The sequence below is a fragment of the Cervus elaphus genome, chromosome 22 (assembly GCF_910594005.1).
Source record: "Cervus elaphus chromosome 22, mCerEla1.1, whole genome shotgun sequence".
Lineage (NCBI taxonomy): Eukaryota > Metazoa > Chordata > Mammalia > Artiodactyla > Cervidae > Cervus > Cervus elaphus.
Genome location: NC_057836.1, coordinates 78066450 through 78335402, shown reverse-complemented (window position 1 = coordinate 78335402; position 268953 = coordinate 78066450).

The window sequence follows — 268953 nt, the reverse complement described above, 5'->3', positions numbered from 1 at the left end:
TCTCTGCTGGTGCAGGGGACAGGAACAGACCTGTGCATGTGGTTCTGCCTTGGCCGGGACTGTGGACCCCCTGCCTGGCCCCCAGGCTCAGGGGCAAGGGCCGGGAGAGAGCACCACCCCGAAGCGCTTTTCTCCCGGGCTTGGGAGCATTGTGCGCAGCTGGCGGGAACAGCCGGCGAGAGTGCTTGCAAAGCGGCCTTTGGAGGCAGCCGGGGAGGTCTTCCAGCGGGAGAGGGCCGGTTGTGCTCAGAGGCCCCACAGGCCAGGGGTAGGTCCCAGCAAGTCCCCTTCCCCTGGCCAGCCTTACCCAGACCTTCCTGACCTCCGGGGGTAGTGCCCCACCAAGGGGCAGGCTGCGGGGACTGGGTCCAGACATGCCCGGGCGCCTCCCCAGGCTCATCCCCGCTGGTGCCTTTCCCCTGGGCCTAGGCCTCGGTTGAGGCCTCCTTGGAGAGGAGGTTGCTGGCAGGGGCTCTCTCCACACTGCAAGGTGCTGGAGCTCAGAGGGCTTCGTCAGAGGGAAGGGACCAGCAAGGGGCTGGATGCCCAAGACCTCTTTGGCCCAGCAGCCTCAGGGCAGCAGGGAGAGCAAGAGGCCCAGTGTGCCCCTAGGTCGGCTCTGCCCCTTCCCACACAGGCGGCCAGCCCAGCAGCTGCCTGACAGTCTCTGGCTCCCCCGAGCTCTCTGCTGGTGCAGGGGGCAGGAACAGACGTGTGCATGTGGTTCTGCCTTGGCCACGGACTGTGGACCCCCTGCCTGGCCCCCAGGCTCAGGGGCAAGGGCCGGGAGAGAGCACCACCCCGAAGCGCTTTTCTCCCGGGCTTGGGAGCATTGTGCGCAGCTGGCGGGACCAGCCGGCGAGAGTGCTTGCAAAGCGGCCTTTGGAGGCAGCCGGGGAGGTCTTCCAGCGGGAGAGGGCCGGTTGTGCTCAGAGGCCCCACAGGCCAGGGGCAGGACCCAGCAAGTCCCCTTCCCCTGGCCAGCCTTGCCCAGACCTTCCTGGCCTCCGGGGCTACTGCCCCACCAAGGGGCAGGCTGCGGGGACTGGGTCCAGACATGCCCGGGCGCCTCCCCAGGCTCATCCCCGCTGGTGCCTTTCCCCTGGGCCTAGGCCTCGGTTGAGGCCTCCTTGGAGAGGAGGTTGCTGGCAGGGCCTGTCTCCACACTGCAAGGTGCTGGAGCTCAGAGGGACTCGTCAGAGGGAAGGGACCAGCAAGGGGCTGGATGCCCAAGACCTCTTTGGCCCAGCAGCCTCAGGGCAGCAGGGAGAGCAAGAGGCCCAGTGTGCCCCTAGGTCGGCTCTGCCCCTTCCCAAACAGGCGGCCAGCCCAGCAGCTGCCTGACAGTCTCTGGCTCCCCCGAGCTCTCTGCTGGTGCAGGGGACAGGAACAGACCTGTGCATGTGGTTCTGCCTTGGCCAGGGACTGTGGACCCCCTGCCTGGCCCCCAGGCTCAGGGGCAAGGGCCGGGAGAGAGCACCACCCCGAAGCGCTTTTCTCCCGGGCTTGGGAGCATTGTGCGCAGCTGGCGGGAACAGCCGGCGAGAGTGCTTGCAAAGCGGCCTTTGGAGGCAGCCGGGGAGGTCTTCCAGCGGGAGAGGGCCGGTTGTGCTCAGAGGCCCCACAGGCCAGGGGTAGGTCCCAGCAAGTCCCCTTCCCCTGGCCAGCCTTACCCAGACCTTCCTGGCCTCCGGGGGTAGTGTCCCACCAAGGGGCAGGCTGCGGGGACTGGGTCCAGACATGCCCGGGCGCCTCCCCAGGCTCATCCCCGCTGGTGCCTTTCCCCTGGGCCTAGGCCTCGGTTGAGGCCTCCTTGGAGAGGAGGTTGCTGGCAGGGGCTCTCTCCACACTGCAAGGTGCTGGAGCTCAGAGGGCTTCGTCAGAGGGAAGGGACCAGCAAGGGGCTGGATGCCCAAGACCTCTTTGGCCCAGCAGCCTCAGGGCAGCAGGGAGAGCAAGAGGCCCAGTGTGCCCCTAGGTCGGCTCTGCCCCTTCCCACACAGGCGGCCAGCCCAGCAGCTGCCTGACAGTCTCTGGCTCCCCCGAGCTCTCTGCTGGTGCAGGGGGCAGGAACAGACCTGTGCATGTGGTTCTGCCTTGGCCACGGACTGTGGACCCCCTGCCTGGCCCCCAGGCTCAGGGGCAAGGGCCGGGAGAGAGCACCACCCCGAAGCGCTTTTCTCCCGGGCTTGGGAGCATTGTGCGCAGCTGGCGGGAACAGCCGGCGAGAGTGCTTGCAAAGCGGCCTTTGGAGGCAGCCGGGGAGGTCTTCCAGCGGGAGAGGGCCGGTTGTGCTCAGAGGCCCCACAGGCCAGGGGCAGGACCCAGCAAGTCCCCTTCCCCTGGCCAGCCTTACCCAGACCTTCCTGGCCTCCGGGGCTACTGCCCCACCAAGGGGCAGGCTGCGGGGACTGGGTCCAGACATGCCCGGGCGCCTCCCCAGGCTCATCCCCGCTGGTGCCTTTCCCCTGGGCCTAGGCCTCGGTTGAGGCCTCCTTGGAGAGGAGGTTGCTGGCAGGGGCTCTCTCCACACTGCAAGGTGCTGGAGCTCAGAGGGCTTCGTCAGAGGGAAGGGACCAGCAAGGGGCTGGATGCCCAAGACCTCTTTGGCCCAGCAGCCTCAGGGCAGCAGGGAGAGCAAGAGGCCCAGTGTGCCCCTAGGTCGGCTCTGCCCCTTCCCACACAGGCGGCCAGCCCAGCAGCTGCCTGACAGACTCTGGCTCCCCCGAGCTCTCTGCCAGTGCAGGGGGCAGGAACAGACGTGTGCATGTGGTTCTGCCTTGGCCTGGGACTGTGGACCCCCTGCCTGGCCCCCAGGCTCAGGGGCAAGGGCCGGGAGAGAGCACCACCCCGAAGCGCTTTTCTCCCGGGCTTGGGAGCATTGTGCGCAGCTGGCGGGAACAGCCGGCGAGAGTGCTTGCAAAGCGGCCTTTGGAGGCAGCCGGGGAGGACTTCCAGCGTGAGAGGGCCGGTTGTGCTCAGAGGCCCCACAGGCCAGGGGCAGGACCCAGCAGGGCCCCTGACCCTGGCCAGCCTTGCCCAGAACTTCCTGGCCTCCGGGGGTACTGCCCCACCAAGGGGCAGGCTGCGGGGACTGGGCCCAGACATGCCTGGGCGCCTCCCCAGGCTCATCCCCGCTGGTGCCTTTCCCCTGGGCCTAGGCCTCGGTTGAGGCCTCCTTGGAGAGGAGGTTGCTGGCAGGGCCTGTCTCCACACTGCAAGGTGCTGGAGCTCAGAGGGACTCGTCAGAGGGAAGGGACCAGCAAGGGGCTGGATGCCCAAGACCTCTTTGGCCCAGCAGCCTCAGGGCAGCAGGGAGAGCAAGAGGCCCAGTGTGCCCCTAGGTCGGCTCTGCCCCTTCCCACACAGGCGGCCAGCCCAGCAGCTGCCTGACAGTCTCTGGCTCCCCCGAGCTCTCTGCTGGTGCAGGGGACAGGAACAGACCTGTGCATGTGGTTCTGCCTTGGCCAGGGACTGTGGACCCCCTGCCTGGCCCCCAGGCTCAGGGGCAAGGGCCGGGAGAGAGCACCACCCCGAAGCGCTTTTCTCCCGGGCTTGGGAGCATTGTGCGCAGCTGGCGGGAACAGCCGGCGAGAGTGCTTGCAAAGCGGCCTTTGGAGGCAGCCGGGGAGGTCTTCCAGCGGGAGAGGGCCGGTTGTGCTCAGAGGCCCCACAGGCCAGGGGTAGGTCCCAGCAAGTCCCCTTCCCCTGGCCAGCCTTACCCAGACCTTCCTGACCTCCGGGGGTAGTGCCCCACCAAGGGGCAGGCTGCGGGGACTGGGTCCAGACATGCCCGGGCGCCTCCCCAGGCTCATCCCCGCTGGTGACTTTCCCCTGGGCCTAGGCCTCGGTTGAGGCCTCCTTGGAGAGGAGGTTGCTGGCAGGGGCTCTCTCCACACTGCAAGGTGCTGGAGCTCAGAGGGCTTCGTCAGAGGGAAGGGACCAGCAAGGGGCTGGATGCCCAAGACCTCTTTGGCCCAGCAGCCTCAGGGCAGCAGGGAGAGCAAGAGGCCCAGTGTGCCCCTAGGTCGGCTCTGCCCCTTCCCACACAGGCGGCCAGCCCAGCAGCTGCCTGACAGTCTCTGGCTCCCCCGAGCTCTCTGCTGGTGCAGGGGGCAGGAACAGACGTGTGCATGTGGTTCTGCCTTGGCCACGGACTGTGGACCCCCTGCCTGGCCCCCAGGCTCAGGGGCAAGGGCCGGGAGAGAGCACCACCCCGAAGCGCTTTTCTCCCGGGCTTGGGAGCATTGTGCGCAGCTGGCGGGACCAGCCGGCGAGAGTGCTTGCAAAGCGGCCTTTGGAGGCAGCCGGGGAGGTCTTCCAGCGGGAGAGGGCCGGTTGTGCTCAGAGGCCCCACAGGCCAGGGGCAGGACCCAGCAAGTCCCCTTCCCCTGGCCAGCCTTGCCCAGACCTTCCTGGCCTCCGGGGCTACTGCCCCACCAAGGGGCAGGCTGCGGGGACTGGGTCCAGACATGCCCGGGCGCCTCCCCAGGCTCATCCCCGCTGGTGCCTTTCCCCTGGGCCTAGGCCTCGGTTGAGGCCTCCTTGGAGAGGAGGTTGCTGGCAGGGGCTCTCTCCACACTGCAAGGTGCTGGAGCTCAGAGGGCTTCGTCAGAGGGAAGGGACCAGCAAGGGGCTGGATGCCCAAGACCTCTTTGGCCCAGCAGCCTCAGGGCAGCAGGGAGAGCAAGAGGCCCAGTGTGCCCCTAGGTCGGCTCTGCCCCTTCCCACACAGGCGGCCAGCCCAGCAGCTGCCTGACAGACTCTGGCTCCCCCGAGCTCTCTGCCAGTGCAGGGGGCAGGAACAGACGTGTGCATGTGGTTCTGCCTTGGCCTGGGACTGTGGACCCCCTGCCTGGCCCCCAGGCTCAGGGGCAAGGGCCGGGAGAGAGCACCACCCCGAAGCGCTTTTCTCCCGGGCTTGGGAGCATTGTGCGCAGCTGGCGGGAACAGCCGGCGAGAGTGCTTGCAAAGCGGCCTTGGAGGCAGCCGGGGAGGACTTCCAGCGTGAGAGGGCCGGTTGTGCTCAGAGGCCCCACAGGCCAGGGGCAGGACCCAGCAGGGCCCCTGACCCTGGCCAGCCTTGCCCAGACCTTCCTGGCCTCCGGGGGTACTGCCCCACCAAGGGGCAGGCTGCGGGGACTGGGCCCAGACATGCCTGGGCGCCTCCCCAGGCTCATCCCCGCTGGTGCCTTTCCCCTGGGCCTAGGCCTCGGTTGAGGCCTCCTTGGAGAGGAGGTTGCTGGCAGGGCCTGTCTCCACACTGCAAGGTGCTGGAGCTCAGAGGGACTCGTCAGAGGGAAGGGACCAGCAAGGGGCTGGATGCCCAAGACCTCTTTGGCCCAGCAGCCTCAGGGCAGCAGGGAGAGCAAGAGGCCCAGTGTGCCCCTAGGTCGGCTCTGCCCCTTCCCAAACAGGCGGCCAGCCCAGCAGCTGCCTGACAGTCTCTGGCTCCCCCGAGCTCTCTGCTGGTGCAGGGGACAGGAACAGACCTGTGCATGTGGTTCTGCCTTGGCCAGGGACTGTGGACCCCCTGCCTGGCCCCCCAGGCTCAGGGGCAAGGGCCGGGAGAGAGCACCACCCCGAAGCGCTTTTCTCCCGGGCTTGGGAGCATTGTGCGCAGCTGGCGGGAACAGCCGGCGAGAGTGCTTGCAAAGCGGCCTTTGGAGGCAGCCGGGGAGGTCTTCCAGCGGGAGAGGGCCGGTTGTGCTCAGAGGCCCCACAGGCCAGGGGTAGGTCCCAGCAAGTCCCCTTCCCCTGGCCAGCCTTACCCAGACCTTCCTGGCCTCCGGGGGTAGTGCCCCACCAAGGGGCAGGCTGCGGGGACTGGGTCCAGACATGCCCGGGCGCCTCCCCAGGCTCATCCCCGCTGGTGACTTTCCCCTGGGCCTAGGCCTCGGTTGAGGCCTCCTTGGAGAGGAGGTTGCTGGCAGGGGCTCTCTCCACACTGCAAGGTGCTGGAGCTCAGAGGGCTTCGTCAGAGGGAAGGGACCAGCAAGGGGCTGGATGCCCAAGACCTCTTTGGCCCAGCAGCCTCAGGGCAGCAGGGAGAGCAAGAGGCCCAGTGTGCCCCTAGGTCGGCTCTGCCCCTTCCCACACAGGCGGCCAGCCCAGCAGCTGCCTGACAGTCTCTGGCTCCCCCGAGCTCTCTGCTGGTGCAGGGGGCAGGAACAGACCTGTGCATGTGGTTCTGCCTTGGCCACGGACTGTGGACCCCCTGCCTGGCCCCCAGGCTCAGGGGCAAGGGCCGGGAGAGAGCACCACCCCGAAGCGCTTTTCTCCCGGGCTTGGGAGCATTGTGCGCAGCTGGCGGGAACAGCCGGCGAGAGTGCTTGCAAAGCGGCCTTTGGAGGCAGCCGGGGAGGTCTTCCAGCGGGAGAGGGTCGGTTGTGCTCAGAGGCCCCACAGGCCAGGGGCAGGACCCAGCAGGGCCACTTCCCCTGGCCAGCCTTGCCCAGACCTTCCTGGTCTCCGGGGGTACAGCCCCACCAAGGGGCAGGCTGCGAGTACTGGGTCCAGACATGCCCGGGCGCCTCCCCAGGCTCATCCCCGCTGGTGCCTTTCCCCTGGGCCTAGGCCTCGGTAGAGGCCTCCTTGGAGAGGAGGTTGCTGGCAGGGGCTCTCTCCACACTGCAAGGTGCTGGAGCTCAGAGGGCTTCGTCAGAGGGAAGGGACCAGCAAGGGGCTGGATGCCCAAGACCTCTTTGGCCCAGCAGCCTCAGGGCAGCAGGGAGAGCAAGAGGCCCAGTGTGCCCCTAGGTCGGCTCTGCCCCTTCCCACACAGGCGGCCAGCCCAGCAGCTGCCTGACAGTCTCTGTCTCCCCCGAGCTCTCTGCCGGTGCAGGGGGCAGGAACAGACGTGTGCATGTGGTTCTGCCTTGGCCTGGGACTGTGGACCCCCTGCCTGGCCCCCAGGATCAGGGGCAAGGGCCGGGAAAGAGCACCACCCCGAAGCGCTTTTCTCCCGGGCTTGGGAGCATTGGGCGCAGCAGGCGGGAACAGCCGGCGAGAGTGCTTGCAAAGCGGCCTTGGAGGCAGCCGGGGAGGACTTCCAGCGTGAGAGGGCCGGTTGTGCTCAGAGGCCCCACAGGCCAGGGGCAGGACCCAGCAGGGCCCCTGACCCTGGCCAGCCTTGCCCTGACCTTCCTGGCCTCCGGGGGTACTGCCCCACCAAGGGGCAGGCTACGGGGCCTGGGTCCAGACATTCCCCTGCGCCTTCCCAGGCTCATCCCCGCTGGTGCCTTTCCCCTGGGCCTAGGCCTCGGTTGAGGCCTCCTTGGAGAGGAGGTTGCTGGCAGGGGCTCTCTCCACACTGCAAGGTGCTGGAGCTCAGAGGGCCTCGTCAGAGGGAAAGGACCAGCAAGGGGCTGGATGCCCAAGACCTCTTTGGCCCAGCAGCCTCAGGGCAGCAGGGAGAGCAAGAGGCCCACTGTGCCTCTAGGTCGGCTCTGCCCCTTCCCACACGGGCAGCCAGCCCAGCACCTGCCTGCAAGACTCTGGCTCCCCCGAGCTCTCTGCCGGTGTAGGGGGCAGGAACAGACGTGTGCATGTGGTTCTGCCTTGGCCTGGGAGTGTGGACACCCTGCCTGGCCCTCAGGCTCAGGGGGAAGGGCCGGGAGAGAGCACCACCCCGAAGCGCTTTTCTCCCGGACTTGGGAGCATTTTGGGCGGCTGGCGGGAACAGCCGGCGAGAGTGCTTGCAAAGCGGCCTTTGGAGGCAGCCGGGGAGGTCTTCCAGCGGGAGATAGCCGGTTGTGCTCAGAGGCCCCACAGGCCAGGGGCAGGACCCAGCAGGGCCACTTCCCCTGGCCAGCCTTGCCCAGACCTTCCTGGTCTCCGGGGGTACAGCCCCACCAAGGGGCAGGCTGCGGGGACTGGGTCCAGACATGCCTGGGCGCCTCCCCAGGCTCATCCCCGCTGGTGCCTTTCCCCTGGGCCTAGGCCTCGGTTGAGGCCTCCTTGGAGAGGAGGTTGCTGGCAGGGGCTCTCTCCACACTGCAAGGTGCTGGAGCTCAGAGGGCTTCGTCAGAGGGAAGGGACCAGCAAGGGGCTGGATGCCCAAGACCTCTTTGGCCCAGCAGCCTCAGGGCAGCAGGGAGAGCAAGAGGCCCAGTGTGCCCCTAGGTCGGCTCTGCCCCTTCCCACACAGGCGGCCAGCCCAGCAGCTGCCTGACAGACTCTGGCTCCCCCGAGCTCTCTGCCAGTGCAGGGGGCAGGAACAGACGTGTGCATGTGGTTCTGCCTTGGCCTGGGACTGTGGACCCCCTGCCTGGCCCCCAGGCTCAGGGGCAAGGGCCGGGAGAGAGCACCACCCCGAAGCGCTTTTCTCCCGGGCTTGGGAGCATTGTGCGCAGCTGGCGGGAACAGCCGGCGAGAGTGCTTTCAATGCGGCCTTGGAGGCAGCCGGGGAGGACTTCCAGCGTGAGAGGGCCGGTTGTGCTCAGAGGCCCCACAGGCCAGGGGCAGGACCCAGCAGGGCCCCTGACCCTGGCCAGCCTTGCCCAGACCTTCCTGGCCTCCGGGGGTACTGCCCCACCAAGGGGCAGGCTGCGGGGACTGGGCCCAGACATGCCTGGGCGCCTCCCCAGGCTCATCCCCGCTGGTGCCTTTCCCCTGGGCCTAGGCCTCGGTTGAGGCCTCCTTGGAGAGGAGGTTGCTGGCAGGGCCTGTCTCCACACTGCAAGGTGCTGGAGCTCAGAGGGACTCGTCAGAGGGAAGGGACCAGCAAGGGGCTGGATGCCCAAGACCTCTTTGGCCCAGCAGCCTCAGGGCAGCAGGGAGAGCAAGAGGCCCAGTGTGCCCCTAGGTCGGCTCTGCCCCTTCCCAAACAGGCGGCCAGCCCAGCAGCTGCCTGAGAGTCTCTGGCTCCCCCGAGCTCTCTGCTGGTGCAGGGGACAGGAACAGACCTGTGCATGTGGTTCTGCCTTGGCCAGGGACTGTGGACCCCCTGCCTGGCCCCCAGGCTCAGGGGCAAGGGCCGGGAGAGAGCACCACCCTGAAGCGCTTTTCTCCCGGGCTTGGGAGCATTGTGCGCAGCTGGCGGGAACAGCCGGCGAGAGTGCTTGCAAAGCGGCCTTTGGAGGCAGCCGGGGAGGTCTTCCAGCGGGAGAGGGCCGGTTGTGCTCAGAGGCCCCACAGGCCAGGGGCAGGTCCCAGCAAGTCCCCTTCCCCTGGCCAGCCTTACCCAGACCTTCCTGGCCTCCGGGGCTACTGCCCCACCAAGGGGCAGGCTGCGGGGACTGGGTCCAGACATGCCCGGGCGCCTCCCCAGGCTCATCCCCGCTGGTGCCTTTCCCCTTGGCCTAGGCCTCGGTTGAGGCCTCCTTGGAGAGGAGGTTGCTGGCAGGGGCTCTCTCCACACTGCAAGGTGCTGGAGCTCAGAGGGCTTCGTCAGAGGGAAGGGACCAGCAAGGGGCTGGATGCCCAAGACCTCTTTGGCCCAGCAGCCTCAGGGCAGCAGGGAGAGCAAGAGGCCCAGTGTGCCCCTAGGTCGGCTCTGCCCCTTCCCACACAGGCGGCCAGCCCAGCAGCTGCCTGACAGTCTCTGGCTCCCCCGAGCTCTCTGCTGGTGCAGGGGGCAGGAACAGACCTGTGCATGTGGTTCTGCCTTGGCCACGGACTGTGGACCCCCTGCCTCGCCCCCAGGCTCAGGGGCAAGGGCCGGGAGAGAGCACCACCCCGAAGCGCTTTTCTCCCGGGCTTGGCAGCATTGTGCGCAGCTGGCGGGAACAGCCGGCGAGAGTGCTTGCAAAGCGGCCTTTGGAGGCAGCCGGGGAGGTCTTCCAGCGGGAGAGGGTCGGTTGTGCTCAGAGGCCCCACAGGCCAGGGGCAGGACCCAGCAGGGCCACTTCCCCTGGCCAGCCTTGCCCAGACCTTCCTGGTCTCCGGGGGTACAGCCCCACCAAGGGGCAGGCTGCGAGGACTGGGTCCAGACATGCCCGGGCGCCTCCCCAGGCTCATCCCCGCTGGTGCCTTTCCCCTGGGCCTAGGCCTCGGTTGAGGCCTCCTTGGAGAGGAGGTTGCTGGCAGGGGCTCTCTCCACACTGCAAGGTGCTGGAGCTCAGAGGGCTTCGTCAGAGGGAAGGGACCAGCAAGGGGCTGGATGCCCAAGACCTCTTTGGCCCAGCAGCCTCAGGGCAGCAGGGAGAGCAAGAGGCCCAGTGTGCCCCTAGGTCGGCTCTGCCCCTTCCCACACAGGCGGCCAGCCCAGCAGCTGCCTGACAGTCTCTGTCTCCCCCGAGCTCTCTGCCGGTGCAGGGGGCAGGAACAGACGTGTGCATGTGGTTCTGCTTTGGCCTGGGACTGTGGACCCCCTGCCTGGCCCCCAGGCTCAGGGGCAAGGGCCGGGAAAGAGCACCACCCCGAAGCGCTTTTCTCCCGGGCTTGGGAGCATTGTGCGCAGCAGGCGGGAACAGCCGGCGAGAGTGCTTGCAAAGCGGCCTTGGAGGCAGCCGGGGAGGACTTCCAGCGTGAGAGGGCCGGTTGTGCTCAGAGGCCCCACAGGCCAGGGGCAGGACCCAGCAGGGCCCCTGACCCTGGCCAGCCTTGCCCTGACCTTCCTGGCCTCCGGAGGTACTGCCCGACCAAGGGGCAGGCTGCGGGGACTGGTCCCAGACATGCCTGGGCGCCTCCCCAGGCTCATCCCCGCTGGTGCCTTTCCCCTGGGCCTAGGCCTCGGTTGAGGCCTCCTTGGAGAGGAGGTTGCTGGCAGGGCCTGTCTCCACACTGCAAGGTGCTGGAGCTCAGAGGGACTCGTCAGAGGGAAGGGACCAGCAAGGGGCTGGATGCCCAAGACCTCTTTGGCCCAGCAGCCTCAGGGCAGCAGGGAGAGCAAGAGGCCCACTGTGCCTCTAGGTCGGCTCTGCCCCTTCCCACACGGGCAGCCAGCCCAGCAGCTGCCTGACAGACTCTGGCTCCCCCGAGCTCTCTGCCGGTGTAGGGGGCAGGAACAGACATGTGCATGTGGTTCTGCCTTGGCCTGGGAGTGTGTACCCCCTGCCTCGCCCTCAGGCTCAGGCGGAAGGGCCGGGAGAGAGCACCACCCCGAAGCGCTTTTCTCCCGGACTTGGGAGCATTTTGCGCGGCTGGCGGGAACAGCCGGCGAGAGTGCTTGCAAAGCGGCCTTTGGAGGCAGCCGGGGAGGTCTTCCAGCGGGAGAGGGCCGGTTGTGCTCAGAGGCCCCACAGGCCAGGATCAGGACCCAGCAGGGCCCCTTCCCCTGGCCAGCCTTGCCCTGACCTTCCTGGTCTCCGGGGGTACTGCCCCACCAAGGGGCAGGCTGCGGGGACTGGGTCCAGACATTCCCCTGCGCCTTCCCAGGCTCATCCCCGCTGGTGCCTTTCCCCTGGGCCTAGGCCTCGGTTGAGGCCTCCTTGGAGAGGAGGTTGCTGGCAGGGGCTCTCTCCACACTGCAAGGTGCTGGAGCTCAGAGGGCTTCGTCAGAGGGAAGGGTCCAGCAAGGGGCTGGATGCCCAAGACCCCTTTGGCCCAGCAGCCTCAGGGCAGCAGGGAGAGCAAGAGGCCCACTGTGCCTCTAGGTCGGCTCTGCCCATTCCCACACGGGCAGCCAGCCCAGCAGCTGCCTGACAGACTCTGGCTCCCCCGAGCTCTCTGCCGGTGTAGGGGGCAGGAACAGACGTGTGCATGTGGTTCTGCCTTGGCCTGGGAGTGTGGACCCCCTGCCTGGCCCTCAGGCTCAGGGGGAAGGGCCGGGAGAGAGCACCACCCCGAAGCGCTTTTCTCCCGGACTTGGGAGCATTTTGCGCGGCTGGCGGGAACAGCCGGCGAGAGTGCTTGCAAAGCGGTCTTTGGAGGCAGCCGGGGAGGTCTTCCAGCGGGAGATAGCCGGTTGTGCTCAGAGGCCCCACAGGCCAGGGGCAGGACCCAGCAGGGCCCCTGTCCCTGGCCAGCCTTGCCCAGACGTTCCTGGCCTCCGGGGGTACTGCCCCACCAAGGGGCAGGCTGCGGGGACTGGGCCCAGACATGCCTGGGCGCCTCCCCAGGCTCATCCCCGCTGGTGCCTTTCCCCTGGGCCTAGGCCTCAGTTGAGGCCTCCTTGGAGAGGAGGTTGCTGGCAGGGCCTGTCTCCACACTGCAAGGTGCTGGAGCTCAGAGGGACTCGTCAGAGGGAAGGGACCAGCAAGGGGCTGGATGCCCAAGACCTCTTTGGCCCAGCAGCCTCAGGGCAGCAGGGAGAGCAAGAGGCCCAGTGTGCCCCTAGGTCGGCTCTGCCCCTTCCCAAACAGGCGGCCAGCCCAGCAGCTGCCTGAGAGTCTCTGGCTCCCCCGAGCTCTCTGCTGGTGCAGGGGACAGGAACAGACCTGTGCATGTGGTTCTGCCTTGGCCAGGGACTGTGGACCCCCTGCCTGGCCCCCAGGCTCAGGGGCAAGGGCCGGGAGAGAGCACCACCCCGAAGCGCTTTTCTCCCGGGCTTGGGAGCATTGTGCGCAGCTGGCGGGAACAGCCGGCGAGAGTGCTTGCAAAGCGCCTTTGGAGGCAGCCGGGGAGGTCTTCCAGCGGGAGAGGGCCGGTTGTGCTCAGAGGCCCCACAGGCCAGGGGCAGGACCCAGCAAGTCCCCTTCCCCTGGCCAGCCTTGCCCAGACCTTCCTGGCCTCCGGGGCCACTGCCCCACCAAGGGGCAGGCTGCGGGGACTGGGTCCAGACATGCCCGGGCGCCTCCCCAGGCTCATCCCCGCTGGTGCCTTTCCCCTGGGCCTAGGCCTTGGTTGAGGCCTCCTTGGAGAGGAGGTTGCTGGCAGGGGCTCTCTCCACACTGCAAGGTGCTGGAGCTCAGAGGGCTTCGTCAGAGGGAAGGGACCAGCAAGGGGCTGGATGCCCAAGACCTCTTTGGCCCAGCAGCCTCAGGGCAGCAGGGAGAGCAAGAGGCCCACTGTGCCTCTAGGTCGGCTCTGCCATTTCCCACACGGGCAGCCAGCCCAGCAGCTGCCTGACAGACTCTGGCTCCCCCGAGCTCACTGCCGGTGTAGGGGGCAGGAACAGACGTGTGCATGTGGTTCTGCTTTTGCCTGGGAGTGTGGACCCCTGCCTGGCCCTCAGGCTCAGGGGCAAGGGCCGGGAGAGAGCACCACCCCGAAGCGCTTTTCTCCCGGACTTGGGAGCATTTTGCGCGGCTGGCGGGAACAGCCGGCGAGAGTGCTTGCAAAGCGGCCTTTGGAGACAGCCGGGGAGGTCTTCCAGCGGGAGAGGGTCGGTTGTGCTCAGAGGCCCCACAGGCCAGGGACAGCACCCAGCAGGGCCCCTTCCCCTGGCCATCCTTGCCCAGACCTTCCTGGCCTCCGGGGGTACTGCCCCACCAAGGGGCAGGCTACGGGGACTGGGTCCAGACATTCCCCTGCGCCTTCCCAGGCTCATCCCCGCTGGTGCCTTTCCCCTGGGCCTAGGCCTCGGTTGAGGCCTCCTTGGAGAGGAGGTTGCTGGCAGGGGCTCTCTCCACACTGCAAGGTGCTGGAGCTCAGAGGGCCTCGTCAGAGGGAAAGGACCAGCAAGGGGCTGGATGCCCAAGACCTCTTTGGCCCAGCAGCCTCAGGGCAGCAGGGAGAGCAAGAGGCCCACTGTGCCTCTAGGTCGGCTCTGCCCCTTCCCACACGGGCAGCCAGCCCAGCACCTGCCTGCAAGACTCTGGCTCCCCCGAGCTCTCTGCCGGTGTAGGGGGCAGGAAAAGACGTGTGCATGTGGTTCTGCCTTGGCCTGGGAGTGTGGACACCCTGCCTGGCCCTCAGGCTCAGGGGGAAGGGCCGGGAGAGAGCACCACCCCGAAGCGCTTTTCTCCCGGACTTGGGAGCATTTTGCGCGGCTGGCGGGAACAGCCGGCGAGAGTGCTTGCAAAGCGGCCTTTGGAGGCAGCCAGGGAGGTCTTCCAGCGGGAGATAGCCGGTTGTGCTCAGAGGCCCCACAGGCCAGGGGCAGGACCCAGCAGGGCCCCTGTCCCTGGCCAGCCTTGCCCAGACGTTCCTGGCCTCCGGGGGTACTGCCCCACCAAGGGGCAGGCTGGGGGGACTGGGCCCAGACATGCCTGGGCGCCTCCCCAGGCTCATCCCCGCTGGTGCCTTTCCCTTGGGCCTAGGCCTCGGTTGAGGCCTCCTTGGAGAGGAGGTTGCTGGCAGGGGCTCTCTCCACACTGCAAGGTGCTGGAGCTCAGAGGGCTTCGTCAGAGGGAAGGGACCAGCAAGGGGCTGGATGCCCAAGACCTCTTTGGCCCAGCAGCCTCAGGGCAGCAGGGAGAGCAAGAGGCCCAGTGTGCCCCTAGGTCGGCTCTGCCCCTTCCCACACAGGCGGCCAGCCCAGCAGCTGCCTGACAGACTCTGGCTCCCCCGAGCTCTCTGCCAGTGCAGGGGGCAGGAACAGACGTGTGCATGTGGTTCTGCCTTGGCCTGGGACTGTGGACCCCCTGCCTGGCCCCCAGGCTCAGGGGCAAGGGCCGGGAGAGAGCACCACCCCGAAGCGCTTTTCTCCCGGGCTTGGGAGCATTGTGCGCAGCTGGCGGGAACAGCCGGCGAGAGTGCTTGCAAAGCGGCCTTGGAGGCAGCCGGGGAGGACTTCCAGCGTGAGAGGGCCGGTTGTGCTCAGAGGCCCCACAGGCCAGGGGCAGGACCCAGCAGGGCCCCTGACCCTGGCCAGCCTTGCCCAGACCTTCCTGGCCTCCGGGGGTACTGCCCCACCAAGGGGCAGGCTGCGGGGACTGGGCCCAGACATGCCTGGGCGCCTCCCCAGGCTCATCCCCGCTGGTGCCTTTCCCCTGGGCCTAGGCCTCGGTTGAGGCCTCCTTGGAGAGGAGGTTGCTGGCAGGGCCTGTCTCCACACTGCAAGGTGCTGGAGCTCAGAGGGACTCGTCAGAGGGAAGGGACCAGCAAGGGGCTGGATGCCCAAGACCTCTTTGGCCCAGCAGCCTCAGGGCAGCAGGGAGAGCAAGAGGCCCAGTGTGCCCCTAGGTCGGCTCTGCCCCTTCCCAAACAGGCGGCCAGCCCAGCAGCTGCCTGAGAGTCTCTGGCTCCCCCGAGCTCTCTGCTGGTGCAGGGGACAGGAACAGACGTGTGCATGTGGTTCTGCCTTGGCCAGGGACTGTGGACCCCCTGCCTGGCCCCCAGGCTCAGGGGCAAGGGCCGGGAGAGAGCACCACCCCGAAGCGCTTTTCTCCCGGGCTTGGGAGCATTGTGCGCAGCTGGCGGGAACAGCCGGCGAGAGTGCTTGCAAAGCGGCCTTTGGAGGCAGCCGGGGAGGTCTTCCAGCGGGAGAGGGCCGGTTGTGCTCAGAGGCCCCACAGGCCAGGGGCAGGACCCAGCAAGTCCCCTTCCCCTGGCCAGCCTTACCCAGACCTTCCTGGCCTCCGGGGGTAGTGCCCCACCAAGGGGCAGGCTGCGGGGACTGGGTCCAGACATGCCCGGGCGCCTCCCCAGGCTCATCCCCGCTGGTGCCTTTCCCCTGGGCCTAGGCCTCGGTTGAGGCCTCCTTGGAGAGGAGGTTGCTGGCAGGGGCTCTCTCCACACTGCAAGGTGCTGGAGCTCAGAGGGCTTCGTCAGAGGGAAGGGACCAGCAAGGGGCTGGATGCCCAAGACCTCTTTGGCCCAGCAGCCTCAGGGCAGCAGGGAGAGCAAGAGGCCCAGTGTGCCCCTAGGTCGGCTCTGCCCCTTCCCACACAGGCGGCCAGCCCAGCAGCTGCCTGACAGTCTCTGGCTCCCCCGAGCTCTCTGCTGGTGCAGGGGGCAGGAACAGACCTGTGCATGTGGTTCTGCCTTGGCCACGGACTGTGGACCCCCTGCCTGGCCCCCAGGCTCAGGGGCAAGGGCCGGGAGAGAGCACCACCCCGAAGCGCTTTTCTCCCGGGCTTGGGAGCATTGTGCGCAGCTGGCGGGAACAGCCGGCGAGAGTGCTTGCAAAGCGGCCTTTGGAGGCAGCCGGGGAGGTCTTCCAGCGGGAGAGGGCCGGTTGTGCTCAGAGGCCCCACAGGCCAGGGGCAGGACCCAGCAGGGCCACTTCCCCTGGCCAGCCTTGCCCAGACCTTCCTGGTCTCCGGGGGTACAGCCCCACCAAGGGGCAGGCTGCGGGGACTGGGTCCAGACATGCCCGGGCGCCTCCCCAGGCTCATCCCCGCTGGTGCCTTTCCCCTGGGCCTAGGCCTCGGTTGAGGCCTCCTTGGAGAGGAGGTTGCTGGCAGGGGCTCTCTCCACACTGCAAGGTGCTGGAGCTCAGAGGGCTTCGTCAGAGAGAAGGGACCAGCAAGGGGCTGGATGCCCAAGACCTCTTTGGCCCAGCAGCCTCAGGGCAGCAGGGAGAGCAAGAGGCCCAGTGTGCCCCTAGGTCGGCTCTGCCCCTTCCCACACAGGCGGCCAGCCCAGCAGCTGCCTGACAGACTCTGGCTCCCCCGAGCTCTCTGCTGGTGCAGGGGACAGGAACAGACCTGTGCATGTGGTTCTACCTTGGCCAGGGACTGTGGACCCCCTGCCTGGCCCCCAGGCTCAGGGGCAAGGGCCGGGAGAGAGCACCACCCCGAAGCGCTTTTCTCCCGGGCTTGGGAGCATTGTGCGCAGCTGGCGGGAACAGCCGGCGAGAGTGCTTGCAAAGCGGCCTTTGGAGGCAGCCGGGGAGGTCTTCCAGCGGGAGAGGGCCGGTTGTGCTCAGAGGCCCCACAGGCCAGGGGCAGGACCCAGCAAGACCCCTTCCCCTGGCCAGCCTTACCCAGACCTTCCTGGCCTCCGGGGCTACTGCCCCACCAAGGGGCAGGCTGCGGGGACTGGGTCCAGACATGCCCGGGCGCCTCCCCAGGCTCATCCCCGCTGGTGCCTTTCCCCTGGGCCTAGGCCTCGGTTGAGGCCTCCTTGGAGAGGAGGTTGCTGGCAGGGGCTCTCTCCACACTGCAAGGTGCTGGAGCTCAGAGGGCTTCGTCAGAGGGAAGGGACCAGCAAGGGGCTGGATGCCCAAGACCTCTTTGGCCCAGCAGCCTCAGGGCAGCAGGGAGAGCAAGAGGCCCAGTGTGCCCCTAGGTCGGCTCTGCCCCTTCCCACACAGGCGGCCAGCCCAGCAGCTGCCTGACAGTCTCTGGCTCCCCCGAGCTCTCTGCTGGTGCAGGGGGCAGGAACAGACCTGTGCATGTGGTTCTGCCTTGGCCTCGGACTGTGGACCCCCTGCCTGGCCCCCAGGCTCAGGGGCAAGGGCCGGGAGAGAGCACCACCCCGAAGCGCTTTTCTCCCGGGCTTGGGAGCATTGTGCGCAGCTGGCGGGAACAGCCGGCGAGAGTGCTTGCAAAGCGGCCTTTGGAGGCAGCCGGGGAGGTCTTCCAGCGGGAGAGGGCCGGTTGTGCTCAGAGGCCCCACAGGCCAGGGGCAGGACCCAGCAAGTCCCCTTCCCCTGGCCAGCCTTGCCCAGACCTCCCTGGCCTCCGGGGGTACTGCCCCACCAAGGGGCAGGCTGCGAGGACTGGGTCCAGACATGCCCAGGCGCCTCCCCAGGCTCATCCCCGCTGGTGCCTTTCCCCTGGGCCTAGGCCTCGGTTGAGGCCTCCTTGGAGAGGAGGTTGCTGGCAGGGGCTCTCTCCACACTGCAAGGTGCTGGAGCTCAGAGGGCTTCGTCAGAGGGAAGGGACCAGCAAGGGGCTGGATGCCCAAGACCTCTTTGGCCCAGCAGCCTCAGGGCAGCAGGGAGAGCAAGAGGCCCAGTGTGCCCCTAGGTCGGCTCTGCCCCTTCCCACACAGGCGGCCAGCCCAGCAGCTGCCTGACAGTCTCTGTCTCCCCCAAGCTCTCTGCCGGTGCAGGGGGCAGGAACAGACGTGTGCATGTGGTTCTGCCTTGGCCTGGGACTGTGGACCCCCTGCCTGGCCCCCAGGCTCAGGGGCAAGGGCCGGGAAAGAGCACCACCCCGAAGCGCTTTTCTCCCGGGCTTGGGAGCATTGTGCGCAGCTGGCGGGAACAGCGGGCGAGAGTGCTTGCAAAGCGGCCTTGGAGGCAGCCGGGGAGGACTTCCAGCGTGAGAGGGCCGGTTGTGCTCAGAGGCCCCACAGGCCAGGGGCAGGACCCAGCAAGTCCCCTTCCCCTGGCCAGCCTTGCCCAGACCTTCCTGGCCTCCGGGGGTACTGCCCCACCAAGGGGCAGGCTGCGGGGACTGGGTCCAGACATGCCCGGGCGCCTCCCCAGGCTCATCCCCCTGGTACCTTTCCCCTGGGCCTAGGCCTCGGTTGAGGCCTCCTTGGAGAGGAGGTTGCTGGCAGGGGCTCTCTCCACACTGCAAGGTGCTGGAGCTCAGAGGGCTTCGTCAGAGGGAAGGGACCAGCAAGGGGCTGGATGCCCAAGACCTCTTTGGCCCAGCAGCCTCAGGGCAGCAGGGAGAGCAAGAGGCCCAGTGTGCCCCTAGGTCGGCTCTGCCCCTTCCCACACAGGCGGCCAGCCCAGCAGCTGCCTGACAGTCTCTGGCTCCCCCGAGCTCTCTGCTGGTGCAGGGGGCAGGAACAGACCTGTGCATGTGGTTCTGCCTTGGCCACGGACTGTGGACCCCCTGCCTGGCCCCCAGGCTCAGGGGCAAGGGCCGGGAGAGAGCACCACCCCGAAGCGCTTTTCTCCCGGGCTTGGGAGCATTGTGCGCAGCTGGCGGGAACAGCCGGCGAGAGTGCTTGCAAAGTGGCCTTTGGATGCAGCCAGGGAGGTCTTCCAGCGGGAGAGGGCCGGTTGTGCTCAGAGGCCCCACAGGCCAGGGGCAGGACCCAGCAGGGCCACTTCCCCTGGCCAGCCTTGCCCAGACCTTCCTGGTCTCTGGCGGTACAGCCCCACCAAGGGGCAGGCTGCGGGGACTGGGTCCAGACATGCCCGGGCGCCTCCCCAGGCTCATCCCCGCTGGTGCCTTTCCCCTGGGCCTAGGCCTCGGTTGAGGCCTCCTTGGAGAGGAGGTTGCTGGCAGGGGCTCTCTCCACACTGCAAGGTGCTGGAGCTCAGAGGGCTTCGTCAGAGGGAAGGGACCAGCAAGGGGCTGGATGCCCAAGACCTCTTTGGCCCAGCAGCCTCAGGGCAGCAGGGAGAGCAAGAGGCCCAGTGTGCCCCTAGGTCGGCTCTGCCCCTTCCCACAGAGGCGGCCAGCCCAGCAGCTGCCTGACAGACTCTGGCTCCCCCGAGCTCTCTGCCAGTGCAGGGGGCAGGAACAGACGTGTGCATGTGGTTCTGCTTGGCCTGGGACTGTGGACCCCCTGCCTGGCCCCCAGGCTCAGGGGCAAGGGCCGGGAGAGAGCACCACCCCGAAGCGCTTTTCTCCCGGGCTTGGGAGCATTGTGCGCAGCTGGCGGGAACAGCCGGCGAGAGTGCTTGCAAAGCGGCCTTGGAGGCAGCCGGGGAGGACTTCCAGCGTGAGAGGGCCGGTTGTGCTCAGAGGCCCCACAGGCCAGGGGCAGGACCCAGCAGGACCCCTGACCCTGGCCAGCCTTGCCCAGACCTTCCTGGCCTCCGGGGGTACTGCCCCACCAAGGGGCAGGCTGCGGGGACTGGGCCCAGACATGCCTGGGCGCCTCCCCAGGCTCATCCCCGCTGGTGCCTTTCCCCTGGGCCTAGGCCTCGGTTGAGGCCTCCTTGGAGAGGAGGTTGCTGGCAGGGCCTGTCTCCACACTGCAAGGTGCTGGAGCTCAGAGGGACTCGTCAGAGGGAAGGGACCAGCAAGGGGCTGGATGCCCAAGACCTCTTTGGCCCAGCAGCCTCAGGGCAGCAGGGAGAGCAAGAGGCCCAGTGTGCCCCTAGGTCGGCTCTGCCCCTTCCCAAACAGGCGGCCAGCCCAGCAGCTGCCTGACAGTCTCTGGCTCCCCCGAGCTCTCTGCTGGTGCAGGGGACAGGAACAGACCTGTGCATGTGGTTCTGCCTTGGCCAGGGACTGTGGACCCCCTGCCTGGCCCCCAGGCTCAGGGGCAAGGGCCGGGAGAGAGCACCACCCCGAAGCGCTTTTCTCCCGGGCTTGGGAGCATTGTGCGCAGCTGGCGGGAACAGCCGGCGAGAGTGCTTGCAAAGCGGCCTTTGGAGGCAGCCGGGGAGGTCTTCCAGCGGGAGAGGGCCGGTTGTGCTCAGAGGCCCCACAGGCCAGAGGCAGGACCCAGCAGGGCCACTTCCCCTGGCCAGCCTTGCCCAGACCTTCCTGGTCTCCGGGGGTACAGCCAGACCAAGGGGCAGGCTGCGGGGACTGGGTCCAGACATGCCCGGGCGCCTCCCCAGGCTCATCCCCGCTGGTGCCTTTCCCCTGGGCCTAGGCCTCGGTTGAGGCCTCCTTGGAGAGGAGGTTGCTGGCAGGGGCTCTCTCCACACTGCAAGGTGCTGGAGCTCAGAGGGCTTCGTCAGAGGGAAGGGACCAGCAAGGGGCTGGATGCCCAAGACCTCTTTGGCCCAGCAGCCTCAGGGCAGCAGGGAGAGCAAGAGGCCCAGTGTGCCCCTAGGTCGGCTCTGCCCCTTCCCACACAGGCGGCCAGCCCAGCAGCTGCCTGACAGTCTCTGTCTCCCCCGAGCTCTCTGCCGGTGCAGGGGGCAGGAACAGACGTGTGCATGTGGTTCTGCCTTGGCCTGGGACTGTGGACCCCCTGCCTGGCCCCCAGGCTCAGGGGCAAGGGCCGGGAAAGAGCACCACCCCGAAGCGCTTTTCTCCCGGGCTTGGGAGCATTGTGCGCAGCTGGCGGGAACAGCCGGCGAGAGTGCTTGCAAAGCGGCCTTGGAGGCAGCCGGGGAGGACTTCCAGCGTGAGAGGGCCGGTTGTGCTCAGAGGCCCCACAGGCCAGGGGCAGGACCCAGCAGGGCCCCTGACCCTGGCCAGCCTTGCCCTGACCTTCCTGGCCTCCGGGGGTACTGCCCCACCAAGGGGCAGGCTGCGGGGACTGGGCCCAGACATGCCTGGGCGCCTCCCCAGGCTCATCCCCGCTGGTGCCTTTCCCCTGGGCCTAGGCCTCGGTTGAGGCCTCCTTGGAGAGGAGGTTGCTGGCAGGGCCTGTCTCCACACTGCAAGGTGCTGGAGCTCAGAGGGACTCGTCAGAGGGAAGGGACCAGCAAGGGGCTGGATGCCCAAGACCTCTTTGGCCCAGCAGCCTCAGGGCAGCAGGGAGAGCAAGAGGCCCACTGTGCCTCTAGGTCGGCTCTGCCCCTTCCCACACGGGCAGCCAGCCCAGCAGCTGCCTGACAGACTCTGGCTCCCCCGAGCTCTCTGCCGGTGTAGGGGGCAGGAACAGACGTGTGCATGTGGTTCTGCCTTGGCCTGGGAGTGTGGACCCCCTGCCTGGCCCTCAGGCTCAGGGGGAAGGGCCGGGAGAGAGCACCACCCCGAAGCGCTTTTCTCCCGGACTTGGGAGCATTTTGCGCGGCTGGCGGGAACAGCCGGCGAGAGTGCTTGCAAAGCGGCCTTTGGAGGCAGCCGGGGAGGTCTTCCAGCGGGAGATAGCCGGTTGTGCTCAGAGGCCCCACAGGCCAGGGGCAGGACCCAGCAGGGCCCCTGTCCCTGGCCAGCCTTGCCCAGACGTTCCTGGCCTCCGGGGGTACTGCCCCACCAAGGGGCAGGCTGCGGGGACTGGGCCCAGACATGCCTGGGCGCCTCCCCAGGCTCATCCCTGCTGGTGCCTTTCCCCTGGGCCTAGGCCTCGGTTGAGGCCTCCTTGGAGAGGAGGTTGCTGGCAGGGCCTGTCTCCACACTGCAAGGTGCTGGAGCTCAGAGGGACTCGTCAGAGGGAAGGGACCAGCAAGGGGCTGGATGCCCAAGACCTCTTTGGCCCAGCAGCCTCAGGGCAGCAGGGAGAGCAAGAGGCCCAGTGTGCCCCTAGGTCGGCTCTGCCCCTTCCCAAACAGGCGGCCAGCCCAGCAGCTGCCTGAGAGTCTCTGGCTCCCCCGAGCTCTCTGCTGGTGCAGGGGACAGGAACAGACCTGTGCATGTGGTTCTGCCTTGGCCAGGGACTGTGGACCCCCTGCCTGGCCCCCAGGCTCAGGGGCAAGGGCCGGGAGAGAGCACCACCCCGAAGCGCTTTTCTCCCGGGCTTGGGAGCATTGTGCGCAGCTGGCGGGAACAGCCAGCGAGAGTGCTTGCAAAGCGGCCTTTGGAGGCAGCCGGGGAGGTCTTCCAGCGGGAGAGGGCCGGTTGTGCTCAGAGGCCCCACAGGCCAGGGGCAGGACCCAGCAAGTCCCCTTCCCCTGGCCAGCCTTGCCCAGACCTTCCTGGCCTCCGGGGCTACTGCCCCACCAAGGGGCAGGCTGCGGGGACTGGGTCCAGACATGCCTGGGCGCCTCCCCAGGCTCATCCCCGCTGGTGCCTTTCCCCTGGGCCTAGGCCTCGGTTGAGGCCTCCTTGGAGAGGAGGTTGCTGGCAGGGGCTCTCTCCACACTGCAAGGTGCTGGAGCTCAGAGGGCTTCGTCAGAGGGAAGGGACCAGCAAGGGGCTGGATGCCCAAGACCTCTTTGGCCCAGCAGCCTCAGGGCAGCAGGGAGAGCAAGAGGCCCACTGTGCCTCTAGGTCGGCTCTGCCCCTTCCCACACAGGCGGCCAGCCCAGCAGCTGCCTGACAGACTCTGGCTCCCCCGAGCTCTCTGGCGGTGTAGGGGGCAGGAACAGACGTGTGCATGTGGTTCTGACTTGGCCTGGGAGTGTGGACCCCTGCCTGGCCCTCAGGCTCAGGGGCAAGGGCCGGGAGAGAGCACCACCCCGAAGCGCTTTTCTCCCGGACTTGGGAGCATTCTGCGCGGCTGGCGGGAACAGCCGGCGAGAGTGCTTGTAAAGCGGCCTTTGGAGACAGCCGGGGAGGTCTTCCAGCGGGAGAGGGTCGGTTGTGCTCAGAGGCCCCACAGGCCAGGGACAGCACCCAGCAGGTCCCCTTCCCCTGGCCAGCCTTGCCCAGACCTTCCTGGCCTCCGGGGGTACTGCCCCACCAAGGGGCAGGCTGCGGGGACTGGGTCCAGACATTCCCCTGCGCCTTCCCAGGCTCATCCCCGCTGGTGCCTTTCCCCTGGGCCTAGGCCTCGGTTGAGGCCTCCTTGGAGAGGAGGTTGCTGGCAGGGGCTCTCTCCACACTGCAAGGTGCTGGAGCTCAGAGGGCTTCGTCAGAGGGAAGGGACCAGCAAGGGGCTGGATGCCCAAGACCTCTTTGGCCCAGCAGCCTCAGGGCAGCAGGGAGAGCAAGAGGCCCACTGTGCCTCTAGGTCGGCTCTGCCCCTTCCCACACGGGCAGCCAGCCCAGCAGCTGCCTGACAGACTCTGGCTCCCCCGGGCTCTCTGCCAGTGTAGGGGACAGGAACAGACCTGTGCATGTGGTTCTGCCTTGGCCAGGGACTGTGGACCCCCTGCCTGGCCCCCAGGCTCAGGGGCAAGGGCCGGGAGAGAGCACCACCCCGAAGCGCTTTTCTCCCGGGCTGGGAGCATTGTGCGCAGCTGGCGGGAACAGCCGGCGAGAGTGCTTGCAAAGCGGCCTTTGGAGGCAGCCGGGGAGGTCTTCCAGCGGGAGAGGGCCTGTTGTGCTCAGAGGCCCCACAGGCCAGGGGCAGGACACAGCAGGGCCCCTGACCCTGGCCAGCCTTGCCCAGACCTTCCTGGCCTCCGGGGGTACAGCCCCACCAAGGGGCAGGCTGCGGGGACTGGGCCCAGACATGTCTGGGCGCCTCCCCAGGCTCATCCCCGCTGGTGCCTTTCCCCTGGGCCTAGGCCTCGGTTGAGGCCTCCTTGGAGAGGAGGTTGCTGGCAGGGGCTCTCTCCACACTGCAAGGTGCTGGAGCTCAGAGGGACTCATCAGAGGGAAGGGACCAGCAAGGGGCTGGATGCCCAAGACCTCTTTGGCCCAGCAGCCTCAGGGCAGCAGGGAGAGCAAGAGGCCCAGTGTGCCCCTAGGTCGGCTCTGCCCCTTCCCACACAGGCGGCCAGCCCAGCAGCTGCCTGACAGTCTCTGGCTCCCCCGAGATCTCTGCTGGTGCAGGGGGCAGGAACAGACCTGTGCATGTGGTTCTGCCTTGGCCACGGACTGTGGACCCCCTGCCTGGCCCCCAGGCTCAGGGGCAAGGGCCGGGAGAGAGCAGCACCCCGAAGCGCTTTTCTCCCGGGCTTGGGAGCATTGTGCGCAGCTGGCGGGAACAGCCGGCGAGAGTGCTTGCAAAGCGGCCTTTGGAGGCAGCCGGGGAGGTCTTCCAGCGGGAGAGGGCCCGTTGTGCTCAGAGGCCCCACAGGCCAGGGGCAGGACCCAGCAGGGCCCCTTCCCCTGGCCAGCCTTGCCCAGACCTTCCTGGTCTCCGGGGGTACTGCCCCACCAAGGGGCAGGCTGCGGGGACTGGGTCCAGACATTCCCCTGCGCCTTCCCAGGCTCATCCCCGCTGGTGCCTTTCCCCTGGGCCTAGGCCTCGGTTGAGGCCTCCTTGGAGAGGAGGTTGCTGGCAGGGCCTGTCTCCACACTGCAAGGTGCTGGAGCTCAGAGGGCTTCGTCAGAGGGAAGGGACCAGCAAGGGGCTGGATGCCCAAGACCTCTTTGGCCCAGCAGCCTCAGGGCAGCAGGGAGAGCAAGAGGCCCACTGTGCCTCTAGGTCGGCTCTGCCCCTTCCCACACGGGCAGCCAGCCCAGCAGCTGCCTGACAGACTCTGGCTCCCCCGAGCTCTCTGCAAGTGTAGGGGGCAGGAACAGACGTGTGCATGTGGTTCTGCCTTGGCCTGGGAGTGTGGACCCCCTGCCTGGCCCTCAGGCACAGGGGGAAGGGCCGGGAGAGAGCACCACCCCGAAGCGCTTTTCTCCCGGACTTGGGAGCATTTTGCGCGGCTGGCGGGAACAGCCGGCGAGAGTGCTTGCAAAGCGGCCTTTGGAGGCAGCCGGGGAGGTCTTCCAGCGGGAGATAGCCGGTTGTGCTCAGAGGCCCCACAGGCCAGGGGCAGGATCCATCAGGGCCCCTGTCCATGGCCAGACTTGCACAGACGTTCCTGGCCTCCGGGGGTACTGCCCCACCAAGGGGCAGGCTGCGGGGACTGGGCCCAGACATGCCTGGGCGCCTCCCCAGGCTCATCCCCGCTGGTGCCTTTCCCCTGGGCCTAGGCCTCGGTTGAGGCCTCCTTGGAGAGGAGGTTGCTGGCAGGGCGTGTCTCCACACTGCAAGGTGCTGGAGCTCAGAGGGACTCGTCAGAGGGAAGGGACCAGCAAGGGGCTAGATGCCCAAGACCTTTTTGGCCCAGCAGCCTCAGGGCAGCAGGGAGAGCAAGAGGCCCAGTGTGCCCCTAGGTCGGCTCTGCCCCTTCCCAAACAGGCGGCCAGCCCAGCAGCTGCCTGAGAGTCTCTGGCTCCCCCGAGCTCTCTGCAGGTGCAGGGGGCAGGAACAGACGTGTGCATGTGGTTCTGCCTTGGCCTGGGACTGTGGACCCCCTGCCTGGCCCCCAGGCTCAGGGGCAAGGGCCGGGAGAGAGCACCACCCCGAAGCGCTTTTCTCCCGGACTTGGGAGCATTTTGCGCGGCTGGCGGGAACAGCCGGCGAGAGTGCTTGCAAAGCGGCCTTTGGAGGCAGCCGGGGAGGTCTTCCAGCGGGAGAGGGTCGGTTGTGCTCAGAGGCCCCACAGGCCAGGGACAGCACCCAGCAGGTCCCCTTCCCCTGGCCAGCCTTGCCCAGACCTTCCTGGCCTCCGGGGGTACTGCCCCACCAAGGGGCAGGCTGCGGGGACTGGGTCCAGACATTCCCCTGCGCCTTCCCAGGCTCATCCCCGCTGGTGCCTTTCCCCTGGGCCTAGGCCTCGGTTGAGGCCTCCTTGGAGAGGAGGTTGCTGGCAGGGGCTCTCTCCACACTGCAAGGTGCTGGAGCTCAGAGGGCTTCGTCAGAGGGAAGGGACCAGCAAGGGGCTGGATGCCCAAGACCTCTTTGGCCCAGCAGCCTCAGGGCAGCAGGGAGAGCAAGAGGCCCACTGTGCCTCTAGGTCGGCTCTGCCCCTTCCCACACGGGCAGCCAGCCCAGCAGCTGCCTGACAGACTCTGGCTCCCCCGAGCTCTCTGCCGGTGTAGGGGGCAGGAACAGACGTGTGCATGTGGTTCTGCCTTGGCCTGGGAGTGTGGACCCCCTGCCTGGCCCTCAGGCTCAGGGGGAAGGGCCGGGAGAGAGCACCAACCCGAAGCGCTTTTCTCCCGGACTTGGGAGCATTTTGCGCGGCTGGTGGGAACAGCCGGCGAGAGTGCTTGCAAAGCGGCCTTTGGAGGCAGCCGGGGAGGTCTTCCAGCGGGAGAGGGCCGGTTGTGCTCAGAGGCCCCACAGGCCAGGGGCAGGACCCAGCAGGGCCCCTGCCCCTGGCCAGCCTTGCCCAGACCTTCCTGGCCTCCGGGGGTACAGCCCCACCAAGGGGCAGGCTGCGGGGACTGCGCCCAGACATGTCTGGGTGCCTCCCCAGGCTCATCCCCGCTGGTGCCTTTCCCCTGGGCCTAGGCCTCGGTTGAGGCCTCCTTGGAGAGGAGGTTGCGGGCAGGTGCTGTCTCCACACTGCAAGGTGCTGGAGCGCAGAGGGACTCGTGAGAGGGAAGGGACCAGCAAGGGGCTGGATGCCCAAGACCTCTTTGGCCCAGCAGCCTCAGGGCAGCAGGGAGAGCAAGAGCCCCAGTGTGCCCCTAGGTCGGCTCTGCCCCTTCCCACACAGGCGGCCAGCCCAGCAGCTGCCTGACAGTCTCTGGCTCCCCCGAGCTCTCTGCTGGTGCAGGGGGCAGGAACAGACCTGTGCATGTGGTTCTGCCTTGGCCACGGACTGTGGACCCCCTGCCTCGCCCCCAGGCTCAGGGGCAAGGGCCGGGAGAGAGCACCACCCCGAAGCGCTTTTCTCCCGGGCTTGGGAGCATTGTGCGCAGCTGGCGGGAACAGCCGGCGAGAGTGCTTGCAAAGCGGCCTTTGGAGGCAGCCGGGGAGGTCTTCCAGCGGGAGAGGGCCGGTTGTGCTCAGAGGCCCCACAGGCCAGGGGCAGGACCCAGCAGGGCCCCTTCCCCTGGCCAGCCTTGCCCAGACCTTCCTGGTCTCCGGAGGTACTGCCCCACCAAGGGGCAGGCTGCGGGGACTGGGTCCAGACATTCCCCTGCGCCTTCCCAGGCTCATCCCCGCTGGTGCCTTTCCCCTGGGCCTAGGCCTCGGTTGAGGCCTCCTTGGAGAGGAGGTTGCTGGCAGGGGCTCTCTCCACACTGCAAGGTGCTGGAGCTCAGAGGGCTTCGTCAGAGGGAAGGGACCAGCAAGGGGCTGGATGCCCAAGACCTATTTGGCCCAGCAGCCTCAGGGCAGCAGGGAGAGCAAGAGGCCCACTGTGCCTCTAGGTCGGCTCTGCCCCTTCCCACACGGGCAGCCAGCCCAGCAGCTGCCTGACAGACTCTGGCTCCCCCGAGCTCTCTGCCGGTGTAGGGGGCAGGAACAGACGTGTGCATGTGGTTCTGCCTTGGCCTGGGAGTGTGGACCCCCTGCCTGGCCCTCAGGCTCAGGGGGAAGGGCCGGGAGAGAGCACCAACCCGAAGCGCTTTTCTCCCGGACTTGGGAGCATTTTGCGCGGCTGGTGGGAACAGCCGGCGAGAGTGCTTGCAAAGCGGCCTTTGGAGGCAGCCGGGGAGGTCTTCCAGCGGGAGAGGGCCGGTTGTGCTCAGAGGCCCCACAGGCCAGGGGCAGGACCCAGCAGGGCCCCTGCCCCTGGCCAGCCTTGCCCAGACCTTCCTGGCCTCCGGGGGTACAGCCCCACCAAGGGGCAGGCTGCGGGGACTGCGCCCAGACATGTCTGGGTGCCTCCCCAGGCTCATCCCCGCTGGTGCCTTTCCCCTGGGCGTAGGCCTCGGTTGAGGCCTCCTTGGAGAGGAGGTTGCTGGCAGGTGCTGTCTCCACACTGCAAGGTGCTGGAGCTCAGAGGGACTCGTGAGAGGGAAGGGACCAGCAAGGGGCTGGATGCCCAAGACCTCTTTGGCCCAGCAGCCTCAGGGCAGCAGGGAGAGCAAGAGCCCCAGTGTGCCCCTAGGTCGGCTCTGCCCCTTCCCACACAGGCGGCCAGCCCAGCAGCTGCCTGACAGTCTCTGGCTCCCCCGAGCTCTCTGCTGGTGCAGGGGGCAGGAACAGACCTGTGCATGTGGTTCTGCCTTGGCCACGGACTGTGGACCCCCTGCCTCGCCCCCAGGCTCAGGGGCAAGGGCCGGGAGAGAGCACCACCCCGAAGCGCTTTTCTCCCGGGCTTGGGAGCATTGTGCGCAGCTGGCGGGAACAGCCGGCGAGAGTGCTTGCAAAGCGGCCTTTGGAGGCAGCCGGGGAGGTCTTCCAGCGGGAGAGGGCCGGTTGTGCTCAGAGGCCCCACAGGCCAGGGGCAGGACCCAGCAGGGCCCCTTCCCCTGGCCAGCCTTGCCCAGACCTTCCTGGTCTCCGGAGGTACTGCCCCACCAAGGGGCAGGCTGCGGGGACTGGGTCCAGACATTCCCCTGCGCCTTCCCAGGCTCATCCCCGCTGGTGCCTTTCCCCTGGGCCTAGGCCTCGGTTGAGGCCTCCTTGGAGAGGAGGTTGCTGGCAGGGGCTCTCTCCACACTGCAAGGTGCTGGAGCTCAGAGGGCTTCGTCAGAGGGAAGGGACCAGCAAGGGGCTGGATGCCCAAGACCTCTTTGGCCCAGCAGCCTCAGGGTAGCAGGGAGAGCAAGAGGCCCACTGTGCCTCTAGGTCGGCTCTCCCCCTTCCCACACGGGCAGCCAGCCCAGCAGCTGCCTGACAGACTCTGGCTCCCCCGAGCTCTCTGCCGGTGTAGGGGGCAGGAACAGACGTGTGCATGTGGTTCTGCCTTGGCCTGGGAGTGTGGACCCCCTGCCTGGCCCTCAGGCTCAGGGGGAAGGGCCGGGAGAGAGCACCACCCCGAAGCGCTTTTCTCCCGGACTTGGGAGCATTTTGCGCGGCTGGCGGGAACAGCCGGCGAGAGTGCTTGCAAAGCGGCCTTTGGAGGCAGCCGGGGAGGTCTTCCAGCGGGAGAGGGCCGGTTGTGCTCAGAGGCCCCACAGGCCAGGGGCAGGACCCAGCAGGGCCCCTGCCCCTGGCCAGCCTTGCCCAGACCTTCCTGGCCTCCGGGGGTACAGCCCCACCAAGGGGCAGGCTGCGGGGACTGCGCCCAGACATGTCTGGGTGCCTCCCCAGGCTCATCCCCGCTGGTGTCTTTCCCCTGGGCCTAGGCCTCGGTTGAGGCCTCCTTGGAGAGGAGGTTGCTGGCAGGTGCTGTCTCCACACTGCAAGGTGCTGGAGCTCAGAGGGACTCGTCAGAGGGAAGGGACCAGCAAGGGGCTGGATGCCCAAGACCTCTTTGGCCCAGCAGCCTCAGGGCAGCAGGGAGAGCAAGAGGCCCAGTGTGCCCCTAGGTCGGCTCTGCCCCTTCCCACACAGGCGGCCAGCCCAGCAGCTGCCTGACAGTCTCTGGCTCCCCCGAGCTCTCTGCTGGTGCAGGGGGCAGGAACAGACCTGTGCATGTGGTTCTGCCTTGGCCACGGACTGTGGACCCCCTGCCTCGCCCCCAGGCTCAGGGGCAAGGGCCGGGAGAGAGCACCACCCCGAAGCGCTTTTCTCCCGGGCTTGGGAGCATTGTGCGCAGGTGGCGGGAACAGCCGGCGAGAGTGCTTGCAAAGCGGCCTTTGGAGGCAGCCGGGGAGGTCTTCCAGCGGGAGAGGGCCGGTTGTGCTCAGAGGCCCCACAGGCCAGGGGCAGGACCCAGCAGGGCCCCTTCCCCTGGCCAGCCTTGCCCAGACCTTCCTGGTCTCCGGAGGTACTGCCCCACCAAGGGGCAGGCTGCGGGGACTGGGTCCAGACATTCCCCTGCGCCTTCCCAGGCTCATCCCCGCTGGTGCCTTTCCCCTGGGCCTAGGCCTCAGTTGAGGCCTCCTTGGAGAGGAGGTTGCTGGCATGGGCTCTCTCCACACTGCAAGGTGCTGGAGCTCAGAGGGCTTCGTCAGAGGGAAGGGACCAGCAAGGGGCTGGATGCCCAAGACCTCTTTGGCCCAGCAGCCTCAGGGCAGCAGGGAGAGCAAGAGGCCCACTGTGCCTCTAGGTCGGCTCTGCCCCTTCCCACACGGGCAGCCAGCCCAGCAGCTGCCTTACAGACTCTGGCTCCCCCGAGCTCTCTGCCGGTGTAGGGGGCAGGAACAGACGTGTGCATGTGGTTCTGCCTTGGCCTGGGAGTGTGGACCCCCTGCCTGGCCCTCAGGCTCAGGGGGAAGGGCCGGGAGAGAGCACCACCCCGAAGCGCTTTTCTCCCGGACTTGGGAGCATTTTGCGCGGCTGGCGGGAACAGCCGGCGAGAGTGCTTGCAAAGCGGCCTTTGGAGGCAGCCGGGGAGGTCTTCCAGCGGGAGAGGGCCGGTTGTGCTCAGAGGCCCCACAGGCCAGGGGCAGGACCCAGCAGGGCCCCTGTCCCTGGCCAGCCTTGCCCAGACGTTCCTGGCCTCCGGGGGTACTGCCCCACCAAGGGGCAGGCTGCGGGGACTGGGCCCAGACATGCCTGGGCGCCTCCCCAGGCTCATCCCCGCTGGTGCCTTTCCCCTGGGCCTAGGCCTCAGTTGAGGCCTCCTTGGAGAGGAGGTTGCTGGCAGGGCCTGTCTCCACACTGCAAGGTGCTGGAGCTCAGAGGGACTCGTCAGAGGGAAGGGACCAGCAAGGGGCTGGATGCCCAAGACCTCTTTGGCCCAGCAGCCTCAGGGCAGCAGGGAGAGCAAGAGGCCCAGTGAGCCCCTAGGTCGGCTCTGCCCCTTCCCAAACAGGCGGCCAGCCCAGCAGCTGCCTGAGAGTCTCTGGCTCCCCCGAGCTCTCTGCTGGTGCAGGGGACAGGAACAGGCCTGTGCATGTGGTTCTGCCTTGGCCAGGGACTGTGGACCCCCTGCCTGGCCCCCAGGCTCAGGGGCAAGGGCCGGGAGAGAGCACCACCCCGAAGCACTTTTCTCCCGGGCTTGGGAGCATTGTGCGCAGCTGGCGGGAACAGCCGGCGAGAGTGCTTGCAAAGCGGCCTTTGGAGGCAGCCGGGGAGGTCTTCCAGCGGGAGAGGGCCGGTTGTGCTCAGAGGCCCCACAGGCCAGGGGCAGGACCCAGCAAGTCCCCTTCCCCTGGCCAGCCTTGCCCAGATCTTCCTGGCCTCCGGGGCTACTGCCCCACCAAGGGGCAGGCTGCGGGGACTGGGTCCAGACATGCCCGGGCGCCTCCCCAGGCTCATCCCCGCTGGTGCCTTTCCCCTGGGCCTAGGCCTCGGTTGAGGCCTCCTTGGAGAGGAGGTTGCTGGCAGGTGCTGTCTCCACACTGCAAGGTGCTGGAGCTCACAGGGACTCGTCAGAGGGAAGGGACCAGCAAGGGGCTGGATGCCCAAGACCTCTTTGGCCCAGCAGCCTCAGGGCAGCAGGGAGAGCAAGAGGCCCAGTGTGCCCCTAGGTCGGCTCTGCCCCTTTCCACACAGGCGGCCAGCCCAGCAGCTGCCTGACAGTCTCTGGCTCCCCCGAGCTCTCTGCTGGTGCAGGGGGCAGGAACAGACCTGTGCATGTGGTTCTGCCTTGGCCTCGGACTGTGGACCCCCTGCCTGGCCCCCAGGCTCAGGGGCAAGGGCCGGGAGAGAGCACCACCCCGAAGCACTTTTCTCCCGGGCTTGGGAGCATTGTGCGCAGCTGGCGGGAACAGCCCGCGAAAGTGCTTGCAAAGCGGCCTTTGGAGGCAGCCGGGGAGGTCTTCCAGCGGGAGAGGGCCGGTTGTGCTCAGAGGCCCCACAGGCCAGGGGCAGAACCCAGCAGGGCCCCTTCCCCTGGCTAGCCTTGCCCAGACCTTCCTGGTCTCCGGGGGTACTGCCCCACCAAGGGGCAGGCTGCGGGGACTGGGTCCAGACATTCCCCTGCGCCTTCCCAGGCTCATCCCCGCTGGTGCCTTTCCCCTGGGCCTAGGCCTCGGTTGAGGCCTCCTTGGAGAGGAGGTTGCTGGCAGGGGCTCTCTCCACACTGCAAGGTGCTGGAGCTCAGAGGGCTTCGTCAGAGGGAAGGGACCAGCAAGGGGCTGGATGCCCAAGACCTCTTTGGCCCAGCAGCTTCAGGGCAGCAGGGAGAGCAAGAGGCCCACTGTGCCTCTAGGTCGGCTCTGCCCCTTCCCACACGGGCAGCCAGCCCAGCAGCTGCCTGACAGACTCTGGCTCCCCCGAGCTCTCTGCCGGTGTAGGGGGCAGGAACAGACGTGAGCATGTGGTTCTGCCTTGGCCTGGGAGTGTGGACCCCTGCCTGGCCCTCAGGCTCAGGGGGAAGGGCCGGGAGAGAGCACCACCCCGAAGCGCTTTTCTCCCGGACTTGGGAGCATTTTGCGCGGCTGGCGGGAACAGCCGGCGAGAGTGCTTGCAAAGCGGCCTTTGGAGGCAGCCGGGGAGGTCTTCCAGCGGGAGATAGGCGGTTGTGCTCAGAGGCCACACAGGCCAGGGGCAGGACCCAGCAGGGCCCCTGTCCCTGGCCAGCCTTGCCCAGACCTTCCTGTCCTCCGGGGGTACTGCCCCACCAAGGGGCAGGCTGCGGGGACTGGGCCCAGACATGCCTGGGCGCCTCCCCAGGCTCATCCCCGCTGGTGCCTTTCCCCTGGGCCTAGGCCTCGGTTGAGGCCTCCTTGGAGAGGAGGTTGCTGGCAGGTGCTGTCTCCACACTGCAAGGTGCTGGAGCTCAGAGGGACTCGTCAGAGGGAAGGGACCAGCAAGGGGCTGGATGCCCAAGACCTCTTTGGCCCAGCAGCCTCAGGGCAGCAGGGAGAGCAAGAGGCCCAGTGTGCCCCTAGGTCGGCTCTGCCCCTTGCCACACAGGCGGCCAGCCCAGCAGCTGCCTGACAGTCTCTGGCTCCCCCGAGCTCTCTGCTGGTGCAGGGGGCAGGAACAGACCTGTGCATGTGGTTCTGCCTTGGCCACGGACTGTGGACCCCCTGCCTCGCCCCCAGGCTCAGGGGCAAGGGCCGGGAGAGAGCACCACCCCGAAGCGCTTTTCTCCCGGGCTTGGGAGCATTGTGCGCAGCTGGCGGGAACAGCCGGCGAGAGTGCTTGCAAAGCGGCCTTTGGAGGCAGCCGGGGAGGTCTTCCAGCGGGAGAGGGCCGGTTGTGCTCAGAGGCCCCACAGGCCAGGGGCAGGACCCAGCAGGGCCCCTTCCCCTGGCCAGCCTTGCCCAGACCTTCCTGGTCTCCGGAGGTACTGCCCCACCAAGGGGCAGGCTGCGGGGACTGGGTCCAGACATTCCCCTGCGCCTTCCCAGGCTCATCCCCGCTGGTGCCTTTCCCCTGGGCCTAGGCCTCGGTTGAGGCCTCCTTGGAGAGGAGGTTGCTGGCAGGGGCTCTCTCCACACTTCAAGGTGCTGGAGCTCAGAGGGCTTTGTCAGAGGGAAGGGACCAGCAAGGGGCTGGATGCCCAAGACCTCTTTGGCCCAGCAGCCTCAGGGCAGCAGGGAGAGCAAGAGGCCCACTGTGCCTCTAGGTCGGCTCTGCCCCTTCCCACACGGGCAGCCAGCCCAGCAGCTGCCTGACAGACTCTGGCTCCCCCGAGCTCTCTGCCGGTGTAGGGGGCAGGAACAGACGTGTGCATGTGGTTCTGCCTTGGCCTGGGAGTGTGGACCCCCTGCCTGGCCCTCAGGCTCAGGGGGAAGGGCCGGGAGAGAGCACCACCCCGAAGCGCTTTTCTCCCGGACTTGGGAGCATTTTGCGCGGCTGGCGGGAACAGCCGGCGAGAGTGCTTGCAAAGCGGCCTTTGGAGGCAGCCGGGGAGGTCTTCCAGCGGGAGAGGGCCGGTTGTGCTCAGAGGCCCCACAGGCCAGGCGCAGGACCCAGCAGGGCCCCTGTCCCTGGCCAGCCTTGCCGAGACGTTCCTGGCCTCCGGGGGTACTGCCCCACCAAGGGGCAGGCTGCGGGGACTGGGACCAGAAATGCCTGGGCGCCTCCCCAGGCTCATCCCCGCTGGTGCCTTTCCCCTGGGCCTAGGCCTCGGTTGAGGCCTCCTTGGAGAGGAGGTTGCTGGCAGGGCCTGTCTCCACACTGCAAGGTGCTGGAGCTCAGAGGGACTCGTCAGAGGGAAGGGACCAGCAAGGGGCTGGATGCCCAAGACCTCTTTGGCCCAGCAGCCTCAGGGCAGCAGGGAGAGCAAGAGGCCCAGTGTGCCTCTAGGTCGGCTCTGCCCCTTCCCACACGGGCGGCCAGTCCAGCAGCTGCCTGACAGACTCTGGCTCCCCCGAGCTCTCTGCCGGTGTAGGGGGAAGGAACAGACGTGTGCATGTGGTTCTGCCTTGGCCTGGGAGTGTGGACCACTGCCTGGCCCTCAGGCTCAGGGGCAAGGGCCGGGAGAGAGCACCACCCCGAAGCGCTTTTCTCCCGGACTTGGGAGCATTTTGCGCGGCTGGCGGGAACAGCCGGCGAGAGTGCTTGCAAAGCGGCCTTTGGAGGCAGCCGGGGAGGTCTTCCAGCGGGAGAGGGTCGGTTGTGCTCAGAGGCCCCACAGGCCAGGAACAGCACCCAGCAGGGCCCCTTCCCCTGGCCAGCCTTGCCCAGACCTTCCTGGCCTCCGGGGGTACTGCCCCACCAAGGGGCAGGCTACGGGGACTGGGTCCAGACATTCCCCTGCGCCTTCCCAGGCTCATCCCCGCTGGTGCCTTTCCCCTGGGCCTAGGCCTCGGTTGAGGCCTCCTTGGAGAGGAGGTTGCTGGCAGGGGCTCTCTCCACACTGCAAGGTGCTGGAGCTCAGAGGGCTTCGTCAGAGGGAAGGGACCAGCAAGGGGCTGGATGCCCAAGACCTCTTTGGCCCAGGAGCCTCAGGGCAGCAGGGAGAGCAAGAGGCCCACTGTGCCTCTAGGTCGGCTCTGCCCCTTCCCACACGGGCAGCCAGCCCAGCAGCTGCCTGACAGACTCTGGCTCCCCCGAGCTCTCTGCCGGTGTAGGGGGCAGGAACAGACGTGTGCATGTGGTTCTGCCTTGGCCTGGGAGTGTGGACCCCCTGCCTGGCCCTCAGGCTCAGGGGGAAGGGCCGGGAGAGAGCACCACCCCGAAGCGCTTTTCTCCCGGACTTGGGAGCATTTTGCGCGGCTGGCGGGAACAGCCGGCGAGAGTGCTTGCAAAGCGGCCTTTGGAGGCAGCCGGGGAGGTCTTCCAGCGGGAGATAGCCGGTTATGCTCAGAGGCCCCACAGGCCAGGGGCAGGACCCAGCAGGGCCCCTGTCCCTGGCCAGCCTTGCCCAGACGTTCCTGGCCTCCGGGGGTACTGCCCCACCAAGGGGCAGGCTGCGGGGACTGGGCCCAGACATGCCTGGGCGCCTCCCCAGGCTCATCCCCGCTGGTGCCTTTCCCCTGGGCCTAGGCCTCGGTTGAGGCCTCCTTGGAGAGGAGGTTGCTGGCAGGGCCTGTCTCCACACTGCAAGGTGCTGGAGCTTAGAGGGACTCGTCAGAGGGAAGGGACCAGCAAGGGGCTGGATGCCCAAGACCTCTTTGGCCCAGCAGCCTCAGGGCAGCAGGGAGAGCAAGAGGCCCAGTGTGCCCCTAGGTCGGCTCTGCCCCTTCCCACACAGGCGGCCAGCCCAGCAGCTGCCTGAGAGTCTCTGGCTCCCCCGAGCTCTCTGCTGGTGCAAGGGACAGGAACAGACCTGTGCATGTGGTTCTGCCTTGGCCAGGGACTGTGGACCCCCTGCCTGGCCCCCAGGCTCAGGGGCAAGGGCCGGGAGAGAGCACCACCCCGAAGCGCTTTTCTCCCGGGCTTGGGAGCATTGTGCGCAGCTGGCGGGAACAGCCGGCGAGAGTGCTTGCAAAGCGGCCTTTGGAGGCAGCCGGGGAGGTCTTCCAGCGGGAGAGGGCCGGTTGTGCTCAGAGGCCCCACAGGCCAGGGGCAGGACCCAGCAAGTCCCCTTCCCCTGGCCAGCCTTGCCCAGACCTTCCTGGCCTCCGGGGCTACTGCCCCACCAAGGGGCAGGCTGCGGGGACTGGGTCCAGACATGCCCGGGCGCCTCCCCAGGCTCATCCCCGCTGGTGCCTTTCCCCTGGGCCTAGGCCTCGGTTGAGGCCTCCTTGGAGAGGAGGTTGCTGGCAGGGGCTCTCTCCACACTGCAAGGTGCTGGAGCTCAGAGGGCTTCGTCAGAGGGAAGGGACCAGCAAGGGGCTGGATGCCCAAGACCTCTTTGGCCCAGCAGCCTCAGGGCAGCAGGGAGAGCAAGAGGCCCAGTGTGCCCCTAGGTCGGCTCTGCCCCTTCCCACACAGGCGGCCAGCCCAGCAGCTGCCTGACAGTCTCTGGCTCCCCCGAGCTCTCTGCCGGTGCAGGGGGCAGGAACAGACGTGTGCATGTGGTTCTGCCTTGGCCTGGGACTGTGGACCCCCTGCCTGGCCCCCAGGCTCAGGGGCAAGGGCCGGGAGAGAGCACCACCCCGAAGCGCTTTTCTCCCGGGCTTGGGAGCATTGTGCGCAGCTGGCGGGAACAGCCGGCGAGAGTGCTTGCAAAGCGGCCTTGGAGGCAGCCGGGGAGGACTTCCAGCGTGAGAGGGCCGGTTGTGCTCAGAGGCCCCACAGGCCAGGGGCAGGACACAGCAGGGCCCCTCACCCTGGCCAGCCTTGCCCAAACCTTCCTGGCCTCCGGGGGTACTGCCCCACCAAGGGGCAGGCTGCGGGGACTGGGCCCAGACATGCCTGGGCGCCTCCCCAGGCTCATCCCCGCTGGTGCCTTTCCCCTGGGCCTAGGCCTCGGTTGAGGCCTCCTTGGAGAGGAGGTTGCTGGCAGGGCCTGTCTCCACACTGCAAGGTGCTGGAGCTCAGAGGGACTCGTCAGAGGGAAGGGACCAGCAAGGGGCTGGATGCCCAAGACCTCTTTGGCCCAGCAGCCTCAGGGCAGCAGGGAGAGCAAGAGGCCCAGTGTGCCCCTAGGTCGGCTCTGCCCCTTCCCACACAGGCGGCCAGCCCAGCAGCTGCCTGACAGTCTCTGGCTCCCCCGAGCTCTCTGCCGGTGCAGGGGGCAGGAACAGACGTGTGCATGTGGTTCTGCCTTGGCCTGGGACTGTGGACCCCCTGCCTGGCCCCCAGGCTCAGGGGCAAGGGCCGGGAGAGAGCACCACCCCGAAGCGCTTTTCTCCCGGGCTTGGGAGCATTGTGCGCAGCTGGCGGGAACAGCCGGCGAGAGTGCTTGCAAAGCGGCCTTGGAGGCAGCCGGGGAGGACTTCCAGCGTGAGAGGGCCGGTTGTGCTCAGAGGCCCCACAGGCCAGGGGCAGGACCCAGCAGGGCCCCTGACCCTGGCCAGCCTTGCCCAAACCTTCCTGGCCTCCGGGGGTACTGCCCCACCAAGGGGCAGGCTGCGGGGACTGGGCCCAGACATGCCTGGGCGCCTCCCCAGGCTCATCCCCGCTGGTGCCTTTCCCCTGGGCCTAGGCCTCGGTTGAGGCCTCCTTGGAGAGGAGGTTGCTGGCAGGGCCTGTCTCCACACTGCAAGGTGCTGGAGCTCAGAGGGACTCGTCAGAGGGAAGGCACCAGCAAGGGGCTGGATGCCCAAGACCTCTTTGGCCCAGCAGCCTCAGGGCAGCAGGGAGAGCAAGAGGCCCAGTGTGCCCCTAGGTCGGCTCTGCCCATTCCCAAACAGGCCGCCAGCCCAGCAGCTGCCTGAGAGTCTCTGGCTCCCCCGAGCTCTCTGCTGGTGCAGGGGACAGGAACAGACCTGTGCATGTGGTTCTGCCTTGGCCACGGACTGTGGACCCCCTGCCTGGCACCCAGGCTCAGGGGCAAGGGCCGGGAGAGAGCACCACCCCGAAGCGCTTTTCTCCCGGGCTTGGGAGCATTGTGCGCAGCGGGGGGGAACAGCCGGCGAGAGTGCTTGCAAAGCGGCCTTTGGAGGCAGCCGGGGAGGTCTTCCAGCGGGAGAGGGCCGGTTGTGCTCAGAGGCCCCACAGGCCAGGGGCAGGACCCAGCAAGTCCCCTTCCCCTGGCCAGCCTTGCCCAGACCTTCCTGGCCTCCGGGGCTACTGCCCCACCAAGGGGCAGGCTGCGCGGACTGCGTCCAGACATGCCCGGGCGCCTCCCCAGGCTCATCCCCGCTGGTGCCTTTCCCCTGGGCCTAGGCCTCGGTTGAGGCCTCCTTGGAGAGGAGGTTGCTGGCAGGGGCTCTCTCCACACTGCAAGGTGCTGGAGCTCAGAGGGCTTCGTCAGAGGGAAGGGACCAGCAAGGGGCTGGATGCCCAAGACCTCTTTGGCCCAGCAGCCTCAGGGCAGCAGGGAGAGCAAGAGGCCCACTGTGCCTCTAGGTCGGCTCTGCCCCTTCCCACACGGGCGGCCAGCCCAGCAGCTGCCTGACAGACTCTGGCTCCCCCGAGCTCTCTGCCGGTGTAGGGGGCAGGAACAGACGTGTGCATGTGGTTCTGCCTTGGCCTGGGAGTGTGGACCCCTGCCTGGCCCTCAGGCTCAGGGGCAAGGGCCGGGAGAGAGCACCACCCCGAAGCGCTTTTCTCCCGGACTTGGGAGCATTTTGCGCGGCTGGCGGGAACAGCCGGCGAGAGTGCTTGCAAAGCGGCCTTTGGAGGCAGCCGGGGAGGTCTTCCAGCGGGAGAGGGTCGGTTGTGCTCAGAGGCCCCACAGGCCAGGGACAGCACCCAGCAGGTCCCCTTCCCCTGGCCAGCCTTGCCCAGACCTTCCTGGCCTCCGGGGGTACAGCCCCACCAAGGGGCAGGCTGCGGGGACTGGGCCCAGACATGTCTGGGCGCCTCCCCAGGCTCATCCCCGCTGGTGCCTTTCCCCTGGGCCTAGGCCTCGGTTGAGGCCTCCTTGGAGAGGAGGTTGCTGGCAGGTGCTGTCTCCACACTGCAAGGTGCTGGAGCTCAGAGGGACTCGTCAGAGGGAAGGGACCAGCAAGGGGCTGGATGCCCAAGACCTCTTTGGCCCAGCAGCCTCAGGGCAGCAGGGAGAGCAAGAGGCCCAGTGTGCCCCTAGGTCGGCTCTGCCCCTTCCCACACAGTCGGCCAGCCAAGCAGCTGCCTGAGAGTCTCTGGCTCCCCCGAGCTCTCTGCTGGTGCAGGGGGCAGGAACAGACCTGTGCATGTGGTTCTGCCTAGGCCAGGGACTGTGGACCCCCTGCCTGGCCCCCAGGCTCAGGGGCAAGGGCCGGGAGAGAGCACCACCCCGAAGCGCTTTTCTCCCGGGCTTGGGAGCATTGTGCGCAGCTGGCGGGAACAGCCGGCGAGAGTGCTTGCAAAGTGGCCTTTGGAGGCAGCCGGGGAGGTCTTCCAGCGGGAGAGGGCCGGTTGTGCTCAGAGGCCCCACAGGCCAGGGGCAGGACCCAGCAGGGCCCCTTCCCCTGGCCAGCCTTGCCCAGACCTTCCTGGTCTCCGGGGGTACTGTCCCACCAAGGGGCAGGCTGCGGGGACTGGGCCCAGACATGTCTGGGCGCCTCCCCAGGCTCATCCCCGCTGGTGCCTTTCCCCTGGGCCTAGGCCTCGGTTGAGGCCTCCTTGGAGAGGAGGTTGCTGGCAGGTGCTGTCTCCACACTGCAAGGTGCTGGAGCTCACAGGGACTCGTCAGAGGGAAGGGACCAGCAAGGGGCTGGATGCCCAAGACCTCTTTAGCCCAGCAGCCTCAGGGCAGCAGGGAGAGCAAGAGGCCCAGTGTGCCCCTAGGTCGGCTCTGCCCCTTCCCACACAGGCGGCCAGCCCAGCAGCTGCCTGACAGTCTCTGGCTCCCCCGAGCTCTCTGATGGTGCAGGGGCCAGGAACAGACCTGTGCATGTGGTTCTGCCTTGGCCAGGGACTGTGGACCCCCTGCCTGGCCCCCAGGCTCAGGGGCAAGGGCCGGGAGAGAGCACCACCCCGAAGCGCTTTTCTCCCGGGCTTGGGAGCATTGTGCGCAGCTGGCGGGAACAGCCGGCGAGAGTGCTTGCAAAGCGGCCTTTGGAGGCAGCCGGGGAGGTCTTCCAGCGGGAGAGGGCCGGTTGTGCTCAGAGGCCCCACAGGCCAGGGGCAGGACCCAGCAGGGCCCCTTCCCCTGGCCAGCCTTGCCCATACCTTCCTGGTCTCCGGGGGTACTGCCCCACCAAGGGGCAGGCTGCGGGGACTGGGTCCAGACATTCCCCTGCGCCTTCCCAGGCTCATCCCCGCTGGTGCCTTTCCCCTGGGCCTAGGCCTCGGTTGAGGCCTCCTTGGAGAGGAGGTTGCTGGCAGGGCCTGTCTCCACACTGCAAGGTGCTGGAGCTCAGAGGGACTCGTCAGTGGGAAGGGACCAGCAAGGGGCTGGATGCCCAAGACCTCTTTGGCCCAGCAGCCTCAGGGCAGCAGGGAGAGCAAGAGGCCCAGTGTGCCCCTAGGTCGGCTCTGCCCCTTCCCAAACAGGCGGCCAGCCCAGCAGCTGCCTGAGAGTCTCTGGCTCCCCCGAGCTCTCTGCTGGTGCAGGGGACAGGAACAGACCTGTGCATGTGGTTCTGCCTTGGCCAGGGACTGTGGACCCCCTGCCTGGCCCCCAGGCTCAGGGGCAAGGGCCGGGAGAGAGCACCACCCCGAAGCGCTTTTCTCCCGTGCTTGGGAGCATTGTGCGCCGCTGGCGGGAACAGCCGGCGAGAGTGCTTGCAAAGCGGCCTTTGGAGGCAGCCGGGGAGGTCTTCCAGCGGGAGAGGGCCGGTTGTGCTCAGAGGCCCCACAGGCCAGGGGCAGGACACAGCAAGTCCCCTTCCCCTGGCCAGCCTTGCCCAGACCTTCCTGGCCTCCGGGGCTACTGCCCCACCAAGGGGCAGGCTGCGGGGACTGGGCCCAGACATGCCCGGGCGCCTCCCCAGGCTCATCCCTGCTGGTGCCTTTCCCCTGGGCCTAGGCCTCGGTTGAGGCCTCCTTGGGGAGGAGGTTGCTGGCAGGGGCTGTCTCCACACTGCAAGGTGCTGGAGCTCAGAGGGACTCGTCAGAGGGAAGGGACCAGCAAGGGGCTGGATGCCCAAGACCTCTTTGGCCCAGCAGCCTCAGGGCAGCAGGGAGAGCAAGAGGCCCAGTGTGCCCCTAGGTCGGCTCTGCCCCTTCCCACACAGTCGGCCAGCCAAGCAGCTGCCTGAGAGTCTCTGGCTCCCCCGAGCTCTCTGCCGGTGCAGGGGGCAGGAACAGACCTGTGCATGTGGTTCTGCCTAGGCCAGGGACTGTGGACCCCCTGCCTGGCCCCCAGGCTCAGGGGCAAGGGCCGGGAGAGAGCACCACCCCGAAGCGCTTTTCTCCCGGGCTTGGGATCATTGTGCGCAGCTGGCGGGAACAGCCGGCGAGAGTGCTTGCAAAGTGGCCTTTGGAGGCAGCCGGGGAGGTCTTCCAGCGGGAGAGGGCCGGTTGTGCTCAGAGGCCCCACAGGCCAGGGGCAGGACCCAGCAGGGCCCCTTCCCCTGGCCAGCCTTGCCCAGACCTTCCTGGTCTCCGGGGGTACTGCCCCACCAAGGGGCAGGCTGCGGGGACTGGGCCCAGACATGTCTGGGCGCCTCCCCAGGCTCATCCCCGCTGGTGCCTTTCCCCTGGGCCTAGGCCTCGGTTGAGGCCTCCTTGGAGAGGAGGTTGCTGGCAGGTGCTGTCTCCACACTGCAAGGTGCTGGAGCTCACAGGGACTCGTCAGAAGGAAGGGACCAGCAAGGGGCTGGATGCCCAAGACCTCTTTAGCCCAGCAGCCTCAGGGCAGCAGGGAGAGCAAGAGGCCCAGTGTGCCCCTAGGTCGGCTCTGCCCCTTCCCACACAGGCGGCCAGCCCAGCAGCTGCCTGACAGTCTCTGGCTCCCCCGAGCTCTCTGCTGGTGCAGGGGGCAGGAACAGACCTGTGCATGTGGTTCTGCCTTGGCCAGGGACTGTGGACCCCCTGCCTGGCCCCCATGCTCAGGGGCAAGGGCCGGGAGAGAGCACCACCCCGAAGCGCTTTTCTCCCGGGCTTGGGAGCATTGTGCGCAGCTGGCGGGAACAGCCGGCGAGAGTGCTTGCAAAGCGGCCTTTGGAGGCAGCCGGGGAGGTCTTCCAGCGGGAGAGGGCCGGTTGTGCTCAGAGGCCCCACAGGCCAGGGGCAGGGCCCAGCAGGGCCCCTTCCCCTGGCCAGCCTTGCCCAGACCTTCCTGGTCTCCGGGGGTACTGCCCCACCAAGGGGCAGGCTGCGGGGACTGGGTCCAGACATTCCCCTGCGCCTTCCCAGGCTCATCCCCGCTGGTGCCTTTCCCCTGGGCCTAGGCCTCGGTTGAGGCCTCCTTGGAGAGGAGGTTGCTGGCAGGGCCTGTCTCCACACTGCAAGGTGCTGGAGCTCAGAGGGACTCGTCAGAGGGAAGGGACCAGCAAGGGGCTGGATGCCCAAGACCTCTTTGGCCCAGCAGCCTCAGGGCAGCAGGGAGAGCAAGAGGCCCAGTGTGCCCCTAGGTCGGCTCTGCCCCTTCCCAAACAGGCGGCCAGCCCAGCAGCTGCCTGAGAGTCTCTGGCTCCCCCGAGCTCTCTGCTGGTGCAGGGGACAGGAACAGACCTGTGCATGTGGTTCTGCCTTGGCCAGGGACTGTGGACCCCCTGCCTGGCCCCCAGGCTCAGGGGCAAGGGCCGGGAGAGAGCACCACCCCGAAGCGCTTTTCTCCCGTGCTTGGGAGCATTGTGCGGCGCTGGCGGGAACAGCCGGCGAGAGTGCTTGCAAAGCGGCCTTTGGAGGCAGCCGGGGAGGTCTTCCAGCGGGAGAGGGCCGGTTGTGCTCAGAGGCCCCACAGGCCAGGGGCAGGACCCAGCAAGTCCCCTTCCCCTGGCCAGCCTTGCCCAGACCTTCCTGGCCTCCGGGGCTACTGCCCCACCAAGGGGCAGGCTGCGGGGACTGGGCCCAGACATGCCCGGGCGCCTCCCCAGGCTCATCCCTGCTGGTGCCTTTCCCCTGGGCCTAGGCCTCGGTTGAGGCCTCCTTGGGGAGGAGGTTGCTGGCAGGGGCTCTCTCCACACTGCAAGGTGCTGGAGCTCAGAGGTCTTCGTCAGAGGAAATGGACCAGCAAGGGGCTGGATGCCCAAGACCTCTTTGGCCCAGCAGCCTCAGGGCAGCAGGGAGAGCAAGAGGCCCAGTGTGCCCCTAGGTCGGCTCTGCCCCTTCCCACACAGGCGGCCAGCCCAGCAGCTGCCTGACAGTCTCTGGCTCCCCCGAGCTCTCTGCCTGTGCAGGGGGCAGGAACAGACCTGTGCATGTGGTTCTGCCTTGGCCAGGGACTGTGGACCCCCTGCCTGGCCCCCAGGCTCAGGGGCAAGGGCCGGGAGAGAGCACCACCCCGAAGCGCTTTTCTCCCGGGCTTGGGAGCATTGTGCGCAGCTGGCGGGAACAGCCGGCGAGAGTGCTTGCAAAGCGGCCTTTGGAGGCAGCCGGGGAGGTCTTCCAGCGGGAGAGGGCCGGTTGTGCTCAGAGGCCCCACAGGCCAGGGGCAGGACCCAGCAAGTCCCCTTCCCCTGGCCAGCCTTGCCCAGACCTTCCTGGCCTCCGGGGCTACTACCCCACCAAGGGGCAGGCTGCGGGGACTGGGTCCAGACATGCCCGGGCGCCTCCCCAGGCTCATCCCCGCTGGTGCCTTTCCCCTGGGCCTAGGCCTCGGTTGAGGCCTCCTTGGAGAGGAGGTTGCTGGCAGGGGCTCTCTCCACACTGCAAGGTGCTGGAGCTCAGAGGGACTCGTCAGAGGGAAGGGACCAGCAAGGGGCTGGATGCCCAAGACCTCTTTGGCCCAGCAGCCTCAGGGCAGCAGGGAGAGCAAGAGGCCCACTGTGCCTCTAGGTCGGCTCTGCCCCTTCCCACACGGGCGGCCAGCCCAGCAGCTGCCTGACAGACTCTGGCTCCCCCGAGCTCTCTGCCGGTGTAGGGGGCAGGAACATACGTGTGCATGTGGTTCTGCCTTGGCCTGGGAGTGTGGACCCCTGCCTGGCCCTCAGGCTCAGGGGCAAGGGCCGGGAGAGAGCACCACCCCGAAGCGCTTTTCTCCCGGACTTGGGAGCATTTTGCGCGGCTGGCGGGAACAGCCGGCGAGAGTGCTTGCAAAGCGGCCTTTGGAGGCAGCCGGGGAGGTCTTCCAGCGGGAGAGGGTCGGTTGTGCTCAGAGGCCCCACAGGCCAGGAACAGCACCCAGCAGGGCCCCTTCCCCTGGCCAGCCTTGCCCAGACCTTCCTGGCCTCCGGGGGTACTGCCCCACCAAGGGGCAGGCTACGGGGACTGGGTCCAGACATGCCCCTGCGCCTTCCCAGGCTCATCCCCGCTGGTGCCTTTCCCCTGGGCCTAGGCCTCGGTTGAGGCCTCCTTGGAGAGGAGGTTGCTGGCAGGGGCTCTCTCCACACTGCAAGGTGCTGGAGCTCAGAGGGCTTCGTCAGAGGGAAGGGACCAGCAAGGGGCTGGATGCCCAAGACCTCTTTGGCCCAGCAGCCTCAGGGCAGCAGGGAGAGCAAGAGGCCCACTGTGCCTCTAGGTCGGCTCTGCCCCTTCCCACACGGGCAGCCAGCCCAGCAGCTGCCTGACAGACTCTGGCTCCCCCGAGCTCTCTGCCGGTGTAGGGGGCAGGAACAGACGTGTGCATGTGGTTCTGCCTTGGCCTGGGAGTGTGGACCCCTGCCTGGCCCTCAGGCTCAGGGGCAAGGGCCGGGAGAGAGCACCACCCCGAAGCGCTTTTCTCCCGGACTTGGGAGCATTTTGCGCGGCTGGCGGGAACAGCCGGCGAGAGTGCTTGCAAAGCGGCCTTTGGAGGCAGCCGGGGAGGTCTTCCAGCGGGAGAGGGTCGGTTGTGCTCAGAGGCCCCACAGGCCAGGGACAGCACCCAGCAGGTCCCCTTCCCCTGGCCAGCCTTGCCCAGACCTTCCTGGCCTCCGGGGGTACAGCCCCACCAAGGGGCAGGCTGCGGGGACTGGGCCCAGACATGTCTGGGCGCCTCCCCAGGCTCATCCCCGCTGGTGCCTTTCCCCTGGGCCTAGGCCTCGGTTGAGGCCTCCTTGGAGAGGAGGTTGCTGGCAGGTGCTGTCTCCACACTGCAAGGTGCTGGAGCTCAGAGGGACTCGTCAGAGGGAAGGGACCAGCAAGGGGCTGGATGCCCAAGACCTCTTTGGCCCAGCAGCCTCAGGGCAGCAGGGAGAGCAAGAGGCCCAGTGTGCCCCTAGGTCGGCTCTGCCCCTTCCCACACAGTCGGCCAGCCAAGCAGCTGCCTGAGAGTCTCTGGCTCCCCCGAGCTCTCTGCTGGTGCAGGGGGCAGGAACAGACCTGTGCATGTGGTTCTGCCTAGGCCAGGGACTGTGGACACCCTGCCTGGCCCCCAGGCTCAGGGGCAAGGGCCGGGAGAGAGCACCACCCCGAAGCGCTTTTCTCCCGGGCTTGGGAGCATTGTGCGCAGCTGGCGGGAACAGCCGGCGAGAGTGCTTGCAAAGTGGCCTTTGGAGGCAGCCGGGGAGGTCTTCCAGCGGGAGAGGGCCGGTTGTGCTCAGAGGCCCCACAGGCCAGGGGCAGGACCCAGCAGGGCCCCTTCCCCTGGCCAGCCTTGCCCAGACCTTCCTGTTCTCCGGGGGTACTGTCCCACCAAGGGGCAGGCTGCGGGGACTGGGCCCAGACATGTCTGGGCGCCTCCCCAGGCTCATCCCCGCTGGTGCCTTTCCCCTGGGCCTAGGCCTCGGTTGAGGCCTCCTTGGAGAGGAGGTTGCTGGCAGGTGCTGTCTCCACACTGCAAGGTGCTGGAGCTCACAGGGACTCGTCAGAGGGAAGGGACCAGCAAGGGGCTGGATGCCCAAGACCTCTTTAGCCCAGCAGCCTCAGGGCATCAGGGAGAGCAAGAGGCCCAGTGTGCCCCTAGGTCGGCTCTGCCCCTTCCCACACAGGCGGCCAGCCCAGCAGCTGCCTGACAGTCTCTGGCTCCCCCGAGCTCTCTGATGGTGCAGGGGCCAGGAACAGACCTGTGCATGTGGTTCTGCCTTGGCCAGGGACTGTGGACCCCCTGCCTGGCCCCCAGGCTCAGGGGCAAGGGCCGGGAGAGAGCACCACCCCGAAGCGCTTTTCTCCCGGGCTTGGGAGCATTGTGCGCAGCTGGCGGGAACAGCCGGCGAGAGTGCTTGCAAAGCGGCCTTTGGAGGCAGCCGGGGAGGTCTTCCAGCGGGAGAGGGCCGGTTGTGCTCAGAGGCCCCACAGGCCAGGGGCAGGACCCAGCAGGGCCCCTTCCCCTGGCCAGCCTTGCCCATACCTTCCTGGTCTCCGGGGGTACTGCCCCACCAAGGGGCAGGCTGCGGGGACTGGGTCCAGACATTCCCCTGCGCCTTCCCAGGCTCATCCCCGCTGGTGCCTTTCCCCTGGGCCTAGGCCTCGGTTGAGGCCTCCTTGGAGAGGAGGTTGCTGGCAGGGCCTGTCTCCACACTGCAAGGTGCTGGAGCTCAGAGGGACTCGTCAGAGGGAAGGGACCAGCAAGGGGCTGGATGCCCAAGACCTCTTTGGCCCAGCAGCCTCAGGGCAGCAGGGAGAGCAAGAGGCCCAGTGTGCCCCTAGGTCGGCTCTGCCCCTTCCCAAACAGGCGGCCAGCCCAGCAGCTGCCTGAGAGTCTCTGGCTCCCCCGAGCTCTCTGCTGGTGCAGGGGACAGGAACAGACCTGTGCATGTGGTTCTGCCTTGGCCAGGGACTGTGGACCCCCTGCCTGGCCCCCAGGCTCAGGGGCAAGGGCAGGGAGAGAGCACCACCCCGAAGCGCTTTTCTCCCGGGCTTGGGAGCATTGTGCGCCGCTGGCGGGAACAGCCGGCGAGAGTGCTTGCAAAGCGGCCTTTGGAGGCAGCCGGGGAGGTCTTCCAGCGGGAGAGGGCCGGTTGTGCTCAGAGGCCCCACAGGCCAGGGGCAGGACACAGCAAGTCCCCTTCCCCTGGCCAGCCTTGCCCAGACCTTCCTGGCCTCCGGGGCTACTGCCCCACCAAGGGGCAGGCTGCGGGGACTGGGCCCAGACATGCCCGGGCGCCTCCCCAGGCTCATCCCTGCTGGTGCCTTTCCCCTGGGCCTAGGCCTCGGTTGAGGCCTCCTTGGGGAGGAGGTTGCTGGCAGGGGCTGTCTCCACACTGCAAGGTGCTGGAGCTCAGAGGGACTCGTCAGAGGGAAGGGACCAGCAAGGGGCTGGATGCCCAAGACCTCTTTGGCCCAGCAGCCTCAGGGCAGCAGGGAGAGCAAGAGGCCCAGTGTGCCCCTAGGTCGGCTCTGCCCCTTCCCACACAGTCGGCCAGCCAAGCAGCTGCCTGAGAGTCTCTGGCTCCCCCGAGCTCTCTGCCGGTGCAGGGGGCAGGAACAGACCTGTGCATGTGGTTCTGCCTAGGCCAGGGACTGTGGACCCCCTGCCTGGCCCCCAGGCTCAGGGGCAAGGGCCGGGAGAGAGCACCACCCCGAAGCGCTTTTCTCCCGGGCTTGGGAGCATTGTGCGCAGCTGGCGGGAACAGCCGGCGAGAGTGCTTGCAAAGTGGCCTTTGGAGGCAGCCGGGGAGGTCTTCCAGCGGGAGAGGGCCGGTTGTGCTCAGAGGCCCCACAGGCCAGGGGCAGGACCCAGCAGGGCCCCTGACCCTGGCCAGCCTTGCCCAGACCTTCCTGGTCTCCGGGGCTACTACCCCACCAAGGGGCAGGCTGCGGGGACTGGGTCCAGACATGCCCGGGCGCCTCCCCAGGCTCATCCCCGCTGGTGCCTTTCCCCTGGGCCTAGGCCTCGGTTGAGGCCTCCTTGGAGAGGAGGTTGCTGGCAGGGGCTCTCTCCACACTGCAAGGTGCTGGAGCTCAGAGGGACTCGTCAGAGGGAAGGGACCAGCAAGGGGCTGGATGCCCAAGACCTCTTTGGCCCAGCAGCCTCAGGGCAGCAGGGAGAGCAAGAGGCCCACTGTGCCTCTAGGTCGGCTCTGCCCCTTCCCACACGGGCGGCCAGCCCAGCAGCTGCCTGACAGACTCTGGCTCCCCCGAGCTCTCTGCCGGTGTAGGGGGCAGGAACATACGTGTGCATGTGGTTCTGCCTTGGCCTGGGAGTGTGGACCCCTGCCTGGCCCTCAGGCTCAGGGGCAAGGGCCGGGAGAGAGCACCACCCCGAAGCGCTTTTCTCCCGGGCTTGGGAGCATTTTGCGCGGCTGGCGGGAACAGCCGGCGAGAGTGCTTGCAAAGCGGCCTTTGGAGGCAGCCGGGGAGGTCTTCCAGCGGGAGAGGGTCGGTTGTGCTCAGAGGCCCCACAGGCCAGGAACAGCACCCAGCAGGGCCCCTTCCCCTGGCCAGCCTTGCCCAGACCTTCCTGGCCTCCGGGGGTACTGCCCCACCAAGGGGCAGGCTACGGGGACTGGGTCCAGACATTCCCCTGCGCCTTCCCAGGCTCATCCCCGCTGGTGCCTTTCCCCTGGGCCTAGGCCTCGGTTGAGGCCTCCTTGGAGAGGAGGTTGCTGGCAGGGCCTGTCTCCACACTGCAAGGTGCTGGAGCTCAGAGGGACTCGTCAGAGGGAAGGGACCAGCAAGGGGCTGGATGCCCAAGACCTCTTTGGCCCAGCAGCCTCAGGGCAGCAGGGAGAGCAAGAGGCCCAGTGTGCCCCTAGGTCGGCTCTGCCCCTTCCAAAACAGGCGGCCAGCCCAGCAGCTGCCTGAGAGTCTCTGGCTCCCCCGAGCTCTCTGCTGGTGCAAGGGACAGGAACAGACCTGTGCATGTGGTTCTGCCTTGGCCAGGGACTGTGGACCCCCTGCCTGGCCCCCAGGCTCAGGGGCAAGGGCCGGGAGAGAGCACCACCCCGAAGCGCTTTTCTCCCGGGCTTGGGAGCATTGTGCGCAGCTGGCGGGAACAGCCGGCGAGAGTGCTTGCAAAGCGGCCTTTGGAGGCAGCCGGGGAGGTCTTCCAGCGGGAGAGGGTCGGTTGTGCTCAGAGGCCCCACAGGCCAGGGGCAGGACTCAGCAGGGCCCCTGCCCCTGGCCACCCTTGCCCAGACCTTCCTGGCCTCCGGGGGTACAGCCCCACCAAGGAGCAGGCTGCGGGGACTGGGCCCAGACATGTCTGGGCACCTCCCCAGGCTCATCCCCGCTGGTGCCTTTCCCCTGGGCCTAGGCCTCGGTTGAGGCCTCCTTGGAGAGGAGGTTGCTGGCAGGTGCTGTCTCCACACTGCAAGGTGCTGGAGCTCAGAGGGACTCGTCAGAGGGAAGGGACCAGCAAGGGGCTGGATGCCCAAGACCTCTTTGGCCCAGCAGCCTCAGGGCAGCAGGGAGAGCAAGAGGCCCAGTGTGCCCCTAGGTCGGCTCTGCCCCTTCCCACACAGGCGGCCAGCCCAGCAGCTGCCTGACAGTCTCTGGCTCCCCCGAGCTCTCTGCTGGTGCAGGGGGCAGGAACAGACCTGTGCATGTTGTTCTGCCTTGGCCACGGACTGTGGACCCCCTGCCTGGCCCCCAGGCTCAGGGGCAAGGGCCGGGAGAGAGCACCACCCCGAAGCGCTTTTCTCCCGGGCTTGGGAGCATTGTGCGCAGCTGGGGGGTACAGCCGGCGAGAGTGCTTGCAAAGCGGCCTTTGGAGGCAGCCGGGGAGGTCTTCCAGCGGGAGAGGGCCGGTTGTGCTCAGAGGCCCCACAGGCCAGGGGCAGGACCCAGCAAGTCACCTTCCCCTGGCCAGCCTTGCCCAGACCTTCCTGGCCTCCGGGGCTACTGCCCCACCAAGGGGCAGGCTGCGGGGACTGGGTCCAGACATGCCCGGGCGCCTCCCCAGGCTCATCCCCGCTGGTGCCTTTCCCCTGGGCCTAGGCCTCGGTTGAGGCCTCCTTGGAGAGGAGGTTGCTGGCAGGGGCTCTCTCCACACTGCAAGGTGCTGGAGCTCAGAGGGCTTCGTCTGAGGGAAGGGACCAGCAAGGGGCTGGATGCCCAAGACCTCTTTGGCCCAGCAGCCTCAGGGCAGCAGGGAGAGCAAGAGGCCCACTGTGCCTCTAGGTCGGCTCTGCCCCTTCCCACACGGGCGGCCAGCCCAGCAGCTGCCTGACAGACTCTGGCTCCCCCGAGCTCTCTGCCGGTGTAGGGGGCAGGAACAGACGTGTGCATGTGGTTCTGCCTTGGCCTGGGAGTGTGGACCCCTGCCTGGCCCTCAGGCTCAGGGGCAAGGGCCGGGAGAGAGCACCACCCCGAAGCGCTTTTCTCCCGGACTTGGGAGCGTTTTGCGCGGCTGGCGGGAACAGCCGGCGAGAGTGCTTGCAAAGCGGCCTTTGGAGGCAGCCAGGGAGGTCTTCCAGCGGGAGAGGGCCGGTTGTGCTCAGAGGCCCCACAGGCCAGGCCAGGACCCAGCAGGGCCCCTTCCCCTGGCCAGCCTTGCCCAGACCTTCCTGGTCTCCGGGGGTACTGCCGCATCAAGGGGCAGGCTGCGGGGACTGGGTCCAGACATTCCCCTGCGCCTCCCCAGGCTCATCCCCGCTGGTGCCTTTCCCCTGGGCCTAGGCCTCGGTTGAGGCCTCCTTGGAGAGGAGGTTGCTGGCAGGGGCTCTCTCCACACTGCAAGGTGCTGGCGCTCAGAGGGCTTCGTCAGAGGGAAGGGACCAGCAAGGGGCTGGATGCCCAAGACCTCTTTGGCCCAGCAGCCTCAGGGCAGCAGGGAGAGCAAGAGGCCCACTGTGCCTCTAGGTCGGCTCTGCCCCTTCCCACACGGGCAGCCAGCCCAGCAGCTGCCTGACAGACTCTGGCTCCCCCGAGCTCTCTGCCGGTGTAGGGGGCAGGAACATACGTGTGCATGTGGTTCTGCCTTGGCCTGGGAGTGTGGACCCCCTGCCTGGCCCTCAGGCTCAGGGGGAAGGGCCGGGAGAGAGCACCACCCCGAAGCGCTTTTCTCCCGGACTTGGGAGCATTTTGCGTGGCTGGCGGGAATAGCCGGCGAGAGTGCTCGCAAAGCGGCCTTTGGAGGCAGCCGGGGAGGTCTTCCAGCGGGAGATAGCCGGTTGTGCTCAGAGGCCCCACAGGCCAGGGGCAGGACCCAGCAGGGCCCCTGTCCCTGGCCAGCCTTGCCCAGACGTTCCTGGCCTCCGGGGGTACTGCCCCACCAAGGGGCAGGCTGCGGGGACTGGGCCCAGACATGCCTGGGCGCCTCCCCAGGCTCATCCCCGCTGGTGCCTTTCCCCTGGGCCTAGGCCTCGGTTGAGGCCTCCTTGGAGAGGAGGTTGCTGGCAGGTGCTGTCTCCACACTGCAAGGTGCTGGAGCTCAGAGGGACTCGTCAGAGGAAAGGGACCAGCAAGGGGCTGGATGCCCAAGACCTCTTTGGCCCAGCAGCCTCAGGGCAGCAGGGAGAGCAAGAGGCCCAGTGTGCCCCTAGGTCGGCTCTGCCCCTTCCCAAACAGGCGGCCAGCCCAGCAGCTGCCTGAGAGTCTCTGGCTCCCCCGAGCTCTCTGCTGGTGCAGGGGACAGGAACAGACCTGTGCATGTGGTTCTGCCTTGGCCAGGGACTGTGGACCCCCTGCCTGGCCCCCAGGCTCAGGGGCAAGGGCCGGGAGAGAGCACCACCCCGAAGCGCTTTTCTCCCGGGCTTGGGAGCATTGTGCGCAGCTGGCGGGAACAGCCAGCGAGAGTGCTTGCAAAGCGGCCTTTGGAGGCAGCCGGGGAGGTCTTCCAGCGGGAGAGGGCCGGTTGTGCTCAGAGGCCCCACAGGCCAGGGGCAGGACCCAGCAAGTCCCCTTCCCCTGGCCAGCCTTGCCCAGACCTTCCTGGCCTCCGGGGCTACTGCCCCACCAAGGGGCAGGCTGCAGGGACTGGGTCCAGACATGCCCGGGCGCCTCCCCAGGCTCATCCCCGCTGGTGCCTTTCCCCTGGGCCTAGGCCTCGGTTGAGGCCTCCTTGGAGAGGAGGTTGCTGGCAGGGGCTCTCTCCACACTGCAAGGTGCTGGAGCTCAGAGGGCTTCGTCAGAGGGAAGGGACCAGCAAGGGGCTGGATGCCCAAGACCTCTTTGGCCCAGCAGCCTCAGGGCAGCAGGGAGAGCAAGAGGCCCACTGTGCCTCTAGGTCGGCTCTGCCCCTTCCCACACGGGCGGCCAGCCCAGCAGCTGCCTGACAGACTCTGGCTCCCCCGAGCTCTCTGCTGGTGCAGGGGGCAGGAACAGACGTGTGCATGTGGTTCTGCCTTGGCCACGGACTGTGGACCCCCTGCCTGGCCCCAAGGCTCAGAGGCAAGGGCCGGGAGAGAGCACCACCCCGAAGCGCTTTTCTCCCGGACTTGGGAGCATTTTGCGCGGCTGGCGGGAACAGCCGGCGAGAGTGCTTGCAAAGCGGCCTTTGGAGGCAGCCGGGGAGGTCTTCCAGCGGGAGATAGCCGGTTGTGCTCAGAGGCCCCACAGGCCAGGGGCAGGACCCAGCAGGGCCCCTGTCCCTGGCCAGCCTTGCCCAGACGTTCCTGGCCTCCGGGGGTACTGCCCCACCAAGGGGCAGGCTGCGGGGACTGGGCCCAGACATGCCTGGGCGCCTCCCCAGGCTCATCCCCGCTGGTGCCTTTCCCCTGGGCCTAGGCCTTGGTTGAGGCCTCCTTGGAGAGGAGGTTGCTGGCAGGGCCTGTCTCCACACTGCAAGGTGCTGGAGCTCAGAGGGACTCGTCAGAGGGAAGGGACCAGCAAGGGGCTGGATGCCCAAGACCTCTTTGGCCCAGCAGCCTCAGGGCAGCAGGGAGAGCAAGAGGCCCAGTGTGCCCCTAGGTCGGCTCTGCCCCTTCCCAAACAGGCGGCCAGCCCATCAGCTGCCTGAGAGTCTCTGGCTCCCCCGAGCTCTCTGCTGGTGCAGGGGACAGGAACAGACCTGTGCATGTGGTTCTGCCTTGGCCACGGACTGTGGACCCCCTGCGTGGCCCCCAGGCTCAGGGGTAAGGGCCGGGAGAGAGCACCACCCCAAAGCGCTTTTCTCCCGGGCTTGGGAGCATTGTGCGCAGCTGGGGGGAACAGCCGGCGAGAGTGCTTGCAAAGCGGCCTTTGGAGGCAGCCGGGGAGGTCTTCCAGCGGGAGAGGGCCGGTTGTGCTCAGAGGCCCCACAGGCCAGGGGCAGGACCCAGCAAGTCACCTTCCCCTGGCCAGCCTTGCCCAGACCTTCCTGGCCTCCGGGGCTACTGCCCCACCAAGGGGCAGGCTGCGGGGACTGGGTCCAGACATGCCCGGGCGCCTCCCCAGGCTCATCCCCGCTGGTGCCTTTCCCCTGGGCCTAGGCCTCGGTTGAGGCCTCCTTGGAGAGGAGGTTGCTGGCAGGGGCTCTCTCCACACTGCAAGGTGCTGGAGCTCAGAGGGCTTCGTCTGAGGGAAGGGACCAGCAAGGGGCTGGATGCCCAAGACCTCTTTGGCCCAGCAGCCTCAGGGCAGCAGGGAGAGCAAGAGGCCCACTGTGCCTCTAGGTCGGCTCTGCCCCTTCCCACACGGGCGGCCAGCCCAGCAGCTGCCTGACAGACTCTGGCTCCCCCGAGCTCTCTGCCGGTGTAGGGGGCAGGAACAGACGTGTGCATGTGGTTCTGCCTTGGCCTGGGAGTGTGGACCCCTGCCTGGCCCTCAGGCTCAGGGGCAAGGGCCGGGAGAGAGCACCACCCCGAAGCGCTTTTCTCCCGGACTTGGGAGCGTTTTGCGCGGCTGGCGGGAACAGCCGGCGAGAGTGCTTGCAAAGCGGCCTTTGGAGGCAGCCAGGGAGGTCTTCCAGCGGGAGAGGGCCGGTTGTGCTCAGAGGCCCCACAGGCCAGGCCAGGACCCAGCAGGGCCCCTTCCCCTGGCCAGCCTTGCCCAGACCTTCCTGGTCTCCGGGGGTACTGCCGCATCAAGGGGCAGGCTGCGGGGACTGGGTCCAGACATTCCCCTGCGCCTTCCCAGGCTCATCCCCGCTGGTGCCTTTCCCCTGGGCCTAGGCCTCGGTTGAGGCCTCCTTGGAGAGGAGGTTGCTGGCAGGGGCTCTCTCCACACTGCAAGGTGCTGGCGCTCAGAGGGCTTCGTCAGAGGGAAGGGACCAGCAAGGGGCTGGATGCCCAAGACCTCTTTGGCCCAGCAGCCTCAGGGCAGCAGGGAGAGCAAGAGGCCCACTGTGCCTCTAGGTCGGCTCTGCCCCTTCCCACACGGGCAGCCAGCCCAGCAGCTGCCTGACAGACTCTGGCTCCCCCGAGCTCTCTGCCGGTGTAGGGGGCAGGAACATACGTGTGCATGTGGTTCTGCCTTGGCCTGGGAGTGTGGACCCCCTGCCTGGCCCTCAGGCTCAGGGGGAAGGGCCGGGAGAGAGCACCACCCCGAAGCGCTTTTCTCCCGGACTTGGGAGCATTTTGCGCGGCTGGCGGGAACAGCCGGCAGGAGTGCTTGCAAAGCGGCCTTTGGAAGCAGCCGGGGAGGTCTTCCAGCGGGAGAGGGCCGGTTGTGCTCAGAGGCCCCACAGGCCAGGGGCAGGACCCAGCAGTGCCCCTGTCCCTGGACAGCCTTGCCCAGACGTTTCTGGCTTCCGGGGGTACTGCCCCACCAAGGGGCAGGCTGCGGGGACTGGGCCCAGACTTGCCTGGGCGCCTCCCCAGGCTCATCCCCGCTGGTGCCTTTCCCCTGGGCCTAGGCCTCGGTTGAGGCCTCCTTGGAGAGGAGGTTGCTGGCAGGGCCTGTCTCCACACTGCAAGGTGCTGGAGCTCAGAGGGACTCGTCAGAGGGAAGGGACCAGCAAGGGGCTGGATGCCCAAGACCTCTTTGGCCCAGCAGCCTCAGGGCAGCAGGGAGAGCAAGAGGCCCAGTGTGCCCCTAGGTCGGCTCTGCCCCTTCCCAAACAGGCGGCCAGCCCAGCAGCTGCCTGAGAGTCTCTGGCTCCCCCGAGCTCTCTGCTGGTGCAGGGGACAGGAACAGACCTGTGCATGTGGTTCTGCCTTGGCCAGGGACTGTGGACCCCCTGCCTGGCCCCCAGGCTCAGGGGCAAGGGCCGGGAGAGAGCACCACCCCGAAGCGCTTTTCTCCCGGGCTTGGGAGCATTGTGCGCAGCTGGCGGGAACAGCCGGCGAGAGTGCTTGCAAAGCGGCCTTTGGAGGCAGCCGGGGAGGTCTTCCAGCGGGAGAGGGCCGGTTGTGCTCAGAGGCCCCACAGGCCAGGGGCAGGACCCAGCAAGTCCCCTTCCCCTGGCCAGCCTTGCCCAGACCTTCCTGGCCTCCGGGGCTACTGCCCCACCAAGGGGCAGGCTGCGGGGACTGGGTCCAGACATGCCCGGGCGCCTCCCCAGGCTCATCCCCGCTGGTGCCTTTCCCCTGGGCCTAGGCCTCGGTTGAGGCCTCCTTGGAGAGGAGGTTGCTGGCAGGGGCTCTCTCCACACTGCAAGGTGGTGGAGCTCAGAGGGACTCGTCAGAGGGAAGGGACCAGCAAGGGGCTGGATTCCCAAGACCTCTTTGGCCCAGCAGCCTCAGGGCAGGAGGGAGAGCAAGAGGCCCAGTGTGCCCCTAGGTCGGCTCTGCCCCTTCCCACACAGGCGGCCAGCCCAGCAGCTGCCTGACAGTCTCTGGCTCCCCCGAGCTCTCTGCTGGTGCAGGGGGCAGGAACAGACCTGTGCATGTGGTTCTGCCTTGGCCAGGGACTGTGGACCCCCTGCCTGGCCCCCAGGCTCAGGGGCAAGGGCCGGGAGAGAGCACCACCCCGAAGCGCGTTTCTCCCGGGCTTGGGAGTATTGTGCAAAGCTGGCGGGAACAGCCGGCGAGAGTGCTTGCAAAGCGGCCTTTGGAGGCAGCCGGGGAGGTCTTCCAGCGGGAGATAGCCGGTTGTGCTCAGAGGCCCCACAGGCCAGGGGCAGGACCCAGCAGGGCCCCTGTCCCTGGCCAGCCTTACCCAGACATTCCTGGCCTCCGGGGGTACTGCCCCACCAAGGGGCAGGCTGCGGGGACTGGGCCCAGACATGCCTGGGCGCCTCCCCAGGCTCATCCCCGCTGGTGCCTTTCCCCTGGGCCTAGGCCTCGGTTGAGGCCTCCTTGGAGAGGAGGTTGCTGGCAGGGGCTGTCTCCACACTGCAAGGTGCTGGAGCTCAGAGGGACTCGTCAGAGGGAAGGGACCAGCAAGGGGCTGGATGCCCAAGACCTCTTTGGCCCAGCAGCCTCAGGGCAGCAGGGAGAGCAAGAGGCCCAGTGTGCCCCTAGGTCGGCTCTGCCCCTTCCCAAACAGGCGGCCAGCCCAGCAGCTGCCTGAGAGTCTCTGGCTCCCCCGAGCTCTCTGCTGGTGCAGGGGACAGGAACAGACCTGTGCATGTGGTTCTGCCTTGGCCAGGGACTGTGGACCCCCTGCCTGGCCCCCAGGCTCAGGGGCAAGGGCCGGGAGAGAGCACCACCCCGAAGCGCTTTTCTCCCGTGCTTGGGAGCATTGTGCGCCGCTGGCGGGAACAGCCGGCGAGAGTGCTTGCAAAGCGGCCTTTGGAGGCAGCCGGGGAGGTCTTCCAGCGGGAGAGGGCCGGTTGTGCTCAGAGGCCCCACAGGCCAGGGGCAGGACCCAGCAAGTCCCCTTCCCCTGGCCAGCCTTGCCCAGACCTTCCTGGCCTCCGGGGCTACTGCCCCACCAAGGGGCAGGCTGCGGGGACTGGGCCCAGACATGCCCGGGCGCCTCCCCAGGCTCATCCCTGCTGGTGCCTTTCCCCTGGGCCTAGGCCTCGGTTGAGGCCTCCTTGGGGAGGAGGTTGCTGGCAGGGGCTCTCTCCACACTGCAAGGTGCTGGAGCTCAGAGGTCTTCGTCAGAGGAAATGGACCAGCAAGGGGCTGGATGCCCAAGACCTCTTTGGCCCAGCAGCCTCAGGGCAGCAGGGAGAGCAAGAGGCCCAGTGTGCCCCTAGGTCGGCTCTGCCCCTTCCCAAACAGGCGGCCAGCCCAGCAGCTGCCTGACAGTCTCTGGCTCCCCCGAGCTCTCTGCCTGTGCAGGGGGCAGGAACAGACCTGTGCATGTGGTTCTGCCTTGGCCAGGGACTGTGGACCCCCTGCCTGGCCCCCAGGCTCAGGGGCAAGGGCCGGGAGAGAGCACCACCCCGAAGCGCTTTTCTCCCGGGCTTGAGAGCATTGTGCGCAGCTGGCGGGAACAGCCGGCGAGAGTGCTTGCAAAGCGGCCTTTGGAGGCAGCCGGGGAGGTCTTCCAGCGGGAGAGGGCCGGTTGTGCTCAGAGGCCCCACAGGCCAGGGGCAGGACCCAGCAAGTCCCCTTCCCCTGGCCAGCCTTGCCCAGACCTTCCTGGCCTCCGGGGCTACTGCCCCACCAAGGGGCAGGCTGCGGGGACTGGGTCCAGACATTCCCGGGCGCCTCCCCAGGCTCATCCCCGCTGGTGCCTTTCCCCTGGGCCTAGGCCTCGGTTGAGGCCTCCTTGGAGAGGAGGTTGCTGGCAGGGGCTCTCTCCACACTGCAAGGTGCTGGAGCTCAGAGGGACTCGTCAGAGGGAAGGGACCAGCAAGGGGCTGGATGCCCAAGACCTCTTTGGCCCAGCAGCCTCAGGGCAGCAGGGAGAGCAAGAGGCCCACTGTGCCTCTAGGTCGGCTCTGCCCCTTCCCACACGGGCGGCCAGCCCAGCAGCTGCCTGACAGACTCTGGCTCCCCCGAGCTCTCTGCCGGTGTAGGGGGCAGGAACATACGTGTGCATGTGGTTCTGCCTTGGCCTGGGAGTGTGGACCCCTGCCTGGCCCTCAGGCTCAGGGGCAAGGGCCGGGAGAGAGCACCACCCCGAAGCGCTTTTCTCCCGGACTTGGGAGCATTTTACGCGGCTGGCGGGAACAGCCGGCGAGAGTGCTTGCAAAGCGGCCTTTGGAGGCAGCCGGGGAGGTCTTCCAGCGGGAGAGGGTCGGTTGTGCTCAGAGGCCCCACAGGCCAGGAACAGCACCCAGCAGGGCCCCTTCCCCTGGCCAGCCTTGCCCAGACCTTCCTGGCCTCCGGGGGTACTGCCCCACCAAGGGGCAGGCTACGGGGACTGGGTCCAGACATTCCCCTGCGCCTTCCCAGGCTCATCCCCGCTGGTGCCTTTCCCCTGGGCCTAGGCCTCGGTTGAGGCCTCCTTGGAGAGGAGGTTGCTGGCAGGGGCTCTCTCCACACTGCAAGGTGCTGGAGCTCAGAGGGCTTCGTCAGAGGGAAGGGACCAGCAAGGGGCTGGATGCCCAAGACCTCTTTGGCCCAGCAGCCTCAGGGCAGCAGGGAGAGCAAGAGGCCCACTGTGCCTCTAGGTCGGCTCTGCCCCTTCCCACACGGGCGGCCAGCCCAGCAGCTGCCTGACAGACTCTGGCTCCCCCGAGCTCTCTGCCGGTGTAGGGGGCAGGAACAGACGTGTGCATGTGGTTCTGCCTTGGCCTGGGAGTGTGGACCCCTGCCTGGCCCTCAGGCTCAGGGGCAAGGGCCGGGAGAGAGCACCACCCCGAAGCGCTTTTCTCCCGGACTTGGGAGCATTTTGCGCGGCTGGCGGGAACAGCCGGCGAGAGTGCTTGCAAAGCGGCCTTTGGAGGCAGCCGGGGAGGTCTTCCAGCGGGAGAGGGCCGGTTGTGCTCAGAGGCCCCACAGGCCAGGGGCAGGACCCAGCAGGGCCCCTTCCCCTGGCCAGCCTTGCCCAGACCTTCCTGGCCTCCGGGGCTACTGCCCCACCAAGGGGCAGGCTGCGGGGACTGGGTCCAGACATGCCCGGGCGCCTCCCCAGGCTCATCCCCGCTGGTGCCTTTCCCCTGGGCCTAGGCCTCGGTTGAGGCCTCCTTGGAGAGGAGGTTGCTGGCAGGGGCTCTCTCCACACTGCAAGGTGCTGGAGCTCAGAGGGCTTCGTCAGAGGGAAGGGACCAGCAAGGGGCTGGATGCCCAAGACCTCTTTGGCCCAGCAGCCTCAGGGCAGCAGGGAGAGCAAGAGGCCCACTGTGCCTCTAGGTCGGCTCTGCCCCTTCCCACACGGGCGGCCAGCCCAGCAGCTGCCTGACAGACTCTGGCTCCCCCGAGCTCTCTGCTGGTGCAGGGGGCAGGAACAGACGTGTGCATGTGGTTCTGCCTTGGCCTGGGACTGTGGACCCCCTGCCTGGCCCCCAGGTTCAGGGGCAAGGGCCGGGAGAGAGCACCACCCCGAAGCGCTTTTCTCCCGGACTTGGGAGCATTTTGCGCGGCTGGCGGGAACAGCCGGCGAGAGTGCTTGCAAAGCGGCCTTTGGAGGCAGCCGGGGAGGTCTTCCAGCGGGAGAAAGCCGGTTGTGCTCAGAGGCCCCACAGGCCAGGGGCAGGACCCAGCAGGGCCCCTGTCCCTGGCCAGCCTTGCCCAGACGTTCCTGGCCTCCGGGGGTACTGCCCCACCAAGGGGCAGGCTGCGGGGACTGGGCCCAGACATGCCTGGGCGCCTCCCCAGGCTCATCCCCGCTGGTGCCTTTCCCCTGGGCCTAGGCCTTGGTTGAGGCCTCCTTGGAGAGGAGGTTGCTGGCAGGGCCTGTCTCCACACTGCAAGGTGCTGGAGCTCAGAGGGACTCGTCAGAGGGAAGGGACCAGCAAGGGGCTGGATGCCCAAGACCTCTTTGGCCCAGCAGCCTCAGGGCAGCAGAGAGAGCAAGAGGCCCAGTGTGCCCCTAGGTCGGCTCTGCCCCTTCCCAAACAGGCGGCCAGCCCAGCAGCTGCCTGAGAGTCTCTGGCTCCCCCGAGCTCTCTGCTGGTGCAGGGGACAGGAACAGACCTGTGCATGTGGTTCTGCCTTGGCCAGGGACTGTGGACCCCCTGCGTGGCCCCCAGGCTCAGGGGTAAGGGCTGGGAGAGAGCACCACGCCAAAGCGCTTTTCTCCCGGGCTTGGGAGCATTGTGCGCAGCTGGCGGGAACAGCCGGCGAGAGTGCTTGCAAAGCGGCCTTTGGAGGCAGCCGGGGAGGTCTTCCAGCGGGAGAGGGCCGGTTGTGCTCAGAGGCCCCACAGGCCAGGGGCAGGACCCAGCAAGTCCCCTTCCCTTGGCCAGCCTTGCCCAGACCTTCCTGGCCTCCGGGGCTACTGCCCCACCAAGGGGCAGGCTGCAGGGACTGGGTCCAGACATGCCCGGGCGCCTCCCCAGGCTCATCCCCGCTGGTGCCTTTCCCCTGGGCCTAGGCCTCGGTTGAGGCCTCCTTGGAGAGGAGGTTGCTGGCAGGGGCTCTCTCCACACTGCAAGGTGCTGGAGCTCAGAGGGCTTCGTCAGAGGGAAGGGACCAGCAAGGGGCTGGATGCCCAAGACCTCTTTGGCCCAGCAGCCTCAGGGCAGCAGGGAGAGCAAGAGGCCCACTGTGCCTCTAGGTCGGCTCTGCCCCTTCCCACACGGGCAGCCAGCCCAGCAGCTGCCTGACAGACTCTGGCTCCCCCGAGCTCTCTGCCGGTGTAGGGGGCAGGAACAGACGTGTGCATGTGGTTCTGCCTTGGCCTGGGAGTGTGGACCCCTGCCTGGCCCCCAGGCTCAGGGGCAAGGGCCGGGAGAGAGCACCACCCCGAAGCGCTTTTCTCCCGTTCTTGGGAGCATTTTGCGCGGCTGGCGAAAACAGCCGGCGAGAGTGCTTGCAAAGCGGCCTTTGGAAGCAGCCGGGGAGGTCTTCCAGTGGGAGAGGTTCGGTTGTGCTCAGAGGCCCCACAGGCCAGGGACAGCACCCAGCACGTCCCCTTCCCCTGGCCAGCCTTGCCCAGACCTTCCTGGCCTCCGGGGCTACTGCCCCACCAAGGGGCAGGCTGCGGGGACTGGGTCCAGACATGCCCGGGCGCCTCCCCAGGCTCATCCCCGCTGGTGCCTTTCCCCTGGGCCTAGGCCTCGGTTGAGGCCTCGTTGGAGAGGAGGTTGCTGGCAGGGCCTGTCTCCACACTGCAAGGTGCTGGAGCTCAGAGGGACTCGTCAGAGGGAAGGGACCAGCAAGGGGCTGGATGCCCAAGACCTCTTTGGCCCAGCAGCCTCAGGGCAGCAGGGAGAGCAAGAGGCCCAGTGTGCCCCTAGGTCGGCTCTGCCCCTTCCCAAACAGGCGGCCAGCCCAGCAGCTGCCTGAGAGTCTCTGGCTCCCCCGAGCTCTCTGCTGGTGCAGGGGACATGAACAGACCTGTGCATGTGGTTCTGCCTTGGCCAGGGACTGTGGACCCCCTGCCTGGCCCCCAGGCTCAGGGGCAAGGGCCGGGAGAGAGCACCACCCCGAAGCGCTTTTCTCCCGGGCTTGGGAGCATTGTGCGCAGCTGGCGGGAACAGCCGGCGAGAGTGCTTGCAAAGCGGCCTTTGGAGGCAGCCGGGGAGGTCTTCCAGCGGGAGAGGGTCGGTTGTGCTCAGAGGCCCCACAGGCCAGGGACAGCAACCAGCAGGTCCCCTTCCCCTGGCCAGCCTTGCCCAGACCTTCCTGGCCTCCGGGGGTACTGCCCCACCAAGGGGCAGGCTGCGGGGACTGGGTCCAGACATTCCCCTGCGCCTTCCCAGGCTCATCCCCGCTGGTGCCTTTCCCCTGGGCCTAGGCCTCGGTTGAGGCCTCCTTGGAGAGGAGGTTGCTGGCAGGGGCTCTCTCCACACTGCAAGGTGCTGGAGCTCAGAGGGCTTCGTCAGAGGGAAGGGACCAGCAAGGGGCTGGATGCCCAAGACCTCTTTGGCCCAGCAGCCTCAGGGCAGCAGGGAGAGCAAGAGGCCCACTGTGCCTCTAGGTCGGCTCTGCCCCTTCCCACACGGGCAGCCAGCCCAGCAGCTGCCTGACAGACTCTGGCTCCCCCGAGCTCTCTGCCGGTGTAGGGGGCAGGAACAGACGTGTGCATGTGGTTCTGCCTTGGCCTGGGAGTGTGGACCCCCTGCCTGGCCCTCAGGCTCAGGGGGAAGGGCCGGGAGAGAGCACCACCCCGAAGCGCTTTTCTCCCGGACTTGGGAGCATTTTGCGCGGCTGGCGGGAACAGCCGGCGAGAGTGCTTGCAAAGCGGCCTTTGGAGGCAGCCGGGGAGGTCTTCCAGCGGGAGAGGGCCGGTTGTGCTCAGAGGCCCCACAGGCCAGGGGCAGGACCCAGCAAGTCCCCTTCCCCTGGCCAGCCTTGCCCAGACCTTCCTGGCCTCCGGGGCTACTGCCCCACCAAGGGGCAGGCTGCGGGGACTGGGTCCAGACATGCCCGGGCGCCTCCCCAGGCTCATCCCCGCTGGTGCCTTTCCCCTGGGCCTAGGCCTCGGTTGAGGCCTCCTTGGAGAGGAGGTTGCTGGCAGGGGCTCTCTCCACACTGCAAGGTGCTGGAGCTCAGAGGTCTTCGTCAGAGGGAAGGGACCAGCAAGGGGCTGGATGCCCAAGACCTCTTTGGCCCAGCAGCCTCAGGGCAGCAGGGAGAGCAAGAGGCCCAGTGTGCCCCTAGGTCGGCTCTGCCCCTTCCCACACAGGCGGCCAGCCCAGCAGCTGCCTGACAGTCTCTGGCTCCCCCGAGCTCTCTGCCGGTGCAGGGGGTAGGAACAGACGTGTGCATGTGGTTCTGCCTTGGCCAGGGACTGTGGACCCCCTGCCTGGCCCCCAGGCTCAGGGGCAAGGGCCGGGAGAGAGCACCACCCCGAAGCGCTTTTCTCCCGGGCTTGGGAGCATTGTGCGCAGCTGGCGGGAACAGCCGGCGAGAGTGCTTGCAAAGCGGCCTTTGGAGGCAGCCGGGGAGGTCTTCCAGCGTGAGAGGGCCGGTTGTGCTCAGAGGCCCCACAGGCCAGGGGCAGGACCCAGCACGGCCCCTGACCCTGGCCAGCCTTGCCCAGACCTTCCTGGCCTCCGGGGGTACTGCCCCACCAAGGGGCAGGCTGCGGGGACTGGGCCCAGACATGCCTGGGCGCCTCCCCAGGCTCATCCCCGCTGGTGCCTTTCCCCTGGGCCTAGGCCTCGGTTGAGGCCTCCTTGGAGAGGAGGTTGCTGGCAGGGCCTGTCTCCACACTGCAAGGTGCTGGAGCTCAGAGGGACTCGTCAGAGGGAAGGGACCAGCAAGGGGCTGGATTCCCAAGACCTCTTTGGCCCAGCAGCCTCAGGGCAGCAGGGAGAGCAAGAGGCCCAGTGTGCCCCTAGGTCGGCTCTGCCCCTTCCCAAACAGGCGGCCAGCCCAGCAGCTGCCTGAGAGTCTCTGGCTCCCCCGAGCTCTCTGCTGGTGCAGGGGACAGGAACAGACCTGTGCATGTGGTTCTGCCTTGGCCAGGGACTGTGGACCCCCTGCCTGGCCCCCAGGCTCAGGGGCAAGGGCCGGGAGAGAGCACCACCCCGAAGCGCTTTTCTCCCGGGCTTGGGAGCATTGTGCGCAGCTGGCGGGAACAGCCGGCGAGAGTGCTTGCAAAGCGGCCTTTGGAGGCAGCCGGGGAGGTCTTCCAGCGGGACAGGGTCGGTTGTGCTCAGAGGCCCCATAGGCCAGGGACAGCACGCAGCAGGTCCCCTTCCCCTGGCCAGCCTTGCCCAGACCTTCCTGGCCTCCGGGGGTATTGCCCCACCAAGGGGCAGGCTGCGGGACTGGGTACAGACATTCCCCTGCGCCTTCCCAGGCTCATCCCCGCTGGTGCCTTTCCCCTGGGCCTAGGCCTCGGTTGAGGCCTCCTTGGAGAGGAGGTTGCTGGCAGGGCCTGTCTCCACACTGCAAGGTGCTGGAGCTCAGAGGGACTCGTCAGAGGGAAGGGACCAGCAAGGGGCTGGATGCCCAAGACCTCTTTGGCCCAGCAGCCTCAGGGCAGCAGGGAGAGCAAGAGGCCCAGTGTGCCCCTAGGTCGGCTCTGCCCCTTCCCAAACAGGCGGCCAGCCCAGCAGCTGCCTGAGAGTCTCTGGCTCCCCCGAGCTCTCTGCTGGTGCAGGGGACAGGAACAGACCTGTGCATGTGGTTCTGCCTTGGCCAGGGACTGTGGACCCCCTGCCTGGCCCCCAGGCTCAGGGGCAAGGGCCGGGAGAGAGCACCACCCCGAAGCGCTTTTCTCCCGGGCTTGGGAGCATTGTGCGCAGCTGGCGGGAACAGGCGGCGAGAGTGCTTGCAAAGCGGCCTTTGGAGGCAGCCGGGGAGGTCTTCCAGCGGGAGAGGGTCGGTTGTGCTCAGAGGCCCCACAGGCCAGGGACAGCACCCAGCAGGTCCCCTTCCCCTGGCCAGCCTTGCCCAGACCTTCCTGGCCTCCGGGGGTACTGCCCCACCAACGGACAGGCTCCGGAGACTGGGTCCAGACATTCCCCTGCGCCTTCCCAGGCTCATCCCCGCTGGTGCCTTTCCCCTGGGCCTAGGCCTCGGTTGAGGCCTCCTTGGAGAGGAGGTTGCTGGCAGGGGCTCTCTCCACACTGCAAGGTGCTGGAGCTCAGAGGGACTCGTCAGAGGGAAGGGACCAGCAAGGGGCTGGATGCCCAAGACCTCTTTGGCCCAGCAGCCTCAGGGCAGCAGGGAGAGCAAGAGGCCCAGTGTGCCCCTAGGTCGGCTCTGCCCCTTCCCAAACAGGCGGCCAGCCCAGCAGCTGCCTGACAGTCTCTGGCTCCCCCGAGCTTTCTGCTGGTGCAGGGGGCAGGAACAGACCTGTGCATGTGGTTCTGCCTTGGCCAGGGACTGTGGACCCCCTGCCTGGCCCCCAGGCTCAGGGGCAAGGGCCGGGAGAGAGCACCACCCCGAAGCGCTTTTCTCCCGGGCTTGGGAGCATTGTGCGCAGCTGGCGGGAACAGCCGGCGAGAGTGCTGGCAAAGCGGCCTTTGGAGGCAGCCGGGGAGGTCTTCCAGCGGGAGAGGGCCGATTGTGCTCAGAGGCCCCACAGGCCAGGGGCAAGACCCAGCAGGGCCCCTTCCCGTGGCCAGCCTTGCCCAGACCTTCCTGGTCTCCGGGGGCACTGCCCCACCAAGGGGCAGGCTGCGGGGACTGGGTCCAGACATTCCCCTGCGCCTTCCCAGGCTCATCCTCACTGGTGCCTTTCCCCTGGGCCTAGGCCTCGGTTGAGGCCTCCTTGGAGAGGAGGTTGCTGGCAGGGGCTCTCTCCACACTGCAAGGTGCTGGAGCTCAGAGGGCTTCGTCAGAGGGAAGGGACCAGCAAGGGGCTGGATGCCCAAGACCTCTTTGGCCCAGCAGCCTCAGGGCAGCAGGGAGAGCAAGAGGCCCACTGTGCCTCTAGGTTGGCTCTGCCCCTTCCCACACGGGCAGCCAGCCCAGCAGCTGCCTGACAGACTCTGGCTCCCCCGAGCTCTCTGCCAGTGTAGGGGGCAGGAACAGACGTGTGCATGTGGTTCTGCCTTGGCCTGGGAGTGTGGACCCCCTGGCTGGCCCTCAGGCTCAGGGGGAAGGGCCGGGAGAGAGCACCACCCCGAAGCGCTTTTCTCCCGGACTTGGGAGCATTTTGCGCGGCTGGCGGGAACAGCCGGCGAGAGTGCTTGCAAAGCGGACTTTGGAGGCAGCCGGGGAGGTCTTCCAGCGGGAGATAGCCGGTTGTGCTCAGAGACCCCACAGGCCAGGGGCAGGACCCAGCAGGGCCCCTGCCCCTGGCCAGCCTTGCCCAGACGTTCCTGGCCTCCGGGGGTACTGCCCCACCAAGGGGCAGGCTGCGGGGACTGGGCCCAGACATGCCTGGGCGCCTCCCCAGGCTCATCCCCGCTGGTGCCTTTCCCTGGGCCTAGGCCTCGGTTGAGGCCTCCTTGGAGAGGAGGTTGCTGGCAGGGCCTGTCTCCACACTGCAAGGTGCTGGAGCTCAGAGGGACTCGTCAGAGGGAAGGGACCAGCAAGGGGCTGGATGCCCAATACCTCTTTGGCCCAGCAGCCTCACGGCAGCCGGGAGAGCAAGAGGCCCAGTGTGCCCCTAGGTCGGCTCTGCCCCTTCCCAAACAGGCGGCCAGCCCAGCAGCTGCCTGAGAGTCTCTGGCTCCCCCGAGCTCTCTGCTGGTGCAGGGGACAGGAACAGACCTGTGCATGTGGTTCTGCCTTGGCCAGGGACTGTGGACCCCCTGCCTGGCCCCCAGGCTCAGGGGCAAGGGCCGGGAGAGAGCACCACCCCGAAGCGCTTTTCTCCCGGGCTTGGGAGCATTGTGCGCAGCTGGCGGGAACAGCCGGCGAGAGTGCTTGCAAAGCGGCCTTTGGAGGCAGCCGGGGAGGTCTTCCAGCGGGAGAGGGCCGGTTGTGCTCAGAGGCCCCACAGGCCAGGGGCAGGACCCAGCAAGTCCCCTTCCCCTGGCCAGCCTTGCCCAGACCTCCCTGGCCTCCGGGGCTACTGCCCCACCAAGGGGCAGGCTGCGGGGACTGGGTCCAGACATGCCCGGGCGCCTCCCCAGGCTCATCCCCGCTGGTGCCTTTCCCCTGGGCCTAGGCCTCGGTTGAGGCCTCCTTGGAGAGGAGGTTGCTGGCAGGGGCTCTCTCCACACTGCAAGATGCTGGAGCTCAGACGGCTTCGTCAGAGGGAAGGGACCAGCAAGGGGCTGGATGCCCAAGACCTCTTTGGCCCAGCAGCCTCAGGGCAGCAGGGAGAGCAAGAGGCCCACTGTGCCTCTAGGTCGGCTCTGCCCCTTCCCACACGGGCGGCCAGCCCAGCAGCTGCCTGACAGACTCTGGCTCCCCCGAGCTCTCTGCCGGTGTAGGGGGCAGGAACAGACGTGTGCATGTGGTTCTGCCTTGGCCTGGGAGTGTGGACCCCTGCCTGGCCCTCAGGCTCAGGGGCAAGGGCCGGGAGAGAGCACCACCCCGAAGCGCTTTTCTCCCGGGCTTGGGAGCATTGTGCGCAGCTGGCGGGAACAGCCGGCGAGAGTGCTTGCAAAGCGGCCTTTGGAGGCAGCCGGGGAGGTCTTCCAGCGGGAGAGGGTCGGTTGTGCTCAGAGGCCCCACAGGCCAGGGACAGCACCCAGCAGGTCCCCTTCCCCTGGCCAGCCTTGCCCAGACCTTCCTGGCCTCCGGGGGTACTGGCCCACCAAGGGGCAGGCTACGGGGACTGGGTCCAGACATTCCCCTGCGCCTTCCCAGGCTCATCCCCGCTGGTGCCTTTCCCCTGGGCCTAGGCCTCGGTTGAGGCCTCCTTGGAGAGGAGGTTGCTGGCAGGGGCTCTCTCCACACTGCAAGGTGCTGGAGCTCAGAGGGCTTCGTCAGAGGGAAGGGACCAGCAAGGGGCTGGATGCCCAAGACCTCTTTGGCCCAGCAGCCTCAGGGCAGCAGGGAGAGCAAGAGGCCCACTGTGCCTCTAGGTTGGCTCTGCCCCTTCCCACACGGGCAGCCAGCCCAGCAGCTGCCTGACAGACTCTGGCTCCCCCGAGCTCTCTGCCGGTGTAGGGGGCAGGAACAGACGTGTGCATGTGGTTCTGCCTTGGCCTGGGAGTGTGGACCCCCTGCCTGGCCCTCAGGCTCATGGGGAAGGGCCGGGAGAGAGCACCACCCGGAAGCGCTTTTCTCCCGGACTTGGGAGCATTTTGCGCGGCTGGCGGGAACAGCCGGCGAGAGTGCTTGCAAAGCGGTCTTTGGAGGCAGCCGGGGAGGTCTTCCAGCGGGAGATAGCCGGTTGTGCTCAGAGGCCCCACAGGCCAGGGGCAGGACCGAGCAGGGCCCCTGTCCCTGCCCAGCCTTGCCCAGACGTTCCTGGCCTCCGGGGGTTCTGCCCCACCAAGGGGCAGGCTGCGGGGACTGGGCCCAGACAGGCCTGGGCGCCTCCCCAGGCTCATCCCCGCTGGTGCCTTTCCCCTGGGCCTAGGCCTCGGTTGAGGCCTCCTTGGAGAGGAGGTTGCTGGCAGGGCCTGTCTCCACACTGCAAGGTGCTGGAGCTCAGAGGGACTCGTCAGAGGGAAGGGACCAGCAAGGGGCTGGATGCCCAAGACCTCTTTGGCCCAGCAGCCTCAGGGCAGCAGGGAGAGCAAGAGGCCCAGTGTGCCCCTAGGTCGGCTCTGCCCCTTCCCAAACGGGCGGCCAGCCCAGCAGCTGCCTGAGAGTCTCTGGCTCCCCCGAGCTCTCTGCTGGTGCAGGGGACAGGAACAGACCTGTGCATGTGGTTCTGCCTTGGCCAGGGACTGTGGACCCCCTGCCTGGCCCCCAGGCTCAGGGGCAAGGGCCGGGAGAGAGCACCACCCCGAAGCGCTTTTCTCCCGGGCTTGGGAGCATTGTGCGCAGCTGGCGGTAACAGCCGGCGAGAGTGCTTGCAAAGCGGCCTTTGGAGGCAGCCGGGGAGGTCTTCCAGCGGGAGAGGGCCGGTTGTGCTCAGAGGCCCCACAGGCCAGGGGCAGGACCCAGCAAGTCCCCTTCCCCTGGCCAGCCTTGCCCAGACCTTCCTGGCCTCCGGGGCTACTGCCCCACCAAGGGGCAGGCTGCGGGGACTGGGTCCAGACATGCCCAGGCGCGTCCCCAGGCTCATCCCCGCTGGTGCCTTTCCCCTGGGCCTAGGGCTCGGTTGAGGCCTCCTTGGAGAGGAGGTTGCTGGCAGGGGCTCTCTCCACACTGCAACGTGCTGGAGCTCAGAGGGCTTCGTCAGAGGGAAGGGACCAGCAAGGGGCTGGATGCCCAAGACGTCTTTGCCCCAGCAGCCTCAGGGCAGCAGGGAGAGCAAGAGGCCCACTGTGCCTCTAGGTCGGCTCTGCCCCTTCCACACAGGCGGCCAGCCCAGCAGCTGCCTGACAGTCTCTGGCTCCCCCGAGCTCTCTGCTGGTGCAGGGGGCAGGAACAGACCTGTGCATGTGGTTCTGCCTTGGCCACGGACTGTGGACCCCCTGCCTGGCCCCCAGGCTCAGGGGCAAGGGCCGGGAGAGAGCACCACCCCGAAGCGCTTTTCTCCCGGACTTGGGAGCATTTTGCGCGGCTGGCGGGAACAGCCGGCGAGAGTGCTTGCAAAGCAGACTTTGGAGGCAGCCGGGGAGGTCTTCCAGCGGGAGATAGCCGGTTGTGCTCAGAGACCCCACAGGCCAGGGGCAGGACCCAGCAGGGCCCCTGTCCCTGGCCAGCCTTGCCCAGACGTTCCTGGCCTCCGGGGGTACTGCCCCACCAAGGGGCAGGCTGCGGGGACTGGGCCCAGACATGCCTGGGCGCCTCCCCAGGCTCATCCCCGCTGGTGCCTTTCCCTGGGCCTAGGCCTCGGTTGAGGCCTCCTTGGAGAGGAGGTTGCTGGCAGGGCCTGTCTCCACACTGCAAGGTGCTGGAGCTCAGAGGGACTCGTCAGAGGGAAGGGACCAGCAAGGGGCTGGATGCCCAAGACCTCTTTGGCCCAGCAGCCTCACGGCAGCCGGGAGAGCAAGAGGCCCAGTGTGCCCCTAGGTCGGCTCTGCCCCTTCCCAAACAGGCGGCCAGCCCAGCAGCTGCCTGAGAGTCTCTGGCTCCCCCGAGCTCTCTGCTGGTGCAGGGGACAGGAACAGACCTGTGCATGTGGTTCTGCCTTGGCCAGGGACTGTGGACCCCCTGCCTGGCCCCCAGGCTCAGGGGCAAGGGCCGGGAGAGAGCACCACCCCGAAGCGCTTTTCTCCCGGGCTTGGGAGCATTGTGCGCAGCTGGCGGGAACAGCCGGCGAGAGTGCTTGCAAAGCGGCCTTTGGAGGCAGCCGGGGAGGTCTTCCAGCGGGAGAGGGCCGGTTGTGCTCAGAGGCCCCACAGGCCAGGGGCAGGACCCAGCAAGTCCCCTTCCCCTGGCCAGCCTTGCCCAGACCTCCCTGGCCTCCGGGGCTACTGCCACAATAAGGGGCAGGCTGCGGGGACTGGGTCCAGACATGCCCGGGCGCCTCCCCAGGCTCATCCCCGCTGGTGCCTTTCCCCTGGGCCTAGGCCTCGGTTGAGGCCTCCTTGGAGAGGAGGTTGCTGGCAGGGGCTCTCTCCACACTGCAAGGTGCTGGAGCTCAGAGGTCTTCGTCAGAGGGAAGGGACCAGCAAGGGGCTGGATGCCCAAGACCTCTTTGGCCCAGCAGCCTCAGGGCAGCAGGGAGAGCAAGAGGCCCAGTGTGCCCCTAGGTCGGCTCTGCCCCTTCCCACACAGGCGGCCAGCCCAGCAGCTGCCTGACAGTCTCTGGCTCCCCCGAGCTCTCTGCCGGTGCAGGGGGCAGGAACAGACGTGTGCATGTGGTTTTGCCTTGGCCTGGGACTGTGGACCCCCTGCCTGGCCCCCAGGCTCAGGGGCAAGGGCCGGGAGAGAGCACCACCCCGAAGCGCTTTTCTCCCGGGCTTGGGAGCATTGTGCGCAGCTGGCGGGAACAGCCGGCGAGAGTGCTTGCAAAGCGGCCTTGGAGGCAGCCGGGGAGGACTTCCAGCGTGAGAGGGCCGGTTGTGCTCAGAGGCCCCACAGGCCAGGGGCAGGACCCAGCAGGGCCCCTGACCCTGGCCAGCCTTGCCCAGACCTTCCTGGCCTCCGGGGCTACTGCCCCACCAAGGGGCAGGCTGCGGGGACTGGGCCCAGACATGCCTGGGCGCCTCCCCAGGCTCATCCCCGCTGGTGCCTTTCCCCTGGGCCTAGGCCTCGGTTGAGGCCTCCTTGGAGAGGAGGTTGCTGGCAGGGCCTGTCTCCACACTGCAAGGTGCTGGAGCTCAGAGGGTCTCGTCAGAGGGAAGGGACCAGCAAGGGGCTGGATGCCCAAGACCTCTTTGGCCCAGCAGCCTCAGGGCAGCAGGGAGAGCAAGAGGCCCAGTGTGCCCCTAGGTCGGCTCTGCCCCTTCCCAAACAGGCGGCCAGCCCAGCAGCTGCCTGAGAGTCTCTGGCTCCCCCGAGCTCTCTGCTGGTGCAGGGGACAGGAACAGACCTGTGCATGTGGTTCTGCCTTGGCCAGGGACTGTGGACCCCCTGCCTGGCCCCCAGGCTCAGGGGCAAGGGCCGGGAGAGAGCACCACCCCGAAGCGCTTTTCTCCCGGGCTTGGGAGCATTGTGCGCAGCTGGCGGGAACAGCCGGCGAGAGTGCTTGCAAAGCGGCCTTTGGAGGCAGCCGGGGAGGTCTTCCAGCGGGAGAGGGCCGGTTGTGCTCAGAGGCCCCACAGGCCAGGGGCAGGACCCAGCAAGTCCCCTTCCCCTGGCCAGCCTTGCCCAGACCTTCCTGGCCTCCGGGGCTACTGCCCCACCAAGGGGCAGGCTGCGGGCACTGGGTCCAGACATGCCCGGGCGCCTCCCCAGGCTCATCCCCGCTGGTGTCTTTCCCCTGGGCCTAGGCCTCGCTTGAGGCCTCCTTGGAGAGGAGGTTCCTGGCAGGGGCTCTCTCCACACTGCAAGGTGCTGGAGCTCAGAGGGCTTCGTCAGAGGGAAGGGACCAGCAAGGGGCTGGATGCCCAAGACCTCTTTGGCCCAGCAGCCTCAGGGCAGCAGGGAGAGCAAGAGGCCCAGTGTGCCCCTAGGTCGGCTCTGCCCCTTCCCACACAGGCGGCCAGCCCAGCAGCTGCCTGACAGTCTCTGGCTCCCCCGAGCTCTCTGCCGGTGCAGGGGGCAGGAACAGACGTGTGCATGTGGTTTTGCCTTGGCCTGGGACTGTGGACCCCCTGCCTGGCCCCCAGGCTCAGGGGCAAGGGCCGGGAGAGAGCACCACCCCGAAGCGCTTTTCTCCCGGGCTTGGGAGCATTGTGCGCAGCTGGCGGGAACAGCCGGCGAAAGTGCTTGCAAAGCGGCCTTGGAGGCAGCCGGGGAGGACTTCCAGCGTGAGAGGGCCGGTTGTGCTCAGAGGCCCAACAGGCCAGGGGCAGGACCCAGCAGGGCCCCTGACCCTGGCCAGCCTTGCCCAGACCTTCCTGGCCTCCGGGGGTACTGCCCCACCAAGGGGCAGGCTGCGGGGACTGGGCCCAGACATGCCTGTGCGCCTCCCCAGGCTCATCCCCGCTGGTGCCTTTCCCCTGGGCCTAGGCCTCGGTTGAGGCCTCCTTGGAGAGGAGGTTGCTGGCAGGGGCTCTCTCCACACTGCAAGGTGCTGGAGCTCAGAGGGCTTCGTCAGAGGGAAGGGACCAGCAAGGGGCTGGATGCCCAAGACCTCTTTGGCCCAGCAGCCTCAGGGCAGCAGGGAGAGCAAGAGGCCCAGTGTGCCCCTAGGTCGGCTCTGCCCCTTCCCAAACCGGCGGCCAGCCCAGCAGCTGCCTGAGAGTCTCTGGCTCCCCCGAGCTCTCTGCTGGTGCAGGGGACAGGAACAGACCTGTGCATGTGGTTCTGCCTTGGCCAGGGACTGTGGACCCCCTGCCTGGCCCCCAGGCTCAGGGGCAAGGGCCGGGAGAGAGCACCACCCCGAAGCGCTTTTCTCCCGGGCTTGGGAGCATTGTGCGCAGCTGGCGGGAACAGCCGGCGAGAGTGCTTGCAAAGCGGGCTTTGGAGGCAGCCGGGGAGGTCTTCCAGCGGGAGAGGGCCGGTTGTGCTCAGAGGCCGCACAGGCCAGGGGCAGGACCCAGCAAGTCCCCTTCCCCTGGCCAGCCTTGCCCAGACCTTCCTGGCCTCCGGGGCTACTGCCCCACCAAGGGGCAGGCTGCGGGGACTGGGTCCAGACATGCCCGGGCGCCTCCCCAGGCTCATCCCCGCTGGTGCCTTTCCCCTGGGCCTAGGCCTCGCTTGAGGCCTCCTTGGAGAGGAGGTTCCTGGCATGGGCTCTCTCCACACTGCAAGGTGCTGGAGCTCAGAGGGCTTCGTCAGAGGGAAGGGACCAGCAAGGGGCTGGATGCCCAAGACCTCTTTGGCCCAGCAGCCTCAGGGCAGCAGGGAGAGCAAGAGGCCCAGTGTGGCCCTAGGTCGGCTCTGCCCCTTCCCACACAGGCGGCCAGCCCAGCAGCTGCCTGACAGACTCTGGCTCCCCCGAGCTCTCTGCCGGTGCAGGGGGCAGGAACAGACGTGTGCATGTGGTTCTGCCTTGGCCTGGGACTGTGGACCCCCTGCCTGGCCCCCAGGCTCAGGGGCAAGGGCCGGGAGAGAGCACCACCCCGAAGCGCTTTTCTCCCGGGCTTGGGAGCATTGTGCGCAGCTGGCGGGAACAGACGGCGAGAGTGCTTGCAAAGCGGCCTTGGAGGCAGCCGGGGAGGACTTCCAGCGTGAGAGGGCCGGTTGTGCTCAGAGGCCCCACAGGCCAGGGGCAGGACCCAGCAGGGCCCCTGACCCTGGCCAGCCTTGCCCAGACCTTCCTGGCCTCCGGGGGTACTGCCTCACCAAGGGGCAGGCTGTGGGGACTGGGCCCAGACATGCCTGGGCGCCTCCCCAGGCTCATCCCCGCTGGTGCCTTTCCCCTGGGCCTAGGGCTCGGTTGAGGCCTCCTTGGAGAGGAGGTTGCTGGCAGGGCCTGTCTCCACACTGCAAGGTGCTGGAGCTCAGAGGGACTCGTCAGAGGGAAGGGACCAGCAAGGGGCTGGATGCCCAAGACCTCTTTGGCCCAGCAGCCTCAGGGCAGCAGGGAGAGCAAGAGGCCCAGTGTGCCCCTAGGTCGGCTCTGCCCATTCCCAAACAGGCCGCCAGCCCAGCAGCTGCCTGAGAGTCTCTGGCTCCCCCGAGCTCTCTGCTGGTGCAGGGGACAGGAACAGACCTGTGCATGTGGTTCTGCCTTGGCCACGGACTGTGGACCCCCTGCCTGGCCCCCAGGCTCAGGGGCAAGGGCCGGGAGAGAGCACCACCCCAAAGCGCTTTTCTCCCGGGCTTGGGAGCATTGTGCGCAGCTGGGGGGAACAGACGGCGAGAGTGCTTGCAAAGCGGCCTTTGGAGGCAGCCGGGGAGGTCTTCCAGCGGGAGAGGGCCGGTTGTGCTCAGAGGCCCCACAGGCCATGGGCAGGACCCAGCAAGTCCCCTTCCCCTGGCCAGCCTTGCCCAGACCTTCCTGGCCTCCGGGGCTACTGCCCCACCAAGGGGCAGACTGCGGGGACTGGGTCCAGACATGCCCGGGCGCCTCCCCAGGCTCATCCCCGCTGGTGCCTTTCCCCTGGGCCTAGGCCTCGGTTGAGGCCTCCTTGGAGAGGAGGTTGCTGGCAGGGGCTCTCTCCACACTGCAAGGTGCTGGCGCTCAGAGGGCTTCGTCAGAGGGAAGGGACCAGCAAGGGGCTGGATGCCCAAGACCTCTTTGGCCCAGCAGCCTCAGGGCAGCAGGGAGAGCAAGAGGCCCACTGTGCCTCTAGGTCGGCTCTGCCCCTTCCCACACGGGCGGCCAGCCCAGCAGCTGCCTGACAGACTCTGGCTCCCCCGAGCTCTCTGCCGGTGTAGGGGGCAGGAACAGACGTGTGCATGTGGTTCTGCCTTGGCCTGGGAGTGTGGACCCCTGCCTGGCCCTCAGGCTCAGGGGCAAGGGCCGGGAGAGAGCACCACCCCGAAGCGCTTTTCTCCCGGACTTGGGAGCATTTTGCGCGGCTGGCGGGAACAGCCGGCGAGAGTGCTTGCAAAGCGGCCTTTGGAGGCAGCCGGGGAGGACTTCCAGCGGGAGAGGGTCGGTTGTGCTCAGAGGCCCCACAGGCCAGGGACAGCACCCAGCAGGTCCCCTTCCCCTGGCCAGCCTTGCCCAGACCTTCCTGGCCTCCGGGGGTACAGCCCCACCAAGGGGAAGGCTGCGGGGACTGGGCCCAGACATGTCTGGACGCCTCCCCAGGCTCATCCCCGCTGGTGCCTTTCCCCTGGGCCTAGGCCTCGGTTGAGGCCTCCTTGGAGAGGAGGTTGCTGGCAGGGGCTCTCTCCACACTGCAAGGTGCTGGAGCTCAGAGGGACTCGTCAGAGGGAAGGGACCAGCAAGGGGCTGGATGCCCAAGACCTCTTTGGCCCAGCAGCCTCAGGGCAGCAGGGAGAGCAAGAGGCCCAGTGTGCCCCTAGGTCGGCTCTGCCCCTTCCCACACAGTCGGCCAGCCAAGCAGCTGCCTGAGAGTCTCTGGCTCCCCCGAGCTCTCTGCTGGTGCAGGGGGCAGGAACAGACCTGTGCATGTGGTTCTGCCTAGGCCAGGGACTGTGGACCCCCTGCCTGGCCCCCAGGCTCAGGGGCAAGGGCCGGGAGAGAGCACCACCCCGAAGCGCTTTTCTCCCGGGCTTGGGAGCATTGTGCGCGGCTGGCGGGAACAGCCGGCGAGAGTGCTTGCAAAGTGGCCTTTGGAGGCAGCCGGGGAGGTCTTCCAGCGGGAGAGGGCCGGTTGTGCTCAGAGGCCCCACAGGCCAGGGGCAGGACCCAGCAGGGCCCCTTCCCCTGGCCAGCCTTGCCCAGACCTTCCTGGTCTCCGGGGGTACTGCCCCACCAAGGGGCAGGCTGCGGGGACTGGGCCCAGACATGTCTGGGCGCCTCCCCAGGCTCATCCCCGCTGGTGCCTTTCCCCTGGGCCTAGGCCTCGGTTGAGGCCTCCTTGGAGAGGAGGTTGCTGGCAGGTGCTGTCTCCACACTGCAAGGTGCTGGAGGTCACAGGGACTCGTCAGAGGGAAGGGACCAGCAAGGGGCTGGATGCCCAAGACCTCTTTAGCCCAGCAGCCTCAGGGCAGCAGGGAGAGCAAGAGGCCCAGTGTGCCCCTAGGTCGGCTCTGCCCCTTCCCACACAGGCGGCCAGCCCAGCAGCTGCCTGACAGTCTCTGGCTCCCCCGAGCTCTCTGCTGGTGCAGGGGGCAGGAACAGACCTGTGCATGTGGTTCTGCCTTGGCCAGGGACTGTGGACCCCCTGCCTGGCCCCCAGGCTCAGGGGCAAGGGCCGGGAGAGAGCACCACCCCGAAGCGCTTTTCTCCCGGGCTTGGGAGCATTGTGCGCAGCTGGCGGGAACAGCCGGCGAGAGTGCTTGCAAAGCGGCCTTTGGAGGCAGCCGGGGAGGTCTTTCAGCGGGAGAGGGCCGGTTGTGCTCAGAGGCCCCACAGGCCAGGGGCAGGTCCCAGCAGGGCCCCTTCCCCTGGCCAGCCTTGCCCAGACCTTCCTGGTCTCCGGGGGTACTGCCCCACCAAGGGGCAGGCTGCGGGGACTGGGTCCAGACATTCCCCTGCGCCTTCCCAGGCTCATCCCCGCTGGTGCCTTTCCCCTGGGCCTAGGCCTCGGTTGAGGCCTCCTTGGAGAGGAGGTTGCTGGCAGGGCCTGTCTCCACACTGCAAGGTGCTGGAGCTCAGAGGGACTCGTCAGAGGGAAGGGACCAGCAAGGGGCTGGATGCCCAAGACCTCTTTGGCCCAGCAGCCTCAGGGCAGCAGGGAGAGCAAGAGGCCCAGTGTGCCCCTAGGTCGGCTCTGCCCCTTCCCAAACAGGCGGCCAGCCCAGCAGCTGCCTGAGAGTCTCTAGCTCCCCCGAGCTCTCTGCTGGTGCAGGGGACAGGAACAGACCTGTGCATGTGGTTCTGCCTTGGCCAGGGACTGTGGACCCCCTGCCTGGCCCCCAGGCTTAGGGGAAAGGGCCGGGAGAGAGCACCACCCCGAAGCGCTTTTCTCCCGTGCTTGGGAGCATTGTGCGCCGCTGGCGGGAACAGCCGGCGAGAGTGCTTGCAAAGCGGCCTTTGGAGGCAGCCGGGGAGGTCTTCCAGCGGGAGAGGGCCGGTTGTGCTCAGAGGCCCCACAGGCCAGGGGCAGGACCCAGCAAGTCCCCTTCCCCTGGCCAGCCTTGCCCAGACCTTCCTGGCCTCCGGGGCTACTGCCCCACCAAGGGGCAGGCTGCGGGGACTGGGCCCAGACATGCCCGGGCGCCTCCCCAGGCTCATCCCTGCTGGTGCCTTTCCCCTGGGCCTAGGCCTCGGTTGAGGCCTCCTTGGAGAGGAGGTTGCTGGCAGGGCCTGTCTCCACACTGCAAGGTGCTGGAGCTCAGAGGGACTCGTCAGAGGGAAGGGACCAGCAAGGGGCTGGATGCCCAAGACCTCTTTGGCCCAGCAGCCTCAGGGCAGCAGGGAGAGCAAGAGGCCCAGTGTGCCCCTAGGTCGGCTCTGCCCCTTCCAAAACAGGCGGCCAGCCCAGCAGCTGCCTGAGAGTCTCTGGCTCCCCCGAGCTCTCTGCTGGTGCAAGGGACAGGAACAGACCTGTGCATGTGGTTCTGCCTTGGCCGGGGACTGTGGACCCCCTGCCTGGCCCCCAGGCTCAGGGGCAAGGGCCGGGAGAGAGCACCACCCCGAAGCGCTTTTCTCCCGGGCTTGGGAGCATTGTGCGCAGCTGGCGGGAACAGCCGGCGAGAGTGCTTGCAAAGCGGCCTTTGGAGGCAGCCGGGAGGTCTTCCAGCGGGAGAGGGTCGGTTGTGCTCAGAGGCCCCACAGGCCAGGGGCAGGACCCAGCAGGGCCACTGCCCCTGGCCACCCTTGCCCAGACCTTCCTGGCCTCCAGGGGTACAGGCCCACCAAGCAGCAGGCTGCGGGGACTGGGCCCAGACATGTCTGGGCGCCTCCCCAGGCTCATCCCCGCTGGTGCCTTTCCCCTGGGCCTAGGCCTCGGTTGAGGCCTCCTTGGAGAGGAGGTTGCTGGCAGGTGCTGTCTCCACACTGCAAGGTGCTGGAGCTCAGAGGGACTCGTCAGAGGGAAGGGACCAGCAAGGGGCTGGATGCCCAAGACCTCTTTGGCCCAGCAGCCTCAGGGCAGCAGGGAGAGCAAGAGGCCCAGTGTGCCCCTAGGTCGGCTCTGCCCCTTCCCACACAGACGGCCAGCCAAGCAGCTGCCTGAGAGTCTCTGGCTCCCCCGAGCTCTCTGCTGGTGCAGGGGGCAGGAACAGACCTGTGCATGTGGTTCTGCCTAGGCCACGGACTGTGGACCCCCTGCCTGGCCCCCAGGCTCAGGGCAAGGGCCGGGAGAGAGCACCACCCCGAAGCGCTTTTCTCCCGGGCTTGGGAGCATTGTGCGCAGCTGGCGGGAACAGCCGGCGAGAGTGCTTGCAAAGTGGCCTTTGGAGGCAGCCGGGGAGGTCTTCCAGCGGGAGAGGGCCGGTTGTGCTCAGAGGCCCCACAGGCCAGGGGCAGGACCCAGCAGGGCCCCTTCCCCTGGCCAGCCTTGCCCAGACCTTCCTGGTCTCCGGGGGTACTGTCCCACCAAGGGGCAGGCTGCGGGGACTGGGCCCAGACATGTCTGGGCGTCTCCCCAGGCTCATCCCCGCTGGTGCCTTTCCCCTGGGCCTAGGCCTCGGTTGAGGCCTCCTTGGAGAGGAGGTTGCTGGCAGGTGCTGTCTCCACACTGCAAGGTGCTGGAGCTCAGAGGGCTTCGTCAGAGGGAAGGGACCAGCAAGGGGCTGGATGCCCAAGACCTCTTTAGCCCAGCAGCCTCAGGGCAGCAGGGAGAGCAAGAGGCCCAGTGTGCCCCTAGGTCGGCTCTGCCCCTTCCCACACAGGCGGCCAGCCCAGCAGCTGCCTGACAGTCTCTGGCTCCCCCGAGCTCTCTGCTGGTGCAGGGGGCAGGAACAGACCTGTGCATGTGGTTCTGCCTTGGCCAGGGACTGTGGACCCCCTGCCTGGCCCCCAGGCTCAGGGGCAAGGGCCGGGAGAGAGCACCACCCCGAAGCGCTTTTCTCCCGGGCTTGGGAGCATTGTGCGCAGCTGGCGGGAACAGCCGGCGAGAGTGCTTGCAAAGCGGCCTTTGGAGGCAGCCGGGGAGGTCTTCCAGCGGGAGAGGGCCGGTTGTGCTCAGAGGCCCCACAGGCCAGGGGCAGGACCCAGCAGGGCCCCTTCCCCTGGCCAGCCTTGCCCAGACCTTCCTGGTCTCCGGGGGTACTGCCCCACCAAGGGGCAGGCTGCGGGGACTGGGTCCAGACATTCCCCTGCGCCTTCCCAGGCTCATCCCCGCTGGTGCCTTTCCCCTGGGCCTAGGCCTCGGTTGAGGCCTCCTTGGAGAGGAGGTTGCTGGCAGGGCCTGTCTCCACACTGCAAGGTGCTGGAGCTCAGAGGGACTCGTCAGAGGGAAGGGACCAGCAAGGGGCTGGATGCCCAAGACCTCTTTGGCCCAGCAGCCTCAGGGCAGCAGGGAGAGCAAGAGGCCCAGTGTGCCCCTAGGTCGTCTCTGCCCCTTCCCAAACAGGCGGCCAGCCCAGCAGCTGCCTGAGAGTCTCTGGCTCCCCCGAGCTCTCTGCTGGTGCAGGGGACAGGAACAGACCTGTGCATGTGGTTCTGCCTTGGCCAGGGACTGTGGACCCCCTGCCTGGCCCCCAGGCTCAGGGGCAAGGGCCGGGAGAGAGCACCACCCCGAAGCGCTTTTCTCCCGGGCTTGGGAGCATTGTGCGCCGCTGGCGGGAACAGCCGGCGAGAGTGTTTGCAAAGCGGCCTTTGGAGGCAGCCGGGGAGGTCTTCCAGCGGGAGAGGGCCGGTTGTGCTCAGAGGCCCCACAGGCCAGGGGCAGGACCCAGCAAGTCCCCTTCCCCTGGCCAGCCTTGCCCAGACCTTCCTGGCCTCCGGGGCTACTGCCCCACCAAGGGGCAGGCTGCGGGGACTGGGCCCAGACATTCCCGGGCGCCTCCCCAGGCTCATCCCTGCTGGTGCCTTTCCCCTGGGCCTAGGCCTCGGTTGAGGCCTCCTTGGGGAGGAGGTTGCTGGCAGGGGCTCTCTCCACACTGCAAGGTGCTGGAGCTCAGAGGTCTTCGTCAGAGGAAATGGACCAGCAAGGGGCTGGATGCCCAAGACCTCTTTGGCCCAGCAGCCTCAGGGCAGCAGGGAGAGCAAGAGGCCCAGTGTGCCCCTAGGTCGGCTCTGCCCCTTCCCACACAGGCGGCCAGCCCAGCAGCTGCCTGACAGTCTCTGGCTCCCCCGAGCTCTCTGCCTGTGCAGGGGGCAGGAACAGACCTGTGCATGTGGTTCTGCCTTGGCCAGGGACTGTGGACCCCCTGCCTGGCCCCCAGGCTCAGGGGCAAGGGCCGGGAGAGAGCACCACCCCGAAGCGCTTTTCTCCCGGGCTTGGGAGCATTGTGCGCAGCTGGCGGGAACAGCCGGCGAGAGTGCTTGCAAAGCGGCCTTTGGAGGCAGCCGGGGAGGTCTTCCAGCGGGAGAGGGCCGGTTGTGCTCAGAGGCCCCACAGGCCAGGGGCAGGACCCAGCAAGTCCCCTTCCCCTGGCCAGCCTTGCCCAGACCTTCCTGGCCTCCGGGGCTACTGCCCCACCAAGGGGCAGGCTGCGGGGACTGGGTCCAGACATGCCCGGGCGCCTCCCCAGGCTCATCCCCGCTGGTGCCTTTCCCCTGGGCCTAGGCCTCGGTTGAGGCCTCCTTGGAGAGGAGGTTGCTGGCAGGGGCTCTCTCCACACTGCAAGGTGCTGGAGCTCAGAGGGCTTCGTCAGAGGGAAGGGACCAGCAAGGGGCTGGATGCCCAAGACCTCTTTGGCCCAGCAGCCTCAGGGCAGCAGGGAGAGCAAGAGGCCCACTGTGCCTCTAGGTCGGCTCTGCCCCTTCCCACACGGGCGGCCAGCCCAGCACCTGCCTGACAGACTCTGGCTCCCCCGAGCTCTCTGCCGGTGTAGGGGGCAGGAACATACGTGTGCATGTGGTTCTGCCTTGGCCTGGGAGTGTGGACCCCTGCCTGGCCCTCAGGCTCAGGGGCAAGGGCCGGGAGAGAGCACCACCCCGAAGCGCTTTTCTCCCGGACTTGGGAGCATTTTGCGCAGCTGGCGGGAACAGCCGGCGAGAGTGCTTGCAAAGCGGCCTTTGGAGGCAGCCGGGGAGGTCTTCCAGCGGGAGAGGGTCGGTTGTGCTCAGAGGCCCCACAGGCCAGGAACAGCACCCAGCAGGGCCCCTTCCCCTGGCCAGCCTTGCCCAGACCTTCCTGGCCTCCGGGGGTACTGCCCCACCAAGGGGCAGGCTACGGGGACTGGGTCCATACATTCCTCTGCGCCTTCCCAGGCTCATCCCCGCTGGTGCCTTTCCCCTGGGCCTAGGCCTCGGTTGAGGCCTCCTTGGAGAGGAGGTTGCTGGCAGGGGCTCTCTCCACACTGCAAGGTGCTGGAGCTCAGAGGGCTTCGTCAGAGGGAAGGGACCAGGAAGGGGCTGGATGCCCAAGACCTCTTTGGCCCAGCAGCCTCAGGGCAGCAGGGAGAGCAAGAGGCCCACTGTGCCTCTAGGTCGGCTCTGCCCCTTCCCACACGGGCAGCCAGCCCAGCAGCTGCCTGACAGACTCTGGCTCCCCCGAGCTCTCTGCCGGTGTAGGGGGCAGGAACAGACGTGTGCATGTGGTTCTGCCTTGGCCTGGGAGTGTGGACCCCCTGCCTGGCCCTCAGGCTCAGGGGGAAGGGCCGGGAGAGAGCACCACCCCGAAGCGCTTTTCTCCCGGACTTGGGAGCATTTTGCGCGGCTGGCGGGAACAGCCGGCGAGAGTGCTTGCAAAGCGGCCTTTGGAGGCAGCCGGGGAGGTCTTCCAGCGGGAGATAGCCGGTTGTGCTCAGAGGCCCCACAGGCCAGGGGCAGGACCCAGCAGGGCCCCTGTCCCTGGCCAGCCTTGCCCAGACGTTCCTGGCCTCCGGGGGTACTGCCCCACCAAGGGGCAGGCTGCGGGGACTGGGCCCAGACATGCCTGGGCGCCTCCCCAGGCTCATCCCCGCTGGTGCCTTTCCCCTGGGCCTAGGCCTCGGTTGAGGCCTCCTTGGAGAGGAGGTTGCTGGCAGGGCCTGTCTCCACACTGCAAGGTGCTGGAGCTCAGAGGGACTCGTCAGAGGGAAGGGACCAGCAAGGGGCTGGATGCCCAAGACCTCTTTGGCCCAGCAGCCTCAGGGCAGCAGGGAGAGCAAGAGGCCCAGTGTGCCCCTAGGTCGGCTCTGCCCCTTCCAAAACAGGCGGCCTGCCCAGCAGCTGCCTGAGAGTCTCTGGCTCCCCCGAGCTCTCTGCTGGAGCAAGGGACAGGAACAGACCTGTGCATGTGGTTCTGCCTTGGCCAGGGACTGTGGACCCCCTGCCTGGCCCCCAGGCTCAGGGGCAAGGGCCGGGAGAGAGCACCACCCCGAAGCGCTTTTCTCCCGGGCTTGGGAGCATTGTGCGCAGCTGGCGGGAACAGCCGGCGAGAGTGCTTGCAAAGCGGCCTTTGGAGGCAGCCGGGGAGGTCTTCCAGCGGGAGAGGGTCGGTTGTGCTCAGAGGCCCCACAGGCCAGGGGCAGGACCCAGCAGGGCCCCTGCCCCTGGCCACCCTTGCCCAGACCTTCCTGGCCTCCGGGGGTACAGCCCCACCAAGGAGCAGGCTGCGGGGACTGGGCCCAGACATGTCTGGGCGCCTCCCCAGGCTCATCCCCGCTGGTGCCTTTCCCCTGGGCCTAGGCCTCGGTTGAGGCCTCCTTGGAGAGGAGGTTGCTGGCAGGTGCTGTCTCCACACTGCAAGGTGCTGGAGCTCAGAGGGACTCGTCAGAGGGAAGGGACCAGCAAGGGGCTGGATGCCCAAGACCTCTTTGGCCCAGCAGCCTCAGGGCAGCAGGGAGAGCAAGAGGCCCATTGTGCCCCTAGGTCGGCTCTGCCCCTTCCCACACAGGCGGCCAGCCCAGCAGCTGCCTGAGAGTCTCTGGCTCCCCCGAGCTCTCTGCTGGTGCAGGGGGCAGGAACAGACCTGTGCATGTGGTTCTGCCTTGGCCACGGACTGTGGACCCCCTGCCTGGCCCCCAGGCTCAGGGGCAAGGGCCGGGAGAGAGCACCACCCCGAAGCGCTTTTCTCCCGGGCTTGGGAGCATTGTGCGCAGCTGGGGGGAACAGCCGGCGAGAGTGCTTGCAAAGCGGCCTTTGGAGGCAGCCGGGGAGGTCTTCCAGCGGGAGAGGGCCGGTTGTGCTCAGAGGCCACACAGGCCAGGGGCAGGACCCAGCAAGTCCCCTTCCCCTGGCCAGCCTTGCCCAGACCTTCCTGGCCTCCGGGGCTACTGCCCCACCAAGGGGCAGGCTGCGGGGACTGGGTCCAGACATGCCCGGGCGCCTCCCCAGGCTCATCCCCGCTGGTGCCTTTCCCCTGGGCCTAGGCCTCGGTTGAGGCCTCCTTGGAGAGGAGGTTGCTGGCAGGGGCTCTCTCCACACTGCAAGGTGCTGGAGCTCAGAGGGCTTCGTCTGAGGGAAGGGACCAGCAAGGGGCTGGATGCCCAAGACCTCTTTGGCCCAGCAGCCTCAGGGCAGCAGGGAGAGCAAGAGGCCCACTGTGCCTCTAGGTCGGCTCTGCCCCTTCCCACACGGGCGGCCAGCCCAACAGCTGCCTGACAGACTCTGGCTCCCCCGAGCTCTCTGCCGGTGTAGGGGGCAGGAACAGACGTGTGCATGTGGTTCTGCCTTGGCCTGGGAGTGTGGACCCCTGCCTGGCCCTCAGGCTCAGGGGCAAGGGCCGGGAGAGAGCACCACCCCGAAGCGCTTTTCTCCCGGACTTGGGAGCATTTTGCGCGGCTGGCGGGAACAGCCGGCGAGAGTGCTTGCAAAGCGGCCTTTGGAGGCAGCCGGGGAGGTCTTCCAGCGGGAGAGGGCCGGTTGTGCTCAGAGGCCCCACAGGCCAGGGGCAGGACCCAGCAGGGCCCCTTCCCCTGGCCAGCCTTGCCCAGACCTTCCTGGTCTCCGGGGGTACTGCCCCATCAAGGGGCAGGCTGCGGGGACTGGGTCCAGACATTCCCCTGCGCCTTCCCAGGCTCATCCCCGCTGGTGCCTTTCCCCTGGGCCTAGGCCTCGGTTGAGGCCTCCTTGGAGAGGAGGTTGCTGGCAGGGGCTCTCTCCACACTGCAAGGTGCTGGAGCTCAGAGGGCTTCGTCAGAGGGAAGGGACCAGCAAGGGGCTGGATGCCCAAGACCTCTTTGGCCCAGCAGCCTCAGGGCAGCAGGGAGAGCAAGAGGCCCACTGTGCCTCTAGGTCGGCTCTGCCCCTTCCCACACGGGCAGCCAGCCCAGCAGCTGCCTGACAGACTCTGGCTCCCCCGAGCTCTCTGCCGGTGTAGGGGGCAGGAACATGCGTGTGCATGTGGTTCTGCCTTGGCCTGGGACTGTGGACCCCCTGCCTGGCCCTCAGGCTCAGGGGGAAGGGCCGGGAGAGAGCACCACCCCGAAGCGCTTTTCTCCCCGACTTGGGAGCATTTTGCGCGGCTGGCGGGAATAGCCCGCGAGAGTGCTCGCAAAGCGGCCTTTGGAGGCAGCCGGGGAGGTCTTCCAGCGGGAGATGGCCGGTTGTGCTCAGAGGCCCCACAGGCCAGGGGCAGGACCCAGCAGGGCCCCTGTCCCTGGCCAGCCTTGCCCAGACCTTCCTGGCCTCCGGGGGTACTGCCCCACCAAGGGGCAGGCTGCGGGGACTGGGCCCAGACATGCCTGGGCGCCTCCCCAGGCTCATCCCCGCTGGTGCCTTTCCCCTGGGCCTAGGCCTCGGTTGAGGCCTCCTTGGAGAGGAGGTTGCTGGCAGGGCCTGTCTCCACACTGCAAGGTGCTGGAGCTCAGAGGGACTCGTCAGAGGGAAGGGACCAGCAAGGGGCTGGATGCCCAAGACCTCTTTGGCCCAGCAGCCTCAGGGCAGCAGGGAGAGCAAGAGGCCCAGTGTGCCCCTAGGTCGGCTCTGCCCCTTCCCAAACAGGCGGCCAGCCCAGCAGCTGCCTGAGAGTCTCTGGCTCCCCCGAGCTCTCTGCTGGTGCAGGGGACAGGAACAGACCTGTGCATGTGGTTCTGCCTTGGCCAGGGACTGTGGACCCCCTGCCTGGCCCCCAGGCTCAGGGGCAAGGGCCGGGAGAGAGCACCACCCCGAAGCGCTTTTCTCCCGGGCTTGGGAGCATTGTGCGCAGCTGGCGGGAACAGCCGGCGAGAGTGCTTGCAAAGCGGCCTTTGGAGGCAGCCGGGGAGGTCTTCCAGCGGGAGAGGGCCGGTTGTGCTCAGAGGCCCCACAGGCCAGGGGCAGGACCCAGCAAGTCCCCTTCCCCTGGCCAGCCTTGCCCAGACCTTTCTGGCCTCCGGGGCTACTGCCCCACAAAGGGGCAGGCTGCGGGGACTGGGTCCAGACATGCCCGGGCGCCTCCCCAGGCTCATCCCCGCTGGTGCCTTTCCCCTGGGCCTAGGCCTCGGTTGAGGCCTCCTTGGAGAGGAGGTTGCTGGCAGGGGCTCTCTCCACACTGCAAGGTGCTGGAGCTCAGAGGTCTTCGTCAGAGGGAAGGGACCAGCAAGGGGCTGGATGCCCAAGACCTCTTTGGCCCAGCAGCCTCAGGGCAGCAGGGAGAGCAAGAGGCCCAGTGTGCCCCTAGGTCGGCTCTGCCCCTTCCCACACAGGCGGCCAGCCCAGCAGCTGCCTGACAGTCTCTGGCTCCCCCGAGCTCTCTGCCAGTGCAGGGGGCAGGAACAGACCTGTGCATGTGGTTCTGCCTTGGCCAGGGACTGTGGACCCCATGCCTGGCCCCCAGGCTCAGGGGCAAGGGCCGGGAGAGAGCACCACCCTGAAGCGCTTTTCTCCCGGGCTTGGGAGCATTGTGCGCAGCTGGCGGGAACAGCCGGCGAGAGTGCTTGCAAAGCGGCCTTTGGAGGCAGCCGGGGAGGTCTTCCAGCGGGAGAGGGCCGGTTGTGCTCAGAGGCCCCACAGGCCAGGGGCAGGACCCAGCAAGTCCCCTTCCCCTGGCCAGCCTTGCCCAGACCTTCCTGGCCTCCGGGGCTACTGCCCCACCAAGGGGCAGGCTGCGGGGACTGGGTCCAGACATGCCCGGGCGCCTCCCCAGGCTCATCCCCGCTGGTGCCTTTCCCCTGGGCCTAGGGCTCGGTTGAGGCCTCCTTGGAGAGGAGGTTGCTGGCAGGGGCTCTCTCCACACTGCAAGGTGCTGGAGCTCAGAGGGCTTCGTCAGAGGGAAGGGACCAGCAAGGGGCTGGATGCCCAAGACCTCTTTGGCCCAGCAGCCTCAGGGCAGCAGGGAGAGCAAGAGGCCCACTGTGCCTCTAGGTCGGCTCTGCCCCTTCCCACACGGGCGGCCAGCCCAGCAGCTGCCTGACAGACTCTGGCTCCCCCGAGCTCTCTGCCGGTGTAGGGGGCAGGAACAGACGTGTGCATGTGGTTCTGCCTTGGCCTGGGAGTGTGGACCCCTGCCTGGCCCTCAGGCTCAGGGGCAAGGGCCGGGAGAGAGCACCACCCCGAAGCGCTTTTCTCCCGGACTTGGGAGCATTTTGCGCGGCTGGCGGGAACAGCCGGCGAGAGTGCTTGCAAAGCGGCCTTTGGAGGCAGCCGGGGAGGTCTTCCAGCGGGAGAGGGTCGGTTGTGCTCAGAGGCCCCACAGGCCAGGGACAGCACCCAGCAGGTCCCCTTCCCCTGGCCAGCCTTGCCCAGACCTTCCTGGCCTCCGGGGGTACTGGCCCACCAAGGGGCAGGCTACGGGGACTGGGTCCAGACATTCCCCTGCGCCTTCCCAGGCTCATCCCCGCTGGTGCCTTTCCCCTGGGCCTAGGCCTCGGTTGAGGCCTCCTTGGAGAGGAGGTTGCTGGCAGGGGCTCTCTCCACACTGCAAGGTGCTGGAGCTCAGAGGGCTTCGTCAGAGGGAAGGGACCAGCAAGGGGCTGGATGCCCAAGACCTCTTTGGCCCAGCAGCCTCAGGGCAGCAGGGAGAGCAAGAGGCCCACTGTGCCTCTAGGTCGGCTCTGCCCCTTCCCACACGGGCAGCCAGCCCAGCAGCTGCCTGACAGACTCTGGCTCCCCCGAGCTCTCTGCCGGTGTAGGGGGCAGGAACAGACGTGTGCATGTGGTTCTGCCTTGGCCTGGGAGTGTGGACCCCCTGCCTGGCCCTCAGGCTCATGGGGAAGGGCCGGGAGAGAGCACCACCCGGAAGCGCTTTTCTCCCGGACTTGGGAGCATTTTGCGCGGCTGGCGGGAACAGCCGGCGAGAGTGCTTGCAAAGCGGTCTTTGGAGGCAGCCGGGGAGGTCTTCCAGCGGGAGATAGCCGGTTGTGCTCAGAGGCCCCACAGGCCAGGGGCAGGACCCAGCAGGGCCCCTGTCCCTGGCCAGCCTTGCCCAGACGTTCCTGGCCTCCGGGGGTTCTGCCCCACCAAGGGGCAGGCTGCGGGGACTGGGCCCAGACAGGCCTGGGCGCCTCCCAAGGCTCATCCCCGCTGGTGCCTTTCCCCTGGGCCTAGGCCTCGGTTGAGGCCTCCTTGGAGAGGAGGTTGCTGGCAGGGCCTGTCTCCACACTGCAAGGTGCTGGACCTCAGAGGGACACGTCAGAGGGAAGGGACCAGCAAGGGGCTGGATGCCCAAGACCTCTTTGGCCCAGCAGCCTCAGGGCAGCAGGGAGAGCAAGAGGCCCAGTGTGCCCCTAGGTCGGCTCTGCCCCTTCCCAAACAGGCGGCCAGCCCAGCAGCTGCCTGAGAGTCTCTGGCTCCCCCAAACTCTCTGCTGGTGCAGGGGACAGGAACAGACCTGTGCATGTGGTTCTGCCTTGGCCAGGGACTGTGGACCCCCTGCCTGGCCCCCAGGCTCAGGGGCAAGGGCCGGGAGAGAGCACCACCCCGAAGCGCTTTTCTCCCGGTCTTGGGAGCATTGTGCGCAGTTGGCGGGAACAGCCGGCGAGAGTGCTTGCAAAGCGGCCTTTGGAGGCAGCCGGGGAGGTCTTCCAGCGGGAGAGGGCCGGTTGTGCTCAGAGGCCCCACAGGCCAGGGGCAGGACCCAGCAAGTCCCCTTCCCCTGGCCAGCCTTGCCCAGACCTTCCTGGCCTCCGGGGCTACTGCCCCACCAAGGGGCAGGCTGCGGGGACTGGGCCCAGACATGCCCGGGCGCGTCCCCAGGCTCATCCCCGCTGGTGCCTTTCCCCTGGGCCTAGGGCTCGGTTGAGGCCTCCTTGGAGAGGAGGTTGCTGGCAGGGGCTCTCTCCACACTGCAAGGTGCTGGAGCTCAGAGGGCTTCGTCAGAGGGAAGGGACCAGCAAGGGGCTGGATGCCCAAGACCTCTTTGGCCCAGCAGCCTCAGGGCAGCAGCGAGAGCAAGAGGCCCACTGTGCCTCTAGGTCGGCTCTGCCCCTTCCCACACAGGCGGCCAGCCCAGCAGCTGCCTGACAGTCTCTGGCTCCCCCGAGCTCTCTGCTGGTGCAAGGGGCAGGAACAGACCTGTGCATGTGGTTCTGCCTTGGCCACGGACTGTGGACCCCCTGCCTGGCCCCCAGGCTCAGGGGCAAGGGCCGGGAGAGAGCACCACCCCGAAGCGCTTTTCTCCCGGACTTGGGAACATTTTGCGCGGCTGGCGGGAACAGCCGGCGAGAGTGCTTGCAAAGCGGACTTTGGAGGCAGCCGGGGAGGTCTTCCAGCGGGAGATAGCCGGTTGTGCTCAGAGACCCCACAGGCCAGGGGCAGGACCCAGCAGGGCCCCTGTCCCTGGCCAGCCTTGCCCAGACGTTCCTGGCCTCCGGGGGTACTGCCCCACCAAGGGGCAGGCTGCGGAGACTGGGCCCAGACATGCCTGGGCGCCTCCCCAGGCTCATCCCCGCTGGTGCCTTTCCCTGGGCCTAGGCCTCGGTTGAGGCCTCCTTGGAGAGGAGGTTGCTGGCAGGGCCTGTCTCCACACTGCAAGGTGCTGGAGCTCAGAGGGACTCGTCAGAGGGAAGGGACCAGCAAGGGGCTGGATGCCCAAGACCTCTTTGGCCCAGCAGCCTCACGGCAGCCGGGAGAGCAAGAGGCCCAGTGTACCCCTAGGTCTGCTCTGCCCCTTCCTAAACAGGCAGCCAGCCCAGCAGCTGCCTGAGAGTCTCTGGCTCCCCCGAGCTCTCTGCTGGTGCAGGGGACAGGAACAGACCTGTGCATGTGGTTCTGCCTTGGCCAGGGACTGTGGACCCCCTGCCTGGCCCCCAGGCTCAGGGGCAAGGGCCGGGAGAGAGCACCACCCCGAAGCGCTTTTCTCCCGGGCTTGGGAGCATTGTGCGCAGCTGGCGGGAACAGCCGGCGAGAGTGCTTGCAAAGTGGCCTTTGGAGGCAGCCGGGGAGGTCTTCCAGCGGGAGAGGGCCGGTTGTGCTCAGAGGCCCCACAGGCCAGGGGCAGGACCCAGCAAGTCCCCTTCCCCTGGCCAGCCTTGCCCAGACCTCCCTGGCCTCCGGGGCTACTGCCCCACAAAGGGGCAGGCTGCGGGGACTGGGTCCAGACATGCCCGGGCGCCTCCCCAGGCTCATCCCCGCTGGTGCCTTTCCCCTGGGCCTAGGCCTCGGTTGAGGCCTCCTTGGAGAGGAGGTTGCTGGCAGGGGCTCTCTCCACACTGCAAGGTGCTGGAGCTCAGAAGTCTTCGTCAGAGGGAAGGGACCAGCAAGGGGCTGGATGCCCAAGACCTCTTTGGCCCAGCAGCCTCAGGGCAGCAGGGAGAGCAAGAGGCCCACTGTGCCTCTAGGTCGGCTCTGCCCCTTCCCACACGGGCAGCCAGCCCAGCAGCTGCCTGACAGACTCTGGCTCCGCCGAGCTCTCTGCCGGTGTAGGGGGCAGGAACAGACGTGTGCATGTGGTTCTGCCTTGGCCTGGGAGTGTGGACCCCCTGCCTGGCCCTCAGGCTCATGGGGAAGGGCCGGGAGAGAGCACCACCCGGAAGCGCTTTTCTCCCGGACTTGGGAGCATTTTGCGCGGCTGGCGGGAACAGCCGGCGAGAGTGCTTGCAAAGCGGTCTTTGGAGGCAGCCGGGGAGGTCTTCCAGCGGGAGATAGCCGGTTGTGCTCAGAGGCCCCACAGGCCAGGGGCAGGACCCAGCAGGGCCCCTGTCCCTGGCCAGCCTTGCCCAGACGTTCCTGGCCTCCGGGGGTTCTGCCCCACCAAGGGGCAGGCTGCGGGGACTGGGCCCAGACAGGCCTGGGCGCCTCCCAAGTCTCAAACCCGCTGGTGCCTTTCCCCTGGGCCTAGGCCTCGGTTGAGGCCTCCTTGGAGAGGAGGTTGCTGGCAGGGCCTGTCTCCACACTGCAAGGTGCTGGAGCTCAGAGGGACTCGTCAGAGGGAAGGGACCAGCAAGGGGCTGGATGCCCAAGACCTCTTTGGCCCAGCAGCCTCAGGGCAGCAGGGAGAGCAAGAGGCCCAGTGTGCCCCTAGGTCGGCTCTGCCCCTTCCCACACAGGCGGCCAGCCCAGCAGCTGCCTGACAGTCTCTGGCTCCCCCGAGCTCTCTGCTGGTGCAAGGGGCAGGAACAGACCTGTGCATGTGGTTCTGCCTTGGCCACGGACTGTGGACCCCCTGCCTGGCCCCCAGGCTCAGGGGCAAGGGCCGGGAGAGAGCACCACCCCGAAGCGCTTTTCTCCCGGACTTGGGAGCATTTTGCGCGGCTGGCGGGAACAGCCGGCGAGAGTGCTTGCAAAGCGGACTTTGGAGGCAGCCGGGGAGGTCTTCCAGCGGGAGATAGCCGGTTGTGCTCAGAGACCCCACAGGCCAGGGGCAGGACCCAGCAGGGCCCCTGTCCCTGGCCAGCCTTGCCCAGACGTTCCTGGCCTCCGGGGGTACTGCCCCACCAAGGGGCAGGCTGCGGGGACTGGGCCCAGACATGCCTGGGCGCCTCCCCAGGCTCATCCCCGCTGGTGCCTTTCCCTGGGCCTAGGCCTCGGTTGAGGCCTCCTTGGAGAGGAGGTTGCTGGCAGGGGCTCTCTCCACACTGCAAGGTGCTGGAGCTCAGACGGCTTCGTCAGAGGGAAGGGACCAGCAAGGGGCTGGATGCCCAAGACCTCTTTGGCCCAGCAGCCTCAGGGCAGCAGCGAGAGCAAGAGGCCCACTGTGCCTCTAGGTCGGCTCTGCCCCTTCCCACACGGGCGGCCAGCCCAGCAGCTGCCTGACAGACTCTGGCTCCCCCGAGCTCTCTGCCGGTGTAGGGGGCAGGAACAGACGTGTGCATGTGGTTCTGCCTTGGCCTGGGAGTGTGGACCCCTGCCTGGCCCTCAGGCTCAGGGGCAAGGGCCGGGAGAGAGCACCACCCCGAAGCGCTTTTCTCCCGGACTTGGGAGCATTTTGCGCGGCTGGCGGGAACAGCCGGCGAGAGTGCTTGCAAAGCGGCCTTTGGAGGCAGCCGGGGAGGTCTTCCAGCGGGAGAGGGTCGGTTGTGCTCAGAGGCCCCACAGGCCAGGGACAGCACCCAGCAGGTCCCCTTCCCCTGGCCAGCCTTGCCCAGACCTTCCTGGCCTCCGGGGGTACTGCCCCACCAAGGGGCAAGCTACGGGGACTGGGTCCAGACATTCCCCTGCGCCTTCCCAGGCTCATCCCCGCTGGTGCCTTTCCCCTGGGCCTAGGCCTCGGTTGAGGCCTCCTTGGAGAGGAGGTTGCTGGCAGGGGCTCTCTCCACACTGCAAGGGGCTGGAGCTCAGAGGGCTTCGTCAGAGGGAAGGGACCAGCAAGGGGCTGGATGCCCAAGACCTCTTTGGCCCAGCAGCCTCAGGGCAGCAGGGAGAGCAAGAGGCCCACTGTGCCTCTAGGTCGGCTCTGCCCCTTCCCACACGGGCAGCCAGCCCAGCAGCTGCCTGACAGACTCTGGCTCCCCCGAGCTCTCTGCCGGTGTAGGGGGCAGGAACAGACGTGTGCATGTGGTTCTGCCTTGGCCTGGGAGTGTGGACCCCCTGCCTGGCCCTCAGGCTCATGGGGAAGGGCCGGGAGAGAGCACCACCCGGAAGCGCTTTTCTCCCGGACTTGGGAGCATTTTGCGCGGCTGGCGGGAACAGCCGGCGAGAGTGCTTGCAAAGCGGTCTTTGGAGGCAGCCGGGGAGGTCTTCCAGCGGGAGATAGCCGGTTGTGCTCAGAGGCCCCACAGGCCAGGGGCAGGACCCAGCAGGGCCCCTGTCCCTGGCCAGCCTTGCCCAGACGTTCCTGGCCTCCGGGGGTTCTGCCCCACCAAGGGGCAGGCTGCGGGGACTGGGCCCAGACAGGCCTGGGCGCCTCCCAAGGCTCATCCCCGCTGGTGCCTTTCCCCTGGGCCTAGGCCTCGGTTGAGGCCTCCTTGGAGAGGAGGTTGCTGGCAGGGCCTGTCTCCACACTGCAAGGTGCTGGAGCTCAGAGGGACTCGTCAGAGGGAAGGGACCAGCAAGGGGCTGGATGCCCAAGACCTCTTTGGCCCAGCAGCCTCAGGGCAGCAGGGAGAGCAAGAGGCCCAGTGTGCCCCTAGGTCGGCTCTGCCCCTTCCCAAACAGGCGGCCAGCCCAGCAGCTGCCTGAGAGTCTCTGGCTCCCCCGAGCTCTCTGCTGGTGCAGGGGACAGGAACAGACCTGTGCATGTGGTTCTGCCTTGGCCAGGGACTGTGGACCCCCTGCCTGGCCCCCAGGCTCAGGGGCAAGGGCCGGGAGAGAGCACCACCCCGAAGCGCTTTTCTCCCGGGCTTGGGAGCATTGTGCGCAGCTGGCGGGAACAGCCGGCGAGAGTGCTTGCAAAGCGGCCTTTGGAGGCAGCCGGGGAGGTCTTCCAGCGGGAGAGGGCCGGTTGTGCTCAGAGGCCCCACAGGCCAGGGGCAGGACCCAGCAAGTCCCCTTCCCCTGGCCAGCCTTGCCCAGACCTTCCTGGCCTCCGGGGCTACTGCCCCACCAAGGGGCAGGCTGCGGGGACTGGGTTCAGACATGCCCGGGCGCGTCCACAGGCTCATCCCCGCTGGTGCCTTTCCCCTGGGCCTAGGCCTCGGTTGAGGCCTCCTTGGAGAGGAGGTTGCTGGCAGGGGCTCTCTCCACACTGCAAGGTGCTGGAGCTCAGAGGGCTTCGTCAGAGGGAAGGGACCAGCAAGGGGCTGGATGCCCAAGACCTCTTTGGCCCAGCAGCCTCAGGGCAGCAGGGAGAGCAAGAGGCCCACTGTGCCTCTAGGTCGGCTCTGCCCCTTCCCACACAGGCGGCCAGCCCAGCAGCTGCCTGACAGTCTCTGGCTCCCCCGAGCTCTCTGCTGGTGCAGGGGGCAGGAACAGACCTGTGCATGTGGTTCTGCCTTGGCCACGGACTGTGGACCCCCTGCCTGGCCCCCAGGCTCAGGGGCAAGGGCCGGGAGAGAGCACCACCCCGAAGCGCTTTTCTCCCGGGCTTGGGAGCATTGTGCGCAGCTGGCGGGAACAGCCGGCGAGAGTGCTTGCAAAGCGGCCTTTGGAGGCAGCCGGGGAGGTCTTCCAGCGGGAGAGGGCCGGTTGTGCTCAGAGGCCCCACAGGCCAGGGGCAGGACCCAGCAGGGCCCCTTCCCCTGGCCAGCCTTGCCCAGACCTTCCTGGTCTCCGGGGGTACTGCCCCACCAAGGGGCAGGCTGCGGGGACTGGGTCCAGACATTCCCCTGTGCCTTCCCAGGCTCATCCCCGCTGGTGCCTTTCCCCTGGGCCTAGGCCTCGGTTGAGGCCTCCTTGGAGAGGAGGTTGCTGGCAGGGGCTCTCTCCACACTGCAAGGTGCTGGAGCTCAGAGGGCTTCATCAGAGGGAAGGGACCAGCAAGGGGCTGGATGCCCAAGACCTCTTTGGCCCAGCAGCCTCAGGGCAGCAGGGAGAGCAAGAGGCCCACTGTGCCTCTAGGTCGGCTCTGCCCCTTCCCACACGGGCAGCCAGCCCAGGAGCTGCCTGACAGACTCTGGCTCCCCCGAGCTCTCTGCCGGTGTAGGGGGCAGGAACAGACGTGTGCATGTGGTTCTGCCTTGGCCTGGGAGTGTGGACCCCCTGCCTGGCCCTCAGGCTCAGGGGGAAGGGCCGGGAGAGAGCACCACCCCGAAGCGCTTTTCTCCCGGACTTGGGAGCATTTTGCGCGGCTGGTGGGAACAGCCGGCGAGAGTGCTTGCAAAGCGGCCTTTGGAGGCAGCCGGGGAGGTCTTCCAGCGGGAGAGGGCCGGTTGTGCTCAGAGGCCCCACAGGCCAGGGGCAGGACCCAGCAGGGCCCCTGTCCCTGGCCAGCCTTGCCCACACCTTCCTGGCCTCCGGGGGTACTGCCACACCAAGGGGCAGGCTGCGGGGACTGGGCCCGGACATGCCTGGGCGCCTCCCCAGGCTCATCCCCGCTGGTGCCTTTCCCCTGGGCCTAGGCCTCGGTTGAGGCCTCCTTGGAGAGGAGGTTGCTGGCAGGGCCTGTCTCCACACTGCAAGGTGCTGGAGCTCAGAGGGACTCGTCAGAGGGAAGGGACCAGCAAGGGGCTGGATGCCCAAGACCTCTTTGGCCCAGCAGCCTCAGGGCAGCAGGGAGAGCAAGAGGCCCAGTGTGCCCCTAGGTTGGCTCTGTCCCTTCCCACACAGGCGGCCAGCCCAGCAGCTGCCTGAGAGTCTCTGGCTCCCCCGAGCCCTCTGCTGGTGCAGGGGACAGGAACAGACCTGTGCATGTGGTTCTGCCTTGGCCAGGGACTGTGGACCCCCTGCCTGGCCCCCAGGCTCAGAGGCAAGAGCCGGGAGAGAGCACCACCCCGAAGCGCTTTTCTCCCGGGCTTGGGAGCATTGTGCGCAGCTGGCGGGAACAGCCGGCAAGAGTGCTTGCAAAGCGGCCTTTGGAGGCAGCCGGGGAGGTCTTCCAGCGGGAGAGGGCCGGTTGTGCTAAGAGGCCCCACAGGCCAGGGGCAGGACCCAGCAAGTCCCCTTCCCCTGGCCAGCCTTGCCCAGACCTTCCTGGCCTCCGGGGCTACTGCCCCACCAAGAGGCAGGCTACGGGGACTGGGTCCAGACATTCCCCTGCGCCTTCCCAGGCTCATCCCCGCTGGTGCCTTTCCCTGGGCCTAGGCCTCGGTTGAGGCCTCCTTGGAGAGGAGGTTGCTGGCAGGGGCTCTCTCCACACTGCAAGCTGCTGGAGCTCAGAGGGCTTCGTCAGAGGGAAGGGACCAGCAAGGGGCTGGATGCCCAAGACCTCTTTGGCCCAGCAGCGTCAGGGCAGCAGGGAGAGCAAGAGGCCCACTGTGCCTCTAGGTCGGCTCTGCCCCTTCCCACACGGGCAGCCAGCCCAGCAGCTGCCTGACAGACTCTGGCTCCCCCGAGCTTTCTGCCGGTGTAGGGGGCAGGAACAGACGTGTGCATGTGGTTCTGCCTTGGCCTGGGAGTGTGGACGCCCTGCCTGGCCCTCAGGCTCAGGGGGAAGGGCCGGGAGAGAGCACCACCCCGAAGCGCTTTTCTCCCGGACTTGGGAGCATTTTGCGCGGCTGGCGGGAACAGCCGGCGAGAGTGCTTGCAAAGCGGCCTTTGGAGGCAGCCGGGGAGGTCTTCCAGCGGGAGATAGCCGGTTGTGCTCAGAGGCCCCACAGGCCAGGGGCAGGACCCAGCAGGGCCCCTGTCCCTGGCCAGCCTTGCCCAGACCTTCCTGGCCTCCAGGGGTACGGCTCCACCAAGGGGCAGGCTGCGGGGACTGGGCCCAGACATGCCTGGGCGCCTCCCCAGGCTCATCCCCGCTGGTGCCTTTCCCCTGGGCCTAGGCCTCGCTTGAGGCCTCCTTGGAGAGGAGGTTGCTGGCAGGGCCTGTCTCCACACTGCAAGGTGCTGGAGCTCAGAGGGACTCGTCAGAGGGAAGGGACCAGCAAGGGGCTGGATGCCCAAGACCTCTTTGGCCCAGCAGCCTCAGGGCAGCAGGGAGAGCAAGAGGCCCAGTGTGCCCCTAGGTCGGCTCTGCCCCTTCCCAAACAGGCGGCCAGCCCAGCAGCTGCCTGACAGTCTCTGGCTCCCCCGAGCTCTCTGCCGGTGCAGGGGGCAGGAACAGACGTGTGCATGTGGTTCTGCCTTGGCCTGGGACTGTGGACCCCCTGCCTGGCCCCCAGGCTCAGGGGCAAGGGCCGGGAGAGAGCACCACCCCGAAGCGCTTTTCTCCCGGGCTTGGGAGCATTGTGCGCAGCTGGCGGGAACAGCCGGCGAGAGTGCTTGCAAAGCGGCCTTGGAGGCAGCCGGGGAGGACTTCCAGCGTGAGAGGGCCGGTTGTGCTCAGAGGCCCAACAGGCCAGGGGCAGGACCCAGCAGGGCCCCTGACCCTGGCCAGCCTTGCCCAGACCTTCCTGGCCTCCGGGGGTACTGCCCCACCAAGGGGCAGGCTGCGGGGACTGGGCCCAGACATGCCTGTGCGCCTCCCCAGGCTCATCCCCGCTGGTGCCTTTCCCCTGGGCCTAGGCCTCGGTTGAGGCCTCCTTGGAGAGGAGGTTGCTGGCAGGGGCTCTCTCCACACTGCAAGGTGCTGGAGCTCAGAGGGCTTCGTCAGAGGGAAGGAACCAGCAAGGGGCTGGATGCCCAAGACCTCTTTGGCCCAGCAGCCTCAGGGCAGCAGGGAGAGCAAGAGGCCCAGTGTGCCCCTAGGTCGGCTCTGCCCCTTCCCAAACAGGCGGCCAGCCCAGCAGCTGCCTGAGAGTCTCTGGCTCCCCCGAGCTCTCTGCTGGTGCAGGGGACAGGAACAGACCTGTGCATGTGGTTCTGCCTTGGTCAGGGACTGTGGACCCCCTGCCTGGCCCCCAGGCTCAGGGGCAAGGGCCGGGAGAGAGCACCACCCCGAAGCGCTTTTCTCCCGGGCTTGGGAGCATTGTGCGCAGCTGGCAGGAACAGCCGGCGAGAGTGCTTGCAAAGCGGCCTTTGGAGGCAGCCGGGGAGGTCTTCCAGCGGGAGAGGGCCGGTTGTGCTCAGAGGCCCCACAGGCCAGGGGCAGGACCCAGCAAGTCCCCTTCCCCTGGCCAGCCTTGCCCAGAGCTTCCTGGCCTCCGGGGCTACTGCCCCACCAAGGGGCAGGCTGCGGGGACTGGGTCCAGACATGCCCGGGCGCGTCCCCAGGCTCATCCCCGCTGGTGCCTTTCCCCTGGGCCTAGGCCTCGGTTGAGGCCTCCTTGGAGAGGAGGTTCCTGGCAGGGGCTCTCTCCACACTGCAAGGTGCTGGAGCTCAGAGGGCTTCGTCAGAGGGAAGGGACCAGCAAGGGGCTGGATGCCCAAGACCTCTTTGGCCCAGCAGCCTCAGGGCAGCAGGGAGAGCAAGAGGCCCACTGTGCCTCTAGGTCGGCTCTGCCCCTTCCCACACGGGCAGCCAGCCCAGCAGCTGCCTGACAGACTCTGGCTCCCTCGAGCTCTCTGCCGGTGTAGGGGGCAGGAACAGACGTGTGCATGTGGTTCTGCCTTGGCCTGGGAGTGTGGACCCCCTGCCTGGCCCTCAGGCTCACGGGGAAGGGCCGGGAGAGAGCACCACCCCGAAGCGCTTTTCTCCCGGGCTTGGGAGCATTGTGCGCAGCTGGCGGGAACAGCCGGCGAGAGTGCTTGCAAAGCGGCCTTTGGAGGCAGCCGGGGAGGTCTTCCAGCGGGAGATAGCCGGTTGTGCTCAGAGGCCCCACAGGCCAGGGGCAGGACCCAGCAGGGCCCCTGTCCCTGGCCAGCCTGGCCCAGACGTTCCTGGCCTCCGGGGGTACTGCCCCACCTAGGGGCAGGCTGCGGGGACTGGGCCCAGACATGCCTGGGCGCCTCCCCAGGCTCATCCCCGCTGGTGCCTTTCCCCTGGGCCTAGGCCTCGGTTGAGGCCTCCTTGGAGAGGAGGTTGCTGGCAGGGGCTCTCTCCACACTGCAAGGTGCTGGAGCTCAGAGGGCTTCGTCAGAGGGAAGGGACCAGCAAGGGGCTGGATGCCCAAGACCTCTTTGGCCCAGCAGCCTCAGGGCAGCAGGGAGAGCAAGAGGCCCACTGTGCCTCTAGGTCGGCTCTGCCCCTTCCCACACGGGCAGCCAGCCCAGCAGCTGCCTGACAGACTCTGGCTCCCCCGAGCTCTCTGCCGGTGTAGGGGGCAGGAACAGACGTGTGCATGTGGTTCTGCCTTGGCCTGGGAGTGTGGACCCCCTGCCTGGCCCTCAGGCTCATGGGGAAGGGCCGGGAGAGAGCACCACCCGGAAGCGCTTTTCTCCCGGACTTGGGAGCATTTTGCGCGGCTGGCGGGAACAGCCGGCGAGAGTGCTTGCAAAGCGGTCTTTGGAGGCAGCCGGGGAGGTCTTCCAGCGGGAGATAGCCGGTTGTGCTCAGAGGCCCCACAGGCCAGGGGCAGGACCCAGCAGGGCCCCTGTCCCTGGCCAGCCTTGCCCAGACGTTCCTGGCCTCCGGGGGTTCTGCCCCACCAAGGGGCAGGCTGCGGGGACTGGGCCCAGACAGGCCTGGGCGCCTCCCAAGGCTCATCCCCGCTGGTGCCTTTCCCCTGGGCCTAGGCCTCGGTTGAGGCCTCCTTGGAGAGGAGGTTGCTGGCAGGGCCTGTCTCCACACTGCAAGGTGCTGGAGCTCAGAGGGACTCGTCAGAGGGAAGGGACCAGCAAGGGGCTGGATGCCCAAGACCTCTTTGGCCCAGCAGCCTCAGGGCAGCAGGGAGAGCAAGAGGCCCAGTGTGCCCCTAGGTCGGCTCTGCCCCTTCCCAAACAGGCGGCCAGCCCAGCAGCTGCCTGACAGTCTCTGGCTCCCCCGAGCTCTCTGCTGGTGCAGGGGACAGGAACAGACCTGTGCATGTGGTTCTGCCTTGGCCAGGGACTGTGGACCCCCTGCCTGGCCCCCAGGCTCAGGGGCAAGGGCCGGGAGAGAGCACCACCCCGAAGCGCTTTTCTCCCGGGCTTGGGAGCATTGTGCGCAGCTGGCGGGAACAGCTGGCGAGAGTGCTTGCAAAGCGGCCTTTGGAGGCAGCCGGGGAGGTCTTCCAGCGGGAGAGGGCCGGTTGTGCTCAGAGGCCCCACAGGCCAGGGGCAGGACCCAGCAAGTCCCCTTCCCCTGGCCAGCCTTGCCCAGACCTTCCTGGCCTCCGGGGCTACTGCCCCACCAAGGGGCAGGCTGCGGGGACTGGGTCCAGACATGCCCGGGCGCGTCCACAGGCTCATCCCCGCTGGTGCCTTTCCCCTGGGCCTAGGCCTCGGTTGAGGCCTCCTTGGAGAGGAGGTTGCTGGCAGGGGCTCTCTCCACACTGCAAGGTGCTGGAGCTCAGAGGGCTTCGTCAGAGGGAAGGGACCAGCAAGGGGCTGGATGCCCAAGACCTCTTTGGCCCAGCAGCCTCAGGGCAGCAGGGAGAGCAAGAGGCCCACTGTGCCTCTAGGTCGGCTCTGCCCCTTCCCACACAGGCGGCCAGCCCAGCAGCTGCCTGACAGTCTCTGGCTCCCCCGAGCTCTCTGCTGGTGCAGGGGGCAGGAACAGACCTGTGCATGTGGTTCTGCCTTGGCCACGGACTGTGGACCCCCTGCCTGGCCCCCAGGCTCAGGGGCAAGGGCCGGGAGAGAGCACCACCCCGAAGCGCTTTTCTCCCGGGCTTGGGAGCATTGTGCGCAGCTGGCGGGAACAGCCGGCGAGAGTGCTTGCAAAGCGGCCTTTGGAGGCAGCCGGGGAGGTCTTCCAGCGGGAGAGGGCCGGTTGTGCTCAGAGGCCCCACAGGCCAGGGGCAGGACCCAGCAGGGCCCCTTCCCCTGGCCAGCCTTGCCCAGACCTTCCTGGTCTCCGGGGGTACTGCCCCACCAAGGGGCAGGCTGCGGGGACTGGGTCCAGACATTCCCCTGTGCCTTCCCAGGCTCATCCCCGCTGGTGCCTTTCCCCTGGGCCTAGGCCTCGGTTGAGGCCTCCTTGGAGAGGAGGTTGCTGGCAGGGGCTCTCTCCACACTGCAAGGTGCTGGAGCTCAGAGGGCTTCATCAGAGGGAAGGGACCAGCAAGGGGCTGGATGCCCAAGACCTCTTTGGCCCAGCAGCCTCAGGGCAGCAGGGAGAGCAAGAGGCCCACTGTGCCTCTAGGTCGGCTCTGCCCCTTCCCACACGGGCAGCCAGCCCAGGAGCTGCCTGACAGACTCTGGCTCCCCCGAGCTCTCTGCCGGTGTAGGGGGCAGGAACAGACGTGTGCATGTGGTTCTGCCTTGGCCTGGGAGTGTGGACCCCCTGCCTGGCCCTCAGGCTCAGGGGGAAGGGCCGGGAGAGAGCACCACCCCGAAGCGCTTTTCTCCCGGACTTGGGAGCATTTTGCGCGGCTGGTGGGAACAGCCGGCGAGAGTGCTTGCAAAGCGGCCTTTGGAGGCAGCCGGGGAGGTCTTCCAGCGGGAGAGGGCCGGTTGTGCTCAGAGGCCCCACAGGCCAGGGGCAGGACCCAGCAGGGCCCCTGTCCCTGGCCAGCCTTGCCCACACTTTCCTGGCCTCCGGGGGTACTGCCCCACCAAGGGGCAGGCTGCGGGGACTGGGCCCGGACATGCCTGGGCGCCTCCCCAGGCTCATCCCCGCTGGTGCCTTTCCCCTGGGCCTAGGCCTCGGTTGAGGCCTCCTTGGAGAGGAGGTTGCTGGCAGGGCCTGTCTCCACACTGCAAGGTGCTGGAGCTCAGAGGGACTCGTCAGAGGGAAGGGACCAGCAAGGGGCTGGATGCCCAAACCTCTTTGGCCCAGCAGCCTCAGGGCAGCAGGGAGAGCAAGAGGCCCAGTGTGCCCCTAGGTCGGCTCTGTCCCTTCCCACACAGGCGGCCAGCCCAGCAGCTGCCTGAGAGTCTCTGGCTCCCCCGAGCTCTCTGCTGGTGCAGGGGACAGGAACAGACCTGTGCATGTGGTTCTGCCTTGGCCAGGGACTGTGGACCCCCTGCCTGGCCCCCAGGCTCAGGGGCAAGGGCCGGGAGAGAGCACCACCCCGAAGCGCTTTTCTCCCGGGCTTGGGAGCATTGTGCGCAGCTGGCGGGAACAGCCGGCAAGAGTGCTTGCAAAGCGGCCTTTGGAGGCAGCCGGGGAGGTCTTCCAGCGGGAGAGGGCCGGTTGTGCTAAGAGGCCCCACAGGCCAGGGGCAGGACCCAGCAAGTCCCCTTCCCCTGGCCAGCCTTGCCCAGACCTTCCTGGCCTCCGGGGCTACTGCCCCACCAAGGGGCAGGCTGCGGGGACTGGGTCCAGACATGCCCGGGCGCCTCCCCAGGCTCATCCCCGCTGGTGCCTTTCCCCTGGGCCTAGGCCTCGGTTGAGGCCTCCTTGGAGAGGAGGTTGCTGGCAGGGGCTCTCTCCACACTGCAAGGTGCTGGAGCTCAGAGGTCTTCGTCAGAGGGAAGGGACCAGCAAGGGGCTGGATGCCCAAGACCTCTTTGGCCCAGCAGCCTCAGGGCAGCAGGGAGAGCAAAAGCCCACTCTGCCTCTAGGTCGGCTCTGCCCCTTCCCACACGGGCGGCCAGCCCAGCAGCTGCCTGACAGACTCTGGATCCCCCGAGCTCTCTGCCGGTGTAGGGGGCAGGAACAGACGTGTGCATGTGGTTCTGCCTTGGCCTGGGAGTGTGGACCCCCTGCCTGGCCCCCAGGCTCAGGGGCAAGGGCCGGGAGAGAGCACCACCCCGAAGCGCTTTTCTCCCGGGCTTGGGAGCATTGTGCGCAGCTGGCGGGAACAGCCGGCGAGAGTGCTTGCAAAGCGGCCTTTGGAGGCAGCCGGGGAGGTCTTCCAGCGGGAGAGGGCCGGTTGTGCTCAGAGGCCCCACAGGCCTGGGGCAGGATCCAGCAGGGCCCCTGACCCTGGCCAGCCTTGCCCAGACCTTCCTGGTCTCCGGGGGTACTGCCCCACCAAGAGGCAGGCTACGGGGACTGGGTCCAGACATTCCCCTGCGCCTTCCCAGGCTCATCCCCGCTGGTGCCTTTCCCTGGGCCTAGGCCTCGGTTGAGGCCTCCTTGGAGAGGAGGTTGCTGGCAGGGGCTCTCTCCACACTGCAAGGTGCTGGAGCTCAGAGGGCTTCGTCAGAGGGAAGGGACCAGCAAGGGGCTGGATGCCCAAGACCTCTTTGGCCCAGCAGCGTCAGGGCAGCAGGGAGAGCAAGAGGCCCACTGTGCCTCTAGGTCGGCTCTGCCCCTTCCCACACGGGCAGCCAGCCCAGCAGCTGCCTGACAGACTCTGGCTCCCCCGAGCTTTCTGCCGGTGTAGGGGGCAGGAACAGACGTGTGCATGTGGTTCTGCCTTGGCCTGGGAGTGTGGACCCCCTGCCTGGCCCTCAGGCTCAGGGGGAAGGGCCGGGAGAGAGCACCAACCCGAAGCGCTTTTCTCCCGGACTTGGAAGCATTTTGCGCGGCTGGCGGGAACAGCCGGCGAGAGTGCTTGCAAAGCGGCCTTTGGAGGCAGCCGGGGAGGTCTTCCAGCGGGAGATAGCCGGTTGTGCTCAGAGGCCCCACAGGCCAGGGGCAGGACCCAGCAGGGCCCCTGTCCCTGGCCAGCCTTGCCCAGACCTTCCTGGCCTCCAGGGGTACTGCTCCACCAAGGGGCAGGCTGCGGGGACTGGGCCCAGACATGCCTGGGCGCCTCCCCAGGCTCATCCCCGCTGGTGCCTTTCCCCTGGGCCTAGGCCTCGCTTGAGGCCTCCTTGGAGAGGAGGTTGCTGGCAGGGCCTGTCTCCACACTGCAAGGTGCTGGAGCTCAGAGGGACTCGTCAGAGGGAAGGGACCAGCAAGGGGCTGGATGCCCAAGACCTCTTTGGCCCAGCAGCCTCAGGGCAGCAGGGAGAGCAAGAGGCCCAGTGTGCCCCTAGGTCGGCTCTGCCCCTTCCCAAACAGGCGGCCAGCCCAGCAGCTGCCTGAGAGTCTCTGGCTCCCCCGAGCTCTCTGCTGGTGCAGGGGGCAGGAACAGACGTGTGCATGTGGTTCTGCCTTGGCCTGGGACTGTGGACCCCCTGCCTGGCCCCCAGGCTCAGGGGCAAGGGCCGGGAGAGAGCACCACCCCGAAGCGCTTTTCTCCCGGGCTTGGGAGCATTGTGCGCAGCTGGCGGGAACAGCCGGCGAGAGTGCTTGCAAAGCGGCCTTGGAGGCAGCCGGGGAGGACTTCCAGCGTGAGAGGGCCGGTTGTGCTCAGAGGCCCAACAGGCCAGGGGCAGGACCCAGCAGGGCCCCTGACCCTGGCCAGCCTTGCCCAGACCTTCCTGGCCTCCGGGGGTACTGCCCCACCAAGGGGCAGGCTGCGGGGACTGGGCCCAGACATGCCTGTGCGCCTCCCCAGGCTCATCCCCGCTGGTGCCTTTCCCCTGGGCCTAGGCCTCGGTTGAGGCCTCCTTGGAGAGGAGGTTGCTGGCAGGGGCTCTCTCCACACTGCAAGGTGCTGGAGCTCAGAGGGCTTCGTCAGAGGGAAGAAACCAGCAAGGGGCTGGATGCCCAAGACCTCTTTGGCCCAGCAGCCTCAGGGCAGCAGGGAGAGCAAGAGGCCCAGTGTGCCCCTAGGTCGGCTCTGCCCCTTCCCAAACAGGCGGCCAGCCCAGCAGCTGCCTGAGAGTCTCTGGCTCCCCCGAGCTCTCTGCTGGTGCAGGGGACAGGAACAGACCTGTGCATGTGGTTCTGCCTTGGCCAGGGACTGTGGACCCCCTGCCTGGCCCCCAGGCTCAGGGGCAAGGGCCGGGAGAGAGCACCACCCCGAAGCGCTTTTCTCCCGGGCTTGGGAGCAATGTGCGCAGCTGGCGGGAACAGCCGGCGAGAGTGCTTGCAAAGCGGCCTTTGGAGGCAGCCGGGGAGGTCTTCCAGCGGGAGAGGGCCGGTTGTGCTCAGAGGCCCCACAGGCCAGGGGCAGGACCCAGCAAGTCCCCTTCCCCTGGCCAGCCTTGCCCAGAGCTTCCTGGCCTCCGGGGCTACTGCCCCACCAAGGGGCAGGCTGCGGGGACTGGGTCCAGACATGCCCGGGCGCGTCCCCAGGCTCATCCCCGCTGGTGCCTTTCCCCTGGGCCTAGGCCTCGGTTGAGGCCTCCTTGGAGAGGAGGTTCCTGGCAGGGGCTCTCTCCACACTGCAAGGTGCTGGAGCTCAGAGGGCTTCGTCAGAGGGAAGGGACCAGCAAGGGGCTGGATGCCCAAGACCTCTTTGGCCCAGCAGCCTCAGGGCAGCAGGGAGAGCAAGAGGCCCACTGTGCCTCTAGGTCGGCTCTGCCCCTTCCCACACGGGCAGCCAGCCCAGCAGCTGCCTGACAGACTCTGGCTCCCTCGAGCTCTCTGCCGGTGTAGGGGGCAGGAACAGACGTGTGCATGTGGTTCTGCCTTGGCCTGGGAGTGTGGACCCCCTGCCTGGCCCTCAGGCTCACGGGGAAGGGCCGGGAGAGAGCACCACCCCGAAGCGCTTTTCTCCCGGGCTTGGGAGCATTGTGCGCAGCTGGCGGGAACAGCCGGCGAGAGTGCTTGCAAAGCGGCCTTTGGAGGCAGCCGGGGAGGTCTTCCAGCGGGAGATAGCCGGTTGTGCTCAGAGGCCCCACAGGCCAGGGGCAGGACCCAGCAGGGCCCCTGTCCCTGGCCAGCCTGGCCCAGACGTTCCTGGCCTCCGGGGGTACTGCCCCACCAAGGGGCAGGCTGCGGGGACTGGGCCCAGACATGCCTGGGCGCCTCCCCAGGCTCATCCCCGCTGGTGCCTTTCCCCTGGGCCTAGGCCTCGCTTGAGGCCTCCTTGGAGAGGAGGTTGCTGGCAGGGCCTGTCTCCACACTGCAAGGTGCTGGAGCTCAGAGGGACTCGTCAGAGGGAAGGGACCAGCAAGGGGCTGGATGCCCAAGACCTCTTTGGCCCAGCAGCCTCAGGGCAGCAGGGAGAGCAAGAGGCCCAGTGTGCCCCTAGGTCGGCTCTGCCCCTTCCCAAACAGGCGGCCAGCCCAGCAGCTGCCTGAGAGTCTCTGGCTCCCCCGAGCTCTCTGCTGGTGCAGGGGACAGGAACAGACCTGTGCATGTGGTTCTGCCTTGGCCAGGGACTGTGGACCCCCTGCCTGGCCCCCAGGCTCAGGGGCAAGGGCCGGGAGAGAGCACCACCCCGAAGCGCTTTTCTCCCGGGCTTGGGAGCATTGTGCGCAGCTGGCGGGAACAGCCGGCGAGAGTGCTTGCAAAGCGGCCTTTGGAGGCAGCCGGGGAGGTCTTCCAGCGGGAGAGGGCCGGTTGTGCTCAGAGGCCCCACAGGCCAGGGGCAGGACCCAGCAAGTCCCCTTCCCCTGGCCAGCCTTGCCCAGACCTTCCTGGCCTCCGGGGCTACTGCCCCACCAAGGGGCAGGCTGCGGGGACTGGGTCAAGACATGCCCGGGCGCCTCCCCAGGCTCATCCCCGCTGGTGCCTTTCCCCTGGGCCTAGGCCTCGGTTGAGGCCTCCTTGGAGAGGAGGTTGCTGGCAGGGCCTGTCTCCACACTGCAAGGTGCTGGAGCTCAGAGGGACTCGTCAGAGGGAAGGGACCAGCAAGGGGCTGGATGCCCAAGACCTCTTTGGCCCAGCAGCCTCAGGGCAGCAGGGAGAGCAAGAGGCCCACTGTGCCTCTAGGTCGGCTCTGCCCCTTCCCACACGGGCAGCCAGCCCAGCAGCTGCCTGACAGACTCTGGCTCCCCCGAGCTCTCTGCCGGTGTAGGGGGCAGGAACAGACGTGTGCATGTGGTTCTGCCTTGGCCTGGGAGTGTGGACCCCCTGGCTGGCCCTCAGGCTCAGGGGGAAGGGCCGGGAGAGAGCACCACCCCGAAGCGCTTTTCTCCCGGACTTGGGAGCATTTTGCGCGGCTGGCGGGAACAGCCGGCGAGAGTGCTTGCAAAGCGGACTTTGGAGGCAGCCGGGGAGGTCTTCCAGCGGGAGATAGCCGGTTGTGCTCAGAGACCCCACAGGCCAGGGGCAGGACCCAGCAGGGCCCCTGTCCCTGGCCAGCCTTGCCCAGACGTTCCTGGCCTCCGGGGGTACTGCCCCACCAAGGGGCAGGCTGCGGGGACTGGGCCCAGACATGCCTGGGCGCCTCCCCAGGCTCATCCCCGCTGGTGCCTTTCCCTGGGCCTAGGCCTCGGTTGAGGCCTCCTTGGAGAGGAGGTTGCTGGCAGGGCCTGTCTCCACACTGCAAGGTGCTGGAGCTCAGAGGGACTCGTCAGAGGGAAGGGACCAGCAAGGGGCTGGATGCCCAAGACCTCTTTGGCCCAGCAGCCTCACGGCAGCTGGGAGAGCAAGAGGCCCAGTGTGCCCCTAGGTCGGCTCTGCCCCTTCCCAAACAGGCGGCCAGCCCAGCAGCTGCCTGAGAGTCTCTGGCTCCCCCGAGCTCTCTGCTGGTGCAGGGGACAGGAACAGACCTGTGCATGTGGTTCTGCCTTGGCCAGGGACTGTGGACCCCCTGCCTGGCCCCCAGGCTCAGGGGCAAGGGCCGGGAGAGAGCACCACCCCGAAGCGCTTTTCTCCCGGGCTTGGGAGCATTGTGCGCAGCTGGCGGGAACAGCCGGCGAGAGTGCTTGCAAAGCGGCCTTTGGAGGCAGCCGGGGAGGTCTTCCAGCGGGAGAGGGCCGGTTGTGCTCAGAGGCCCCAGAGGCCAGGGGCAGGACCCAGCAAGTCCCCTTCCCCTGGCCAGCCTTGCCCAGACCTCCCTGCCTCCGGGGCTACTGCCCCACAAAGGGGCAGGCTGCGGGGACTGGGTCCAGACATGCCCGGGCGCCTCCCCAGGCTCATCCCCGCTGGTGCCTTTCCCCTGGGCCTAGGCCTCGGTTGAGGCCTCCTTGGAGAGGAGGTTGCTGGCAGGGGCTCTCTCCACACTGCAAGGTGCTGGAGCTCAGAGGTCTTCGTCAGAGGGAAGGGACCAGCAAGGGGCTGGATGCCCAAGACCTCTTTGGCCCAGCAGCCTCAGGGCAGCAGGGAGAGCAAGAGGCCCAGTGTGCCCCTAGGTCGGCTCTGCCCCTTCCCAAACAGGCGGCCAGCCCAGCAGCTGCCTGACAGTCTCTGGCTCCCCCGAGCTCTCTGCCAGTGCAGGGGGCAGGAACAGACCTGTGCATGTGGTTCTGCCTTGGCCAGGGAGTGTGGACCCCCTGCCTGGCCCCCAGGCTCAGGGGCAAGGGCCGGGAGAGAGCACCACCCTGAAGCGCTTTTCTCCCGAGCTTGGGAGCATTGTGCGCAGCTGGCGGGAACAGCCGGCGAGAGTGCTTGCAAAGCGGCCTTTGGAGGCAGCCGGGGAGGTCTTCCAGCGGGAGAGGGCCGGTTGTGCTCAGAGGCCCCACAGGCCAGGGGCAGGACCCAGCAAGTCCCCTTCCCCTAGCCAGCCTTGCCCAGACCTTCCTGGCCTCCGGGGCTACTGCCCCACCAAGGGGCAGGCTGCGGGGACTGGGTCCAGACATGCCCGGGCGCCTCCAAAGGCTCATCCCCGCTGGTGCCTTTCCCCTGGGCCTAGGCCTCGGTTGAGGCCTCCTTGGAGAGGAGGTTGCTGGCAGGGGCTCTCTCCACACTGCAAGGTGCTGGAGCTCAGACGGCTTCGTCAGAGGGAAGGGACCAGCAAGGGGCTGGATGCCCAAGACCTCTTTGGCCCAGCAGCGTCAGGGCAGCAGGGAGAGCAAGAGGCCCACTGTGCCTCTAGGTCGGCTCTGCCCCTTCCCACACGGGCGGCCAGCCCAGCAGCTGCCTGACAGACTCTGGCTCCCCCGAGCTCTCTGCCGGTGTAGGGGGCAGGAACAGACGTGTGCATGTGGTTCTGCCTTGGCCTGGGAGTGTGGACCCTGCCTGGCCCTCAGGCTCAGGGGCAAGGGCCGGGAGAGAGCACCACCCCGAAGCGCTTTTCTCCCGGACTTGGGAGCATTTTGCGCGGCTGGCGGGAACAGCCGGCGAGAGTGCTTGCAAAGCGGCCTTTGGAGGCAGCCGGGGAGGTCTTCCAGCGGGAGAGGGCCGGTTGTGCTCAGAGGCCCCAGAGGCCAGGGGCAGGACCCAGCAAGTCCCCTTCCCCTGGCCAGCCTTGCCCAGACCTCCCTGGCCTCCGGGGCTACTGCCCCACAAAGGGGCAGGCTGCGGGGACTGGGTCCAGACATGCCCGGGCGCCTCCCCAGGCTCATCCCCGCTGGTGCCTTTCCCCTGGGCCTAGGCCTCGGTTGAGGCCTCCTTGGAGAGGAGGTTGCTGGAAGGGGCTCTCTCCACACTGCAAGGTGCTGGAGCTCAGAGGTCTTCGTCAGAGGGAAGGGACCAGCAAGGGGCTGGATGCCCAAGACCTCTTTGGCCCAGCAGCCTCAGGGCAGCAGGGAGAGCAAGAGGCCCAGTGTGCCCCTAGGTCGGCTCTGCCCCTTCCCAAACAGGCGGCCAGCCCAGCAGCTGCCTGACAGACTCTGGCTCCCCCGAGCTCTCTGCCAGTGCAGGGGGCAGGAACAGACCTGTGCATGTGGTTCTGCCTTGGCCAGGGAGTGTGGACCCCCTGCCTGGCCCCCAGGCTCAGGGGCAAGGGCCGGGAGAGAGCACCACCCTGAAGCGCTTTTCTCCCGAGCTTGGGAGCATTGTGCGCAGCTGGCGGGAACAGCCGGCGAGAGTGCTTGCAAAGCGGCCTTTGGAGGCAGCCGGGGAGGTCTTCCAGCGGGAGAGGGCCGGTTGTGCTCAGAGGCCCCACAGGCCAGGGGCAGGACCCAGCAAGTCCCCTTCCCCTGGCCAGCCTTGCCCAGACCTTCCTGGCCTCCGGGGCTACTGCCCCACCAAGGGGCAGGCTGCGGGGACTGGGTCCAGACATGCCCGGGCGCCTCCCAAGGCTCATCCCCGCTGGTGCCTTTCCCCTGGGCCTAGGCCTCGGTTGAGGCCTCCTTGGAGAGGAGGTTGCTGGCAGGGGCTCTCTCCACACTGCAAGGTGCTGGAGCTCAGACGGCTTCGTCAGAGGGAAGGGACCAGCAAGGGGCTGGATGCCCAAGACCTCTTTGGCCCAGCAGCGTCAGGGCAGCAGGGAGAACAAGAGGCCCACTGTGCCTCTAGGTCGGCTCTGCCCCTTCCCACACGGGCGGCAAGCCCAGCAGCTGCCTGACAGACTCTGGCTCCCCCGAGCTCTCTGCCGGTGTAGGGGGCAGGAACAGACGTGTGCATGTGGTTCTGCCTTGGCCTGGGAGTGTGGACCCTGCCTGGCCCTCAGGCTCAGGGGCAAGGGCCGGGAGAGAGCACCACCCCGAAGCGCTTTTCTCCCGGACTTGGGAGCATTTTGCGCGGCTGGCGGGAACAGCCGGCGAGAGTGCTTGCAAAGCGGCCTTTGGAGGCAGCCGGGGAGGTCTTCCAGCGGGAGAGGGTCGGTTGTGCGCAGAGGCCCCACAGGCCAGGGACAGCACCCAGCAGGTCCCCTTCCCCTGGCCAGCCTTGCCCAGACCTTCCTGGCCTCCGGGGGTACTGGCCCACCAAGGGGCAGGCTACGGGGACTGGGTCCAGACATTCCCCTGCGCCTTCCCAGGCTCATCCCCGCTGGTGCCTTTCCCCTGGGCCTAGGCCTCGGTTGAGGCCTCCTTGGAGAGGAGGTTGCTGGCAGGGGCTCTCTCCACACTGCAAGGTGCTGGAGCTCAGAGGGCTTCGTCAGAGGGAAGGGACCAGCAAGGGGCTGGATGCCCAAGACCTCTTTGGCCCAGCAGCCTCAGGGCAGCAGGGAGAGCAAGAGGCCCACTGTGCCTCTAGGTCGGCTCTGCCCCTTCCCACACGGGCAGCCAGCCCAGCAGCTGCCTGACAGACTCTGGCTCCCCCGAGCTCTCTGCCGGTGTAGGGGGCAAGAACAGACGTGTGCATGTGGTTCTGCCTTGGCCTGGGAGTGTGGACCCCCTGCCTGGCCCTCAGGCTCATGGGGAAGGGCCGGGAGAGAGCACCACCCGGAAGCGCTTTTCTCCCGGACTTGGGAGCATTTTGCGCGGCTGGCGGGAACAGCCGGCGAGAGTGCTTGCAAAGCGGACTTTGGAGGCAGCCGGGGAGGTCTTCCAGCGGGAGATAGCCGGTTGTGCTCAGAGACCCCACAGGCCAGGGGCAGGACCCAGCAGGGCCCCTGTCCCTGGCCAGCCTTGCCCAGACGTTCCTGGCCTCCGGGGGTACTGCCCCACCAAGGGGCAGGCTGCGGGGACTGGGCCCAGACATGCCTGGGCGCCTCCCCAGGCTCATCCCCGCTGGTGCCTTTCCCTGGGCCTAGGCCTCGGTTGAGGCCTCCTTGGAGAGGAGGTTGCTGGCAGGGCCTGTCTCCACACTGCAAGGTGCTGGAGCTCAGAGGGACTCGTCAGAGGGAAGGGACCAGCAAGGGGCTGGATGCCCAAGACCTCTTTGGCCCAGCAGCCTCACGGCAGCCAGGAGAGCAAGAGGCCCAGTGTGCCCCTAGGTCGGCTCTGCCCCTTCCCAAACAGGCGGCCAGCCCAGCAGCTGCCTGAGAGTCTCTGGCTCCCCCGAGCTCTCTGCTGGTGCAGGGGACAGGAACAGACCTGTGCATGTGGTTCTGCCTTGGCCAGGGACTGTGGACCCCCTGCCTGGCCCCCAGGCTCAGGGGCAAGGGCCGGGAGAGAGCACCACCCCGAAGCGCTTTTCTCCCGGGCTTGGGAGCATTGTGCGCAGCTGGCGGGAACAGCCGGCGAGAGTGCTTGCAAAGCGGCCTTTGGAGGCAGCCGGGGAGGTCTTCCAGCGGGAGAGGGCCGGTTGTGCTCAGAGGCCCCACAGGCCAGGGGCAGGACCCAGCAAGTCCCCTTCCCCTGGCCAGCCTTGCCCAGACCTCCCTGGCCTCCGGGGCTACTGCCCCACAAAGGGGCAGGCTGCGGGGACTGGGTCCAGACATGCCCGGGCGCCTCCCCAGGCTCATCCCCGCTGGTGCCTTTCCCCTGGGCCTAGGCCTCGGTTGAGGCCTCCTTGGAGAGGAGGTTGCTGGCAGGGGCTCTCTCCACACTGCAAGGTGCTGGAGCTCAGAGGTCTTCGTCAGAGGGAAGGGACCAGCAAGGGGCTGGATGCCCAAGACCTCTTTGGCCCAGCAGCCTCAGGGCAGCAGGGAGAGCAAGAGGCCCAGTGTGCCCCTAGGTCGGCTCTGCCCCTTCCCACACAGGCGGCCAGCCCAGCAGCTGCCTGACAGTCTCTGGCTCCCCCGAGCTCTCTGCCAGTGCAGGGGGCAGGAACAGACCTGTGCATGTGGTTCTGCCTTGGCCAGGGACTGTGGACCCCCTGCCTGGCCCCCAGGCTCAGGGGCAAGGGCCGGGAGAGAGCACCACCCTGAAGCGCTTTTCTCCCGGGCTTGGGAGCATTGTGCGCAGCTGGCGGGAACAGCCGGGAGAGTGCTTACAAAGCGGCCTTTGGAGGCAGCCGGGGAGGTCTTCCAGCGGGAGAGGGTCGGGTGTGCTCAGAGGTCCCACAGGCCAGGGACAGCACCCAGCAGGTCCCCTTCCCCTGGCCAGCCTTGCCCAGACCTTCCTGGCCTCCGGGGGTACTGCCCCACCAAGGGGCAGGCTACGGGGACTGGGTCCAGACATTCCCCTGCGCCTTCCCAGGCTCATCCCCGCTGGTGCCTTTCCCCTGGGCCTAGGCCTCGGTTGAGGCCTCCTTGGAGAGGAGGTTGCTGGCAGGGGCTCTCTCCACACTGCAAGGTGCTGGAGCTCAGAGGGCTTCGTCAGAGGGAAGGGACCAGCAAGGGGCTGGATGCCCAAGACCTCTTTGGCCCAGCAGCCTCAGGGCAGCAGGGAGAGCAAGAGGCCCACTGTGCCTCTAGGTCGGCTCTGCCCCTTCCCACACGGGCAGCCAGCCCAGCAGCTGCCTGACAGACTCTGGCTCCCCCGAGCTCTCTGCCGGTGTAGGGGGCAGGAACAGACGTGTGCATGTGGTTCTGCCTTGGCCTGGGAGTGTGGACCCCCTGCCTGGCCCTCAGGCTCATGGGGAAGGGCCGGGAGAGAGCACCACCCGGAAGCGCTTTTCTCCCGGACTTGGGAGCATTTTGCGCGGCTGGCGGGAACAGCCGGCGAGAGTGCTTGCAAAGCGGCCTTTGGAGGCAGCCGGGGAGGTCTTCCAGCGGGAGATAGCCGGTTGTGCTCAGAGGCCCCACAGGCCAGGGGCAGGACCCAGCAGGGCCCCTGTCCCTGGCCAGCCTTGCCCAGACGTTCCTGGCCTCCGGGGGTACTGCCCCACCAAGGGGCAGGCTGCGGGGACTGGGCCCAGACAGGCCTGGGCGCCTCCCCAGGCTCATCCCCGCTGGTGCCTTTCCCCTGGGCCTAGGCCTCGGTTGAGGCCTCCTTGGAGAGGAGGTTGCTGGCAGGGCCTGTCTCCACACTGCAAGGTGCTGGAGCTCAGAGGGACTCGTCAGAGGGAAGGGACCAGCAAGGGGCTGGATGCCCAAGACCTCTTTGGCCCAGCAGCCTCAGGGCAGCAGGGAGAGCAAGAGGCCCAGTGTGCCCCTAGGTCGGCTCTGCCCCTTCCCAAACAGGCGGCCAGCCCAGCAGCTGCCTGAGAGTCTCTGGCTCCCCCGAGCTCTCTGCTGGTGCAGGGGACAGGAACAGACCTGTGCATGTGGTTCTGCCTTGGCCAGGGACTGTGGACCCCCTGCCTGGCCCCCAGGCTCAGGGGCAAGGGCCGGGAGAGAGCACCACCCCGAAGCGCTTTTCTCCCGGTCTTGGGAGCATTGTGCGCAGCTGGCGGGAACAGCCGGCGAGAGTGCTTGCAAAGCGGCCTTTGGAGGCAGCCGGGGAGGTCTTCCAGCGGGAGAGGGCCGGTTGTGCTCAGAGGCCCCACAGGCCAGGGGCAGGACCCAGCAAGTCCCCTTCCCCTGGCCAGCCTTGCCCAGACGTTCCTGGCCTCCGGGGGTACTGCCCCACCAAGGGGCAGGCTGCGGGGACTGGGCCCAGACATGCCTGTGCGCCTCCCCAGGCTCATCCCCGCTGGTGCCTTTCCCCTGGGCCTAGGCCTCGGTTGAGGCCTCCTTGGAGAGGAGGTTGCTGGCAGGGGCTCTCTCCACACTGCAAGGTGCTGGAGCTCAGAGGGCTTCGTCAGAGGGAAGGGACCAGCAAGGGGCTGGATGCCCAAGACCTCTTTGGCCCAGCAGCCTCAGGGCAGCAGGGAGAGCAAGAGGCCCAGTGTGCCCCTAGGTCGGCTCTGCCCCTTCCCAAACAGGCGGCCAGCCCAGCAGCTGCCTGAGAGTCTGTGGCTCCCCCGAGCTCTCTGCTGGTGCAGGGGACAGGAACAGACCTGTGCATGTGGTTCTGCCTTGGCCAGGGACTGTGGACCCCCTGCCTGGCCCCCAGGCTCAGGGGCAAGGGCCGGGAGAGAGCACCACCCCGAAGCGCTCTTCTCCCGGGCTTGGGAGCATTGTGCGCAGCTGGCGGGAACAGCCGGCGAGAGTGCTTGCAAAGCGGCCTTTGGAGGCAGCCGGGGAGATCTTCCAGCGGGAGAGGGCCGGGTGTGCTCAGAGGCCCCACAGGCCAGGGGCAGGACCCAGCAAGTCCCCTTCCCCTGGCCAGCCTTGCCCAGACCTTCCTGGCCTCCGGGGCTACTGCCCCACCAAGGGGCAGGCTGCGGGGACTGGGTCCAGACATGCCCGGGCGCCTCCCCAGGCTCATCCCCGCTGGTGCCTTTCCCCTGGGCCTAGGCCTCGCTTGAGGCCTCCTTGGAGAGGAGGTTCCTGGCAGGGGCTCTCTCCACACTGCAAGGTGCTGGAGCTCAGAGGGCTTCGTCAGAGGGAAGGGACCAGCAAGGGGCTGGATGCCCAAGACCTCTTTGGCCCAGCAGCCTCAGGGCAGCAGGGAGAGCAAGAGGCCCACTGTGCCTCTAGGTCGGCTCTGCCCCTTCCCACACGGGCAGCCAGCCCAGCAGCTGCCTGACAGACTCTGGCTCCCTCGAGCTCTCTGCCGGTGTAGGGGGCAGGAACAGACGTGTGCATGTGGTTCTGCCTTGGCCTGGGAGTGTGGACCCCCTGCCTGGCCCTCAGGCTCAGGGGGAAGGGCCGGGAGAGAGCACCACCCCGAAGCGCTTTTCTCCCGGACTTGGGAGCATTTTGCGCGGCTGGCGGGAACTGCCGGCGAGAGTGCTTGCAAAGCGGCCTTTGGAGGCAGCCGGGGAGGTCTTCCAGCGGGAGATAGCCGGTTGTGCTCAGAGGCCCCACAGGCCAGGGGCAGGACCCAGCAGGGCCCCTGTCCCTGGCCAGCCTGGCCCAGACGTTCCTGGCCTCCGGGGGTACTGCCCCACCAAGGGGCAGGCTGCGGGGACTGGGCCCAGACATGCCTGGGCGCCTCCCCAGGCTCATCCCCGCTGGTGCCTTTCCCCTGGGCCTAGGCCTCGCTTGAGGCCTCCTTGGAGAGGAGGTTGCTGGCAGGGGCTCTCTTCACACTGCAAGGTGCTGGAGCTCAGAGGGACTCGTCAGAGGGAAGGGACCAGCAAGGGGCTGGATGCCCAAGACCTCTTTGGCCCAGCAGCCTCAGGGCAGCAGGGAGAGCAAGAGGCCCAGTGTGCCCCTAGGTCGGCTCTGCCCCTTCCCAAACAGGCGGCCAGCCCAGCAGCTGCCTGAGAGTCTCTGGCTCCCCCGAGCTCTCTGCTGGTGCAGGGGACAGGAACAGACCTGTGCATGTGGTTCTGCCTTGGCCAGGGACTGTGGACCCCCTGCCTGGCCCCCAGGCTCAGGGGCAAGGGCCGGGAGAGAGCACCACCCCGAAGCGCTTTTCTCCCAGTCTTGGGAGCATTGTGCGCAGCTGGCGGGAACAGCCGGCGAGAGTGCTTGCAAAGCGGCCTTTGGAGGCAGCCGGGGAGGTCTTCCAGCGGGAGAGGGCCGGTTGTGCTCAGAGGCCCCACAGGCCAGGGGCAGGACCCAGCAAGTCCCCTTCCCCTGGCCAGCCTTGCCCAGACCTTCCTGGCCTCCGGGGCTACTGCTCCACCAAGGGGCAGGCTGCGGGGCCTGGGTCCAGACATGCCCGGGCGCCTCCCCAGGCTCATCCCCGCTGGTGCCTTTCCCCTGGGCCTAGGCCTCGGTTGAGGCCTCCTTGGAGAGGAGGTTGCTGGCAGGGGCTCTCTCCACACTGCAAGGTGCTGGAGCTCAGAGGGCTTCGTCAGAGGGAAGGGACCAGCAAGGGGCTGGATGCCCAAGACCTCTTTGGCCCAGCAGCCTCAGGGCAGCAGGGAGAGCAAGAGGCCCAGTGTGCCCCTAGGTCGGCTCTGCCCCTTCCCACACAGGCGGCCAGCCCAGCAGCTGCCTGACAGTCTCTGGCTCCCCCGAGCTCTCTGCTGGTGCAGGGGGCAGGAGCAGACGTGAGCATGTGGTTCTGCCTTGGCCTGGGACTGTGGACCCCCTGCCTGGCCCCCAGGCTCAGGGGCAAGGGCCGGGAGAGAGCACCACCCCGAAGCGCTTTTCTCCCGGGCTTGGGAGCATTGTGCGCAGCTGGCGGGAACAGCCGGCGAGAGTGCTTGCAAAGCGGCCTTGGAGGCAGCCGGGGAGGACTTCCAGCGGGAGAGGGCCGGTTGTGCTCAGAGGCCCCACAGGCCAGGGGCAGGACCCAGCAAGTCCCCTTCCCCTGGCCAGCCTTGCCCAGACCTTCCTGGCCTCCGGGGCTACTGCCCCACCAAGGGGCAGGCTGCGGGGACTGGGCCCAGACATGCCTGGGCGCCTCCCCAGGCTCATCCCCGCTGGTGCCTTTCCCCTGGGCCTAGGCCTCGGTTGAGGCCTCCTTGATGAGGAGGTTGCTGGCAGGGCCTGTCTCCACACTGCAAGGTGCTGGAGCTCAGAGGGACTCGTCAGAGGGAAGGGACCAGCAAGGGGCTGGATGCCCAAGACCTCTTTGGCCCAGCAGCCTCAGGGCAGCAGGGAGAGCAAGAGGCCCAGTGTGCCCCTAGGTCGGCTCTGCCCCTTCCCAAACAGGCGGCCAGCCCAGCAGCTGCCTGAGAGTCTCTGGCTCCCCCGAGCTCTCTGCTGGTGCAGGGGACAGGAACAGACCTGTGCATGTGGTTCTGCCTTGGCCACGGACTGTGGACCCCCTGCCTGGCCCCCAGGCTCAGGGGCAAGGGCCGGGAGAGAGCACCACCCCAAAGCGCTTTTCTCCCGGGCTTGGGAGCATTGTGCGCAGCTGGGGGGAACAGCCGGCGAGAGTGCTTGCAAAGCGGCCTTTGGAGGCAGCCGGGGAGGTCTTCCAGCGGGAGAGGGCCGGTTGTGCTCAGAGGCCCCACAGGCCATGGGCAGGACCCAGCAAGTCCCCTTCCCCTGGCCAGCCTTGCCCAGACCTTCCTGGTCTCCGGGGCTACTGCCCCACCAAGGGGCAGGCTGCGGGGACTGGGTCCAGACATGCCCGGGCGCCTCCCCAGGCTCATCCCCGCTGGTGCCTTTCCCCTGGGCCTAGGCCTCGGTTGAGGCCTCCTTGGAGAGGAGGTTGCTGGCAGGGTCTCTCTCCACACTGCAAGGTGCTGGAGCTCAGAGGGCTTCGTCAGAGGGAAGGGACCAGCAAGGGGCTGGATGCCCAAGACCTCTTTGGCCCAGCAGCCTCAGGGCAGCAGGGAGAGCAAGAGGCCCACTGTGCCTCTAGGTCGGCTCTGCCCCTTCCCAAACGGGCGGCCAGCCCAGCAGCTGCCTGACAGACTCTGGCTCCCCCGAGCTCTCTGCCGGTGTAGGGGGCAGGAACAGACGTGTGCATGTGGTTCTGCCTTGGCCTGGGAGTGTGGACCCCTGCCTGGCCCTCAGGCTCAGGGGCAAGGGCCGGGAGAGAGCACCACCCCGAAGCGCTTTTCTCCCGGGCTTGGGAGCATTTTGCGCGGCTGGCGGGAACAGCCGGCGAGAGTGCTTGCAAAGCGGCCTTTGGAGGCAGCCGGGGAGGACTTCCAGCGGGAGAGGGTCGGTTGTGCTCAGAGGCCCCACAGGCCAGGGACAGCACCCAGCAGGTCCCCTTCCCCTGGCCAGCCTTGCCCAGACCTTCCTGGCCTCCGGGGGTACAGCCCCACCAAGGGGAAGGCTGCGGGGACTGGGCCCAGACATGTCTGGACGCCTCCCCAGGCTCATCCCCGCTGGTGCCTTTCCCCTGGGCCTAGGCCTCGGTTGAGGCCTCCTTGGAGAGGAGGTTGCTGGCAGGTGCTGTCTCCACACTGCAAGGTGCTGGAGCTCAGAGGGACTCGTCAGAGGGAAGGGACCAGCAAGGGGCTGGATGCCCAAGACCTCTTTGGCCCAGCAGCCTCAGGGCAGCAGGGAGAGCAAGAGGCCCAGTGTGCCCCTAGGTCGGCTCTGCCCCTTCCCACACAGGCGGCCAGCCAAGCAGCTGCCTGAGAGTCTCTGGCTCCCCCGAGCTCTCTGCTGGTGCAGGGGGCAGGAACAGACCTGTGCATGTGGTTCTGCCTTGGCCAGGGACTGTGGACCCCCTGACTGGCCCCCAGGCTCAGGGGCAAGGGCCGGGAGAGAGCACCACCCCGAAGCGCTTTTCTCCCGGGCTTGGGAGCATTGTGCGCAGCTGGCGGGAACAGCCGGCGAGAGTGCTTGCAAAGTGGCCTTTGGAGGCAGCCGGGGAGGTCTTCCAGCGGGAGAGGGCCGGTTGTGCTCAGAGGCCCCACAGGCCAGGGGCAGGACCCAGCAGGGCCCCTTCCCCTGGCCAGCCTTGCCCAGACCTTCCTGGTCTCCGGGGGTACTGCCCCACCAAGGGGCAGGCTGCAGGGACTGGGCCCAGACATGTCTGGGCGCCTCCCCAGGCTCATCCCCGCTGGTGCCTTTCCCCTGGGCCTAGGCCTCGGTTGAGGCCTCCTTGGAGAGGAGGTTGCTGGCAGGTGCTGTCTCCACACTGCAAGGTGCTGGAGCTCAGAGGGACTCGTCAGAGGGAAGGGACCAGCAAGGGGCTGGATGCCCAAGACCTCTTTGGCCCAGCAGCCTCAGGGCAGCAGGGAGGGCAAGAGGCCCAGTGTGCCCCTAGGTCGGCTCTGCCCCTTCCCACACAGGCGGCCAGCCCAGCAGCTGCCTGACAGTCTCTGGCTCCCCCGAGCTCTCTGCTGGTGCAGGGGGCAGGAACAGACCTGTGCATGTGGTTCTGCCTTGGCCACGGACTGTGGACCCCCTGCCTGGCCCCCAGGCTCAGGGGCAAGGGCCGGGAGAGAGCACCACCCCGAAGCGCTTTTCTCCCGGGCTTGGGAACATTGTGCGCAGCTGGGGGGAACAGCCGGCGAGAGTGCTTGCAAAGCGGCCTTTGGAGGCAGCCGGGGAGGTCTTCCAGCGGGAGAGGGCCGGTTGTGCTCAGAGGCCCCACAGGCCAGGGGCAGGACCCAGCAAGTCCCCTTCCCCTAGCCAGCCTTGCCCAGACCTTCCTGGCCTCCGGGGCTACTGCCCCACCAAGGGGCAGGCTGCGGGGACTGGGTCCAGACATGCCCGGGCGCCTCCCCAGGCTCATCCCCGCTGGTGCCTTTCCCCTGGGCCTAGGCCTCGGTTGAGGCCTCCTTGGAGAGGAGGTTGCTGGCAGGGGCTCTCTCCACATTGCAAGGTGCTGGAGCTCAGAGGGCTTCGTCTGAGGGAAGGGACCAGCAAGGGGCTGGATGCCCAAGACCTCTTTGGCCCAGCAGCCTCAGGGCAGCAGGGAGAGCAAGAGGCCCACTGTGCCTCTAGGTCGGCTCTGCCCCTTCCCACACGGGCGGCCAGCCCAGCAGCTGCCTGACAGACTCTGGCTCCCCCGAGCTCTCTGCCGGTGTAGGGGGCAGGAACAGACGTGTGCATGTGGTTCTGCCTTGGCCTGGGAGTGTGGACCCCTGCCTGGCCCTCAGGCTCAGGGGCAAGGGCCGGGAGAGAGTACCACCCCGAAGCGCTTTTCTCCCGGACTTGGGAGCATTTTGCGCGGCTGGCGGGAACAGCCGGCGAGAGTGCTTGCAAAGCGGCCTTTGGAGGCAGCCGGGGAGGTCTTCGAGCGGGAGAGGGCCGGTTGTGCTCAGAGGCCCCACAGGCCAGGGGCAGGACCCAGCAGGGCCCCTTCCCCTGGCCAGCCTTGCCCAGACCTTCCTGGTCTCCGGGGGTACTGCCCCATCAAGGGGCAGGCTGCGGGGACTGGGTCCAGACATTCCCCTGCGCCTTCCCAGGCTCATCCCCGCTGGTGCCTTTCCCCTGGGCCTAGGCCTCGGTTGAGGCCTCCTTGGAGAGGAGGTTGCTGGCAGGGGCTCTCTCCACACTGCAAGGTGCTGGCGCTCAGAGGGCTTCGTCAGAGGGAAGGGACCAGCAAGGGGCTGGATGCCCAAGACCTCTTTGGCCCAGCAGCCTCAGGGCAGCAGGGAGAGCAAGAGGCCCACTGTGCCTCTAGGTCGGCTCTGCCCCTTCCCACACGGGCAGCCAGCCCAGCAGCTGCCTGACAGACTCTGGCTCCCCCGAGCTCTCTGCCGGTGTAGGGGGCAGGAACATACGTGTGCATGTGGTTCTGCCTTGGCCTGGGAGTGTGGACCCCCTGCCTGGCCCTCAGGCTCAGGGGGAAGGGCCGGGAGAGAGCACCACCCCGAAGCGCTTTTCTCCCGGACTTGGGAGCATTTTGCGCGGCTGGCGGGAATAGCCGGCGAGAGTGCTCGCAAAGCGGCCTTTGGAGGCAGCCGGGGAGGTCTTCCAGCGGGAGATAGCCGGTTGTGCTCAGAGGCCCCACAGGCCAGGGGCAGGACCCAGCAGGGCCCCTGTCCCTGGCCAGCCTTGCCCAGACGTTCCTGGCCTCCGGGGGTACTGCCCCACCAAGGGGCAGGCTGCGGGGACTGGGCCCAGACATGCCTGGGCGCCTCCCCAGGCTCATCCCCGCTGGTGCCTTTCCCCTGGGCCTAGGCTTCGGTTGAGGCCTCCTTGGAGAGGAGGTTGCTGGCAGGGCCTGTCTCCACACTGCAAGGTGCTGGAGCTCAGAGGGACTCGTCAGAGGGAAGGGACCAGCAAGGGGCTGGATGCCCAAGACCTCTTTGGCCCAGCAGCCTCAGGGCAGCAGGGAGAGCAAGAGGCCCAGTGTGCCCCTAGGTCGGCTCTGCCCCTTCCAAAACAGGCGGCCAGCCCAGCAGCTGCCTGAGAGTCTCTGGCTCCCCCGAGCTCTCTGCTGGTGCAAGGGACAGGAACAGACCTGTGCATGTGGTTCTGCCTTGGCCAGGGACTGTGGACCCCCTGCCTGGCCCCCAGGCTCAGGGGCAAGGGCCGGGAGAGAGCACCACCCCGAAGCGCTTTTCTCCCGGGCTTGGGAGCATTGTGCGCAGCTGGCGGGAACAGCCGGCGAGAGTGCTTGCAAAGCGGCCTTTGGAGGCAGCCGGGGAGGTCTTCCAGCGGGAGAGGGTCGGTTGTGCTCAGAGGCCCCACAGGCCAGGGGCAGGAACCAGCAGGGCCCCTTCCCCTGGCCAGCCTTGCCCAGACCTTCCTGGTCTCCGGGGGTACTGCCCCATCAAGGGGCAGGCTGCGGGGACTGGGTCCAGACATTCCCCTGCGCCTTCCCAGGCTCATCCCCGCTGGTGCCTTTCCCCTGGGACTAGGCCTCGGTTGAGGCCTCCTTGGAGAGGAGGTTGCTGGCAGGGGCTCTCTCCACACTGCAAGGTGCTGGCGCTCAGAGGGCTTCGTCAGAGGGAAGGGACCAGCAAGGGGCTGGATGCCCAAGACCTCTTTGGCCCAGCAGCCTCAGGGCAGCAGGGAGAGCAAGAGGCCCACTGTGCCTCTAGGTCGGCTCTGCCCCTTCCCACACGGGCAGCCAGCCCAGCAGCTGCCTGACAGACTCTGGCTCCCCCGAGCTCTCTGCCGGTGTAGGGGGCAGGAACATACGTGTGCATGTGGTTCTGCCTTGGCCTGGGAGTGTGGACCCCCTGCCTGGCCCTCAGGCTCAGGGGGAAGGGCCGGGAGAGAGCACCACCCCGAAGCGCTTTTCTCCCGGACTTGGGAGCATTTTGCGCGGCTGGCGGGAACAGCCGGCGAGAGTGCTCGCAAAGCGGCCTTTGGAGGCAGCCGGGGAGGTCTTCCAGCGGGAGATAGCCGGTTGTGCTCAGAGGCCCCACAGGCCAGGGGCAGGACCCAGCAGGGCCCCTGTCCCTGGCCAGCCTTGCCCAGACGTTCCTGGCCTCCGGGGGTACTGCCCCACCAAGGGGCAGGCTGCGGGGACTGGGCCCAGACATGCCTGGGCGCCTCCCCAGGCTCATCCCCGCTGGTGCCCTTCCCCTGGGCCTAGGCCTCGGTTGAGGCCTCCTTGGAGAGGAGGTTGCTGGCAGGGCGTGTCTCCACACTGCAAGGTGCTGGAGCTCAGAGGGACTCGTCAGAGGGAAGGGACCAGCAAGGGGCTGGATGCCCAAGACCTCTTTGGCCCAGCAGCCTCAGGGCAGCAGGGAGAGCAAGAGGACCAGTGTGCCCCTAGGTCGGCTCTGCCCCTTCCCAAACAGGCGGCCAGCCCAGCAGCTGCCTGAGAGTCTCTGGCTCCCCCGAGCTCTCTGCTGGTGCAGGGGACAGGAACAGACCTGTGCATGTGGTTCTGCCTTGGCCAGGGACTGTGGACCCCCTGCCTGGCCCCCAGGCTCAGGGGCAAGGGCCGGGAGAGAGCACCACCCCGAAGCGCTTTTCTCCCGGGCTTGGGAGCATTGTGCGCAGCTGGCGGAAACAGCCGGCGAGAGTGCTTGCAAAGCGGCCTTTGGAGGCAGCCGGGGAGGTCTTCCAGCGGGAGAGGGCCGGTTGTGTTCAGAGGCCCCACAGGCCAGGGGCAGGACCCAGCAAGTCCCCTTCCCCTGGCCAGCCTTGCCCAGACCTTCCTGGCCTCCGGGGCTACTGCCCCACCAAGGGGCAGGCTGCAGGGACTGGGTCCAGACATGCCCGGGCGCCTCCCCAGGCTCATCCCCGCTGGTGCCTTTCCCCTGGGCCTAGGCCTCGGTTGAGGCCTCCTTGGAGAGGAGGTTGCTGGCAGGGCCTGTCTCCACACTGCAAGGTGCTGGAGCTCAGAGGGCTTCGTCAGAGGGAAGGGACCAGCAAGGGGCTGGATGCCCAAGACCTCTTTGGCCCAGCAGCCTCAGGGCAGCAGGGAGAGCAAGAGGCCCACTGTGCCTCTAGGTCGGCTCTGCCCCTTCCCACACGGGCAGCCAGCCCAGCAGCTGCCTGACAGACTCTGGCTCCCCCGAGCTCTCTGCCGGTGTAGGGGGCAGGAACAGACGTGTGCATGTGGTTCTGCCTTGGCCTGGGAGTGTGGACCCCTGCCTGGCCCTCAGGCTCAGGGGCAAGGGCCGGGAGAGAGCACCACCCCGAAGCGCTTTTCTCCCGGGCTTGGGAGCATTTTGCGCGGCTGGCGGGAACAGCCGGCGAGAGTGCTTGCAAAGCGGCCTTTGGAAGCAGCCGGGGAGGTCTTCCAGTGGGAGAGGTTCGGTTGTGCTCAGAGGCCCCACAGGCCAGGGACAGCACCCAGCAGGTCCCCTTCCCCTGGCCAGCCTTGCCCAGACCTTCCTGGCCTCCGGGGCTACTGCCCCACCAAGGGGCAGGCTGCGGGGACTGGGTCCAGACATGCCCGGGCGCCTCACCAGGCTCATCCCCGCTGGTGCCTTTCCCCTGGGCCTAGGCCTCGGTTGAGGCCTCCTTGGAGAGGAGGTTGCTGGCAGGGCCTGTCTCCACACTGCAAGGTGCTGGAGCTCAGAAGGACTCGTCAGAAGGAAGGGACCAGCAAGGGGCTGGATGCCCAAGACCTCTTTGGCCCAGCAGCCTCAGGGCAGCAGGGAGAGCAAGAGGCCCAGTGTGCCCCTAGGTCGGCTCTGCCCCTTCCCAAACAGGCGGCCAGCCCAGCAGCTGCCTGAGAGTCTCTGGCTCCCCCGAGCTCTCTGCTGGTGCAGGGGACAGGAACAGACCTGTGCATGTGGTTCTGCCTTGGCCAGGGACTGTGGACCCCCTGCCTGGCCCCCAGGCTCAGGGGCAAGGGCCGGGAGAGAGCACCACCCCGAAGCGCTTTTCTCCCGGGCTTGGGAGCATTGTGCGCAGCTGGCGGGAACAGCCGGCGAGAGTGCTTGCAAAGCGGCCTTTGGAGGCAGCCGGGGAGGACTTCCAGCGTGAGACGGCCGGTTGTGCTCAGAGGCCCCACAGGCCAGGGGCAGGACCCAGCACGGCCCCTGACCCTGGCCAGCCTTGCCCAGACCTTCCTGGCCTCCGGGGGTACTGCCCCACCAAGGGGCAGGCTGCGGGGACTGGGCCCAGACATGCCTGGGCGCCTCCCCAGGCTCATCCCCGCTGGTGCCTTTCCCCTGGGCCTAGGCCTCGGTTGAGGCCTCCTTGGAGAGGAGGTTGCTGGCAGGGCCTGTCTCCACACTGCAAGGTGCTGGAGCTCAGAGGGACTCGTCAGAGGGAAGGGACCAGCAAGGGGCTGGATGCCCAAGACCTCTTTGGCCCAGCAGCCTCAGGGCAGCAGGGAGAGCAAGAGGCCCAGTGTGCCCCTAGGTCGGCTCTGCCCCTTCCCAAACAGGCGGCCAGCCCAGCAGCTGCCTGAGAGTCTCTGGCTCCCCCGAGCTCTCTGCTGGTGCAGGGGACAGGAACAGACCTGTGCATGTGGTTCTGCCTTGGCCAGGGACTGTGGACCCCCTGCCTGGCCCCCAGGCTCAGGGGCAAGGGCCGGGAGAGAGCACCACCCCGAAGCGCTTTTCTCCCGGGCTTGGGAGCATTGTGCGCAGCTGGCGGGAACAGCCGGCGAGAGTGCTTGCAAAGCGGCCTTTGGAGGCAGCCGGGGAGGTCTTCCAGCGGGAGAGGGTCGGTTGTGCTCAGAGGCCCCACAGGCCAGGGACAGCACCCAGCAGGTCCCCTTCCCCTGGCCAGCCTTGCCCAGACCTTCCTGGCCTCCGGGGGTATTGCCCCACCAAGGGGCAGGCTGCGGGACTGGGTCCAGACATTCCCCTGCGCCTTCCCAGGCTCATCCCCGCTGGTGCCTTTCCCCTGGGCCTAGGCCTCGGTTGAGGCCTCCTTGGAGAGGAGGTTGCTGGCAGGGGCTCTCTCCACACTGCAAGGTGCTGGAGCTCAGAGGGCTTCGTCAGAGGGAAGGGACCAGCAAGGGGCTGGATGCCCAAGACCTCTTTGGCCCAGCAGCCTCAGGGCAGCAGGGAGAGCAAGAGGCCCACTGTGCCTCTAGGTCGGCTCTGCCCCTTCCCACACGGGCAGCCAGCCCAGCAGCTGCCTGACAGACTCTGGCTCCCCCGAGCTCTCTGCCGGTGTAGGGGGCAGGAACAGACGTGTGCATGTGGTTCTGCTTGGCCTGGGAGTGTGGACCCCCTGCCTGGCCCTCAGGCTCAGGGGGAAGGGCCGGGAGAGACCACCACCCCGAAGCGCTTTTCTCCCGGACGTGGGAGCATTTTGCGCGGCTGGCGGGAACAGCCGGCGAGAGTGCTTGCAAAGCGGCCTTTGGAGGCAGCCGGGGAGGTCTTCCAGCGGGAGAGGGCCGGTTGTGCTCAGAGGCCCCACAGGCCAGGGGCAGGACCCAGCAAGTCCCCTTCCCCTGGCCAGCCTTGCCCAGACCTTCCTGGCCTCCGGGGCTACTGCCCCACCAAGGGGCAGGCTGCGGGGACTGGGTCCAGACATGCCCGGGCGCCTCCCCAGGCTCATCCCCGCTGGTGCCTTTCCCCTGGGCCTAGGCCTCGGTTGAGGCCTCCTTGGAGAGGAGGTTGCTGGCAGGGGCTCTCTCCACACTGCAAGGTGCTGGAGCTCAGAGGTCTTCGTCAGAGGGAAGGGACCAGCAAGGGGCTGGATGCCCAAGACCTCTTTGGCCCAGCAGCCTCAGGGCAGCAGGGAGAGCAAGAGGCCCAGTGTGCCCCTAGGTCGGCTCTGCCCCTTCCCACACAGGCGGCCAGCCCAGCAGCTGCCTGACAGTCTCTGGCTCCCCCGAGCTCTCTGCCGGTGCAGGGGGTAGGAAAGACGTGTGCATGTGGTTCTGCCTTGGCCTGGGACTGTGGACACCCTGCCTGGCCCCCAGGCTCAGGGGCAAGGGCCGGGAGAGAGCACCACCCCGAAGCGCTTTTCTCCCGGGCTTGGGAGCATTGTGCGCAGCTGGCGGGAACAGCCGGCGAGAGTGCTTGCAAAGCGGCCTTTGGAGGCAGCCGGGGAGGACTTCCAGCGTGAGAGGGCCGGTTGTGCTCAGAGGCCCCACAGGCCATGGGCAGGACCCAGCAGGGCCCCTGACCCTGGCCAGCCTTGCCCAGACCTTCCTGGCCTCCGGGGGTACTGCCCCACCAAGGGGCAGGCTGCGGGGACTGGGCCCAGACATGCCTGGGCGCCTCCCCAGGCTCATCCCCGCTGGTGCCTTTCCCCTGGGCCTAGGCCTCGGTTGAGGCCTCCTTGGAGAGGAGGTTGCTGGCAGGGCCTGTCTCCACACTGCAAGGTGCTGGAGCTCAGAGGGACTCGTCAGAGGGAAGGGACCAGCAAGGGGCTGGATGCCCAAGACCTCTTTGGCCCAGCAGCCTCAGGGCAGCAGGGAGAGCAAGAGGCCCAGTGTGCCCCTAGGTCGGCTCTGCCCCTTCCCAAACAGGCGGCCAGCCCAGCAGCTGCCTGAGAGTCTCTGGCTCCCCCGAGCTCTCTGCTGGTGCAGGGGACAGGAACAGACCTGTGCATGTGGTTCTGCCTTGGCCAGGGACTGTGGACCCCCTGCCTGGCCCCCAGGCTCAGGGGCAAGGGCCGGGAGAGAGCACCACCCTGAAGCGCTTTTCTCCCGGGCTTGGGAGCATTGTGCGCAGCTGGCGGGAACAGGCGGCGAGAGTGCTTGCAAAGCGGCCTTTGGAGGCAGCCGGATAGGTCTTCCAGCGGGAGAGGGTCGGTTGTGCTCAGAGGCCCCACAGGCCAGGGACAGCACCCAGCAGGTCCCCTTCCCCTGGCCAGCCTTGCCCAGACCTTCCTGGCCTCCGGGGGTACTGCCCCACCAAGGGACAGGCTGCGGGGACTGGGTCCAGACATTCCCCTGCGCCTTCCCAGGCTCATCCCCGCTGGTGCCTTTCCCCTGGGCCTAGGCCTCGGTTGAGGCCTCCTTGGAGAGGAGGTTGCTGGCAGGGGCTCTCTCCACACTGCAAGGTGCTGGAGCTCAGAGGGCTTCGTCAGAGGGAAGGGACCAGCAAGGGGCTGGATGCCCAAGACCTCTTTGGCCCAGCAGCCTCAGGGCAGCAGGGAGAGCAAGAGGCCCAGTGTGCCCCTAGGTCGGCTCTGCCCCTTCCCACACGGGCAGCCAGCCCAGCAGCTGCCTGACAGACTCTGGCTCCCCCGAGCTCTCTGCCGGTGTAGGGGGCAGGAACAGACGTGTGCATGTGGTTCTGCCTTGGCCTGGGAGTGTGGACCCCCTGCCTGGCCCTCAGGCTCAGGGGGAAGGGCCGGGAGAGAGCACCACCCCGAAGCGCTTTTCTCCCGGACTTGGGAGCATTTTGCGCGGCTGGCGGGAACAGCCGGCGAGAGTGCTTGCAAAGTGGCCTTTGGAGGCAGCCAGGGAGGTCTTCCAGCGGGAGAGGGCCGGTTGTGCTCAGAGGCCCCACAGGCCAGGGGCAGGACCCAGCAGGGCCCCTGCCCCTGGCCAGCCTTGCCCAGACCTTCCTGGCCTCCGGGGGTACAGCCCCAACAAGGGGCAGGCTGCGGGGACTGGGCCGAGACATGTCTGGGCGCCTCCCCAGGCTCATCCCCGCTGGTGCCTTTCCCCTGGGCCTAGGCCTCGGTTGAGGCCTCCTTGGAGAGGAGGTTGCTGGCAGGTGCTGTCTCCACACTGCAAGGTGCTGGAGCTCAGAGGGACTCGTCAGAGGGAAGGGACCAGCAAGGGGCTGGATGCCCAAGACCTCTTTGGCCCAGCAGCCTCAGGGCAGCAGGGAGAGCAAGAGGCCCAGTGTGCCCCTAGGTCGGCTCTGCCCCTTCCCACACAGGCGGCCAGCCCAGCAGCTGCCTGACAGTCTCTGGCTCCCCCGAGCTTTCTGCTGGTGCAGGGGGCAGGAACAGACCTGTGCATGTGGTTCTGCCTTGGCCAGGGACTGTGGACCCACTGCCTGGCCCCCAGGCTCAGGGGCAAGGGCCGGGAGAGAGCACCACCCCGAAGCGCTTTTCTCCCGGGTTGGGAGCATTGTGCGCAGCTGGCGGGAACAGCCGGCGAGAGTGCTGGCAAAGCGGCCTTTGGAGGCAGCCGGGGAGGTCTTCCAGCGGGAGAGGGCCGATTGTGCTCAGAGGCCCCACAGGCCAGGGGCAGGACCCAGCAGGGCCCCTCCCGTGGCCAGCCTTGCCCAGACCTTCCTGGTCTCCGGGGGTACTGCCCCACCAGGGGGCAGGCTGCGGGGACTGGGTCCAGACATTCCCCTGCGCCTTCCCAGGCTCATCTTCACTGGTGCCTTTCCCCTGGGCCTAGGCCTCGGTTGAGGCCTCCTTGGAGAGGAGGTTGCTGGCAGGGGCTCTCTCCACACTGCAAGGTGCTGGAGCTCAGAGGGCTTCGTCAGAGGGAAGGGACCAGCAAGGGGCTGGATGCCCAAGACCTCTTTGGCCCAGCAGCCTCAGGGCAGCAGGGAGAGCAAGAGGCCCACTGTGCCTCTAGGTCGGCTCTGCCCCTTCCCACACGGGCAGCCAGCCCAGCAGCTGCCTGACAGACTCTGGCTCCCCCGAGCTCTCTGCCGGTGTAGGGGGCAGGAACAGACGTGTGCATGTGGTTCTGCCTTGGCCTGGGAGTGTGGACCCCCTGGCTGGCCCTCAGGCTCAGGGGGAAGGGCCGGGAGAGAGCACCACCCCGAAGCGCTTTTCTCCCGGTCTTGGGAGCATTTTGCGCGGCTGGCGGGAACAGCCGGCGAGAGTGCTTGCAAAGCGGACTTTGGAGGCAGCCGGGGAGGTCTTCCAGCGGGAGATAGCCGGTTGTGCTCAGAGACCCCACAGGCCAGGGGCAGGACCCAGCAGGGCCCCTGTCCCTGGCCAGCCTTGCCCAGACGTTCCTGGCCTCCGGGGGTACTGCCCCACCAAGGGGCAGGCTGCGGGGACTGGGCCCAGACATGCCTGGGCGCCTCCCCAGGCTCATCCCCGCTGGTGCCTTTCCCTGGGCCTAGGCCTCGGTTGAGGCCTCCTTGGAGAGGAGGTTGCTGGCAGGGCCTGTCTCCACACTGCAAGGTGCTGGAGCTCAGAGGGACTCGTCAGAGGGAAGGGACCAGCAAGGGGCTGGATGCCCAAGACCTCTTTGGCCCAGCAGTCTCACGGCAGCCGGGAGAGCAAGAGGCCCAGTGTGCCCCTAGGTCGGCTCTGCCCCTTCCCAAACAGGCGGCCAGCCCAGCAGCTGCCTGAGAGTCTCTGGCTCCCCCGAGCTCTCTGCTGGTGCAGGGGACAGGAACAGACCTTGCATGTGGTTCTGCCTTGGCCAGGGACTGTGGACCCCCTGCCTGGCCCCCAGGCTCAGGGGCAAGGGCCGGGAGAGAGCACCACCCCGAAGCGCTTTTCTCCCGGGCTTGGGAGCATTGTGCGCAGCTGGCGGGAACAGCCGGCGAGAGTGCTTGCAAAGCGGCCTTTGGAGGCAGCCGGGGAGGTCTTCCAGCGGGAGAGGGTCGGTTGTGCTCAGAGGCCCCACAGGCCAGGGACAGCACCCAGCAGGTCCCCTTCCCCTGGCCAGCCTTGCCCAGACCTTCCTGGCCTCCGGGGGTATTGCCCCACCAAGGGGCAGGCTGCGGGACTGGGTCCAGACATTCCCCTGCGCCTTCCCAGGCTCATCCCCGCTGGTGCCTTTCCCCTGGGCCTAGGCCTCGGTTGAGGCCTCCTTGGAGAGGAGGTTGCTGGCAGGGGCTCTCTCCACACTGCAAGGTGCTGGAGCTCAGAGGGACTCGTCAGAGGGAAGGGACCAGCAAGGGGCTGGATGCCCAAGACCTCTTTGGCCCAGCAGCCTCAGGGCAGCAGGGAGAGCAAGAGGCCCAGTGTGCCTCTAGGTCGGCTCTGCCCCTTCCCACACGGGCAGCCAGCCCAGCAGCTGCCTGACAGACTCTGGCTCCCCCGAGCTCTCTGCCGGTGTAGGGGGCAGGAACAGACGTGTGCATGTGGTTCTGCTTGGCCGGGGAGTGTGGACCCCCTGCCTGGCCCTCAGGCTCAGGGGGAAGGGCCGGGAGAGACCACCACCCCGAAGCGCTTTTCTCCCGGACTTCGGAGCATTTTGCGCGGCTGGCGGGAACAGCCGGCGAGAGTGCTTGAAAAGCGGCCTTTGGAGGCAGCCGGGGAGGTCTTCCAGCGGGAGAGGGCCGGTTGTGCTCAGAGGCCCCACAGGCCAGGGGCAGGACCCAGCAAGTCCCCTTCCCCTGGCCAGCCTTGCCCAGACCTTCCTGGCCTCCGGGGCTACTGCCCCACCAAGGGGCAGGCTGCGGGGACTGGGTCCAGACATGCCCGGGCGCCTCCCCAGGCTCATCCCCGCTGGTGCCTTTCCCCTGGGCCTAGGCCTCGGTTGAGGCCTCCTTGGAGAGGAGGTTGCTGGCAGGGGCTCTCTCCACACTGCAAGGTGCTGGAGCTCAGAGGGCTTCGTCAGAGAGAAGGGACCAGCAAGGGGCTGGATGCCCAAGACCTCTTTGGCCCAGCAGCCTCAGGGCAGCAGGGAGAGCAAGAGGCCCAGTGTGCCCCTAGGTCGGCTCTGCCCCTTCCCACACAGGCGGCCAGCCCAGCAGCTGCCTGACAGTCTCTGGCTCCCCCGAGCTCTCTGCCGGTGCAGGCGGTAGGAACAGACGTGTGCATGTGGTTCTGCCTTGGCCTGGGACTGTGGACACCCTGCCTGGCCCCCAGGCTCAGGGGCAAGGGCCGGGAGAGAGCACCACCCCGAAGCGCTTTTCTCCCGGGCTTGGGAGCATTGTGCGCAGCTGGCGGGAACAGCCGGCGAGAGTGCTTGCAAAGCGGCCTTTGGAGGCAGCCGGGGAGGACTTCCAGCGTGAGAGGGCCGGTTGTGCTCAGAGGCCCCACAGGCCAGGGGCAGGACCCAGCAGGGCCCCTGACCCTGGCCAGCCTTGCCCAGACCTTCCTGGCCTCCGGGGGTACTGCCCCACCAAGGGGCAGGCTGCGGGGACTGGGCCCAGACATGCCTGGGCGCCTCCCCAGGCTCATCCCCGCTGGTGCCTTTCCCCTGGGCCTAGGCCTCGGTTGAGGCCTCCTTGGAGAGGAGGTTGCTGGCAGGGCCTGTCTCCACACTGCAAGGTGCTGGAGCTCAGAGGGACTCGTCAGAGGGAAGGGACCAGCAAGGGGCTGGATGCCCAAGACCTCTTTGGCCCAGCAGCCTCAGGGCAGCAGGGAGAGCAAGAGGCCCAGTGTGCCCCTAGGTCGGCTCTGCCCCTTCCCAAACAGGCGGCCAGCCCAGTAGCTGCCTGAGAGTCTCTGGCTCCCCCGAGGTCTCTGCTGGTGCAGGGGACAGGAACAGACCTGTGCATGTGGTTCTGCCTTGGCCAGGGACTGTGGACCCCCTGCCTGGCCCCCAGGCTCAGGGGCAAGGGCCGGGAGAGAGCACCACCCCGAAGCGCTTTTCTCCCGGGCTTGGGAGCATTGTGCGCAGCTGGCGGGAACAGCCGGCGAGAGTGCTTGCAAAGCGGCCTTTGGAGGCAGCCGGGGAGGTCTTCCAGCGGGAGAGGGTCGGTTGTGCTCAGAGGCCCCACAGGCCAGGGACAGCACCCAGCAGGTCCCCTTCCCCTGGCCAGCCTTGCCCAGACCTTCCTGGCCTCCGGGGGTACTGCCCCACCAAGGGACAGGCTGCGGGGACTGGGTCCAGACATTCCCCTGCGCCTTCCCAGGCTCATCCCCGCTGGTGCCTTTCCCCTGGGCCTAGGCCTCGGTTGAGGCCTCCTTGGAGAGGAGGTTGCTGGCAGGGGCTCTCTCCACACTGCAAGGTGCTGGAGCTCAGAGGGCTTCGTCAGAGGGAAGGGACCAGCAAGGGGCTGGATGCCCAAGACCTCTTTGGCCCAGCAGCCTCAGGGCAGCAGGGAGAGCAAGAGGCCCAGTGTGCCCCTAGGTCGGCTCTGCCCCTTCCCACACGGGCAGCCAGCCCAGCAGCTGCCTGACAGACTCTGGCTCCCCCGAGCTCTCTGCCGGTGTAGGGGGCAGGAACAGACGTGTGCATGTGGTTCTGCCTTGGCCTGGGAGTGTGGACCCCCTGCCTGGCCCTCAGGCTCAGGGGGAAGGGCCGGGAGAGAGCACCACCCCGAAGCGCTTTTCTCCCGGACTTGGGAGCATTTTGCGCGGCTGGCGGGAACAGCCGGCGAGAGTGCTTGCAAAGTGGCCTTTGGAGGCAGCCAGGGAGGTCTTCCAGCGGGAGAGGGCCGGTTGTGCTCAGAGGCCCCACAGGCCAGGGGCAGGACCCAGCAGGGCCCCTGCCCCTGGCCAGCCTTGCCCAGACCTTCCTGGCCTCGGGGGTACAGCCCCAACAAGGGGCAGGCTGCGGGGACTGGGTCCAGACATGCCCGGGCGCGTCCCCAGGCTCATCCCCGCTGGTGCCTTTCCCCTGGGCCTAGGCCTCGGTTGAGGCCTCCTTGGAGAGGAGGTTGCTGGCAGGGGCTCTCTCCACACTGCAAGGTGCTGGAGCTCAGAGGTCTTCGTCAGAGGGAAGGGACCAGCAAGGGGCTGGATGCCCAAGACCTCTTTGGCCCAGCAGCCTCAGGGCAGCAGGGAGAGCAAGAGGCCCAGTGTGCCCCTAGGTCGGCTCTGCCCCTTCCCACACAGGCGGCCAGCCCAGCAGCTGCCTGACAGTCTCTGGCGCCCCCGAGCTCTCTGCCAGTGCAGGGTGCAGGAACAGACCTGTGCATGTGGTTCTGCCTTGGCCAGTGACTGTGGACCCCATGCCTGTCCCCCAGGCTCAGGGGCAAGGGCCGGGAGAGAGCACCACCCCGAAGCGCTTTTCTCCCGGGCTTGGGAGCATTGTGCGCAGCTGGCGGGAACAGCCGGCGAGAGTGCTTGCAAAGCGGCCTTTGGAGGCAGCCGGGGAGGTCTTCCAGCGGGAGAGGGCCGGTTGTGCTCAGAGGCCCCACAGGCCAGGGGCAGGACCCAGCAAGTCCCCTTCCCCTGGCCAGCCTTGCCCAGACCTTCCTGGCCTCCGGGGCTACTGCCCCACCAAGGGGCAGGCTGCGGGGACTGGGTCCAGACATGCCCGGGCGCCTCCCCAGGCTCATCCCCGCTGGTGCCTTTCCCCTGGGCCTAGGCCTCGGTTGAGGCCTCCTTGGAGAGGAGGTTGCTGGCAGGGGCTCTCTCCACACTGCAAGGTGCTGGAGCTCAGACGGCTTCGTCAGAGGGAAGGGACCAGCAAGGGGCTGGATGCCCAAGACCTCTTTGGCCCAGCAGCCTCAGGGCAGCAGGGAGAGCAAGAGGCCCACTGTGCCTCTAGGTCGGCTCTGCCCCTTCCCACACGGGCGGCCAGCCCAGCAGCTGCCTGACAGACTCTGGCTCCCCCGAGCTCTCTGCCGGTGTAGGGGGCAGGAACAGACGTGTGCATGTGGTTCTGCCTTGGCCTGGGAGTGTGGACCCCTGCCCGGCCCTCAGGCTCAGGGGCAAGGGCCGGGAGAGAGCACCACCCCGAAGCGCTTTTCTCCCGGACTTGGGAGCATTTTGCGCGGCTGGCGGGAACAGCCGGCGAGAGTGCTTGCAAAGCGGCCTTTGGAGGCAGCCGGGGAGGTCTTCCAGCGGGAGAGGGTCGGTTGTGCTCAGAGGCCCCACAGGCCAGGGACAGCACCCAGCAGGTCCCCTGTCCCTGGCCAGCCTTGCCCAGACGTTCCTGGCCTCCGGGGGTTCTGCCCCACCAAGGGGCAGGCTGCGGGGACTGGGCACAGACAGGCCTGGGCGCCTCCCAAGGCTCATCCCCGCTGGTGCCTTTCCCCTGGGCCTAGGCCTCGGTTGAGGCCTCCTTGGAGAGGAGGTTGCTGGCAGGGCCTGTCTCCACACTGCAAGGTGCTGGAGCTCAGAGGGACTCGTCAGAGGGAAGGGAGCAGCAAGGGGCTGGATGCCCAAGACCTCTTTGGCCCAGCAGCCTCAGGGCAGCAGGGAGAGCAAGAGGCCCAGTGTGCCCCTAGGTCGGCTCTGCCCCTTCCCAAACAGGCGGCCAGCCCAGCAGCTGCCTGAGAGTCTCTGGCTCCCCCGAGCTCTCTGCTGGTGCAGGGGACAGGAACAGACCTGTGCATGTGGTTCTGCCTTGGCCAGGGACTGTGGACCCCCTGCCTGGCCCCCAGGCTCAGGGGCAAGGGCCGGGAGAGAGCACCACCCCGAAGCGCTTTTCTCCCGGGCTTGGGAGCATTGTGCGCAGTTGGCGGGAACAGCCGGCGAGAGTGCTTGCAAAGCGGCCTTTGGAGGCAGCCGGGGAGGTCTTCCAGCGGGAGAGGGCCGGTTGTGCTCAGAGGCCCCACAGGCCAGGGGCAGGACCCAGCAAGTCCCCTTCCCCTGGCCAGCCTTGCCCAGACCTTCCTGGCCTCCGGGGCTACTGCCCCACCAAGGGGCAGGCTGCGGGGACTGGGTCCAGACATGCCCGGGCGTGTCCCCAGGCTCATCCCCGCTGGTGCCTTTCCCCTGGGCCTAGGGCTCGGTTGAGGCCTCCTTGGAGAGGAGGTTGCTGGCAGGGGCTGTCTCCACACTGCAAGGTGCTGGAGCTCAGAGGGCTTCGTCAGAGGGAAGGGACCAGCAAGGGGCTGGATGCCCAAGACCTCTTTGGCCCAGCAGCCTCAGGGCAGCAGCGAGAGCAAGAGGCCCACTGTGCCTCTAGGTCGGCTCTGCCCCTTCCCACACAGGCGGTCAGCCCAGCAGCTGCCTGACAGTCTCTGGCTCCCCCGAGCTCTCTGCTGGTGCAAGGGGCAGGAACAGACCTGTGCATGTGGTTCTGCCTTGGCCACGGACTGTGGACCCCCTGCCTGGCCCCCAGGCTCAGGGGCAAGGGCCGGGAGAGAGCACCACCCCGAAGCGCTTTTCTCCCGGACTTGGGAGCATTTTGCGCGGCTGGCGGGAACAGCCGGCGAGAGTGCTTGCAAAGCGGACTTTGGAGGCAGCCGGGGAGGTCTTCCAGCGGGAGATAGCCGGTTGTGCTCAGAGACCCCACAGGCCAGGGGCAGGACCCAGCAGGGCCCCTGTCCCTGGCCAGCCTTGCCCAGACGTTCCTGGCCTCCGGGGGTACTGCCCCACCAAGGGGCAGGCTGCGGGGACTGGGCCCAGACATGCCTGGACGCCTCCCCAGGCTCATCCCCGCTGGTGCCTTTCCCTGGGCCTAGGCCTCGGTTGAGGCCTCCTTGGAGAGGAGGTTGCTGGCAGGGCCTGTCTCCACACTGCAAGGTGCTGGAGCTCAGACGGACTCGTCAGAGGGAAGGGACCAGCAAGGGGCTGGATGCCCAAGACCTCTTTGGCCCAGCAGCCTCACGGCAGCCGGGAGAGCAAGAGGCCCAGTGTGCCCCTAGGTCGGCTCTGCCCCTTCCCAAACAGGCGGCCAGCCCAGCAGCTGCCTGAGAGTCTCTGGCTCCCCCGAGCTCTCTGCTGGTGCAGGGGACAGGAAGAGACCTGTGCATGTGGTTCTGCCTTGGCCAGGGACTGTGGACCCCCTGCCTGGCCCCCAGGCTCAGGGGCAAGGGCCGGGAGAGAGCACCACCCCGAAGCGCTTTTCTCCCGGGCTTGGGAGCATTGTGCGCAGCTGGCGGGAACAGCCGGCGAGAGTGCTTGCAAAGCGGCCTTTGGAGGCAGCCGGGGAGGTCTTCCAGCGGGAGAGGGCCGGTTGTGCTCAGAGGCCCCACAGGCCAGGGGCAGGACCCAGCAAGTCCCCTTCCCCTGGCCAGCCTTGCCCAGACCTCCCTGGCCTCCGGGGCTACTGCCCCACAAAGGGGCAGGCTGCGGGGACTGGGTCCAGACATGCCCGGGCGCCTCCCCAGGCTCATCCCCGCTGGTGCCTTTCCCCTGGGCCTAGGCCTCGGTTGAGGCCTCCTTGGAGAGGAGGTTGCTGGCAGGGGCTCTCTCCACACTGCAAGGTGCTGGAGCTCAGAGGGCTTCGTCAGAGGGAAGGGACCAGCAAGGGGCTGGATGCCCAAGACCTCTTTGGCCCAGCAGCCTCAGGGCAGCAGGGAGAGCAAGAGGCCCACTGTGCCTCTAGGTCGGCTCTGCCCCTTCCCACACGGGCAGCCAGCCCAGCAGCTGCCTGACAGACTCTGGCTCCCCCGAGCTCTCTGCCGGTGTAGGGGGCAGGAACAGACGTGTGCATGTGGTTCTGCCTTGGCCTGGGAGTGTGGACCCCCTGGCTGGCCCTCAGGCTCAGGGGGAAGGGCCGGGAGAGAGCACCACCCCGAAGCGCTTTTCTCCCGGACTTGGGAGCATTTTGCGCGGCTGGCGGGAACAGCCGGCGAGAGTGCTTGCAAAGCGGACTTTGGAGGCAGCCGGGGAGGTCTTCCAGCGGGAGATAGCCGGTTGTGCTCAGAGACCCCACAGGCCAGGGGCAGGACCCAGCAGGGCCCCTGTCCCTGGCCAGCCTTGCCCAGACGTTCCTGGCCTCCGGGGGTACTGCCCCACCAAGGGGCAGGCTGCGGGGACTGGGCCCAGACATGCCTGGGCGCCTCCCCAGGCTCATCCCCGCTGGTGCCTTTCCCTGGGCCTAGGCCTCGGTTGAGGCCTCCTTGGAGAGGAGGTTGCTGGCAGGGCCTGTCTCCACACTGCAAGGTGCTGGAGCTCAGAGGGACTCGTCAGAGGGAAGGGACCAGCAAGGGGCTGGATGCCCAAGACCTCTTTGGCCCAGCAGCCTCACGGCAGCCGGGAGAGCAAGAGGCCCAGTGTGCCCCTAGGTCGGCTCTGCCCCTTCCCAAACAGGCGGCCAGCCCAGCAGCTGCCTGAGAGTCTCTGGCTCCCCCGAGCTCTCTGCTGGTGCAGGGGACAGGAACAGACCTGTGCATGTGGTTCTGCCTTGGCCAGGGACTGTGGACCCCCTGCCTGGCCCCCAGGCTCAGGGGCAAGGGCCGGGAGAGAGCACCACCCCGAAGCGCTTTTCTCCCGGGCTTGGGAGCATTGTGCGCAGCTGGCGGGAACAGCCGGCGAGAGTGCTTGCAAAGCGGCCTTTGGAGGCAGCCGGGGAGGTCTTCCAGCGGGAGAGGGCCGGTTGTGCTCAGAGGCCCCACAGGCCAGGGGCAGGACCCAGCAAGTCCCCTTCCCCTGGCCAGCCTTGCCCAGACCTCCCTGGCCTCCGGGGCTACTGCCCCACAAAGGGGCAGGCTGCGGGGACTGGGTCCAGACATGCCCGGGCGCCTCCCCAGGCTCATCCCCGCTGGTGCCTTTCCCCTGGGCCTAGGCCTCGGATGAGGCCTCCTTGGAGAGGAGGTTGCTGGCAGGGGCTCTCTCCACACTGCAAGGTGCTGGAGCTCAGAGGTCTTCGTCAGAGGGAAGGGACCAGCAAGGGGCTGGATGCCCAAGACCTCTTTGGCCCAGCAGCCTCAGGGCAGCAGGGAGAGCAAGAGGCCCAGTGTGCCCCTAGGTCGGCTCTGCCCCTTCCCACACAGGCGGCCAGCCCAGCAGCTGCCTGACAGTCTCTGGCTCCCCCGAGCTCTCTGCCAGTGCAGGGGGCAGGAACAGACCTGTGCATGTGGTTCTGCCTTGGCCAGGGACTGTGGACCCCATGCCTGGCCCCCAGGCTCAGGGGCAAGGGCCGGGAGAGAGCACCACCCCGAAGCGCTTTTCTCCCGGGCTTGGGAGCATTGTGCGCAGCTGGCGGGAACAGCCGGCGAGAGTGCTTGCAAAGCGGCCTTTGGAGGCAGCCGGGGAGGTCTTCCAGCGGGAGAGGGCCGGTTGTGCTCAGAGGCCCCACAGGCCAGGGGCAGGACCCAGCAAGTCCCCTTCCCCTGGCCAGCCTTGCCCAGACCTTCCTGGCCTCCGGGGCTACTGCCCCACCAAGGGGCAGGCTGCGGGGACTGGGTCCAGACATGCCCGGGCGCCTCCCCAGGCTCATCCCCGCTGGTGCCTTTCCCCTGGGCCTAGGCCTCGGTTGAGGCCTCCTTGGAGAGGAGGTTGCTGGCAGGGGCTCTCTCCACACTGCAAGGTGCTGGAGCTCAGACGGCTTCGTCAGAGGGAAGGGACCAGCAAGGGGCTGGATGCCCAAGACCTCTTTGGCCCAGCAGCCTCAGGGCAGCAGGGAGAGCAAGAGGCCCACTGTGCCTCTAGGTCGGCTCTGCCCCTTCCCACACGGGCGGCCAGCCCAGCAGCTGCCTGACAGACTCTGGCTCCCCCGAGCTCTCTGCCGGTGTAGGGGGCAGGAACAGACGTGTGCATGTGGTTCTGCCTTGGCCTGGGAGTGTGGACCCCTGCCTGGCCCTCAGGCTCAGGGGCAAGGGCCGGGAGAGAGCACCACCCCGAAGCGCTTTTCTCCCGGACTTGGGAGCATTTTGCGCGGCTGGCGGGAACAGCCGGCGAGAGTGCTTGCAAAGCGGCCTTTGGAGGCAGCCGGGGAGGTCTTCCAGCGGGAGAGGGTCGGTTGTGCTCAGAGGCCCCACAGGCCAGGGACAGCACCCAGCAGGTCCCCTTCCCCTGGCCAGCCTTGCCCAGACTTTCCTGGCCTCCGGGGGTACTGCCCCACCAAGGGGCAGGCTACGGGGACTGGGTCCAGACATTCCCCTGCGCCTTCCCAGGCTCATCCCCGCTGGTGCCTTTCCCCTGGGCCTAGGCCTCGGTTGAGGCCTCCTTGGAGAGGAGGTTGCTGGCAGGGGCTCTCTCCACACTGCAAGGTGCTGGAGCTCAGAGGGCTTCGTCAGAGGGAAGGGACCAGCAAGGGGCTGGATGCCCAAGACCTCTTTGGCCCAGCAGCCTCAGGGCAGCAGGGAGAGCAAGAGGCCCACTGTGCCTCTAGGTCGGCTCTGCCCCTTCCCACACGGGCAGCCAGCCCAGCAGCTGCGTGACAGACTCTGGCTCCCCCGAGCTCTCTGCCGGTGTAGGGGGCAGGAACAGACGTGTGCATGTGGTTCTGCCTTGGCCTGGGAGTGTGGACCCCCTGCCTGGCCCTCAGGCTCATGGGGAAGGGCCGGGAGAGAGCACCACCCGGAAGCGCTTTTCTCCCGGACTTGGGAGCATTTTGCGCGGCTGGCGGGAACAGCCGGCGAGAGTGCTTGCAAAGCGGTCTTTGGAGGCAGCCGGGGAGGTCTTCCAGCGGGAGATAGCCGGTTGTGCTCAGAGGCCCCACAGGCCAGGGGCAGGACCCAGCAGGGCCCCTGTCCCTGGCCAGCCTTGCCCAGACGTTCCTGGCCTCCGGGGGTTCTGCCCCACCAAGGGGCAGGCTGCGGGGACTGGGCCCAGACAGGCCTGGGCGCCTCCCAAGGCTCATCCCCGCTGGTGCCTTTCCCCTGGGCCTAGGCCTCGGTTGAGGCCTCCTTGGAGAGGAGGTTGCTGGCAGGGCCTGTCTCCACACTGCAAGGTGCTGGAGCTCAGAGGGACTCGTCAGAGGGAAGGGACCAGCAAGGGGCTGGATGCCCAAGACCTCTTTGGCCCAGCAGCCTCAGGGCAGCAGGGAGAGCAAGAGGCCCAGTGTGCCCCTAGGTCGGCTCTGCCCCTTCCCAAACAGGCGGCCAGCCCAGCAGCTGCCTGAGAGTCTCTGGCTCCCCCGAGCTCTCTGCTGGTGCAGGGGACAGGAACAGACCTGTGCATGTGGTTCTGCCTTGGCCAGGGACTGTGGACCCCCTGCCTGGCCCCCAGGCTCAGGGGCAAGGGCCGGGAGAGAGCACCACCCCGAAGCGCTTTTCTCCCGGTCTTGGGAGCATTGTGCGCAGCTGGCGGGAACAGCCGGCGAGAGTGCTTGCAAAGCGGCCTTTGGAGGCAGCCGGGGAGGTCTTCCAGCGGGAGAGGGCCGGTTGTGCTCAGAGGCCCCACAGGCCAGGGGCAGGACCCAGCAAGTCCCCTTCCCCTGGCCAGCATTGCCCAGACCTTCCTGGCCTCCGGGGCTACTGCCCCACCAAGGGGCAGGCTGCGGGGACTGGGCCCAGACATGCCCGGGCGCGTCCCCAGGCTCATCCCCGCTGGTGCCTTTCCCCTGGGCCTAGGGCTCGGTTGAGGCCTCCTTGGAGAGGAGGTTGCTGGCAGGGGCTCTCTCCACACTGCAAGGTGCTGGAGCTCAGAGGGCTTCGTCAGAGGGAAGGGACCAGCAAGGGGCTGGATGCCCAAGACCTCTTTGGCCCAGCAGCCTCAGGGCAGCAGTGAGAGCAAGAGGCCCACTGTGCCTCTAGGTCCGCTCTGCCCCTTCCCACACAGGCGGCCAGCCCAGCAGCTGCCTGACAGTCTCTGGCTCCCCCGAGCTCTCTGCTGGTGCAGGGGGCAGGAACAGACCTGTGCATGTGGTTCTGCCTTGGCCACGGACTGTGGACCCCCTGCCTGGCCCCCAGGCTCAGGGGCAAGGGCCGGGAGAGAGCACCACCCCGAAGCGCTTTTCTCCCGGACTTGGGAGCATTTTGCGCGGCTGGCGGGAACAGCCGGTGAGAGTGCTTGCAAAGCGGACTTTGGAGGCAGCCGGGGAGGTCTTCCAGCGGGAGATAGCCGGTTGTGCTCAGAGACCCCACAGGCCAGGGTCAGGACCCAGCAGGGCCCCTGTCCCTGGCCAGCCTTGCCCAGACGTTCCTGGCCTCCGGGGGTACTGCCCCACCAAGGGGCAGGCTGCGGGGACTGGGCCCAGACATGCCTGGGCGCCTCCCCAGGCTCATCCCCGCTGGTGCCTTTCCCTGGGCCTAGGCCTCGGTTGAGGCCTCCTTGGAGAGGAGGTTGCTGGCAGGGCCTGTCTCCACACTGCAAGGTGCTGGAGCTCAGAGGGACTCGTCAGAGGGAAGGGACCAGCAAGGGGCTGGATGCCCAAGACCTCTTTGGCCCAGCAGCCTCACGGCAGCCGGGAGAGCAAGAGGCCCAGTGTGCCCCTAGATCGGCTCTGCCCCTTCCCAAACAGGCGGCCAGCCCAGCAGCTGCCTGAGAGTCTCTGGCTCCCCCGAGCTCTCTGCTGGTGCAGGGGACAGGAACAGACCTGTGCATGTGGTTCTGCCTTGGCCAGGGACTGTGGACCCCCTGCCTGGCCCCCAGGCTCAGGGGCAAGGGCCGGGAGAGAGCACCACCCCGAAGCGCTTTTCTCCCGGGCTTGGGAGCATTGTGCGCAGCTGGCGGGAACAGCCGGCGAGAGTGCTTGCAAAGCGGCCTTTGGAGGCAGCCGGGGAGGTCTTCCAGCGGGAGAGGGCCGGTTGTGCTCAGAGGCCCCACAGGCCAGGGGCAGGACCCAGCAAGTCCCCTTCCCCTGGCCAGCCTTGCCCAGACCTCCCTGGCCTCCGGGGCTACTGCCCCACAAAGGGGCAGGCTGCGGGGACTGGGTCCAGACATGCCCGGGCGCCTCCCCAGGCTCATCCCCGCTGGTGCCTTTCCCCTGGGCCTAGGCCTCGGTTGAGGCCTCCTTGGAGAGGAGGTTGCTGGCAGGGGCTCTCTCCACACTGCAAGGTGCTGGAGCTCAGAGGTCTTCGTCAGAGGGAAGGGACCAGCAAGGGGCTGGATGCCCAAGACCTCTTTGGCCCAGCAGCCTCAGGGCAGCAGGGAGAGCAAGAGGCCCAGTGTGCCCCTAGGTCGGCTCTGCCCCTTCCCACACAGGCGGCCAGCCCAGCAGCTGCCTGACAGTCTCTGGCTCCCCCGAGCTCTCTGCCAGTGCAGGGGGCAGGAACAAACCTGTGCATGTGGTTCTGCCTTGGCCAGGGACTGTGGACCCCCTGCCTGGCTCCCAGGCTCAGGGGCAAGGGCCGGGAGAGAGCACCACCCTGAAGCGCTTTTCTCCCGGGCTTGGGAGCATTGTGCGCAGCTGGCGGGAACAGCCGGCGAGAGTGCTTGCAAAGCGGCCTTTGGAGGCAGCCGGGGAGGTCTTCCAGCGGGAGAGGGCCGGTTGTGCTCAGAGGCCCCACAGGCCAGGGGCAGGACCCAGCAAGTCCCCTTCCCCTGGCCAGCCTTGCCCAGACCTTCCTGGCCTCCGGGGCTACTGCCCCACCAAGGGGCAGGCGGCGGGGACTGGGCCCAGACATGCCCGGGCGCCTCCCCAGGCTCATCCCCGCTGGTGCCTTTCCCCTGGGCCTAGGCCTCGGTTGAGGCCTCCTTGGAGAGGAGGTTGCTGGCAGGGGCTCTCTCCACACTGCAAGGTGCTGGAGCTCAGAAGGCTTCGTCAGAGGGAAGGGACCAGCAAGGGGCTGGATGCCCAAGACCTCTTTGGCCCAGCAGCCTCACGGCAGCCGGGAGAGCAAGAGGCCCAGTGTGCCCCTAGGTCGGCTCTGCCCCTTCCCAAACAGGCGGCCAGCCCAGCAGCTGCCTGAGAGTCTCTGGCTCCCCCGAGCTCTCTGCTGGTGCAGGGGACAGGAACAGACCTGTGCATGTGGTTCTGCCTTGGCCAGGGACTGTGGACCCCCTGCCTGGCCCCCAGGCTCAGGGGCAAGGGCCGGGAGAGAGCACCACCCTGAAGCGCTTTTCTCCCGGTCTTGGGAGCATTGTGCGCAGCTGGCGGGAACAGCCGGCGAGAGTGCTTGCAAAGCGGCCTTTGGAGGCAGCCGGGGAGGTCTTCCAGCGGGAGAGGGCCGGTTGTGCTCAGAGGCCCCACAGGCCAGGGGCAGGACCCAGCAAGTCCCCTTCCCCTGGCCAGCCTTGCCCAGACCTTCCTGGCCTCCGGGGCTACTGCCCCACCAAGGGGCAGGCTGCGGGGACTGGGTCCAGACATGCCCGGGCGCGTCCACAGGCTCATCCCCGCTGGTGCCTTTCCCCTGGGCCTAGGCCTCGGTTGAGGCCTCCTTGGAGAGGAGGTTGCTGGCAGGGGCTCTCTCCACACTGCAAGGTGCTGGAGCTCAGAGGGCTTCGTCAGAGGGAAGGGACCAGCAAGGGGCTGGATGCCCAAGACCTCTTTGGCCCAGCAGCCTCAGGGCAGCAGCGAGAGCAAGAGGCCCACTGTGCCTCTAGGTCGGCTCTGCCCCTTCCCACACAGGCGGCCAGCCCAGCAGCTGCCTGACAGTCTCTGGCTCCCCCGAGCTCTCTGCTGGTGCAGGGGGCAGGAACAGACCTGTGCATGTGGTTCTGCCTTGGCCACGGACTGTGGACCCCCTGCCTGGCCCCCAGGCTCAGGGGCAAGGGCCGGGAGAGAGCACCACCCCGAAGCGCTTTTCTCCCGGGCTTGGGAGCATTGTGCGCAGCTGGCGGGAACAGCCGGCGAGAGTGCTTGCAAAGCGGCCTTTGGAGGCAGCCGGGGAGGTCTTCCAGCGGGAGAGGGCCGATTGTGCTCAGAGGCCCCACAGGCCAGGGGCAGGACCCAGCAGGGCCCCTTCCCCTGGCCAGCCTTGCCCAGACCTTCCTGGTCTCCGGGGGTACTGCCCCACCAAGGGGCAGGCTGCGGGGACTGGGTCCAGACATTCCCCTGTGCCTTCCCAGGCTCATCCCCGCTGGTGCCTTTCCCCTGGGCCTAGGCCTCGGTTGAGGCCTCCTTGGAGAGGAGGTTGCTGGCAGGGGCTCTCTCCACACTGCAAGGTGCTGGAGCTCAGAGGGCTTCATCAGAGGGAAGGGACCAGCAAGGGGCTGGATGCCCAAGACCTCTTTGGCCCAGCAGCCTCAGGGCAGCAGGGAGAGCAAGGGGCCCACTGTGCCTCTAGGTCGGCTCTGCCCCTTCCCACACGGGCAGCCAGCCCAGGAGCTGCCTGACAGACTCTGGCTCCCCCGAGCTCTCTGCCGGTGTAGGGGGCAGGAACAGACGTGTGCATGTGGTTCTGCCTTGGCCTGGGAGTGTGGACCCCCTGCCTGGCCCTCAGGCTCAGGGGGAAGGGCCGGGAGAGAGCACCACCCCGAAGCGCTTTTCTCCCGGACTTGGGAGCATTTTGGGCGGCTGGTGGGAACAGCCGGCGAGAGTGCTTGCAAAGCGGCCTTTGGAGGCAGCCGGGGAGGTCTTCCAGCGGGAGAGGGCCGGTTGTGCTCAGAGGCCCCACTGGCCAGGGGCAGGACCCAGCAGGGCCCCTGTCCCTGGCCAGCCTGGCCCAGACGTTCCTGGCCTCCGGGGGTACTGCCCCACCAAGGGGCAGGCTGCGGGGACTGGGCCCAGACATGCCTGGGCGCCTCCCCAGGCTCATCCCCGCTGGTGCCTTTCCCCTGGGCCTAGGCCTCGGTTGAGGCCTCCTTGGAGAGGAGGTTGCTGGCAGGGGCTGTCTCCACACTGCAAGGTGCTGGAGCACAGAGGGACTCGTCAGAGGGAAGGGACCAGCAAGGGGCTGGATGCCCAAGACCTCTTTGGCCCAGCAGCCTCAGGGCAGCAGGGAGAGCAAGAGGCCCAGTGTGCCCCTAGGTCGGCTCTGCCCCTTCCCAAACAGGCGGCCAGCCCAGCAGCTGCCTGAGAGTCTCTGGCTCCCCCGAGCTCTCTGCTGGTGCAGGGGACAGGAACAGACCTGTGCATGTGGTTCTGCCTTGGCCAGGGACTGTGGACCCCCTGCCTGGCCCCCAGGCTCAGGGGCAAGGGCCGGGAGAGAGCACCACCCCGAAGCGCTTTTCTCCCGGGCTTGGGAGCATTGTGCGCAGCTGGCGGGAACAGCCGGCGAGAGTGCTTGCAAAGCGGCCTTTGGAGGCAGCCGGGGAGGTCTTCCAGCGGGAGAGGGCCGGTTGTGCTCAGAGGCCCCACAGGCCAGGGGCAGGACCCAGCAAGTCCCCTTCCCCTGGCCAGCCTTGCCCAGACCTTCCTGGCCTCCGGGGCTACTGCCCCACCAAGGGGCAGGCTGCGGGGACTGGGTCAAGACATGCCCGGGCGCCTCCCCAGGCTCATCCCCGCTGGTGCCTTTCCCCTGGGCCTAGGCCTCGGTTGAGGCCTCCTTGGAGAGGAGGTTGCTGGCAGGGGCTCTCTCCACACTGCAAGGTGCTGGAGCTCAGAGGGCTTCGTCAGAGGGAAGGGACCAGCAAGGGGCTGGATGCCCAAGACCTCTTTGGCCCAGCAGCCTCAGGGCAGCAGGGAGAGCAAGAGGCCCAGTGTGCCCCTAGGTCGGCTCTGCCCCTTACCACACAGGCGGCCAGCCCAGCAGCTGCCTGACAGTCTCTGGCTCCCCCGAGCTCTCTGCCGGTGCAGGGGGCAGGAACAGACGTGTGCATGTGGTTTTGCCTTGGCCTGGGACTGTGGACCCCCTGCCTGGCCCCCAGGCTCAGGGGCAAGGGCCGGGAGAGAGCACCACCCCGAAGCGCTTTTCTCCCGGGCTTGGGAGCATTGTGCGCAGCTGGCGGGAACAGCCGGCGAGAGTGCTTGCAAAGCGGCCTTGGAGGCAGCCGGGGAGGACTTCCAGCGTGAGAGGGCCGGTTGTGCTCAGAGGCCCCACAGGCCAGGGGCAGGACCCAGCAGGGCCCCTGACCCTGGCCAGCCTTGCCCAGACCTTCCTGGCCTCCGGGGCTACTGCCCCACCAAGGGGCAGGCTGCGGGGACTGGGCCCAGACATGCCTGGGCGCCTCCCCAGGCTCATCCTCGCTGGTGCCTTTCCCCTGGGCCTAGGCCTCGGTTGAGGCCTCCTTGGAGAGGAGGTTGCTGGCAGGGCCTGTCTCCACACTGCAAGGTGCTGGAGCTCAGAGGGACTCGTCAGAGGGAAGGGACCAGCAAGGGGCTGGATGCCCAAGACCTCTTTGGCCCAGCAGCCTCAGGGCAGCAGGGAGAGCAAGAGGCCCAGTGTGCCCCTAGGTCGGCTCTGCCCCTTCCCAAACAGGCGGCCAGCCCAGCAGCTGCCTGAGAGTCTCTGGCTCCCCCGAGCTCTCTGCTGGTGCAGGGGACAGGAACAGACCTGTGCATGTGGTTCTGCCTTGGCCAGGGACTGTGGACCCCCTGCCTGGCCCCCAGGCTCAGGGGCAAGGGCCGGGAGAGAGCACCACCCCGAAGCGCTTTTCTCCCGGGCTTGGGAGCATTGTGCGCAGCTGGCGGGAACAGCCGGCGAGAGTGCTTGCAAAGCGGCCTTTGGAGGCAGCCGGGGAGGTCTTCCAGCGGGAGAGGGCCGGTTGTGCTCAGAGGCCCCACAGGCCAGGGACAGGACCCAGCAAGTCCCCTTCCCCTGGCCAGCCTTGCCCAGACCTCCCTGGCCTCCGGGGCTACTGCCCCACAAAGGGGCAGGCTGCGGGGACTGGGTCCAGACATGCCCGGGCGCCTCCCCAGGCTCATCCCCGCTGGTGCCTTTCCCCTGGGCCTAGGCCTCGGTTGAGGCCTCCTTGGAGAGGAGGTTGCTGGCAGGGGCTCTCTCCACACTGCAAGGTGCTGGAGCTCAGAGGTCTTCGTCAGAGGGAAGGGACCAGCAAGGGGCTGGATGCCCAAGACCTCTTTGGCCCAGCAGCCTCAGGGCAGCAGGGAGAGCAAGAGGCCCAGTGTGCCCCTAGGTCGGCTCTGCCCCTTCCCACACAGGCGGCCAGCCCAGCAGCTGCCTGACAGTCTCTGGCTCCCCCGAGCTCTCTGCCAGTGCAGGGGGCAGGAACAAACCTGTGCATGTGGTTCTGCCTTGGCCAGGGACTGTGGACCCCCTGCCTGGCTCCCAGGCTCAGGGGCAAGGGCCGGGAGAGAGCACCACCCTGAAGCGCTTTTCTCCCGGGCTTGGGAGCATTGTGCGCAGCTGGCGGGAACAGCCGGCGAGAGTGCTTGCAAAGCGGCCTTTGGAGGCAGCCGGGGAGGTCTTCCAGCGGGAGAGGGCCGGTTGTGCTCAGAGGCCCCACAGGCCAGGGGCAGGACCCAGCAAGTCCCCTTCCCCTGGCCAGCCTTGCCCAGACCTTCCTGGCCTCCGGGGCTACTGCCCCACCAAGGGGCAGGCGGCGGGGACTGGGCCCAGACATGCCCGGGCGCCTCCCCAGGCTCATCCCCGCTGGTGCCTTTCCCCTGGGCCTAGGCCTCGGTTGAGGCCTCCTTGGAGAGGAGGTTGCTGGCAGGGGCTCTCTCCACACTGCAAGGTGCTGGAGCTCAGAAGGCTTCGTCAGAGGGAAGGGACCAGCAAGGGGCTGGATGCCCAAGACCTCTTTGGCCCAGCAGCCTCACGGCAGCCGGGAGAGCAAGAGGCCCAGTGTGCCCCTAGGTCGGCTCTGCCCCTTCCCAAACAGGCGGCCAGCCCAGCAGCTGCCTGAGAGTCTCTGGCTCCCCCGAGCTCTCTGCTGGTGCAGGGGACAGGAACAGACCTGTGCATGTGGTTCTGCCTTGGCCAGGGACTGTGGACCCCCTGCCTGGCCCCCAGGCTCAGGGGCAAGGGCCGGGAGAGAGCACCACCCTGAAGCGCTTTTCTCCCGGTCTTGGGAGCATTGTGCGCAGCTGGCGGGAACAGCCGGCGAGAGTGCTTGCAAAGCGGCCTTTGGAGGCAGCCGGGGAGGTCTTCCAGCGGGAGAGGGCCGGTTGTGCTCAGAGGCCCCACAGGCCAGGGGCAGGACCCAGCAAGTCCCCTTCCCCTGGCCAGCCTCGCCCAGACCTTCCTGGCCTCCGGGGCTACTGCCCCACCAAGGGGCAGGCTGCGGGGACTGGGTCCAGACATGCCCGGGCGCGTCCACAGGCTCATCCCCGCTGGTGCCTTTCCCCTGGGCCTAGGCCTCGGTTGAGGCCTCCTTGGAGAGGAGGTTGCTGGCAGGGGCTCTCTCCACACTGCAAGGTGCTGGAGCTCAGAGGGCTTCGTCAGAGGGAAGGGACCAGCAAGGGGCTGGATGCCCAAGACCTCTTTGGCCCAGCAGCCTCAGGGCAGCAGCGAGAGCAAGAGGCCCACTGTGCCTCTAGGTCGGCTCTGCCCCTTCCCACACAGGCGGCCAGCCCAGCAGCTGCCTGACAGTCTCTGGCTCCCCCGAGCTCTCTGCTGGTGCAGGGGGCAGGAACAGACCTGTGCATGTGGTTCTGCCTTGGCCACGGACTGTGGACCCCCTGCCTGGCCCCCAGGCTCAGGGGCAAGGGCCGGGAGAGAGCACCACCCCGAAGCGCTTTTCTCCCGGGCTTGGGAGCATTGTGCGCAGCTGGCGGGAACAGCCGGCGAGAGTGCTTGCAAAGCGGCCTTTGGAGGCAGCCGGGGAGGTCTTCCAGCGGGAGAGGGCCGATTGTGCTCAGAGGCCCCACAGGCCAGGGGCAGGACCCAGCAGGGCCCCTTCCCCTGGCCAGCCTTGCCCAGACCTTCCTGGTCTCCGGGGGTACTGCCCCACCAAGGGGCAGGCTGCGGGGACTGGGTCCAGACATTCCCCTGTGCCTTCCCAGGCTCATCCCCGCTGGTGCCTTTCCCCTGGGCCTAGGCCTCGGTTGAGGCCTCCTTGGAGAGGAGGTTGCTGGCAGGGGCTCTCTCCACACTGCAAGGTGCTGGAGCTCAGAGGGCTTCATCAGAGGGAAGGGACCAGCAAGGGGCTGGATGCCCAAGACCTCTTTGGCCCAGCAGCCTCAGGGCAGCAGGGAGAGCAAGGGGCCCACTGTGCCTCTAGGTCGGCTCTGCCCCTTCCCACACGGGCAGCCAGCCCAGGAGCTGCCTGACAGACTCTGGCTCCCCCGAGCTCTCTGCCGGTGTAGGGGGCAGGAACAGACGTGTGCATGTGGTTCTGCCTTGGCCTGGGAGTGTGGACCCCCTGCCTGGCCCTCAGGCTCAGGGGGAAGGGCCGGGAGAGAGCACCACCCCGAAGCGCTTTTCTCCCGGACTTGGGAGCATTTTGCGCGGCTGGTGGGAACAGCCGGCGAGAGTGCTTGCAAAGCGGCCTTTGGAGGCAGCCGGGGAGGTCTTCCAGCGGGAGAGGGCCGGTTGTGCTCAGAGGCCCCACTGGCCAGGGGCAGGACCCAGCAGGGCCCCTGTCCCTGGCCAGCCTGGCCCAGACGTTCCTGGCCTCCGGGGGTACTGCCCCACCAAGGGGCAGGCTGCGGGGACTGGGCCCAGACATGCCTGGGCGCCTCCCCAGGCTCATCCCCGCTGGTGCCTTTCCCCTGGGCCTAGGCCTCGGTTGAGGCCTCCTTGGAGAGGAGGTTGCTGGCAGGGGCTGTCTCCACACTGCAAGGTGCTGGAGCACAGAGGGACTCGTCAGAGGGAAGGGACCAGCAAGGGGCTGGATGCCCAAGACCTCTTTGGCCCAGCAGCCTCAGGGCAGCAGGGAGAGCAAGAGGCCCAGTGTGCCCCTAGGTCGGCTCTGCCCCTTCCCAAACAGGCGGCCAGCCCAGCAGCTGCCTGAGAGTCTCTGGCTCCCCCGAGCTCTCTGCTGGTGCAGGGGACAGGAACAGACCTGTGCATGTGGTTCTGCCTTGGCCAGGGACTGTGGACCCCCTGCCTGGCCCCCAGGCTCAGGGGCAAGGGCCGGGAGAGAGCACCACCCCGAAGCGCTTTTCTCCCGGGCTTGGGAGCATTGTGCGCAGCTGGCGGGAACAGCCGGCGAGAGTGCTTGCAAAGCGGCCTTTGGAGGCAGCCGGGGAGGTCTTCCAGCGGGAGAGGGCCGGTTGTGCTCAGAGGCCCCACAGGCCAGGGGCAGGACCCAGCAAGTCCCCTTCCCCTGGCCAGCCTTGCCCAGACCTTCCTGGCCTCCGGGGCTACTGCCCCACCAAGGGGCAGGCTGCGGGGACTGGGTCAAGACATGCCCGGGCGCCTCCCCAGGCTCATCCCCGCTGGTGCCTTTCCCCTGGGCCTAGGCCTCGGTTGAGGCCTCCTTGGAGAGGAGGTTGCTGGCAGGGGCTCTCTCCACACTGCAAGGTGCTGGAGCTCAGAGGGCTTCGTCAGAGGGAAGGGACCAGCAAGGGGCTGGATGCCCAAGACCTCTTTGGCCCAGCAGCCTCAGGGCAGCAGGGAGAGCAAGAGGCCCAGTGTGCCCCTAGGTCGGCTCTGCCCCTTACCACACAGGCGGCCAGCCCAGCAGCTGCCTGACAGTCTCTGGCTCCCCCGAGCTCTCTGCCGGTGCAGGGGGCAGGAACAGACGTGTGCATGTGGTTTTGCCTTGGCCTGGGACTGTGGACCCCCTGCCTGGCCCCCAGGCTCAGGGGCAAGGGCCGGGAGAGAGCACCACCCCGAAGCGCTTTTCTCCCGGGCTTGGGAGCATTGTGCGCAGCTGGCGGGAACAGCCGGCGAGAGTGCTTGCAAAGCGGCCTTGGAGGCAGCCGGGGAGGACTTCCAGCGTGAGAGGGCCGGTTGTGCTCAGAGGCCCCACAGGCCAGGGGCAGGACCCAGCAGGGCCCCTGACCCTGGCCAGCCTTGCCCAGACCTTCCTGGCCTCCGGGGCTACTGCCCCACCAAGGGGCAGGCTGCGGGGACTGGGCCCAGACATGCCTGGGCGCCTCCCCAGGCTCATCCTCGCTGGTGCCTTTCCCCTGGGCCTAGGCCTCGGTTGAGGCCTCCTTGGAGAGGAGGTTGCTGGCAGGGCCTGTCTCCACACTGCAAGGTGCTGGAGCTCAGAGGGACTCGTCAGAGGGAAGGGACCAGCAAGGGGCTGGATGCCCAAGACCTCTTTGGCCCAGCAGCCTCAGGGCAGCAGGGAGAGCAAGAGGCCCAGTGTGCCCCTAGGTCGGCTCTGCCCCTTCCCAAACAGGCGGCCAGCCCAGCAGCTGCCTGAGAGTCTCTGGCTCCCCCGAGCTCTCTGCTGGTGCAGGGGACAGGAACAGACCTGTGCATGTGGTTCTGCCTTGGCCAGGGACTGTGGACCCCCTGACTGGCCCCCAGGCTCAGGGGCAAGGGCCGGGAGAGAGCACCACCCCGAAGCGCTTTTCTCCCGGGCTTGGGAGCATTGTGCGCAGCTGGCGGTAACAGCCGGCGAGAGTGCTTGCAAAGCGGCCTTTGGAGGCAGCCGGGGAGGTCTTCCAGCGGGAGAGGGCCGGTTGTGCTCAGAGGCCCCACAGGCCAGGGGCAGGACCCAGCAAGTCCCCTTCCCCTGGCCAGCCTTGCCCAGACCTTCCTGGCCTCCGGGGCTACTGCCCCACCAAGGGGCAGGCTGCGGGCACTGGGTCCAGACATGCCCGGGCGCCTCCCCAGGCTCATCCCCGCTGGTGTCTTTCCCCTGGGCCTAGGCCTCGGTTGAGGCCTCCTTGGAGAGGAGGTTCCTGGCAGGGGCTCTCTCCACACTGCAAGGTGCTGGAGCTCAGAGGGCTTCGTCAGAGGGAAGGGACCAGCAAGGGGCTGGATGCCCAAGACCTCTTTGGCCCAGCAGCCTCAGGGCAGCAGGGAGAGCAAGAGGCCCAGTGTGCCCCTAGGTCGGCTCTGCCCCTTCCCACACAGGCGGCCAGCCCAGCAGCTGCCTGACAGTCTCTGGCTCCCCCGAGCTCTCTGCCGGTGCAGGGGGCAGGAACAGACGTGTGCATGTGGTTTTGCCTTGGCCTGGGACTGTGGACGCCCTGCCTGGCCCCCAGGCTCAGGGGCAAGGGCCGGGAGAGAGCACCACCCCGAAGCGCTTTTCTCCCGGGCTTGGGAGCATTGTGCGCAGCTGGCGGGAACAGCCGGCGAGAGTGCTTGCAAAGCGGCCTTGGAGGCAGCCGGGGAGGACTTCCAGCGTGAGAGGGCCGGTTGTGCTCAGAGGCCCAACAGGCCAGGGGCAGGACCCAGCAGGGCCCCTGACCCTGGCCAGCCTTGCCCAGACCTTCCTGGCCACCGGGGCTACTGCCCCACCAAGGGGCATGCTGCGGGGACTGGGCCCAGATATGCCTGTGCGCCTCCCCAGGCTCATCCCCGCTGGTGCCTTTCCCCTGGGCCTAGGCCTCGGTTGAGGCCTCCTTGGAGAGGAGGTTGCTGGCAGGGGCTCTCTCCACACTGCAAGGTGCTGGAGCTCAGAGGGCTTCGTCAGAGGGAAGGGACCAGCAAGGGGCTGGATGCCCAAGACCTCTTTGGCCCAGCAGCCTCAGGGCAGCAGGGAGAGCAAGAGGCCCAGTGTGCCCCTAGGTCGGCTCTGCCCCTTCCCAAACCGGCGGCCAGCCCAGCAGCTGCCTGAGAGTCTCTGGCTCCCCCGAGCTCTCTGCTGGTGCAGGGGACAGGAACAGACCTGTGCATGTGGTTCTGCCTTGGCCAGGGACTGTGGACCCCCTGCCTGGCCCCCAGGCTCAGGGGCAAGGGCCGGGAGAGAGCACCACCCCGAAGCGCTTTTCTCCCGGGCTTGGGAGCATTGTGCGCAGCTGGCGGGAACAGCCGGCGAGAGTGCTTGCAAAGCGGCCTTTGGAGGCAGCCGGGGAGGTCTTCCAGCGGGAGAGGGCCGGTTGTGCTCAGAGGCCCCACAGGCCAGGGGCAGGACCCAGCAAGTCCCCTTCCCCTGGCCAGCCTTGCCCAGAGCTTCCTGGCCTCCGGGGCTACTGCCCCACCAAGGGGCAGGCTGCGGGGACTGGGTCCAGACATGCCCGGGCGCGTCCCCAGGCTCATCCCCGCTGGTGCCTTTCCCCTGGGCCTAGGCCTCGGTTGAGGCCTCCTTGGAGAGGAGGTTGCTGGCAGGGGCTCTCTCCACACTGCAAGGTGCTGGAGCTCAGAGGTCTTCGTCAGAGGGAAGGGACCAGCAAGGGGCTGGATGCCCAAGACCTCTTTGGCCCAGCAGCCTCAGGGCAGCAGGGAGAGCAAGAGGCCCAGTGTGCCCCTAGGTCGGCTCTGCCCCTTCCCACACAGGCGGCCAGCCCAGCAGCTGCCTGACAGTCTCTGGCGCCCCCGAGCTCTCTGCCAGTGCAGGGTGCAGGAACAGACCTGTGCATGTGGTTCTGCCTTGGCCAGTGACTGTGGACCCCATGCCTGTCCCCCAGGCTCAGGGGCAAGGGCCGGGAGAGAGCACCACCCCGAAGCGCTTTTCTCCCGGGCTTGGGAGCATTGTGCGCAGCTGGCGGGAACAGCCGGCGAGAGTGCTTGCAAAGCGGCCTTTGGAGGCAGCCGGGGAGGTCTTCCAGCGGGAGAGGGCCGGTTGTGCTCAGAGGCCCCACAGGCCAGGGGCAGGACCCAGCAAGTCCCCTTCCCCTGGCCAGCCTTGCCCAGACCTTCCTGGCCTCCGGGGCTACTGCCCCACCAAGGGGCAGGCTGCGGGGACTGGGTCCAGACATGCCCGGGCGCCTCCCCAGGCTCATCCCCGCTGGTGCCTTTCCCCTGGGCCTAGGCCTCGGTTGAGGCCTCCTTGGAGAGGAGGTTGCTGGCAGGGGCTCTCTCCACACTGCAAGGTGCTGGAGCTCAGACGGCTTCGTCAGAGGGAAGGGACCAGCAAGGGGCTGGATGCCCAAGACCTCTTTGGCCCAGCAGCCTCAGGGCAGCAGGGAGAGCAAGAGGCCCACTGTGCCTCTAGGTCGGCTCTGCCCCTTCCCACACGGGCGGCCAGCCCAGCAGCTGCCTGACAGACTCTGGCTCCCCCGAGCTCTCTGCCGGTGTAGGGGGCAGGAACAGACGTGTGCATGTGGTTCTGCCTTGGCCTGGGAGTGTGGACCCCTGCCCGGCCCTCAGGCTCAGGGGCAAGGGCCGGGAGAGAGCACCACCCCGAAGCGCTTTTCTCCCGGACTTGGGAGCATTTTGCGCGGCTGGCGGGAACAGCCGGCGAGAGTGCTTGCAAAGCGGCCTTTGGAGGCAGCCGGGGAGGTCTTCCAGCGGGAGAGGGTCGGTTGTGCTCAGAGGCCCCACAGGCCAGGGACAGCACCCAGCAGGTCCCCTGTCCCTGGCCAGCCTTGCCCAGACGTTCCTGGCCTCCGGGGGTTCTGCCCCACCAAGGGGCAGGCTGCGGGGACTGGGCACAGACAGGCCTGGGCGCCTCCCAAGGCTCATCCCCGCTGGTGCCTTTCCCCTGGGCCTAGGCCTCGGTTGAGGCCTCCTTGGAGAGGAGGTTGCTGGCAGGGCCTGTCTCCACACTGCAAGGTGCTGGAGCTCAGAGGGACTCGTCAGAGGGAAGGGAGCAGCAAGGGGCTGGATGCCCAAGACCTCTTTGGCCCAGCAGCCTCAGGGCAGCAGGGAGAGCAAGAGGCCCAGTGTGCCCCTAGGTCGGCTCTGCCCCTTCCCAAACAGGCGGCCAGCCCAGCAGCTGCCTGAGAGTCTCTGGCTCCCCCGAGCTCTCTGCTGGTGCAGGGGACAGGAACAGACCTGTGCATGTGGTTCTGCCTTGGCCAGGGACTGTGGACCCCCTGCCTGGCCCCCAGGCTCAGGGGCAAGGGCCGGGAGAGAGCACCACCCCGAAGCGCTTTTCTCCCGGGCTTGGGAGCATTGTGCGCAGTTGGCGGGAACAGCCGGCGAGAGTGCTTGCAAAGCGGCCTTTGGAGGCAGCCGGGGAGGTCTTCCAGCGGGAGAGGGCCGGTTGTGCTCAGAGGCCCCACAGGCCAGGGGCAGGACCCAGCAAGTCCCCTTCCCCTGGCCAGCCTTGCCCAGACCTTCCTGGCCTCCGGGGCTACTGCCCCACCAAGGGGCAGGCTGCGGGGACTGGGTCCAGACATGCCCGGGCGTGTCCCCAGGCTCATCCCCGCTGGTGCCTTTCCCCTGGGCCTAGGGCTCGGTTGAGGCCTCCTTGGAGAGGAGGTTGCTGGCAGGGGCTGTCTCCACACTGCAAGGTGCTGGAGCTCAGAGGGCTTCGTCAGAGGGAAGGGACCAGCAAGGGGCTGGATGCCCAAGACCTCTTTGGCCCAGCAGCCTCAGGGCAGCAGGGAGAGCAAGAGGCCCACTGTGCCTCTAGGTCGGCTCTGCCCCTTCCCACACAGGCGGTCAGCCCAGCAGCTGCCTGACAGTCTCTGGCTCCCCCGAGCTCTCTGCTGGTGCAAGGGGCAGGAACAGACCTGTGCATGTGGTTCTGCCTTGGCCACGGACTGTGGACCCCCTGCCTGGCCCCCAGGCTCAGGGGCAAGGGCCGGGAGAGAGCACCACCCCGAAGCGCTTTTCTCCCGGACTTGGGAGCATTTTGCGCGGCTGGCGGGAACAGCCGGCGAGAGTGCTTGCAAAGCGGACTTTGGAGGCAGCCGGGGAGGTCTTCCAGCGGGAGATAGCCGGTTGTGCTCAGAGACCCCACAGGCCAGGGGCAGGACCCAGCAGGGCCCCTGTCCCTGGCCAGCCTTGCCCAGACGTTCCTGGCCTCCGGGGGTACTGCCCCACCAAGGGGCAGGCTGCGGGGACTGGGCCCAGACATGCCTGGACGCCTCCCCAGGCTCATCCCCGCTGGTGCCTTTCCCTGGGCCTAGGCCTCGGTTGAGGCCTCCTTGGAGAGGAGGTTGCTGGCAGGGCCTGTCTCCACACTGCAAGGTGCTGGAGCTCAGACGGACTCGTCAGAGGGAAGGGACCAGCAAGGGGCTGGATGCCCAAGACCTCTTTGGCCCAGCAGCCTCACGGCAGCCGGGAGAGCAAGAGGCCCAGTGTGCCCCTAGGTCGGCTCTGCCCCTTCCCAAACAGGCGGCCAGCCCAGCAGCTGCCTGAGAGTCTCTGGCTCCCCCGAGCTCTCTGCTGGTGCAGGGGACAGGAAGAGACCTGTGCATGTGGTTCTGCCTTGGCCAGGGACTGTGGACCCCCTGCCTGGCCCCCAGGCTCAGGGGCAAGGGCCGGGAGAGAGCACCACCCCGAAGCGCTTTTCTCCCGGGCTTGGGAGCATTGTGCGCAGCTGGCGGGAACAGCCGGCGAGAGTGCTTGCAAAGCGGCCTTTGGAGGCAGCCGGGGAGGTCTTCCAGCGGGAGAGGGCCGGTTGTGCTCAGAGGCCCCACAGGCCAGGGGCAGGACCCAGCAAGTCCCCTTCCCCTGGCCAGCCTTGCCCAGACCTCCCTGGCCTCCGGGGCTACTGCCCCACAAAGGGGCAGGCTGCGGGGACTGGGTCCAGACATGCCCGGGCGCCTCCCCAGGCTCATCCCCGCTGGTGCCTTTCCCCTGGGCCTAGGCCTCGGTTGAGGCCTCCTTGGAGAGGAGGTTGCTGGCAGGGGCTCTCTCCACACTGCAAGGTGCTGGAGCTCAGAGGGCTTCGTCAGAGGGAAGGGACCAGCAAGGGGCTGGATGCCCAAGACCTCTTTGGCCCAGCAGCCTCAGGGCAGCAGGGAGAGCAAGAGGCCCACTGTGCCTCTAGGTCGGCTCTGCCCCTTCCCACACGGGCAGCCAGCCCAGCAGCTGCCTGACAGACTCTGGCTCCCCCGAGCTCTCTGCCGGTGTAGGGGGCAGGAACAGACGTGTGCATGTGGTTCTGCCTTGGCCTGGGAGTGTGGACCCCCTGGCTGGCCCTCAGGCTCAGGGGGAAGGGCCGGGAGAGAGCACCACCCCGAAGCGCTTTTCTCCCGGACTTGGGAGCATTTTGCGCGGCTGGCGGGAACAGCCGGCGAGAGTGCTTGCAAAGCGGACTTTGGAGGCAGCCGGGGAGGTCTTCCAGCGGGAGATAGCCGGTTGTGCTCAGAGACCCCACAGGCCAGGGGCAGGACCCAGCAGGGCCCCTGTCCCTGGCCAGCCTTGCCCAGACGTTCCTGGCCTCCGGGGGTACTGCCCCACCAAGGGGCAGGCTGCGGGGACTGGGCCCAGACATGCCTGGGCGCCTCCCCAGGCTCATCCCCGCTGGTGCCTTTCCCTGGGCCTAGGCCTCGGTTGAGGCCTCCTTGGAGAGGAGGTTGCTGGCAGGGCCTGTCTCCACACTGCAAGGTGCTGGAGCTCAGAGGGACTCGTCAGAGGGAAGGGACCAGCAAGGGGCTGGATGCCCAAGACCTCTTTGGCCCAGCAGCCTCACGGCAGCCGGGAGAGCAAGAGGCCCAGTGTGCCCCTAGGTCGGCTCTGCCCCTTCCCAAACAGGCGGCCAGCCCAGCAGCTGCCTGAGAGTCTCTGGCTCCCCCGAGCTCTCTGCTGGTGCAGGGGACAGGAACAGACCTGTGCATGTGGTTCTGCCTTGGCCAGGGACTGTGGACCCCCTGCCTGGCCCCCAGGCTCAGGGGCAAGGGCCGGGAGAGAGCACCACCCCGAAGCGCTTTTCTCCCGGGCTTGGGAGCATTGTGCGCAGCTGGCGGGAACAGCCGGCGAGAGTGCTTGCAAAGCGGCCTTTGGAGGCAGCCGGGGAGGTCTTCCAGCGGGAGAGGGCCGGTTGTGCTCAGAGGCCCCACAGGCCAGGGGCAGGACCCAGCAAGTCCCCTTCCCCTGGCCAGCCTTGCCCAGACCTCCCTGGCCTCCGGGGCTACTGCCCCACAAAGGGGCAGGCTGCGGGGACTGGGTCCAGACATGCCCGGGCGCCTCCCCAGGCTCATCCCCGCTGGTGCCTTTCCCCTGGGCCTAGGCCTCGGATGAGGCCTCCTTGGAGAGGAGGTTGCTGGCAGGGGCTCTCTCCACACTGCAAGGTGCTGGAGCTCAGAGGTCTTCGTCAGAGGGAAGGGACCAGAAAGGGGCTGGATGCCCAAGACCTCTTTGGCCCAGCAGCCTCAGGGCAGCAGGGAGAGCAAGAGGCCCAGTGTGCCCCTAGGTCGGCTCTGCCCCTTCCCACACAGGCGGCCAGCCCAGCAGCTGCCTGACAGTCTCTGGCTCCCCCGAGCTCTCTGCCAGTGCAGGGGGCAGGAACAGACCTGTGCATGTGGTTCTGCCTTGGCCAGGGACTGTGGACCCCATGCCTGGCCCCCAGGCTCAGGGGCAAGGGCCGGGAGAGAGCACCACCCCGAAGCGCTTTTCTCCCGGGCTTGGGAGCATTGTGCGCAGCTGGCGGGAACAGCCGGCGAGAGTGCTTGCAAAGCGGCCTTTGGAGGCAGCCGGGGAGGTCTTCCAGCGGGAGAGGGCCGGTTGTGCTCAGAGGCCCCACAGGCCAGGGGCAGGACCCAGCAAGTCCCCTTCCCCTGGCCAGCCTTGCCCAGACCTTCCTGGCCTCCGGGGCTACTGCCCCACCAAGGGGCAGGCTGCGGGGACTGGGTCCAGACATGCCCGGGCGCCTCCCCAGGCTCATCCCCGCTGGTGCCTTTCCCCTGGGCCTAGGCCTCGGTTGAGGCCTCCTTGGAGAGGAGGTTGCTGGCAGGGGCTCTCTCCACACTGCAAGGTGCTGGAGCTCAGACGGCTTCGTCAGAGGGAAGGGACCAGCAAGGGGCTGGATGCCCAAGACCTCTTTGGCCCAGCAGCCTCAGGGCAGCAGGGAGAGCAAGAGGCCCACTGTGCCTCTAGGTCGGCTCTGCCCCTTCCCACACGGGCGGCCAGCCCAGCAGCTGCCTGACAGACTCTGGCTCCCCCGAGCTCTCTGCCGGTGTAGGGGGCAGGAACAGACGTGTGCATGTGGTTCTGCCTTGGCCTGGGAGTGTGGACCCCTGCCTGGCCCTCAGGCTCAGGGGCAAGGGCCGGGAGAGAGCACCACCCCGAAGCGCTTTTCTCCCGGACTTGGGAGCATTTTGCGCGGCTGGCGGGAACAGCCGGCGAGAGTGCTTGCAAAGCGGCCTTTGGAGGCAGCCGGGGAGGTCTTCCAGCGGGAGAGGGTCGGTTGTGCTCAGAGGCCCCACAGGCCAGGGACAGCACCCAGCAGGTCCCCTTCCCCTGGCCAGCCTTGCCCAGACTTTCCTGGCCTCCGGGGGTACTGCCCCACCAAGGGGCAGGCTACGGGGACTGGGTCCAGACATTCCCCTGCGCCTTCCCAGGCTCATCCCCGCTGGTGCCTTTCCCCTGGGCCTAGGCCTCGGTTGAGGCCTCCTTGGAGAGGAGGTTGCTGGCAGGGGCTCTCTCCACACTGCAAGGTGCTGGAGCTCAGAGGGCTTCGTCAGAGGGAAGGGACCAGCAAGGGGCTGGATGCCCAAGACCTCTTTGGCCCAGCAGCCTCAGGGCAGCAGGGAGAGCAAGAGGCCCACTGTGCCTCTAGGTCGGCTCTGCCCCTTCCCACACGGGCAGCCAGCCCAGCAGCTGCGTGACAGACTCTGGCTCCCCCGAGCTCTCTGCCGGTGTAGGGGGCAGGAACAGACGTGTGCATGTGGTTCTGCCTTGGCCTGGGAGTGTGGACCCCCTGCCTGGCCCTCAGGCTCATGGGGAAGGGCCGGGAGAGAGCACCACCCGGAAGCGCTTTTCTCCCGGACTTGGGAGCATTTTGCGCGGCTGGCGGGAACAGCCGGCGAGAGTGCTTGCAAAGCGGTCTTTGGAGGCAGCCGGGGAGGTCTTCCAGCGGGAGATAGCCGGTTGTGCTCAGAGGCCCCACAGGCCAGGGGCAGGACCCAGCAGGGCCCCTGTCCCTGGCCAGCCTTGCCCAGACGTTCCTGGCCTCCGGGGGTTCTGCCCCACCAAGGGGCAGGCTGCGGGGACTGGGCCCAGACAGGCCTGGGCGCCTCCCAAGGCTCATCCCCGCTGGTGCCTTTCCCCTGGGCCTAGGCCTCGGTTGAGGCCTCCTTGGAGAGGAGGTTGCTGGCAGGGCCTGTCTCCACACTGCAAGGTGCTGGAGCTCAGAGGGACTCGTCAGAGGGAAGGGACCAGCAAGGGGCTGGATGCCCAAGACCTCTTTGGCCCAGCAGCCTCAGGGCAGCAGGGAGAGCAAGAGGCCCAGTGTGCCCCTAGGTCGGCTCTGCCCCTTCCCAAACAGGCGGCCAGCCCAGCAGCTGCCTGAGAGTCTCTGGCTCCCCCGAGCTCTCTGCTGGTGCAGGGGACAGGAACAGACCTGTGCATGTGGTTCTGCCTTGGCCAGGGACTGTGGACCCCCTGCCTGGCCCCCAGGCTCAGGGGCAAGGGCCGGGAGAGAGCACCACCCCGAAGCGCTTTTCTCCCGGTCTTGGGAGCATTGTGCGCAGCTGGCGGGAACAGCCGGCGAGAGTGCTTGCAAAGCGGCCTTTGGAGGCAGCCGGGGAGGTCTTCCAGCGGGAGAGGGCCGGTTGTGCTCAGAGGCCCCACAGGCCAGGGGCAGGACCCAGCAAGTCCCCTTCCCCTGGCCAGCCTTGCCCAGACCTTCCTGGCCTCCGGGGCTACTGCCCCACCAAGGGGCAGGCTGCGGGGACTGGGCCCAGACATGCCCGGGCGCGTCCCCAGGCTCATCCCCGCTGGTGCCTTTCCCCTGGGCCTAGGGCTCGGTTGAGGCCTCCTTGGAGAGGAGGTTGCTGGCAGGGGCTCTCTCCACACTGCAAGGTGCTGGAGCTCAGAGGGCTTCGTCAGAGGGAAGGGACCAGCAAGGGGCTGGATGCCCAAGACCTCTTTGGCCCAGCAGCCTCAGGGCAGCAGCGAGAGCAAGAGGCCCACTGTGCCTCTAGGTCCGCTCTGCCCCTTCCCACACAGGCGGCCAGCCCAGCAGCTGCCTGACAGTCTCTGGCTCCCCCGAGCTCTCTGCTGGTGCAGGGGGCAGGAACAGACCTGTGCATGTGGTTCTGCCTTGGCCACGGACTGTGGACCCCCTGCCTGGCCCCCAGGCTCAGGGGCAAGGGCCGGGAGAGAGCACCACCCCGAAGCGCTTTTCTCCCGGACTTGGGAGCATTTTGCGCGGCTGGCGGGAACAGCCGGCGAGAGTGCTTGCAAAGCGGACTTTGGAGGCAGCCGGGGAGGTCTTCCAGCGGGAGATAGCCGGTTGTGCTCAGAGACCCCACAGGCCAGGGGCAGGACCCAGCAGGGCCCCTGTCCCTGGCCAGCCTTGCCCAGACGTTCCTGGCCTCCGGGGGTACTGCCCCACCAAGGGGCAGGCTGCGGGGACTGGGCCCAGACATGCCTGGGCGCCTCCCCAGGCTCATCCCCGCTGGTGCCTTTCCCTGGGCCTAGGCCTCGGTTGAGGCCTCCTTGGAGAGGAGGTTGCTGGCAGGGCCTGTCTCCACACTGCAAGGTGCTGGAGCTCAGAGGGACTCGTCAGAGGGAAGGGACCAGCAAGGGGCTGGATGCCCAAGACCTCTTTGGCCCAGCAGCCTCACGGCAGCCGGGAGAGCAAGAGGCCCAGTGTGCCCCTAGATCGGCTCTGCCCCTTCCCAAACAGGCGGCCAGCCCAGCAGCTGCCTGAGAGTCTCTGGCTCCCCCGAGCTCTCTGCTGGTGCAGGGGACAGGAACAGACCTGTGCATGTGGTTCTGCCTTGGCCAGGGACTGTGGACCCCCTGCCTGGCCCCCAGGCTCAGGGGCAAGGGCCGGGAGAGAGCACCACCCCGAAGCGCTTTTCTCCCGGGCTTGGGAGCATTGTGCGCAGCTGGCGGGAACAGCCGGCGAGAGTGCTTGCAAAGCGGCCTTTGGAGGCAGCCGGGGAGGTCTTCCAGCGGGAGAGGGCCGGTTGTGCTCAGAGGCCCCACAGGCCAGGGGCAGGACCCAGCAAGTCCCCTTCCCCTGGCCAGCCTTGCCCAGACCTCCCTGGCCTCCGGGGCTACTGCCCCACAAAGGGGCAGGCTGCGGGGACTGGGTCCAGACATGCCCGGGCGCCTCCCCAGGCTCATCCCCGCTGGTGCCTTTCCCCTGGGCCTAGGCCTCGGTTGAGGCCTCCTTGGAGAGGAGGTTGCTGGCAGGGGCTCTCTCCACACTGCAAGGTGCTGGAGCTCAGAGGTCTTCGTCAGAGGGAAGGGACCAGCAAGGGGCTGGATGCCCAAGACCTCTTTGGCCCAGCAGCCTCAGGGCAGCAGGGAGAGCAAGAGGCCCAGTGTGCCCCTAGGTCGGCTCTGCCCCTTCCCACACAGGCGGCCAGCCCAGCAGCTGCCTGACAGTCTCTGGCTCCCCCGAGCTCTCTGCCAGTGCAGGGGGCAGGAACAAACCTGTGCATGTGGTTCTGCCTTGGCCAGGGACTGTGGACCCCCTGCCTGGCTCCCAGGCTCAGGGGCAAGGGCCGGGAGAGAGCACCACCCTGAAGCGCTTTTCTCCCGGGCTTGGGAGCATTGTGCGCAGCTGGCGGGAACAGCCGGCGAGAGTGCTTGCAAAGCGGCCTTTGGAGGCAGCCGGGGAGGTCTTCCAGCGGGAGAGGGCCGGTTGTGCTCAGAGGCCCCACAGGCCAGGGGCAGGACCCAGCAAGTCCCCTTCCCCTGGCCAGCCTTGCCCAGACCTTCCTGGCCTCCGGGGCTACTGCCCCACCAAGGGGCAGGCGGCGGGGACTGGGCCCAGACATGCCCGGGCGCCTCCCCAGGCTCATCCCCGCTGGTGCCTTTCCCCTGGGCCTAGGCCTCGGTTGAGGCCTCCTTGGAGAGGAGGTTGCTGGCAGGGGCTCTCTCCACACTGCAAGGTGCTGGAGCTCAGAAGGCTTCGTCAGAGGGAAGGGACCAGCAAGGGGCTGGATGCCCAAGACCTCTTTGGCCCAGCAGCCTCACGGCAGCCGGGAGAGCAAGAGGCCCAGTGTGCCCCTAGGTCGGCTCTGCCCCTTCCCAAACAGGCGGCCAGCCCAGCAGCTGCCTGAGAGTCTCTGGCTCCCCCGAGCTCTCTGCTGGTGCAGGGGACAGGAACAGACCTGTGCATGTGGTTCTGCCTTGGCCAGGGACTGTGGACCCCCTGCCTGGCCCCCAGGCTCAGGGGCAAGGGCCGGGAGAGAGCACCACCCTGAAGCGCTTTTCTCCCGGTCTTGGGAGCATTGTGCGCAGCTGGCGGGAACAGCCGGCGAGAGTGCTTGCAAAGCGGCCTTTGGAGGCAGCCGGGGAGGTCTTCCAGCGGGAGAGGGCCGGTTGTGCTCAGAGGCCCCACAGGCCAGGGGCAGGACCCAGCAAGTCCCCTTCCCCTGGCCAGCCTTGCCCAGACCTTCCTGGCCTCCGGGGCTACTGCCCCACCAAGGGGCAGGCTGCGGGGACTGGGTCCAGACATGCCCGGGCGCGTCCACAGGCTCATCCCCGCTGGTGCCTTTCCCCTGGGCCTAGGCCTCGGTTGAGGCCTCCTTGGAGAGGAGGTTGCTGGCAGGGGCTCTCTCCACACTGCAAGGTGCTGGAGCTCAGAGGGCTTCGTCAGAGGGAAGGGACCAGCAAGGGGCTGGATGCCCAAGACTTCTTTGGCCCAGCAGCCTCAGGGCAGCAGCGAGAGCAAGAGGCCCACTGTGCCTCTAGGTCGGCTCTGCCCCTTCCCACACAGGCGGCCAGCCCAGCAGCTGCCTGACAGTCTCTGGCTCCCCCGAGCTCTCTGCTGGTGCAGGGGGCAGGAACAGACCTGTGCATGTGGTTCTGCCTTGGCCACGGACTGTGGACCCCCTGCCTGGCCCCCAGGCTCAGGGGCAAGGGCCGGGAGAGAGCACCACCCCGAAGCGCTTTTCTCCCGGGCTTGGGAGCATTGTGCGCAGCTGGCGGGAACAGCCGGCGAGAGTGCTTGCAAAGCGGCCTTTGGAGGCAGCCGGGGAGGTCTTCCAGCGGGAGAGGGCCGATTGTGCTCAGAGGCCCCACAGGCCAGGGGCAGGACCCAGCAGGGCCCCTTCCCCTGGCCAGCCTTGCCCAGACCTTCCTGGTCTCCGGGGGTACTGCCCCACCAAGGGGCAGGCTGCGGGGACTGGGTCCAGACATTCCCCTGTGCCTTCCCAGGCTCATCCCCGCTGGTGCCTTTCCCCTGGGCCTAGGCCTCGGTTGAGGCCTCCTTGGAGAGGAGGTTGCTGGCAGGGGCTCTCTCCACACTGCAAGGTGCTGGAGCTCAGAGGGCTTCATCAGAGGGAAGGGACCAGCAAGGGGCTGGATGCCCAAGACCTCTTTGGCCCAGCAGCCTCAGGGCAGCAGGGAGAGCAAGGGGCCCACTGTGCCTCTAGGTCGGCTCTGCCCCTTCCCACACGGGCAGCCAGCCCAGGAGCTGCCTGACAGACTCTGGCTCCCCCGAGCTCTCTGCCGGTGTAGGGGGCAGGAACAGACGTGTGCATGTGGTTCTGCCTTGGCCTGGGAGTGTGGACCCCCTGCCTGGCCCTCAGGCTCAGGGGGAAGGGCCGGGAGAGAGCACCACCCCGAAGCGCTTTTCTCCCGGACTTGGGAGCATTTTGCGCGGCTGGTGGGAACAGCCGGCGAGAGTGCTTGCAAAGCGGCCTTTGGAGGCAGCCGGGGAGGTCTTCCAGCGGGAGAGGGCCGGTTGTGCTCAGAGGCCCCACTGGCCAGGGGCAGGACCCAGCAGGGCCCCTGTCCCTGGCCAGCCTGGCCCAGACGTTCCTGGCCTCCGGGGGTACTGCCCCACCAAGGGGCAGGCTGCGGGGACTGGGCCCAGACATGCCTGGGCGCCTCCCCAGGCTCATCCCCGCTGGTGCCTTTCCCCTGGGCCTAGGCCTCGGTTGAGGCCTCCTTGGAGAGGAGGTTGCTGGCAGGGGCTGTCTCCACACTGCAAGGTGCTGGAGCACAGAGGGACTCGTCAGAGGGAAGGGACCAGCAAGGGGCTGGATGCCCAAGACCTCTTTGGCCCAGCAGCCTCAGGGCAGCAGGGAGAGCAAGAGGCCCAGTGTGCCCCTAGGTCGGCTCTGCCCCTTCCCAAACAGGCGGCCAGCCCAGCAGCTGCCTGAGAGTCTCTGGCTCCCCCGAGCTCTCTGCTGGTGCAGGGGACAGGAACAGACCTGTGCATGTGGTTCTGCCTTGGCCAGGGACTGTGGACCCCCTGCCTGGCCCCCAGGCTCAGGGGCAAGGGCCGGGAGAGAGCACCACCCCGAAGCGCTTTTCTCCCGGGCTTGGGAGCATTGTGCGCAGCTGGCGGGAACAGCCGGCGAGAGTGCTTGCAAAGCGGCCTTTGGAGGCAGCCGGGGAGGTCTTCCAGCGGGAGAGGGCCGGTTGTGCTCAGAGGCCCCACAGGCCAGGGGCAGGACCCAGCAGGGCCCCTTCCCCTGGCCAGCCTTGCCCAGACCTTCCTGGTCTCCGGGGGTACTGCCCCACCAAGGGGCAGGCTGCGGGGACTGGGTCCAGACATTCCCCTGTGCCTTCCCAGGCTCATCCCCGCTGGTGCCTTTCCCCTGGGCCTAGGCCTCGGTTGAGGCCTCCTTGGAGAGGAGGTTGCTGGCAGGGGCTCTCTCCACACTGCAAGGTGCTGGAGCTCAGAGGGCTTCATCAGAGGGAAGGGACCAGCAAGGGGCTGGATGCCCAAGACCTCTTTGGCCCAGCAGCCTCAGGGCAGCAGGGAGAGCAAGAGGCCCACTGTGCCTCTAGGTCGGCTCTGCCCCTTCCCACACGGGCAGCCAGCCCAGGAGCTGCCTGACAGACTCTGGCTCCCCCGAGCTCTCTGCCGGTGTAGGGGGCAGGAACAGACGTGTGCATGTGGTTCTGCCTTGGCCTGGGAGTGTGGACCCCCTGCCTGGCCCTCAGGCTCAGGGGGAAGGGCCGGGAGAGAGCACCACCCCGAAGCGCTTTTCTCCCGGACTTGGGAGCATTTTGCGCGGCTGGTGGGAACAGCCGGCGAGAGTGCTTGCAAAGCGGCCTTTGGAGGCAGCCGGGGAGGTCTTCCAGCGGGAGAGGGCCGGTTGTGCTCAGAGGCCCCACAGGCCAGGGGCAGGACCCAGCAGGGCCCCTGTCCCTGGCCAGCCTTGCCCACACCTTCCTGGCCTCCGGGGGTACTGCCACACCAAGGGGCAGGCTGCGGGGACTGGGCCCGGACATGCCTGGGCGCCTCCCCAGGCTCATCCCCGCTGGTGCCTTTCCCCTGGGCCTAGGCCTCGGTTGAGGCCTCCTTGGAGAGGAGGTTGCTGGCAGGGCCTGTCTCCACACTGCAAGGTGCTGGAGCTCAGAGGGACTCGTCAGAGGGAAGGGACCAGCAAGGGGCTGGATGCCCAAGACCTCTTTGGCCCAGCAGCCTCAGGGCAGCAGGGAGAGCAAGAGGCCCAGTGTGCCCCTAGGTTGGCTCTGTCCCTTCCCACACAGGCGGCCAGCCCAGCAGCTGCCTGAGAGTCTCTGGCTCCCCCGAGCCCTCTGCTGGTGCAGGGGACAGGAACAGACCTGTGCATGTGGTTCTGCCTTGGCCAGGGACTGTGGACCCCCTGCCTGGCCCCCAGGCTCAGAGGCAAGAGCCGGGAGAGAGCACCACCCCGAAGCGCTTTTCTCCCGGGCTTGGGAGCATTGTGCGCAGCTGGCGGGAACAGCCGGCAAGAGTGCTTGCAAAGCGGCCTTTGGAGGCAGCCGGGGAGGTCTTCCAACGGGAGAGGGCCGGTTGTGCTAAGAGGCCCCACAGGCCAGGGGCAGGACCCAGCAAGTCCCCTTCCCCTGGCCAGCCTTGCCCAGACCTTCCTGGCCTCCGGGGCTACTGCCCCACCAAGAGGCAGGCTACGGGGACTGGGTCCAGACATTCCCCTGCGCCTTCCCAGGCTCATCCCCGCTGGTGCCTTTCCCTGGGCCTAGGCCTCGGTTGAGGCCTCCTTGGAGAGGAGGTTGCTGGCAGGGGCTCTCTCCACACTGCAAGCTGCTGGAGCTCAGAGGGCTTCGTCAGAGGGAAGGGACCAGCAAGGGGCTGGATGCCCAAGACCTCTTTGGCCCAGCAGCGTCAGGGCAGCAGGGAGAGCAAGAGGCCCACTGTGCCTCTAGGTCGGCTCTGCCCCTTCCCACACGGGCAGCCAGCCCAGCAGCTGCCTGACAGACTCTGGCTCCCCCGAGCTTTCTGCCGGTGTAGGGGGCAGGAACAGACGTGTGCATGTGGTTCTGCCTTGGCCTGGGAGTGTGGACGCCCTGCCTGGCCCTCAGGCTCAGGGGGAAGGGCCGGGAGAGAGCACCACCCCGAAGCGCTTTTCTCCCGGACTTGGGAGCATTTTGCGCGGCTGGCGGGAACAGCCGGCGAGAGTGCTTGCAAAGCGGCCTTTGGAGGCAGCCGGGGAGGTCTTCCAGCGGGAGATAGCCGGTTGTGCTCAGAGGCCCCACAGGCCAGGGGCAGGACCCAGCAGGGCCCCTGTCCCTGGCCAGCCTTGCCCAGACCTTCCTGGCCTCCAGGGGTACTGCTCCACCAAGGGGCAGGCTGCGGGGACTGGGCCCAGACATGCCTGGGCGCCTCCCCAGGCTCATCCCCGCTGGTGCCTTTCCCCTGGGCCTAGGCCTCGCTTGAGGCCTCCTTGGAGAGGAGGTTGCTGGCAGGGCCTGTCTCCACACTGCAAGGTGCTGGAGCTCAGAGGGACTCGTCAGAGGGAAGGGACCAGCAAGGGGCTGGATGCCCAAGACCTCTTTGGCCCAGCAGCCTCAGGGCAGCAGGGAGAGCAAGAGGCCCAGTGTGCCCCTAGGTCGGCTCTGCCCCTTCCCAAACAGGCGGCCAGCCCAGCAGCTGCCTGACAGTCTCTGGCTCCCCCGAGCTCTCTGCCGGTGCAGGGGGCAGGAACAGACGTGTGCATGTGGTTCTGCCTTGGCCTGGGACTGTGGACCCCCTGCCTGGCCCCCAGGCTCAGGGGCAAGGGCCGGGAGAGAGCACCACCCCGAAGCGCTTTTCTCCCGGGCTTGGGAGCATTGTGCGCAGCTGGCGGGAACAGCCGGCGAGAGTGCTTGCAAAGCGGCCTTGGAGGCAGCCGGGGAGGACTTCCAGCGTGAGAGGGCCGGTTGTGCTCAGAGGCCCAACAGGCCAGGGGCAGGACCCAGCAGGGCCCCTGACCCTGGCCAGCCTTGCCCAGACCTTCCTGGCCTCCGGGGGTACTGCCCCACCAAGGGGCAGGCTGCGGGGACTGGGCCCAGACATGCCTGTGCGCCTCCCCAGGCTCATCCCCGCTGGTGCCTTTCCCCTGGGCCTAGGCCTCGGTTGAGGCCTCCTTGGAGAGGAGGTTGCTGGCAGGGGCTCTCTCCACACTGCAAGGTGCTGGAGCTCAGAGGGCTTCGTCAGAGGGAAGGAACCAGCAAGGGGCTGGATGCCCAAGACCTCTTTGGCCCAGCAGCCTCAGGGCAGCAGGGAGAGCAAGAGGCCCAGTGTGCCCCTAGGTCGGCTCTGCCCCTTCCCAAACAGGCGGCCAGCCCAGCAGCTGCCTGAGAGTCTCTGGCTCCCCCGAGCTCTCTGCTGGTGCAGGGGACAGGAACAGACCTGTGCATGTGGTTCTGCCTTGGTCAGGGACTGTGGACCCCCTGCCTGGCCCCCAGGCTCAGGGGCAAGGGCCGGGAGAGAGCACCACCCCGAAGCGCTTTTCTCCCGGGCTTGGGAGCATTGTGCGCAGCTGGCAGGAACAGCCGGCGAGAGTGCTTGCAAAGCGGCCTTTGGAGGCAGCCGGGGAGGTCTTCCAGCGGGAGAGGGCCGGTTGTGCTCAGAGGCCCCACAGGCCAGGGGCAGGACCCAGCAGGGCCCCTGTCCCTGGCCAGCCTGGCCCAGACGTTCCTGGCCTCCGGGGGTACTGCCCCACCAAGGGGCAGGCTGCGGGGACTGGGCCCAGACATGCCTGGGCGCCTCCCCAGGCTCATCCCCGCTGGTGCCTTTCCCCTGGGCCTAGGCCTCGGTTGAGGCCTCCTTGGAGAGGAGGTTGCTGGCAGGGGCTCTCTCCACACTGCAAGGTGCTGGAGCTCAGAGGGCTTCGTCAGAGGGAAGGGACCAGCAAGGGGCTGGATGCCCAAGACCTCTTTGGCCCAGCAGCCTCAGGGCAGCAGGGAGAGCAAGAGGCCCACTGTGCCTCTAGGTCGGCTCTGCCCCTTCCCACACGGGCAGCCAGCCCAGCAGCTGCCTGACAGACTCTGGCTCCCCCGAGCTCTCTGCCGGTGTAGGGGGCAGAAACAGACGTGTGCATGTGGTTCTGCCTTGGCCTGGGAGTGTGGACCCCCTGCCTGGCCCTCAGGCTCATGGGGAAGGGCCGGGAGAGAGCACCACCCGGAAGCGCTTTTCTCCCGGACTTGGGAGCATTTTGCGCGGCTGGCGGGAACAGCCGGCGAGAGTGCTTGCAAAGCGGTCTTTGGAGGCAGCCGGGGAGGTCTTCCAGCGGGAGATAGCCGGTTGTGCTCAGAGGCCCCACAGGCCAGGGGCAGGACCCAGCAGGGCCCCTGTCCCTGGCCAGCCTTGCCCAGACGTTCCTGGCCTCCGGGGGTTCTGCCCCACCAAGGGGCAGGCTGCGGGGACTGGGCCCAGACAGGCCTGGGCGCCTCCCAAGGCTCATCCCCGCTGGTGCCTTTCCCCTGGGCCTAGGCCTCGGTTGAGGCCTCCTTGGAGAGGAGGTTGCTGGCAGGGCCTGTCTCCACACTGCAAGGTGCTGGAGCTCAGAGGGACTCGTCAGAGGGAAGGGACCAGCAAGGGGCTGGATGCCCAAGACCTCTTTGGCCCAGCAGCCTCAGGGCAGCAGGGAGAGCAAGAGGCCCAGTGTGCCCCTAGGTCGGCTCTGCCCCTTCCCAAACAGGCGGCCAGCCCAGCAGCTGCCTGACAGTCTCTGGCTCCCCCGAGCTCTCTGCTGGTGCAGGGGACAGGAACAGACCTGTGCATGTGGTTCTGCCTTGGCCAGGGACTGTGGACCCCCTGCCTGGCCCCCAGGCTCAGGGGCAAGGGCCGGGAGAGAGCACCACCCCGAAGCGCTTTTCTCCCGGGCTTGGGAGCATTGTGCGCAGCTGGCGGGAACAGCTGGCGAGAGTGCTTGCAAAGCGGCCTTTGGAGGCAGCCGGGGAGGTCTTCCAGCGGGAGAGGGCCGGTTGTGCTCAGAGGCCCCACAGGCCAGGGGCAGGACCCAGCAAGTCCCCTTCCCCTGGCCAGCCTTGCCCAGACCTTCCTGGCCTCCGGGGCTACTGCCCCACCAAGGGGCAGGCTGCGGGGACTGGGTCCAGACATGCCCGGGCGCGTCCACAGGCTCATCCCCGCTGGTGCCTTTCCCCTGGGCCTAGGCCTCGGTTGAGGCCTCCTTGGAGAGGAGGTTGCTGGCAGGGGCTCTCTCCACACTGCAAGGTGCTGGAGCTCAGAGGGCTTCGTCAGAGGGAAGGGACCAGCAAGGGGCTGGATGCCCAAGACCTCTTTGGCCCAGCAGCCTCAGGGCAGCAGGGAGAGCAAGAGGCCCACTGTGCCTCTAGGTCGGCTCTGCCCCTTCCCACACAGGCGGCCAGCCCAGCAGCTGCCTGACAGTCTCTGGCTCCCCCGAGCTCTCTGCTGGTGCAGGGGGCAGGAACAGACCTGTGCATGTGGTTCTGCCTTGGCCACGGACTGTGGACCCCCTGCCTGGCCCCCAGGCTCAGGGGCAAGGGCCGGGAGAGAGCACCACCCCGAAGCGCTTTTCTCCCGGGCTTGGGAGCATTGTGCGCAGCTGGCGGGAACAGCCGGCGAGAGTGCTTGCAAAGCGGCCTTTGGAGGCAGCCGGGGAGGTCTTCCAGCGGGAGAGGGCCGGTTGTGCTCAGAGGCCCCACAGGCCAGGGGCAGGACCCAGCAGGGCCCCTTCCCCTGGCCAGCCTTGCCCAGACCTTCCTGGTCTCCGGGGGTACTGCCCCACCAAGGGGCAGGCTGCGGGGACTGGGTCCAGACATTCCCCTGTGCCTTCCCAGGCTCATCCCCGCTGGTGCCTTTCCCCTGGGCCTAGGCCTCGGTTGAGGCCTCCTTGGAGAGGAGGTTGCTGGCAGGGGCTCTCTCCACACTGCAAGGTGCTGGAGCTCAGAGGGCTTCATCAGAGGGAAGGGACCAGCAAGGGGCTGGATGCCCAAGACCTCTTTGGCCCAGCAGCCTCAGGGCAGCAGGGAGAGCAAGAGGCCCACTGTGCCTCTAGGTCGGCTCTGCCCCTTCCCACACGGGCAGCCAGCCCAGGAGCTGCCTGACAGACTCTGGCTCCCCCGAGCTCTCTGCCGGTGTAGGGGGCAGGAACAGACGTGTGCATGTGGTTCTGCCTTGGCCTGGGAGTGTGGACCCCCTGCCTGGCCCTCAGGCTCAGGGGGAAGGGCCGGGAGAGAGCACCACCCCGAAGCGCTTTTCTCCCGGACTTGGGAGCATTTTGCGCGGCTGGTGGGAACAGCCGGCGAGAGTGCTTGCAAAGCGGCCTTTGGAGGCAGCCGGGGAGGTCTTCCAGCGGGAGAGGGCCGGTTGTGCTCAGAGGCCCCACAGGCCAGGGGCAGGACCCAGCAGGGCCCCTGTCCCTGGCCAGCCTTGCCCACACTTTCCTGGCCTCCGGGGGTACTGCCCCACCAAGGGGCAGGCTGCGGGGACTGGGCCCGGACATGCCTGGGCGCCTCCCCAGGCTCATCCCCGCTGGTGCCTTTCCCCTGGGCCTAGGCCTCGGTTGAGGCCTCCTTGGAGAGGAGGTTGCTGGCAGGGCCTGTCTCCACACTGCAAGGTGCTGGAGCTCAGAGGGACTCGTCAGAGGGAAGGGACCAGCAAGGGGCTGGATGCCCAAACCTCTTTGGCCCAGCAGCCTCAGGGCAGCAGGGAGAGCAAGAGGCCCAGTGTGCCCCTAGGTCGGCTCTGTCCCTTCCCACACAGGCGGCCAGCCCAGCAGCTGCCTGAGAGTCTCTGGCTCCCCCGAGCTCTCTGCTGGTGCAGGGGACAGGAACAGACCTGTGCATGTGGTTCTGCCTTGGCCAGGGACTGTGGACCCCCTGCCTGGCCCCCAGGCTCAGGGGCAAGGGCCGGGAGAGAGCACCACCCCGAAGCGCTTTTCTCCCGGGCTTGGGAGCATTGTGCGCAGCTGGCGGGAACAGCCGGCAAGAGTGCTTGCAAAGCGGCCTTTGGAGGCAGCCGGGGAGGTCTTCCAGCGGGAGAGGGCCGGTTGTGCTAAGAGGCCCCACAGGCCAGGGGCAGGACCCAGCAAGTCCCCTTCCCCTGGCCAGCCTTGCCCAGACCTTCCTGGCCTCCGGGGCTACTGCCCCACCAAGGGGCAGGCTGCGGGGACTGGGTCCAGACATGCCCGGGCGCCTCCCCAGGCTCATCCCCGCTGGTGCCTTTCCCCTGGGCCTAGGCCTCGGTTGAGGCCTCCTTGGAGAGGAGGTTGCTGGCAGGGGCTCTCTCCACACTGCAAGGTGCTGGAGCTCAGAGGTCTTCGTCAGAGGGAAGGGACCAGCAAGGGGCTGGATGCCCAAGACCTCTTTGGCCCAGCAGCCTCAGGGCAGCAGGGAGAGCAAAAGCCCACTCTGCCTCTAGGTCGGCTCTGCCCCTTCCCACACGGGCGGCCAGCCCAGCAGCTGCCTGACAGACTCTGGATCCCCCGAGCTCTCTGCCGGTGTAGGGGGCAGGAACAGACGTGTGCATGTGGTTCTGCCTTGGCCTGGGAGTGTGGACCCCCTGCCTGGCCCCCAGGCTCAGGGGCAAGGGCCGGGAGAGAGCACCACCCCGAAGCGCTTTTCTCCCGGGCTTGGGAGCATTGTGCGCAGCTGGCGGGAACAGCCGGCGAGAGTGCTTGCAAAGCGGCCTTTGGAGGCAGCCGGGGAGGTCTTCCAGCGGGAGAGGGCCGGTTGTGCTCAGAGGCCCCACAGGCCTGGGGCAGGATCCAGCAGGGCCCCTGACCCTGGCCAGCCTTGCCCAGACCTTCCTGGTCTCCGGGGGTACTGCCCCACCAAGAGGCAGGCTACGGGGACTGGGTCCAGACATTCCCCTGCGCCTTCCCAGGCTCATCCCCGCTGGTGCCTTTCCCTGGGCCTAGGCCTCGGTTGAGGCCTCCTTGGAGAGGAGGTTGCTGGCAGGGGCTCTCTCCACACTGCAAGGTGCTGGAGCTCAGAGGGCTTCGTCAGAGGGAAGGGACCAGCAAGGGGCTGGATGCCCAAGACCTCTTTGGCCCAGCAGCGTCAGGGCAGCAGGGAGAGCAAGAGGCCCACTGTGCCTCTAGGTCGGCTCTGCCCCTTCCCACACGGGCAGCCAGCCCAGCAGCTGCCTGACAGACTCTGGCTCCCCCGAGCTTTCTGCCGGTGTAGGGGGCAGGAACAGACGTGTGCATGTGGTTCTGCCTTGGCCTGGGAGTGTGGACCCCCTGCCTGGCCCTCAGGCTCAGGGGGAAGGGCCGGGAGAGAGCACCAACCCGAAGCGCTTTTCTCCCGGACTTGGAAGCATTTTGCGCGGCTGGCGGGAACAGCCGGCGAGAGTGCTTGCAAAGCGGCCTTTGGAGGCAGCCGGGGAGGTCTTCCAGCGGGAGATAGCCGGTTGTGCTCAGAGGCCCCACAGGCCAGGGGCAGGACCCAGCAGGGCCCCTGTCCCTGGCCAGCCTTGCCCAGACCTTCCTGGCCTCCAGGGGTACTGCTCCACCAAGGGGCAGGCTGCGGGGACTGGGCCCAGACATGCCTGGGCGCCTCCCCAGGCTCATCCCCGCTGGTGCCTTTCCCCTGGGCCTAGGCCTCGCTTGAGGCCTCCTTGGAGAGGAGGTTGCTGGCAGGGCCTGTCTCCACACTGCAAGGTGCTGGAGCTCAGAGGGACTCGTCAGAGGGAAGGGACCAGCAAGGGGCTGGATGCCCAAGACCTCTTTGGCCCAGCAGCCTCAGGGCAGCAGGGAGAGCAAGAGGCCCAGTGTGCCCCTAGGTCGGCTCTGCCCCTTCCCAAACAGGCGGCCAGCCCAGCAGCTGCCTGACAGTCTCTGGCTCCCCCGAGCTCTCTGCCGGTGCAGGGGGCAGGAACAGACGTGTGCATGTGGTTCTGCCTTGGCCTGGGACTGTGGACCCCCTGCCTGGCCCCCAGGCTCAGGGGCAAGGGCCGGGAGAGAGCACCACCCCGAAGCGCTTTTCTCCCGGGCTTGGGAGCATTGTGCGCAGCTGGCGGGAACAGCCGGCGAGAGTGCTTGCAAAGCGGCCTTGGAGGCAGCCGGGGAGGACTTCCAGCGTGAGAGGGCCGGTTGTGCTCAGAGGCCCAACAGGCCAGGGGCAGGACCCAGCAGGGCCCCTGACCCTGGCCAGCCTTGCCCAGACCTTCCTGGCCTCCGGGGGTACTGCCCCACCAAGGGGCAGGCTGCGGGGACTGGGCCCAGACATGCCTGTGCGCCTCCCCAGGCTCATCCCCGCTGGTGCCTTTCCCCTGGGCCTAGGCCTCGGTTGAGGCCTCCTTGGAGAGGAGGTTGCTGGCAGGGCCTGTCTCCACACTGCAAGGTGCTGGAGCTCAGAGGGACTCGTCAGAGGGAAGGGACCAGCAAGGGGCTGGATGCCCAAGACCTCTTTGGCCCAGCAGCCTCAGGGCAGCAGGGAGAGCAAGAGGCCCAGTGTGCCCCTAGGTCGGCTCTGCCCCTTCCCAAACAGGCGGCCAGCCCAGCAGCTGCCTGAGAGTCTCTGGCTCCCCCGAGCTCTCTGCTGGTGCAGGGGACAGGAACAGACCTGTGCATGTGGTTCTGCCTTGGCCAGGGACTGTGGACCCCCTGCCTGGCCCCCAGGCTCAGGGGCAAGGGCCGGGAGAGAGCACCACCCCGAAGCGCTTTTCTCCCGGGCTTGGGAGCATTGTGCGCAGCTGGCGGGAACAGCCGGCGAGAGTGCTTGCAAAGCGGCCTTTGGAGGCAGCCGGGGAGGTCTTCCAGCGGGAGAGGGCCGGTTGTGCTCAGAGGCCCCACAGGCCAGGGGCAGGACCCAGCAAGTCCCCTTCCCCTGGCCAGCCTTGCCCAGACCTTCCTGGCCTCCGGGGCTACTGCCCCACCAAGGGGCAGGCTGCGGGGACTGGGTCAAGACATGCCCGGGCGCCTCCCCAGGCTCATCCCCGCTGGTGCCTTTCCCCTGGGCCTAGGCCTCGGTTGAGGCCTCCTTGGAGAGGAGGTTGCTGGCAGGGCCTGTCTCCACACTGCAAGGTGCTGGAGCTCAGAGGGACTCGTCAGAGGGAAGGGACCAGCAAGGGGCTGGATGCCCAAGACCTCTTTGGCCCAGCAGCCTCAGGGCAGCAGGGAGAGCAAGAGGCCCACTGTGCCTCTAGGTCGGCTCTGCCCCTTCCCACACGGGCAGCCAGCCCAGCAGCTGCCTGACAGACTCTGGCTCCCCCGAGCTCTCTGCCGGTGTAGGGGGCAGGAACAGACGTGTGCATGTGGTTCTGCCTTGGCCTGGGAGTGTGGACCCCCTGGCTGGCCCTCAGGCTCAGGGGGAAGGGCCGGGAGAGAGCACCACCCCGAAGCGCTTTTCTCCCGGACTTGGGAGCATTTTGCGCGGCTGGCGGGAACAGCCGGCGAGAGTGCTTGCAAAGCGGACTTTGGAGGCAGCCGGGGAGGTCTTCCAGCGGGAGATAGCCGGTTGTGCTCAGAGACCCCACAGGCCAGGGGCAGGACCCAGCAGGGCCCCTGTCCCTGGCCAGCCTTGCCCAGACGTTCCTGGCCTCCGGGGGTACTGCCCCACCAAGGGGCAGGCTGCGGGGACTGGGCCCAGACATGCCTGGGCGCCTCCCCAGGCTCATCCCCGCTGGTGCCTTTCCCTGGGCCTAGGCCTCGGTTGAGGCCTCCTTGGAGAGGAGGTTGCTGGCAGGGCCTGTCTCCACACTGCAAGGTGCTGGAGCTCAGAGGGACTCGTCAGAGGGAAGGGACCAGCAAGGGGCTGGATGCCCAAGACCTCTTTGGCCCAGCAGCCTCACGGCAGCTGGGAGAGCAAGAGGCCCAGTGTGCCCCTAGGTCGGCTCTGCCCCTTCCCAAACAGGCGGCCAGCCCAGCAGCTGCCTGAGAGTCTCTGGCTCCCCCGAGCTCTCTGCTGGTGCAGGGGACAGGAACAGACCTGTGCATGTGGTTCTGCCTTGGCCAGGGACTGTGGACCCCCTGCCTGGCCCCCAGGCTCAGGGGCAAGGGCCGGGAGAGAGCACCACCCCGAAGCGCTTTTCTCCCTGGCTTGGGAGCATTGTGCGCAGCTGGCGGGAACAGCCGGCGAGAGTGCTTGCAAAGCGGCCTTTGGAGGCAGCCGGGGAGGTCTTCCAGCGGGAGAGGGCCGGTTGTGCTCAGAGGCCCCAGAGGCCAGGGGCAGGACCCAGCAAGTCCCCTTCCCCTGGCCAGCCTTGCCCAGACCTCCCTGCCTCCGGGGCTACTGCCCCACAAAGGGGCAGGCTGCGGGGACTGGGTCCAGACATGCCCGGGCGCCTCCCCAGGCTCATCCCCGCTGGTGCCTTTCCCCTGGGCCTAGGCCTCGGTTGAGGCCTCCTTGGAGAGGAGGTTGCTGGCAGGGGCTCTCTCCACACTGCAAGGTGCTGGAGCTCAGAGGTCTTCGTCAGAGGGAAGGGACCAGCAAGGGGCTGGATGCCCAAGACCTCTTTGGCCCAGCAGCCTCAGGGCAGCAGGGAGAGCAAGAGGCCCAGTGTGCCCCTAGGTCGGCTCTGCCCCTTCCCAAACAGGCGGCCAGCCCAGCAGCTGCCTGACAGTCTCTGGCTCCCCCGAGCTCTCTGCCAGTGCAGGGGGCAGGAACAGACCTGTGCATGTGGTTCTGCCTTGGCCAGGGAGTGTGGACCCCCTGCCTGGCCCCCAGGCTCAGGGGCAAGGGCCGGGAGAGAGCACCACCCTGAAGCGCTTTTCTCCCGAGCTTGGGAGCATTGTGCGCAGCTGGCGGGAACAGCCGGCGAGAGTGCTTGCAAAGCGGCCTTTGGAGGCAGCCGGGGAGGTCTTCCAGCGGGAGAGGGCCGGTTGTGCTCAGAGGCCCCACAGGCCAGGGGCAGGACCCAGCAAGTCCCCTTCCCCTGGCCAGCCTTGCCCAGACCTTCCTGGCCTCCGGGGCTACTGCCCCACCAAGGGGCAGGCTGCGGGGACTGGGTCCAGACATGCCCGGGCGCCTCCAAAGGCTCATCCCCGCTGGTGCCTTTCCCCTGGGCCTAGGCCTCGGTTGAGGCCTCCTTGGAGAGGAGGTTGCTGGCAGGGGCTCTCTCCACACTGCAAGGTGCTGGAGCTCAGACGGCTTCGTCAGAGGGAAGGGACCAGCAAGGGGCTGGATGCCCAAGACCTCTTTGGCCCAGCAGCGTCAGGGCAGCAGGGAGAGCAAGAGGCCCACTGTGCCTCTAGGTCGGCTCTGCCCCTTCCCACACGGGCGGCCAGCCCAGCAGCTGCCTGACAGACTCTGGCTCCCCCGAGCTCTCTGCCGGTGTAGGGGGCAGGAACAGACGTGTGCATGTGGTTCTGCCTTGGCCTGGGAGTGTGGACCCTGCCTGGCCCTCAGGCTCAGGGGCAAGGGCCGGGAGAGAGCACCACCCCGAAGCGCTTTTCTCCCGGACTTGGGAGCATTTTGCGCGGCTGGCGGGAACAGCCGGCGAGAGTGCTTGCAAAGCGACCTTTGGAGGCAGCCGGGGAGGTCTTCCAGCGGGAGAGGGCCGGTTGTGCTCAGAGGCCCCAGAGGCCAGGGGCAGGACCCAGCAAGTCCCCTTCCCCTGGCCAGCCTTGCCCAGACCTCCCTGGCCTCCGGGGCTACTGCCCCACAAAGGGGCAGGCTGCGGGGACTGGGTCCAGACATGCCCGGGCGCCTCCCCAGGCTCATCCCCGCTGGTGCCTTTCCCCTGGGCCTAGGCCTCGGTTGAGGCCTCCTTGGAGAGGAGGTTGCTGGAAGGGGCTCTCTCCACACTGCAAGGTGCTGGAGCTCAGAGGTCTTCGTCAGAGGGAAGGGACCAGCAAGGGGCTGGATGCCCAAGACCTCTTTGGCCCAGCAGCCTCAGGGCAGCAGGGAGAGCAAGAGGCCCAGTGTGCCCCTAGGTCGGCTCTGCCCCTTCCCAAACAGGCGGCCAGCCCAGCAGCTGCCTGACAGTCTCTGGCTCCCCCGAGCTCTCTGCCAGTGCAGGGGGCAGGAACAGACCTGTGCATGTGGTTCTGCCTTGGCCAGGGAGTGTGGACCCCCTGCCTGGCCCCCAGGCTCAGGGGCAAGGGCCGGGAGAGAGCACCACCCTGAAGCGCTTTTCTCCCGAGCTTGGGAGCATTGTGCGCAGCTGGCGGGAACAGCCGGCGAGAGTGCTTGCAAAGCGGCCTTTGGAGGCAGCCGGGGAGGTCTTCCAGCGGGAGAGGGCCGGTTGTGCTCAGAGGCCCCACAGGCCAGGGGCAGGACCCAGCAAGTCCCCTTCCCCTGGCCAGCCTTGCCCAGACCTTCCTGGCCTCCGGGGCTACTGCCCCACCAAGGGGCAGGCTGCGGGGACTGGGTCCAGACATGCCCGGGCGCCTCCCAAGGCTCATCCCCGCTGGTGCCTTTCCCCTGGGCCTAGGCCTCGGTTGAGGCCTCCTTGGAGAGGAGGTTGCTGGCAGGGGCTCTCTCCACACTGCAAGGTGCTGGAGCTCAGACGGCTTCGTCAGAGGGAAGGGACCAGCAAGGGGCTGGATGCCCAAGACCTCTTTGGCCCAGCAGCGTCAGGGCAGCAGGGAGAACAAGAGGCCCACTGTGCCTCTAGGTCGGCTCTGCCCCTTCCCACACGGGCGGCAAGCACAGCAGCTGCCTGACAGACTCTGGCTCCCCCGAGCTCTCTGCCGGTGTAGGGGGCAGGAACAGACGTGTGCATGTGGTTCTGCCTTGGCCTGGGAGTGTGGACCCTGCCTGGCCCTCAGGCTCAGGGGCAAGGGCCGGGAGAGAGCACCACCCCGAAGCGCTTTTCTCCCGGACTTGGGAGCATTTTGCGCGGCTGGCGGGAACAGCCGGCGAGAGTGCTTGCAAAGCGGCCTTTGGAGGCAGCCGGGGAGGTCTTCCAGCGGGAGAGGGTCGGTTGTGCGCAGAGGCCCCACAGGCCAGGGACAGCACCCAGCAGGTCCCCTTCCCCTGGCCAGCCTTGCCCAGACCTTCCTGGCCTCCGGGGGTACTGGCCCACCAAGGGGCAGGCTACGGGGACTGGGTCCAGACATTCCCCTGCGCCTTCCCAGGCTCATCCCCGCTGGTGCCTTTCCCCTGGGCCTAGGCCTCGGTTGAGGCCTCCTTGGAGAGGAGGTTGCTGGCAGGGGCTCTCTCCACACTGCAAGGTGCTGGAGCTCAGAGGGCTTCGTCAGAGGGAAGGGACCAGCAAGGGGCTGGATGCCCAAGACCTCTTTGGCCCAGCAGCCTCAGGGCAGCAGGGAGAGCAAGAGGCCCACTGTGCCTCTAGGTCGGCTCTGCCCCTTCCCACACGGGCAGCCAGCCCAGCAGCTGCCTGACAGACTCTGGCTCCCCCGAGCTCTCTGCCGGTGTAGGGGGCAAGAACAGACGTGTGCATGTGGTTCTGCCTTGGCCTGGGAGTGTGGACCCCCTGCCTGGCCCTCAGGCTCATGGGGAAGGGCCGGGAGAGAGCACCACCCGGAAGCGCTTTTCTCCCGGACTTGGGAGCATTTTGCGCGGCTGGCGGGAACAGCCGGCGAGAGTGCTTGCAAAGCGGACTTTGGAGGCAGCCGGGGAGGTCTTCCAGCGGGAGATAGCCGGTTGTGCTCAGAGACCCCACAGGCCAGGGGCAGGACCCAGCAGGGCCCCTGTCCCTGGCCAGCCTTGCCCAGACGTTCCTGGCCTCCGGGGGTACTGCCCCACCAAGGGGCAGGCTGCGGGGACTGGGCCCAGACATGCCTGGGCGCCTCCCCAGGCTCATCCCCGCTGGTGCCTTTCCCTGGGCCTAGGCCTCGGTTGAGGCCTCCTTGGAGAGGAGGTTGCTGGCAGGGCCTGTCTCCACACTGCAAGGTGCTGGAGCTCAGAGGGACTCGTCAGAGGGAAGGGACCAGCAAGGGGCTGGATGCCCAAGACCTCTTTGGCCCAGCAGCCTCACGGCAGCCAGGAGAGCAAGAGGCCCAGTGTGCCCCTAGGTCGGCTCTGCCCCTTCCCAAACAGGCGGCCAGCCCAGCAGCTGCCTGAGAGTCTCTGGCTCCCCCGAGCTCTCTGCTGGTGCAGGGGACAGGAACAGACCTGTGCATGTGGTTCTGCCTTGGCCAGGGACTGTGGACCCCCTGCCTGGCCCCCAGGCTCAGGGGCAAGGGCCGGGAGAGAGCACCACCCCGAAGCGCTTTTCTCCCGGGCTTGGGAGCATTGTGCGCAGCTGGCGGGAACAGCCGGCGAGAGTGCTTGCAAAGCGGCCTTTGGAGGCAGCCGGGGAGGTCTTCCAGCGGGAGAGGGCCGGTTGTGCTCAGAGGCCCCACAGGCCAGGGGCAGGACCCAGCAAGTCCCCTTCCCCTGGCCAGCCTTGCCCAGACCTCCCTGGCCTCCGGGGCTACTGCCCCACAAAGGGGCAGGCTGCGGGGACTGGGTCCAGACATGCCCGGGCGCCTCCCCAGGCTCATCCCCGCTGGTGCCTTTCCCCTGGGCCTAGGCCTCGGTTGAGGCCTCCTTGGAGAGGAGGTTGCTGGCAGGGGCTCTCTCCACACTGCAAGGTGCTGGAGCTCAGAGGTCTTCGTCAGAGGGAAGGGACCAGCAAGGGGCTGGATGCCCAAGACCTCTTTGGCCCAGCAGCCTCAGGGCAGCAGGGAGAGCAAGAGGCCCAGTGTGCCCCTAGGTCGGCTCTGCCCCTTCCCACACAGGCGGCCAGCCCAGCAGCTGCCTGACAGTCTCTGGCTCCCCCGAGCTCTCTGCCAGTGCAGGGGGCAGGAACAGACCTGTGCATGTGGTTCTGCCTTGGCCAGGGACTGTGGACCCCCTGCCTGGCCCCCAGGCTCAGGGGCAAGGGCCGGGAGAGAGCACCACCCTGAAGCGCTTTTCTCCCGGGCTTGGGAGCATTGTGCGCAGCTGGCGGGAACAGCCGGGAGAGTGCTTACAAAGCGGCCTTTGGAGGCAGCCGGGGAGGTCTTCCAGCGGGAGAGGGTCGGGTGTGCTCAGAGGTCCCACAGGCCAGGGACAGCACCCAGCAGGTCCCCTTCCCCTGGCCAGCCTTGCCCAGACCTTCCTGGCCTCCGGGGGTACTGCCCCACCAAGGGGCAGGCTACGGGGACTGGGTCCAGACATTCCCCTGCGCCTTCCCAGGCTCATCCCCGCTGGTGCCTTTCCCCTGGGCCTAGGCCTCGGTTGAGGCCTCCTTGGAGAGGAGGTTGCTGGCAGGGGCTCTCTCCACACTGCAAGGTGCTGGAGCTCAGAGGGCTTCGTCAGAGGGAAGGGACCAGCAAGGGGCTGGATGCCCAAGACCTCTTTGGCCCAGCAGCCTCAGGGCAGCAGGGAGAGCAAGAGGCCCACTGTGCCTCTAGGTCGGCTCTGCCCCTTCCCACACGGGCAGCCAGCCCAGCAGCTGCCTGACAGACTCTGGCTCCCCCGAGCTCTCTGCCGGTGTAGGGGGCAGGAACAGACGTGTGCATGTGGTTCTGCCTTGGCCTGGGAGTGTGGACCCCCTGCCTGGCCCTCAGGCTCATGGGGAAGGGCCGGGAGAGAGCACCACCCGGAAGCGCTTTTCTCCCGGACTTGGGAGCATTTTGCGCGGCTGGCGGGAACAGCCGGCGAGAGTGCTTGCAAAGCGGTCTTTGGAGGCAGCCGGGGAGGTCTTCCAGCGGGAGATAGCCGGTTGTGCTCAGAGGCCCCACAGGCCAGGGGCAGGACCCAGCAGGGCCCCTGTCCCTGGCCAGCCTTGCCCAGACGTTCCTGGCCTCCGGGGGTACTGCCCCACCAAGGGGCAGGCTGCGGGGACTGGGCCCAGACAGGCCTGGGCGCCTCCCAAGGCTCATCCCCGCTGGTGCCTTTCCCCTGGGCCTAGGCCTCGGTTGAGGCCTCCTTGGAGAGGAGGTTGCTGGCAGGGCCTGTCTCCACACTGCAAGGTGCTGGAGCTCAGAGGGACTCGTCAGAGGGAAGGGACCAGCAAGGGGCTGGATGCCCAAGACCTCTTTGGCCCAGCAGCCTCAGGGCAGCAGGGAGAGCAAGAGGCCCAGTGTGCCCCTAGGTCGGCTCTGCCCCTTCCCAAACAGGCGGCCAGCCCAGCAGCTGCCTGAGAGTCTCTGGCTCCCCCGAGCTCTCTGCTGGTGCAGGGGACAGGAACAGACCTGTGCATGTGGTTCTGCCTTGGCCAGGGACTGTGGACCCCCTGCCTGGCCCCCAGGCTCAGGGGCAAGGGCCGGGAGAGAGCACCACCCCGAAGCGCTTTTCTCCCGGTCTTGGGAGCATTGTGCGCAGCTGGCGGGAACAGCCGGCGAGAGTGCTTGCAAAGCGGCCTTTGGAGGCAGCCGGGGAGGTCTTCCAGCGGGAGAGGGCCGGTTGTGCTCAGAGGCCCCACAGGCCAGGGGCAGGACCCAGCAAGTCCCCTTCCCCTGGCCAGCCTTGCCCAGACCTTCCTGGCCTCCGGGGCTACTGCCCCACCAAGGGGCAGGCTGCGGGGACTGGGTCCAGACATGCCCGGGCGCCTCCCCAGGCTCATCCCCGCTGGTGCCTTTCCCCTGGGCCTAGGCCTCGCTTGAGGCCTCCTTGGAGAGGAGGTTCCTGGCAGGGGCTCTCTCCACACTGCAAGGTGCTGGAGCTCAGAGGGCTTCGTCAGAGGGAAGGGACCAGCAAGGGGCTGGATGCCCAAGACCTCTTTGGCCCAGCAGCCTCAGGGCAGCAGGGAGAGCAAGAGGCCCACTGTGCCTCTAGGTCGGCTCTGCCCCTTCCCACACGGGCAGCCAGCCCAGCAGCTGCCTGACAGACTCTGGCTCCCTCGAGCTCTCTGCCGGTGTAGGGGGCAGGAACAGACGTGTGCATGTGGTTCTGCCTTGGCCTGGGAGTGTGGACCCCCTGCCTGGCCCTCAGGCTCAGGGGGAAGGGCCGGGAGAGAGCACCACCCCGAAGCGCTTTTCTCCCGGACTTGGGAGCATTTTGCGCGGCTGGCGGGAACAGCCGGCGAGAGTGCTTGCAAAGCGGCCTTTGGAGGCAGCCGGGGAGGTCTTCCAGCGGGAGATAGCCGGTTGTGCTCAGAGGCCCCACAGGCCAGGGGCAGGACCCAGCAGGGACCCTGTCCCTGGCCAGCCTGGCCCAGACGTTCCTGGCCTCCGGGGGTACTGCCCCACCAAGGGGCAGGCTGCGGGGACTGGGCCCAGACATGCCTGGGCGCCTCCCCAGGCTCATCCCCGCTGGTGCCTTTCCCCTGGGCCTAGGCCTCGCTTGAGGCCTCCTTGGAGAGGAGGTTGCTGGCAGGGGCTCTCTTCACACTGCAAGGTGCTGGAGCTCAGAGGGACTCGTCAGAGGGAAGGGACCAGCAAGGGGCTGGATGCCCAAGACCTCTTTGGCCCAGCAGCCTCAGGGCAGCAGGGAGAGCAAGAGGCCCAGTGTGCCCCTAGGTCGGCTCTGCCCCTTCCCAAACAGGCGGCCAGCCCAGCAGCTGCCTGAGAGTCTCTGGCTCCCCCGAGCTCTCTGCTGGTGCAGGGGACAGGAACAGACCTGTGCATGTGGTTCTGCCTTGGCCAGGGACTGTGGACCCCCTGCCTGGCCCCCAGGCTCAGGGGCAAGGGCCGGGAGAGAGCACCACCCCGAAGCGCTTTTCTCCCAGTCTTGGGAGCATTGTGCGCAGCTGGCGGGAACAGCCGGCGAGAGTGCTTGCAAAGCGGCCTTTGGAGGCAGCCGGGGAGGTCTTCCAGCGGGAGAGGGCCGGTTGTGCTCAGAGGCCCCACAGGCCAGGGGCAGGACCCAGCAAGTCCCCTTCCCCTGGCCAGCCTTGCCCAGACCTTCCTGGCCTCCGGGGCTACTGCTCCACCAAGGGGCAGGCTGCGGGGCCTGGGTCCAGACATGCCCGGGCGCCTCCCCAGGCTCATCCCCGCTGGTTCCTTTCCCCTGGGCCTAGGCCTCGGTTGAGGCCTCCTTGGAGAGGAGGTTGCTGGCAGGGGCTCTCTCCACACTGCAAGGTGCTGGAGCTCAGAGGGCTTCGTCAGAGGGAAGGGACCAGCAAGGGGCTGGATGCCCAAGACCTCTTTGGCCCAGCAGCCTCAGGGCAGCAGGGAGAGCAAGAGGCCCAGTGTGCCCCTAGGTCGGCTCTGCCCCTTCCCACACAGGCGGCCAGCCCAGCAGCTGCCTGACAGTCTCTGGCTCCCCCGAGCTCTCTGCTGGTGCAGGGGGCAGGAACAGACGTGAGCATGTGGTTCTGCCTTGGCCTGGGACTGTGGACCCCCTGCCTGGCCCCCAGGCTCAGGGGCAAGGGCCGGGAGAGAGCACCACCCCGAAGCGCTTTTCTCCCGGGCTTGGGAGCATTGTGCGCAGCTGGCGGGAACAGCCGGCGAGAGTGCTTGCAAAGCGGCCTTGGAGGCAGCCGGGGAGGACTTCCAGCGGGAGAGGGCCGGTTGTGCTCAGAGGCCCCACAGGCCAGGGGCAGGACCCAGCAAGTCCCCTTCCCCTGGCCAGCCTTGCCCAGACCTTCCTGGCCTCCGGGGCTACTGCCCCACCAAGGGGCAGGCTGCGGGGACTGGGCCCAGACATGCCTGGGCGCCTCCCCAGGCTCATCCCCGCTGGTGCCTTTCCCCTGGGCCTAGGCCTCGGTTGAGGCCTCCTTGAAGAGGAGGTTGCTGGCAGGGCCTGTCTCCACACTGCAAGGTGCTGGAGCTCAGAGGGACTCGTCAGAGGGAAGGGACCAGCAAGGGGCTGGATGCCCAAGACCTCTTTGGCCCAGCAGCCTCAGGGCAGCAGGGAGAGCAAGAGGCCCAGTGTGCCCCTAGGTCGGCTCTGCCCCTTCCCAAACAGGCGGCCAGCCCAGCAGCTGCCTGAGAGTCTCTGGCTCCCCCGAGCTCTCTGCTGGTGCAGGGGACAGGAACAGACCTGTGCATGTGGTTCTGCCTTGGCCACGGACTGTGGACCCCCTGCCTGGCCCCCAGGCTCAGGGGCAAGGGCCGGGAGAGAGCACCACCCCAAAGCGCTTTTCTCCCGGGCTTGGGAGCATTGTGCGCAGCTGGGGGGAACAGCCGGCGAGAGTGCTTGCAAAGCGGCCTTTGGAGGCAGCCGGGGAGGTCTTCCAGCGGGAGAGGGCCGGTTGTGCTCAGAGGCCCCACAGGCCATGGGCAGGACCCAGCAAGTCCCCTTCCCCTGGCCAGCCTTGCCCAGACCTTCCTGGTCTCCGGGGCTACTGCCCCACCAAGGGGCAGGCTGCGGGGACTGGGTCCAGACATGCCCGGGCGCCTCCCCAGGCTCATCCCCGCTGGTGCCTTTCCCCTGGGCCTAGGCCTCGGTTGAGGCCTCCTTGGAGAGGAGGTTGCTGGCAGGGGCTCTCTCCACACTGCAAGGTGCTGGAGCTCAGAGGGCTTCGTCAGAGGGAAGGGACCAGCAAGGGGCTGGATGCCCAAGACCTCTTTGGCCCAGCAGCCTCAGGGCAGCAGGGAGAGCAAGAGGCCCACTGTGCCTCTAGGTCGGCTCTGCCCCTTCCCAAACGGGCGGCCAGCCCAGCAGCTGCCTGACAGACTCTGGCTCCCCCGAGCTCTCTGCCGGTGTAGGGGGCAGGAACAGACGTGTGCATGTGGTTCTGCCTTGGCCTGGGAGTGTGGACCCCTGCCTGGCCCTCAGGCTCAGGGGGAAGGGCCGGGAGAGAGCACCACCCCGAAGCGCTTTTCTCCCGGGCTTGGGAGCATTTTGCGCGGCTGGCGGGAACAGCCGGCGAGAGTGCTTGCAAAGCGGCCTTTGGAGGCAGCCGGGGAGGACTTCCAGCGGGAGAGGGTCGGTTGTGCTCAGAGGCCCCACAGGCCAGGGACAGCACCCAGCAGGTCCCCTTCCCCTGGCCAGCCTTGCCCAGACCTTCCTGGCCTCCGGGGGTACAGCCCCACCAAGGGGAAGGCTGCGGGGACTGGGCCCAGACATGTCTGGACGCCTCCCCAGGCTCATCCCCGCTGGTGCCTTTCCCCTGGGCCTAGGCCTCGGTTGAGGCCTCCTTGGAGAGGAGGTTGCTGGCAGGTGCTGTCTCCACACTGCAAGGTGCTGGAGCTCAGAGGGACTCGTCAGAGGGAAGGGACCAGCAAGGGGCTGGATGCCCAAGACCTCTTTGGCCCAGCAGCCTCAGGGCAGCAGGGAGAGCAAGAGGCCCAGTGTGCCCCTAGGTCGGCTCTGCCCCTTCCCACACAGGCGGCCAGCCAAGCAGCTGCCTGAGAGTCTCTGGCTCCCCCGAGCTCTCTGCTGGTGCAGGGGGCAGGAACAGACCTGTGCATGTGGTTCTGCCTTGGCCAGGGACTGTGGACCCCCTGCCTTGCCCCCAGGCTCAGGGGCAAGGGCCGGGAGAGAGCACCACCCCGAAGCGCTTTTCTCCCGGGCTTGGGAGCATTGTGCGCAGCTGGCGGGAACAGCCGGCGAGAGTGCTTGCAAAGTGGCCTTTGGAGGCAGCCGGGGAGGTCTTCCAGCGGGAGAGGGCCGGTTGTGCTCAGAGGCCCCACAGGCCAGGGGCAGGACCCAGCAGGGCCCCTTCCCCTGGCCAGCCTTGCCCAGACCTTCCTGGTCTCCGGGGGTACTGCCCCACCAAGGGGCAGGCTGCAGGGACTGGGCCCAGACATGTCTGGGCGCCTCCCCAGGCTCATCCCCGCTGGTGCCTTTCCCCTGGGCCTAGGCCTCGGTTGAGGCCTCCTTGGAGAGGAGGTTGCTGGCAGGTGCTGTCTCCACACTGCAAGGTGCTGGAGCTCAGAGGGACTCGTCAGAGGGAAGGGACCAGCAAGGGGCTGGATGCCCAAGACCTCTTTGGCCCAGCAGCCTCAGGGCAGCAGGGAGGGCAAGAGGCCCAGTGTGCCCCTAGGTCGGCTCTGCCCCTTCCCACACAGGCGGCCAGCCCAGCAGCTGCCTGACAGTCTCTGGCTCCCCCGAGCTCTCTGCTGGTGCAGGGGACAGGAACAGACCTGTGCATGTGGTTCTGCCTTGGCCACGGACTGTGGACCCCCTGCCTGGCCCCCAGGCTCAGGGGCAAGGGCCGGGAGAGAGCACCACCCCGAAGCGCTTTTCTCCCGGGCTTGGGAACATTGTGCGCAGCTGGGGGGAACAGCCGGCGAGAGTGCTTGCAAAGCGGCCTTTGGAGGCAGCCGGGGAGGTCTTCCAGCGGGAGAGGGCCGGTTGTGCTCAGAGGCCCCACAGGCCAGGGGCAGGACCCAGCAGGGCCCCTTCCCCTAGCCAGCCTTGCCCAGACCTTCCTGGCCTCCGGGGCTACTGCCCCACCAAGGGGCAGGCTGCGGGGACTGGGTCCAGACATGCCCGGGCGCCTCCCCAGGCTCATCCCCGCTGGTGCCTTTCCCCTGGGCCTAGGCCTCGGTTGAGGCCTCCTTGGAGAGGAGGTTGCTGGCAGGGGCTCTCTCCACATTGCAAGGTGCTGGAGCTCAGAGGGCTTCGTCTGAGGGAAGGGACCAGCAAGGGGCTGGATGCCCAAGACCTCTTTGGCCCAGCAGCCTCAGGGCAGCAGGGAGAGCAAGAGGCCCACTGTGCCTCTAGGTCGGCTCTGCCCCTTCCCACTCGGGCGGCCAGCCCAGCAGCTGCCTGACAGACTCTGGCTCCCCCGAGCTCTCTGCCGGTGTAGGGGGCAGGAACAGACGTGTGCATGTGGTTCTGCCTTGGCCTGGGAGTGTGGACCCCTGCCTGGCCCTCAGGCTCAGGGGCAAGGGCCGGGAGAGAGTACCACCCCGAAGCGCTTTTCTCCCGGACTTGGGAGCATTTTGCGCGGCTGGCGGGAACAGCCGGCGAGAGTGCTTGCAAAGCGGCCTTTGGAGGCAGCCGGGGAGGTCTTCGAGCGGGAGAGGGCCGGTTGTGCTCAGAGGCCCCACAGGCCAGGGGCAGGACCCAGCAGGGCCCCTTCCCCTGGCCAGCCTTGCCCAGACCTTCCTGGTCTCCGGGGGTACTGCCCCATCAAGGGGCAGGCTGCGGGGACTGGGTCCAGACATTCCCCTGCGCCTTCCCAGGCTCATCCCCGCTGGTGCCTTTCCCCTGGGCCTAGGCCTCGGTTGAGGCCTCCTTGGAGAGGAGGTTGCTGGCAGGGGCTCTCTCCACACTGCAAGGTGCTGGCGCTCAGAGGGCTTCGTCAGAGGGAAGGGACCAGCAAGGGGCTGGATGCCCAAGACCTCTTTGGCCCAGCAGCCTCAGGGCAGCAGGGAGAGCAAGAGGCCCACTGTGCCTCTAGGTCGGCTCTGCCCCTTCCCACACGGGCAGCCAGCCCAGCAGCTGCCTGACAGACTCTGGCTCCCCCGAGCTCTCTGCCGGTGTAGGGGGCAGGAACATACGTGTGCATGTGGTTCTGCCTTGGCCTGGGAGTGTGGACCCCCTGCCTGGCCCTCAGGCTCAGGGGGAAGGGCCGGGAGAGAGCACCACCCCGAAGCGCTTTTCTCCCGGACTTGGGAGCATTTTGCGCGGCTGGCGGGAATAGCCGGCGAGAGTGCTCGCAAAGCGGCCTTTGGAGGCAGCCGGGGAGGTCTTCCAGCGGGAGATAGCCGGTTGTGCTCAGAGGCCCCACAGGCCAGGGGCAGGACCCAGCAGGGCCCCTGTCCCTGGCCAGCCTTGCCCAGACGTTCCTGGCCTCCGGGGGTACTGCCCCACCAAGGGGCAGGCTGCGGGGACTGGGCCCAGACATGCCTGGGCGCCTCCCCAGGCTCATCCCCGCTGGTGCCTTTCCCCTGGGCCTAGGCTTCGGTTGAGGCCTCCTTGGAGAGGAGGTTGCTGGCAGGGCCTGTCTCCACACTGCAAGGTGCTGGAGCTCAGAGGGACTCGTCAGAGGGAAGGGACCAGCAAGGGGCTGGATGCCCAAGACCTCTTTGGCCCAGCAGCCTCAGGGCAGCAGGGAGAGCAAGAGGCCCAGTGTGCCCCTAGGTCGGCTCTGCCCCTTCCAAAACAGGCGGCCAGCCCAGCAGCTGCCTGAGAGTCTCTGGCTCCCCCGAGCTCTCTGCTGGTGCAAGGGACAGGAACAGACCTGTGCATGTGGTTCTGCCTTGGCCAGGGACTGTGGACCCCCTGCCTGGCCCCCAGGCTCAGGGGCAAGGGCCGGGAGAGAGCACCACCCCGAAGCGCTTTTCTCCCGGGCTTGGGAGCATTGTGCGCAGCTGGCGGGAACAGCCGGCGAGAGTGCTTGCAAAGCGGCCTTTGGAGGCAGCCGGGGAGGTCTTCCAGCGGGAGAGGGTCGGTTGTGCTCAGAGGCCCCACAGGCCAGGGGCAGGAACCAGCAGGGCCCCTTCCCCTGGCAAGCCTTGCCCAGACCTTCCTGGTCTCCGGGGGTACTGCCCCATCAAGGGGCAGGCTGCGGGGACTGGGTCCAGACATTCCCCTGCGCCTTCCCAGGCTCATCCCCGCTGGTGCCTTTCCCCTGGGACTAGGCCTCGGTTGAGGCCTCCTTGGAGAGGAGGTTGCTGGCAGGGGCTCTCTCCACACTGCAAGGTGCTGGCGCTCAGAGGGCTTCGTCAGAGGGAAGGGACCAGCAAGGGGCTGGATGCCCAAGACCTCTTTGGCCCAGCAGCCTCAGGGCAGCAGGGAGAGCAAGAGGCCCACTGTGCCTCTAGGTCGGCTCTGCCCCTTCCCACACGGGCAGCCAGCCCAGCAGCTGCCTGACAGACTCTGGCTCCCCCGAGCTCTCTGCCGGTGTAGGGGGCAGGAACATACGTGTGCATGTGGTTCTGCCTTGGCCTGGGAGTGTGGACCCCCTGCCTGGCCCTCAGGCTCAGGGGGAAGGGCCGGGAGAGAGCACCACCCCGAAGCGCTTTTCTCCCGGACTTGGGAGCATTTTGCGCGGCTGGCGGGAACAGCCGGCGAGAGTGCTCGCAAAGCGGCCTTTGGAGGCAGCCGGGGAGGTCTTCCAGCGGGAGATAGCCGGTTGTGCTCAGAGGCCCCACAGGCCAGGGGCAGGACCCAGCAGGGCCCCTGTCCCTGGCCAGCCTTGCCCAGACGTTCCTGGCCTCCGGGGGTACTGCCCCACCAAGGGGCAGGCTGCGGGGACTGGGCCCAGACATGCCTGGGCGCCTCCCCAGGCTCATCCCCGCTGGTGCCCTTCCCCTGGGCCTAGGCCTCGGTTGAGGCCTCCTTGGAGAGGAGGTTGCTGGCAGGGCCTGTCTCCACACTGCAAGGTGCTGGAGCTCAGAGGGACTCGTCAGAGGGAAGGGACCAGCAAGGGGCTGGATGCCCAAGACCTCTTTGGCCCAGCAGCCTCAGGGCAGCAGGGAGAGCAAGAGGACCAGTGTGCCCCTAGGTCGGCTCTGCCCCTTCCCAAACAGGCGGCCAGCCCAGCAGCTGCCTGAGAGTCTCTGGCTCCCCCGAGCTCTCTGCTGGTGCAGGGGACAGGAACAGACCTGTGCATGTGGTTCTGCCTTGGCCAGGGACTGTGGACCCCCTGCCTGGCCCCCAGGCTCAGGGGCAAGGGCCGGGAGAGAGCACCACCCCGAAGCGCTTTTCTCCCGGGCTTGGGAGCATTGTGCGCAGCTGGCGGAAACAGCCGGCGAGAGTGCTTGCAAAGCGGCCTTTGGAGGCAGCCTGGGAGGTCTTCCAGCGGGAGAGGGCCGGTTGTGCTCAGAGGCCCCACAGGCCAGGGGCAGGACCCAGCAAGTCCCCTTCCCCTGGCCAGCCTTGCCCAGACCTTCCTGGCCTCCGGGGCTACTGCCCCACCAAGGGGCAGGCTGCAGGGACTGGGTCCAGACATGCCCGGGCGCCTCCCCAGGCTCATCCCCGCTGGTGCCTTTCCCCTGGGCCTAGGCCTCGGTTGAGGCCTCCTTGGAGAGGAGGTTGCTGGCAGGGCCTGTCTCCACACTGCAAGGTGCTGGAGCTCAGAGGGCTTCGTCAGAGGGAAGGGACCAGCAAGGGGCTGGATGCCCAAGACCTCTTTGGCCCAGCAGCCTCAGGGCAGCAGGGAGAGCAAGAGGCCCACTGTGCCTCTAGGTCGGCTCTGCCCCTTCCCACACGGGCAGCCAGCCCAGCAGCTGCCTGACAGACTCTGGCTCCCCCGAGCTCTCTGCCGGTGTAGGGGGCAGGAACAGACGTGTGCATGTGGTTCTGCCTTGGCCTGGGAGTGTGGACCCCTGCCTGGCCCTCAGGCTCAGGGGCAAGGGCCGGGAGAGAGCACCACCCCGAAGCGCTTTTCTCCCGGGCTTGGGAGCATTTTGCGCGGCTGGCGGGAACAGCCGGCGAGAGTGCTTGCAAAGCGGCCTTTGGAAGCAGCCGGGGAGGTCTTCCAGTGGGAGAGGTTCGGTTGTGCTCAGAGGCCCCACAGGCCAGGGACAGCACCCAGCAGGTCCCCTTCCCCTGGCCAGCCTTGCCCAGACCTTCCTGGCCTCCGGGGCTACTGCCCCACCAAGGGGCAGGCTGCGGGGACTGGGTCCAGACATGCCCGGGCGCCTCACCAGGCTCATCCCCGCTGGTGCCTTTCCCCTGGGCCTAGGCCTCGGTTGAGGCCTCCTTGGAGAGGAGGTTGCTGGCAGGGCCTGTCTCCACACTGCAAGGTGCTGGAGCTCAGAAGGACTCGTCAGAGGGAAGGGACCAGCAAGGGGCTGGATGCCCAAGACCTCTTTGGCCCAGCAGCCTCAGGGCAGCAGGGAGAGCAAGAGGCCCAGTGTGCCCCTAGGTCGGCTCTGCCCCTTCCCAAACAGGCGGCCAGCCCAGCAGCTGCCTGAGAGTCTCTGGCTCCCCCGAGCTCTCTGCTGGTGCAGGGGACAGGAACAGACCTGTGCATGTGGTTCTGCCTTGGCCAGGGACTGTGGACCCCCTGCCTGGCCCCCAGGCTCAGGGGCAAGGGCCGGGAGAGAGCACCACCCCGAAGCGCTTTTCTCCCGGGCTTGGGAGCATTGTGCGCAGCTGGCGGGAACAGCCGGCGAGAGTGCTTGCAAAGCGGCCTTTGGAGGCAGCCGGGGAGGACTTCCAGCGTGAGACGGCCGGTTGTGCTCAGAGGCCCCACAGGCCAGGGGCAGGACCCAGCACGGCCCCTGACCCTGGCCAGCCTTGCCCAGACCTTCCTGGCCTCCGGGGGTACTGCCCCACCAAGGGGCAGGCTGCGGGGACTGGGCCCAGACATGCCTGGGCGCCTCCCCAGGCTCATCCCCGCTGGTGCCTTTCCCCTGGGCCTAGGCCCCGGTTGAGGCCTCCTTGGAGAGGAGGTTGCTGGCAGGGCCTGTCTCCACACTGCAAGGTGCTGGAGCTCAGAGGGACTCGTCAGAGGGAAGGGACCAGCAAGGGGCTGGATGCCCAAGACCTCTTTGGCCCAGCAGCCTCAGGGCAGCAGGGAGAGCAAGAGGCCCAGTGTGCCCCTAGGTCGGCTCTGCCCCTTCCCAAACAGGCGGCCAGCCCAGCAGCTGCCTGAGAGTCTCTGGCTCCCCCGAGCTCTCTGCTGGTGCAGGGGACAGGAACAGACCTGTGCATGTGGTTCTGCCTTGGCCAGGGACTGTGGACCCCCTGCCTGGCCCCCAGGCTCAGGGGCAAGGGCCGGGAGAGAGCACCACCCCGAAGCGCTTTTCTCCCGGGCTTGGGAGCATTGTGCGCAGCTGGCGGGAACAGCCGGCGAGAGTGCTTGCAAAGCGGCCTTTGGAGGCAGCCGGGGAGGTCTTCCAGCGGGAGAGGGTCGGTTGTGCTCAGAGGCCCCACAGGCCAGGGACAGCACCCAGCAGGTCCCCTTCCCCTGGCCAGCCTTGCCCAGACCTTCCTGGCCTCCGGGGGTATTGCCCCACCAAGGGGCAGGCTGCGGGACTGGGTCCAGACATTCCCCTGCGCCTTCCCAGGCTCATCCCCGCTGGTGCCTTTCCCCTGGGCCTAGGCCTCGGTTGAGGCCTCCTTGGAGAGGAGGTTGCTGGCAGGGGCTCTCTCCACACTGCAAGGTGCTGGAGCTCAGAGGGCTTCGTCAGAGGGAAGGGACCAGCAAGGGGCTGGATGCCCAAGACCTCTTTGGCCCAGCAGCCTCAGGGCAGCAGGGAGAGCAAGAGGCCCACTGTGCCTCTAGGTCGGCTCTGCCCCTTCCCACACGGGCAGCCAGCCCAGCAGCTGCCTGACAGACTCTGGCTCCCCCGAGCTCTCTGCCGGTGTAGGGGGCAGGAACAGACGTGTGCATGTGGTTCTGCTTGGCCTGGGAGTGTGGACCCCCTGCCTGGCCCTCAGGCTCAGGGGGAAGGGCCGGGAGAGACCACCACCCCGAAGCGCTTTTCTCCCGGACGTGGGAGCATTTTGCGCGGCTGGCGGGAACAGCCGGCGAGAGTGCTTGCAAAGCGGCCTTTGGAGGCAGCCGGGGAGGTCTTCCAGCGGGAGAGGGCCGGTTGTGCTCAGAGGCCCCACAGGCCAGGGGCAGGACCCAGCAAGTCCCCTTCCCCTGGCCAGCCTTGCCCAGACGTTCCTGGCCTCCGGGGGTTCTGCCCCACCAAGGGGCAGGCTGCGGGGACTGGGCCCAGACAGGCCTGGGCGCCTCCCAAGGCTCATCCCCGCTGGTGCCTTTCCCCTGGGCCTAGGCCTCGGTTGAGGCCTCCTTGGAGAGGAGGTTGCTGGCAGGGCCTGTCTCCACACTGCAAGGTGCTGGAGCTCAGAGGGACTCGTCAGAGGGAAGGGACCAGCAAGGGGCTGGATGCCCAAGACCTCTTTGGCCCAGCAGCCTCAGGGCAGCAGGGAGAGCAAGAGGCCCAGTGTGCCCCTAGGTCGGCTCTGCCCCTTCCCAAACAGGCGGCCAGCCCAGCAGCTGCCTGAGAGTCTCTGGCTCCCCCGAGCTCTCTGCTGGTGCAGGGGACAGGAACAGACCTGTGCATGTGGTTCTGCCTTGGCCAGGGACTGTGGACCCCCTGCCTGGCCCCCAGGCTCAGGGGCAAGGGCCGGGAGAGAGCACCACCCCGAAGCGCTTTTCTCCCGGTCTTGGGAGCATTGTGCGCAGCTGGCGGGAACAGCCGGCGAGAGTGCTTGCAAAGCGGCCTTTGGAGGCAGCCGGGGAGGTCTTCCAGCGGGAGAGGGCCGGTTGTGCTCAGAGGCCCCACAGGCCAGGGGCAGGACCCAGCAAGTCCCCTTCCCCTGGCCAGCATTGCCCAGACCTTCCTGGCCTCCGGGGCTACTGCCCCACCAAGGGGCAGGCTGCGGGGACTGGGCCCAGACATGCCCGGGCGCGTCCCCAGGCTCATCCCCGCTGGTGCCTTTCCCCTGGGCCTAGGGCTCGGTTGAGGCCTCCTTGGAGAGGAGGTTGCTGGCAGGGGCTCTCTCCACACTGCAAGGTGCTGGAGCTCAGAGGGCTTCGTCAGAGGGAAGGGACCAGCAAGGGGCTGGATGCCCAAGACCTCTTTGGCCCAGCAGCCTCAGGGCAGCAGTGAGAGCAAGAGGCCCACTGTGCCTCTAGGTCCGCTCTGCCCCTTCCCACACAGGCGGCCAGCCCAGCAGCTGCCTGACAGTCTCTGGCTCCCCCGAGCTCTCTGCTGGTGCAGGGGGCAGGAACAGACCTGTGCATGTGGTTCTGCCTTGGCCACGGACTGTGGACCCCCTGCCTGGCCCCCAGGCTCAGGGGCAAGGGCCGGGAGAGAGCACCACCCCGAAGCGCTTTTCTCCCGGACTTGGGAGCATTTTGCGCGGCTGGCGGGAACAGCCGGCGAGAGTGCTTGCAAAGCGGACTTTGGAGGCAGCCGGGGAGGTCTTCCAGCGGGAGATAGCCGGTTGTGCTCAGAGACCCCACAGGCCAGGGGCAGGACCCAGCAGGGCCCCTGTCCCTGGCCAGCCTTGCCCAGACGTTCCTGGCCTCCGGGGGTACTGCCCCACCAAGGGGCAGGCTGCGGGGACTGGGCCCAGACATGCCTGGGCGCCTCCCCAGGCTCATCCCCGCTGGTGCCTTTCCCTGGGCCTAGGCCTCGGTTGAGGCCTCCTTGGAGAGGAGGTTGCTGGCAGGGCCTGTCTCCACACTGCAAGGTGCTGGAGCTCAGAGGGACTCGTCAGAGGGAAGGGACCAGCAAGGGGCTGGATGCCCAAGACCTCTTTGGCCCAGCAGCCTCACGGCAGCCGGGAGAGCAAGAGGCCCAGTGTGCCCCTAGATCGGCTCTGCCCCTTCCCAAACAGGCGGCCAGCCCAGCAGCTGCCTGAGAGTCTCTGGCTCCCCCGAGCTCTCTGCTGGTGCAGGGGGCAGGAACAGACCTGTGCATGTGGTTCTGCCTTGGCCAGGGACTGTGGACCCCCTGCCTGGCCCCCAGGCTCAGGGGCAAGGGCCGGGAGAGAGCACCACCCCGAAGCGCTTTTCTCCCGGGCTTGGGAGCATTGTGCGCAGCTGGCGGGAACAGCCGGCGAGAGTGCTTGCAAAGCGGCCTTTGGAGGCAGCCGGGGAGGTCTTCCAGCGGGAGAGGGCCGATTGTGCTCAGAGGCCCCACAGGCCAGGGGCAGGACCCAGCAGGGCCCCTCCCGTGGCCAGCCTTGCCCAGACCTTCCTGGTCTCCGGGGGTACTGCCCCACCAGGGGGCAGGCTGCGGGGACTGGGTCCAGACATTCCCCTGCGCCTTCCCAGGCTCATCTTCACTGGTGCCTTTCCCCTGGGCCTAGGCCTCGGTTGAGGCCTCCTTGGAGAGGAGGTTGCTGGCAGGGGCTCTCTCCACACTGCAAGGTGCTGGAGCTCAGAGGGCTTCGTCAGAGGGAAGGGACCAGCAAGGGGCTGGATGCCCAAGACCTCTTTGGCCCAGCAGCCTCAGGGCAGCAGGGAGAGCAAGAGGCCCACTGTGCCTCTAGGTCGGCTCTGCCCCTTCCCACACGGGCAGCCAGCCCAGCAGCTGCCTGACAGACTCTGGCTCCCCCGAGCTCTCTGCCGGTGTAGGGGGCAGGAACAGACGTGTGCATGTGGTTCTGCCTTGGCCTGGGAGTGTGGACCCCCTGGCTGGCCCTCAGGCTCAGGGGGAAGGGCCGGGAGAGAGCACCACCCCGAAGCGCTTTTCTCCCGGTCTTGGGAGCATTTTGCGCGGCTGGCGGGAACAGCCGGCGAGAGTGCTTGCAAAGCGGACTTTGGAGGCAGCCGGGGAGGTCTTCCAGCGGGAGATAGCCGGTTGTGCTCAGAGACCCCACAGGCCAGGGGCAGGACCCAGCAGGGCCCCTGTCCCTGGCCAGCCTTGCCCAGACGTTCCTGGCCTCCGGGGGTACTGCCCCACCAAGGGGCAGGCTGCGGGGACTGGGCCCAGACATGCCTGGGCGCCTCCCCAGGCTCATCCCCGCTGGTGCCTTTCCCTGGGCCTAGGCCTCGGTTGAGGCCTCCTTGGAGAGGAGGTTGCTGGCAGGGCCTGTCTCCACACTGCAAGGTGCTGGAGCTCAGAGGGACTCGTCAGAGGGAAGGGACCAGCAAGGGGCTGGATGCCCAAGACCTCTTTGGCCCAGCAGTCTCACGGCAGCCGGGAGAGCAAGAGGCCCAGTGTGCCCCTAGGTCGGCTCTGCCCCTTCCCAAACAGGCGGCCAGCCCAGCAGCTGCCTGAGAGTCTCTGGCTCCCCCGAGCTCTCTGCTGGTGCAGGGGACAGGAACAGACCTTGCATGTGGTTCTGCCTTGGCCAGGGACTGTGGACCCCCTGCCTGGCCCCCAGGCTCAGGGGCAAGGGCCGGGAGAGAGCACCACCCCGAAGCGCTTTTCTCCCGGGCTTGGGAGCATTGTGCGCAGCTGGCGGGAACAGCCGGCGAGAGTGCTTGCAAAGCGGCCTTTGGAGGCAGCCGGGGAGGTCTTCCAGCGGGAGAGGGTCGGTTGTGCTCAGAGGCCCCACAGGCCAGGGACAGCACCCAGCAGGTCCCCTTCCCCTGGCCAGCCTTGCCCAGACCTTCCTGGCCTCCGGGGGTATTGCCCCACCAAGGGGCAGGCTGCGGGACTGGGTCCAGACATTCCCCTGCGCCTTCCCAGGCTCATCCCCGCTGGTGCCTTTCCCCTGGGCCTAGGCCTCGGTTGAGGCCTCCTTGGAGAGGAGGTTGCTGGCAGGGGCTCTCTCCACACTGCAAGGTGCTGGAGCTCAGAGGGCTTCGTCAGAGGGAAGGGACCAGCAAGGGGCTGGATGCCCAAGACCTCTTTGGCCCAGCAGCCTCAGGGCAGCAGGGAGAGCAAGAGGCCCAGTGTGCCTCTAGGTCGGCTCTGCCCCTTCCCACACGGGCAGCCAGCCCAGCAGCTGCCTGACAGACTCTGGCTCCCCCGAGCTCTCTGCCGGTGTAGGGGGCAGGAACAGACGTGTGCATGTGGTTCTGCTTGGCCGGGGAGTGTGGACCCCCTGCCTGGCCCTCAGGCTCAGGGGGAAGGGCCGGGAGAGACCACCACCCCGAAGCGCTTTTCTCCCGGACTTCGGAGCATTTTGCGCGGCTGGCGGGAACAGCCGGCGAGAGTGCTTGCAAAGCGGCCTTTGGAGGCAGCCGGGGAGGTCTTCCAGCGGGAGAGGGCCGGTTGTGCTCAGAGGCCCCACAGGCCAGGGGCAGGACCCAGCAAGTCCCCTTCCCCTGGCCAGCCTTGCCCAGACCTTCCTGGCCTCCGGGGCTACTGCCCCACCAAGGGGCAGGCTGCGGGGACTGGGTCCAGACATGCCCGGGCGCCTCCCCAGGCTCATCCCCGCTGGTGCCTTTCCCCTGGGCCTAGGCCTCGGTTGAGGCCTCCTTGGAGAGGAGGTTGCTGGCAGGGGCTCTCTCCACACTGCAAGGTGCTGGAGCTCAGAGGGCTTCGTCAGAGAGAAGGGACCAGCAAGGGGCTGGATGCCCAAGACCTCTTTGGCCCAGCAGCCTCAGGGCAGCAGGGAGAGCAAGAGGCCCAGTGTGCCCCTAGGTCGGCTCTGCCCCTTCCCACACAGGCGGCCAGCCCAGCAGCTGCCTGACAGTCTCTGGCTCCCCCGAGCTCTCTGCCGGTGCAGGCGGTAGGAACAGACGTGTGCATGTGGTTCTGCCTTGGCCTGGGACTGTGGACACCCTGCCTGGCCCCCAGGCTCAGGGGCAAGGGCCGGGAGAGAGCACCACCCCGAAGCGCTTTTCTCCCGGGCTTGGGAGCATTGTGCGCAGCTGGCGGGAACAGCCGGCGAGAGTGCTTGCAAAGCGGCCTTTGGAGGCAGCCGGGGAGGACTTCCAGCGTGAGAGGGCCGGTTGTGCTCAGAGGCCCCACAGGCCAGGGGCAGGACCCAGCAGGGCCCCTGACCCTGGCCAGCCTTGCCCAGACCTTCCTGGCCTCCGGGGGTACTGCCCCACCAAGGGGCAGGCTGCGGGGACTGGGCCCAGACATGCCTGGGCGCCTCCCCAGGCTCATCCCCGCTGGTGCCTTTCCCCTGGGCCTAGGCCTCGGTTGAGGCCTCCTTGGAGAGGAGGTTGCTGGCAGGGCCTGTCTCCACACTGCAAGGTGCTGGAGCTCAGAGGGACTCGTCAGAGGGAAGGGACCAGCAAGGGGCTGGATGCCCAAGACCTCTTTGGCCCAGCAGCCTCAGGGCAGCAGGGAGAGCAAGAGGCCCAGTGTGCCCCTAGGTCGGCTCTGCCCCTTCCCAAACAGGCGGCCAGCCCAGTAGCTGCCTGAGAGTCTCTGGCTCCCCCGAGGTCTCTGCTGGTGCAGGGGACAGGAACAGACCTGTGCATGTGGTTCTGCCTTGGCCAGGGACTGTGGACCCCCTGCCTGGCCCCCAGGCTCAGGGGCAAGGGCCGGGAGAGAGCACCACCCCGAAGCGCTTTTCTCCCGGGCTTGGGAGCATTGTGCGCAGCTGGCGGGAACAGGCGGCGAGAGTGCTTGCAAAGCGGCCTTTGGAGGCAGCCGGGGAGGTCTTCCAGCGGGAGAGGGTCGGTTGTGCTCAGAGGCCCCACAGGCCAGGGACAGCACCCAGCAGGTCCCCTTCCCCTGGCCAGCCTTGCCCAGACCTTCCTGGCCTCCGGGGGTACTGCCCCACCAAGGGACAGGCTGCGGGGACTGGGTCCAGACATTCCCCTGCGCCTTCCCAGGCTCATCCCCGCTGGTGCCTTTCCCCTGGGCCTAGGCCTCGGTTGAGGCCTCCTTGGAGAGGAGGTTGCTGGCAGGGGCTCTCTCCACACTGCAAGGTGCTGGAGCTCAGAGGGCTTCGTCAGAGGGAAGGGACCAGCAAGGGGCTGGATGCCCAAGACCTCTTTGGCCCAGCAGCCTCAGGGCAGCAGGGAGAGCAAGAGGCCCAGTGTGCCCCTAGGTCGGCTCTGCCCCTTCCCACACGGGCAGCCAGCCCAGCAGCTGCCTGACAGACTCTGGCTCCCCCGAGCTCTCTGCCGGTGTAGGGGGCAGGAACAGACGTGTGCATGTGGTTCTGCCTTGGCCTGGGAGTGTGGACCCCCTGCCTGGCCCTCAGGCTCAGGGGGAAGGGCCGGGAGAGAGCACCACCCCCGAAGCGCTTTTCTCCCGGACTTGGGAGCATTTTGCGCGGCTGGCGGGAACAGCCGGCGAGAGTGCTTGCAAAGCGGCCTTTGGAGGCAGCCAGGGAGGTCTTCCAGCGGGAGAGGGCCGGTTGTGCTCAGAGGCCCCACAGGCCAGGGGCAGGACCCAGCAGGGCCCCTGCCCCTGGCCAGCCTTGCCCAGACCTTCCTGGCCTCGGGGGTACAGCCCCAACAAGGGGCAGGCTGCGGGGACTGGGTCCAGACATGCCCGGGCGCGTCCCCAGGCTCATCCCCGCTGGTGCCTTTCCCCTGGGCCTAGGCCTCGGTTGAGGCCTCCTTGGAGAGGAGGTTGCTGGCAGGGTCTCTCTCCACACTGCAAGGTGCTGGAGCTCAGAGGTCTTCGTCAGAGGGAAGGGACCAGCAAGGGGCTGGATGCCCAAGACCTCTTTGGCCCAGCAGCCTCAGGGCAGCAGGGAGAGCAAGAGGCCCAGTGTGCCCCTAGGTCGGCTCTGCCCCTTCCCACACAGGCGGCCAGCCCAGCAGCTGCCTGACAGTCTCTGGCGCCCCCGAGCTCTCTGCCAGTGCAGGGTGCAGGAACAGACCTGTGCATGTGGTTCTGCCTTGGCCAGTGACTGTGGACCCCATGCCTGTCCCCCAGGCTCAGGGGCAAGGGCCGGGAGAGAGCACCACCCCGAAGCGCTTTTCTCCCGGGCTTGGGAGCATTGTGCGCAGCTGGCGGGAACAGCCGGCGAGAGTGCTTGCAAAGCGGCCTTTGGAGGCAGCCGGGGAGGTCTTCCAGCGGGAGAGGGCCGGTTGTGCTCAGAGGCCCCACAGGCCAGGGGCAGGACCCAGCAAGTCCCCTTCCCCTGGCCAGCCTTGCCCAGACCTTCCTGGCCTCCGGGGCTACTGCCCCACCAAGGGGCAGGCTGCGGGGACTGGGTCCAGACATGCCCGGGCGCCTCCCCAGGCTCATCCCCGCTGGTGCCTTTCCCCTGGGCCTAGGCCTCGGTTGAGGCCTCCTTGGAGAGGAGGTTGCTGGCAGGGGCTCTCTCCACACTGCAAGGTGCTGGAGCTCAGACGGCTTCGTCAGAGGGAAGGGACCAGCAAGGGGCTGGATGCCCAAGACCTCTTTGGCCCAGCAGCCTCAGGGCAGCAGGGAGAGCAAGAGGCCCACTGTGCCTCTAGGTCGGCTCTGCCCCTTCCCACACGGGCGGCCAGCCCAGCAGCTGCCTGACAGACTCTGGCTCCCCCGAGCTCTCTGCCGGTGTAGGGGGCAGGAACAGACGTGTGCATGTGGTTCTGCCTTGGCCTGGGAGTGTGGACCCCTGCCCGGCCCTCAGGCTCAGGGGCAAGGGCCGGGAGAGAGCACCACCCCGAAGCGCTTTTCTCCCGGACTTGGGAGCATTTTGCGCGGCTGGCGGGAACAGCCGGCGAGAGTGCTTGCAAAGCGGCCTTTGGAGGCAGCCGGGGAGGTCTTCCAGCGGGAGAGGGTCGGTTGTGCTCAGAGGCCCCACAGGCCAGGGACAGCACCCAGCAGGTCCCCTGTCCCTGGCCAGCCTTGCCCAGACGTTCCTGGCCTCCGGGGGTTCTGCCCCACCAAGGGGCAGGCTGCGGGGACTGGGCACAGACAGGCCTGGGCGCCTCCCAAGGCTCATCCCCGCTGGTGCCTTTCCCCTGGGCCTAGGCCTCGGTTGAGGCCTCCTTGGAGAGGAGGTTGCTGGCAGGGCCTGTCTCCACACTGCAAGGTGCTGGAGCTCAGAGGGACTCGTCAGAGGGAAGGGAGCAGCAAGGGGCTGGATGCCCAAGACCTCTTTGGCCCAGCAGCCTCAGGGCAGCAGGGAGAGCAAGAGGCCCAGTGTGCCCCTAGGTCGGCTCTGCCCCTTCCCAAACAGGCGGCCAGCCCAGCAGCTGCCTGAGAGTCTCTGGCTCCCCCGAGCTCTCTGCTGGTGCAGGGGACAGGAACAGACCTGTGCATGTGGTTCTGCCTTGGCCAGGGACTGTGGACCCCCTGCCTGGCCCCCAGGCTCAGGGGCAAGGGCCGGGAGAGAGCACCACCCCGAAGCGCTTTTCTCCCGGGCTTGGGAGCATTGTGCGCAGTTGGCGGGAACAGCCGGCGAGAGTGCTTGCAAAGCGGCCTTTGGAGGCAGCCGGGGAGGTCTTCCAGCGGGAGAGGGCCGGTTGTGCTCAGAGGCCCCACAGGCCAGGGGCAGGACCCAGCAAGTCCCCTTCCCCTGGCCAGCCTTGCCCAGACCTTCCTGGCCTCCGGGGCTACTGCCCCACCAAGGGGCAGGCTGCGGGGACTGGGTCCAGACATGCCCGGGCGTGTCCCCAGGCTCATCCCCGCTGGTGCCTTTCCCCTGGGCCTAGGGCTCGGTTGAGGCCTCCTTGGAGAGGAGGTTGCTGGCAGGGGCTGTCTCCACACTGCAAGGTGCTGGAGCTCAGAGGGCTTCGTCAGAGGGAAGGGACCAGCAAGGGGCTGGATGCCCAAGACCTCTTTGGCCCAGCAGCCTCAGGGCAGCAGCGAGAGCAAGAGGCCCACTGTGCCTCTAGGTCGGCTCTGCCCCTTCCCACACAGGCGGTCAGCCCAGCAGCTGCCTGACAGTCTCTGGCTCCCCCGAGCTCTCTGCTGGTGCAAGGGGCAGGAACAGACCTGTGCATGTGGTTCTGCCTTGGCCACGGACTGTGGACCCCCTGCCTGGCCCCCAGGCTCAGGGGCAAGGGCCGGGAGAGAGCACCACCCCGAAGCGCTTTTCTCCCGGACTTGGGAGCATTTTGCGCGGCTGGCGGGAACAGCCGGCGAGAGTGCTTGCAAAGCGGACTTTGGAGGCAGCCGGGGAGGTCTTCCAGCGGGAGATAGCCGGTTGTGCTCAGAGACCCCACAGGCCAGGGGCAGGACCCAGCAGGGCCCCTGTCCCTGGCCAGCCTTGCCCAGACGTTCCTGGCCTCCGGGGGTACTGCCCCACCAAGGGGCAGGCTGCGGGGACTGGGCCCAGACATGCCTGGACGCCTCCCCAGGCTCATCCCCGCTGGTGCCTTTCCCTGGGCCTAGGCCTCGGTTGAGGCCTCCTTGGAGAGGAGGTTGCTGGCAGGGCCTGTCTCCACACTGCAAGGTGCTGGAGCTCAGACGGACTCGTCAGAGGGAAGGGACCAGCAAGGGGCTGGATGCCCAAGACCTCTTTGGCCCAGCAGCCTCACGGCAGCCGGGAGAGCAAGAGGCCCAGTGTGCCCCTAGGTCGGCTCTGCCCCTTCCCAAACAGGCGGCCAGCCCAGCAGCTGCCTGAGAGTCTCTGGCTCCCCCGAGCTCTCTGCTGGTGCAGGGGACAGGAAGAGACCTGTGCATGTGGTTCTGCCTTGGCCAGGGACTGTGGACCCCCTGCCTGGCCCCCAGGCTCAGGGGCAAGGGCCGGGAGAGAGCACCACCCCGAAGCGCTTTTCTCCCGGGCTTGGGAGCATTGTGCGCAGCTGGCGGGAACAGCCGGCGAGAGTGCTTGCAAAGCGGCCTTTGTAGGCAGCCGGGGAGGTCTTCCAGCGGGAGAGGGCCGGTTGTGCTCAGAGGCCCCACAGGCCAGGGGCAGGACCCAGCAAGTCCCCTTCCCCTGGCCAGCCTTGCCCAGACCTACCTGGCCTCCGGGGCTACTGCCCCACAAAGGGGCAGGCTGCGGGGACTGGGTCCAGACATGCCCGGGCGCCTCCCCAGGCTCATCCCCGCTGGTGCCTTTCCCCTGGGCCTAGGCCTCGGTTGAGGCCTCCTTGGAGAGGAGGTTGCTGGCAGGGGCTCTCTCCACACTGCAAGGTGCTGGAGCTCAGAGGGCTTCGTCAGAGGGAAGGGACCAGCAAGGGGCTGGATGCCCAAGACCTCTTTGGCCCAGCAGCCTCAGGGCAGCAGGGAGAGCAAGAGGCCCACTGTGCCTCTAGGTCGGCTCTGCCCCTTCCCACACGGGCAGCCAGCCCAGCAGCTGCCTGACAGACTCTGGCTCCCCCGAGCTCTCTGCCGGTGTAGGGGGCAGGAACAGACGTGTGCATGTGGTTCTGCCTTGGCCTGGGAGTGTGGACCCCCTGGCTGGCCCTCAGGCTCAGGGGGAAGGGCCGGGAGAGAGCACCACCCCGAAGCGCTTTTCTCCCGGACTTGGGAGCATTTTGCGCGGCTGGCGGGAACAGCCGGCGAGAGTGCTTGCAAAGCGGACTTTGGAGGCAGCCGGGGAGGTCTTCCAGCGGGAGATAGCCGGTTGTGCTCAGAGACCCCACAGGCCAGGGGCAGGACCCAGCAGGGCCCCTGTCCCTGGCCAGCCTTGCCCAGACGTTCCTGGCCTCCGGGGGTACTGCCCCACCAAGGGGCAGGCTGCGGGGACTGGGCCCAGACATGCCTGGGCGCCTCCCCAGGCTCATCCCCGCTGGTGCCTTTCCCTGGGCCTAGGCCTCGGTTGAGGCCTCCTTGGAGAGGAGGTTGCTGGCAGGGCCTGTCTCCACACTGCAAGGTGCTGGAACTCAGAGGGACTCGTCAGAGGGAAGGGACCAGCAAGGGGCTGGATGCCCAAGACCTCTTTGGCCCAGCAGCCTCACGGCAGCCGGGAGAGCAAGAGGCCCAGTGTGCCCCTAGGTCGGCTCTGCCCCTTCCCACACGGGCGGCCAGCCCAGCAGCTGCCTGACAGACTCTGGCTCCCCCGAGCTCTCTGCCAGTGCAGGGGGCAGGAACAGACCTGTGCATGTGGTTCTGCCTTGGCCAGGGACTGTGGACCCCATGCCTGGCCCCCAGGCTCAGGGGCAAGGGCCGGGAGAGAGCACCACCCCGAAGCGCTTTTCTCCCGGGCTTGGGAGCATTGTGCGCAGCTGGCGGGAACAGCCGGCGAGAGTGCTTGCAAAGCGGCCTTTGGAGGCAGCCGGGGAGGTCTTCCAGCGGGAGAGGGCCGGTTGTGCTCAGAGGCCCCACAGGCCAGGGGCAGGACCCAGCAAGTCCCCTTCCCCTGGCCAGCCTTGCCCAGACCTTCCTGGCCTCCGGGGCTACTGCCCCACCAAGGGGCAGGCTGCGGGGACTGGGTCCAGACATGCCCGGGCGCCTCCCCAGGCTCATCCCCGCTGGTGCCTTTCCCCTGGGCCTAGGCCTCGGTTGAGGCCTCCTTGGAGAGGAGGTTGCTGGCAGGGGCTCTCTCCACACTGCAAGGTGCTGGAGCTCAGACGGCTTCGTCAGAGGGAAGGGACCAGCAAGGGGCTGGATGCCCAAGACCTCTTTGGCCCAGCAGCCTCAGGGCAGCAGGGAGAGCAAGAGGCCCACTGTGCCTCTAGGTCGGCTCTGCCCCTTCCCACACGGGCGGCCAGCCCAGCAGCTGCCTGACAGACTCTGGCTCCCCCGAGCTCTCTGCCGGTGTAGGGGGCAGGAACAGACGTGTGCATGTGGTTCTGCCTTGGCCTGGGAGTGTGGACCCCTGCCTGGCCCTCAGGCTCAGGGGCAAGGGCCGGGAGAGAGCACCACCCCGAAGCGCTTTTCTCCCGGACTTGGGAGCATTTTGCGCGGCTGGCGGGAACAGCCGGCGAGAGTGCTTGCAAAGCGGCCTTTGGAGGCAGCCGGGGAGGTCTTCCAGCGGGAGAGGGTCGGTTGTGCTCAGAGGCCCCACAGGCCAGGGACAGCACCCAGCAGGTCCCCTTCCCCTGGCCAGCCTTGCCCAGACTTTCCTGGCCTCCGGGGGTACTGCCCCACCAAGGGGCAGGCTACGGGGACTGGGTCCAGACATTCCCCTGCGCCTTCCCAGGCTCATCCCCGCTGGTGCCTTTCCCCTGGGCCTAGGCCTCGGTTGAGGCCTCCTTGGAGAGGAGGTTGCTGGCAGGGGCTCTCTCCACACTGCAAGGTGCTGGAGCTCAGAGGGCTTCGTCAGAGGGAAGGGACCAGCAAGGGGCTGGATGCCCAAGACCTCTTTGGCCCAGCAGCCTCAGGGCAGCAGGGAGAGCAAGAGGCCCACTGTGCCTCTAGGTCGGCTCTGCCCCTTCCCACACGGGCAGCCAGCCCAGCAGCTGCGTGACAGACTCTGGCTCCCCCGAGCTCTCTGCCGGTGTAGGGGGCAGGAACAGACGTGTGCATGTGGTTCTGCCTTGGCCTGGGAGTGTGGACCCCCTGCCTGGCCCTCAGGCTCATGGGGAAGGGCCGGGAGAGAGCACCACCCGGAAGCGCTTTTCTCCCGGACTTGGGAGCATTTTGCGCGGCTGGCGGGAACAGCCGGCGAGAGTGCTTGCAAAGCGGTCTTTGGAGGCAGCCGGGGAGGTCTTCCAGCGGGAGATAGCCGGTTGTGCTCAGAGGCCCCACAGGCCAGGGGCAGGACCCAGCAGGGCCCCTGTCCCTGGCCAGCCTTGCCCAGACGTTCCTGGCCTCCGGGGGTTCTGCCCCACCAAGGGGCAGGCTGCGGGGACTGGGCCCAGACAGGCCTGGGCGCCTCCCAAGGCTCATCCCCGCTGGTGCCTTTCCCCTGGGCCTAGGCCTCGGTTGAGGCCTCCTTGGAGAGGAGGTTGCTGGCAGGGCCTGTCTCCACACTGCAAGGTGCTGGAGCTCAGAGGGACTCGTCAGAGGGAAGGGACCAGCAAGGGGCTGGATGCCCAAGACCTCTTTGGCCCAGCAGCCTCAGGGCAGCAGGGAGAGCAAGAGGCCCAGTGTGCCCCTAGGTCGGCTCTGCCCCTTCCCAAACAGGCGGCCAGCCCAGCAGCTGCCTGAGAGTCTCTGGCTCCCCCGAGCTCTCTGCTGGTGCAGGGGACAGGAACAGACCTGTGCATGTGGTTCTGCCTTGGCCAGGGACTGTGGACCCCCTGCCTGGCCCCCAGGCTCAGGGGCAAGGGCCGGGAGAGAGCACCACCCCGAAGCGCTTTTCTCCCGGGCTTGGGAGCATTGTGCGCAGCTGGCGGGAACAGCCGGCGAGAGTGCTTGCAAAGCGGCCTTTGGAGGCAGCCGGGGAGGTCTTCCAGCGGGAGAGGGCCGGTTGTGCTCAGAGGCCCCACAGGCCAGGGGCAGGACCCAGCAAGTCCCCTTCCCCTGGCCAGCATTGCCCAGACCTTCCTGGCCTCCGGGGCTACTGCCCCACCAAGGGGCAGGCTGCGGGGACTGGGCCCAGACATGCCCGGGCGCGTCCCCAGGCTCATCCCCGCTGGTGCCTTTCCCCTGGGCCTAGGGCTCGGTTGAGGCCTCCTTGGAGAGGAGGTTGCTGGCAGGGGCTCTCTCCACACTGCAAGGTGCTGGAGCTCAGAGGGCTTCGTCAGAGGGAAGGGACCAGCAAGGGGCTGGATGCCCAAGACCTCTTTGGCCCAGCAGCCTCAGGGCAGCAGTGAGAGCAAGAGGCCCACTGTGCCTCTAGGTCCGCTCTGCCCCTTCCCACACAGGCGGCCAGCCCAGCAGCTGCCTGACAGTCTCTGGCTCCCCCGAGCTCTCTGCTGGTGCAGGGGGCAGGAACAGACCTGTGCATGTGGTTCTGCCTTGGCCACGGACTGTGGACCCCCTGCCTGGCCCCCAGGCTCAGGGGCAAGGGCCGGGAGAGAGCACCACCCCGAAGCGCTTTTCTCCCGGACTTGGGAGCATTTTGCGCGGCTGGCGGGAACAGCCGGCGAGAGTGCTTGCAAAGCGGACTTTGGAGGCAGCCGGGGAGGTCTTCCAGCGGGAGATAGCCGGTTGTGCTCAGAGACCCCACAGGCCAGGGGCAGGACCCAGCAGGGCCCCTGTCCCTGGCCAGCCTTGCCCAGACGTTCCTGGCCTCCGGGGGTACTGCCCCACCAAGGGGCAGGCTGCGGGGACTGGGCCCAGACATGCCTGGGCGCCTCCCCAGGCTCATCCCCGCTGGTGCCTTTCCCTGGGCCTAGGCCTCGGTTGAGGCCTCCTTGGAGAGGAGGTTGCTGGCAGGGCCTGTCTCCACACTGCAAGGTGCTGGAGCTCAGAGGGACTCGTCAGAGGGAAGGGACCAGCAAGGGGCTGGATGCCCAAGACCTCTTTGGCCCAGCAGCCTCACGGCAGCCGGGAGAGCAAGAGGCCCAGTGTGCCCCTAGATCGGCTCTGCCCCTTCCCAAACAGGCGGCCAGCCCAGCAGCTGCCTGAGAGTCTCTGGCTCCCCCGAGCTCTCTGCTGGTGCAGGGGACAGGAACAGACCTGTGCATGTGGTTCTGCCTTGGCCAGGGACTGTGGACCCCCTGCCTGGCCCCCAGGCTCAGGGGCAAGGGCCGGGAGAGAGCACCACCCCGAAGCGCTTTTCTCCCGGGCTTGGGAGCATTGTGCGCAGCTGGCGGGAACAGCCGGCGAGAGTGCTTGCAAAGCGGCCTTTGGAGGCAGCCGGGGAGGTCTTCCAGCGGGAGAGGGCCGGTTGTGCTCAGAGGCCCCACAGGCCAGGGGCAGGACCCAGCAAGTCCCCTTCCCCTGGCCAGCCTTGCCCAGACCTCCCTGGCCTCCGGGGCTACTGCCCCACAAAGGGGCAGGCTGCGGGGACTGGGTCCAGACATGCCCGGGCGCCTCCCCAGGCTCATCCCCGCTGGTGCCTTTCCCCTGGGCCTAGGCCTCGGTTGAGGCCTCCTTGGAGAGGAGGTTGCTGGCAGGGGCTCTCTCCACACTGCAAGGTGCTGGAGCTCAGAGGTCTTCGTCAGAGGGAAGGGACCAGCAAGGGGCTGGATGCCCAAGACCTCTTTGGCCCAGCAGCCTCAGGGCAGCAGGGAGAGCAAGAGGCCCAGTGTGCCCCTAGGTCGGCTCTGCCCCTTCCCACACAGGCGGCCAGCCCAGCAGCTGCCTGACAGTCTCTGGCTCCCCCGAGCTCTCTGCCAGTGCAGGGGGCAGGAACAAACCTGTGCATGTGGTTCTGCCTTGGCCAGGGACTGTGGACCCCCTGCCTGGCTCCCAGGCTCAGGGGCAAGGGCCGGGAGAGAGCACCACCCTGAAGCGCTTTTCTCCCGGGCTTGGGAGCATTGTGCGCAGCTGGCGGGAACAGCCGGCGAGAGTGCTTGCAAAGCGGCCTTTGGAGGCAGCCGGGGAGGTCTTCCAGCGGGAGAGGGCCGGTTGTGCTCAGAGGCCCCACAGGCCAGGGGCAGGACCCAGCAAGTCCCCTTCCCCTGGCCAGCCTTGCCCAGACCTTCCTGGCCTCCGGGGCTACTGCCCCACCAAGGGGCAGGCGGCGGGGACTGGGCCCAGACATGCCCGGGCGCCTCCCCAGGCTCATCCCCGCTGGTGCCTTTCCCCTGGGCCTAGGCCTCGGTTGAGGCCTCCTTGGAGAGGAGGTTGCTGGCAGGGGCTCTCTCCACACTGCAAGGTGCTGGAGCTCAGAAGGCTTCGTCAGAGGGAAGGGACCAGCAAGGGGCTGGATGCCCAAGACCTCTTTGGCCCAGCAGCCTCACGGCAGCCGGGAGAGCAAGAGGCCCAGTGTGCCCCTAGGTCGGCTCTGCCCCTTCCCAAACAGGCGGCCAGCCCAGCAGCTGCCTGAGAGTCTCTGGCTCCCCCGAGCTCTCTGCTGGTGCAGGGGACAGGAACAGACCTGTGCATGTGGTTCTGCCTTGGCCAGGGACTGTGGACCCCCTGCCTGGCCCCCAGGCTCAGGGGCAAGGGCCGGGAGAGAGCACCACCCTGAAGCGCTTTTCTCCCGGTCTTGGGAGCATTGTGCGCAGCTGGCGGGAACAGCCGGCGAGAGTGCTTGCAAAGCGGCCTTTGGAGGCAGCCGGGGAGGTCTTCCAGCGGGAGAGGGCCGGTTGTGCTCAGAGGCCCCACAGGCCAGGGGCAGGACCCAGCAAGTCCCCTTCCCCTGGCCAGCCTTGCCCAGACCTTCCTGGCCTCCGGGGCTACTGCCCCACCAAGGGGCAGGCTGCGGGGACTGGGTCCAGACATGCCCGGGCGCGTCCACAGGCTCATCCCCGCTGGTGCCTTTCCCCTGGGCCTAGGCCTCGGTTGAGGCCTCCTTGGAGAGGAGGTTGCTGGCAGGGGCTCTCTCCACACTGCAAGGTGCTGGAGCTCAGAGGGCTTCGTCAGAGGGAAGGGACCAGCAAGGGGCTGGATGCCCAAGACCTCTTTGGCCCAGCAGCCTCAGGGCAGCAGCGAGAGCAAGAGGCCCACTGTGCCTCTAGGTCGGCTCTGCCCCTTCCCACACAGGCGGCCAGCCCAGCAGCTGCCTGACAGTCTCTGGCTCCCCCGAGCTCTCTGCTGGTGCAGGGGGCAGGAACAGACCTGTGCATGTGGTTCTGCCTTGGCCAGGGACTGTGGACCCCCTGCCTGGCCCCCAGGCTCAGGGGCAAGGGCCGGGAGAGAGCACCACCCCGAAGCGCTTTTCTCCCGGGCTTGGGAGCATTGTGCGCAGCTGGCGGGAACAGCCGGCGAGAGTGCTTGCAAAGCGGCCTTTGGAGGCAGCCGGGGAGGTCTTCCAGCGGGAGAGGGCCGATTGTGCTCAGAGGCCCCACAGGCCAGGGGCAGGACCCAGCAGGGCCCCTTCCCCTGGCCAGCCTTGCCCAGACCTTCCTGGTCTCCGGGGGTACTGCCCCACCAAGGGGCAGGCTGCGGGGACTGGGTCCAGACATTCCCCTGTGCCTTCCCAGGCTCATCCCCGCTGGTGCCTTTCCCCTGGGCCTAGGCCTCGGTTGAGGCCTCCTTGGAGAGGAGGTTGCTGGCAGGGGCTCTCTCCACACTGCAAGGTGCTGGAGCTCAGAGGGCTTCATCAGAGGGAAGGGACCAGCAAGGGGCTGGATGCCCAAGACCTCTTTGGCCCAGCAGCCTCAGGGCAGCAGGGAGAGCAAGGGGCCCACTGTGCCTCTAGGTCGGCTCTGCCCCTTCCCACACGGGCAGCCAGCCCAGGAGCTGCCTGACAGACTCTGGCTCCCCCGAGCTCTCTGCCGGTGTAGGGGGCAGGAACAGACGTGTGCATGTGGTTCTGCCTTGGCCTGGGAGTGTGGACCCCCTGCCTGGCCCTCAGGCTCAGGGGGAAGGGCCGGGAGAGAGCACCACCCCGAAGCGCTTTTCTCCCGGACTTGGGAGCATTTTGCGCGGCTGGTGGGAACAGCCGGCGAGAGTGCTTGCAAAGCGGCCTTTGGAGGCAGCCGGGGAGGTCTTCCAGCGGGAGAGGGCCGGTTGTGCTCAGAGGCCCCACTGGCCAGGGGCAGGACCCAGCAGGGCCCCTGTCCCTGGCCAGCCTGGCCCAGACGTTCCTGGCCTCCGGGGGTACTGCCCCACCAAGGGGCAGGCTGCGGGGACTGGGCCCAGACATGCCTGGGCGCCTCCCCAGGCTCATCCCCGCTGGTGCCTTTCCCCTGGGCCTAGGCCTCGGTTGAGGCCTCCTTGGAGAGGAGGTTGCTGGCAGGGGCTGTCTCCACACTGCAAGGTGCTGGAGCACAGAGGGACTCGTCAGAGGGAAGGGACCAGCAAGGGGCTGGATGCCCAAGACCTCTTTGGCCCAGCAGCCTCAGGGCAGCAGGGAGAGCAAGAGGCCCAGTGTGCCCCTAGGTCGGCTCTGCCCCTTCCCAAACAGGCGGCCAGCCCAGCAGCTGCCTGAGAGTCTCTGGCTCCCCCGAGCTCTCTGCTGGTGCAGGGGACAGGAACAGACCTGTGCATGTGGTTCTGCCTTGGCCAGGGACTGTGGACCCCCTGCCTGGCCCCCAGGCTCAGGGGCAAGGGCCGGGAGAGAGCACCACCCCGAAGCGCTTTTCTCCCGGGCTTGGGAGCATTGTGCGCAGCTGGCGGGAACAGCCGGCGAGAGTGCTTGCAAAGCGGCCTTTGGAGGCAGCCGGGGAGGTCTTCCAGCGGGAGAGGGCCGGTTGTGCTCAGAGGCCCCACAGGCCAGGGGCAGGACCCAGCAAGTCCCCTTCCCCTGGCCAGCCTTGCCCAGACCTTCCTGGCCTCCGGGGCTACTGCCCCACCAAGGGGCAGGCTGCGGGGACTGGGTCAAGACATGCCCGGGCGCCTCCCCAGGCTCATCCCCGCTGGTGCCTTTCCCCTGGGCCTAGGCCTCGGTTGAGGCCTCCTTGGAGAGGAGGTTGCTGGCAGGGGCTCTCTCCACACTGCAAGGTGCTGGAGCTCAGAGGGCTTCGTCAGAGGGAAGGGACCAGCAAGGGGCTGGATGCCCAAGACCTCTTTGGCCCAGCAGCCTCAGGGCAGCAGGGAGAGCAAGAGGCCCAGTGTGCCCCTAGGTCGGCTCTGCCCCTTACCACACAGGCGGCCAGCCCAGCAGCTGCCTGACAGTCTCTGGCTCCCCCGAGCTCTCTGCCGGTGCAGGGGGCAGGAACAGACGTGTGCATGTGGTTTTGCCTTGGCCTGGGACTGTGGACCCCCTGCCTGGCCCCCAGGCTCAGGGGCAAGGGCCGGGAGAGAGCACCACCCCGAAGCGCTTTTCTCCCGGGCTTGGGAGCATTGTGCGCAGCTGGCGGGAACAGCCGGCGAGAGTGCTTGCAAAGCGGCCTTGGAGGCAGCCGGGGAGGACTTCCAGCGTGAGAGGGCCGGTTGTGCTCAGAGGCCCCACAGGCCAGGGGCAGGACCCAGCAGGGCCCCTGACCCTGGCCAGCCTTGCCCAGACCTTCCTGGCCTCCGGGGCTACTGCCCCACCAAGGGGCAGGCTGCGGGGACTGGGCCCAGACATGCCTGGGCGCCTCCCCAGGCTCATCCTCGCTGGTGCCTTTCCCCTGGGCCTAGGCCTCGGTTGAGGCCTCCTTGGAGAGGAGGTTGCTGGCAGGGCCTGTCTCCACACTGCAAGGTGCTGGAGCTCAGAGGGACTCGTCAGAGGGAAGGGACCAGCAAGGGGCTGGATGCCCAAGACCTCTTTGGCCCAGCAGCCTCAGGGCAGCAGGGAGAGCAAGAGGCCCAGTGTGCCCCTAGGTCGGCTCTGCCCCTTCCCAAACAGGCGGCCAGCCCAGCAGCTGCCTGAGAGTCTCTGGCTCCCCCGAGCTCTCTGCTGGTGCAGGGGACAGGAACAGACCTGTGCATGTGGTTCTGCCTTGGCCAGGGACTGTGGACCCCCTGACTGGCCCCCAGGCTCAGGGGCAAGGGCCGGGAGAGAGCACCACCCCGAAGCGCTTTTCTCCCGGGCTTGGGAGCATTGTGCGCAGCTGGCGGTAACAGCCGGCGAGAGTGCTTGCAAAGCGGCCTTTGGAGGCAGCCGGGGAGGTCTTCCAGCGGGAGAGGGCCGGTTGTGCTCAGAGGCCCCACAGGCCAGGGGCAGGACCCAGCAAGTCCCCTTCCCCTGGCCAGCCTTGCCCAGACCTTCCTGGCCTCCGGGGCTACTGCCCCACCAAGGGGCAGGCTGCGGGCACTGGGTCCAGACATGCCCGGGCGCCTCCCCAGGCTCATCCCCGCTGGTGTCTTTCCCCTGGGCCTAGGCCTCGGTTGAGGCCTCCTTGGAGAGGAGGTTCCTGGCAGGGGCTCTCTCCACACTGCAAGGTGCTGGAGCTCAGAGGGCTTCGTCAGAGGGAAGGGACCAGCAAGGGGCTGGATGCCCAAGACCTCTTTGGCCCAGCAGCCTCAGGGCAGCAGGGAGAGCAAGAGGCCCAGTGTGCCCCTAGGTCGGCTCTGCCCCTTCCCACACAGGCGGCCAGCCCAGCAGCTGCCTGACAGTCTCTGGCTCCCCCGAGCTCTCTGCCGGTGCAGGGGGCAGGAACAGACGTGTGCATGTGGTTTTGCCTTGGCCTGGGACTGTGGACGCCCTGCCTGGCCCCCAGGCTCAGGGGCAAGGGCCGGGAGAGAGCACCACCCCGAAGCGCTTTTCTCCCGGGCTTGGGAGCATTGTGCGCAGCTGGCGGGAACAGCCGGCGAGAGTGCTTGCAAAGCGGCCTTGGAGGCAGCCGGGGAGGACTTCCAGCGTGAGAGGGCCGGTTGTGCTCAGAGGCCCAACAGGCCAGGGGCAGGACCCAGCAGGGCCCCTGACCCTGGCCAGCCTTGCCCAGACCTTCCTGGCCACCGGGGCTACTGCCCCACCAAGGGGCATGCTGCGGGGACTGGGCCCAGATATGCCTGTGCGCCTCCCCAGGCTCATCCCCGCTGGTGCCTTTCCCCTGGGCCTAGGCCTCGGTTGAGGCCTCCTTGGAGAGGAGGTTGCTGGCAGGGGCTCTCTCCACACTGCAAGGTGCTGGAGCTCAGAGGGCTTCGTCAGAGGGAAGGGACCAGCAAGGGGCTGGATGCCCAAGACCTCTTTGGCCCAGCAGCCTCAGGGCAGCAGGGAGAGCAAGAGGCCCAGTGTGCCCCTAGGTCGGCTCTGCCCCTTCCCAAACCGGCGGCCAGCCCAGCAGCTGCCTGAGAGTCTCTGGCTCCCCCGAGCTCTCTGCTGGTGCAGGGGACAGGAACAGACCTGTGCATGTGGTTCTGCCTTGGCCAGGGACTGTGGACCCCCTGCCTGGCCCCCAGGCTCAGGGGCAAGGGCCGGGAGAGAGCACCACCCCGAAGCGCTTTTCTCCCGGGCTTGGGAGCATTGTGCGCAGCTGGCGGGAACAGCCGGCGAGAGTGCTTGCAAAGCGGCCTTTGGAGGCAGCCGGGGAGGTCTTCCAGCGGGAGAGGGCCGGTTGTGCTCAGAGGCCCCACAGGCCAGGGGCAGGACCCAGCAAGTCCCCTTCCCCTGGCCAGCCTTGCCCAGAGCTTCCTGGCCTCCGGGGCTACTGCCCCACCAAGGGGCAGGCTGCGGGGACTGGGTCCAGACATGCCCGGGCGCGTCCCCAGGCTCATCCCCGCTGGTGCCTTTCCCCTGGGCCTAGGCCTCGGTTGAGGCCTCCTTGGAGAGGAGGTTGCTGGCAGGGGCTCTCTCCACACTGCAAGGTGCTGGAGCTCAGAGGTCTTCGTCAGAGGGAAGGGACCAGCAAGGGGCTGGATGCCCAAGACCTCTTTGGCCCAGCAGCCTCAGGGCAGCAGGGAGAGCAAGAGGCCCAGTGTGCCCCTAGGTCGGCTCTGCCCCTTCCCACACAGGCGGCCAGCCCAGCAGCTGCCTGACAGTCTCTGGCGCCCCCGAGCTCTCTGCCAGTGCAGGGTGCAGGAACAGACCTGTGCATGTGGTTCTGCCTTGGCCAGTGACTGTGGACCCCATGCCTGTCCCCCAGGCTCAGGGGCAAGGGCCGGGAGAGAGCACCACCCCGAAGCGCTTTTCTCCCGGGCTTGGGAGCATTGTGCGCAGCTGGCGGGAACAGCCGGCGAGAGTGCTTGCAAAGCGGCCTTTGGAGGCAGCCGGGGAGGTCTTCCAGCGGGAGAGGGCCGGTTGTGCTCAGAGGCCCCACAGGCCAGGGGCAGGACCCAGCAAGTCCCCTTCCCCTGGCCAGCCTTGCCCAGACCTTCCTGGCCTCCGGGGCTACTGCCCCACCAAGGGGCAGGCTGCGGGGACTGGGTCCAGACATGCCCGGGCGCCTCCCCAGGCTCATCCCCGCTGGTGCCTTTCCCCTGGGCCTAGGCCTCGGTTGAGGCCTCCTTGGAGAGGAGGTTGCTGGCAGGGGCTCTCTCCACACTGCAAGGTGCTGGAGCTCAGACGGCTTCGTCAGAGGGAAGGGACCAGCAAGGGGCTGGATGCCCAAGACCTCTTTGGCCCAGCAGCCTCAGGGCAGCAGGGAGAGCAAGAGGCCCACTGTGCCTCTAGGTCGGCTCTGCCCCTTCCCACACGGGCGGCCAGCCCAGCAGCTGCCTGACAGACTCTGGCTCCCCCGAGCTCTCTGCCGGTGTAGGGGGCAGGAACAGACGTGTGCATGTGGTTCTGCCTTGGCCTGGGAGTGTGGACCCCTGCCCGGCCCTCAGGCTCAGGGGCAAGGGCCGGGAGAGAGCACCACCCCGAAGCGCTTTTCTCCCGGACTTGGGAGCATTTTGCGCGGCTGGCGGGAACAGCCGGCGAGAGTGCTTGCAAAGCGGCCTTTGGAGGCAGCCGGGGAGGTCTTCCAGCGGGAGAGGGTCGGTTGTGCTCAGAGGCCCCACAGGCCAGGGACAGCACCCAGCAGGTCCCCTGTCCCTGGCCAGCCTTGCCCAGACGTTCCTGGCCTCCGGGGGTTCTGCCCCACCAAGGGGCAGGCTGCGGGGACTGGGCACAGACAGGCCTGGGCGCCTCCCAAGGCTCATCCCCGCTGGTGCCTTTCCCCTGGGCCTAGGCCTCGGTTGAGGCCTCCTTGGAGAGGAGGTTGCTGGCAGGGCCTGTCTCCACACTGCAAGGTGCTGGAGCTCAGAGGGACTCGTCAGAGGGAAGGGAGCAGCAAGGGGCTGGATGCCCAAGACCTCTTTGGCCCAGCAGCCTCAGGGCAGCAGGGAGAGCAAGAGGCCCAGTGTGCCCCTAGGTCGGCTCTGCCCCTTCCCAAACAGGCGGCCAGCCCAGCAGCTGCCTGAGAGTCTCTGGCTCCCCCGAGCTCTCTGCTGGTGCAGGGGACAGGAACAGACCTGTGCATGTGGTTCTGCCTTGGCCAGGGACTGTGGACCCCCTGCCTGGCCCCCAGGCTCAGGGGCAAGGGCCGGGAGAGAGCACCACCCCGAAGCGCTTTTCTCCCGGGCTTGGGAGCATTGTGCGCAGTTGGCGGGAACAGCCGGCGAGAGTGCTTGCAAAGCGGCCTTTGGAGGCAGCCGGGGAGGTCTTCCAGCGGGAGAGGGCCGGTTGTGCTCAGAGGCCCCACAGGCCAGGGGCAGGACCCAGCAAGTCCCCTTCCCCTGGCCAGCCTTGCCCAGACCTTCCTGGCCTCCGGGGCTACTGCCCCACCAAGGGGCAGGCTGCGGGGACTGGGTCCAGACATGCCCGGGCGTGTCCCCAGGCTCATCCCCGCTGGTGCCTTTCCCCTGGGCCTAGGGCTCGGTTGAGGCCTCCTTGGAGAGGAGGTTGCTGGCAGGGGCTGTCTCCACACTGCAAGGTGCTGGAGCTCAGAGGGCTTCGTCAGAGGGAAGGGACCAGCAAGGGGCTGGATGCCCAAGACCTCTTTGGCCCAGCAGCCTCAGGGCAGCAGCGAGAGCAAGAGGCCCACTGTGCCTCTAGGTCGGCTCTGCCCCTTCCCACACAGGCGGTCAGCCCAGCAGCTGCCTGACAGTCTCTGGCTCCCCCGAGCTCTCTGCTGGTGCAAGGGGCAGGAACAGACCTGTGCATGTGGTTCTGCCTTGGCCACGGACTGTGGACCCCCTGCCTGGCCCCCAGGCTCAGGGGCAAGGGCCGGGAGAGAGCACCACCCCGAAGCGCTTTTCTCCCGGACTTGGGAGCATTTTGCGCGGCTGGCGGGAACAGCCGGCGAGAGTGCTTGCAAAGCGGACTTTGGAGGCAGCCGGGGAGGTCTTCCAGCGGGAGATAGCCGGTTGTGCTCAGAGACCCCACAGGCCAGGGGCAGGACCCAGCAGGGCCCCTGTCCCTGGCCAGCCTTGCCCAGACGTTCCTGGCCTCCGGGGGTACTGCCCCACCAAGGGGCAGGCTGCGGGGACTGGGCCCAGACATGCCTGGACGCCTCCCCAGGCTCATCCCCGCTGGTGCCTTTCCCTGGGCCTAGGCCTCGGTTGAGGCCTCCTTGGAGAGGAGGTTGCTGGCAGGGCCTGTCTCCACACTGCAAGGTGCTGGAGCTCAGACGGACTCGTCAGAGGGAAGGGACCAGCAAGGGGCTGGATGCCCAAGACCTCTTTGGCCCAGCAGCCTCACGGCAGCCGGGAGAGCAAGAGGCCCAGTGTGCCCCTAGGTCGGCTCTGCCCCTTCCCAAACAGGCGGCCAGCCCAGCAGCTGCCTGAGAGTCTCTGGCTCCCCCGAGCTCTCTGCTGGTGCAGGGGACAGGAAGAGACCTGTGCATGTGGTTCTGCCTTGGCCAGGGACTGTGGACCCCCTGCCTGGCCCCCAGGCTCAGGGGCAAGGGCCGGGAGAGAGCACCACCCCGAAGCGCTTTTCTCCCGGGCTTGGGAGCATTGTGCGCAGCTGGCGGGAACAGCCGGCGAGAGTGCTTGCAAAGCGGCCTTTGGAGGCAGCCGGGGAGGTCTTCCAGCGGGAGAGGGCCGGTTGTGCTCAGAGGCCCCACAGGCCAGGGGCAGGACCCAGCAAGTCCCCTTCCCCTGGCCAGCCTTGCCCAGACCTCCCTGGCCTCCGGGGCTACTGCCCCACAAAGGGGCAGGCTGCGGGGACTGGGTCCAGACATGCCCGGGCGCCTCCCCAGGCTCATCCCCGCTGGTGCCTTTCCCCTGGGCCTAGGCCTCGGTTGAGGCCTCCTTGGAGAGGAGGTTGCTGGCAGGGGCTCTCTCCACACTGCAAGGTGCTGGAGCTCAGAGGGCTTCGTCAGAGGGAAGGGACCAGCAAGGGGCTGGATGCCCAAGACCTCTTTGGCCCAGCAGCCTCAGGGCAGCAGGGAGAGCAAGAGGCCCACTGTGCCTCTAGGTCGGCTCTGCCCCTTCCCACACGGGCAGCCAGCCCAGCAGCTGCCTGACAGACTCTGGCTCCCCCGAGCTCTCTGCCGGTGTAGGGGGCAGGAACAGACGTGTGCATGTGGTTCTGCCTTGGCCTGGGAGTGTGGACCCCCTGGCTGGCCCTCAGGCTCAGGGGGAAGGGCCGGGAGAGAGCACCACCCCGAAGCGCTTTTCTCCCGGACTTGGGAGCATTTTGCGCGGCTGGCGGGAACAGCCGGCGAGAGTGCTTGCAAAGCGGACTTTGGAGGCAGCCGGGGAGGTCTTCCAGCGGGAGATAGCCGGTTGTGCTCAGAGACCCCACAGGCCAGGGGCAGGACCCAGCAGGGCCCCTGTCCCTGGCCAGCCTTGCCCAGACGTTCCTGGCCTCCGGGGGTACTGCCCCACCAAGGGGCAGGCTGCGGGGACTGGGCCCAGACATGCCTGGGCGCCTCCCCAGGCTCATCCCCGCTGGTGCCTTTCCCTGGGCCTAGGCCTCGGTTGAGGCCTCCTTGGAGAGGAGGTTGCTGGCAGGGCCTGTCTCCACACTGCAAGGTGCTGGAGCTCAGAGGGACTCGTCAGAGGGAAGGGACCAGCAAGGGGCTGGATGCCCAAGACCTCTTTGGCCCAGCAGCCTCACGGCAGCCGGGAGAGCAAGAGGCCCAGTGTGCCCCTAGGTCGGCTCTGCCCCTTCCCAAACAGGCGGCCAGCCCAGCAGCTGCCTGAGAGCCTCTGGCTCCCCCGAGCTCTCTGCTGGTGCAGGGGACAGGAACAGACCTGTGCATGTGGTTCTGCCTTGGCCAGGGACTGTGGACCCCCTGCCTGGCCCCCAGGCTCAGGGGCAAGGGCCGGGAGAGAGCACCACCCCGAAGCGCTTTTCTCCCGGGCTTGGGAGCATTGTGCGCAGCTGGCGGGAACAGCCGGCGAGAGTGCTTGCAAAGCGGCCTTTGGAGGCAGCCGGGGAGGTCTTCCAGCGGGAGAGGGCCGGTTGTGCTCAGAGGCCCCACAGGCCAGGGGCAGGACCCAGCAAGTCCCCTTCCCCTGGCCAGCCTTGCCCAGACCTCCCTGGCCTCCGGGGCTACTGCCCCACAAAGGGGCAGGCTGCGGGGACTGGGTCCAGACATGCCCGGGCGCCTCCCCAGGCTCATCCCCGCTGGTGCCTTTCCCCTGGGCCTAGGCCTCGGATGAGGCCTCCTTGGAGAGGAGGTTGCTGGCAGGGGCTCTCTCCACACTGCAAGGTGCTGGAGCTCAGAGGTCTTCGTCAGAGGGAAGGGACCAGCAAGGGGCTGGATGCCCAAGACCTCTTTGGCCCAGCAGCCTCAGGGCAGCAGGGAGAGCAAGAGGCCCAGTGTGCCCCTAGGTCGGCTCTGCCCCTTCCCACACAGGCGGCCAGCCCAGCAGCTGCCTGACAGTCTCTGGCTCCCCCGAGCTCTCTGCCAGTGCAGGGGGCAGGAACAGACCTGTGCATGTGGTTCTGCCTTGGCCAGGGACTGTGGACCCCATGCCTGGCCCCCAGGCTCAGGGGCAAGGGCCGGGAGAGAGCACCACCCCGAAGCGCTTTTCTCCCGGGCTTGGGAGCATTGTGCGCAGCTGGCGGGAACAGCCGGCGAGAGTGCTTGCAAAGCGGCCTTTGGAGGCAGCCGGGGAGGTCTTCCAGCGGGAGAGGGCCGGTTGTGCTCAGAGGCCCCACAGGCCAGGGGCAGGACCCAGCAAGTCCCCTTCCCCTGGCCAGCCTTGCCCAGACCTTCCTGGCCTCCGGGGCTACTGCCCCACCAAGGGGCAGGCTGCGGGGACTGGGTCCAGACATGCCCGGGCGCCTCCCCAGGCTCATCCCCGCTGGTGCCTTTCCCCTGGGCCTAGGCCTCGGTTGAGGCCTCCTTGGAGAGGAGGTTGCTGGCAGGGGCTCTCTCCACACTGCAAGGTGCTGGAGCTCAGACGGCTTCGTCAGAGGGAAGGGACCAGCAAGGGGCTGGATGCCCAAGACCTCTTTGGCCCAGCAGCCTCAGGGCAGCAGGGAGAGCAAGAGGCCCACTGTGCCTCTAGGTCGGCTCTGCCCCTTCCCACACGGGCGGCCAGCCCAGCAGCTGCCTGACAGACTCTGGCTCCCCCGAGCTCTCTGCCGGTGTAGGGGGCAGGAACAGACGTGTGCATGTGGTTCTGCCTTGGCCTGGGAGTGTGGACCCCTGCCTGGCCCTCAGGCTCAGGGGCAAGGGCCGGGAGAGAGCACCACCCCGAAGCGCTTTTCTCCCGGACTTGGGAGCATTTTGCGCGGCTGGCGGGAACAGCCGGCGAGAGTGCTTGCAAAGTGGCCTTTGGAGGCAGCCGGGGAGGTCTTCCAGCGGGAGAGGGTCGGTTGTGCTCAGAGGCCCCACAGGCCAGGGACAGCACCCAGCAGGTCCCCTTCCCCTGGCCAGCCTTGCCCAGACTTTCCTGGCCTCCGGGGGTACTGCCCCACCAAGGGGCAGGCTACGGGGACTGGGTCCAGACATTCCCCTGCGCCTTCCCAGGCTCATCCCCGCTGGTGCCTTTCCCCTGGGCCTAGGCCTCGGTTGAGGCCTCCTTGGAGAGGAGGTTGCTGGCAGGGGCTCTCTCCACATTGCAAGGTGCTGGAGCTCAGAGGGCTTCGTCAGAGGGAAGGGACCAGCAAGGGGCTGGATGCCCAAGACCTCTTTGGCCCAGCAGCCTCAGGGCAGCAGGGAGAGCAAGAGGCCCACTGTGCCTCTAGGTCGGCTCTGCCCCTTCCCACACGGGCAGCCAGCCCAGCAGCTGCGTGACAGACTCTGGCTCCCCCGAGCTCTCTGCCGGTGTAGGGGGCAGGAACAGACGTGTGCATGTGGTTCTGCCTTGGCCTGGGAGTGTGGACCCCCTGCCTGGCCCTCAGGCTCATGGGGAAGGGCCGGGAGAGAGCACCACCCGGAAGCGCTTTTCTCCCGGACTTGGGAGCATTTTGCGCGGCTGGCGGGAACAGCCGGCGAGAGTGCTTGCAAAGCGGTCTTTGGAGGCAGCCGGGGAGGTCTTCCAGCGGGAGATAGCCGGTTGTGCTCAGAGGCCCCACAGGCCAGGGGCAGGACCCAGCAGGGCCCCTGTCCCTGGCCAGCCTTGCCCAGACGTTCCTGGCCTCCGGGGGTTCTGCCCCACCAAGGGGCAGGCTGCGGGGACTGGGCCCAGACAGGCCTGGGCGCCTCCCAAGGCTCATCCCCGCTGGTGCCTTTCCCCTGGGCCTAGGCCTCGGTTGAGGCCTCCTTGGAGAGGAGGTTGCTGGCAGGGCCTGTCTCCACACTGCAAGGTGCTGGAGCTCAGAGGGACTCGTCAGAGGGAAGGGACCAGCAAGGGGCTGGATGCCCAAGACCTCTTTGGCCCAGCAGCCTCAGGGCAGCAGGGAGAGCAAGAGGCCCAGTGTGCCCCTAGGTCGGCTCTGCCCCTTCCCAAACAGGCGGCCAGCCCAGCAGCTGCCTGAGAGTCTCTGGCTCCCCCGAGCTCTCTGCTGGTGCAGGGGACAGGAACAGACCTGTGCATGTGGTTCTGCCTTGGCCAGGGACTGTGGACCCCCTGCCTGGCCCCCAGGCTCAGGGGCAAGGGCCGGGAGAGAGCACCACCCCGAAGCGCTTTTCTCCCGGTCTTGGGAGCATTGTGCGCAGCTGGCGGGAACAGCCGGCGAGAGTGCTTGCAAAGCGGCCTTTGGAGGCAGCCGGGGAGGTCTTCCAGCGGGAGAGGGCCGGTTGTGCTCAGAGGCCCCACAGGCCAGGGGCAGGACCCAGCAAGTCCCCTTCCCCTGGCCAGCCTTGCCCAGACCTTCCTGGCCTCCGGGGCTACTGCCCCACCAAGGGGCAGGCTGCGGGGACTGGGCCCAGACATGCCCGGGCGCGTCCCCAGGCTCATCCCCGCTGGTGCCTTTCCCCTGGGCCTAGGGCTCGGTTGAGGCCTCCTTGGAGAGGAGGTTGCTGGCAGGGGCTCTCTCCACACTGCAAGGTGCTGGAGCTCAGAGGGCTTCGTCAGAGGGAAGGGACCAGCAAGGGGCTGGATGCCCAAGACCTCTTTGGCCCAGCAGCCTCAGGGCAGCAGCGAGAGCAAGAGGCCCACTGTGCCTCTAGGTCCGCTCTGCCCCTTCCCACACAGGCGGCCAGCCCAGCAGCTGCCTGACAGTCTCTGGCTCCCCCGAGCTCTCTGCTGGTGCAGGGGGCAGGAACAGACCTGTGCATGTGGTTCTGCCTTGGCCACGGACTGTGGACCCCCTGCCTGGCCCCCAGGCTCAGGGGCAAGGGCCGGGAGAGAGCACCACCCCGAAGCGCTTTTCTCCCGGACTTGGGAGCATTTTGCGCGGCTGGCGGGAACAGCCGGCGAGAGTGCTTGCAAAGCGGACTTTGGAGGCAGCCGGGGAGGTCTTCCAGCGGGAGATAGCCGGTTGTGCTCAGAGACCCCACAGGCCAGGGGCAGGACCCAGCAGGGCCCCTGTCCCTGGCCAGCCTTGCCCAGACGTTCCTGGCCTCCGGGGGTACTGCCCCACCAAGGGGCAGGCTGCGGGGACTGGGCCCAGACATGCCTGGGCGCCTCCCCAGGCTCATCCCCGCTGGTGCCTTTCCCTGGGCCTAGGCCTCGGTTGAGGCCTCCTTGGAGAGGAGGTTGCTGGCAGGGCCTGTCTCCACACTGCAAGGTGCTGGAGCTCAGAGGGACTCGTCAGAGGGAAGGGACCAGCAAGGGGCTGGATGCCCAAGACCTCTTTGGCCCAGCAGCCTCACGGCAGCCGGGAGAGCAAGAGGCCCAGTGTGCCCCTAGATCGGCTCTGCCCCTTCCCAAACAGGCGGCCAGCCCAGCAGCTGCCTGAGAGTCTCTGGCTCCCCCGAGCTCTCTGCTGGTGCAGGGGACAGGAACAGACCTGTGCATGTGGTTCTGCCTTGGCCAGGGACTGTGGACCCCCTGCCTGGCCCCCAGGCTCAGGGGCAAGGGCCGGGAGAGAGCACCACCCCGAAGCGCTTTTCTCCCGGGCTTGGGAGCATTGTGCGCAGCTGGCGGGAACAGCCGGCGAGAGTGCTTGCAAAGCGGCCTTTGGAGGCAGCCGGGGAGGTCTTCCAGCGGGAGAGGGCCGGTTGTGCTCAGAGGCCCCACAGGCCAGGGGCAGGACCCAGCAAGTCCCCTTCCCCTGGCCAGCCTTGCCCAGACCTCCCTGGCCTCCGGGGCTACTGCCCCACAAAGGGGCAGGCTGCGGGGACTGGGTCCAGACATGCCCGGGCGCCTCCCCAGGCTCATCCCCGCTGGTGCCTTTCCCCTGGGCCTAGGCCTCGGTTGAGGCCTCCTTGGAGAGGAGGTTGCTGGCAGGGGCTCTCTCCACACTGCAAGGTGCTGGAGCTCAGAGGTCTTCGTCAGAGGGAAGGGACCAGCAAGGGGCTGGATGCCCAAGACCTCTTTGGCCCAGCAGCCTCAGGGCAGCAGGGAGAGCAAGAGGCCCAGTGTGCCCCTAGGTCGGCTCTGCCCCTTCCCACACAGGCGGCCAGCCCAGCAGCTGCCTGACAGTCTCTGGCTCCCCCGAGCTCTCTGCCAGTGCAGGGGGCAGGAACAAACCTGTGCATGTGGTTCTGCCTTGGCCAGGGACTGTGGACCCCCTGCCTGGCTCCCAGGCTCAGGGGCAAGGGCCGGGAGAGAGCACCACCCTGAAGCGCTTTTCTCCCGGGCTTGGGAGCATTGTGCGCAGCTGGCGGGAACAGCCGGCGAGAGTGCTTGCAAAGCGGCCTTTGGAGGCAGCCGGGGAGGTCTTCCAGCGGGAGAGGGCCGGTTGTGCTCAGAGGCCCCACAGGCCAGGGGCAGGACCCAGCAAGTCCCCTTCCCCTGGCCAGCCTTGCCCAGACCTTCCTGGCCTCCGGGGCTACTGCCCCACCAAGGGGCAGGCGGCGGGGACTGGGCCCAGACATGCCCGGGCGCCTCCCCAGGCTCATCCCCGCTGGTGCCTTTCCCCTGGGCCTAGGCCTCGGTTGAGGCCTCCTTGGAGAGGAGGTTGCTGGCAGGGGCTCTCTCCACACTGCAAGGTGCTGGAGCTCAGAAGGCTTCGTCAGAGGGAAGGGACCAGCAAGGGGCTGGATGCCCAAGACCTCTTTGGCCCAGCAGCCTCACGGCAGCCGGGAGAGCAAGAGGCCCAGTGTGCCCCTAGGTCGGCTCTGCCCCTTCCCAAACAGGCGGCCAGCCCAGCAGCTGCCTGAGAGTCTCTGGCTCCCCCGAGCTCTCTGCTGGTGCAGGGGACAGGAACAGACCTGTGCATGTGGTTCTGCCTTGGCCAGGGACTGTGGACCCCCTGCCTGGCCCCCAGGCTCAGGGGCAAGGGCCGGGAGAGAGCACCACCCTGAAGCGCTTTTCTCCCGGTCTTGGGAGCATTGTGCGCAGCTGGCGGGAACAGCCGGCGAGAGTGCTTGCAAAGCGGCCTTTGGAGGCAGCCGGGGAGGTCTTCCAGCGGGAGAGGGCCGGTTGTGCTCAGAGGCCCCACAGGCCAGGGGCAGGACCCAGCAAGTCCCCTTCCCCTGGCCAGCCTTGCCCAGACCTTCCTGGCCTCCGGGGCTACTGCCCCACCAAGGGGCAGGCTGCGGGGACTGGGTCCAGACATGCCCGGGCGCGTCCACAGGCTCATCCCCGCTGGTGCCTTTCCCCTGGGCCTAGGCCTCGGTTGAGGCCTCCTTGGAGAGGAGGTTGCTGGCAGGGGCTCTCTCCACACTGCAAGGTGCTGGAGCTCAGAGGGCTTCGTCAGAGGGAAGGGACCAGCAAGGGGCTGGATGCCCAAGACTTCTTTGGCCCAGCAGCCTCAGGGCAGCAGCGAGAGCAAGAGGCCCACTGTGCCTCTAGGTCGGCTCTGCCCCTTCCCACACAGGCGGCCAGCCCAGCAGCTGCCTGACAGTCTCTGGCTCCCCCGAGCTCTCTGCTGGTGCAGGGGGCAGGAACAGACCTGTGCATGTGGTTCTGCCTTGGCCACGGACTGTGGACCCCCTGCCTGGCCCCCAGGCTCAGGGGCAAGGGCCGGGAGAGAGCACCACCCCGAAGCGCTTTTCTCCCGGGCTTGGGAGCATTGTGCGCAGCTGGCGGGAACAGCCGGCGAGAGTGCTTGCAAAGCGGCCTTTGGAGGCAGCCGGGGAGGTCTTCCAGCGGGAGAGGGCCGATTGTGCTCAGAGGCCCCACAGGCCAGGGGCAGGACCCAGCAGGGCCCCTTCCCCTGGCCAGCCTTGCCCAGACCTTCCTGGTCTCTGGGGGTACTGCCCCACCAAGGGGCAGGCTGCGGGGACTGGGTCCAGACATTCCCCTGTGCCTTCCCAGGCTCATCCCCGCTGGTGCCTTTCCCCTGGGCCTAGGCCTCGGTTGAGGCCTCCTTGGAGAGGAGGTTGCTGGCAGGGGCTCTCTCCACACTGCAAGGTGCTGGAGCTCAGAGGGCTTCATCAGAGGGAAGGGACCAGCAAGGGGCTGGATGCCCAAGACCTCTTTGGCCCAGCAGCCTCAGGGCAGCAGGGAGAGCAAGGGGCCCACTGTGCCTCTAGGTCGGCTCTGCCCCTTCCCACACGGGCAGCCAGCCCAGGAGCTGCCTGACAGACTCTGGCTCCCCCGAGCTCTCTGCCGGTGTAGGGGGCAGGAACAGACGTGTGCATGTGGTTCTGCCTTGGCCTGGGAGTGTGGACCCCCTGCCTGGCCCTCAGGCTCAGGGGGAAGGGCCGGGAGAGAGCACCACCCCGAAGCGCTTTTCTCCCGGGCTTGGGAGCATTGTGCGCAGCTGGCGGGAACAGCCGGCGAGAGTGCTTGCAAAGCGGCCTTGGAGGCAGCCGGGGAGGACTTCCAGCGTGAGAGGGCCGGTTGTGCTCAGAGGCCCCACAGGCCAGGGGCAGGACCCAGCAGGGCCCCTGACCCTGGCCAGCCTTGCCCAGACCTTCCTGGCCTCCGGGGCTACTGCCCCACCAAGGGGCAGGCTGCGGGGACTGGGCCCAGACATGCCTGGGCGCCTCCCCAGGCTCATCCTCGCTGGTGCCTTTCCCCTGGGCCTAGGCCTCGGTTGAGGCCTCCTTGGAGAGGAGGTTGCTGGCAGGGCCTGTCTCCACACTGCAAGGTGCTGGAGCTCAGAGGGACTCGTCAGAGGGAAGGGACCAGCAAGGGGCTGGATGCCCAAGACCTCTTTGGCCCAGCAGCCTCAGGGCAGCAGGGAGAGCAAGAGGCCCAGTGTGCCCCTAGGTCGGCTCTGCCCCTTCCCAAACAGGCGGCCAGCCCAGCAGCTGCCTGAGAGTCTCTGGCTCCCCCGAGCTCTCTGCTGGTGCAGGGGACAGGAACAGACCTGTGCATGTGGTTCTGCCTTGGCCAGGGACTGTGGACCCCCTGACTGGCCCCCAGGCTCAGGGGCAAGGGCCGGGAGAGAGCACCACCCCGAAGCGCTTTTCTCCCGGGCTTGGGAGCATTGTGCGCAGCTGGCGGTAACAGCCGGCGAGAGTGCTTGCAAAGCGGCCTTTGGAGGCAGCCGGGGAGGTCTTCCAGCGGGAGAGGGCCGGTTGTGCTCAGAGGCCCCACAGGCCAGGGGCAGGACCCAGCAAGTCCCCTTCCCCTGGCCAGCCTTGCCCAGACCTTCCTGGCCTCCGGGGCTACTGCCCCACCAAGGGGCAGGCTGCGGGCACTGGGTCCAGACATGCCCGGGCGCCTCCCCAGGCTCATCCCCGCTGGTGTCTTTCCCCTGGGCCTAGGCCTCGGTTGAGGCCTCCTTGGAGAGGAGGTTCCTGGCAGGGGCTCTCTCCACACTGCAAGGTGCTGGAGCTCAGAGGGCTTCGTCAGAGGGAAGGGACCAGCAAGGGGCTGGATGCCCAAGACCTCTTTGGCCCAGCAGCCTCAGGGCAGCAGGGAGAGCAAGAGGCCCAGTGTGCCCCTAGGTCGGCTCTGCCCCTTCCCACACAGGCGGCCAGCCCAGCAGCTGCCTGACAGTCTCTGGCTCCCCCGAGCTCTCTGCCGGTGCAGGGGGCAGGAACAGACGTGTGCATGTGGTTTTGCCTTGGCCTGGGACTGTGGACGCCCTGCCTGGCCCCCAGGCTCAGGGGCAAGGGCCGGGAGAGAGCACCACCCCGAAGCGCTTTTCTCCCGGGCTTGGGAGCATTGTGCGCAGCTGGCGGGAACAGCCGGCGAGAGTGCTTGCAAAGCGGCCTTGGAGGCAGCCGGGGAGGACTTCCAGCGTGAGAGGGCCGGTTGTGCTCAGAGGCCCAACAGGCCAGGGGCAGGACCCAGCAGGGCCCCTGACCCTGGCCAGCCTTGCCCAGACCTTCCTGGCCACCGGGGCTACTGCCCCACCAAGGGGCATGCTGCGGGGACTGGGCCCAGATATGCCTGTGCGCCTCCCCAGGCTCATCCCCGCTGGTGCCTTTCCCCTGGGCCTAGGCCTCGGTTGAGGCCTCCTTGGAGAGGAGGTTGCTGGCAGGGGCTCTCTCCACACTGCAAGGTGCTGGAGCTCAGAGGGCTTCGTCAGAGGGAAGGGACCAGCAAGGGGCTGGATGCCCAAGACCTCTTTGGCCCAGCAGCCTCAGGGCAGCAGGGAGAGCAAGAGGCCCAGTGTGCCCCTAGGTCGGCTCTGCCCCTTCCCAAACCGGCGGCCAGCCCAGCAGCTGCCTGAGAGTCTCTGGCTCCCCCGAGCTCTCTGCTGGTGCAGGGGACAGGAACAGACCTGTGCATGTGGTTCTGCCTTGGCCAGGGACTGTGGACCCCCTGCCTGGCCCCCAGGCTCAGGGGCAAGGGCCGGGAGAGAGCACCACCCCGAAGCGCTTTTCTCCCGGGCTTGGGAGCATTGTGCGCAGCTGGCGGGAACAGCCGGCGAGAGTGCTTGCAAAGCGGCCTTTGGAGGCAGCCGGGGAGGTCTTCCAGCGGGAGAGGGCCGGTTGTGCTCAGAGGCCCCACAGGCCAGGGGCAAGACCCAGCAAGTCCCCTTCCCCTGGCCAGCCTTGCCCAGAGCTTCCTGGCCTCCGGGGCTACTGCCCCACCAAGGGGCAGGCTGCGGGGACTGGGTCCAGACATGCCCGGGCGCCTCCCCAGGCTCATCCCCGGTGGTGCCTTTCCCCTGCGCCTAGGCCTCGGTTGAGGCCTCCTTGGAGAGGAGGTTCCTGGCAGGGGCTCTCTCCACACTGCAAGGTGCTGGAGCTCAGAGGGCTTCGTCAGAGGGAAGGGACCAGCAAGGGGCTGGATGCCCAAGACCTCTTTGGCCCAGCAGCCTCAGGGCAGCAGGGAGAGCAAGAGGCCCACTGTGCCTCTAGGTCGGCTCTGCCCCTTCCCACACGGGCAGCCAGCCCAGCAGCTGCCTGACAGACTCTGGCTCCCTCGAGCTCTCTGCCGGTGTAGGGGGCAGGAACAGACGTGTGCATGTGGTTCTGCCTTGGCCTGGGAGTGTGGACCCCCTGCCTGGCCCTCAGGCTCAGGGGGAAGGGCCGGGAGAGAGCACCACCCCGAAGCGCTTTTCTCCCGGACTTGGGAGCATTTTGCGCGGTTGGCGGGAACAGCCGGCGAGAGTGCTTGCAAAGCGGCCTTTGGAGGCAGCCGGGGAGGTCTTCCAGCGGGAGATAGCCGGTTGTGCTCAGAGGCCCCACAGGCCAGGGGCAGGACCCAGCAGGGCCCCGGTCCCTGGCCAGCCTGGCCCAGACGTTCCCTGCCTCCGGGGGTACTGCCCCACCAAGGGGCAGGCTGCGGGGACTGGGCCCAGACATGCCTGGGCGCCTCCCCAGGCTCATCCCCGCTGGTGCCTTTCCCCTGGGCCTAGGCCTCGGTTGAGGCCTCCTTGGAGAGGAGGTTGCTGGCAGGGGCTGTCTCCACACTGCAAGGTGCTGGAGCTCAGAGGGACTCGTCAGAGGGAAGGGACCAGCAAGGGGCTGGATGCCCAAGACCTCTTTGGCCCAGCAGCCTCAGGGCAGCAGGGAGAGCAAGAGGCCCAGTGTGCCCCTAGGTCGGCTCTGCCCCTTCCCAAACAGGCGGCCAGCCCAGCAGCTGCCTGAGAGTCTCTGGCTCCCCCGAGCTCTCTGCTGGTGCAGGGGACAGGAACAGACCTGTGCATGTGGTTCTGCCTTGGCCAGGGACTGTGGACCCCCTGCCTGGCCCCCAGGCTCAGGGGCAAGGGCCGGGAGAGAGCACCACCCCGAAGCGCTTTTCTCCCGGGCTTGGGAGCATTGTGCGCAGCTGGCGGGAACAGCCGGCGAGAGTGCTTGCAAAGCGGCCTTTGGAGGCAGCCGGGGAGGTCTTCCAGCGGGAGAGGGCCGGTTGTGCTCAGAGGCCCCACAGGCCAGGGGCAGGACCCAGCAAGTCCCCTTCCCCTGGCCAGCCTTGCCCAGACCTTCCTGGCCTCCGGGGCTACTGCCCCACCAAGGGGCAGGCTGCGGGGACTGGGTCCAGACATGCCCGGGCGCCTCCCCAGGCTCATCCCCGCTGGTGCCTTTCCCCTGGGCCTAGGCCTCGGTTGAGGCCTCCTTGGAGAGGAGGTTGCTGGCAGGTGCTGTCTCCACACTGCAAGGTGCTGGAGCTCAGAGGGACTCGTCAGAGGGAAGGGACCAGCAAGGGGCTGGATGCCCAAGACCTCTTTGGCCCAGCAGCCTCAGGGCAGCAGGGAGAGCAAGAGGCCCAGTGTGCCCCTAGGTCGGCTCTGCCCCTTCCCACACAGGCGGCCAGCCCAGCAGCTGCCTGACAGTCTCTGGCTCCCCCGAGCTTTCTGCTGGTGCAGGGGGCAGGAACAGACCTGTGCATGTGGTTCTGCCTTGGCCAGGGACTGTGGACCCCCTGCCTGGCCCCCAGGCTCAGGGGCAAGGGCCGGGAGAGAGCACCACCCCGAAGCGCTTTTCTCCCGGGTTGGGAGCATTGTGCGCAGCTGGCGGGAACAGCCGGCGAGAGTGCTGGCAAAGCGGCCTTTGGAGGCAGCCGGGAGGTCTTCCAGCGGGAGAGGGCCGATTGTGCTCAGAGGCCCCACAGGCCAGGGGCAGGACCCAGCAGGGCCCCTCCCGTGGCCAGCCTTGCCCAGACCTTCCTGGTCTCCGGGGGTACTGCCCCACCAGGGGGCAGGCTGCGGGGACTGGGTCCAGACATTCCCCTGCGCCTTCCCAGGCTCATCTTCACTGGTGCCTTTCCCCTGGGCCTAGGCCTCGGTTGAGGCCTCCTTGGAGAGGAGGTTGCTGGCAGGGGCTCTCTCCACACTGCAAGGTGCTGGAGCTCAGAGGGCTTCGTCAGAGGGAAGGGACCAGCAAGGGGCTGGATGCCCAAGACCTCTTTGGCCCAGCAGCCTCAGGGCAGCAGGGAGAGCAAGAGGCCCACTGTGCCTCTAGGTCGGCTCTGCCCCTTCCCACACGGGCAGCCAGCCCAGCAGCTGCCTGACAGACTCTGGCTCCCCCGAGCTCTCTGCCGGTGTAGGGGGCAGGAACAGACGTGTGCATGTGGTTCTGCCTTGGCCTGGGAGTGTGGACCCCCTGGCTGGCCCTCAGGCTCAGGGGGAAGGGCCGGGAGAGAGCACCACCCCGAAGCGCTTTTCTCCCGGACTTGGGAGCATTTTGCGCGGCTGGCGGGAACAGCCGGCGAGAGTGCTTGCAAAGCGGACTTTGGAGGCAGCCGGGGAGGTCTTCCAGCGGGAGATAGCCGGTTGTGCTCAGAGACCCCACAGGCCAGGGGCAGGACCCAGCAGGGCCCCTGTCCCTGGCCAGCCTTGCCCAGACGTTCCTGGCCTCCGGGGGTACTGCCCCACCAAGGGGCAGGCTGCGGGGACTGGGCCCCGACATGCCTGGGCGCCTCCCCAGGCTCATCCCCGCTGGTGCCTTTCCCTGGGCCTAGGCCTCGGTTGAGGCCTCCTTGGAGAGGAGGTTGCTGGCAGGGCCTGTCTCCACACTGCAAGGTGCTGGAGCTCAGAGGGACTCGTCAGAGGGAAGGGACCAGCAAGGGGCTGGATGCCCAAGACCTCTTTGGCCCAGCAGTCTCACGGCAGCCGGGAGAGCAAGAGGCCCAGTGTGCCCCTAGGTCGGCTCTGCCCCTTCCCAAACAGGCGGCCAGCCCAGCAGCTGCCTGAGAGTCTCTGGCTCCCCCGAGCTCTCTGCTGGTGCAGGGGACAGGAACAGACCTGTGCATGTGGTTCTGCCTTGGCCAGGGACTGTGGACCCCCTGCCTGGCCCCCAGGCTCAGGGGCAAGGGCCGGGAGAGAGCACCACCCCGAAGCGCTTTTCTCCCGGGCTTGGGAGCATTGTGCGCAGCTGGCGGGAACAGCCGGCGAGAGTGCTTGCAAAGCGGCCTTTGGAGGCAGCCGGGGAGGTCTTCCAGCGGGAGAGGGCCGGTTGTGCTCAGAGGCCCCACAGGCCAGGGGCAGGACCCAGCAAGTCCCCTTCCCCTGGCCAGCCTTGCCCAGACCTCCCTGGCCTCCGGGGCTACTGCCCCACAAAGGGGCAGGCTGCGGGGACTGGGTCCAGACATGCCCGGGCGCCTCCCCAGGCTCATCCCCGCTGGTGCCTTTCCCCTGGGCCTAGGCCTCGGTTGAGGCCTCCTTGGAGAGGAGGTTGCTGGCAGGGGCTCTCTCCACACTGCAAGGTGCTGGAGCTCAGAGGTCTTCGTCAGAGGGAAGGGACCAGCAAGGGGCTGGATGCCCAAGACCTCTTTGGCCCAGCAGCCTCAGGGCAGCAGGGAGAGCAAGAGGCCCAGTGTGCCCCTAGGTCGGCTCTGCCCCTTCCCACACAGGCGGCCAGCCCAGCAGCTGCCTGACAGTCTCTGGCGCCCCCGAGCTCTCTGCCAGTGCAGGGTGCAGGAACAGACCTGTGCATGTGGTTCTGCCTTGGCCAGTGACTGTGGACCCCATGCCTGTCCCCCAGGCTCAGGGGCAAGGGCCGGGAGAGAGCACCACCCCGAAGCGCTTTTCTCCCGGGCTTGGGAGCATTGTGCGCAGCTGGCGGGAACAGCCGGCGAGAGTGCTTGCAAAGCGGCCTTTGGAGGCAGCCGGGGAGGTCTTCCAGCGGGAGAGGGCCGGTTGTGCTCAGAGGCCCCACAGGCCAGGGGCAGGACCCAGCAAGTCCCCTTCCCCTGGCCAGCCTTGCCCAGACCTTCCTGGCCTCCGGGGCTACTGCCCCACCAAGGGGCAGGCTGCGGGGACTGGGTCCAGACATGCCCGGGCGCCTCCCCAGGCTCATCCCCGCTGGTGCCTTTCCCCTGGGCCTAGGCCTCGGTTGAGGCCTCCTTGGAGAGGAGGTTGCTGGCAGGGGCTCTCTCCACACTGCAAGGTGCTGGAGCTCAGACGGCTTCGTCAGAGGGAAGGGACCAGCAAGGGGCTGGATGCCCAAGACCTCTTTGGCCCAGCAGCCTCAGGGCAGCAGGGAGAGCAAGAGGCCCACTGTGCCTCTAGGTCGGCTCTGCCCCTTCCCACACGGGCGGCCAGCCCAGCAGCTGCCTGACAGACTCTGGCTCCCCCGAGCTCTCTGCCGGTGTAGGGGGCAGGAACAGACGTGTGCATGTGGTTCTGCCTTGGCCTGGGAGTGTGGACCCCTGCCCGGCCCTCAGGCTCAGGGGCAAGGGCCGGGAGAGAGCACCACCCCGAAGCGCTTTTCTCCCGGACTTGGGAGCATTTTGCGCGGCTGGCGGGAACAGCCGGCGAGAGTGCTTGCAAAGCGGCCTTTGGAGGCAGCCGGGGAGGTCTTCCAGCGGGAGAGGGTCGGTTGTGCTCAGAGGCCCCACAGGCCAGGGACAGCACCCAGCAGGTCCCCTGTCCCTGGCCAGCCTTGCCCAGACGTTCCTGGCCTCCGGGGGTTCTGCCCCACCAAGGGGCAGGCTGCGGGGACTGGGCACAGACAGGCCTGGGCGCCTCCCAAGGCTCATCCCCGCTGGTGCCTTTCCCCTGGGCCTAGGCCTCGGTTGAGGCCTCCTTGGAGAGGAGGTTGCTGGCAGGGCCTGTCTCCACACTGCAAGGTGCTGGAGCTCAGAGGGACTCGTCAGAAGGAAGGGAGCAGCAAGGGGCTGGATGCCCAAGACCTCTTTGGCCCAGCAGCCTCAGGGCAGCAGGGAGAGCAAGAGGCCCAGTGTGCCCCTAGGTCGGCTCTGCCCCTTCCCAAACAGGCGGCCAGCCCAGCAGCTGCCTGAGAGTCTCTGGCTCCCCCGAGCTCTCTGCTGGTGCAGGGGACAGGAACAGACCTGTGCATGTGGTTCTGCCTTGGCCAGGGACTGTGGACCCCCTGCCTGGCCCCCAGGCTCAGGGGCAAGGGCCGGGAGAGAGCACCACCCCGAAGCGCTTTTCTCCCGGGCTTGGGAGCATTGTGCGCAGTTGGCGGGAACAGCCGGCGAGAGTGCTTGCAAAGCGGCCTTTGGAGGCAGCCGGGGAGGTCTTCCAGCGGGAGAGGGCCGGTTGTGCTCAGAGGCCCCACAGGCCAGGGGCAGGACCCAGCAAGTCCCCTTCCCCTGGCCAGCCTTGCCCAGACCTTCCTGGCCTCCGGGGCTACTGCCCCACCAAGGGGCAGGCTGCGGGGACTGGGTCCAGACATGCCCGGGCGCGTCCCCAGGCTCATCCCCGCTGGTGCCTTTCCCCTGGGCCTAGGGCTCGGTTGAGGCCTCCTTGGAGAGGAGGTTGCTGGCAGGGGCTCTCTCCACACTGCAAGGTGCTGGAGCTCAGAGGGCTTCGTCAGAGGGAAGGGACCAGCAAGGGGCTGGATGCCCAAGACCTCTTTGGCCCAGCAGCCTCAGGGCAGCAGCGAGAGCAAGAGGCCCACTGTGCCTCTAGGTCGGCTCTGCCCCTTCCCACACAGGCGGCCAGCCCAGCAGCTGCCTGACAGTCTCTGGCTCCCCCGAGCTCTCTGCTGGTGCAAGGGGCAGGAACAGACCTGTGCATGTGGTTCTGCCTTGGCCACGGACTGTGGACCCCCTGCCTGGCCCCCAGGCTCAGGGGCAAGGGCCGGGAGAGAGCACCACCCCGAAGCGCTTTTCTCCCGGACTTGGGAGCATTTTGCGCGGCTGGCGGGAACAGCCGGCGAGAGTGCTTGCAAAGCGGACTTTGGAGGCAGCCGGGGAGGTCTTCCAGCGGGAGATAGCCGGTTGTGCTCAGAGACCCCACAGGCCAGGGGCAGGACCCAGCAGGGCCCCTGTCCCTGGCCAGCCTTGCCCAGACGTTCCTGGCCTCCGGGGGTACTGCCCCACCAAGGGGCAGGCTGCGGGGACTGGGCCCAGACATGCCTGGACGCCTCCCCAGGCTCATCCCCGCTGGTGCCTTTCCCTGGGCCTAGGCCTCGGTTGAGGCCTCCTTGGAGAGGAGGTTGCTGGCAGGGCCTGTCTCCACACTGCAAGGTGCTGGAGCTCAGAGGGACTCGTCAGAGGGAAGGGACCAGCAAGGGGCTGGATGCCCAAGACCTCTGTGGCCCAGCAGCCTCACGGCAGCCGGGAGAGCAAGAGGCCCAGTGTGCCCCTAGGTCGGCTCTGCCCCTTCCCAAACAGGCGGCCAGCCCAGCAGCTGCCTGAGAGTCTCTGGCTCCCCCGAGCTCTCTGCTGGTGCAGGGGACAGGAACAGACCTGTGCATGTGGTTCTGCCTTGGCCAGGGACTGTGGACCCCCTGCCTGGCCCCCAGGCTCAGGGGCAAGGGCCGGGAGAGAGCACCACCCCGAAGCGCTTTTCTCCCGGGCTTGGGAGCATTGTGCGCAGCTGGCGGGAACAGCCGGCGAGAGTGCTTGCAAAGCGGCCTTTGGAGGCAGCCGGGGAGGTCTTCCAGCGGGAGAGGGCCGGTTGTGCTCAGAGGCCCCACAGGCCAGGGGCAGGACCCAGCAAGTCCCCTTCCCCTGGCCAGCCTTGCCCAGACCTCCCTGGCCTCCGGGGCTACTGCCCCACAAAGGGGCAGGCTGCGGGGACTGGGTCCAGACATGCCCGGGCGCCTCCCCAGGCTCATCCCCGCTGGTGCCTTTCCCCTGGGCCTAGGCCTCGGTTGAGGCCTCCTTGGAGAGGAGGTTGCTGGCAGGGGCTCTCTCCACACTGCAAGGTGCTGGAGCTCAGAGGTCTTCGTCAGAGGGCAGGGACCAGCAAGGGGCTGGATGCCCAAGACCTCTTTGGCCCAGCAGCCTCAGGGCAGCAGGGAGAGCAAGAGGCCCAGTGTGCCCCTAGGTCGGCTCTGCCCCTTCCCACACGGGCAGCCAGCCCAGCAGCTGCCTGACAGACTCTGGCTCCCCCGAGCTCTCTGCCGGTGTAGGGGGCAGGAACAGACGTGTGCATGTGGTTCTGCCTTGGCCTGGGAGTGTGGACCCCCTGCCTGGCCCTCAGGCTCAGGGGGAAGGGCCGGGAGAGAGCACCACCCCGAAGCGCTTTTCTCCCGGACTTGGGAGCATTTTGCGCGGCTGGCGGGAACAGCCGGCGAGAGTGCTTGCAAAGTGGCCTTTGGAGGCAGCCGGGGAGGTCTTCCAGCGGGAGAGGGCCGGTTGTGCTCAGAGGCCCCACAGGCCAGGGGCAGGACCCAGCAGGGCCCCTGCCCCTGGCCAGCCTTGCCCAGACCTTCCTGGCCTCCGGGGGTACAGCCCCACCAAGGGGCAGGCTGCGGGGACTGGGCCGAGACATGTCTGGGCGCCTCCCCAGGCTCATCCCCGCTGGTGCCTTTCCCCTGGGCCTAGGCCTCGGTTGAGGCCTCCTTGGAAAGGAGGTTGCTGGCAGGTGCTGTCTCCACACTGCAAGGTGCTGGAGCTCAGAGGGACTCGTCAGAGGGAAGGGACCAGCAAGGGGCTGGATGCCCAAGACCTCTTTGGCCCAGCAGCCTCAGGGCAGCAGGGAGAGCAAGAGGCCCAGTGTGCCCCTAGGTCGGCTCTGCCCCTTCCCACACAGGCGGCCAGCCCAGCAGCTGCCTGACAGTCTCTGGCTCCCCCGAGCTCTCTGCTGGTGCAGGGGGCAGGAACAGACCTGTGCATGTGGTTCTGCCTTGGCCAGGGACTGTGGACCCCCTGCCTGGCCCCCAGGCTCAGGGGCAAGGGCCGGGAGAGAGCACCACCCCGAAGCGCTTTTCTCACGGGCTTGGGAGCATCGTGCGCAGCTGGCGGGAACAGCCGGCGAGAGTGCTGGCAAAGCGGCCTTTGGAGGCAGCCGGGGAGGTCTTCCAGCGGGAGAGGGCCGATTGTGCTCAGAGGCCCCACAGGCCAGGGGCAGGACCCAGCAGGGCCCCTTCCCGTGGCCAGCCTTGCCCAGACCTTCCTGGTCTCCGGGGGTACTGCCCCACCAAGGGGCAGGCTGCGGGGACTGGGTCCAGACATTCCCCTGTGCCTTCCCAGGCTCATCCTCACTGGTGCCTTTCCCCTGGGCCTAGGCCTCGGTTGAGGCCTCCTTGGAGAGGAGGTTGCTGGCAGGGGCTCTCTCCACACTGCAAGGTGCTGGAGCTCAGAGGGCTTCGTCAGAGGGAAGGGACCAGCAAGGGGCTGGATGCCCAAGACCTCTTTGGCCCAGCAGCCTCAGGGCAGCAGGGAGAGCAAGAGGCCCACTGTGCCTCTAGGTCGGCTCTGCCCCTTCCCACACGGGCAGCCAGCCCAGCAGCTGCCTGACAGACTCTGGCTCCCCCGAGCTCTCTGCCGGTGTAGGGGGCAGGAACAGACGTGTGCATGTGGTTCTGCCTTGGCCTGGGAGTGTGGACCCCCTGGCTGGCCCTCAGGCTCAGGGGGAAGGGCCGGGAGAGAGCACCACCCCGAAGCGCTTTTCTCCCGGACTTGGGAGCATTTTGTGCGGCTGGCGGGAACAGCCGGCGAGAGTGCTTGCAAAGCGGACTTTGGAGGCAGCCGGGGAGGTCTTCCAGTGGGAGATAGCCGGTTGTGCTCAGAGACCCCACAGGCCAGGGGCAGGACCCAGCAGGGCCCCTGTCCCTGGCCAGCCTTGCCCAGACGTTCCTGGCCTCCGGGGGTACTGCCCCACCAAGGGGCAGGCTGCGGGGACTGGGCCCAGACATGCCTGGGCGCCTCCCCAGGCTCATCCCCGCTGGTGCCTTTCCCTGGGCCTAGGCCTCGGTTGAGGCCTCCTTGGAGAGGAGGTTGCTGGCAGGGCCTGTCTCCACACTGCAAGGTGCTGGAGCTCAGAGGGACTCGTCAGAGGGAAGGGACCAGCAAGGGGCTGGATGCCCAAGACCTCTTTGGCCCAGCAGCCTCACGGCAGCCGGGAGAGCAAGAGGCCCAGTGTGCCCCTAGGTCGGCTCTGCCCCTTCCCAAACAGGCGGCCAGCCCAGCAGCTGCCTGAGAGTCTCTGGCTCCCCCGAGCTCTCTGCTGGTGCAGGGGACAGGAACAGACCTGTGCATGTGGTTCTGCCTTGGCCAGGGACTGTGGACCCCCTGCCTGGCCCCCAGGCTCAGGGGCAAGGGCCGGGAGAGAGCACCACCCCGAAGCGCTTTTCTCCCGGGCTTGGGAGCATTGTGCGCAGCTGGCGGGAACAGCCGGCGAGAGTGCTTGCAAAGCGGCCTTTGGAGGCAGCCGGGGAGGTCTTCCAGCGGGAGAGGGCCGGTTGTGCTCAGAGGCCCCACAGGCCAGGGGCAGGACCCAGCAAGTCCCCTTCCCCTGGCCAGCCTTGCCCAGACCTCCCTGGCCTCCGGGGCTACTGCCCCACAAAGGGGCAGGCTGCGGGGACTGGGTCCAGACATGCCCGGGCGCCTCCCCAGGCTCATCCCCGCTGGTGCCTTTCCCCTGGGCCTAGGCCTCGGATGAGGCCTCCTTGGAGAGGAGGTTGCTGGCAGGGGCTCTCTCCACACTGCAAGGTGCTGGAGCTCAGAGGTCTTCGTCAGAGGGAAGGGACCAGCAAGGGGCTGGATGCCCAAGACCTCTTTGGCCCAGCAGCCTCAGGGCAGCAGGGAGAGCAAGAGGCCCAGTGTGCCCCTAGGTCGGCTCTGCCCCTTCCCACACAGGCGGCCAGCCCAGCAGCTGCCTGACAGTCTCTGGCTCCCCCGAGCTCTCTGCCAGTGCAGGGGGCAGGAACAGACCTGTGCATGTGGTTCTGCCTTGGCCAGGGACTGTGGACCCCATGCCTGGCCCCCAGGCTCAGGGGCAAGGGCCGGGAGAGAGCACCACCCCGAAGCGCTTTTCTCCCGGGCTTGGGAGCATTGTGCGCAGCTGGCGGGAACAGCCGGCGAGAGTGCTTGCAAAGCGGCCTTTGGAGGCAGCCGGGGAGGTCTTCCAGCGGGAGAGGGCCGGTTGTGCTCAGAGGCCCCACAGGCCAGGGGCAGGACCCAGCAAGTCCCCTTCCCCTGGCCAGCTTTGCCCAGACCTTCCTGGCCTCCGGGGCTACTGCCCCACCAAGGGGCAGGCTGCGGGGACTGGGTCCAGACATGCCCGGGCGCCTCCCCAGGCTCATCCCCGCTGGTGCCTTTCCCCTGGGCCTAGGCCTCGGTTGAGGCCTCCTTGGAGAGGAGGTTGCTGGCAGGGGCTCTCTCCACACTGCAAGGTGCTGGAGCTCAGACGGCTTCGTCAGAGGGAAGGGACCAGCAAGGGGCTGGATGCCCAAGACCTCTTTGGCCCAGCAGCCTCAGGGCAGCAGGGAGAGCAAGAGGCCCACTGTGCCTCTAGGTCGGCTCTGCCCCTTCCCACACGGGGGGCCAGCCCAGCAGCTGCCTGACAGACTCTGGCTCCCCCGAGCTCTCTGCCGGTGTAGGGGGCAGGAACAGACGTGTGCATGTGGTTCTGCCTTGGCCTGGGAGTGTGGACCCCTGCCTGGCCCTCAGGCTCAGGGGCAAGGGCCGGGAGAGAGCACCACCCCGAAGCGCTTTTCTCCCGGACTTGGGAGCATTTTGCGCGGCTGGCGGGAACAGCCGGCGAGAGTGCTTGCAAAGCGGCCTTTGGAGGCAGCCGGGGAGGTCTTCCAGCGGGAGAGGGTCGGTTGTGCTCAGAGGCCCCACAGGCCAGGGACAGCACCCAGCAGGTCCCCTTTCCCTGGCCAGCCTTGCCCAGACCTTCCTGGCCTCCGGGGGTACTGCCCCACCAAGGGGCAGGCTACGGGGACTGGGTCCAGACATTCCCCTGCGCCTTCCCAGGCTCATCCCCGCTGGTGCCTTTCCCCTGGGCCTAGGCCTCGGTTGAGGCCTCCTTGGAGAGGAGGTTGCTGGCAGGGGCTCTCTCCACACTGCAAGGTGCTGGAGCTCAGAGGGCTTCGTCAGAGGGAAGGGACCAGCAAGGGGCTGGATGCCCAAGACCTCTTTGGCCCAGCAGCCTCAGGGCAGCAGGGAGAGCAAGAGGCCCACTGTGCCTCTAGGTCGGCTCTGCCCCTTCCCACACGGGCAGCCAGCCCAGCAGCTGCGTGACAGACTCTGGCTCCCCCGAGCTCTCTGCCGGTGTAGGGGGCAGGAACAGACGTGTGCATGTGGTTCTGCCTTGGCCTGGGAGTGTGGACCCCCTGCCTGGCCCTCAGGCTCATGGGGAAGGGCCGGGAGAGAGCACCACCCGGAAGCGCTTTTCTCCCGGACTTGGGAGCATTTTGCGCGGCTGGCGGGAACAGCCGGCGAGAGTGCTTGCAAAGCGGTCTTTGGAGGCAGCCGGGGAGGTCTTCCAGCGGGAGATAGCCGGTTGTGCTCAGAGGCCCCACAGGCCAGGGGCAGGACCCAGCAGGGCCCCTGTCCCTGGCCAGCCTTGCCCAGACGTTCCTGGCCTCCGGGGGTTCTGCCCCACCAAGGGGCAGGCTGCGGGGACTGGGCCCAGACAGGCCTGGGCGCCTCCCAAGGCTCATCCCCGCTGGTGCCTTTCCCCTGGGCCTAGGCCTCGGTTGAGGCCTCCTTGGAGAGGAGGTTGCTGGCAGGGCCTGTCTCCACACTGCAAGGTGCTGGAGCTCAGAGGGACTCGTCAGAGGGAAGGGACCAGCAAGGGGCTGGATGCCCAAGACCTCTTTGGCCCAGCAGCCTCAGGGCAGCAGGGAGAGCAAGAGGCCCAGTGTGCCCCTAGGTCGGCTCTGCCCCTTCCCAAACAGGCGGCCAGCCCAGCAGCTGCCTGAGAGTCTCTGGCTCCCCCGAGCTCTCTGCTGGTGCAGGGGACAGGAACAGACCTGTGCATGTGGTTCTGCCTTGGCCAGGGACTGTGGACCCCCTGCCTGGCCCCCAGGCTCAGGGGCAAGGGCCGGGAGAGAGCACCACCCCGAAGCGCTTTTCTCCCGGTCTTGGGAGCATTGTGCGCAGCTGGCGGGAACAGCCGGCGAGAGTGCTTGCAAAGCGGCCTTTGGAGGCAGCCGGGGAGGTCTTCCAGCGGGAGAGGGCCGGTTGTGCTCAGAGGCCCCACAGGCCAGGGGCAGGACCCAGCAAGTCCCCTTCCCCTGGCCAGCCTTGCCCAGACCTTCCTGGCCTCCGGGGCTACTGCCCCACCAAGGGGCAGGCTGCGGGGACTGGGTCCAGACATGCCCGGGCGCGTCCCCAGGCTCATCCCCGCTGGTGCCTTTCCCCTGGGCCTAGGGCTCGGTTGAGGCCTCCTTGGAGAGGAGGTTGCTGGCAGGGGCTCTCTCCACACTGCAAGGTGCTGGAGCTCAGAGGGCTTCGTCAGAGGGAAGGGACCAGCAAGGGGCTGGATGCCCAAGACCTCTTTGGCCCAGCAGCCTCAGGGCAGCAGCGAGAGCAAGAGGCCCACTGTGCCTCTAGGTCCGCTCTGCCCCTTCCCACACAGGCGGCCAGCCCAGCAGCTGCCTGACAGTCTCTGGCTCCCCCGAGCTCTCTGCTGGTGCAGGGGGCAGGAACAGACCTGTGCATGTGGTTCTGCCTTGGCCACGGACTGTGGACCCCCTGCCTGGCCCCCAGGCTCAGGGGCAAGGGCCGGGAGAGAGCACCACCCCGAAGCGCTTTTCTCCCGGACTTGGGAGCATTTTGCGCGGCTGGCGGGAACAGCCGGCGAGAGTGCTTGCAAAGCGGCCTTTGGAGGCAGCCGGGGAGGTCTTCCAGCGGGAGATAGCCGGTTGTGCTCAGAGACCCCACAGGCCAGGGGCAGGACCCAGCAGGGCCCCTGTCCCTGGCCAGCCTTGCCCAGACGTTCCTGGCCTCCGGGGGTACTGCCCCACCAAGGGGCAGGCTGCGGGGACTGGGCCCAGACATGCCTGGGCGCCTCCCCAGGCTCATCCCCGCTGGTGCCTTTCCCTGGGCCTAGGCCTCGGTTGAGGCCTCCTTGGAGAGGAGGTTGCTGGCAGGGCCTGTCTCCACACTGCAAGGTGCTGGAGCTCAGAGGGACTCGTCAGAGGGAAGGGACCAGCAAGGGGCTGGATGCCCAAGACCTCTTTGGCCCAGCAGCCTCACGGCAGCCGGGAGAGCAAGAGGCCCAGTGTGCCCCTAGGTCGGCTCTGCCCCTTCCCAAACAGGCGGCCAGCCCAGCAGCTGCCTGAGAGTCTCTGGCTCCCCCGAGCTCTCTGCTGGTGCAGGGGACAGGAACAGACCTGTGCATGTGGTTCTGCCTTGGCCAGGGACTGTGGACCCCCTGCCTGGCCCCCAGGCTCAGGGGCAAGGGCCGGGAGAGAGCACCACCCCGAAGCGCTTTTCTCCCGGGCTTGGGAGCATTGTGCGCAGCTGGCGGGAACAGCCGGCGAGAGTGCTTGCAAAGCGGCCTTTGGAGGCAGCCGGGGAGGTCTTCCAGCGGGAGAGGGCCGGTTGTGCTCAGAGGCCCCACAGGCCAGGGGCAGGACCCAGCAAGTCCCCTTCCCCTGGCCAGCCTTGCCCAGACCTCCCTGGCCTCCGGGGCTACTGCCCCACAAAGGGGCAGGCTGCGGGGACTGGGTCCAGACATGCCCGGGCGCCTCCCCAGGCTCATCCCCGCTGGTGCCTTTCCCCTGGGCCTAGGCCTCGGTTGAGGCCTCCTTGGAGAAGAGGTTGCTGGCAGGGGCTCTCTCCACACTGCAAGGTGCTGGAGCTCAGAGGTCTTCGTCAGAGGGAAGGGACCAGCAAGGGGCTGGATGCCCAAGACCTCTTTGGCCCAGCAGCCTCAGGGCAGCAGGGAGAGCAAGAGGCCCAGTGTGCCCCTAGGTCGGCTCTGCCCCTTCCCACACAGGCGGCCAGCCCAGCAGCTGCCTGACAGTCTCTGGCTCCCCCGAGCTCTCTGCCAGTGCAGGGGGCAGGAACAAACCTGTGCATGTCGTTCTGCCTTGGCCAGGGACTGTGGACCCCCTGCCTGGCTCCCAGGCTCAGGGGCAAGGGCCGGGAGAGAGCACCACCCTGAAGCGCTTTTCTCCCGGGCTTGGGAGCATTGTGCGCAGCTGGCGGGAACAGCCGGCGAGAGTGCTTGCAAAGCGGCCTTTGGAGGCAGCCGGGGAGGTCTTCCAGCGGGAGAGGGCCGGTTGTGCTCAGAGGCCCCACAGGCCAGGGGCAGGACCCAGCAAGTCCCCTTCCCCTGGCCAGCCTTGCCCAGACCTTCCTGGCCTCCGGGGCTACTGCCCCACCAAGGGGCAGGCTGCGGGGACTGGGCCCAGACATGCCCGGGCGCCTCCCCAGGCTCATCCCCGCTGGTGCCTTTCCCCTGGGCCTAGGCCTCGGTTGAGGCCTCCTTGGAGAAGAGGTTGCTGGCAGGGGCTCTCTCCACACTGCAAGGTGCTGGAGCTCAGAGGTCTTCGTCAGAGGGAAGGGACCAGCAAGGGGCTGGATGCCCAAGACCTCTTTGGCCCAGCAGCCTCAGGGCAGCAGGGAGAGCAAGAGGCCCAGTGTGCCCCTAGGACGGCTCTGCCCCTTCCGACACGGGCGGCCAGCCCAGCAGCTGCCTGACAGTCTCTGGCTCCCCCGAGCTCTCTGCCGGTGCAGGGGGCAGGAACAGACGTGTGCATGTGGTTCTGCCTTGGCCTGGGACTGTGGACCCCCTGCCTGGCCCCCAGGCTCAGGGGCAAGGGCCGGGAGAGAGCACCACCCCGAAGCGCTTTTCTCCCGGGCTTGGGAGCATTGTGCGCAGCTGGCGGGAACAGCCGGCGAGAGTGCTTGCAAAGCGGCCTTGGAGGCAGCCGGGGAGGACTTCCAGCGTGAGAGGGCCGGTTGTGCTCAGAGGCCCCACAGGCCAGGGGCAGGACCCAGCAGGGCCCCTGACCCTGGCCAGCCTTGCCCAGACCTTCCTGGCCTCCGGGGGTACTGCCCCACCAAGGGGCAGGCTGCGGGGACTGGGCCCAGACATGCCTATGCGCCTCCCCAGGCTCATCCCCGCTGGTGCCTTTCCCCTGGGCCTAGGCCTCGGTTGAGGCCTCCTTGGAGAGGAGGTTGCTGGCAGGGGCTCTCTCCACACTGCAAGGTGCTGGAGCTCAGAGGGCTTCGTCAGAGGGAAGGGACCAGCAAGGGGCTGGATGCCCAAGACCTCTTTGGCCCAGCAGCCTCAGGGCAGCAGGGAGAGCAAGAGGCCCAGTGTGCCTCTAGGTCGGCTCTGCCCCTTCCCACACGGGCAGCCAGCCCAGCAGCTGCCTGACAGACTCTGGCTCCCTCGAGCTCTCTGCCGGTGTAGGGGGCAGGAACAGACGTGTGCATGTGGTTCTGCCTTGGCCTGGGAGTGTGGACCCCCTGCCTGGCCCTCAGGCTCAGGGGGAAGGGCCGGGAGAGAGCACCACCCCGAAGCGCTTTTCTCCCGGACTTGGGAGCATTTTGCGCGGCTGGCGGGAACAGCCGGCGAGAGGGCTTGCAAAGCGGCCTTTGGAGGCAGCCGGGGAGGTCTTCCAGCGGGAGATAGCCGGTTTTGCTCAGAGGCCCCCCAGGCCAGGGGCAGGACCCAGCAGGGCCCCTGTCCCTGGCCAGCCTGGCCCAGACGTTCCTGGCCTCCGGGGGTACTGCCCCACCAAGGGGCAGGCTGCGGGGACTGGGCCCAGACATGCCTGGGCGCCTCCCCAGGCTCATCCCCGCTGGTGCCTTTCCCCTGGGCCTAGGCCTCGGTTGAGGCCTCCTTGGAGAGGAGGTTGCTGGCAGGGGCTGTCTCCACACTGCAAGGTGCTGGAGCACAGAGGGACTCGTCAGAGGGAAGGGACCAGCAAGGGGCTGGATGCCCAAGACCTCTTTGGCCCAGCAGCCTCAGGGCAGCAGGGAGAGCAAGAGGCCCAGTGTGCCCCTAGGTCGGCTCTGCCCCTTCCCAAACAGGCGGCCAGCCCAGCAGCTGCCTGACAGTCTCTGGCTCCCCCGAGCTCTCTGCTGGTGCAGGGGACAGGAACAGACCTGTGCATGTGGTTCTGCCTTGGCCAGGGACTGTGGACCCCCTGCCTGGCCCCCAGGCTCAGGGGCAAGGGCCGGGAGAGAGCACCACCCCGAAGCGCTTTTCTCCCGGGCTTGGGAGCATTGTGCGCAGCTGGCGGGAACAGCCGGCGAGAGTGCTTGCAAAGCGGCCTTTGGAGGCAGCCGGGGAGGTCTTCCAGCGGGAGAGGGCCGGTTGTGCTCAGAGGCCCCACAGGCCAGGGGCAGGACCCAGCAAGTCCCCTTCCCCTGGCCAGCCTTGCCCAGACCTTCCTGGCCTCCGGGGCTACTGCCCCACCAAGGGGCAGGCTGCGGGGACTGGGTCAAGACATGCCCGGGCGCCTCCCCAGGCTCATCCCCGCTGGTGCCTTTCCCCTGGGCCTAGGCCTCGGTTGAGGCCTCCTTGGAGAGGAGGTTGCTGGCAGGGGCTCTCTCCACACTGCAAGGTGCTGGAGCTCAGAGGGCTTCGTCAGAGGGAAGGGACCAGCAAGGGGCTGGATGCCCAAGACCTCTTTGGCCCAGCAGCCTCAGGGCAGCAGGGAGAGCAAGAGGCCCAGTGTGCCCCTAGGTCGGCTCTGCCCCTTACCACACAGGCGGCCAGCCCAGCAGCTGCCTGACAGTCTCTGGCTCCCCCGAGCTCTCTGCCGGTGCAGGGGGCAGGAACAGACGTGTGCATGTGGTTTTGCCTTGGCCTGGGACTGTGGACCCCCTGCCTGGCCCCCAGGCTCAGGGGCAAGGGCCGGGAGAGAGCACCACCCCGAAGCGCTTTTCTCCCGGGCTTGGGAGCATTGTGCGCAGCTGGCGGGAACAGCCGGCGAGAGTGCTTGCAAAGCGGCCTTGGAGGCAGCCGGGGAGGACTTCCAGCGTGAGAGGGCCGGTTGTGCTCAGAGGCCCCACAGGCCAGGGGCAGGACCCAGCAGGGCCCCTGACCCTGGCCAGCCTTGCCCAGACCTTCCTGGCCTCCGGGGCTACTGCCCCACCAAGGGGCAGGCTGCGGGGACTGGGCCCAGACATGCCTGGGCGCCTCCCCAGGCTCATCCTCGCTGGTGCCTTTCCCCTGGGCCTAGGCCTCGGTTGAGGCCTCCTTGGAGAGGAGGTTGCTGGCAGGGCCTGTCTCCACACTGCAAGGTGCTGGAGCTCAGAGGGACTCGTCAGAGGGAAGGGACCAGCAAGGGGCTGGATGCCCAAGACCTCTTTGGCCCAGCAGCCTCAGGGCAGCAGGGAGAGCAAGAGGCCCAGTGTGCCCCTAGGTCGGCTCTGCCCCTTCCCAAACAGGCGGCCAGCCCAGCAGCTGCCTGAGAGTCTCTGGCTCCCCCGAGCTCTCTGCTGGTGCAGGGGACAGGAACAGACCTGTGCATGTGGTTCTGCCTTGGCCAGGGACTGTGGACCCCCTGACTGGCCCCCAGGCTCAGGGGCAAGGGCCGGGAGAGAGCACCACCCCGAAGCGCTTTTCTCCCGGGCTTGGGAGCATTGTGCGCAGCTGGCGGTAACAGCCGGCGAGAGTGCTTGCAAAGCGGCCTTTGGAGGCAGCCGGGGAGGTCTTCCAGCGGGAGAGGGCCGGTTGTGCTCAGAGGCCCCACAGGCCAGGGGCAGGACCCAGCAAGTCCCCTTCCCCTGGCCAGCCTTGCCCAGACCTTCCTGGCCTCCGGGGCTACTGCCCCACCAAGGGGCAGGCTGCGGGCACTGGGTCCAGACATGCCCGGGCGCCTCCCCAGGCTCATCCCCGCTGGTGTCTTTCCCCTGGGCCTAGGCCTCGGTTGAGGCCTCCTTGGAGAGGAGGTTCCTGGCAGGGGCTCTCTCCACACTGCAAGGTGCTGGAGCTCAGAGGGCTTCGTCAGAGGGAAGGGACCAGCAAGGGGCTGGATGCCCAAGACCTCTTTGGCCCAGCAGCCTCAGGGCAGCAGGGAGAGCAAGAGGCCCAGTGTGCCCCTAGGTCGGCTCTGCCCCTTCCCACACAGGCGGCCAGCCCAGCAGCTGCCTGACAGTCTCTGGCTCCCCCGAGCTCTCTGCCGGTGCAGGGGGCAGGAACAGACGTGTGCATGTGGTTTTGCCTTGGCCTGGGACTGTGGACGCCCTGCCTGGCCCCCAGGCTCAGGGGCAAGGGCCGGGAGAGAGCACCACCCCGAAGCGCTTTTCTCCCGGGCTTGGGAGCATTGTGCGCAGCTGGCGGGAACAGCCGGCGAGAGTGCTTGCAAAGCGGCCTTGGAGGCAGCCGGGGAGGACTTCCAGCGTGAGAGGGCCGGTTGTGCTCAGAGGCCCAACAGGCCAGGGGCAGGACCCAGCAGGGCCCCTGACCCTGGCCAGCCTTGCCCAGACCTTCCTGGCCACCGGGGCTACTGCCCCACCAAGGGGCATGCTGCGGGGACTGGGCCCAGATATGCCTGTGCGCCTCCCCAGGCTCATCCCCGCTGGTGCCTTTCCCCTGGGCCTAGGCCTCGGTTGAGGCCTCCTTGGAGAGGAGGTTGCTGGCAGGGGCTCTCTCCACACTGCAAGGTGCTGGAGCTCAGAGGGCTTCGTCAGAGGGAAGGGACCAGCAAGGGGCTGGATGCCCAAGACCTCTTTGGCCCAGCAGCCTCAGGGCAGCAGGGAGAGCAAGAGGCCCAGTGTGCCCCTAGGTCGGCTCTGCCCCTTCCCAAACCGGCGGCCAGCCCAGCAGCTGCCTGAGAGTCTCTGGCTCCCCCGAGCTCTCTGCTGGTGCAGGGGACAGGAACAGACCTGTGCATGTGGTTCTGCCTTGGCCAGGGACTGTGGACCCCCTGCCTGGCCCCCAGGCTCAGGGGCAAGGGCCGGGAGAGAGCACCACCCCGAAGCGCTTTTCTCCCGGGCTTGGGAGCATTGTGCGCAGCTGGCGGGAACAGCCGGCGAGAGTGCTTGCAAAGCGGCCTTTGGAGGCAGCCGGGGAGGTCTTCCAGCGGGAGAGGGCCGGTTGTGCTCAGAGGCCCCACAGGCCAGGGGCAGGACCCAGCAAGTCCCCTTCCCCTGGCCAGCCTTGCCCAGAGCTTCCTGGCCTCCGGGGCTACTGCCCCACCAAGGGGCAGGCTGCGGGGACTGGGTCCAGACATGCCCGGGCGCGTCCCCAGGCTCATCCCCGCTGGTGCCTTTCCCCTGGGCCTAGGCCTCGGTTGAGGCCTCCTTGGAGAGGAGGTTGCTGGCAGGGGCTCTCTCCACACTGCAAGGTGCTGGAGCTCAGAGGTCTTCGTCAGAGGGAAGGGACCAGCAAGGGGCTGGATGCCCAAGACCTCTTTGGCCCAGCAGCCTCAGGGCAGCAGGGAGAGCAAGAGGCCCAGTGTGCCCCTAGGTCGGCTCTGCCCCTTCCCACACAGGCGGCCAGCCCAGCAGCTGCCTGACAGTCTCTGGCGCCCCCGAGCTCTCTGCCAGTGCAGGGTGCAGGAACAGACCTGTGCATGTGGTTCTGCCTTGGCCAGTGACTGTGGACCCCATGCCTGTCCCCCAGGCTCAGGGGCAAGGGCCGGGAGAGAGCACCACCCCGAAGCGCTTTTCTCCCGGGCTTGGGAGCATTGTGCGCAGCTGGCGGGAACAGCCGGCGAGAGTGCTTGCAAAGCGGCCTTTGGAGGCAGCCGGGGAGGTCTTCCAGCGGGAGAGGGCCGGTTGTGCTCAGAGGCCCCACAGGCCAGGGGCAGGACCCAGCAAGTCCCCTTCCCCTGGCCAGCCTTGCCCAGACCTTCCTGGCCTCCGGGGCTACTGCCCCACCAAGGGGCAGGCTGCGGGGACTGGGTCCAGACATGCCCGGGCGCCTCCCCAGGCTCATCCCCGCTGGTGCCTTTCCCCTGGGCCTAGGCCTCGGTTGAGGCCTCCTTGGAGAGGAGGTTGCTGGCAGGGGCTCTCTCCACACTGCAAGGTGCTGGAGCTCAGACGGCTTCGTCAGAGGGAAGGGACCAGCAAGGGGCTGGATGCCCAAGACCTCTTTGGCCCAGCAGCCTCAGGGCAGCAGGGAGAGCAAGAGGCCCACTGTGCCTCTAGGTCGGCTCTGCCCCTTCCCACACGGGCGGCCAGCCCAGCAGCTGCCTGACAGACTCTGGCTCCCCCGAGCTCTCTGCCGGTGTAGGGGGCAGGAACAGACGTGTGCATGTGGTTCTGCCTTGGCCTGGGAGTGTGGACCCCTGCCCGGCCCTCAGGCTCAGGGGCAAGGGCCGGGAGAGAGCACCACCCCGAAGCGCTTTTCTCCCGGACTTGGGAGCATTTTGCGCGGCTGGCGGGAACAGCCGGCGAGAGTGCTTGCAAAGCGGCCTTTGGAGGCAGCCGGGGAGGTCTTCCAGCGGGAGAGGGTCGGTTGTGCTCAGAGGCCCCACAGGCCAGGGACAGCACCCAGCAGGTCCCCTGTCCCTGGCCAGCCTTGCCCAGACGTTCCTGGCCTCCGGGGGTTCTGCCCCACCAAGGGGCAGGCTGCGGGGACTGGGCACAGACAGGCCTGGGCGCCTCCCAAGGCTCATCCCCGCTGGTGCCTTTCCCCTGGGCCTAGGCCTCGGTTGAGGCCTCCTTGGAGAGGAGGTTGCTGGCAGGGCCTGTCTCCACACTGCAAGGTGCTGGAGCTCAGAGGGACTCGTCAGAGGGAAGGGAGCAGCAAGGGGCTGGATGCCCAAGACCTCTTTGGCCCAGCAGCCTCAGGGCAGCAGGGAGAGCAAGAGGCCCAGTGTGCCCCTAGGTCGGCTCTGCCCCTTCCCAAACAGGCGGCCAGCCCAGCAGCTGCCTGAGAGTCTCTGGCTCCCCCGAGCTCTCTGCTGGTGCAGGGGACAGGAACAGACCTGTGCATGTGGTTCTGCCTTGGCCAGGGACTGTGGACCCCCTGCCTGGCCCCCAGGCTCAGGGGCAAGGGCCGGGAGAGAGCACCACCCCGAAGCGCTTTTCTCCCGGGCTTGGGAGCATTGTGCGCAGTTGGCGGGAACAGCCGGCGAGAGTGCTTGCAAAGCGGCCTTTGGAGGCAGCCGGGGAGGTCTTCCAGCGGGAGAGGGCCGGTTGTGCTCAGAGGCCCCACAGGCCAGGGGCAGGACCCAGCAAGTCCCCTTCCCCTGGCCAGCCTTGCCCAGACCTTCCTGGCCTCCGGGGCTACTGCCCCACCAAGGGGCAGGCTGCGGGGACTGGGTCCAGACATGCCCGGGCGTGTCCCCAGGCTCATCCCCGCTGGTGCCTTTCCCCTGGGCCTAGGGCTCGGTTGAGGCCTCCTTGGAGAGGAGGTTGCTGGCAGGGGCTGTCTCCACACTGCAAGGTGCTGGAGCTCAGAGGGCTTCGTCAGAGGGAAGGGACCAGCAAGGGGCTGGATGCCCAAGACCTCTTTGGCCCAGCAGCCTCAGGGCAGCAGCGAGAGCAAGAGGCCCACTGTGCCTCTAGGTCGGCTCTGCCCCTTCCCACACAGGCGGTCAGCCCAGCAGCTGCCTGACAGTCTCTGGCTCCCCCGAGCTCTCTGCTGGTGCAAGGGGCAGGAACAGACCTGTGCATGTGGTTCTGCCTTGGCCACGGACTGTGGACCCCCTGCCTGGCCCCCAGGCTCAGGGGCAAGGGCCGGGAGAGAGCACCACCCCGAAGCGCTTTTCTCCCGGACTTGGGAGCATTTTGCGCGGCTGGCGGGAACAGCCGGCGAGAGTGCTTGCAAAGCGGACTTTGGAGGCAGCCGGGGAGGTCTTCCAGCGGGAGATAGCCGGTTGTGCTCAGAGACCCCACAGGCCAGGGGCAGGACCCAGCAGGGCCCCTGTCCCTGGCCAGCCTTGCCCAGACGTTCCTGGCCTCCGGGGGTACTGCCCCACCAAGGGGCAGGCTGCGGGGACTGGGCCCAGACATGCCTGGACGCCTCCCCAGGCTCATCCCCGCTGGTGCCTTTCCCTGGGCCTAGGCCTCGGTTGAGGCCTCCTTGGAGAGGAGGTTGCTGGCAGGGCCTGTCTCCACACTGCAAGGTGCTGGAGCTCAGACGGACTCGTCAGAGGGAAGGGACCAGCAAGGGGCTGGATGCCCAAGACCTCTTTGGCCCAGCAGCCTCACGGCAGCCGGGAGAGCAAGAGGCCCAGTGTGCCCCTAGGTCGGCTCTGCCCCTTCCCAAACAGGCGGCCAGCCCAGCAGCTGCCTGAGAGTCTCTGGCTCCCCCGAGCTCTCTGCTGGTGCAGGGGACAGGAAGAGACCTGTGCATGTGGTTCTGCCTTGGCCAGGGACTGTGGACCCCCTGCCTGGCCCCCAGGCTCAGGGGCAAGGGCCGGGAGAGAGCACCACCCCGAAGCGCTTTTCTCCCGGGCTTGGGAGCATTGTGCGCAGCTGGCGGGAACAGCCGGCGAGAGTGCTTGCAAAGCGGCCTTTGGAGGCAGCCGGGGAGGTCTTCCAGCGGGAGAGGGCCGGTTGTGCTCAGAGGCCCCACAGGCCAGGGGCAGGACCCAGCAAGTCCCCTTCCCCTGGCCAGCCTTGCCCAGACCTCCCTGGCCTCCGGGGCTACTGCCCCACAAAGGGGCAGGCTGCGGGGACTGGGTCCAGACATGCCCGGGCGCCTCCCCAGGCTCATCCCCGCTGGTGCCTTTCCCCTGGGCCTAGGCCTCGGTTGAGGCCTCCTTGGAGAGGAGGTTGCTGGCAGGGGCTCTCTCCACACTGCAAGGTGCTGGAGCTCAGAGGGCTTCGTCAGAGGGAAGGGACCAGCAAGGGGCTGGATGCCCAAGACCTCTTTGGCCCAGCAGCCTCAGGGCAGCAGGGAGAGCAAGAGGCCCACTGTGCCTCTAGGTCGGCTCTGCCCCTTCCCACACGGGCAGCCAGCCCAGCAGCTGCCTGACAGACTCTGGCTCCCCCGAGCTCTCTGCCGGTGTAGGGGGCAGGAACAGACGTGTGCATGTGGTTCTGCCTTGGCCTGGGAGTGTGGACCCCCTGGCTGGCCCTCAGGCTCAGGGGGAAGGGCCGGGAGAGAGCACCACCCCGAAGCGCTTTTCTCCCGGACTTGGGAGCATTTTGCGCGGCTGGCGGGAACAGCCGGCGAGAGTGCTTGCAAAGCGGACTTTGGAGGCAGCCGGGGAGGTCTTCCAGCGGGAGATAGCCGGTTGTGCTCAGAGACCCCACAGGCCAGGGGCAGGACCCAGCAGGGCCCCTGTCCCTGGCCAGCCTTGCCCAGACGTTCCTGGCCTCCGGGGGTACTGCCCCACCAAGGGGCAGGCTGCGGGGACTGGGCCCAGACATGCCTGGGCGCCTCCCCAGGCTCATCCCCGCTGGTGCCTTTCCCTGGGCCTAGGCCTCGGTTGAGGCCTCCTTGGAGAGGAGGTTGCTGGCAGGGCCTGTCTCCACACTGCAAGGTGCTGGAGCTCAGAGGGACTCGTCAGAGGGAAGGGACCAGCAAGGGGCTGGATGCCCAAGACCTCTTTGGCCCAGCAGCCTCACGGCAGCCGGGAGAGCAAGAGGCCCAGTGTGCCCCTAGGTCGGCTCTGCCCCTTCCCAAACAGGCGGCCAGCCCAGCAGCTGCCTGAGAGTCTCTGGCTCCCCCGAGCTCTCTGCTGGTGCAGGGGACAGGAACAGACCTGTGCATGTGGTTCTGCCTTGGCCAGGGACTGTGGACCCCCTGCCTGGCCCCCAGGCTCAGGGGCAAGGGCCGGGAGAGAGCACCACCCCGAAGCGCTTTTCTCCCGGGCTTGGGAGCATTGTGCGCAGCTGGCGGGAACAGCCGGCGAGAGTGCTTGCAAAGCGGCCTTTGGAGGCAGCCGGGGAGGTCTTCCAGCGGGAGAGGGCCGGTTGTGCTCAGAGGCCCCACAGGCCAGGGGCAGGACCCAGCAAGTCCCCTTCCCCTGGCCAGCCTTGCCCAGACCTCCCTGGCCTCCGGGGCTACTGCCCCACAAAGGGGCAGGCTGCGGGGACTGGGTCCAGACATGCCCGGGCGCCTCCCCAGGCTCATCCCCGCTGGTGCCTTTCCCCTGGGCCTAGGCCTCGGATGAGGCCTCCTTGGAGAGGAGGTTGCTGGCAGGGGCTCTCTCCACACTGCAAGGTGCTGGAGCTCAGAGGTCTTCGTCAGAGGGAAGGGACCAGCAAGGGGCTGGATGCCCAAGACCTCTTTGGCCCAGCAGCCTCAGGGCAGCAGGGAGAGCAAGAGGCCCAGTGTGCCCCTAGGTCGGCTCTGCCCCTTCCCACACAGGCGGCCAGCCCAGCAGCTGCCTGACAGTCTCTGGCTCCCCCGAGCTCTCTGCCAGTGCAGGGGGCAGGAACAGACCTGTGCATGTGGTTCTGCCTTGGCCAGGGACTGTGGACCCCATGCCTGGCCCCCAGGCTCAGGGGCAAGGGCCGGGAGAGAGCACCACCCCGAAGCGCTTTTCTCCCGGGCTTGGGAGCATTGTGCGCAGCTGGCGGGAACAGCCGGCGAGAGTGCTTGCAAAGCGGCCTTTGGAGGCAGCCGGGGAGGTCTTCCAGCGGGAGAGGGCCGGTTGTGCTCAGAGGCCCCACAGGCCAGGGGCAGGACCCAGCAAGTCCCCTTCCCCTGGCCAGCCTTGCCCAGACCTTCCTGGCCTCCGGGGCTACTGCCCCACCAAGGGGCAGGCTGCGGGGACTGGGTCCAGACATGCCCGGGCGCCTCCCCAGGCTCATCCCCGCTGGTGCCTTTCCCCTGGGCCTAGGCCTCGGTTGAGGCCTCCTTGGAGAGGAGGTTGCTGGCAGGGGCTCTCTCCACACTGCAAGGTGCTGGAGCTCAGACGGCTTCGTCAGAGGGAAGGGACCAGCAAGGGGCTGGATGCCCAAGACCTCTTTGGCCCAGCAGCCTCAGGGCAGCAGGGAGAGCAAGAGGCCCACTGTGCCTCTAGGTCGGCTCTGCCCCTTCCCACACGGGCGGCCAGCCCAGCAGCTGCCTGACAGACTCTGGCTCCCCCGAGCTCTCTGCCGGTGTAGGGGGCAGGAACAGACGTGTGCATGTGGTTCTGCCTTGGCCTGGGAGTGTGGACCCCTGCCTGGCCCTCAGGCTCAGGGGCAAGGGCCGGGAGAGAGCACCACCCCGAAGCGCTTTTCTCCCGGACTTGGGAGCATTTTGCGCGGCTGGCGGGAACAGCCGGCGAGAGTGCTTGCAAAGTGGCCTTTGGAGGCAGCCGGGGAGGTCTTCCAGCGGGAGAGGGTCGGTTGTGCTCAGAGGCCCCACAGGCCAGGGACAGCACCCAGCAGGTCCCCTTCCCCTGGCCAGCCTTGCCCAGACTTTCCTGGCCTCCGGGGGTACTGCCCCACCAAGGGGCAGGCTACGGGGACTGGGTCCAGACATTCCCCTGCGCCTTCCCAGGCTCATCCCCGCTGGTGCCTTTCCCCTGGGCCTAGGCCTCGGTTGAGGCCTCCTTGGAGAGGAGGTTGCTGGCAGGGGCTCTCTCCACACTGCAAGGTGCTGGAGCTCAGAGGGCTTCGTCAGAGGGAAGGGACCAGCAAGGGGCTGGATGCCCAAGACCTCTTTGGCCCAGCAGCCTCAGGGCAGCAGGGAGAGCAAGAGGCCCACTGTGCCTCTAGGTCGGCTCTGCCCCTTCCCACACGGGCAGCCAGCCCAGCAGCTGCGTGACAGACTCTGGCTCCCCCGAGCTCTCTGCCGGTGTAGGGGGCAGGAACAGACGTGTGCATGTGGTTCTGCCTTGGCCTGGGAGTGTGGACCCCCTGCCTGGCCCTCAGGCTCATGGGGAAGGGCCGGGAGAGAGCACCACCCGGAAGCGCTTTTCTCCCGGGCTTGGGAGCATTGTGCGCAGCTGGCGGGAACAGCCGGCGAGAGTGCTTGCAAAGCGGTCTTTGGAGGCAGCCGGGGAGGTCTTCCAGCGGGAGATAGCCGGTTGTGCTCAGAGGCCCCACAGGCCAGGGGCAGGACCCAGCAGGGCCCCTGTCCCTGGCCAGCCTTGCCCAGACGTTCCTGGCCTCCGGGGGTTCTGCCCCACCAAGGGGCAGGCTGCGGGGACTGGGCCCAGACAGGCCTGGGCGCCTCCCAAGGCTCATCCCCGCTGGTGCCTTTCCCCTGGGCCTAGGCCTCGGTTGAGGCCTCCTTGGAGAGGAGGTTGCTGGCAGGGCCTGTCTCCACACTGCAAGGTGCTGGAGCTCAGAGGGACTCGTCAGAGGGAAGGGACCAGCAAGGGGCTGGATGCCCAAGACCTCTTTGGCCCAGCAGCCTCAGGGCAGCAGGGAGAGCAAGAGGCCCAGTGTGCCCCTAGGTCGGCTCTGCCCCTTCCCAAACAGGCGGCCAGCCCAGCAGCTGCCTGAGAGTCTCTGGCTCCCCCGAGCTCTCTGCTGGTGCAGGGGACAGGAACAGACCTGTGCATGTGGTTCTGCCTTGGCCAGGGACTGTGGACCCCCTGCCTGGCCCCCAGGCTCAGGGGCAAGGGCCGGGAGAGAGCACCACCCCGAAGCGCTTTTCTCCCGGTCTTGGGAGCATTGTGCGCAGCTGGCGGGAACAGCCGGCGAGAGTGCTTGCAAAGCGGCCTTTGGAGGCAGCCGGGGAGGTCTTCCAGCGGGAGAGGGCCGGTTGTGCTCAGAGGCCCCACAGGCCAGGGGCAGGACCCAGCAAGTCCCCTTCCCCTGGCCAGCCTTGCCCAGACCTTCCTGGCCTCCGGGGCTACTGCCCCACCAAGGGGCAGGCTGCGGGGACTGGGCCCAGACATGCCCGGGCGCGTCCCCAGGCTCATCCCCGCTGGTGCCTTTCCCCTGGGCCTAGGGCTCGGTTGAGGCCTCCTTGGAGAGGAGGTTGCTGGCAGGGGCTCTCTCCACACTGCAAGGTGCTGGAGCTCAGAGGGCTTCGTCAGAGGGAAGGGACCAGCAAGGGGCTGGATGCCCAAGACCTCTTTGGCCCAGCAGCCTCAGGGCAGCAGCGAGAGCAAGAGGCCCACTGTGCCTCTAGGTCCGCTCTGCCCCTTCCCACACAGGCGGCCAGCCCAGCAGCTGCCTGACAGTCTCTGGCTCCCCCGAGCTCTCTGCTGGTGCAGGGGGCAGGAACAGACCTGTGCATGTGGTTCTGCCTTGGCCACGGACTGTGGACCCCCTGCCTGGCCCCCAGGCTCAGGGGCAAGGGCCGGGAGAGAGCACCACCCCGAAGCGCTTTTCTCCCGGACTTGGGAGCATTTTGCGCGGCTGGCGGGAACAGCCGGCGAGAGTGCTTGCAAAGCGGACTTTGGAGGCAGCCGGGGAGGTCTTCCAGCGGGAGATAGCCGGTTGTGCTCAGAGACCCCACAGGCCAGGGGCAGGACCCAGCAGGGCCCCTGTCCCTGGCCAGCCTTGCCCAGACGTTCCTGGCCTCCGGGGGTACTGCCCCACCAAGGGGCAGGCTGCGGGGACTGGGCCCAGACATGCCTGGGCGCCTCCCCAGGCTCATCCCCGCTGGTGCCTTTCCCTGGGCCTAGGCCTCGGTTGAGGCCTCCTTGGAGAGGAGGTTGCTGGCAGGGCCTGTCTCCACACTGCAAGGTGCTGGAGCTCAGAGGGACTCGTCAGAGGGAAGGGACCAGCAAGGGGCTGGATGCCCAAGACCTCTTTGGCCCAGCAGCCTCACGGCAGCCGGGAGAGCAAGAGGCCCAGTGTGCCCCTAGATCGGCTCTGCCCCTTCCCAAACAGGCGGCCAGCCCAGCAGCTGCCTGAGAGTCTCTGGCTCCCCCGAGCTCTCTGCTGGTGCAGGGGACAGGAACAGACCTGTGCATGTGGTTCTGCCTTGGCCAGGGACTGTGGACCCCCTGCCTGGCCCCCAGGCTCAGGGGCAAGGGCCGGGAGAGAGCACCACCCCGAAGCGCTTTTCTCCCGGGCTTGGGAGCATTGTGCGCAGCTGGCGGGAACAGCCGGCGAGAGTGCTTGCAAAGCGGCCTTTGGAGGCAGCCGGGGAGGTCTTCCAGCGGGAGAGGGCCGGTTGTGCTCAGAGGCCCCACAGGCCAGGGGCAGGACCCAGCAAGTCCCCTTCCCCTGGCCAGCCTTGCCCAGACCTCCCTGGCCTCCGGGGCTACTGCCCCACAAAGGGGCAGGCTGCGGGGACTGGGTCCAGACATGCCCGGGCGCCTCCCCAGGCTCATCCCCGCTGGTGCCTTTCCCCTGGGCCTAGGCCTCGGTTGAGGCCTCCTTGGAGAGGAGGTTGCTGGCAGGGGCTCTCTCCACACTGCAAGGTGCTGGCGCTCAGAGGTCTTCGTCAGAGGGAAGGGACCAGCAAGGGGCTGGATGCCCAAGACCTCTTTGGCCCAGCAGCCTCAGGGCAGCAGGGAGAGCAAGAGGCCCAGTGTGCCCCTAGGTCGGCTCTGCCCCTTCCCACACAGGCGGCCAGCCCAGCAGCTGCCTGACAGTCTCTGGCTCCCCCGAGCTCTCTGCCAGTGCAGGGGGCAGGAACAAACCTGTGCATGTGGTTCTGCCTTGGCCAGGGACTGTGGACCCCCTGCCTGGCTCCCAGGCTCAGGGGCAAGGGCCGGGAGAGAGCACCACCCTGAAGCGCTTTTCTCCCGGGCTTGGGAGCATTGTGCGCAGCTGGCGGGAACAGCCGGCGAGAGTGCTTGCAAAGCGGCCTTTGGAGGCAGCCGGGGAGGTCTTCCAGCGGGAGAGGGCCGGTTGTGCTCAGAGGCCCCACAGGCCAGGGGCAGGACCCAGCAAGTCCCCTTCCCCTGGCCAGCCTTGCCCAGACCTTCCTGGCCTCCGGGGCTACTGCCCCACCAAGGGGCAGGCTGCGGGGACTGGGTCCAGACATGCCCGGGCGCGTCCACAGGCTCATCCCCGCTGGTGCCTTTCCCCTGGGCCTAGGCCTCGGTTGAGGCCTCCTTGGAGAGGAGGTTGCTGGCAGGGGCTCTCTCCACACTGCAAGGTGCTGGAGCTCAGAGGGCTTCGTCAGAGGGAAGGGACCAGCAAGGGGCTGGATGCCCAAGACTTCTTTGGCCCAGCAGCCTCAGGGCAGCAGCGAGAGCAAGAGGCCCACTGTGCCTCTAGGTCGGCTCTGCCCCTTCCCACACAGGCGGCCAGCCCAGCAGCTGCCTGACAGTCTCTGGCTCCCCCGAGCTCTCTGCTGGTGCAGGGGGCAGGAACAGACCTGTGCATGTGGTTCTGCCTTGGCCACGGACTGTGGACCCCCTGCCTGGCCCCCAGGCTCAGGGGCAAGGGCCGGGAGAGAGCACCACCCCGAAGCGCTTTTCTCCCGGGCTTGGGAGCATTGTGCGCAGCTGGCGGGAACAGCCGGCGAGAGTGCTTGCAAAGCGGCCTTTGGAGGCAGCCGGGGAGGTCTTCCAGCGGGAGAGGGCCGATTGTGCTCAGAGGCCCCACAGGCCAGGGGCAGGACCCAGCAGGGCCCCTTCCCCTGGCCAGCCTTGCCCAGACCTTCCTGGTCTCCGGGGGTACTGCCCCACCAAGGGGCAGGCTGCGGGGACTGGGTCCAGACATTCCCCTGTGCCTTCCCAGGCTCATCCCCGCTGGTGCCTTTCCCCTGGGCCTAGGCCTCGGTTGAGGCCTCCTTGGAGAGGAGGTTGCTGGCAGGGGCTCTCTCCACACTGCAAGGTGCTGGAGCTCAGAGGGCTTCATCAGAGGGAAGGGACCAGCAAGGGGCTGGATGCCCAAGACCTCTTTGGCCCAGCAGCCTCAGGGCAGCAGGGAGAGCAAGGGGCCCACTGTGCCTCTAGGTCGGCTCTGCCCCTTCCCACACGGGCAGCCAGCCCAGGAGCTGCCTGACAGACTCTGGCTCCCCCGAGCTCTCTGCCGGTGTAGGGGGCAGGAACAGACGTGTGCATGTGGTTCTGCCTTGGCCTGGGAGTGTGGACCCCCTGCCTGGCCCTCAGGCTCAGGGGGAAGGGCCGGGAGAGAGCACCACCCCGAAGCGCTTTTCTCCCGGACTTGGGAGCATTTTGCGCGGCTGGCGGGAACAGCCGGCGAGAGTGCTTGCAAAGCGGTCTTTGGAGGCAGCCGGGGAGGTCTTCCAGCGGGAGATAGCCGGTTGTGCTCAGAGGCCCCACAGGCCAGGGGCAGGACCCAGCAGGGCCCCTGTCCCTGGCCAGCCTTGCCCAGACGTTCCTGGCCTCCGGGGGTTCTGCCCCACCAAGGGGCAGGCTGCGGGGACTGGGCCCAGACAGGCCTGGGCGCCTCCCAAGGCTCATCCCCGCTGGTGCCTTTCCCCTGGGCCTAGGCCTCGGTTGAGGCCTCCTTGGAGAGGAGGTTGCTGGCAGGGCCTGTCTCCACACTGCAAGGTGCTGGAGCTCAGAGGGACTCGTCAGAGGGAAGGGACCAGCAAGGGGCTGGATGCCCAAGACCTCTTTGGCCCAGCAGCCTCAGGGCAGCAGGGAGAGCAAGAGGCCCAGTGTGCCCCTAGGTCGGCTCTGCCCCTTCCCAAACAGGCGGCCAGCCCAGCAGCTGCCTGAGAGTCTCTGGCTCCCCCGAGCTCTCTGCTGGTGCAGGGGACAGGAACAGACCTGTGCATGTGGTTCTGCCTTGGCCAGGGACTGTGGACCCCCTGCCTGGCCCCCAGGCTCAGGGGCAAGGGCCGGGAGAGAGCACCACCCCGAAGCGCTTTTCTCCCGGTCTTGGGAGCATTGTGCGCAGCTGGCGGGAACAGCCGGCGAGAGTGCTTGCAAAGCGGCCTTTGGAGGCAGCCGGGGAGGTCTTCCAGCGGGAGAGGGCCGGTTGTGCTCAGAGGCCCCACAGGCCAGGGGCAGGACCCAGCAAGTCCCCTTCCCCTGGCCAGCCTTGCCCAGACCTTCCTGGCCTCCGGGGCTACTGCCCCACCAAGGGGCAGGCTGCGGGGACTGGGCCCAGACATGCCCGGGCGCGTCCCCAGGCTCATCCCCGCTGGTGCCTTTCCCCTGGGCCTAGGGCTCGGTTGAGGCCTCCTTGGAGAGGAGGTTGCTGGCAGGGGCTCTCTCCACACTGCAAGGTGCTGGAGCTCAGAGGGCTTCGTCAGAGGGAAGGGACCAGCAAGGGGCTGGATGCCCAAGACCTCTTTGGCCCAGCAGCCTCAGGGCAGCAGCGAGAGCAAGAGGCCCACTGTGCCTCTAGGTCCGCTCTGCCCCTTCCCACACAGGCGGCCAGCCCAGCAGCTGCCTGACAGTCTCTGGCTCCCCCGAGCTCTCTGCTGGTGCAGGGGGCAGGAACAGACCTGTGCATGTGGTTCTGCCTTGGCCACGGACTGTGGACCCCCTGCCTGGCCCCCAGGCTCAGGGGCAAGGGCCGGGAGAGAGCACCACCCCGAAGCGCTTTTCTCCCGGACTTGGGAGCATTTTGCGCGGCTGGCGGGAACAGCCGGCGAGAGTGCTTGCAAAGCGGACTTTGGAGGCAGCCGGGGAGGTCTTCCAGCGGGAGATAGCCGGTTGTGCTCAGAGACCCCACAGGCCAGGGGCAGGACCCAGCAGGGCCCCTGTCCCTGGCCAGCCTTGCCCAGACGTTCCTGGCCTCCGGGGGTACTGCCCCACCAAGGGGCAGGCTGCGGGGACTGGGCCCAGACATGCCTGGGCGCCTCCCCAGGCTCATCCCCGCTGGTGCCTTTCCCTGGGCCTAGGCCTCGGTTGAGGCCTCCTTGGAGAGGAGGTTGCTGGCAGGGCCTGTCTCCACACTGCAAGGTGCTGGAGCTCAGAGGGACTCGTCAGAGGGAAGGGACCAGCAAGGGGCTGGATGCCCAAGACCTCTTTGGCCCAGCAGCCTCACGGCAGCCGGGAGAGCAAGAGGCCCAGTGTGCCCCTAGATCGGCTCTGCCCCTTCCCAAACAGGCGGCCAGCCCAGCAGCTGCCTGAGAGTCTCTGGCTCCCCCGAGCTCTCTGCTGGTGCAGGGGACAGGAACAGACCTGTGCATGTGGTTCTGCCTTGGCCAGGGACTGTGGACCCCCTGCCTGGCCCCCAGGCTCAGGGGCAAGGGCCGGGAGAGAGCACCACCCCGAAGCGCTTTTCTCCCGGGCTTGGGAGCATTGTGCGCAGCTGGCGGGAACAGCCGGCGAGAGTGCTTGCAAAGCGGCCTTTGGAGGCAGCCGGGGAGGTCTTCCAGCGGGAGAGGGCCGGTTGTGCTCAGAGGCCCCACAGGCCAGGGGCAGGACCCAGCAAGTCCCCTTCCCCTGGCCAGCCTTGCCCAGACCTCCCTGGCCTCCGGGGCTACTGCCCCACAAAGGGGCAGGCTGCGGGGACTGGGTCCAGACATGCCCGGGCGCCTCCCCAGGCTCATCCCCGCTGGTGCCTTTCCCCTGGGCCTAGGCCTCGGTTGAGGCCTCCTTGGAGAGGAGGTTGCTGGCAGGGGCTCTCTCCACACTGCAAGGTGCTGGCGCTCAGAGGTCTTCGTCAGAGGGAAGGGACCAGCAAGGGGCTGGATGCCCAAGACCTCTTTGGCCCAGCAGCCTCAGGGCAGCAGGGAGAGCAAGAGGCCCAGTGTGCCCCTAGGTCGGCTCTGCCCCTTCCCACACAGGCGGCCAGCCCAGCAGCTGCCTGACAGTCTCTGGCTCCCCCGAGCTCTCTGCCAGTGCAGGGGGCAGGAACAAACCTGTGCATGTGGTTCTGCCTTGGCCAGGGACTGTGGACCCCCTGCCTGGCTCCCAGGCTCAGGGGCAAGGGCCGGGAGAGAGCACCACCCTGAAGCGCTTTTCTCCCGGGCTTGGGAGCATTGTGCGCAGCTGGCGGGAACAGCCGGCGAGAGTGCTTGCAAAGCGGCCTTTGGAGGCAGCCGGGGAGGTCTTCCAGCGGGAGAGGGCCGGTTGTGCTCAGAGGCCCCACAGGCCAGGGGCAGGACCCAGCAAGTCCCCTTCCCCTGGCCAGCCTTGCCCAGACCTTCCTGGCCTCCGGGGCTACTGCCCCACCAAGGGGCAGGCGGCGGGGACTGGGCCCAGACATGCCCGGGCGCCTCCCCAGGCTCATCCCCGCTGGTGCCTTTCCCCTGGGCCTAGGCCTCGGTTGAGGCCTCCTTGGAGAGGAGGTTGCTGGCAGGGGCTCTCTCCACACTGCAAGGTGCTGGAGCTCAGAAGGCTTCGTCAGAGGGAAGGGACCAGCAAGGGGCTGGATGCCCAAGACCTCTTTGGCCCAGCAGCCTCACGGCAGCCGGGAGAGCAAGAGGCCCAGTGTGCCCCTAGGTCGGCTCTGCCCCTTCCCAAACAGGCGGCCAGCCCAGCAGCTGCCTGAGAGTCTCTGGCTCCCCCGAGCTCTCTGCTGGTGCAGGGGACAGGAACAGACCTGTGCATGTGGTTCTGCCTTGGCCAGGGACTGTGGACCCCCTGCCTGGCCCCCAGGCTCAGGGGCAAGGGCCGGGAGAGAGCACCACCCTGAAGCGCTTTTCTCCCGGTCTTGGGAGCATTGTGCGCAGCTGGCGGGAACAGCCGGCGAGAGTGCTTGCAAAGCGGCCTTTGGAGGCAGCCGGGGAGGTCTTCCAGCGGGAGAGGGCCGGTTGTGCTCAGAGGCCCCACAGGCCAGGGGCAGGACCCAGCAAGTCCCCTTCCCCTGGCCAGCCTTGCCCAGACCTTCCTGGCCTCCGGGGCTACTGCCCCACCAAGGGGCAGGCTGCGGGGACTGGGTCCAGACATGCCCGGGCGCGTCCACAGGCTCATCCCCGCTGGTGCCTTTCCCCTGGGCCTAGGCCTCGGTTGAGGCCTCCTTGGAGAGGAGGTTGCTGGCAGGGGCTCTCTCCACACTGCAAGGTGCTGGAGCTCAGAGGGCTTCGTCAGAGGGAAGGGACCAGCAAGGGGCTGGATGCCCAAGACTTCTTTGGCCCAGCAGCCTCAGGGCAGCAGCGAGAGCAAGAGGCCCACTGTGCCTCTAGGTCGGCTCTGCCCCTTCCCACACAGGCGGCCAGCCCAGCAGCTGCCTGACAGTCTCTGGCTCCCCCGAGCTCTCTGCTGGTGCAGGGGGCAGGAACAGACCTGTGCATGTGGTTCTGCCTTGGCCACGGACTGTGGACCCCCTGCCTGGCCCCCAGGCTCAGGGGCAAGGGCCGGGAGAGAGCACCACCCCGAAGCGCTTTTCTCCCGGGCTTGGGAGCATTGTGCGCAGCTGGCGGGAACAGCCGGCGAGAGTGCTTGCAAAGCGGCCTTTGGAGGCAGCCGGGGAGGTCTTCCAGCGGGAGAGGGCCGATTGTGCTCAGAGGCCCCACAGGCCAGGGGCAGGACCCAGCAGGGCCCCTTCCCCTGGCCAGCCTTGCCCAGACCTTCCTGGTCTCCGGGGGTACTGCCCCACCAAGGGGCAGGCTGCGGGGACTGGGTCCAGACATTCCCCTGTGCCTTCCCAGGCTCATCCCCGCTGGTGCCTTTCCCCTGGGCCTAGGCCTCGGTTGAGGCCTCCTTGGAGAGGAGGTTGCTGGCAGGGGCTCTCTCCACACTGCAAGGTGCTGGAGCTCAGAGGGCTTCATCAGAGGGAAGGGACCAGCAAGGGGCTGGATGCCCAAGACCTCTTTGGCCCAGCAGCCTCAGGGCAGCAGGGAGAGCAAGGGGCCCACTGTGCCTCTAGGTCGGCTCTGCCCCTTCCCACACGGGCAGCCAGCCCAGGAGCTGCCTGACAGACTCTGGCTCCCCCGAGCTCTCTGCCGGTGTAGGGGGCAGGAACAGACGTGTGCATGTGGTTCTGCCTTGGCCTGGGAGTGTGGACCCCCTGCCTGGCCCTCAGGCTCAGGGGGAAGGGCCGGGAGAGAGCACCACCCCGAAGCGCTTTTCTCCCGGGCTTGGGAGCATTGTGCGCAGCTGGCGGGAACAGCCGGCGAGAGTGCTTGCAAAGCGGCCTTGGAGGCAGCCGGGGAGGACTTCCAGCGTGAGAGGGCCGGTTGTGCTCAGAGGCCCCACAGGCCAGGGGCAGGACCCAGCAGGGCCCCTGACCCTGGCCAGCCTTGCCCAGACCTTCCTGGCCTCCGGGGCTACTGCCCCACCAAGGGGCAGGCTGCGGGGACTGGGCCCAGACATGCCTGGGCGCCTCCCCAGGCTCATCCTCGCTGGTGCCTTTCCCCTGGGCCTAGGCCTCGGTTGAGGCCTCCTTGGAGAGGAGGTTGCTGGCAGGGCCTGTCTCCACACTGCAAGGTGCTGGAGCTCAGAGGGACTCGTCAGAGGGAAGGGACCAGCAAGGGGCTGGATGCCCAAGACCTCTTTGGCCCAGCAGCCTCAGGGCAGCAGGGAGAGCAAGAGGCCCAGTGTGCCCCTAGGTCGGCTCTGCCCCTTCCCAAACAGGCGGCCAGCCCAGCAGCTGCCTGAGAGTCTCTGGCTCCCCCGAGCTCTCTGCTGGTGCAGGGGACAGGAACAGACCTGTGCATGTGGTTCTGCCTTGGCCAGGGACTGTGGACCCCCTGACTGGCCCCCAGGCTCAGGGGCAAGGGCCGGGAGAGAGCACCACCCCGAAGCGCTTTTCTCCCGGGCTTGGGAGCATTGTGCGCAGCTGGCGGTAACAGCCGGCGAGAGTGCTTGCAAAGCGGCCTTTGGAGGCAGCCGGGGAGGTCTTCCAGCGGGAGAGGGCCGGTTGTGCTCAGAGGCCCCACAGGCCAGGGGCAGGACCCAGCAAGTCCCCTTCCCCTGGCCAGCCTTGCCCAGACCTTCCTGGCCTCCGGGGCTACTGCCCCACCAAGGGGCAGGCTGCGGGCACTGGGTCCAGACATGCCCGGGCGCCTCCCCAGGCTCATCCCCGCTGGTGTCTTTCCCCTGGGCCTAGGCCTCGGTTGAGGCCTCCTTGGAGAGGAGGTTCCTGGCAGGGGCTCTCTCCACACTGCAAGGTGCTGGAGCTCAGAGGGCTTCGTCAGAGGGAAGGGACCAGCAAGGGGCTGGATGCCCAAGACCTCTTTGGCCCAGCAGCCTCAGGGCAGCAGGGAGAGCAAGAGGCCCAGTGTGCCCCTAGGTCGGCTCTGCCCCTTCCCACACAGGCGGCCAGCCCAGCAGCTGCCTGACAGTCTCTGGCTCCCCCGAGCTCTCTGCCGGTGCAGGGGGCAGGAACAGACGTGTGCATGTGGTTCTGCCTTGGCCTGGGACTGTGGACGCCCTGCCTGGCCCCCAGGCTCAGGGGCAAGGGCCGGGAGAGAGCACCACCCCGAAGCGCTTTTCTCCCGGGCTTGGGAGCATTGTGCGCAGCTGGCGGGAACAGCCGGCGAGAGTGCTTGCAAAGCGGCCTTGGAGGCAGCCGGGGAGGACTTCCAGCGTGAGAGGGCCGGTTGTGCTCAGAGGCCCAACAGGCCAGGGGCAGGACCCAGCAGGGCCCCTGACCCTGGCCAGCCTTGCCCAGACCTTCCTGGCCACCGGGGCTACTGCCCCACCAAGGGGCATGCTGCGGGGACTGGGCCCAGATATGCCTGTGCGCCTCCCCAGGCTCATCCCCGCTGGTGCCTTTCCCCTGGGCCTAGGCCTCGGTTGAGGCCTCCTTGGAGAGGAGGTTGCTGGCAGGGGCTCTCTCCACACTGCAAGGTGCTGGAGCTCAGAGGGCTTCGTCAGAGGGAAGGGACCAGCAAGGGGCTGGATGCCCAAGACCTCTTTGGCCCAGCAGCCTCAGGGCAGCAGGGAGAGCAAGAGGCCCAGTGTGCCCCTAGGTCGGCTCTGCCCCTTCCCAAACCGGCGGCCAGCCCAGCAGCTGCCTGAGAGTCTCTGGCTCCCCCGAGCTCTCTGCTGGTGCAGGGGACAGGAACAGACCTGTGCATGTGGTTCTGCCTTGGCCAGGGACTGTGGACCCCCTGCCTGGCCCCCAGGCTCAGGGGCAAGGGCCGGGAGAGAGCACCACCCCGAAGCGCTTTTCTCCCGGGCTTGGGAGCATTGTGCGCAGCTGGCGGGAACAGCCGGCGAGAGTGCTTGCAAAGCGGCCTTTGGAGGCAGCCGGGGAGGTCTTCCAGCGGGAGAGGGCCGGTTGTGCTCAGAGGCCCCACAGGCCAGGGGCAAGACCCAGCAAGTCCCCTTCCCCTGGCCAGCCTTGCCCAGAGCTTCCTGGCCTCCGGGGCTACTGCCCCACCAAGGGGCAGGCTGCGGGGACTGGGTCCAGACATGCCCGGGCGCCTCCCCAGGCTCATCCCCGGTGGTGCCTTTCCCCTGCGCCTAGGCCTCGGTTGAGGCCTCCTTGGAGAGGAGGTTCCTGGCAGGGGCTCTCTCCACACTGCAAGGTGCTGGAGCTCAGAGGGCTTCGTCAGAGGGAAGGGACCAGCAAGGGGCTGGATGCCCAAGACCTCTTTGGCCCAGCAGCCTCAGGGCAGCAGGGAGAGCAAGAGGCCCACTGTGCCTCTAGGTCGGCTCTGCCCCTTCCCACACGGGCAGCCAGCCCAGCAGCTGCCTGACAGACTCTGGCTCCCTCGAGCTCTCTGCCGGTGTAGGGGGCAGGAACAGACGTGTGCATGTGGTTCTGCCTTGGCCTGGGAGTGTGGACCCCCTGCCTGGCCCTCAGGCTCAGGGGGAAGGGCCGGGAGAGAGCACCACCCCGAAGCGCTTTTCTCCCGGACTTGGGAGCATTTTGCGCGGTTGGCGGGAACAGCCGGCGAGAGTGCTTGCAAAGCGGCCTTTGGAGGCAGCCGGGGAGGTCTTCCAGCGGGAGATAGCCGGTTGTGCTCAGAGGCCCCACAGGCCAGGGGCAGGACCCAGCAGGGCCCCGGTCCCTGGCCAGCCTGGCCCAGACGTTCCCTGCCTCCGGGGGTACTGCCCCACCAAGGGGCAGGCTGCGGGGACTGGGCCCAGACATGCCTGGGCGCCTCCCCAGGCTCATCCCCGCTGGTGCCTTTCCCCTGGGCCTAGGCCTCGGTTGAGGCCTCCTTGGAGAGGAGGTTGCTGGCAGGGGCTGTCTCCACACTGCAAGGTGCTGGAGCTCAGAGGGACTCGTCAGAGGGAAGGGACCAGCAAGGGGCTGGATGCCCAAGACCTCTTTGGCCCAGCAGCCTCAGGGCAGCAGGGAGAGCAAGAGGCCCAGTGTGCCCCTAGGTCGGCTCTGCCCCTTCCCAAACAGGCGGCCAGCCCAGCAGCTGCCTGAGAGTCTCTGGCTCCCCCGAGCTCTCTGCTGGTGCAGGGGACAGGAACAGACCTGTGCATGTGGTTCTGCCTTGGCCAGGGACTGTGGACCCCCTGCCTGGCCCCCAGGCTCAGGGGCAAGGGCCGGGAGAGAGCACCACCCCGAAGCGCTTTTCTCCCGGGCTTGGGAGCATTGTGCGCAGCTGGCGGGAACAGCCGGCGAGAGTGCTTGCAAAGCGGCCTTTGGAGGCAGCCGGGGAGGTCTTCCAGCGGGAGAGGGCCGGTTGTGCTCAGAGGCCCCACAGGCCAGGGGCAGGACCCAGCAAGTCCCCTTCCCCTGGCCAGCCTTGCCCAGACCTTCCTGGCCTCCGGGGCTACTGCCCCACCAAGGGGCAGGCTGCGGGGACTGGGTCAAGACATGCCCGGGCGCCTCCCCAGGCTCATCCCCGCTGGTGCCTTTCCCCTGGGCCTAGGCCTCGGTTGAGGCCTCCTTGGAGAGGAGGTTGCTGGCAGGTGCTGTCTCCACACTGCAAGGTGCTGGAGCTCAGAGGGACTCGTCAGAGGGAAGGGACCAGCAAGGGGCTGGATGCCCAAGACCTCTTTGGCCCAGCAGCCTCAGGGCAGCAGGGAGAGCAAGAGGCCCAGTGTGCCCCTAGGTCGGCTCTGCCCCTTCCCACACAGGCGGCCAGCCCAGCAGCTGCCTGACAGTCTCTGGCTCCCCCGAGCTTTCTGCTGGTGCAGGGGGCAGGAACAGACCTGTGCATGTGGTTCTGCCTTGGCCAGGGACTGTGGACCCCCTGCCTGGCCCCCAGGCTCAGGGGCAAGGGCCGGGAGAGAGCACCACCCCGAAGCGCTTTTCTCCCGGGTTGGGAGCATTGTGCGCAGCTGGCGGGAACAGCCGGCGAGAGTGCTGGCAAAGCGGCCTTTGGAGGCAGCCGGGAGGTCTTCCAGCGGGAGAGGGCCGATTGTGCTCAGAGGCCCCACAGGCCAGGGGCAGGACCCAGCAGGGCCCCTCCCGTGGCCAGCCTTGCCCAGACCTTCCTGGTCTCCGGGGGTACTGCCCCACCAGGGGGCAGGCTGCGGGGACTGGGTCCAGACATTCCCCTGCGCCTTCCCAGGCTCATCTTCACTGGTGCCTTTCCCCTGGGCCTAGGCCTCGGTTGAGGCCTCCTTGGAGAGGAGGTTGCTGGCAGGGGCTCTCTCCACACTGCAAGGTGCTGGAGCTCAGAGGGCTTCGTCAGAGGGAAGGGACCAGCAAGGGGCTGGATGCCCAAGACCTCTTTGGCCCAGCAGCCTCAGGGCAGCAGGGAGAGCAAGAGGCCCACTGTGCCTCTAGGTCGGCTCTGCCCCTTCCCACACGGGCAGCCAGCCCAGCAGCTGCCTGACAGACTCTGGCTCCCCCGAGCTCTCTGCCGGTGTAGGGGGCAGGAACAGACGTGTGCATGTGGTTCTGCCTTGGCCTGGGAGTGTGGACCCCCTGCCTGGCCCTCAGGCTCAGGGGGAAGGGCCGGGAGAGAGCACCACCCCGAAGCGCTTTTCTCCCGGACTTGGGAGCATTTTGCGCGGCTGGCGGGAACAGCCGGCGAGAGTGCTTGCAAAGCGGACTTTGGAGGCAGCCGGGGAGGTCTTCCAGCGGGAGATAGCCGGTTGTGCTCAGAGACCCCACAGGCCAGGGGCAGGACCCAGCAGGGCCCCTGTCCCTGGCCAGCCTTGCCCAGACGTTCCTGGCCTCCGGGGGTACTGCCCCACCAAGGGGCAGGCTGCGGGGACTGGGCCCAGACATGCCGGGGCGCCTCCCCAGGCTCATCCCCGCTGGTGCCTTTCCCTGGGCCTAGGCCTCGGTTGAGGCCTCCTTGGAGAGGAGGTTGCTGGCAGGGCCTGTCTCCACACTGCAAGGTGCTGGAGCTCAGAGGGACTCGTCAGAGGGAAGGGACCAGCAAGGGGCTGGATGCCCAAGACCTCTTTGGCCCAGCAGTCTCACGGCAGCCGGGAGAGCAAGAGGCCCAGTGTGCCCCTAGGTCGGCTCTGCCCCTTCCCAAACAGGCGGCCAGCCCAGCAGCTGCCTGAGAGTCTCTGGCTCCCCCGAGCTCTCTGCTGGTGCAGGGGACAGGAACAGACCTGTGCATGTGGTTCTGCCTTGGCCAGGGACTGTGGACCCCCTGCCTGGCCCCCAGGCTCAGGGGCAAGGGCCGGGAGAGAGCACCACCCCGAAGCGCTTTTCTCCCGGGCTTGGGAGCATTGTGCGCAGCTGGCGGGAACAGCCGGCGAGAGTGCTTGCAAAGCGGCCTTTGGAGGCAGCCGGGGAGGTCTTCCAGCGGGAGAGGGCCGGTTGTGCTCAGAGGCCCCACAGGCCAGGGGCAGGACCCAGCAAGTCCCCTTCCCCTGGCCAGCCTTGCCCAGACCTCCCTGGCCTCCGGGGCTACTGCCCCACAAAGGGGCAGGCTGCGGGGACTGGGTCCAGACATGCCCGGGCGCCTCCCCAGGCTCATCCCCGCTGGTGCCTTTCCCCTGGGCCTAGGCCTCGGTTGAGGCCTCCTTGGAGAGGAGGTTGCTGGCAGGGGCTCTCTCCACACTGCAAGGTGCTGGAGCTCAGAGGTCTTCGTCAGAGGGAAGGGACCAGCAAGGGGCTGGATGCCCAAGACCTCTTTGGCCCAGCAGCCTCAGGGCAGCAGGGAGAGCAAGAGGCCCAGTGTGCCCCTAGGTCGGCTCTGCCCCTTCCCACACAGGCGGCCAGCCCAGCAGCTGCCTGACAGTCTCTGGCGCCCCCGAGCTCTCTGCCAGTGCAGGGTGCAGGAACAGACCTGTGCATGTGGTTCTGCCTTGGCCAGTGACTGTGGACCCCATGCCTGTCCCCCAGGCTCAGGGGCAAGGGCCGGGAGAGAGCACCACCCCGAAGCGCTTTTCTCCCGGGCTTGGGAGCATTGTGCGCAGCTGGCGGGAACAGCCGGCGAGAGTGCTTGCAAAGCGGCCTTTGGAGGCAGCCGGGGAGGTCTTCCAGCGGGAGAGGGCCGGTTGTGCTCAGAGGCCCCACAGGCCAGGGGCAGGACCCAGCAAGTCCCCTTCCCCTGGCCAGCCTTGCCCAGACCTTCCTGGCCTCCGGGGCTACTGCCCCACCAAGGGGCAGGCTGCGGGGACTGGGTCCAGACATGCCCGGGCGCCTCCCCAGGCTCATCCCCGCTGGTGCCTTTCCCCTGGGCCTAGGCCTCGGTTGAGGCCTCCTTGGAGAGGAGGTTGCTGGCAGGGGCTCTCTCCACACTGCAAGGTGCTGGAGCTCAGACGGCTTCGTCAGAGGGAAGGGACCAGCAAGGGGCTGGATGCCCAAGACCTCTTTGGCCCAGCAGCCTCAGGGCAGCAGGGAGAGCAAGAGGCCCACTGTGCCTCTAGGTCGGCTCTGCCCCTTCCCACACGGGCGGCCAGCCCAGCAGCTGCCTGACAGACTCTGGCTCCCCCGAGCTCTCTGCCGGTGTAGGGGGCAGGAACAGACGTGTGCATGTGGTTCTGCCTTGGCCTGGGAGTGTGGACCCCTGCCCGGCCCTCAGGCTCAGGGGCAAGGGCCGGGAGAGAGCACCACCCCGAAGCGCTTTTCTCCCGGACTTGGGAGCATTTTGCGCGGCTGGCGGGAACAGCCGGCGAGAGTGCTTGCAAAGCGGCCTTTGGAGGCAGCCGGGGAGGTCTTCCAGCGGGAGAGGGTCGGTTGTGCTCAGAGGCCCCACAGGCCAGGGACAGCACCCAGCAGGTCCCCTGTCCCTGGCCAGCCTTGCCCAGACGTTCCTGGCCTCCGGGGGTTCTGCCCCACCAAGGGGCAGGCTGCGGGGACTGGGCACAGACAGGCCTGGGCGCCTCCCAAGGCTCATCCCCGCTGGTGCCTTTCCCCTGGGCCTAGGCCTCGGTTGAGGCCTCCTTGGAGAGGAGGTTGCTGGCAGGGCCTGTCTCCACACTGCAAGGTGCTGGAGCTCAGAGGGACTCGTCAGAAGGAAGGGAGCAGCAAGGGGCTGGATGCCCAAGACCTCTTTGGCCCAGCAGCCTCAGGGCAGCAGGGAGAGCAAGAGGCCCAGTGTGCCCCTAGGTCGGCTCTGCCCCTTCCCAAACAGGCGGCCAGCCCAGCAGCTGCCTGAGAGTCTCTGGCTCCCCCGAGCTCTCTGCTGGTGCAGGGGACAGGAACAGACCTGTGCATGTGGTTCTGCCTTGGCCAGGGACTGTGGACCCCCTGCCTGGCCCCCAGGCTCAGGGGCAAGGGCCGGGAGAGAGCACCACCCCGAAGCGCTTTTCTCCCGGGCTTGGGAGCATTGTGCGCAGCTGGCGGGAACAGCCGGCGAGAGTGCTTGCAAAGCGGCCTTTGGAGGCAGCCGGGGAGGTCTTCCAGCGGGAGAGGGCCGGTTGTGCTCAGAGGCCCCACAGGCCAGGGGCAGGACCCAGCAAGTCCCCTTCCCCTGGCCAGCCTTGCCCAGACCTTCCTGGCCTCCGGGGCTACTGCCCCACCAAGGGGCAGGCTGCGGGGACTGGGTCCAGACATGCCCGGGCGCGTCCCCAGGCTCATCCCCGCTGGTGCCTTTCCCCTGGGCCTAGGGCTCGGTTGAGGCCTCCTTGGAGAGGAGGTTGCTGGCAGGGGCTCTCTCCACACTGCAAGGTGCTGGAGCTCAGAGGGCTTCGTCAGAGGGAAGGGACCAGCAAGGGGCTGGATGCCCAAGACCTCTTTGGCCCAGCAGCCTCAGGGCAGCAGCGAGAGCAAGAGGCCCACTGTGCCTCTAGGTCGGCTCTGCCCCTTCCCACACAGGCGGCCAGCCCAGCAGCTGCCTGACAGTCTCTGGCTCCCCCGAGCTCTCTGCTGGTGCAAGGGGCAGGAACAGACCTGTGCATGTGGTTCTGCCTTGGCCACGGACTGTGGACCCCCTGCCTGGCCCCCAGGCTCAGGGGCAAGGGCCGGGAGAGAGCACCACCCCGAAGCGCTTTTCTCCCGGACTTGGGAGCATTTTGCGCGGCTGGCGGGAACAGCCGGCGAGAGTGCTTGCAAAGCGGACTTTGGAGGCAGCCGGGGAGGTCTTCCAGCGGGAGATAGCCGGTTGTGCTCAGAGACCCCACAGGCCAGGGGCAGGACCCAGCAGGGCCCCTGTCCCTGGCCAGCCTTGCCCAGACGTTCCTGGCCTCCGGGGGTACTGCCCCACCAAGGGGCAGGCTGCGGGGACTGGGCCCAGACATGCCTGGACGCCTCCCCAGGCTCATCCCCGCTGGTGCCTTTCCCTGGGCCTAGGCCTCGGTTGAGGCCTCCTTGGAGAGGAGGTTGCTGGCAGGGCCTGTCTCCACACTGCAAGGTGCTGGAGCTCAGAGGGACTCGTCAGAGGGAAGGGACCAGCAAGGGGCTGGATGCCCAAGACCTCTTTGGCCCAGCAGCCTCACGGCAGCCGGGAGAGCAAGAGGCCCAGTGTGCCCCTAGGTCGGCTCTGCCCCTTCCCAAACAGGCGGCCAGCCCAGCAGCTGCCTGAGAGTCTCTGGCTCCCCCGAGCTCTCTGCTGGTGCAGGGGACAGGAACAGACCTGTGCATGTGGTTCTGCCTTGGCCAGGGACTGTGGACCCCCTGCCTGGCCCCCAGGCTCAGGGGCAAGGGCCGGGAGAGAGCACCACCCCGAAGCGCTTTTCTCCCGGGCTTGGGAGCATTGTGCGCAGCTGGCGGGAACAGCCGGCGAGAGTGCTTGCAAAGCGGCCTTTGGAGGCAGCCGGGGAGGTCTTCCAGCGGGAGAGGGCCGGTTGTGCTCAGAGGCCCCACAGGCCAGGGGCAGGACCCAGCAAGTCCCCTTCCCCTGGCCAGCCTTGCCCAGACCTCCCTGGCCTCCGGGGCTACTGCCCCACAAAGGGGCAGGCTGCGGGGACTGGGTCCAGACATGCCCGGGCGCCTCCCCAGGCTCATCCCCGCTGGTGCCTTTCCCCTGGGCCTAGGCCTCGGTTGAGGCCTCCTTGGAGAGGAGGTTGCTGGCAGGGGCTCTCTCCACACTGCAAGGTGCTGGAGCTCAGAGGTCTTCGTCAGAGGGCAGGGACCAGCAAGGGGCTGGATGCCCAAGACCTCTTTGGCCCAGCAGCCTCAGGGCAGCAGGGAGAGCAAGAGGCCCAGTGTGCCCCTAGGTCGGCTCTGCCCCTTCCCACACGGGCAGCCAGCCCAGCAGCTGCCTGACAGACTCTGGCTCCCCCGAGCTCTCTGCCGGTGTAGGGGGCAGGAACAGACGTGTGCATGTGGTTCTGCCTTGGCCTGGGAGTGTGGACCCCCTGCCTGGCCCTCAGGCTCAGGGGGAAGGGCCGGGAGAGAGCACCACCCCGAAGCGCTTTTCTCCCGGACTTGGGAGCATTTTGCGCGGCTGGCGGGAACAGCCGGCGAGAGTGCTTGCAAAGTGGCCTTTGGAGGCAGCCGGGGAGGTCTTCCAGCGGGAGAGGGCCGGTTGTGCTCAGAGGCCCCACAGGCCAGGGGCAGGACCCAGCAGGGCCCCTGCCCCTGGCCAGCCTTGCCCAGACCTTCCTGGCCTCCGGGGGTACAGCCCCACCAAGGGGCAGGCTGCGGGGACTGGGCCGAGACATGTCTGGGCGCCTCCCCAGGCTCATCCCCGCTGGTGCCTTTCCCCTGGGCCTAGGCCTCGGTTGAGGCCTCCTTGGAAAGGAGGTTGCTGGCAGGTGCTGTCTCCACACTGCAAGGTGCTGGAGCTCAGAGGGACTCGTCAGAGGGAAGGGACCAGCAAGGGGCTGGATGCCCAAGACCTCTTTGGCCCAGCAGCCTCAGGGCAGCAGGGAGAGCAAGAGGCCCAGTGTGCCCCTAGGTCGGCTCTGCCCCTTCCCACACAGGCGGCCAGCCCAGCAGCTGCCTGACAGTCTCTGGCTCCCCCGAGCTCTC